At 36.8% G+C, this 288358-nt stretch overlaps 2 protein-coding genes across 6 annotated transcripts in view; both read right to left on the minus strand.

The window, feature by feature from the left end:
• The window catches only part of TMEM126A (transmembrane protein 126A), an 8113-nt gene extending 6125 nt beyond the window's left edge, over positions 1-1988 (minus strand). Inside the window, exon 1 of one of the 2 annotated variants that reach the window (XM_082628628.1) lies at positions 1815-1988. The gene's annotated coding sequence lies outside the window, so the exon portion shown is untranslated. The remainder of the gene's footprint in view (positions 1-1814) is intronic. The other variant, XM_082628627.1, reaches the window with a different exon arrangement.
• A 24117-nt stretch (positions 1989-26105) lies between these two features.
• Positions 26106-35856, minus strand: TMEM126B (transmembrane protein 126B). 4 transcript variants are annotated; one of them, XM_082627119.1, is made up of 5 exons: positions 35784-35820; positions 33165-33286; positions 31910-32103; positions 30731-30842; positions 26106-30139 (listed from the first exon to the last, which is right to left on the minus strand). In XM_082627119.1, exons 2-5 carry the CDS (start codon positions 33275-33277, stop codon positions 29956-29958), a joined length of 603 nt encoding a protein of 200 aa, XP_082483245.1. In that variant the 5' UTR covers positions 33278-33286; positions 35784-35820; the 3' UTR covers positions 26106-29955. The 4 variants fall into 4 exon arrangements, with proteins under 4 accessions (XP_082483245.1, XP_082483244.1, XP_082483243.1 ...); XM_082627118.1 differs by lacking the exon at positions 35784-35820 and adding an exon at positions 34628-34713 and having other exon boundaries at positions 26107-30139; XM_082627117.1 differs by lacking the exon at positions 35784-35820 and adding an exon at positions 34613-34698 and having other exon boundaries at positions 26107-30139.
• Between the last annotated feature and the right edge of the window lie 252502 nt (positions 35857-288358).

Raw genomic sequence — 288358 nt, forward strand, 5'->3', positions numbered from 1 at the left:
ATCTGAAAAATTAATGCATTAGAACCCCCCCCACAATTCTATGAAATAGAAACCAGAACATGGAAGACAACACATAAAGCTTATAGGAAATACAGAATATCTTTGTAACCCTTAAAAATATTGTAAATTTGCAAACAGCACTAACCATAAAACACATAAAGCTAATATTAAACTAATATTAACCAATTAAAATGAACTTGTGTTCATTTACAGATACCATAAAGATAAGCCAGTTGGGGAGAAAATGTTTGCAATATAACTGACAAAGGAGTAGTTGGTACCCAGAATATGTAAAGTATTGAATAGTACAAATCAATAAGAAAAAGGCAACCAACCCAATAGAAAAACTGACAAAAGGTTTGAACAGGCACTTCACAGAGAGGAAAGTCAAACAGACAATAAATATGAAAATATGCTTAACCACTATAATCAGGAAAATAGAAATTAAATTTCAATTACTGGCAAGAATGTGGGGTAACTGAAACTCATGTGCTGCTGGTGGAAGCATAGGTACAACCACTTTGGAAAAGAATTTGGCACTTAACAAGTAGAAGACACATACACCCAGCAATTTCACATCTAGGTATACCCTAGAGCAGAGGTCACCAAACTTCTCTAAAGGGCCAGATGGTAAATATCTTAGGCTTTGCGGGTCACATAATGGTCTTTTGTCGAATACTTGAAAAAAACTTAAAAAATATAAAAATCATTTTGGCTGTCTGTAAAGAAACAAGCGATAAGCTTCGTCTGGCCCACAGGCAGGTAGTTTGTTGATCTCTGCGCTAGTTGAGGTGAATAAAAGATTAAGGGAATGGGTGAATGATGAATTTTAGCCTGAAGATACAGCTCATTAAGATTTCAGGGTAGCAGAGTTAAGAAAATCAAAAAGTTCAGAAAGAACAGACAACATGACTGAAATTTAATTTTTTTGGTTCACTGTTCATTTGCTACAAGATTAATTTATAACACTAATTTAACAAATATTTACTGGGTAGCCATTAGATGGCTTGGAAAATGTTCAGTACACTGAATTTCATATCCCTAAACTTAAAATTAACATAAGTAGTACAATGCAGGCTTAGAAATTTACGTCTGGGTTTCCCCGGACTCAAACTTTTTGAGGGCCTTGGTTACAATAACGTTAAGATCTCTGCCCTACAGGAACTTAGAATAATTTTACGTTGTGGGGTTGGGGGTGTGGTGGAGAGAGATAAAAACAGTAATCAAATTCAGTATATATAAAATGTATAGTGTATATGTCTGAAATACTGTTACATCAGAAAGTCCAGCCTAATGCTATCACTAGTTTTCTGTTCTATGCTCTGCATATTGGTGAGGTTCCTGGTTTTGTGAACTAGCCATTTCTAAAGTAAGGTGTCGCTATTAAAAGTCACCCTTAATTCGGTAAAAGTTCTGATCTGGCAGCCCGCAGTAGGCCATTGTATCCCGGTTATTAATAATAAATCCCTATCAAAGACAATGCCACGTTTAAATATTACAAACATTTCAAAAGGCTTTTGCATTAGCTATCTCACATCACTCAAGATAGCTCCCGAGATAGACAAATGAGGAAAGTGGGGCCTCTGAAAATTAAATTAGGCCAAGGTCACCCTGTAAATTGGCAGTTAACGCGGGATTAAATTCAAGCACAGGCTTTTGTTTTTTGCCCCCTGTAGGCTTAATTTAAATATAAGATCTGTTTTTCTAGGGTGGAAAGTGTAGGGACGGTCGGTGCGGTAGAACCGACTCCCCTCCTCCCCTTGCGACTCAGTCCCGGGATCTCATTACCACGCTGTGCTTCTCTTGATACTCGCCTTTTACTGCACCCCTTTACCCGGAATGCTGCTATCTTACGCTCTCCTCCCAGCAGTCACTGCCTCCTCCGACCTCCATCAGCCACGCGAGTGCTCACTCCAAGCTGCGCTCGAGTCGCCCGGGCGCAGCCATTTTGGCTGACACGTGACACGGCCCGAGGCGGGCACTGGGTCGCTGCCGGGCCGCTGATTGGGCTTCCAGGACCGAGGTTGAGCTCAAGGGCCTTCTAGCAGTGGGAGGTGCTGTGTCGCGCAGCAATGAGGTTTGGAGACCGCGGAGGATACTGGTTACAACTTACCCACGCCTCAGGATAGAGACTGCAGAAATTGTGAAATTTCCGGATGAAAACTGAGTGATCTTAAACCTGCCCCATTCGTTGAAAATCTACCTTAGGTATGGTACTTAAAACTTCCTGGCCAATACATTATACTTCGTGTATTGACCAGGGATATATAAAAACTGCACAACCCTTGGCATACGAGATAGGTACTCAGTTAAAAAGTCTAAAAGTACCTGAGATTTCTTTGCTCCATCGATATTATATTCTCCCTTGGACCTTGAGCTCCTTGTGCCATGTTACGATTTGGTTGTGCCACCATAATCTGAGCACCTCAACAGCAAGCAGGAGCTTGTTTTTTTCTGAGGATCTGTGGGACCCTGTAGAGTATTGCTTATATAAGGAGGATTAGGTGAATGAGACGAAAGAAAAACTGTTTAGAGAGCAAAGGAGTCTTGTGGCTCCGTCAGGACAATTGAGAATCAAAGTCTTGGGCCAAACCTCTGAAGACCTCTGTTTCAGGTCTCCCCTTTGCAGCCTCTTTCCTCACTTATAAAGCAGGAGGGGAAATAGTCTCACTGATTATTTTGTAAAGTTGTGAGGATCCTATAAAAGCTCTTACCAAGGTTGCTTGGAAAATCATTGAGCTTTATCTAGGGAGAAAGTGGTATTCAAGATAAAGGCGGGAGTGGGTGGACTTCCCTGGTGGCGCAGTGGTTGAGAGTCCGCCTGCCGATGCAGGGAACACGGGTTCGTGCCCCGGTCCGGGAAGATTCCACATGCCGCGGAGCGGCTGGGCCCGTGAGCCATGGCCGCTGAGCCTGCGCGTCCGGAGCCTGTGCTCCGCAACGGGAGAGGCCACAACAGTGAGAGGCCCGCGTACCGAAAAAAAAAAAAAAAAAAAAAAAAAAGATAAAGGGGGAAAACTTCATAGAAGAGGTGAGCAGGAGAAGACTCCGCTACCCCAACTCCTTCGCTGAGTGAGATTTATCTGATGTCAAAATCGTGGCTTGTCAACGAACCAGAAAATAAAAACAGGTCCTCATATTCTGAGGTGGAAAGTCAGCGTACATCCCAATCGGAAAGTTTCCGAGGTAAATGAGGAGAAAGTTTTGGAAAACCAGCTTTTTGGATTCTAACGTGTGTGTGTGTGTGTGTGTGTGTGTGTGTGTGTGTGTCTGTGTGTGTGTGTGTGTGTGTGTGTGTCTGTGTGAGAATATCTTTTCCCCCCTAACACTCCATTTTATACTCTTATTCCAATTTAATTTTAAACGGTTTGAAGCTAATTCTGAAGTTAATAAATGTGCATGCTGTACAGTGTCTGTAGCATGCCATTCTGGAGTAATAAAGACAATTTTGTACGTTGAGATTTATAAAAAATCAGTTCTTTTGAAATGTCAAGATGAAATGTCAGATTTCATCTCAAATTTATTGGCTTAAATGCTCATAACTTTCCTTTATTATTCTTTAAAATCTGCAGAATCTGTAGTGAGCCCACATCTCTCTTTCTTGTTATTGGTCATCTGTGTCTTCTCTTTTTTATGTCTGATCAATCTGGCTAATGGTTTATAATTTTTTTGACCTTCTCAACTAGTTTCATATTTAATTGATTGTTTTGCTTTTTTCTGTGTTCAGTTTGATTGTATTCTGCTCTGATCTGTATTTTTTCCTTTCTTATTCCTACCTGAGATTTAAGTTGTTCCTCTTTGTAATTTCTTAAGGAGGAAGCTGAGGTCATTGGTGTAAGATCTTTTTCTCCTCCATATATGAGTTTAGCGCTATGAATTTCCTGCCAAGTACTGCTTTAACTATATCCCACAGATTTTGAAACATTGTTCATTCTTTTAGTCCAGTTCAAAATACTTTTAAATTCTCTCTGCTTTTTTCTTTGACCTGTGGGTTATTTAAAGGTGTGTTACTTTCCTAGGCTTCCCTGGTGGCACAGTGGTTAAGAATCTGCCTGCCAATGCAAGGTTTGAACCCTGGTCCGGGAAGATCCCGCATGCCGAGGAGCAGCTAAGCCCGTGCGCCACAACTACAGAGCTTGTGCCCTAGAGCCCACGAGCCACAACTACTGAGCCCACGTGCCAAAACTACTGAAGCCCACATGCCTAGAGCCTGTGCTGTGCAACAAGAGAAGCCATCGCAATGAGAAGCACGTGCACCACAACGAACCGCAGCTACAGAAAGCCCATGCACAGCAATGAAGACCCAACACAGACATAAATAAATAAATAAGTAAGTAAATAAATCTATTTAAAAAAAGAAGTGTGTTACATTGCTAATAGTTTAAAAATTTCAAATATCTTTCTGCTATTGATTTCTAATTATATTCCATTGTGGTCAGAGAATATACTTTGTATGATTTGAATTCTTTTAAATTTATTGATATTTATAGCCCAGACTCTTGTCCATCTGGGTAAATGTTTCACGTGTGATTGAAAATAATGTATATGCTGCTGTTATGCCAAGTGTTCGAAAACATCAATTAGCATAAGTTGGTTGATAGCATTTTTTAAGACTTCTTTATTCTTTCTGAATTTCTCCCAACTTGTTCTATCAATTCTTGAGAAAAGGTTATTGAACTCTCTTTTATGGGAATTGTTCTATTTCTCCTTTCAGTTCTATCAGCTCTTGCTTCTTGTATTTTGAAGCTTCGTTATTATATGAATAAACATTTAAGGTAAATTGATCCCAGTATCATTATGAAATAACCTTCTTAATAATTGGTGATATGTTTTGCTTTGCAATTTACTTTGTTTAATATTTTTTAAATTAACTTTTATTGGAGTAAAGTTGCTTTACATAATATTAATATAGCCACTCCAATAACATTTTTTCTTTCTTTTTTTTTTTTTTGGCTGCACCAGGCGGCATGTGGGATCTTAGTTCCTTGACCAGGGCCTGCACCTGTGTCCCCTGCAGTGGAAGTGCAGTCTTAACCACTGGACTGCCAGGGAAGTCCCTCCAATAACTTTCTTTTGATTAGTGTTAACATGACAATGCTTTTCCCATTCTTTCACTTTTAACCTATTTGTGTCTTTATATTTAAATACAGTATATAATTGGATTTTTAAAAATCTAAATTGACATTTTCTGACTTTTAATGAAGAAGGTGTCTAAGCCATTTATATTTAATGATTTTTATATTCTAGGGTTTTAAATCTATCATCTTGCTATTTGATTTCTATGTGTTCCACCTGTTCTACATTCCCCTTTCCTTTTCTTCTGCCTTTATATTTTGAACGAACTGAATATTTCTTATTCTATTTTATTCCTTTGTTGGCCAATTAGCTATAATTCTTTTTAAAAATTGTAATGATTGCTTTAGCATATACAGTATACCTCTCTATTAGTTTCCTCAGGCTACTCTAAGAAAGTACCACAAACTGTGTGGCTTAAAATAACAAATATATTCACTCACTATTCTGGTGGCTAGAAGTCTGAAATCAATGTATCGGCAGAGTTGGTTCCTACTGGAAGTGCTGAAGGACAATCTGTTCCATGCTTCTCTCCTAGCTTCTGGTGGTTGCTGGCAACCCTTAGTGTCTCTTCACCTGTAGAAGCATCGCTCCAATCTCTGCTTATATTTTCTGTATGACGTTTCTCCCCGTGTCTTTGTGACTTCACATGGCCATTTCCCCTCTGTGTGTGTTTCTGTACCCAAATTTCTCTTATCTTATAAGGACACCATTGGTTAAGGGCTCACCCTAACCCAGTATACCTCGTTTTAACTTACATCTGCAAAGACACTATTTCCAATAAGGCTACATTCACAGGTACTGGGGATTAGAACTTGAAAATATATTTTGGAGGAGCACAATTCAACTCATGACAACATCTTTAACTTGTCACAATCTATCTTCAAGTAATATACCATTTTACATATAGTATGAGAATGTTACAACAGTGTACTTTCATTTCTTCTCAATCTTTATGCTATTGTTGTCATACATTTACTTCTACATATTTTATAAACCACATATCACATAGTTATCATTTTTTGATATCAGTAGTCATTTGTCTGTGAAGTAACTTTTAAAAATAAGAAAATTTATATTTATCCACATATTTTACATTTCTGGTGTTTTTTGTTCTTTTTATAGATTCATTTAATCTGGTATAATTCTACCTAAAGTATTCTCTTAGAAAGCACATCTTCTGGTGATGAAATCTTTCACATTTTGGAAATCTAAAAAGTATTTTGTCCTAGTTTTAAAAATTGTGGTAAAAAACACGCAACATTAAATTTGCCATGTTAACCATCTTTAAGTGTATAGTTTAGTAGTGTTAAGTATAGTCACATTGTTAAGTAATAGATCTCTAGAAATTTTTCATCTTGCAACACTGAAACTCTATACCCACCAAACACTAATTACTCCTCTTAACTCCCCTCAGCCCTTGGTAACCACCTTTCTACTTTCTGTTTCTATGAGTTTGATTACTTTATATACTTTATGTGAGTGGAATCATATATTATTTGTCCTTTTGTGACTGGCTTATTTTATTTAGGTTTATCCATTTTATAGGATGTGACAGGATTCCCTTCTTTTTTTTTTTTTTTGCGGTACGCAGGCCTCTCACTGTTGTGGCCTCTCCCGTTGCGGAGCACAGGCTCCGGATGCGCAGGCTCAGCGGCCATGGCTCACGGGCCCAGCTGCTCTGCAGCATGTGGGATCTTCCCAGACCGGGGCATGAACCCATGTCCCCTGCATCGGCAGGTGGACTCTCAACCACTGCGCCACCAGGGAAACCCTGTAGAAGTTTCTTATATATTCTGGGTATTAACCCCATGTCAGATATATGACTTGCAATTACTTTCTCCCATTTCATAGGTTGTCTTTTCATTTTGTTGATTGTTTCCTTTGATGTACAGAAGTCTTTAAGTTTGATATACTCCTGTATGTCTGTTTTTTATTTAGTTGCCTGGGCTTTTGGTGTCATAGTCAAGAAATCATTTTCCAGTGTCCTCAAGTTTTTCTGCCATGTCTTCTTTTAAGAGTTTTTGGATATGGAGTATGGAAAAGGCCCAACTTTATTCTTTTGCATGTGGAAGTATATCTATTTTTCCAAACACCATATGTTGAAGAGACTGTCCTTTTCCCATTGTGTAGTTTTGGCACCCTTGTCAAAAATCATTTGGCCTATTTTTCAAGGATGTATTTCTTGACTATCTATTGTGTTCCACTGGTTAATATATCTATCTTTATGCCAGTATCATATTGTATTAATTACTGTTTCTTTGTAGTATGTTTTGAAATCAAAAAGTACGAGGCCTCCAGCTTTGTTCTTTTTCAGTAATGTTTTGGCCAGTCAAGTCCCACATGAATTTTAGAATTTTTTTCTATTTCTGCAAAAATTGCCATTGGGATTTTGATAGGGATTGCATTGAATCTGCAGATTGCTTTGGGTCCTATGAACATTTTAACAATATTGAGTCTTTCAATCCACAGGCATGGGCTGTCTTTCCATTTATTTGTATCTTCTTTGATATTTTTAGCAGTGTTTTGTAGTTTTGAGTGCATGAGTCTTTTACCTCCTTTGTTAAGTTTATTCCTAAGTATTTTATCTTTTTTTTTTTTTTTGGTGCTGTAGTAAATGGGATTGTTTTCTTAATTTCCTTTTTGGATTGGTCGTTGTTAGTGAAGAGAAACACAACTAATTTTTGTGTGTTGATTTTGTATCCTGAAACTTTACTGAAATTGTTTTTAGTTGTAACATTATTTTTTCTGAGATTCTTAGTTTTTTCTGCATATCAGATCATGTCTTCTGTGAACAGAGATAATTTTACTTCTTCTTTTCCAGTTTCTTTTTTTATGTCTAAATTACTTTGGCTAGAACTTCCACACTCTGTTGAATAGTATTGGCAAGATTGTGTATTCTTGCCTTCTTCTTCATCTTAGAGGACAAGCTTTCAGTCCTCTACCATTGAATATGTTATTAGCTATGGGCTTTTAATATGTGGCTTTTGTTACGTTGAGATAGTTTCTTTCTATTTCTAGTTTGTTGAGTAACTTTTGTCATAAAATGATGTTGAATTTCTCTGCATTGATTGAGATGATCATGTGGTTTTGTCCTTGATTTTGTTAATGTGGTGTATTACATTGATTGATTTTTGTATATTGAACCATCCTTGCATTCCAAGTATAAATCCCACTTGGTCATAGTGTATGATTCTTTTAAAGTACTGTTAAATTCAGTTTGCTAGTATTTTGTTTAGGATCTTTGCATCACTGTTAATCAGGAATATTGGTCTTTAGCTTTATTTTCTTGTGTTTTTGTTTGGTTTGGGTATCAGGGTAATGCTGGCCTCATAGAATGAGTTTGGGAGTGTTCCCTTCTTTTCAGTTCTTAAGAAGAGTTTGAGGAGGATTGGTGCTAATCCTTCTTTTAATGTTTGGTACAATTCTCTGGTGAAGGCATCTGGTCCTGGGCTTTTCTTTGTTGGGAGCTTTTTTATTAGTGCTTCTATCTTCTTACTAGTTACAGGTATATTCATACTTTTTATTTCTTCATGTTTCAGTTTTGGAAGGTTGTATGTTTTTAGGAATTTATCCATTCCTTCTAAGGTATCCAATTTGTTGGCATATAATAATTCACAGTAATCTCTTATAATCCTTTTTATTTCTGTTACTTCAGTTGTAAAGTCCCTATTTTCATTTCTAATTTTAGCTATTTGAGTCTTGTTTTATTTTAGTCTAGCTAAGAGTTTGTCAATTTTGTAAACCTTAAAAAAACACCTACTGATTTCATTGATTTTTTTCCTATTGTCTTTCTATTCTCTTTTCATTTATTTATTCTCTAATCTTTATTATTTCCTTCCTTCTACTAACTTTGGGTTTAGTTTGTTCTTCTTTTTCTAGTTCCTTGAGGTGTAAGTTTAGGTTATTAATTTGAGACCCTTCTCTTTTAATGTAAGTGTTTACTGCTATAAACTTTCCTCTTGGTTCTACTTTCACTGCATCCATAAGTTTTGATATGTTGTGGGTTTTCAGATCCAGAAAAGATCTAGGTATTTGTAAATAAATAAATAAATTCCTTATTTCTTTTAGAAAATAAGAATCTTCTAAATTATAAGGCTCTCTTTTTGACCCATTTGTTGTTTAATAGTACATTCTTTACTTGACATTGGTCTTAGTGATGATTTTTTATATTTGACACCAAAAGCAAGTGCAAGAAAATAAAAAGTAAACAAGTGGGACTACATCAAACCAAAAAGCTTCTGTACAGCAAAGGAAACCATCAACAAAATGAAAAGTCAACCTACCAAATGGGAGAAAATATTTGCAGATCATGTGTTTGATAAGTGGTCAACATCCAAAATATATAAAGATAAAAAAACTCATACAACTCAATAGCAAGAAAACCCCCAAAATCTCATTAAAAAATGGGAAGAGGATCTGAATAGACATTTTTTCAAGGAGGGTATATAAATGGCCAACAGGTATATGAAAAGGTGCTGAGAATCATTAATCATCAGGGAAATGTAAATCAAAAGCACAATGAGTTATCACCTCACACCTGTTAGAATGGCTATTATCAAAAAGACAAGAAATAACAAATGTTGGCAAGGATGTGGAGAAAAGGAATCCCTTGTGCACTGTTGGTCAGAATGTAAATCGGTGCAACTACTATGGAAAACAGGATGGAAGTCCTCAAAAAATTAAAAAATAAAGCTACTGTATGATCCAGCAATTCCACTTCTGGGTGTTTATCTGAAGGAAATGAAAACACTAACTTCAAAAGATATATGCACCCCATGTTCACTGCAGCATTTTATAATAGACAAGAGATGGGCTCAACTTACGTGTCCATTAAGGGATGAATGGGATATTATTCAGCCATAAAAAGAAGGAGATCTTGCCATCGGTGACAACAGGGACAGACCGTGAGGGGATTATGCTAAGTGAAATAAGCCAGAGAGAGAAAGACAAATACCACATACCTCATTTATATGTGGAATCTAAAACCACCGCCACTTGGGACTTCCATGGTGGTCCAGTGGTTAACACTTTGCCTTCCAATGCAGCAGGTGCAGGTTTGATCCCTGGTCGGGGAGCTGAGATCCCACATGCCTCATGGCCAAAAAAACAAAACATGAAACAGAAGCAATATTGTAACAAATTCAATAAAGATTTAAAAAATGGTCCACATCCCAAAAAATAAAAAACAAAAACAAAAACACCACCAACACCACCACCAACAAGCCAAACTCATAGATACAGAGAACAAGATTGGTATTGCCAGAGATGAGGGTTTGGGGTGGGCAAAATGGTGAAGGGAGTTATAAAATAAATAAGTGCTGGGGATGTAATTTGTATCATGGTGAATATAGTTAATAATACTGTATTGTATGTTTGAAAGTTGCTAAGAGAGTAAATCTTCAAAGTTGTCATCCCAAGAAAAAAAATTATACATATACGTGGTGATGGATGTTAACTAGACTTATTGTGGTAATCATCTTGAAATGTATACATAATTAAATCATTATGTTGTGTGCCTGAAACTAATATGTTTTATGTCAATTATGTCTTCTTAAAAAATTAATTAATTTATTTATTTATTTTTGGCTGTGTTGGGTCTTCGTTTCTGTGTGAGGGCTTTCTCTGTTTCTCTAGTTGCGGCAAGTGGGGGCCACCCTTCATTGCGGTGCGTGGGCCTCTCACTATTGCGGCCTCTCTTGTTGCGGAGCACAGGCTCCAGACGTGCAGGCTCAGTAGTTGTGCCTCACGGGCCCAGTTGCTCCGCAGCATGTGGGATCTTCCCAGACCAGGGCTCAAACCCGTGTCCCCTGCATTGGCAGGCAGATTTTCTACCACTGTGCCACCAGGGAAGCCCCAATTATGTCTTTTTCTAAAAGTTTTTTTTTTAAAGATTTTTTTGATTTGGACCATTTTTTAAAGTCTTTACTGAATTTGTTACAACATTGCTTCTGTTTTATGTTTTGGTTCTTCGGCCGCAAGTCATGTGGGATCCTAGCTCCCCAACTAGGGATCGAACCCGCACCCTCTGCAATGGAAGGTGAAGTCTTAACCACTGGACTGCCAGGGAAGTCCCTAAAAGTTTTTTTTTTAAATTGAAGTATAGTTGACTTACAATGTTTCAGGTGTACAGCAAAGTGATTCAGTTATATGTATATAATAAATATATATGGGTTCCTTTTCAGATTCTTTTCCATTATAAGTTATTACAAGATATTGAACATGGTTCCCTGTGCTCTACAATAGCTCTTTGCTGTTTATCTATTATATATATAGTAGTGTGTATCTGTTAATCCCAAATTCCTAATTTATCCCTCCCCTCCTTTCCCCTTTGGTAACCATAAGTTTGTTTTCTATGTCTGTGAGTCTATTTCTGTTTTGCAAATAAGTTCATTTGTATCATTTTTTTAGATTCCACATCTAAGTGATATCATATGACATTTATCTTTCTCTTTCTGACTTACTTTACTTAGTATGATAATCTGATGATAATGATAATATCAATTATGTCTTTTTTTTAGAGATTACTAGATATCTTTTTTTTGAAATTTTATTTTATTTTATTTATTTATTTTTAGTTGCATTGAGTCTTCCTTGCTGCGTGTGGGCTTTCTGTGGTTGTCTTGAGTGGGGGCTACTCTTTGTCATGGTGTGCAGTCTTCTCATTGTGGTGGCTTCTCTTGTTGTGGAGCATGGGCTCTAGGTGTGCAGGCTTCAGTAGTTGTGGCATATGGGCTTAGTTGCTCCGCGACATGTGGGATCTTCCCGGACCAGGGTTTGAACCCGTGTCCCCTGCATTGACAGGTGGATTCTTAACCACTGTGCCACCAGGGAAATCTTCCATTATGTCTTAATAAAAAAAGAAACCAAAATGTAAATACTTTAAAAATGATTAAAACCTTGTGTTTTATCTTTAAAAATTTAAATAAATAGGAATTTTGTGTGTGAAGAAGAAAAAAGTGAAGAATGTTTTATTATTGTTATAGGCATCTGTGGTGAACTTTAGTTATTAATTGCCTATGTGACTAGCCATAGAAAGGGTGCAGCGTCAGAGGAGAGGTAAGGCTTGCAGTTTGATACGCTCAGCAAGGACATGCAGGAGGGCCCATGGTGGGCTGCCTCTCCCAACACTGATGTGAATTGGTTCAAACACAATAAGATGGATTTGGTTTATACAAACAAAGTGAATATATTTGGACTGAAATTTGAGGGATTTTAGTTGTACCTATTGAAGAAACAGATTTAAATTAAAGTTAATATGTAGAGCAGAATACATTTGAGTAATATATATATATTTGAATAATAAACTTGAAAAAAGAGTGCGTTTAATTTCCACATATTTTGTGGATTTTTCTATTTTTCTTCTACTGTTTATTTCTAGTTTCATTTCATTGTAGCCAGAGAAGATAATTTGTATGATTGCAGTCTTCTTAAATGTGAAAAGACTTGTTTTGTGGTCTAACATGTTACCTATCTTGAGAATATTCCATACTTTGATTCTCTTTTCATTTCCCTTTGTGTGAATTATATAGGTATTTTCTTTGTGATTACCACTGCAATAGCATGAAACATCTTAAAGGTATAGCAATCTATTTTAAACTGATAATTACTTCAATTGCCTATAAAATCTCTACTCCTTTACATCTCTGCCTTTCTTATTACAGGCATACCTTGGAGACTGTGGCTTTGGTCCAGAGCACTGTAATAAAGCAAATATCACAATAAAGCAAATCACGCGAATTTTTTGGTTTCCCAGTGCATATAAAAGTTACATTTACACTGTACTGTAGTCTATTAAGTGTGCAATAGCATTATGTCTTTAAAAACAATGTACATGCCTTAATTTTAAAATACGTTATTTCTAAAAAATGCTAACCATCATCTGAGTCTTCAGTGAGTTGTAATCTTCATCAGGTGCAGGGTTTGAAATATTGCAAGGATTACCAAAATGTGACATAGAGATGTGAAGAGAGCAAATACTGTTGGGAAAATGGTGCCTGATGCTGGGTTGCTACAAACCTTCAATTTGTGAAAAATGCAGTATCTGCAAAGCACAATAAAGCAAAGCTCAATAAAATGAGGTATGCCTATATATGTTATTGATGATACAATTACCTCTTTTATATTGTGTATCCATTAACATAAATTTGTAACAATTTTTTATGCTTTTGTTTCTTAAATTCTATATTAGATTGTAAAGTGATTTACACACATACATTATCACACTACAGAATTCTATATTTGTCTAAATATTTACTTATACCAGGGAGTTTTATTTTTTTGTATGGTTTTGTGTTGTTGTTTATAATCCTTTTCTTCAACTTGAAGGAGTCCGTTCAGCATTTTGTAGGGCAGGTCTAGTGGTAAGGAACTCCCTTAACTTTTGTTTTTGTAGGAAACTCTTTAATTTCTCCTTTGTTTTTGAAGAAAAGTTTTCCAAGATACAGTATTCTTGGTTGGCATTTTTTTTGTTTCAGTACTTTAAATATATTATCCTACTCCCTTCCAGGGAAGCTTTCCACTGAGGAATCTGCTGACAACCTACTAGTAGCTCCTTTGTACATAAAAGTTGCTTTTTCCTGGCTGCTTTCAAGATTCTTTGCCTGTGACTTTTGACAATTTGATTATAACGTCTGTTGGCTTACAAACTGGCCCCTCTACAAGGAGGGTAAGGAGAGACTGAAGAATGAAGCAGACCACTTCATATTGGTAGGTGGCAATTTTAATAAACAAGGGAATTTACATACAAGGCTTGTCTTGGGTGGCCGCAAGATGAGTAATCTCCACATCACCTACCTGCCAGAATCTTAAAAGTTTATAGAGAGGCCTTAACTAGGTTCAGTCATGTATACTGTCTTGATGGTCTCAACAACACTGTTCTCTCAAGGCTGTGTCCTTGAAAACGGTTCCCACTGTGGGAATGATGGGCAGAACGTACATTCTAAGGACAGGGAAGTGGGTGAGAAGCCTCTGTTTGCCCTGGTCTAGCTTTTAGGTCAACCAGTGGTCATGTCTTCTAACAGATTACCTCTTCGAAAAATATCTCTTGTAGATCCCTTTAGATTTTTCCTAACTGGAGTTTCTTGAATTTCTTGAATTTGTTTGTCCATTTCTCTCCTCAGATTTTGGAAGATTTCAGACATTATTTCTTCAAATAGAGTCTCTGTTCCTTTTTTTCTTTCTTCTCCTGCTGGGATTCACATGGTGCATATATGGTTCCATTTGATGATGACCCAAAAGTGCCTTAGGCTCCCCTTCATTTTTCATCATTCTTTTTTTTTCTTTTTGCTACTCTGCAACAGTACTTTTGAAAGTCTTGCCGTCAAGTTAATGGATTCATTCTTCTGACTGCTCAGGTCTGCTGTGGAGTCCCTTTAGTGAATTTTTCAATCCAGATATTGTGTTAAGTTCCACAATTTCTGTTTGGTTCTTCTTCATAGTTTCCCTCTCTTTGTTGATATTCTCATTTGGTTCATGCATAATTTTCCTGATTTCATTTTAGTTGTCTGTCTATGTTCTCTTTTAATTCATTGAGCACCCTTATAACAATAATTTTGATTTTTTTTTGGTAATTAATATATTTCTGTTTCATTAGGGTTAGTTTCTGGAGATTTAATTTTTTCCTTTAAATGTGTCATTTTTCTTGTTTCTTTGTATGGCTTGTTATTTTTTTCTTGGGATTTTAGCATTTGAAGAATCAGCCATCACCCCCAGACTTTTTAATCTGCAATTGTGTAGGGAGAACTTTCTCCACTGAGCCTGGCTAGGGATTCTGGAGACCACTCAAATCTTTTCTAGGGATGCATCCTCTCTGGGCTTTAGGAGGTTTGCCAGTTCTTCTTCTTTTTTTTTTAGAATAAAATTATTTATTTATTTATTTTTGGCTGCATCGGGTCTTCGTTGCTGCACACGGGCTTTCTCTAGTTGTGGTGAGTGGGGGCTACTCTTTGTTGTGGAGCACAGGCTCTAGGTATGTGGGCTTCACTAGTTGTGGCACACCGGCTAAGTAGTTGTGGCACACGGGCTTTGTTGCTCTGCGGCATGTGGGATCTTCCTGGACCAGGGCTGGAATCCGTGTCCACTGCATTGGCAGGCGGATTCTTAACCACTGCACCACCAGGGAAGTCTGTCAGTTCTTCCTGAGAGCTCCCACTGGAGTGTCTCTTTGATACTGTGGCCTCTTTGGTACTGTAATAAACTGCAGTATTGGAACTCTACCTAGTGTCTCTGGTAATGAAAATTGGTGAATGTTGATGGTTTTGTTCTCAGATACCCCTAATCTGGCCTCTCTATTCCTGTCAGTACTTGGATCCAAGTAAGACAGAAAATGGTCCCTCAGGCAGCCCCGCTAAAAGTCAGAATAATGGACATACGTTCTACTTGTTTCTCTCACCAGGGAGAATATGCGAATTGAGTTTTTCCTCCTAACGGTGCCACACTGTGTGGGCAGTAGGGGTTCTGGCAAGAGAAAGTGCCGTGAATTTTCCTGCCGACTCTGAGGCAGTTGGCTTAGTGCTCACTTGGGGTGCAGGATCCGTTGTTTTTTTTTTTAACTTATTTTATTCAAGTATAGTTGATTTACAATGTTGTGTTCATTTCTGCTGTATAGCAAAGTGATTCACTTATACATATGTATGTATGTGTATATATATATATATACACACACACACACACACACACACACACATGTATATACACACACACATTCTTTTTCTTTTTCTTTTCCATTATGGTTTATCACAGAATATTGAATATAGTTCCCTGTGCTATACAGTAGAACATTGTTGTTTATCCATTCTATATATAATAGTTTGTATATGCTAATCCCAAACTCTCATTCCATCCATCCCCACCCCCCCACACCATTGGCAACCACCAGTCTGTTCTCTATGTCTGTGTGTCTGTTTTGTAGATAAGTTCATTTGTGTCATATTTTAGATTCCACATATAAGTGATATCTTTGATATTTGTCTCTCTCTGACTAACTTCACTTAGTATGATAATCTCTAGGTCCAGCCATGTTGCTGCAAATGACATTATTTCATTCTGTTTTTATGGCTAAGTAGTAGTCAACTGTATATATGTACCACATCTTCTTTACCCATTCATCTGTCAATGGACATTTAGGTTGTTTCCATGCCTTGGCTATTGTGAATAGTGCTGCTATGAACATAGGGGTGCATATATCTTTTTGAATTATAGTTTTGTCTGGATATATGCCCAGGAGTGGGATTGCTGGATCATATGGCATCTCTATTTTTAGTTTTTTGAGGAACCTTCATACTGTTTTCCACAGTGGCTACACCAATTCACTTTCCCACAAACAATGTAGGAGGGTTCCCTTTTCTCCACACCCTCTCCAGCATTTCTTGTTTATAGACTTTTTAATGATAGCCATTCTGACCAGTGTGAGGTGGTACCTCATTGTAGTTTTGATTTGCATTTCTCTAACAATTAGCCATGTTGAGCATCTTTTTGTATGCCTGTTGCCCATCTGTATGTCTTCTTTGGAGAAATGTCTCTTTAGGTCTTCTGCCCATTTTTCAATTGGGTTGTTTTGTTATTGAATTGTATCAGCTGTTTGTATATTTTGGAAATGAAGTCCCGTTGGTCACATCATTTGCAAATATTTTCTCCCATTCTGTAGATTGTCTTTTCATTTTTTTTTGTTTATGGTTTCCTTTGCTGTACCAAAGCTTGTAAGTTTAATTAGGTCCCATTTGTTTATTTTTGCTTTTATTTCTATTGCCTTGGGAGACTGACCTAAGAAGACATTGGTACGATTTATGTCAGACAATTTTTTGCCTATGTTCTCTTCTAGGAGTTTTATGGTGTCATGTCTTATATTTGTCTTTAAGCCATTTTGAGCTTCTTTTTGTATATGGTGTGAGGGTGTGTTCTAACTTCATTGATTTAAATGTGGCTGTCCAGGGAGCTCCCTGGTGGTCTAGTGGTTAGGATTTGGCACTTTCACTGCTATGGCCTGGGTTCAATCCCTGCTTGGGGAACTGAGATCCTGCAAGCCGCGTGGCATGGCCACAAAAAAAAAAAAAAAAAAAAATGTGGCTGTCCAACCTTTCCAACACCACTTGCTGAAGAGAGTGTCTTTTCTCCATTTTATAGTCTTGTCTCCTTTGTTGAAGATTAATTGACCATAAGTGGGTGGGTTTATTTCTAGGCTGTCTATTCTGTTCCATTGATCCATATGTCTGTTTTTGTGCCAATACCCATGCTGTTTTGATTACTGTAGCTTTGTAGTATTGTCTGAAGTCTGGGAGGGTTATGCCTTGCAGGATCCTTTTAACTGGTTTCTGGATTTCTCACAAAGGCACATGGTTTGTGTAGTATTGTTAAATTTCTGTGTCTATGGGAGAAGGAGGGTCTGTGGCTTCCTATTCTGCCATTTTGCTGATGTCATCCTCCTTTTTCAGCCCTAGTTTTTTTTTTTTTTTTTTTTTTTTTTTTTTGCGGTATGCGGGCCTCTCACTGTTGTGGCCTCTCCTGCTGCAGAGCACAGGCTCTGGACGCACAGGCTCAGTGGCCATGGCTCACAGGCCCAGCTGCTCCACAGCATGCGGGATCTTCCCAGACCGGGGCACGAACCTGTGTCCCCTGCATCGGCAGGTGGACTCCCAACCACTGCGCCACCAGGGAAGCCCGCAGCCCTAGTTTTTGAAAAATATTTCTGCTAGGTACAGAATTCTAGGTAGACTTTTATCAAATGTTAGTATTTTAAAGATTTTGCTGTGCTGTTTTCTGGCTAGCATTATTACCAGTGAGAAGTCTGCTATCATTCTTATTATTTCTCTAGGTGTTTCTCTGGCTCCTATTAAGATTTTCTCTTTATTACTGCTTTTAAGCAATTTGATTGTGATGTGGTGTGGGAGTAGTTTTTCTCATATTTATTTTGCTTGGAGTTCATTGAGCTTCTTGAATCTGGGGTTTTAAAAATTTTCACCTATTTTGAAGTATAATTAATATATACAAATGTAAGATATTTAAAGTGTACATCACAGTGATTTAATATACATACATATACATCTGTTTCATTAACACATCCATCACTTCACATTTATCTTTTTGTGTTTGAGAACATTTAAGTTTTAGTCTCCTAGCAAGTTTCAATTATACAGTACAGTGTTATCAACTAGAGTCACTATGGTTTTCATTAGATCTTCACACCTATTCATCTTATAGCTGAAATTTTGTACCCTTTTACAAACCTCTCTCTATTTCTTCACTCCCGGTCCCAGTGGCAGTTCAGAGTTTTTGTCTGTTCTCTCCACACTGGGTTGGGGTGTAGAGCCAAAGTGGGTGGAGTGTTTTTGAGCTCCACTTGTTATTTGTTTAGTGCAATCCTGTGACACTCCTGAATGCAAGCCCCATTGGCTTTCAGAGCCAGGCAATCTGGGTGCAGATTGCCTGGCTCTCTCAGGTGGCAGCTGCTAAAGCTGGCGTGTCAGATGTGTGTACAAGGTCCTTCCAGAGAGATAACTGTGACTCAGAGCGGACCAAAAGGAGAGGGTATGGGAGGTGTCCACAGTCTTCCCTAGTGTTTGGAGAGGATTGCAGTTAGCCTCTAGATGCATGCTAAATTAGAAGCCTGACCTCAGGCAGCATCTTTTAAAGTATGCAAAGAGACCCCTTTTAGGGAAAGACTGGGAGATGGGGGTTTGTGCATGCTTACTCTGTGCTGAACCCTGGGGGTATAGCCAGTTTAAGAATTGCTTTTTTGTCTGCTACTGTCTGTGGGACTAGTGAATGGGAGCTTATTGGTTATCAGAGCCAGGAGATCTGGGGACCCACCCCTTGGGAAGCAGCTGCAAAAGCTGGGGTACAGATGAGTATATTAGCTTAGCTCCTTCCAGGGAGATACTGGTGACTTGGAGCAGCCTCAAGAGAGAAAGTGGAAAAGTGTGTTCTGGCTTCCCTGGTCTCTGGGGAGGATTGCAGTTAGCCCCTAGATGCAAGTTAAATTAGAATTCTGACCTTCAGGCAGCATTTCTTAAAGTGTGCAAAAGTAGACCCCATTCAGGGAAGACTGGAAGACCGGAATTTTTTGCCTGCTCCCTCTGCACTGAGCCCTGAGGATAGCTACAGCCAGTGCTCCTACAAATGGGTCTCATGGAGTTGCTGCAAGCCTACTGGCTTTCAGAGCTAGGTGTTTTGAGGGCCTACTCCTCAGATGGAAGTCAAATGTTACGGCACTAGTTGTTGGGTCTAAACCCTTCCCTTCCCTCATCAGGGAGAAACTGGGATTTTCTTTCTTTTTTACAATGTCTTTATTGGAGTATAATTGCTCTACAACGGTGCATTAGCTTCTGCTGTATAACAAAGTGAATCAGTCATACGTATACACATATCCCCATATCCCCTCTCTCTTGTGTCTCCCTCCCTCCCACCCTCCCTATCCCACCCCTCTAGGTGGTCACAAAGCACCGAGCTGATCTCCCTGTGCTATGCAGCTGTTTCCCACCAGCCATCCATTCTACATTTGGTAGTGTATATATGTCCATGCCACTCTCTCACCTTGTCCCAGCCCCCCTCCCCCTCCCTGTGTACTCAAGTCCACTCTTCACATCTGCATCTTTATTCCTCTCCTGCCCCTAGGTTCTTCAGAACCATTTTATTTTATTTTATATTTTTTAGATTCCATATATATGTGTTAGTGTACGGTATTTGTTTTTCTCTTTCCAACTTACTTCACTCTGTATGACAGACTCTAGGTCCATCCACCTCACTGGAAATAACTCATTTTCGTCTCTTTTTATGGCTGAGTAAAATTCCATTGTATATATGTGCCACATCTTCTTTATCCGTTCATCTGTCGATGGACACTTAGGTTTCTACCATGTCCTGGCTATTGTAAATAGAGCTGCAATGAACATTGTGGTACATGACTGTTTTTGAATTATGGTTTTCTCAGAGTATATGTCCAGGAGTGGGATTGCTGGGTCATATGGTAGCTCTATTTTTAGTTTTTTAAGGAAGCTCCATACTGTTCTCCATAGTGGCTGTATCAATTTACATTCCCACCAACAGTGCAAGAGGGTTCCCTTTTCTCCACACCCTCTCCAGCATTTATTGTTTGTAGACTTTCTGGCCATTCTGACTGGTGTGAGGTGATACCTCATTGTAGTTTTGATTTGTATTTCTCTAATGATTAGTGATGTTGAGCATCCTTTCATGTGTTTGTAGGTAATCTGTATATCTTCTTTGGAGAAATGCCTATTTAGGTCTTCTGCCCATTTTTGGATTGGGTTGTTGTTTTTTTTTGATATTGAGCTGCATGAGCTGCTTGTATATTTTGGAGATTAATCCCTTGTCAGTTGCTTTGTTTGCAAATATTTTCTCCCATTCTGAGGGTTGTCTTTTCGTCTTGTTTATGGTTTCCTTTGCTGTGCAAAAGCTTTTAAGTTTCATTAGGTCCCATTTGTTTATTTTTGTTTTTATTTCCATTTCTCTAGGAGGTGGGTCAAAAAGGAGCTTGCTGTGATTTATGTCATAGAGTGTTCTGCCTATGTTTTCCTCTAAGAGTTTTATAGTGTCTGGCCCTACATTAGGTCTTTAATCCACTTTGAGGTTTTTTTTTGTGTATGCTGTTAGGAAGTGTTCTAAGTTCATTCTTTTACATGTAGCTGTCCAGTTTTCCCAGCACCACTTATTGAAGAGGCTGTCTTTTCTCCATTATATATCCTTGCTTCCTTTATCAAAGATAAGGTGACCATATGTGCGTGGGTTTATCTCTGGGCTTTCTATCCTGTTCCAATGATCTATATTTCTGTTTTTGTGCCAGTACCATACTGTCTTGATTACTGTAGCTTTGTAGTATAGTCTGAAGTCTGGGAGCCTGATTCCTCCAGCTCCGTTTTGCTTTCTCAAGATTGCTTTGGCTATTTGGGGTCTTTTATGATTGCATACAAATTGTGAAAGTTTTGGTTCTAGTTCTTTGAAAAATGCCATTGGTAGTTTTGATAGGCCCTGAATCTGTAAATTGCTTTGGGTAGTATAGTCATTTTCACATTGTCGATTTTTCCATTCCAAGAACATGGTATATCTCTCCATCTGTTTGTATCATCTTTAATTTGTTTCATCAGTGTCTTATAATTTTCTGCATGCATGTCTTTTGTCTCCTTAGGTAGGTTTATCCCTAGGTATTTTATTCTTTTTGTTGCAGTGGTAAACGGGAGTGTCTCCTTAATTTCTCTTTCAGATTTTTCATCGTTAGTGTATAAGAGTGCAAGAGATTTCTGTGCATTAATTTTGTATCCCACTACTTTACCAAATTCATTGATTAGCTCTAGTAGTTTTCTGGTAGCATCTTTAGGATTCTCTATGTATAATATCACGTCATCTGCAAACAGTGACAGTTTTACTTCTTTTCTGATTTGGATTCCTTTTATTTCTTTTTCTTCTCTGATTGCTGTGGTTAAAACTTCCAAAACTATGTTGAATAATAGTGGTGAGAGTGGGCAACCTTTTCTCTTGTTTCTGATCTTAGGGGAAATGGTTTCAGTTTTTCACCATTGAGAACGATGTTGGCTGTGGGTTTGTCATATATGGCCTTTATTATGTTGAGGTAAGTTCCCTCTATGCCTACTTTCTGGAGGGTTTTTATCATAAAGCAGTGTTAAATTTTGTCAAAAACATTTTCTACATCTTTTGAGATGATCATATCGTTTTTCCCTTCAATTTGTTAATATGGTTTATCACATTGATTGATTTGCATATATTGAAGAATCCTTGCATTCCTGGAATAAACCCCACTTGATCAGTATTTTGGAAGAGTTTGAGAAGGATAGGTCTTACCTCTTCTCTAAATGTTTGATAGAATTCGACTGTGAAGCCATCTGGTCCTGAGCTTTTGTTTGTTGGAAGATTTTTAATCACAGTTTCAATTTAGTGATTGTGATTGGTCTGTTTATATTTTCTATTTCTTCCTGGTTCAGTCTTGGAAGGTTGTGCTTTTCTAATAATGTGTCCATTTCTTCCAGGTTGTCCATTTTATTGGCATATAGTTGCTTGTTAGTAACCTCTCATGATCCTTTCTTTGCATTTCTGCAGCGTCAGTTGTTATTTCTCCTTTTTCATTTCTAATTCTATTGATTTGAGTCTTCTTCCTTTTTTTTTTAATGAGTCTGGCTAATGGTTTATCAATTTTGTTTATCTCCTCAAAGAACCAGCTTTTAATTTTATTGATCTTTGCTATTGTTTCCTTCATTTCTTTTTTATTTATTTCTGATCTGATCTTTATGATTTCTTTCCTTCTGCTAAGTTTGGGTTTTTTTGTTTTTTCTCTAATTGCTTTAGGTGAAAGGTTAGGTTGTTTATTTGAGATATTTCTTGTTTCTTGAGGTAGGATTTATTGCTATAAACTTCCCTCTTAGAACTGCTTTTGCTGCATCCCATATGTTTTGGGTCATCATGTTTTCACTGTTATTTTTTTCTTGATATTTTTTGATTTCCTCTTTGATTTCTTCAGTGAACTCTTGGTTATTTAGTACTGTATTGTTTAGCCTCCATGTGTTTGTATTTTTTACAGCTTTTTGAAAAAAAATAAATTTATTTATTTATTTTTGGATGCACGGGGTCTTTGTTGCTGCTCGCAGGCTTTCTCTAGTTGCGGTGAGTGGGGGTACTCTTCGTGGCAGTGCGCAGGCTTCTCATTGTGGTGGCTTCTCTCGTTGCGGAGCATGGGCTCTATGCACGCAGGCTACAGTAGTTGTGGCTCGTGGGCTCTAGAGCGCAGGCACAGTAGTTATCACGCACAGGCTTAGTTGCTCCTCGGCATGTGAGATCGTCCCGGACCAGGGCTCAAACCCATGTCCCCTGCCTTGGCAGGCGGATTCTTAACCACTGCACCACCAGGGAAGCCCCCTACAGCTTTTTTGCTGTAATTGATATCTAGTCTCATAGCATTGTGGTTGGAAAAGATACTTGATATGATTTCAATTTTCTTAAATTTACCAAGGCTTGATTTGTGACCCAAGATATGACCTATCCTGGAGAATGTTCCATAAGCACTTGAGAAGAAAGTGTATTCTGTTGTTTTTGGATGGAATGTCCTATAAATATCAATTTAGTCCATCGTGTCTAATGTGTCATTTAAAGCTTGTTTTTCCTTATTTATTTTCATTTTGGATGATCTGTCCATTGGTGAAAGTGGGGTGTTAAAGTCCCCTACTATTATTGTGTTACTGTTGATTTCCCCTTTTATGGTTGTTAGCATTTGCCTTATGTATTATGGTGCTCCTATGTTGGGTGCATAAATATTTACAATTGTTATATCTTTTTCTTGGATTGATCCCTTGATCACTAGTTAGTGTCCTTCTTTGTCTCTTGTAATAGTCTTTGTTTTAATGTCTATTTTGTCTGATATGAGAATTGGTACTCCAGCTTTCTTTTGATTTCCATTTGCATGAAGTGTCTTTTTCCATCCCATCACTTTCAGTCTGTATGTGTCCCTAGGTCTGAAGTTGGTCTCTTGAAGACAGAATATATACAGGTCTTGTTTTTGTATTGATTTAGCCAGTGTATATCTTTTGGTTGGAGCATTTAATCCATTACATTTAAGGTAATTATCGATATGTATGTTCCTATTACCATTTTCTTAATTGTTTTGGGTTTGTTATTGTAAGTCTTTTCCTTCTCTTGTGTTTCCTGCCTAGAGAAGTTCCTTTAGCATTTGTTGTAAAGCTGGTTTGGTGGTGCTGAATTCTCTTGGCTTTTGCTTGTCTGTAAATGTTGTAATTTCTCTGTTGAATCTGAATGAGATCCTTGCTGGGTAGAGTAATCTTGGTTGTAGGTTTTTCCCTTTCATCACTTTAAATATGTCCTGCCACACCCTTCTGGCTTGCAGAGTTTCTGCTGAAAGATCAGCTGTTAACCTTATGGGGATTCCTTTGTATGTTATTTGTTGCTTTTCCCTTGCTGCTTTTAATATTTTTCCTTTGTATTTAATTTTTGATAGTTTGATTAATATGTGTCTTGGCATGTTTCTCCTTGGATCTCTCCTGTATGGGACTCTCTGTGCTTCCTGGACTTGACTATTTCCTTTCCCATATTTGGGAAGTTTTCAACTATAATCTCTTCAAATATTTTCTCCATCCCTTTTCTCTTCTTCTGGGACCCCTATAATTCAAATGTTGGTGTGTTTACTGTTGTCCCAGAGGTCTCTAAGACTGTCCTCAATTCTTTTCATTCTTTTTTATTTATTCTGCTCTGCAGTAGTTATTTCCACTATTTTTTCTTCCAGGTCACTTATCCGTTCTTGTGCCTCAGTTATTCTCATATTGATTCCTTTTAAAGAATTTTTAATTTCATTTATTGGGTTGTTCATCATTGTTTGTTTGCTCTTTAGTTCTTCTAGGTCCTTGTTAAATGTTTCTTGTATTTTCTCCATTTTATTTTGAAGATTTTGGATCATCTTTACTATAATTACTCTGAATTCTTTTTCAGGTAGACTACCTATTTCCTCTTCATTTGTTTGCTCTGGTATTCATTTGCTATGTATTTTTCTGTCTTCTCATTTTGCTCCTTCATCTGCTGTGTATTTCTCTGTCTTCTCATTTTGCTTAACTTACTGTGTTTGGGGTCTCCTTTTCCCAGGCTGCAGATTTGTAGTTCCCGTTGTTTTTGGTGTCTTCCCCCAGTGGGTAAGGTTGGTTCAGTGGGTTTTGTAGGCTTCCTGGTGGAGGGGACTGGTTCCTGTGTTCTGGTGGATGAGGCTGGATCTTGTCTTTCTGGTGGGCAGGACCACATCCGGTGGTGTGTTTTGGAGTGTCTGTGAACTTATTATGATTTTAGGCAGCCTCTGTGCTAAGGGGTGGGGTTGTGTTCCTGTCTTGCTAGTTGTTTGGCATGGGGTGTCCAGCACTGGAGCTTGGTGGTTGTTGAGTGGAACTGGGTCTTAGCGTTGAGACAGAGATCTCTGGGAGAGCTCTCCCCAATTGATATTACATGGGGCCAGGAGGTCTCTGGTGGTCCAGTGTCCTGAATTTGGCTCTCCCACATCAGAGGCTCAATCCTGACATCCGGCCAGAGCACCAAGACCCTGTCAGCCACATGGCTGGAAAAGATGTGCTTTGAGTTGTGTGTCAGCCACTGCCCTGTTGTAGCTCTGTCTCAGCTGTCTGCAAAGGTCACCCAGATACATTGGGTTATTCCATCATTCCTCAGAACTTGCACATGCCAGTCTGGGATTTGTAGATGTCCTCCTGATACTCTTCATTGAAATACCTTGCATTCATGGTGGTGAGAGATATGCTAATAGTGTTGGTTCTCTTCAGTTCAGATACTGGGATAGTCTGAGCCTTCATGTGGCTAAGTCAGGAGCAGCTGGCCAACAGTCCAAAAGTAATAACATGTCAGATTCCAACAAGGCTTTCTGCAGCACCTGAGCAGTAGTCCCAAGCAGCTGCTCTGCTCAGTTGTAGCACTCTGACCAGGGACCTTAGTGGGACCCTCAAACGCGGATTTCTGCTGGCCCTAGAGCCTGACTTGCCCACCCAGGCAAGGAGCTGAGGAGAGCATCTCCCAGCCCCGTGTCACTAGAGGAGCAGACACCTGGAAGGTGTGTGGCCAACAGCATGGGAGAAACTGGGATTTTCAAGTTTCCTCATGAGAGTATGTTGCTGTGCTGGCAGGGGGGCTTATGGCTAGAATGTTTCTCAGCCTTTCCTACCTATTTTGGTCTGGATATTTCCTTGTTTGCCTGATGTGTAGGAGTTGCTCAGCTAGTTTCTGGATTTCTTTCAGAAGGAATTGCTCTGTGTGTAGCTGTAGATTCGGTGTGTTTGTGGGAGGAGATGAGTTTAGGGGTCTCCTGTATTACCACCTTGGACTGGAAATCTGTGAATCTTTTGTTTTATACATTTCATCAAATCTGGAAAATTTTCAGCCATTAGTATTTCAAAAAAATTTTTCTGCTCATCCCTTCCTTAATTGACTTAAATTACAGGTATATAAGGCTACTCACTAATACTATGTTAGGTTTTTTTTTTCAGTTTTACTTTGAAGTTGATATTGTGTCTTTAAGTTTACCACTCTTCTGCTATGTCTAATCTTGGGAAGGCTTTTGGGGATCATTACTTTAGTGAAGCTGGTGGGACTCAGGGGTACCAAGATTCAATTATTCTTTTTATTAATGTTAGCGTGACTGTCTTTGTGGGGATAAGATGATGAAGATAGGGGAATATGGGTTATGTATCTTTGGAAGAATCTTTTTTTATTTTTTTAATGAGGCTTAGGAATGTAAGTGAACAAGTTCTATGAAATCAGCCACATCTGTAGAATACCATTTCTTCATTATTAGATTACTGCTTAAAGTTGGAAATTCAAATACTGAATAGTTTACACAAGACAATATAATTGTACAAAGGCAGGAAGAAAATGAATATGATACAATACATAGCAAGTAATGCAATATGATGCAGTAAATACAAAAGCAGGGGGATAATCACATGGCTAAGGCAGTTGGAGAAAATGCAGGGGAAAAGCCAAGAGAGAAGGTAAGTTCCCATAGTTGGGACCATATCTTAGTCATTACATATAACTAAGGGAGAACATCGGGGAAAACAGACAATGTAAACACATTTATTGAGCACCTCCTATAGGCCAGGTATGGTATGGTTCCATTTCTATAACCTCACTGCAAAGCAGTTATTACTATGTTTTAAGAGGAAACACAGAAAGGTTAGGTAGATTGCCCAACGTGTGGTATACAATCTCTTTCATATGCTGTATCTTGAATCAGTATTAGTTGAATAAATGAGTATGTATTTATTCAAGTGAAAGATATCTTGTGAATCTTCTTTGCTGTGCTTCTTTCTAATCTTTCCTAGAAAAATGCTAAACAGATAACTACAGGCTAGGGAAAGGATTGTGCTAGCTGGCATGCAGTAAGAGCAACAGGAACAACAGTAATGGCAGTAACATATACAGACTCCCTGTGAGTTGGCCACTGTTTTGATTTACGTGTATTAACTCATTTAGTGCTGACAACACTATGAGGTAAGTACAATCTTTATTTCTCAGTTTACAGATGAGGCAAGTGAGGTGCAGAGAGGTGAAATAGCTTGTTCAAAGTTATCCCGTTGCTTCCCTGGTGGCACAGTGGTTGAGAGTCCGCCTGCCGATGCAGGGGACAGGGTTCGTGCCCCGATCTGGGAAGATCCCACATGCTGCGGAGCAGCTGGGCCCGTGAGCCATGGCCGCTGAGCCTGCGCGTCCGGAGCCTGGGCTCCGCAACGGGAGAGGCCAAAACAGTGAGAGGCCCGCGTACCGCAAAAAAAAAAAAAAAAAAAAAAAAAAAAAGTTATCCCGTTGGTAAGTAGTAAGGCCAGGATTTGAACTTTGATAGTGGAGCTCCAGGCTATACTTCACACCTCTGAACTATCTTGCCTCTAGTGACTTGCTGCCTTTCTTCACTGTGGTTCACCTAGCTTCACCTTTGGGCTCAGGCCCAGATCAAGTTTTCCCTAATTTCTCCTTTCAGGCCTCTTACAGCCACTTTGGCAAGTACTGCTTCCAAAGCCAGTGGAAAACATTGATAGACTTCCCTGCCTTTTCTATTGTAAAAAGGGCAAATTGAAGTCATGGAGTAAGATACAAATCTCTCCTGCTTTCAGGTGGCAAGGGAGGTGAACCTAAATCAACCTTGCTGTATTTCTCAGATTACTATCTCAGCATATGAAGAAACAAAATACCCAGAATTTATAGAGAATTTATTTGACCTACAAATCAAATGCGCCAAAGACATGAACAGAAAATTCACAAAAGAAAACAAGAGGCAAATATCTTTATTTCAAAGTCAACCTTAGCTAGATTCATTTTTATGTTTTTCTTTTTTCCTTGATATTGGCAAACTTTAGAAAGATTGATGTGGCTGAAGCTGGAGAAGGATGGTAAGGATGTGAGGGGGGTGAGAGACAGTGAAAAGGTAGTGGGATTGATGGATTATAGATTCTGGTAGAGCTGAAGTAATGCCGGATTGTGGTATGAGAAGGAATAAACAGGAAGGACAGGAAGTAGTGATCAGAATATGGGATTTTACAATTGAGAATGTGAAGAATTTCAATTTATTGATAATGACAAGGTCTAGAGCAACACAGTCCAATAAAAATATGTGCTGTGTATACAACTTAAAATTTCATAGTAGCCAGATTAAAAAAAGCAGGTAAAATTAATTTTAATGTATTTTATTTAATCCAATATATCCAAAAGAGTAACATTTCAACATGTAATCAAAAGATTATTGAGATGTTTTATATTCTTTTTTACATAGTAAATCTTTAAAACTTCATGTGTATTTTACACTTACTACATATTTCAATTTAGACTACTCACATTTCAAATGCTCAGGAGCCACACATGGCTAATGACTACTATATTGGACAGCACAGGTCTAAACTATGACCATGGGAATAAGTGGTAGGATAGAGAGACCAGGGTGTTGGAAGGATCACCTATGTGAATACTAGAATCACCAAGAATGTTTTTCAGTCACCAAAAAGAACATGTTAGACCTACACATAATGAGTCGGAAAGATCTCCAAGACATATATTGAAGGGAAAATTAATTTCCAGTATAATATGTATGGATAATACCATTTATTAAAAAAATATGTAAGTTACAAAAGAATACTACAAGGAAAAAGATGTGCTAACTTGATAATGGTTGCCTCTGGAGAATGGAGTAGAAATAGGACGGAGTGGGAGTGAAGGGGGACTTTCAAGTCATGCTCTGTATACTTCTGGATCATTTGTATATCTCACAATAAGAAGGTATTCATGTACTTGTATAATAATTGCTTAAGAGTTAATATTAATACCATTGATCTTGTTATCTATTTGACTTGGTTTCCTCTCTCCCCCCAGTTGCCTGCCCTTTCCTCAAGTATCATGAATTATTCTGAGAATACAAAGCTGGAAGGCTTACTAACCATTTTTTTTTTATTAGTAAAAGAGTGTATGTGTTTAAGTTTGTTATATATGATGCTGTAAAGCACCTCGTTAAGACTTCCATTTCTGTTTTGTGTTGCTTGGGGCCTCAGATGACCAAATCTTTAAATCTCAAGATGAGTGTGATTAAGACAAGGAGAATGAGTTACGGGGTTCCATTCTGTGTCTTATTCTTTTCATCAGACAGCATTCATTTCCTCTCCTGTTTCCCTAACTAAACATGTAGCTCAAGAATGCTCTAGCAGACTTAAAGAAGCATGCTGTGACCTCTTTCTTTAGATTTTATGCTTCTTGAGGGCAGTGACTGAATTTTCGTACCCCTGGTGCCTATATTAATGCATAGCAAATAGGCACTCAATAAATGTTCTTTAAATAGCACAGTGAAGGTAATTTGTCAATGAGAAGAGCTAGTAAGTGTACTGAATTAGAGTTTAGAGTAGAGGAATGGGCTGTTATGTTATTTCTATATTGCTTTCTTGTGAACTTTCAACTTCCCCTTCAAAATCTAGGACAAATGTCACCTTCCCCCCATAGCTTTCCCTTCTGCACAAGTAGTTAACAGCCACACCCTCAGTGTGCCCAAAGAATTATGTGTATATCTCTCAAACCCTCTCATGCTATGTGTTCACATTTCTAATTGTGAGTTCTTCCTGGATAAGGACGATTTCTTACTATATGTAACACAATGTCTGAGACCTAGCAGGTGCTCAATAAATGTTTGTGAATGAATACATACATAAATGTATAGATCAGACCTTGAGGCCTCAAATCCATTTCCACATACAATGACAAAACAGAGACAAAACCTACATTTATTTAATTACTGAATATTTATTGAGCACCTGCTATACACCAGGCAAAAGGTAAGTCCTCATCATAAAAAAGTCCATTATACTGATTTAGTATCCATTCATTCTTTGGTTAATCTTCATGTACAGTTTGCTCAAGTGTACTTTCAAATATTGCATAATGCTGTAGACCATGATATATTCCAAGGGCTGTCTGAAGGATAAGAGGAATCACCATTGCTTTTATCTCTGTTTGACAAAGCAGCAGCCAATAAAGTAAAACCCTTCCTTTTGGTGGCAGTGGAACAGTATGATACCTAAAAATGAAAAAGGATTAATTACTTCCTCTGGAAGTAAATTCTATAAAAAATTTGTTGATGTCTCCTAAACTGATCATTTCTATTCTAGATCTTTCATGTAGATAGCAAAAAAGGTTAAAATTAGCTATTTGAAATATGAAACTATGATACTTTGATGAAAATGTGTCATTGGCATCTAAAGAATAAGGAGAGTTTACTAACATTAAAAAAAAAGGGGGGGGTTCCCTGGTGGCGCAGTGGTTAAGAATCCACCTGCCAATGCAGGGGACACAGGTTCAAGCCCTCCTGGAAGGTCCCACATGTCGCGGAACAACCAAGCTCGTGTGCCACAACTACTGAGCCTGCGCTCTGGAGCCCACGAGCCACAACTACTGAGCCTGCGTGCCACAACTACTGAAGCCTGTGTGCCTAGAGTCGGTGCTCTGCAACAAGAGAAGCCACCGCAATGAGAAGCCCGTACGCACACTGCAACCAAGAGTAGCCCCTGCTTGCCTCAACTAGAGAAAACCCCCAAGCAGCCAAAAATAAAATAAATAAATAAATTAATTAAAGAAAAAGGGAAGAAAGGGAACAAAAAGATGGACTTACTTGACTGCCAGACGTCCATTTTTAGAAAAAGCTAAAGCAGTGGGATATAAAACACCACACACTATGCCAATCAGTGAACTTCTCAGAACACAATTTTCCCGGCTTATGTTACCTAGAAAACAGAAGTAAATTTGATCTCCCTTTAAAACTCAGGATAAGAACTATTAAGAGTCTTGGGTCCTCATACAGTAGTTATTTGCACTGTCCTCAAGCATAGCAAAATAGTAGAAAGAATATTAGAAATTCAGTCTATGGCACAATAGACTAAATGTATCACATTTAAAAAATGCTTTTATTATACTTCACATAAAGATAAGTTACCTCTTACTTATATGGCTGTTGCAGAAGTAATTTCATAGTGAAGAATATTAAACTAGCAGACCAGATATCTGGATTTTAGGGTAGTACATTTATATTGTCTATGTGTCAGGCATGTGCTAGGGATACAGTATTACATAGAAGAGATCCAATCTCTGACCTTCAGGTCAGTTTACTAAGAAAGAAATACATTAGACAAATATTTAAACAAATAATCTTAAGTGTGCATATGCTTTGAAGGTAAAATGAATAGAGAATGTATCTAGAAACTTAACCTGAGGGAATCAGAGGTTTCCCTGGGGAAAAGGTATTTAAGCAGGGACCTGATGAACAGGGGTCAGAGGTTCCATCAATTACTAGTTGTGAAACTTAAGGTAAGGGGAGGAGGTAGGAAATAACATTAGAAGCCCATAGTATGCCAGATACTATGTTAGACATTCAACATACAGTATCTTAATTCTTAAAACAATCCTGTGAGGTAAGTACTATTAGTCCTAATTCATAGATAAGACAACTGAGTCTCAGAGATTAAATGACTTGCCCAGTGTCACAAAACTTAAGTGAAATATGTAGTATACCAAAGCCTCCTTTTTTCCCAGTATATCATGCTGCTGCTTAGTATACTTGAACATGTCTCAGCGTAGTTTCTTACCTGTAAAGAAAAGACACAATACTACTTGCCCTGGCTGATTAGGAGGATTGTTGTGGGGATGAAACAGGACAATATATGTGAAGGTACTTTGTTAGTGGTAAAGAAATACACAAATGTAAGGGACTATTATCAGCAGTAGCAACGGTATATGTTAATGAATAATTTTACTTAGATATAAATATATTATATGTTAATGAATTTAAATTTACCTGAATACAAAGCATGTCTTACAAGAAGCTCATAAGAAACTATGGTAGACAAAAATGGAAGTGTAGTCAATGATGCATATGTCTTCAAAGCATCATGTTTAACCTTGAAGCAATGTCTGAAAATTAAGTTTGCCAATATTCCAGAGAAACCAGCTGTTGTTCCAAAGGTCACTGTTCCATATATATTTAAAGTTCTAATTGGAAAAACAAAGTGAAGAATTAAGTTCAACATAATATTCTTCTAATAGATATATCCTTTCCTGGGTTTGTTATTACATATTTACTCAACATCAAAGTTTTCTTGAGCATTACTATGCTCAATACTATACAAAGAAAGGTATTTTCTTTGTGCTGAGGGTGGGGCAGTGAATAAAGCGGAAAAAAAAAAAAGAAAAAAAATTCCACCCCTCATGGAACTTGCATTCTAATGAGAGAACAATATAATTATCTTTCTGAGAATACAGTGCTTCTAAGATGGAGCTCTTTTAAAGAGAGAATAAATTTTGGCCACAAATAAATATGAATATGTTCCAATGTAGCCAAATTTTATGAACTATCTAAATCCCAGAATACTGTTCTTTCTACTAAAAGAATTAATTTGCTTAAGGTCATTTGAAAAAAGTTTTTTACATTTGGTTAGGCCTTCTAGAAAATAACTATTTCTTGAGTAGTCCAGATACATTTAAAATAATTTGTCTAGGATTTCCAAAACTTCATCCAAAGAAATTTGCAAGATCTAGTTTTTCTGACTCATACCTAAATCCAGAAATGTTTAAAGTCTAAGATCAACGTCCTTTGATTTTATTCTTGAGCTCTATTAATCTAAAAGTCAGAAGGGTAATGTGAGACTATATGTACATCATGGAATCTGTATTCACTTTTGCTGAGCTCAGCACTATGGCTGAGGTAATAAATTCTAAACTGAAATTAATTACAATTGATAATTAATATAAGTAGCCCTCAAGATGGTGTTCTCCTAATTACTTTTAATTAAAATATGTTTATTGCACAAATAACATTTCAACAATTTTAGAAACAAAACAATTTCAAGAGAGAAAAGAAATTATCCAGTCTCAGTATTCCAACAAACCACTATTTTCATCTGCTCATGTTTCCCTCCAGTTCTTTTTTTAAAATTAGCTTTCTTTATAACCAACTCAATAAAGTTAACAGGATCTTAGATACCTAGAAACAATGGCAATACAGAAGATCTGCAAATAAAGTTATTGACTTTCAGTCTGGGTGAGTTTCTTACTTTTCTTTTCTAAGATATTCAAATTTGTTTTCTATGATTTCGATGATCATTGGTTTTCTGAGTTTTGCATCTCCTAGAGAAGGACTGGACTGACCATATATGTATGTTGGCATCTTGATGTCCTGGAAAACACAAAAATCCAGAACCATAATAGCTAATGATGTTAATATTAAATCTTATAAATTCTACAGATTCAGATTAAAAAACATTTAATTTAGACTCTAGTAAAAGTGTCAGGTACTGTCATCTGCTTTCATATACTTTGTTAATGATTCAGTCAGTATTTAGTGAGCTCTTATTATCTGTTAGACGATGGCTTTTTGATTCACATAACAACTTTGAGAAATTGGTAGGATAATGGTCATCTCCACCTTTATGGATGAGATGAACAAGGTTCAGAGAGGCTGACTTGCCTGAGGACTTGTTGTAGAAGGATAATTTACTGAGATATTTTTTGTTTTCTTTACAGTTTTCCCTGAAGGTAGCCAGGCCCTTTGTAGTTCTCCATGCTCTAGCTTTTTCAGAGCTGAAAGTAAACAGTAGCTACTTGTTGACCACTATTTTTATCCTCTGTCTCATGAAAGCCTGAGCTTTTGGAGATGATGTTGAGTTTCCTGGAGAGGTAGGAGAGAACAGGGATTGCCTTGGAGAATATCGAGAGAGAACATCAGAAAGAGGGACACATTCCAGCGTAGTAAGAGGCAGTGGATCATGGTTACCTTGGATTATATAAGGTATATATATCCAGATCCCTACTGAGGCAGAAGTAGGGCCTTTGCTGGAAATTGCTATGCAGTATATCAGGGAGCCTGGACCTATGGCACTGGGCTCCAGGGTTGGAAAGTTCCTGTGTCTCAAGTGTGATGTATGAATAGACAGTTGCTAATGTCAAGGGACCATGAGGTTTGGCCAGTAGCATCTTAACAGAAACCAGTAGTTGAAAAAAAAACAAAACAAAACTGGACCCTCAGAAAGGATCCCTTCTGAATATTTTGCTCTGGGTAAGACTCTCAGATTTCTGTGAAACGTCTTAATATTTGTTACATCTTTTGCCATACTGGCATTATGGGATTCCAGATTAGCCAATGAATAGATTAAATCTATGCCTTTCGCAATTTATATGATTCTCCATTTTAACAACATTTATGGTCAAGGGCATAGACTAATAAGTCTCAAATTTTAGGAGTCCTGGGCAAGAGAATCAGAGAGGGTTAAGCATAAAAGACATAAAAGAGACTTAGTAAGATTCTCAACTTTTCATGTGCACAGGAATCACGAGTTTATCTGAAATGCAGTCTCTTGAGCTCCCTATTGAGATATCTGGATTCAACAGGAGTAAAGTCTAGAAATCTGCATTTTAATAACACCAAGTGATTCTGATGCTGGTAGTCAATGGACACATGTTGAACATCACTGTAATATTCATTTTCTGAATAAGTGGTACGTACCAGCCCTAACCCTACCTAATGAAAGGCCAATTCATCCATGGTATCGACATCCTGAAGGTATAGGCTCTTTTGAATCTTCATATGGTATTAAACAATGAGTAATAATGGACGAGTTTCTTTCCCTGCATCATTGAAGAACTGTACTCAAGCCAGTTCTTTTTCTTTAAAATATCTGGGGAGGACAGGAAAAAAAAAAGTAAAATATTTTATAAATTACAATTTTTCAAAGACTAGATTTAATCTTTTGCCTCTCTCTGACATCTAAATGGCAAATGGAAGAGACAAGATAGCAAAATCTAAGGGAGATTCTATATCTAATCCCTCTAGTGTACATGAAAGCAGATGTCAGTAACATGACAATTAACCAGAAACTTGGGAAAACTTTTCGTTTTGCTGTCATCCAATTCACTGAAGTCCCTTATTCCTCACAAAGAAAACTTTCAGGTAATCCCTTGTACCAACTTCCTACCTCGTCTACACCTCAATATATAGAAAACACAGATATCCAGGATTATGATCCTACAATACTGAAACAGGACAGCAAATATTTGAGTGCATAGTTTTTGTAAGGCAGTTATTAAAGCAGAGAAATATACTGATAGAATTTTTACAAGTACTGAAATGTAAAAAATTCTCTATAACTAACATTTTATCTAAAAAGTAACCAGTTCAAGGCCACTCAACTGGTCACCACGATTATACCAGTAATATTTTATGGTTTTGCAGTGCTTTTATGTGTATTATTTCACTTGACCTTCAGAATTTTATTTAACATTCACTCATCATTTGCTCAGACATTCACCTGGTGTTTGAAAGCCCCCCGGATAAGCAAGATGTAGTCATGTCCTCAGAACCCACAACCCAGGCAGAGGTCAGGACAAAATGGCAGGAAATTTAAAATGCAAAGGCCCCGAGTCAAGAGAAAACAGGCTACATCAATCAGGACTAAACTTTAGATCTCCTACTTTCTCCCCACCTCTTTTCATAGCAACCAGAGATTTAACTGCGCCCTGCATGGACTTGGGAGCTGTTCTCTTTAGACTTCAAATCCCTTTTACGCGCATCATTTCAGAAGAGTGCGCCAGCACTTAAGGCTGCAGAAATCACCGCCCATACCACCCTGGGTTTCCGCCTACCTCGGGCGCTTCCCCAACTCCCACCGGGACCACACCTGCAGCCCTCTGGTCGGCTCCAGCCTCACGCCCGAGCGCCGCCATTTTGGCGACTCACGTGACTAGTGGTGGGCGGGGACCCAGAACTCCCGGGGCGGGAAGTGGTGCTCATGCCTCTAGCCCTCATCCCTGGCCCGCCCCGACCCAGTCAAAAGCCGCGCCCTCCATCCTGGCTGTGATTGGGCCCGGCGTCCAGAAACGGGAGCCGCTCATTGGCTTCCAGGAGGTCCAGACTCCCATGGGCCCGCCCCCCTGCCAGGCCCGTATTCCCTTCTCTTTAATTTGTTAGCCTAGCTCGCTCTTCTCGCCTCCTGAGGGGAACGTGGGGCGGTCCGAGCGCAGGGATGTCGCTGCGCGTTTTCTTCTCCTCAGGGCACCTCCGTTAGCTGGGCCCGAGCTGCCCAGCCCCTTTCATTCCTTCAGGGTGCTTGCCCCTCTGGCATGGCCCGTGTGTTAAGGCTCCGGCTTCTCGGGCACCTCCTCCCTAGAGCCCCCAACCGGCTGCCAGAGCAGCCCCTACTAGCCTCCTCCCCTCACAGCCGTCAGACTCCCCTTCTCAGTCTTTAGTCCCCTCATATTCCATCCTTTCTCCTCGCTTGGAAAGAGACCGGAGAGAATTTTGCCCCCCCCTCCCCGAGAAGACCCCCTTACGAGCCGGTGTTTCGGGTTGGGGGGCGCTGCGAGGACGCCTGGCGCCCTTTGGTGCGCGTTCAGTGCCCAGCAGTATCTCCCAGACCAGCACCCCCCGACCCTCCAGTCTCCATGTCTTAGAGAAGCCAAAATCGAGAGTTATATAATTTCTAGTGCTGCTGTTTCTCCTGCCTGAGGAAACACTTCATCGCGTGGAGGGTGCAGGACATTTCTGTGCTCTTCTATATAAGAACGGGGTGTGGGCAGGGGTGGCCGGCGGTAGCAGAGATTTGTTTTTTCTGCAAAAGGAAGGTGGGTAGTTTGGAAAGAGACTGAGGGAAAAAGGGTGGATGTGGAAGCCAAGCGGCCGAACTCTCTCATTTAGGAAACCGCGAACTGTTTGCACGGCTTATGCTCACATGCCTAATACTACTACAGCGTCTCAGAAAACACCTTTGGGGGAAGGTTTGACTTGTCTCGAACAGTCTCAGTGTTTTTCCTCGACGGATAGGGAGCTGCTTGGATGAGAAGAAACGGCATGATGTGAATGACTCCAGTGTGAAGAAATCTTCGCCAACTCATCCTGCATCAAGTGCCCATTGAGTAGCACTGTCACTTTAATGTCTCCATGCCAGGGGATTGCTTTCCTTCTTTTCAATCCTCTCGGTTAATACGTGGGAGGATCAGAATCAGAGGAGGCATTAAGGATCAAGCCTGAGGGGCTTGGAGAGCACAGAAGAAAAAAAATGAAAGTGACAGCAAGCTGGATCCTGTCTTACTGAGGGGGTGAGATCCGGAACTTCTGGTCCAGTGAATAGAAAGGGGCCTTTCAGTCTGTGTTCTGCCCCAGAAAACTGTCCAAACTCACCCACCTTTTTAGAGACTAGAGTCAAAGAGGTTTTTTAAAGTATTTTTTGGGGGTGAGGGTTTTAAATTTTTCTCTAAAGAATTGAGTGTTTTTATCATCAACCAGTTCATTTTTGGATTTGATCATGTATTGAGTAATGAGACAGCTGTGTAAATTTGGTTTGTGCCTTAACTGAGTTAGTCATCGAACTCCAAAAATGTTGCTGCCTGAAGAGGAGTTTTAATAATGTTTTCTATGTTTGCAATAATTTTCTTTTTAAACAGAATAAATGTTTTATAAACATTGAAAAACTCAAAAGCTATTTTTCTTTAAACTCCGTGGGCACTGTCAAAGTTGGTGGAAAAAATACATCACTTTTTCTTTATTTGAAAGAGAAGACAGCCTGGATTTCAAACAGTGAAGTGGTTTGCAACAGTTACCTAGCTCTTGGCCTCCATCCAGGTGGATCAAGTTGAGACCTGAAAAGAGATCTTGAATCCTGTGTCAGTGGAAAGACCTAAGAATGCCAGTCAAGAAGAAAGGTGGGCTATGAGGCTTTCTATATATGTTTCTCCTTTTTCTTGGTTCTGCTATTTGCAGTTTAAATTGTCCATTTGAGAGTAGAATTTTGCTTGGGATGTAGTTATTGTAATGATGTCTTTTCTGTGGTACATCATTCAGTAATTATTTTACTAAATGAAAACCAAGTAGGACTGTTGTATTTAATTATAGACAATTATGGTTTCCTAAATCAGGTGGTATAAATCACCATTTGTAATCAGCGTAAATTTGATACCACAGATTTGGGATTTTCTTTAGCTTGCTTTCTTAGCTTGTTAAAGGTTACTTTTACACAGTCTTTAAAAAAGAAACCTGTACAGTGCAGCTCTTCCTCATGGATTTAACATTTATCAAGCAAATTACATAGTTGTAAAAGATAAAGTTGTTTGTAGTGAATGCAATTATAGATTTATTATTTATCTTTTATTAAAAATAGCTTTCATGTTTGGGTTTACTCTAGTGGAAATCTTCACTTTTGTGATAAAGCACCACTTTGGTAACTGTTGAGCTTTTCCAGATGTATACATTATCCAGTAACATGATTGGCAAATTCTGCAAATGAGGTAAACACCTCACTCCCCACCCCCACTGATCAAGATCTGGAAGGTTCCTGAAGTATAGTTTATTATAGGTTAGACCTTGGGATTCACTTTAGCCTAGATCTACCCCAGGTGAGCCTTGTTCACCTAAGGATCCTAGAGAAGCTGGTGTTTTTAGTTTTTTGACATTTTATAGAAGACCAGATCAACTATAAAGGAGTTTTTTAAAGAGTTTTAAACTGAAATGTCTATCAATACCCTTGAACTCTACTGTAGTGGACTAGTATAGATCCAAATGTTGACCATTTATGTGAGTTGCTACAGTATGAAACTAAAGCTTAGTGTGAAGGTTAAGGTGCAAACTAGCTCTGCATGATGTTTAATCCTACCTGTGGATTTGGAAGGTGTATTGAGGAAACTTATAATCAGTGAGATTCTTTATCCAACTGCTGTGTGTAGAGAAGGACAATGATATACAAAACCTCTGAAACACCTAGAAATGTCCCTTTGTATGCTGGAATTTAAGACTGGGCTTGTTTCCTTCTCCTGCTCTCCTCCATAATATCACCGAGAGAAGTAAACTCTCCTTGAGATTTTGGAGCTACACCTGTCCAGACCTGACACAATTGGTTTATTTGGAACAAGAATGATTTGGGGGAATGTAGCCAATAAAGGATACGTTTCTTTGACTTATTTAGCTTGGGGTGTATTTTTATTCTTTCTACCATTTATTGTGCTCTAGTTAGTGTCCCTTTTGGACTTATTTTAAACTAGTAATTGAATTAAACACATTTTTTTTTGTGTGTGTGTGTGTATGTATGTATGAGACGGAGACAGAGAGAAGAGGAAGAAAGGAAAGGGAGAGAGGAAAGGGAGAGAGAAAGAGAGGGATAAAAAGGTATCTGGGAAGGAGGAGGAGGAAAGGCATTGATGTTCTAGATATAACTTAGCTAAGCAGGGTGAACTTAAGATTTCTAAACCCCACAGACTGAGTTTTTTTAAAAAGTTCCTACCTTTAAAGGAAGTTACAAAAATTGCCGATACATTATTGAAAACCATACTTTATGAGAAATAATTTATTTCCTTCCCTGCTTCCTTCCCTCCTCTTCTTTCCTCCCTCCCTCCCTCCCTCCTTCCTCTTCTCTTATTCTTTACCAGTGGGTTGATTGTAGTGGGTCAAATTTTTTAAGGAATCAACAAGTTCTAATTAGCAGAGTACAAAGTTCTAATTAACAAGTACATATTTGGATATTACTAAAATATATGCATTATGTAATTTACTTCATGAACTAATCTAGAGAAACAGCTTATCTTTTTAAAAATCTCTTAAAACTGTTAGTGTTAAGATATGTTTTAAAATATTATAGACAACTAACCAAACAAGTTATGACATGTACATTATATTTTTAATTAGCTAAGCTTACTATCTGTACTGTTTCTATAAGTAAAACAAATACTTTGAGGTATAACCTAGATTTATTCTGCAGAGAGCACAGTCCTCTATCATCTTGAATCTTTTTCTTTCTTTTTAATATTTGTGCTGCTTCTTTTTTATTTTTTTAAAATTTATTTATTTTTGGCTGCGTTGGGTCTTCGTTGTGGCGAGCGGGGGCTACTCTTCGTTGCGGTGCACAGGCTTCTCATTGTGGTGGCTTCTCTTGTTGCGGAGCGTGGCCTCTAGGCTCTCAGGCTTCCGTAGTTGTGGCTCGTGAGCTCAGTAGTTGTTCCTCACGGGCTCTAGAGCGCAGGCTCAGTAGTTGTGGTGCACGGGCTTAGTTGCTCCGCGGCATGTGGGATCTTCCCGGACCAGGGCTTGAACCTGTGTCCCCTGCATTGGCAGGCGGATTCTTAACCACTGTGCTAACAGGGAAGTCCCTCTTTTTTCTTTCTTCATTGTTGCATGTGGTAGATAGGATGGAAGCTAGGCTTTATGTAATTTTAAACAATAACTATCCTCATAGAGCCAAGTGTTTATTCATTGTTGAATATATTCTTATTACAATAAGAAATTTTCATAAGACATATTTCTCACTTGTTATATATTTTGTATGTTATTGTAAAAGTAGAGAGTAGTTTCTCTGATTGGTAACATGCAAGCATGGTAGGAAGTGAGAATGGGTGTGACATCTAAGTACATTTTTTTTTTTTTTCTGCACCTCACGGCATGCAGAATCTTAGTTCCCTGAATAGAGATGGAACCCCGGCCCGCTTCAGTGGAAGCACAGAGTTGTAACCACTGGACCACCGGGAAAGTCCCTAAGTACATTTTTAGGTGCTATTCTTGATTGTTCTTAGGTAAGCCAAAACTGCTATATTCAGTGCTATTTTGCTTTATGACATTACTTCCTATCTCTTCTACCTTACTCTCTTCACATTTTTATAGATCTCAGTTTTATCAGCAGAACACTTATCATTTCTTCTTCAGAGATACTTTTCTCCCAGCAGTCGCTTTTCATTCAGGATTCTCTTTTCTACAGTTGTAACTTGATTTGCTCCCAAATGAGCATTTATGATATCTTTGACCTGTTTTAAATTCTGAAAATTCAGGGCCAATCCAAGATAAGTTGTATCAGCATTCTCTGATATGGTGCAAGGTCATGATGTATAGTAAGGGGCTATTTCAACAGACTTGTGAATTGATCTGATTTCATGTTGGATTAATGCAAGAAATTAAAGTTAACGATAGTTGTGTTCTCCCTGTGGTTTTTGCAGAAAGTTGCTGTTTTAGTGATAAAATATACTTCAACAGAATTTTTTAGTACATTGCAGTTTCTTTTTTGAGCAGTTTTTTATTCTCTTCATTGTCATTAAATATGTGAAAAAATCAATGCTTTTAATACTTTGAGGTTGATGCTTATTTCATTTGTGTTTTTAAAAAATTATCCTATTCTGCTCTTCTTTTAAATTGGTATAGAAGTCTATCTGATGTTATTAATTTACATGACACTTTATTTCCTTTGAATTCTTCTGTTGCAACTGTTTTTAGCCATATAATAGGGTATGTATACCATGTACTGAAACTTAAACACTATCATTTTAATAATTCACATGTTTTGATATTCTTCTTTTTAAAGGAAGTTGAAGAATGTTGTGTGATTAGAATCCCAAGACATGATATTGCCATGTATCTTATGGACATTTGTGAAATTGAGATTGTTGTTTCCTGGGTTTACACTCTTTCCTTTTGGTTGACTGTATACTCCATAAAAGTGTCATTTCTGGTTTTTTTTTTTCCCCATTCTCTGGAAGGGAACTTATAACTCTTATGTTTAATTTTTCCTCATTAAAAAATTTCTTTCATTATCTATTTCCTGCACTTTGTGGCTTAACTTCTTTTTTGTAGGATCTCACTAGTTTATATTTGCCTTTCATTATCTGAGCATCTGAGCATACTCTCTATCTTTAGCTTTTCTTCAATTACTAAGTTTTTTTTCAGGTTCTCTAAGGGGGAAAATATGTACCTAAATTTATTGACTACACCTGAGTAGCTATTTTATCCCTTCTGTAAGTACTTCACCAAGTTTTTGTTTGAACTTTTGTGTTTGCCGTACCAGGATTATATTCAGATGCTTTTTCAATTTCAAAAAACTTTATGCTTTTTCTTTTTCCGAGCCAGTAGAACTCAAAAGAGTTAAGCCCCAGAGAGGGATGGGAAAAGGCAGGTTTCAAACTTTTGTAATTTCTGTAAGTCAAAGTAAGATAACTTACTAAAGATTTTTTAGATTTAAAATCCCTCAAAAGGGACATGTTGGCCTTGGTTGAGAGAATTGTTAAAAATCATGACACCACAGATTCTTTTTTTTTTTTAATTTTTAATTTTATTTTATTTTTAGATACAGCAGTTTCTTATTAGTTATCTATTTTATACATATTAGTGTATATATGTTAATCCCAATCTCCCAATTCATCACACCACCACCGCCCCCCCGCCACTTCCCCCCCCTTGGTGTCCATATGTTTGTTCTCTACATCAAGCCACATATCCTTGATGTTGGAAAATACTCATCAATCAGGAGGCATAAAGAGAGAACATTCTGAAGAGAGAAATAGAAGAATACTCTTTGTATTCAACTACTGATTAGGAGTATGTTATGAAGCAAATAATAGGCATAGTGTTAAAATTATCTGTTAATTGAATTTGTTTTACAGTTTTTATGTATTGGGAATGTTGCAAATGATATGCTAATGAATTGATACCATAAAATATTTGAACTGTTAGGTTTTTGGGAAACTGCCCAAGTGCTCCATTCATGATAGAATATTTGATTTCTCCTTTAGGTCTATGATTGATTACATCTTTGGGTGGAAGAGTCTAGTCAGTGAGAAGATGTACACAAAATATTGGATTTTTAAAACATCAAATTAAGACATTCAATTCATTTATGCCTTTGCCAATCAATTAATCTGTCGCTCTTCTATAACAATACATTCAGTAAACTATAAGAATGCTCTTCTTTCTTAATTATATACTCTCATTATACACTTTTATTTCTTAATATTTATTGTGTAACCATGTCAGTGATTATAGAATATTTTTGAGTATAATGCTGAGATGTATAAAATCTTTTTATTTTTTATTTTTAACTGGAGCAAGAGCACTTGTACCCCAGCTATAATTCCTGCTCAGGAGTTTGTAGCAGTCAAGGCACGAGGGCTCTGTATCCTCAATGTAGGTTGCTTTGTCAGCAAAGGATCATGAGTTTTACCCAGTCTCTTCTGTCCAGTCAGTCATTCCAAATTCCAAATAGTAAGCTTTCTGCATAGGTTCAGTTTTTAGTGAGTTTTTCAAAGCTATTTCAAGAATTATGGCCAAATCACCTCTATTATGAAACAATTCTCCTGACCTCATTTGTTTTAGGATTTAAAATCAAGGGGAAATGATATAAAGTAGAAAATCCTGTGAAAATGAATTAAGTTAAATCTTTCAAAGATTATGAGTAAGATTATGTATCCCATTGTTGCTGATGACACATCTTGCCAGCCATTAGGGCCCTAATTCTGTTAGAGTAAGACTCTGAGGCTTCTGTAAGGGGCCTATCATTTTGGAGAGTTGTGACTTCTTTATCATTGAAAGTGTGGTGAGACTTGAAATAAACCTGTTAGGTTCTGTAGTATTTAAAATACCTTATAGGTAATAAACTATAAATCATTTTAAAAGGTAAACTTGGGTATGTATTTAAAGAAATAGCTTTCCTTCTATTTATTTATTCCATCATTTATCCATTCAACAAAAATTTATTGAGTGCCTGCTATGTACCAGGCACTGTGCTAGGTGCATGTTTTACAGTGGCAAATGATATTCGGTGTCTGCCTTTATGATGCTTAAAATTTATTAGGGAGACAGATATGGACACAGGCAATTTCACTGTGTATGTTGGGATTAGCATCGTGTCATGTTCATTTCTTTGCATCATGTCCCTATAATCCTCAATAGCAGTGATATTGTGGGAAAAACCTAGACCCGTAGTCAGAAGCCCTGGCTTCTAGGAGAAGGGACAAGCTCTGATAATCACTGAGCTGGACTCTCAGTCTATAAATAAAATTAGGTGTGTAAGAAATATCCATTTATTTTCTATAGTTCAACTTTATTTACTAAGTTGTGGGCAGAATCACTCCAATCTTTTTTGATTTTTTTCCTACTTCCGTGGGGTTATGGTAGGGTTCCATCTGGAATGGGGGTATACTCTGGTCATTGATCATCTATGTACAACAGTTTACCTCTGAGGCATGAGTTGTTGTGTCTAGATGGTTCTTTCTGGCCTGGCAACAATTGCTACTTCTAAGACATGTATTTAAATGTTTTTTTCTCAGAATTTCTGTGTTTCTGTTTGTCTAGCTGCATAATGATGCTTTTCCTCTCTGGGGTCTTTCGGCCTTTCAGACAATGCTGCCAGGAAACAGAGCCTAGATACCTGCTGCCTTGGGATCCAAAAACTTCTCTTATTTTTCAACTGAGAAAATCTCTTTCTAGACTGGGGAGGGGCTAGGAGATGTCCCCCTCTCTGCATGTACCTGAGAATCTCTCTTTCATCTCTGAAACAAACATTTCTTTTATTTGGAGGGTTTCGGCTTTTGGAAAGCAACACTGGGATAACTTTAAAATCCCGTCGGTTTTCTGTCCTGGTACATACCTCCCCTGAGGCAATAAAGTACAAAACCAGTTACCAGCTTGAATGAGAAGAAAGGAAATGGGAACATTTAGGGAGAGAAGAAATTAACATCTCAAAGTGCCAGCCTCGAACAGGTACTTCTTCACATGCCTTCTTATGATAATGCCACCAGGTGACCTTGTGAAAATCATATCATCTTTCTGAACCTCAGTTTCCTTTTCTTTTTTTTTTTTTTTTCTTAAATTAATTAATTAATTTATTTATTTATGGCTGTGTTGGGTCTTCGTTTCTGTGCGAGGGCTTTCTCTAGTTGTGGCAAGCGGGGGCCACTCTTCATCACTGTGCGCGGGCCTCTCACTATCGTGGCCTCTCGTTGGGAGCACAGGCTCCAGACGCGCAGGCTCAGCAATTGTGGCTCACGGGCCCAGTCGCTCCGCGGCATGTGGGATCCTCCCAGACCAGGGCTTGAACCCGTGTCCCCTGCATTGGCAGGCAGACTCCCAACCACTGCGCCACCAGGGAAGCCCAGTTTCCTTTTCTAAAAGGGGTTTAATACTCCCCCCCATATATGTTATTTCTTTTCCCCATCAAATAATATATATTAACTTCACTTTTATAAAGTTAGTGATAGAATTAGGACAGGAAGCTCATCCAATATTCTTTCTACTGTATGAGTAAGGTATTCTTTGAGCAAATGAATGGCATCATGGTGCAGTGGAGGAGAGTCCCGGGACGGAATCCTGTCTTTACCATTAGCTGAATAACTTATCTAAAGAAGATCAACAGACTGAGCTGCAAATTGCTCATCTTAAGACATGACTGCACTAATAATACTCAACTCTTAGGATTATTGAGACAATCAAAGAAAAATATCTAGCCCATGTGGAAATTATTTTGGGAATAGGAAAGTGCTATACAAATGCTTATCAGAATACTTTCTTTCTTTCTTTCTTTTTTTTGGTCCAAGGAAGAGGAAAGTTGTGTTCAGAGGAAAGTTGTCTCCTTCCATCAGTTGTCTGGGTCCAGCTTCCTGGTCAGCTTCTGGAGTTAGCCTACCCAGATGTGGCAAGTACACATCTGGTTACAGAAAGGAAATGCCACACTGTGCTTTTTTTTTTTAGAATAGAATAATATTTCTTATGAGTATTTCTTCTCTTTCAATTTTGCTAAAGTAATCTGTAAAGCATCCAATATTTACAAAATGATTGCAGTCTTTAGATCTGCTTTAAGTCTGGCCATACATTTTCCCCACAATTTAAATTCCAAGTTTTACCTATTTTTTCATTTTCTTTTTCTAGTTTGTTACAACTGGAATAAGGCATATTTCAGTATTCAGCTGAAGATGCAATTTACTATCTTCTTTCTTTCTATTTATTACTATTTAACCTTGTACTTTTCCCATTGTTCTCTTCAAGAATTCTGTAGAAATTCTGAAAGCGTGACTTATCTGAAAGGTAGTAATATAAATTCACCATTTCATATTAGTATCTTTTTCTGGCAATAGGGGAAATAGCCTTATCAACAGGTGTTTGTTGAAGTATATTTAAAAAATTTTTTTGGGAGGGGGCGGGCTGGAAGTATGGTATAATTGCTAAGGACAATTAAAGAAAAAAGAAACACTGATCCTTTCCCAATAAGTTACGTTTCAATATGGCGTAATACTTAAAAGTATGGGCTTTGGTGCCAGATAGACCATGGTTTATACCCTGGTTCCAACACTGGTTATGCAGCCTTGGGCAAGTTATTTCATTTCTCTCAGTTTGTTTCCTCATTTGCAAAAGGTGTATAGTAGTATTTCTTGGGGTTCTTGTGAAAATTATATAAGGTGATCTCTGCAGAATGCTTAGCATTGCTCAAAAAATTCCAGCTAATTTTATTAGTAATAAAATGACACCTTTGTTGTATCACCTTGAACTGTATATTTTAATATTAAAAAAGCTTCTTTTTAAAGACCTGGTATGAGGATAACTTTTCTGTTGGCATTCATCATTTTATTATTTTCATATGAATATCTTAATTTACAAAACAACAAGAACAATAATGTCAATAATAAGAATTAAGCACATATAAGTACTTCCTAATAAAATATTTTTATTTGCTAGTCATAGTGTCTTATATTGTATATAATGATCAAAAACTGTTCAATGTTGCATATATTCATTTGAAATGGCATGAGAGAGGGAAAAACTCTAATCATTTTTGTTTGTTTCAATTGATATATATCACACCGTAGTTAGGATGATCTTTCTAAAACTTTAAAAAATGGTCATGCTCATCTTTATTAAAAAATCTTCCATGGCTTGTTATTCCTCCTTCAGTATAAGGCCTAACATAGCATGGTCTGTATGGCATCAATTTACTTCTCTGTTCTCACGGCCCCTGGTACCTCATCATAGCATGACCCCACTCTATTTTAGTCGTTTACTTTGTTTAAATTTTCTATTTAATTATCTTTACTTTCAGACAAAAGAAATCCCTAAGAGGGTAGAATATTTATCTTGTTCAGTGTTGAGTTCCCAGTGTCTAGAGCATAGTAAGATAAATATTTGATTAATGAATGAAACAACTTTTTATCTCTATCAGGTTTTAAAGGTAGGACCATTTTAATTTATATGTTATAAATATAATTTTTATATTAATAAACACATGTAAAAATAAGAGTTTCAACATATAACCCTAGATTCTAAAATTCAGTGATAAAATTATGTCTGATTGGTCAAGTTTCATTTTTTTTTTCCATAGAAATATGCTCAGCTCTGTTTCTGGAGGATTAAGGGTGGTACTGTGGAGAAAACACTATACTTGAAATCAAAAGCTTTAGGATTAAGCTCCAAATCTGTTATTCAGTAGTTCTGTGATTGGACAAGCCACTATGAATCTCAGTTTCATGTAAAATAGGCAATATGACTTCTCAGGGGTGGGAATCAGATCAGATAATGCATGTGAAAGTTCTTTCTAAACTAAAAATATTACATAAATTTATTTCAAAGAATTTCAGTATTCTAAATGATTTGTGTATTTAGTTTACCCTTTCCTCTATTATACTTTGATCTTAGTTTTCTGAACAATACCATCACATGTTCTATAATTCTTCCTTTTGTTTTTAGTTGTGGCAAATTTATGTTATCCTTTCCCTCTTTCTAAAATTTCATTTGTTAGCAGTATTGCTGTTTGCTGTTTCAAATTTAAATCACCTGTCCCAAATTATTTGTAACTTTTTGGTAATGCTATTCTTAAACCAAATACAAGAGTTGAAGCTTAATTAACAGACGCATGATTACCTATAATTCCAGTTATGTAACATTCACTATATCCTTTGGATTGCATATTTCATGCAAAAATTTTTTATTTAAAAAAATGATTTCCGGACTTCCCTGGTGGTCCAGTGGTTAAGACTCCACACTTCCAATGCAGGGGACAGGGATTCGATTCCTGGTCAGGAAACTAAGATCCCACATGCCACACAGCACAGCCAAAAAAAATAAATTAATTAAAAATTAAAAAATTAAAAACTCAGGGGAAATTTAAAAAAAAGATTTCCCTCTTATTTCCTCCTGTATGTGCCTTCAGGTATTACAAATTTAGTTTCATCCTTTCAATAGACTCAGGAGTCATATGAATACAGATTTCCTTTAACAAAGAAAATAGGAAAATTGAGGCCATTGGCAATTCAGGTGAAAAAAATCTCCACTTATACCTGGTTTAATTTGAACATCAATTAAAGTATTCGTCCTGACTTACTTGGATGATTATCTCAACTTTCCACTTTATTCAAGTAGTCAACATCTGGCTAGGGATCTTTGACTTGTATAACAAGATCCTTGTCATCTTTTTTTTTTTTTTTTTGCTTAATTTATCATCTTTGTATAGGTATCTAGTTTTAGATTACCTTCGAATTCAACCTTTCATTAATCAGAAATAAGAATTTAATCAGAAATGGAATTGACACTATGTAGTGATCATTATTGGTAATCAAAAGAAGCGTAAAAGGGCAGCCAGAATTCCAGCATTAGATGCTGGCATGCAAAAGCCTAAGTTGTCTAAGACAGACTTGACTGTATTTGACCATTTGTTTTTTCTTATAGTCTACCATCTTGTTTTATGTGTCAGATTTTTCTCATACAGAGATGAGAGGCATAATAAGCTCTGCTGGTTTAGAGAACATCTAGCTACTTTGAATCAATACAGTGTCTTCCCTGGGTAATCAATAAATATATGTTGAATGAATTAGTGAAAGTCCCCTTACATAACAAATTATATTTGTAGATGTGATTATGGGAATGCTATTGATACATTTTTGAGAGTTGCCATTCACAGGAAAAAAATCTCAGAATAAGTGAGTACCTACAAAATTATATCTTTTTCACAGAGGAAAAAGAATTATAATTGTAAAGAAAAAAGAAAAGATGCCTGGCACTTAGACTTTTAAAAATTATCTGTTTAACAAATGAAAGAATGAGAAAGGCTAAAGCTTGAAGCACTATAGATAATCAGATAACTAGAGCCCAAAGATACATATGAGAACTGAGAGAGGTATACTATAATTATGACATTGTTGATTATTTACATTAGTGGTTAGGAATGCACTAGAAGCTCAGGTATAGTAAGCTACTCTCTTTTCAGGGAAACAGCTGATTGTTTAATTGTTGACAAAATGGGGATTCAAATATTTGTCCCTGATTCAAAGAGTTGTTAAAAATATATCAGGTAAAGTATGAAAGCATTTTTAAAAATTAAAGGTTTATACACATGTACTAGCATATGTTTATAACACCATCTTTTGTTAATATATGTCTTATTTTAAAATTGGAGAGAGCTCCTGTGCATCCATATTCCTTTTTATATTTCTATCCTTCTTAGGTAAAAAAAGAACTAGTTACACAATGTCCTTCTCCATTCATTACTGCTTATTGAAATTCTCCCTTCTTTTAAGGGAGTAAAATATATTATATAGGAGCATGAGAGAAGGCCTTATTGATAAGGTGACATATGAGCAGAGATGTGAAAGAAGTGAAGTAGTAAGCTTCATGGATATTTGAAGGAAGAATGTCTAGGCAGAATGGCCAGTGTAGAGTCCCTGTGGTAGGGTTCTTGATGTATTTGAGAAAGAGCAGAGACCACTGTGGTTGGAGTAGACTGAGCAAAAGGAGAGGTGTAAAAGCTGAAATCGGAGAGGTAGGCTTTTGTCGAGTGAGATGGGGAGTCACTGGAGGGTTTGAGTTGAGGAGTGATCCTATCTGACTTCTGACTTAAAAACATCTTCCTGGCTGCTGTGTTTAGAAGACTGTAGGAGGGCAAAAGTGACATCATGTAGACTTGTAAGAGGTTATTTCATTAATGCAGGGGATAGATGATGGTCTGGACCAGGGTAGTAGCCCTGGAGGTGGTGAGAAGTGATGGGATTCTGTATGTAATTTGATGTTAGAGCCAACAGAATTAATTGATGGATTCGATGTAGAGAGAGAGCTAGAGAAGAAGAATGAATGACCACTCCAGCGATTTCTGGCCTGAACAACTGGAAGGATGAGAGATGGAGAACATTGCAGGGGAAGCAGATTGGGGTGGTGGATAAGATCTGGAGTTCAGTTTTGATAAGTTAAAGTTTGACATTTTCTTTTTTTACCTGGAGAACTGGTTTGTTAAACATTTACCAGCATTCACTGCTTGGAAGCCTAGTGAAGAAAATGTTTCAGGAGTGCAACAGTATCAGATGTTGCTGATGGGTCAAGTGAGATGACTGAGACTTGACCACTGGATTTAGTAGGATGGAGATAATAGGTAACCTTGACAAGAGCAGTTTTAGTGGAATTACTGGAAAGAAAAGTCTGATTAGGGTAGTCTCAAGAAAGAATGAAGGGAAATTTAAAGGAGTTTTGCTCTAGAGGGGAACAGAGAAATGGGGACTATAGTTATTTGGAGAGGAATGAGGCATAAAGGAAAGTTTTTAAAAATCACTGATAATACAGTTGATTTGTAAGCTGAAGGGAGTGATTGAATGGAGAGGAAAACAGTTGATGATGAAGCAATGTCCTTGAGTAGGCAAAAGAGACTAGGCTCAGGTGCTCAAGTAGAGGAGTTGGCCTTAGAGAGAAACACAAATATTTTATCCATAGTAACAGGAGGGAAGGCAGAATATAGGGGTGCAGTTACAAATAAATCAGTAGATGTTATGTTAGAAGCTTGTGGAAGTTCTCTTATGATTTTCCATAAAATAGAAAGCATGATCATCAGCTGAGAATGGCTGTGGGGGAGAAGAATTGGGAGGTTCGGGAGAAAGATATGAAATAAAGTACTCAATAAATATGAATTATTGTTATTATAATTGGTATTTAATTTGTGAAAGTGGTAGATTTGAAGGGGGAAAGGCTTTTAAAATGCAAAGACAGTTGTCTTTGTAGTAATGATTGTGGATAATCACTTCACAATATATACATATTATCAAAACTTCCTGTTGTACACCTTAAACATATACAATTTTTATTTGTTAATCATACCTCAGTAAAGCTGGAAGAGAAAAGAATGAATCTCAAAGCATGGAAATTTTGATGAATATCCATCATATGATTTGAAAATATAAGGTAACAGGAGAAGAGCTCTGGTCAGATGGAGAAGTGCCAGGAATACCAAAAGAGACTTTTGAAGGAAGTGACATTGACTCTAAGTAAAACTCTTACTCATGACAGAATCTGGGCAAAGGATGAAATTGTGGAAAACCAATGATAATTCCAGTCGTCTTTCATCCCAAATGATACCCATAAGAAACCCTTTTCATAATGTGCCTTATAAATGAAAAGTTTGTATATTGTTAGTTCCTCGGATAAGAATTCCTCAGAGAGAACAAATAAAGATATATATATATAATCATAAAAAGGAAAATTATCAATGTAATATTTAAGACTCTGGTCTGAACTTTGTTGACATTTTCTTCAGAAGCTTTCCAAACATAATTTTATAAAACACAAGTTGATGATTAAAGCAGTTGTTTACTGGTTAAGATGAGTCTTGCCTTTTCTCATAATGCATTTCAGGTCTGAGTAAATCAGTTACTGTATTTTGTATTCTTGGTGTACCTAATTATTATTAGTTAAAAATATATGACTTGACATTCTCCAAATAGATCTTCATATTGGAACAACAAAATTGAATCTTCTCACTTCCAAAAAAAAAAAAAAAAGACCATTTTCACCTACTACACACAAAGACACTGCCACTTTGGTGACTTTTTCAAGGATATTTTGTCTTGCGGGCAGTGAAGACATGTAATCAAGAGCCATAATATAACAGTATGTATTAAGAATGCCTGCAGTATTTGTGTAGGCAAAATGGTTTGGAAGAAGGGTGACAGTGATTAATTTTAACTGTCAGCGATGGCTTTATGGAATAGAGAGCAGTTGAGTTAGGTCTAAATTAAGGGAAGATCGGTTTTCAGTTGACTTGATTACTTTCTATGCATTAGACATTGTATTAAGTATTGTGTAATTTAATCCTGCTACCTGTGAGGAAACTGAAGCTCAGAGAAGTTAAGTAATTTGAGGGTCACACACAGCTACTAAGTAGGTTTCAGACCCAGATCTAGCTGACAATAAACGCTTTCCAATATAGGACACTGATTCAAGGGAGGGAATCGGGGTATGGGGGAGGATATTCCAATACAGGGGGCCGGAAGAGCAAAGAAAAGTGCAGAGGTGACAAAAAGTAGAGAAAGTGTGTGTGTGTGTGTGTGTGTGTGTGTGTTGGGAAGTGGAGAGGAGAAGTGATTAATCCAATGTGACTTGGGCACTGTGTGTGTATGTGTGGAGGGGGTGGAATAATATATAGTGGGAAATAAGGCTGAATATATAACTTGTAAACAGATCATGGGATGGAGGCCTCAAAGGTTGTGTTAATGAATCTGGACATTCCCTGGTAGGAAGTCACCAATTTTAAGATAATTTTTTCTGACAAGAGAGAGTCTCATCTACTATGTGAATATCAATTGGTCAGCATTCCATTCGGACCTTTCTTTTGTTTCATAGTTGCAGATTCTTTTGGAAGACAACAGAAATAAAAGTGGGTTCTTAAAATTGAGTTCATTGTAATTATCAATTTTAAAGATAGTTTATGGAATTCGTGATTAGTTTATTAAATTATTTTGTCATGCAATTAGGAATATAACTATAGAATAGTTAATGTTAGCTTATTATTTTTCTAAGACCATAAGATAGAATTTTAAAATCATGTTTTTCAGATACTGACCGAGCTTTATCATTACTGGAAGAATACTGCAAAAAATTGAGGAAACCAGAGGAGCAGCAGTTGAAAAACGCTGTTAAAAAGGTGATGGGTATCTTTAAGAGCAACTTATTCCAAGCTTTGCTAGGTATGTATTAAAAAATTATTTATCATCTTAATGATCAGAATTGGGCTTAAGAGTTTGAGTAATGTGGTCAGAAAACCCGATAACCAAATTTAAAACTGAAATATTTTTCTTGATATCAAGTAGAAGAAAAGATTTTCCCCCCATTTTCTTGTTTAAGGTTATCTTAAAAAAGAACTTCTATAAAATAGATATAAAGTGTATGTTAATAAAAATAAAAATATTGAAAGAATGTTTTATATAGGAAGACAAGTTTACACAGGAAAAAACTGGAGTAGCTTATTGCAAAAAATTGAGGACAAATATGCTAAAGAAGGAAGTTTCCTCCTTCTAGAGGAAGACTTCCCTAACACAAAAAGTGATGGGTTACATTCTACTCAGAAACATAGTTCTAGTTTTACTCTCTTCTTAAGACAAAAACAACTTTTTTCATCTTTTTTGCTTCTCTTAAGAAATTTCATGATTCAAACTGAGAAGTTTATTGATGAAAATCTCAGTGTTTTGTCAATGCTTCATGAATCTAACTATATAATGTTTAACCTTTTGCTTATTCTTGAATTTATGGTTTATTTATGTGTGTCTTTATACATACATTTTTGCATTTATGCAGATAATTTTTAATTCTTTTTTTAGAGTTAAATAAAAAATAGAAACAAATACCTCCCCTCAACAAAAGCAACCAACTAACTAAAGAATTTAAAAAAAGACTCACTCAATTACACTATAGATTTTACTGGACTTAAACAGCATATATTAAAGAAATAATTGAATCTACCAGACGTTAGTCTTTTTCAGGTTTGATGGTTATTGATATAGAAACAAAAAATGTGAATTTATGGGGGTTAATCTTGAAAATATTTTATTTGTGTTTTTATTATAATGAATGTCTACGCTTATTGACAAAACTATAACTTTATGGTTTGAATATAATTTAAAAAACCATTAAATTTTGAAAAATTGAGAATCAGTCTATTGAATAAAAATAGAAGTAAAAAGCTTTATAGGATTATTGCCTGTGGATTAATTTCTTTAAAATATTCTTATATGGCTGGTAAGAATTAATGACACAAATAACTATAATCATCTTAGTTGGTATTAAATAAAAACAGCTCTAAATGGAGTCTTACAGAATTTAAATAAACCCTGTCATTAGAGAATAGTATTTTAGAGAACACTTTTAAGCAACAAATTTCTCAATTAAAAATTAATAGTTTTATCTAGTTGATAAATAGTAAAGGCCATTAACAGAATGGCAATGCCTCTAAATAAATTTGTATAATGTGCTTAGATAAGTTTGGCTATGACTTTTGAGAGTTTGAGTTTTTGAGAACTTTATTTAGGAAGAATATTGTTGGATGCTTTAGAAAATTCTACTAAGGTAGTGTAACCATTTGGTAATGCAACATCATTACAGGGGGAATAAAAAGACGAATGACAAAGAGTTGTATTTTGCCATTGTTATGAGTGAGTGATAAATACCTTGGCAAAAAGCCTGTAGTGTAATTGGAATTTCTGTAATAAAATGAGAGGCAACAGTAATCTGTAAAAAGCTGTTACGTAAGTAATCCTGATGCCCAGCTTTGAATGGATAGATTTGCTTTGGCTGGTCTTTTAAGTCATTTTGGGATAAACCAGAGTGCAAAGAATGGAGCAATGCTATACAACAAAACATAATTTTCTATTGAATCCTGTGTAGGTTGCTAAATACTGCTTACTAATTTATTATTATTGAATGTTTGAGTTGGTCTCACTGTGCAATTTTAAGGACACAGAAGAAAAACTATGTAGCCCTGTTCATCCTGAAGGAGATTATATCTTTATAAATGGATAAGTAGGGAACCATTAATAAATAGGGCATTATTATTATTTTTTTAACATCTTTATTGGAGTATAATTGCTTTACAATGGTGTGTTAGTTTCTGCTTTATAACAAAGTGAATCAGCTATAGATATACATATATCCCCATATCTCCTCCCTCTTGCGTCTCCCTCCCACCCGCCCTATCCCACCCCTCTAGGTGGTCACAAAGCACTAGGGCATTAGTTATGCTCTATATTTTGCTTTCTGTTTTGACCAACTTCCCTTCCCCATTTTTTTTTTTTTTTTGTTACAAGTGATGGAAGATAGTGACTTTCACCCGTTATTCTGGTATTCAGGTAGCCAGTATGTTGAAATAATACCTTGCATGAATCTTACCTGAAGAAATAGAAGAGAATCATAGTGCAGAAAACCCATCATAAATGGATAGTAGAGTAAAATACTATTATTGCAGAATGTGCTGTAACATTTACAAGTGACCAGGAAACCAGGCCTTCTCTCTACAGATGAAAAGCATCACTTTGAAAATGAATACTATCCTCCTTTTGTGGTACTTCATCATATGCCTAAAAAAGAAAACACAAACACTATTACGTCTTAGATGGTATAATCCTTGAGGACAGAATTCTGTCTCCATAACTTTGACCATTATTATAGCGCAAAAAAGCATTTTATAAATGGGTTCTGTGATAATAGGGTGGAGGGTGATAGCAGAGGTATTGTTTTTTCCTTTTTAAAATATAACTTTATTTGATTATAAACATATATGCTCATTATGGAAAATTTTAAGAATAAAGTCAAAGAAGAAAATAAAATCCAAGGGTAAAATGCACTTCTCTTATAGTAAATAGGGTGATGAACTGTTAAACTTTCTTCTTTCTTGCTTCTCTAGTCCCTGTATTCTGTGTTTTGGCTTTCCATTTACCAATAACAGAAAGTGTAAAAAAAACACCTTAACTTTTAAGGTTTCCCTGGTGGTGCAGTGGTTAAGAATCCGCCTGCCAATGCAGGGGACACAGGTTCGAGCCCTGGTCCGGGAAGATTCCACATGCCGCGGAGCAACTAAGCCCGTGTGCCACAACTACTGAGTCCATGTGCCACAACTACTGAGTCCATGTGCCACAACTACTGAGCCTGTGCTCTATAGCCCATGCTCTGCAATGAGAGAAGCCACCGCAGTGACAAGCCTATGCAAGGCAACGAAGAGTAGCCCCCTCTCTCTTCAGCTAGAGAAAGCCCGCGCACAGCAACAAAGACCCAATGCAGCCAAAAATAAATAAATTAAATAAATAAATTAAAACAAAAACAAAACACCTTAACTTTTAAAAAGTTAGTAATTAGTGCTCATTAATGTACAAAAGAAGAAAAATGCCTGAAACAGCAAAGCTGCACATTTTGATGTTAGGCTTAGGGTGACATCTTGTGGTAATACTGAGGAAAATATTTTGTCCAATAGATAATTATAGTTTTATGATTATTGCATTATTAACACTTCAGAATTTGAATATAAGTGAGTTGGAATTCCACGATATTTTACAAATTAAGTTAGATCTCTTTCATTTAGCATAGCTAAAACATTCAGACTTTCAAGGCACTCTATTAGGTTATTTCCCCTTCATTTAGGTGATGAAGGAGCAAGATGGAATGTTTTTCTTTTTATACTTCCCTTCCAGATCTACTTTGAAATTTAAAGATATGTATTGACACCATAATTATTTGTAAAAACCATTTATATAATATAATGAGTTAGTTCATTTTTAGATATGTACTACAAAAGTTCTTTTATACCTTATTGAAAATTGTCTTATTTTTTTTAATTTTTGAATTTTATTTTAATTATTTTTTTATACAGCAGGCTCCTATTAGTTATCAATTTTATACACATCAGTGTATACGTGTCAATCCCAATCACCCAATTCATCACACCCCCCCCACAGATGTTCTCTACATCTGTGTCTCAATTTTTGCCCTGCAAACCAGTTCATCTGTACCATTTTTCCAGTTTCCACATATATGCATTAATATACGATATTTGTTTTTCTCTTTCTGACTTACTTCACTCCGTATGACAGTCTCTAGATCCATCCACGTCTCAACAAATGACCCAATTTCATTCCTTTTTATGGCTGAGTAATATTCCATTGTATATATGTACCACAACTTCTGTATCCATTCGTCTGTCAATGAGCATTTAGGTTGCTTCTGTTACCGGGCTACTGTAAATAGTGCTGCAGTGAACATTGGGGTGCATGTGTCTTTTTGAATTATGGTTTTCTCTGGGTATATGCCCAGTAGTGGGATTGCTGAGTCATGTGGTAGCTCTATTTGTAGTTTTTTTAAGGAACCTCCATACTGTTCTCCATAGTGGCTGTATCAATTTACATTTCTGCCAACAGTGCAAAGGGGTTCCCTTTTCTCCACACCCTTTCCAGCATTTGTTGTTTGTAGATTTTCTGATGATGCCCATTCTAACTGGTGTGAGGTGCTACCTCATTGTAGTTTTGATTTGCATTTCTCTAATAATTAGTGGTGTTGAGCAGCTTTTCATGTGCTTCTTGGCCATCTGTGTGTCTTCTTTGGAGAAATGTCTACTTAGGTCTTCTGCCCATTTTTGGATTGGGTTGTTTGTTTTTTTAGTATTGAGCTGCATGAGCTCTTTATATATTTTGCAGATTAATCCTTTGTCCATTGATTCATTTGCAAATATTTTCTCCCATTCTGAGGGTTGTCTTTTCGTCTTGTTTATGGTTTCCTTTGCTGTGCAAAAGCTTTGAAGTTTCATTAGGTCCCATTTGTTTATTTTTGTTTTTATTTCCATTATTCTAGGAGGTGGATCAAAAAAGACCTTGCTGTGACTTTTGTCAAAGAGTGTTCTTCCTATGTTTTCCTCTAAGAGTTTTATAGTGTCCGGACTTACATTTACGTCTGTAATCCATTTTGAGTTTATTTTTGTGTATGGTGTTAGGGAGTGTTCTAATTTCATTCTTTTACATGTAGCTGTCCAGTTTTCCCAGCACCACTTATTGAAGAGACTGTCTTTTCTCCATTGTATATCCTTGCCTCCTTTGTCATAGATTAGTTGACCATAGGTGTGTGGGTTTATCTCTGGGCTTTCTATCTTGTTCCATTGATCTGTGTTTCTGTTTTTGCACCAGTACCATATTGTCTTGATTACTGTAGCTTTGTGGTCTAGTCTGAAGTCAGGGAGTCTTATTCCTCCAGCTCTGTTTTTTTCCCTCAAGACTGCTTTGGCTATTCGGGGTCTTCTGTGTCTCCATACAAATTTTAAGGTTTTTTGTTCTAGTTCTGTAAAAAATGCCATTGGTAATTTGATAGGGATTGCATTGAATCTGTAGATTGCTTTGGGTAGTATAGTCATTTTCACAATATTGATTCTTCCAATCCAAGAACATGGTATATCTCTCCGTCTGTTGGTATCATCTTTAATTTCTTTCATCAGTGTCTTATAGTTTTCTGCATATAGGTCTTTTGTCTCCCTAGGTAGGTTTATTCCTACGTATTTTATTCTTTTTGTTGCAATGGTAAAAAATTGTCTTATTCTTTATTCTTATTCTTTACATTACTTTTATGTACAAGTATGGGCAGAACTATGTATGTATACTTAATGGGTTTCAACCCCTTCTAAAATCTTGTTAACCTTGTTTATCTAATTTTATTTCCTCTTACTTCACTGCAGTGTTTGAGGGGGAATTTTGGGGAAAGATTTAGAAGAGAATGGGTAGTAGAGTGATAGTTTCCTTAAAAGTCTACCAGTAGCAACATCTTAGAAAAGAACTTATCCTGCTTTATGGAGGCTTGCATGTCAGACTTTGTATTAGAGTAGAATATTTTTTATCTTCATAAAGCTTAGTGCAGACCCTTATGGTTACTTGAAATTATTAGCAATAGGGGTGATACAGTAGATATACTACATATTAGGATTTATCACCTCCTTGTTGAAGCCTTCTATCATGTCCCTACCTGTAAGCAGCTTTAACCAGCCCTTTCATTATGTCTCTTAATATTTTGTTCATATTTACTTTAAGGCACTTATTACACTGACTTATGATGAACTGAATATATTTCTGCTCCCTGAGTAGAATGTAAGTAGCTTGAGAGTTGAGGTTATATCTAACAGTTGTACCCCCCAGTATGTGGACCTTTAATAATAATAGGCCAGCAATAAATTTTTTATTCATTTATTCAACAATTATTTAAAAAATACCTGTTATGTATTACACATTGTGCTAGACAATAGGGATACAACAGTAAACTCTAGAGGAGAGGATAGTCCTTGCCTTTATGGGTATGTGAGAGAAATCAAGTAGAGAGAAAAGAGATGTTAGGTATGCAATCAGTTAATCATTTAAATATAATAGTAATAAGTATTACAAAATTGATATGTATAGGAGTTTTATCAGATTGTAGTTTGAGTAAAAAAAACTACATGTTTTCTCAGTATAGTAATTCTAATATAATATTTTATTTCAAAATAAAATAACATCTATTTGAAAATATCATGGTTATTTTGGTCTTGATTTGCCTTTGTAATGTATAATTTTTGCCACCTGATTGTAAGAAGGTCAAAGAATTTTTTATAGATTCTAGTGAAATGGTTATATAAATTTGGAACAACTCGGCTTCAATCCTCCAAAGCAGAGGTTCTCCAAGTGTGGTTCATGGATCAGCATCATCAGCCTCATTGGGAATTTGGTCAGCATTGCAGATTCTTGGGCCTCACTCCAGACCTACTGAATTAGAAACTCTGGAAGCAGGGTGCAGCAAATAGTGTTGTAATAAGCCTTCCAGGTGATTCTGAGGCATGCTAAAGTTTGAGAACATATTTTCTAAATGGTTAGGTATTTGGCCACTCAAGGAAAGTAATATAGTATGTGAATAGTATTAATAAATTTGGGAAAATGTGACAGTGGTATTTCTTCATTCTTGGGTTTTATAAAGACGATTTGATCTTTAAGAAATACAATGAGCCATTATCATTCTGGGATATATCGTGACTACTTTGAGGATCCATAAATTTAGGAATATCATTATGGCATCTAATTTTCTTTTTAAAGGACAATAGTATATCTGAAACATTTAAGTGATTTTTTCTCTTTGGATGCTTAATGGTAGTTTCTACCTATGGGGCTATGGATAGAGAACAGCAGATAAGCGACATTGAGATGCTGCTGTTGGCAAGTGCGAGGCTCACTCACTAGAGAAGTGCTTGATGCCACTCACAGCCTCAAAGCATGTGCTCCTTTGAAACACATTTAATTACTGCATGTTATGGACATTTAAATAAGTACTGACTGGTCAAAATGGTGAATGTTAGATTATTAAATACCAAGGTCTACTCTGTTCCTACTTATTTGTTTAGAATACTCATTTCACTAAAATGAATGCAGGTATTTCAGTTATTGCAATTTAATTATAATAATTAACAAGGTATTTATGAAGTGTTTACCTATTTACATGGGCATATGCAGGTGGATATTATTAAAAACTAAATTCCTACACTTAAAGGTGTTAAAGTCAGTTGGGAAGGTAATATTCACATATATACAAACAAATATAAGACAGGATGTAATCAAGGACTAAACTCTGGAGCCTAGACCAAACTGTAGGAGTTCAGAGAAGTGTGGGTTTATTGTAGGTTGGTGTTGCTGGGGAAGATTTTATATAAAATGTAAACTTGAGCTGGGTCTTGTCAATTATAGGATTTGACTAAGAAAAGAGGATAGAGAAGGACATTTTTCCTCATCCATCCATCTAATCATCCATCCATCCCTTTATTCATTCAAAATTATTTATTGAACACTGTGCCAGATATAAAACTGGGGAGGCAAGCATTAAACAAAATTGCACGAATAGTTTATATTTACAGTTGTGAAAATGCTACAGTGGAGAAGTAGAGGATGCTATGCGTGAGAAGCTTAACCTTAGCAGTGGAATTGGGGAAAGCTTTCTTAGGGAAGTGACATTTTAGGTGATGACAATTAAACAGTTTCATAGAGATCAGAAGGAGAATGAGGAAGTAGATGTGACTTAAACAGGGGTTCAAGATGTTCTTGATATTTATGCTTTAAAAATGTTCTCTAGGGGTTGGCTAAAGCATCACGTTAGACTTAAATCTCTTCTAAAGGCTTGTTTAAGTTTGAGGGTGCTCTTGAGAAACAAGAGTAGTAAGCATAAAATGCGGCCCAAACAGTCCTTATAATTCCCATTGTTAAAAATAAGCTCAAAATGGATTAAAGACCTAAATGTAAGGCCAGACACTATCATACTCTTAGAGGAAAACATAGGCAGAACACTCTATGACATAAATCACAGCAAGATCCTTTTTGACCCACCTCCTAGAGAAATGGAAATAAAGACAAAAATAAACACATGGGACCTAATGAAACTTAAAAGCTTTTGCACAGCAAAGGAAACCATAAACAAGACCAAAAGACAACCCTCAGAATGGGAGAAAATATTTGCAAATGAAGCAACTGACAAAGGATTAATCTCCAAAATTTATAAGCAGCTCATGCAGCTCAATAACAAAAAAACAAACAACCCAATCCAAAAATGGGCAGAAGACCTAAATAGACATTTCTCCACAGAAGATATACAGACTGCCAACAAACACATGAAAGGATGCTCAACATCTTTACTCATTAGAGAAATGCAAATCAAAACTACAATGAGATATCATCTCACACCAGTCAGAATGGCCATCATCAAAAAATCTAGAAACAATAAATGCTGGAGAGGGTGTGGAAAAAAGGGAACACTCTTGCACTGCTGGTGGGAATGTGAATTGGTACAGCCACTATGGAGAACGGTATGGAGGTTCCTTAAAAAACTAAAAATAGAACTACCATATGACCCAGCAATCCCACTACTGGGCATATACCCTGAGAAAACCATAATTCAAAAAGAGACATGTACCAAAATGTTCATAGCAGCCCTATTTACAATAGCCCGGAGATGGAAACAACCTAAGTGTCCATCATTGGATGAATGGATAAAGAAGATGTGGCACATATATACAATGGAATATTACTCAGCCATAAAAAGAAACGAAATTGAGCTATTTGTAATGAGGTGGATGGACCTAGAGTCTGTCATACAGAGTGAAGTAAGTCAGAAAGAGAAAGACAGATACTGTATGCTGACACATATATATATGGAATTTAAGAAAAAAAAGTGTCATGAAGAACATAGGGGTAAGACAGGAATAAAGACACAGACCTACTAGAGAATGGACTTGAGGATATGGGGAGGGGGAAGGGTAAGCTGTGACAAAGTGAGAGAGAGGCATGGACATATATACACTACCAGACATAAGGTAGATAGCTAGTGGGAAGCAGCCACATAGCACAGGGAGATCAGCTCGGTGCTTTGTGACCGCCTGGAGGGGTGGGATAGGGAGGGTGGGAGGGAGACGCAAAAGGGAGGGGATATGGGAACATATGTATATGTATAACTGATTAAATTTGTTATAAAGCAGAAAAATAAAAAAAAAATAAAAAAATTCCCATTGTTAAACTGCCGTATACTGAGTGTGATTAGTTGTGTGTTTCATGTCAAGTAGGATCAAATATTTCTTAAGTTAAATTTGACACTTTAGGTTGGGTACCATCAAGAGGATTGTATGTCATTCTTGGCTCTGGACTTTGTATATTTGCTGCAGGATTTATGTCACCAGATGGCACCATTTAACTAAATTTATGTACTATGGATGCTTATAAGGGTGGTTGTTTTAAAAATGAAGGATGTTTTTATTTGTGCTATAACTGAAATAGCAAAAAATTAATTTATTTTGATAGCATATTAGACTTCGATACACAGTAAGGTAATGAAGCCCCAAAAGTTTGTTGGGAGCATGAAAGCATCTGGTAATTTCTGCTAAGGTACATAATAAATGAAAATCTGGTGATGATCAGTATGGTTGATATATGGTAGCTGGCAAAAAAGCAGAGCACAATAGGCTTCTCCATCTATTTTTTCCCATAGGTAGAAGAATAATATTATGAATATTTTAGTCTTGAATTTAACTTTAATATGTAGGGAGTTGATATACATAATAACAAAAATATAGAGAAATTTCTAAAAGATTATTTTAGAAATAAGCCTTTTCAAGATGTCTTAAAATATCATGGTAATAATATGTTAAACAATTTTGTCAATAGAGTGTATGTTCTATTGAACTGTAGAACTAATAAAATTAATAAAACATGATATAGACTTCTTTCTTAGTATAAACATTTATCCCAAGGAAATGAATATTTATTCTTAGTTAAAAACTTCCTTAATACTTTCCCTGCCAGGAAGCAGAATTAATTACTTTCTCTTTTACATTCCTTTAGTATTTGTTCATATTTCTGGTGTAGCACTTAGTATGTTGTACTATTGTTAATTGCTTACATGTTGGTCTCCTTCAGTAGACTGTGAGCTTCTTGAATGCAGGGACTTGTTCTAATTCCATGTCTGCCATGGAATAGTCAATCATTAAATTTCTTTCATATGACAGAATCTATTTTGAACACCTGCTATCGAAGAGACTCTGTTAGGCTCTGGGGATCTAGTCACAAGAGAGATGTGGACCCTATTTTCATGGAGCTCATGGTCTAATAAGGGAGACAGACATTAAATAAGTACAACTGTGATAAGTACTGTGAAATAGTTATTTGGATCAAACAGTAAAATCATAAGGAATTACTTGTATACTGGTATAATTCATACTACTGTATTGTGTTTGTTTAAAAATGTTTAGATACTATTTATTAAATGAAACATTCTAGTCTTCTATTATCCTTGGAATGAAATTCAAACTTCTCACCTGTAAGGCTCCCTATCACCTCTGCCTACCTCTCATCTCATCTCTTACCACTCTTCCCTACTCACTGTACTTCAGCCACACTGGCCTTCTCTCTGTTCCTAAATGCTGCCCCAGGACACTTTACATGCTTCTTTTTTGTTTGGAGTACCTTTCTATCTAGATCTTTGTCTTACTCTCTTATCTCATCATTTAGGTCTCCGTGCCTCTAAAGTGCCTTTTCACCTCACTCCTCACCTCCATCCCACCCCCAAGTCACATCTATCACATTACCTGTTTTATTTTTGTCACTGTAGGTATCACTATGAGAAATTTTGTTTGTTTATGCATTTTGTATGGCTTTCTCCACTAGAATGTAAATTCCATAGGAGCATTCTTGGCTGTCTTATTCATTGTTGTATCTTTTATTTTAGCTTAGTGCTTAGAACATAATGGCCACTAAATAAATATTTGTTAAATGAATGAATGAATAAGTGAGTGTTGCTGCATGCCTGGGACTGTGTTAGATTCTTGTTTAAGTTAGAAATGGACTAATTTGAAAGGAGAGGAAAGCGTAAGTAAGTAGGGTTTTATTTTCACTATGTTGTCCTTAGGTAGGCAGTTGTTGGCATTAAGTCAGCATCTCAGGAAAGTTCCAGCCAGCATCTGTACTGATTGGGAATTATAACGTGACCTCAGGAAGCAATGTAGGAGTGTAGTGCCAGTACAGCCCAAGGCAAAAGTGTTGTCACCACGCGGAGCACCTGGAGCTTTGCCTGAGCCAAAAGAATGGATCCCAGGTCCCACCAAACAGACTTCTGCATCAGAGGCTAGCAGTATGCCTAGTGAGCAGATGAACAGGGTCATTGCTCAAGGACCAGAGAAGCCCAAGGACAGCATGTAGATCCAATGAACACAACCTATTTCTATCCCCAAGACTATGATGGCAGATAAACCACAAGTCTGACCCCAGAATTGTCTACTCTCATATAACGGGGCATTATTTTAGAGAGAAGGAGGAGGGGTAGGCTATATGAATGAAAAGTTTTATCTGAGAGAGACTTTAAATTATTGAGCCAGACTACACTTTATTTTTTTTTTTTTTTTTTTTATTTTTTTCTTTTTGCGGTATGCGGGCCTCTCACTGTTGTGGCCTCTGCCGTTGCGGAGCACAGGCTCCGGACGCGCAGGCCCAGCGGCCATGGCTCACGGGCCCAGCCGCTCCGCGGCATATGGGATCCTCCCAGACCGGGGCACGAACCCGTATCCCCTGCATCGGCAGGCGGACTCTCAACCACTGCGCCACCAGGGAGGCCCCAGACTACACTTTAAACTGGATTGAGTGGTCACTTTTCCCAATTAACCAGGGATTGAGGGCTTCTGAAGCTGCTGGATAAGACATATACACAGTAAAGACCTATACATTTCGTTTGCCACCATGCCACTTATACCATGGTGTGGTATAAGTTGTATGTGTGACCCTGCTATACTGAAGCATAGATCTCAATGTTGTATCTTACCTCTTCATTTTCAACATTCAATTTGGTATTGAATGTCAAAAAGCATTAACCTCAAGAAGGAGCAATGGGAGAAGAAATAGCCCACAAGTGTCTCACAGGAAAGGCTTCCCCTTCCTCCTGTTATCTCTGGTTCCTGGCAAAAGATAGAAGTGGTGGAGAATGAGGAACATTGGTCTACCTTAGTTTGTTTACATGAGTCACTCCTAAGAGTTGCTTAAGAAAATATTTCTCCTCTACCTCATTTGTTGCTCAGAAGCGCAGAACTTCTAAGACTATGTTAGGAATTCCAAACCTTCCAATAATAACCTACAGATACCATACAGCATAAATTTTCCTGGTTTCTAGTTTGAGTCTCTGGGTTCTACCTTATTCAGTTTCCAGTTTGCTGTCAAAATCATAAACTTTCATAAAACCATAAGATTAGAATTTTCTTTACAGGACCATATATATACAAATTGGGTCATCAAATGTACCTAGAGCTACCAAACTCCAGTGGGCATGCCAGGTCTTACAAAATGAGTTAATCATGAATCCCTAAAAGTTTAAAGCATTGTTAAACTCACAGAAACAAATTATACTGAATATTAAGTAATGCTTTCAGAAAAACCTTCAATTTTGAAAATAAGCCATTTGAAAATAAACCATTCAGAAAGAAGCCTTGGTCTTTATAAATAGTTGCTGCAAGAGTTTTTTTTTTTTTTTTTTTGCGGTGCGCGGACCTCTCACTGTTGTGGCCTCTCCCGTTGCGGTGCACAGGCTCCAGACGCGCAGGCCCAGTGGCCATGGCTCACGGGCCTAGCTGCTCTGCGGCATGTGGGATCCTCGCGGACCGAGGCACGAACCCGTGTCCCCTGTGTTGGCAGGCGGACCTCAACCACTGCGCCACCAGGGAAGCCCAGCTGCAAGAGTTTTTTGAAGAAGGGTTTAAGAGCTTTTCAACTGATCAAAATAGGACAATGATTATAAATATAAAGGTGATGTTTAGATTTCATTAATTGAGGTTATTAATACCATCCAACCAAACCTATTTATTTTAGGTGCAGGACTCTATTTAATAATTTTTCAGGATATATGTTCACTTTCTTCTTGCTATTTTCCTCATACAAATCTAATTTTTTAAACTATATGTTTTTCTAGAAATGGAGCTGCTGGAGATATGGAAAATATAACATATTTAATAGGGTTCTCTGTAAGTACTAAATAGATTTTGATGCAAGACACTTCCATTTCCTGAATTTGAGTATTTATAATTGTAACATGGAAGAGTTGGGCTAGTGCAATGAATTTTTTATAAACATGGATGATTATGGAGAGGACTATGACTCTGCATATTGAATGAAGGATATAGGAAAATGGACAGCAGTATTCTACATAATAACTTCATACTTTCAAATCTGAATTATTGTCATTATTTCGCCTTTGTTTTTGGACAGTCCAGTTCCTTTTATCAGTTTCTTATTTATTTATTTATTTATTATTATTATTTTTTATTAGTTTCTGCTTTATAACAAAGTGAATCAGTTATACATATACATCTGTTCCCATATCCCTTCCCTCTTGTGTCTCCCTCCCTCCCACCCTCCCTATCCCACCCCTCCAGGTGGTCACAAAGCACGGAGCTTATCTCCCTGTGCTATGCGGCTGCTTCCCACTATCTATCTACCTTACGTTTGGTAGTGTATATATGTCCATGCCTCTCTCTCACTTTGTCACAGCTTACCCTTCCCCCTCCCCATATCCTCAAGTCCATTCTCAAGTAGGTCTGTGTCTTTATTCCTGTTTTACCCCTAGGTTCTTCATGACATTTTTTTCTTAAATTCCATATATATGTGTTAGCATACAGTATTTGTCTTTCTCTTTCTGACTTACTTCAGTCAGTATGATAGACTCTAGGTCTATCCACCTCATTACAAATAGCTCAATTTTGTTTCTTTTTATGGCTGAGTAATATTCCATTGTATATATGTGCCACATCTTCTTTATCCGTTCATCCAATGATGGACACTTAGGTTGTTTCCATCTCCGGGCTATTGTGAATAGAGCTGCAATGAACATTTTGGTACATGACTCTTTTTGAATTATGGTTTTCTCAGGTTATATGCCTAGTAGTGGGATTGCTGGGTCATATGGTAGTTCTATTGTAGTTTTTTAAAGAAACTCCATACTGTTCTCTATAGTGGTTGTACCAATTCACATTCCCACCAGCAGTGCAAGAGTGTTCCCTTTTCTCCACACCCTCTCCAGCATTTATTGTTTCTAGATTTTTTGATGATGGCCATTCTGACTGGTGTGAGATGATACCTCATTGTAGTTTTGATTTGCATTTCTCTAATGATTAATGATGTTGAGCATTCTTTCATGTGTTTGTTGGCAGTCTGTATATCTTCTTTGGAGAAATGTCTATTTAGGTCTTCTGCCCATTTTTTGGATTGGGTTGTTTGTTGTTTTGCTATTGAGCTGCATGAGCTGTTTATAAATTTTGGAGATTTATCTTTTGTCAGTTGCTTCATTTGCAAATATTTTCTCCCATTCTGAGGGTTGTCTTTTGGTCTTGTTTATGGTTTCCTTTGCTGGAATCAGTCCAGTTCCTTTTATCAGTTTCTTGATCTCTCTTCTGGTTATAATCTCTTCCTTCATCTCAGCCACCCACTCTTAGATTTTACTCTATATCTTAACAATATTAATAACCACACCCCTCTAAAAATCTCAGTTTTAAACATATTACTCTGTGACCATCGCTCGTTACCTTCTATTGATCCAGTTCATTTCTGTATTTCCCATATCAATCATTGATCCCATAAGCACTGCTAAGTCATTGGCCCCACACATTTTATTTTCGTGATCTGTTAGCTACCATAAATCTTCAGGTCCAGCTTAAAAGACATGATTCTTTGCTATATTTAATCATTTTATATACATCTTCAGTTTCTTTGTTATCTCTCCATCTGCTGGCAAAACCAACCTCTGGTTAAACCCATCTCTGTCTATTCCATGTCTGCACTATTGCAGCTAAATGTAGCTGTAGAAATACATACAACCTTGTTAACTGGTTTCACTTTAAATTATGACCCAAAAGCCTATTATGTTTCCTTTGACAGTTCACTTTCTTGTTCCCAGGGGGAGCATTTCATACCTTTTTTTCTTCTCAAATGCAATACACTGCACCTTCTTCAACTTTAGCTGCTGACCTTTCTTCTTATTTTATTGAGACAATAAAAACAATCAAAAGATAACTTCCTCATTTTTTCAGTACTTGATCTACCAACCTACCTATATCTGTATCTATGTGTTTTGCCTTTTCTTTTATTAATGTGGATAAACTGTCCCTCCTTTTATCTAAGACTAAATCCTCCTCTTGGATAGAGTATCAGAGTCCTGGAAGGTAACAGAAAGCCTTCTTGAAGAGAGTTTAATGAAGAATTTGTTTACAAAGAGATGGGGCAGAGTTAAGGGAATCAACCAGGGATGGAAGCACTTGGGGACTAGGAACAGTGGGAATCTTGAAGGAACAGGGAAAGCATGTGAGCTGTTACTGTAACACAAATAGAACTGTAATTATTAGAAGGCTGCCTGAGAGGAGTGATGGCTTTAGGAAGAAGACAGCCACTGCCACACCATGACCCAGCAAGAACAGGGCTGGGTGAAGAAACATCCCAACCCCTCTTTCCTCCCTTCCCTGATCTTCTGCTGGTTATTCCTATTTAGTGGACCGCAATAGGAAGCCAGAGGACAAGTGAGCTGGTTAACACAGTCTGTTAAGGTCAGCTTCCCAGGGCACAGAGCAGGGTGGATAGGGGAAGAAAGATTACCTGGAAGGGCAAACACAGAAGATTCATGACAGATTATGTCTGCATTTTTCCTTATTTACTCAAAGAATATGCTACTGTAATTATTTCTTCTCTCTTTTCAATTAATTTTTACCTTCCTCTTCAGTTATTAGCACACAAATGTCTCCTCTTAAGAGGAACATTTTAGAGTAAGGGTTAAGAGTATGGACCCTTGAGCCAGACGGCCTGAGTTCGTATCCTGGGTCCTCTGCCACTTACTACTTGTGTGACTCTGGGAAGATTTCATAACCACTCTGTGCCTCACTTTCCCTGTCTGTAAAATGAGGACCATAGGAAAAGTACTCACCTCATAGGGTTGTTGTGAGGATAAATAAGTTAATATATGTATTGAATTTTGATCAGTGCCTAGCACATAGTGTTTGCTACTGTTGTCATCTTTAAAATCCATTCGCTTCATCTGTCATCTCCCTCACCTTGTCTTCCAACTTCTATCTGAGTTTGGCCAATGGGAGGTACTAAGAGGAGATCAGAAGTGGTGGAGGAGGGAAAGAGAGATGGGGCTATTTATTCTTGTGGTCCACTTCCTTCTGGGCCATGATTTAGCAGTGACTGCATTCTGCTACTTAAGTCTACAGGTCCTGTCATGTAGCCCCTCTCCCATTTTTCTAATCCCCTTTAGAGCAAAATTTATCATGAGTTGTTTATACTCAGTCTGTGCCTCTTCATCGCTAATTTTCTCTTGAAGCTACTCCAAATTAGGCTTGTCCTCTCTACCCTAATGGGATTGTACTTGTCAAGGTTATAGAGACCTCTGTGTTGCCAATTCATTGATTAATTTTCAGGATTTATCATATTTCTCAGCAGCATTTGACATACCCAGTCATGTCCACCTTCTTGTACCACTTTCTTTACTTTCTCTCTTGACTTAAATGTTGAAGTACCTTGGCTAAGGTGCTTCAGGCTTCTTCTTCTTCTTTTTTTTTTTTTTTCCTATCTATACTCACTACAGTACTTATATAGTCTCATTCAATCCCATGGTTTTATTTTATTTTATTTTTAAAAATATATACTTTATTTATTTTTGGCCTCATTGGGTCTTCGTTGCTGCATATGGGCTTTCTCTAGTTGCAGCTCTTCGTTGCGGTGCTCAGGCTTCTCTTTGTGGTGGCTTCTCTCATTGCAGAGCACAGTCTCTAGGCACGTGGGCTTCAGTAGTTGTGGCTCGCAGGCTCTAGAGTGCAGGCTTAGTAGTTGTCGCGCATGGGCTTTGTTGTTCCGCTGCATGTGGGATCTTCCCGGACCATGTGGGATCTTCCAGGACCAGGGTTCGAACCCGTGTCCCCTGCATTGGCAGGCAGATTCTTAACCACTGTGCCACCAGGGAATCCCAGTCCTATGGTTTTAAATGTTACCTATAGGCTGATGACTCCCAAACTTATGTCTGACTTCTATATATCCTGTCGCCTATTTAATATCTTTCACTTGGATATCTATCAAGCATTTCAAAACTTAACATGTCCAAAACTGGACTTTGATTCTACCCCTCCCCACAACCAACTTGCTCCTCTCTTCTAGTCTTCATCATCTCAGTAAATGTCATCATCATTTACCCAGAAACCCAGGAGTCATCCTGGATTTTTCTCTTTCTTTCACATTCTCATACACCCCTTTGCAAGTCCTGTTGCCAAATTTTCAAATTAAGTCTGGAATCCTACCGATTCCTATCACCTCCCTTATGCCATCATGGTCTAAGCCACCTTAGTCTCTTTGGTCTATTGCAGTAGTTTCCTGACTGATATCCCTTTGTTTTCACTCTTGCCCAATCTACTCTCTACATACCATCCACAGTGACCTTTTGAAACAAAAGGAAATTTATCTCACTATTTAAAAAATTGTCCATTGGCTAATATAATTTGGTGAATGAAGGAAAAGCTATTTTACTATTGATGGTCAACTTTTAAATTTTGGCAAGATAACTGCATTAACATTTTCTTTGTTTTTGCTTTTTGTTTAAAGTCAAAATCATTAGATTCTTTTTTCAACATAGTACTTTTCACTTAAGATATTCATTTAAAAGAGGTGCTTGTGTTTGCAATATTTTATAGTTAATACAGTGGGAATTTGCATTTGTTTTCAGGGTTTTTGTGCCAAGAGCTCAGGGCATCGAAGAAGGTGATTTATGAGGTCAGAAAAGCACATTAGGTTAATTATGCTACTGCGTTGCCAGACAAGCTCTTGGAGTTTGCTGGTATGCAGTGATCAAAACAGCGTCATTTAAAATTGCTGGACCTATTAAAGCATACAAATTTTACTTGTTTACATGTCCTGCTCTTTTTTGAGGTTACTGCTGGTAATATGAAAGAAACTTATGATGTCTTCAGTACTATGAAAATTTAACAGAATAAAAATATGGATCTCTGTTAATAATATGACTTAGTTTCTAGTATTTAATGTAGAAGACTTCTCAGGTGTCTTTTTCCTTTTATGTACTTGTAGCTTTCTCTTAGAATCTTGATTGTATCTCAGCTGTTCTGAGAAATTTAAAAGTACCACTTAAAATGTATTCTTACTGATACAGTTATTCTTTATGATATATTTTCCTAAGCCTTTCATTAACTTATTTGTTAATTGAACAAATACTTATGGAGCACCTATGATGTGTCAAACACTGACATAGATGCTAGGTATATATCAGTGAACAAGACAGACAGGTATTCCTGGTCTCATAGAACTTATAGTTAAGTGGCAGAATATCAGTAATATACAAACATAGCGTAGAGAAAAATAGGGCAGGGAAGGGGAATAGAAGAGTACCATGGAAGAGGAGAAGAGTTACTATTTTAAATAGAGTAGTTAATAAAGTCCTGTTTAGGAAGACATTTGAGTAAAGACTTGAAGGGGTTGAGGGATTGAGTCATATGGCTATCTGCAGAGGAAAGAGCAAGTGCAAAGGACTTTGAGGTAGGAACATGCATAGATTATTCCAGGAATAATAGGAGTCCAGTGTGATGGACTTAATCATTCTTGACTGAGAGACAGTGGTAGGAAATGAGCTTGGTTATGGTAGGAGGAGAGATTATGTAAGGATTTACTGGCCATTATAAAGACTTTGACTTTTATTGTAAATGAGCTAGGAATCTGTTGGAGACTTTTGAGATGATATGATCTGACATATTTAAAATGATCAACTTTGCATGTTGAGAAGTGACAAAAGGATGCAAGGAATTAAATGGAGAAGATGAGTTAAGAGTTCATTGTAATATTCCAGGTAGATATGACTGTGGTTTAGATTAGGTTATGGCCGCAGAGAGAGTGGTGAGAAGTGGTCAAATTCTAGATTTTGAAGGTAGACCCAATGAGATTTGCAAACAGATTGGGTGTCAGGTATGAGAAAAATAGGAATGTTAAGAAGGAATTTTTTTTTCTGGCCTGAGCATCTGGTGATATTGCATTCCCATTTTCAGAGATGAGTAAGTCTAGGAAAGCAGCATATTTGGTAGGTAGGGTGGAAGACCAGAAGTCAGGTTTTGGAGGTGTGAAATTTGAGATGCTTAGTAGACACCCATGTGGGTATGTTAAATATAAGGGGGCTTCCTTGGTGGTGCAGTGGTTAAGAATCCGCCTGCCAGTGCAGGGGACACGGGTTCGAGCCCTGGTCCGGGAAGATCCCACATGCCGCAGAGCAACCAAACCCATGTGCCACAATTAATGAGACTGTGCTCTAGAGCCCTCAAGCCACAATTACTGAAGCCAGCACCACAACTACTGAAGCCCATGAGCCTAGAGCCCATGCTCTGCAACAAGAGAAGCCACCGCATTGAGAAACCCATGCACTGCAATGAAGAGTGACCCCCCACTCGCCGCAACTAAAGAAAGCCCACGCACAGCAATGAAGACCCAATGCAGCCATAAACAAATAAATAAATAAATATTTAAGCCTTCTGGAATTGATTTATCAAGATAATTTCTAATGTGACAGAGATTAAGACTAGAAATAGATGAATCCTGAAATTAGAATTCTTTTTTTGTTTGTTTGTTTTTTTGCGGTACGTGGGCCTCTCACTGTTGTGGCCTCTCCCATTGCGGAGCACAGGCTCCGACGCACAGGCTCAGCGGCCAGGGCACACGGGCCCAGCCGCTCACGGCATGTGGGATCTTCCTGGACCAGGGCACGAACCCGTGTCCCCTGCATTGGCAGGCGGACTCTCAACCACTGCGCCACCAGGGAAGCCCCTGAAATTAGAATTCTTGACTGAATATAACAGACTACTACTATGTAACTTACGTAGAAAAGGGATTTATTGGAAGGATATAAGATACCTTACAAGAACTGTAGTAAGGCTGAAGATCAGACTAAGAAAATAGGTAGGAACCAAGAAATATGAAGCACAATCAGGATCTCCCTACAGAAATAAGTGTTCTAAGGATAGTGGCTCTTTGCCTTCACCAGTGACTATTAGCCACTATACTGCTGGACTCTGGCTCTTTAACACTCGTCACTGTGCCTTATACTCTTCATTCTACCATAGCCATCATGAACTTTTTTTGACCATCTCAGTACTGCTAAGTCACTATATGAAGATTAAAAGCCCTCGCTTGGTTAAGAAATATGTGAATATAGCTGTGACATGATAAGACATAAATATTTGGTCTCTTCCCCCCTTTCTTAGTATACAGCTTATAACAACCTTGGAATCTCCAAAGTAATGTATCCTTTTGTATGCTAATGAGATGATGGGTGGCGGGGGACTACTGGATAGCCTCAGGATGAGGGCTGGTTGCCAAAGGAACCAATCATCTGATTAGAGGGCTGAGACTTTTAGCCCCACCCCCTGACCTCTGGGGAGGGGAGAGGGGCTAGAGATTGAGTTCAGTCACCAATGGCCAATGGTTAAGCCTGCATAAAAGTCCCTAAAGTACTGGGGTTGGAGAGCTTCTTGGTTGGTGAACACATGATGGTGCTGGGAGGGTGATGTGCCTGGAGAGGACATGTGAGCTCAGCACCCCTTCTACAACACCTTGCCTTGTGCATCTCTTCTACCTGCCTGTTCCTGAGTTGTATCCTTTTATAATCAACCAATAATCTAGTAAGCAGACTTTTCCTGAGTTCTGTGAGCCATTCTAGCAAATTATTGGACCTGAGGAAAATGTTGTAGGAACCTCCAATTTATGACCGATTACTCAGAAGCATGGATGACAACCTAGATTTGTGATTAGCAAGTGAAGTTGGAATGAGGGGCAGTAATGTGGGACTGAGCCCTTAATCTGTGGGATCTGATACTAATTCCAGGTAGATAGTGTAAGAATTGAATTGAATTGAATTTTAGGACACCTAGTTGGTGTTTACAGAGAATTGGTGAATTGCTTGGTGTGGGAAACTTATGCACACCTGGAGTCTAGAAGTATTTAGCGTTAGAGTGTTGAGATTAAAAAAAAAAATTGGAGGGCTTCCCTGGTGGCGCAGTGGTTGAGAGTCCGCCTGCCGATGCAGGGGACACGGGTTCGTGCCCCGATCCCGGAAGATCCCACATGCCGCGGAGCGGCTGGGCCCGCGAGCCATGGCCGCGGAGCCTGTGTGTCCGGAGCCTGTGCTCCGCAACGGGAGAGGCCACAGCAGTGAGAGGCCCGCGTACAGCAAAAAAAAAAAAAAAAAAAAAAAAAAATTGGAGATTGTTTTTTCCTTGCAATGACACTCTGCCTTGAAAAAGACCTGAAGTTTGCTTGTGGAAATGAATGTTTTAAGGATGGCAACTTGTGAGTCATTATGAAGTAGTAGAAGGAGGGTTATCTGAAATCAGACAGAAAATTGTAATCTTAGATGTGGATGAATTTGACTTATAACACATGCAGTGAATTGAAGTGGCTGATAGATGTTTGAGGTGTGTGCGTATGTGCATTTTGTATATATCTAATTGGCTTGATTCACTTGGGTGCAGTTCCTTTCATTCACTCCTGTTTCTTACAGAGAAAATTGTGGTGGGCTCCCCAGAAGGAAGTCATGAATAGGGCCTTGAGTGAGATATAACTTCTTGGTTATGTAAAGAAAGGTTGATATATAGGAGACAAGGAGGAAAATGTGGAAATTGAGGCAAAAAAGGAAAGAAAATCAAACAAACTATAACTGGTAAAAGTGTGGGAAAGTTTTTTAAAGGTGGGACTTTTTGAAGAAATAAAGATTTAATATATTTTAAATTTTTGGAGGGCCGATTTTATCATTCTTTTCTTTTTCTCACTGTGTGTCTGACACAGATCTAACAATAATTTCATTGTTGACTACTATATGCAAGGTGTTGTTCTAAGCTCTTACGTGAATTATCGATAAGCCTTACAACAACAATGTTCAATAGATATTATCATTTTCCAAATTTGATGAAAACCATTAACTTCTAGGTCTGAGAAACTCAATGAACCCTAGCAGGATAAACACAAGGAAAATCACACTAAGGCACATTATAATGAAATTCCTGAAAAGCAGTGATAAAGAGAAAATCCTGAAAGTAGCCAGAGAAACAAAAGCACAGATGTCTTGTCAGAAACTATGTAAGCAAGAAGACAATTTAATGACATGTTAAAATTGATGAAAGAAAAAAAAAAAACGTGTCACACTGGAATTTTTTATTCAATAGAAGCATCCTTCAAAAATGAAGGCAGGGGGCTTCCCTGGTGGCGCAGTGGTTGAGAGTCCACCTGCCGATGCAGGGGACACGGGTTTGTGCCCCGGTCTGGGAAGATCCCACATGCTGCAGAGCGGCTGGGCCTGTGAGCCATGGCTGCTGAACCTGAGTGCTCCACAACGGGAGAGGCCACAACAGTGAGAGGCCCGCGTACCGCCAAAAAAAAAAATAATAATAATAATAATAATAATGAAGGCAAAATAAAGGTTTATTTCAGACAAATAAAACCAATTTTGGGGGAACTGATTGTAAGCAGACTTACACTATAAGAAAAGTTAAAGAAAATTCTGTAGGAGAAAGACAGGTAATACAAGATTGAAATTTGGATCTGTGCAAATAAACAAAAACCAAAATATTAAATGAATGGGAAAAAAAATTTACCCCATTTTAAAATTTCTTTAAAGGTAATTGATTATCTAAAGCAAAAATCATAGTAGAATATCATGGGATATATAACAATAATACTATGGAAGACCAAAGGAATGAATTGGAAGTAAACCATTATAAAGTTCATACTACATATGAAGTGGCACAATAATACTTGAAGGTAGACTGTGATAAAATAAAGATGAATATTGTAAAACTTAGGGTAATCACTAAAAGAATGAAACAGAGATATAGCTAATAAGCCAATTGTGAAGATAGAATAGACTGCTAAAAAGAATACTTAGTAATCAAAAACGGAACATGAGAAGAGAGAAAAAAAGTATCTGAGAAAAGATAGGTCAGATAGCAAGCAAATAGTGAGGTGGTAGATTTAAACCCAAACAATTTCATTGCAGACTAGGTGAAAATGAAAAACTTTACCATGTACTGTCTATAAGAAATCAACTTTGAATATACGGACACAGATGGGTTAAAAATAAAAACAAATATCAAGCACTAGTTATAAAGCTAGAACGTCTATACTAATATCAGGCAATGTAAGCATCAGGACAGTGTATTGCATGGAGTTAACAAACAGATTTCATAATGATAAAGGGGCTAGTTCATCAAGATAATGATAACCTTAAATAAGTAGGCAACTACTAGCAGAGCTTCAAAATTTGTGAAGCAGAAACTGAAAAGAAAGGTGACAAATACATAATTTCACTAAGAGATTTCTAAACTGTACTTTCAGTAATTGTTAGAACAAGGAGAGAGAAAATCTGTAAAGATGTAGAAACATCTATGAAAAACTACAGCTGGAAAAATGGTGGAGTAAGGAGCTCTAAAAGTCCATCTCTCCATAAAAGAAATGAAAAAAACTGGAAAAAACTTTCAGTATCAACTTTTTCAGAACTCTGGAAATTAACCAAAAGCTTATAGCAATGTGGCTTTTAGAAAACTTACCCTTGTCACATCCCACATTCCCCAGATTAGTGGTATCCTTAAAAATAAAATCTTGCATTCCCACTACAGGTAACAGAGTTAAGAGAATATACCTCGTTTACAAAATAATTATGCTTTTTTGTTTTAACTTATCAAGTCCCTCCCTGGAATACTGGTTTAAAAGGCCACCTAACTCAGAACTCACCAGGGCTAAAGTGGCTATCCTGCAGCATTTGTCAAAATATTTATAAGCAAATGTTTTAGTTTTTGCTGTTGGATGTGATGATTAACAGTTGGGGCAAGCGATAGACTTACAGAAGCTTGAGAAGAAAGGCTGGGTAATGAGATACTTTGGAGAATAAGGGCTTTGAGAAGCTCTGATATATTTCTAGGAAACTAGAAGGCCATGTGCATGTGGGTGACTGTGCACATACTCAGGAAAAACCTGAGTAGACCCTAAGGTCTCACCTCAGACTTTGAGGCTCTGCAGAATCAGGAAATGAAGGCTAATGGAGATTTGTAAACTGCCTGGCTGAGTGCTGAAGATATGGCCCAGTACACAAGACCTCTTCTGCAGACTGGGAGAATTTTTCATTCTGGGTATTAGTGAAATCTCTGTTTAATTGTTAGCTGACCACTAAGCAAATGAAATAGAGATTTCAAGGACACATGACAAAGAATACAGACTTTACAAACTGAGTTCAGATAGTCACTAAAAGAAACAGAAATAACTACAACAAATAAAGCAACAAATCCTGGGAGAGGAGAGAACCTGAGTTCCTTAGCTGCGTCATTATACTATTTAAAATGATAGAGGACAGGTGGCCAAGGTGGCAGAGTAAGAAGATAGTGATCTTATCTTCTCCCATGGGCACACCAAAATTACAGCTGTTTACAGAGCAGCTATCAATCTAAAGACTAGCAGAAAAGAATTTCTACAACTAAAGATATAAAGAAGAACCACAGCGAGATGGGTAATAGGGTGGAGACATGGTGTAGTCAAGACCCACACATCTGGATAAACTTGCCTACAAATGAGAGGATAGTCACAATTACAGAGGTTCTCTCCAAGGATCGAGGGGTTCAAGCTCCCCATCGGGCTTCCCAGCCTGGAGGTCCTACACTGGAAAGACAAGTCCACAGAATATCTGGCTTTGAAGACCAAGGAGAGTCTGCCTGTGGGAGAACCAGAGGGCTATAGGAAACAGAGACTCTGCTGTCAAAAGGTACATGCAAAATCTCAAATGCTCTGAGATGCAGCACAGAGGCAGTATTTTGAAAGGAGCCTGGGTCAGACCCACAGAGTCCCAAACAAGATGAACTCAGAGAGGTTCACACCAGAAACGTGTAATTTAAATAGCAAAAATTAAAGATAAAGAGAAGCTTAAAGGCAGCAAGAGAAAAGCAACTAGTTATGCACATGAGAACTCCCATGAGAATGTCAGCTGACTTTTCAGCAGACACTTTCCAGGCTAGAAGGGAGTGTCATGATATATTCGAAGTGATGAAGAAACCTACAAGCAAGAATACTCTACCTGGCAAGACTATCATTCAGATTTCAAGGAGAGATAAAGAGTTTTACAGACAAGTAAAAGCTAAAATAGTTGAGCACCACTAAACTGGCTTTACAAGAAACGTTAAAGAGACTTCTCTAAGTGGAAAAAGAAAAGACTATAACTAGAAATATGAAAATTATGAGAGGAAAACTCACTGATAAAGGCAAATATACAGTCAAGGTAGTAGATCAACCACTTATAAAGCTAGTAGGAAGGTCAAAAGACAAAAGTAGTTAAAATCATGTATATCCACAGTAAGTAGTTAAGGGATATACAAAATACGAAGACGTAAAATATAATGTCAAAAACATTAAGTGTTGGGGGCATGGAGTAAAAATGCAGGGTTGTTAGAATATGTTTGAACTTAGGAGACCATCAAGTTAAAATAAGTCATATATATATATATCTTACATATGTATGATATATGTGAACTTCATAGTAACCACAGATCAGAAACCTATATATATATGAACAAAAAAAAGAGAGAAAGGAATCCAAATATAACACTAAAGATAGTTATCAAATCACAAGGGAAGAGAGCAAAAGAAGAAAGGAGCAGAGAAGAACTCTAAAAACCACCAGAGAACAATGAAAAAAAAGATGGCAACAAGTACATACATATCAATAATTTCTTTAAATATAAATGGACTAAATGCTCCAATCAAAAAACATAGAGTGACTGAATGGATACAAAAATGACACCCATATATGCTGCCTACAAGAGACTCACTTCAGATCTAAAGCGCACACAGACTGACAGTGAGGGAATGGACAAAGTTATTCCATGCAAATGGAAATGAAGGAAAGCCAGGGTAGAAATACTTCTATGAGACAAAATAGACTTTAAAACAAAGACTGTAACAAAAGCCAAAGAAGGACATTACATAATGATAAAGGGATCAATCCAATAAGAAGATATAACAATTGTAAATATACATGCACCCAACATGGGAGCACCTAAATACATTCAGCAAATATTAGCAAACATAAAAGGAGAAATTGACAGTAACATAATAATTGTAGGGAACTTTAACCCCCCACTTAAATCAATGAACAGGTCATCCAAATAAAATAAGGAAACACTGGCTTTACATGACATCAGATCAGATGGAGTATCTGTATCTATATCTATATAATTTAATTTCTGATATATGTATATATAAATCTCAGAATTTTTAGAAATTAACAAGCTGATTCTAAAATTTATATAGAAATGCAAAAAACCTAGAATAGCCAAAGCAATTTTGAAAAAGAAGAACCAAGTTGGAGGACTTACAGTACTTAATTACAAAACTTATTATAAAACTAACATAATCGAGACAGTATGGTATTGCCATAAGAATGGACATGTAGATCAATGGAACAGAATAGAGATTCCAAAAAATAGATCCAATATATAGGTGAATTGATTTTTTGACAAAGGTGCCAAAATACTTCAATGGGGGAGACGATAGTCTTTTCAACAAATGGTGTTAGAGCAACTTGATAGCTATGTGGAAAAAATGAACTTTGATGCTTACTTCACATTATACAGAAAAATTAATTCAGAAGGGATCACAGATCTAAGCATAAGAAGTGAAAATATAAAACCTCTAAAAGAAAACACAGGAGAAATTCCTTGCAACCACGAAGTAGACAAAGATTTTTTAGGGCCCCAAAAGTATGAAAGAAACAATTGATAAATCGAACTCAATCAAAGCTAAAAACTACCCTTCAAAAGATACTTTGAAAAGAATGAAAAGGGAAGCCAGAGACTGGGAGAAAATATTGCAATGCACACATCTGATAGAGGACTTGTGTTCACAGTTTATAAAGAATACTTAACAACTGTAGAATAAGAAGACAAATCACCCGCCCAATAAAAAAGTGAACAAAAGATATTTAAGACACTTAACAAAATGATGTTAAAATGAAAAATGATCCCATTAAAATATGTTCATCATCTTTAGTTATTAGGGAAATGTAAATTAAAGCCACAGGGTGATACCAGTACCCAACTTTAGCTAGCTCACAATAACAAATGTTGGCAGGAACTCATACAGTTCTAGTGGGAATGTAAAATCATAGAACCACTTTGGAAGATAGTTTGGTAGTTTCTCAAAAAGTTAAGCTCATATTTATCTGAACCTGCCATTCTACTTGAATATATTTGCCCAAGAGAAATGAGAATCTTTGTTCACACAAAGCGTTGTATAAGAATGCTTGTAGCAGCGTTATTCATAGTAGCCCTAAACTGGGTCCCAAATGTTCATCGGTAGATGAATAGATAAACAAATTGTGATATATTTATATAGTGGAATACAACCCAGTAATAAAAAGGAACAAACTACATGCAAGATCATAAATGAATCTCAAAAACATTATGCTAAAACAAAAATAAACCAGATACAAAAGAGTACATACTATATGATTCTAATTTATATGAAATTCTATTACAAACCTGATTTTTTTAAACAGAAAGTAGATAGTGGTTGTCTGAGGTTTGGAGTCTGAGGTGGGAGTACAGATTGACTAGGAAGTGGTGCAAGGTAACTTTTAAAAAATCCATTTACCTACTGATGGATATTTGGGTTCCAGTTTGAGGCTACTATGAAAAAGCTGCTATTAACATTTTCATATAACACTTTTGTGGTGATAGAAATGTTCTATATTTTGATTGTGTGTTCATTATATGAGTGTAGACGTTTACCAAAACTCATCAAACTGCATACTTAAAAATGAATCTTATTTTATGTAAATTATACCCTAATAGAATTGATTTAAAAAGCCCACTGAGGTTGAAGGAAGTAAAGCTACTTACTCAAGCTTACATAGCTAGTAAGTGACAGAGAATAGATTGACACTTTCATCTATTTGACTCCAAGTTCATCCTCTTTTCATTATGTTATGCAGCCTTTTTATACACACAACAGATGCTCAATACTACATTGAAGATAAATGTGAGCAGAGGGATTAAAGGCCTTGAAGGTGAGGCAAGAAATATATATTTCATCCTGAAGTTCTTATAGGGAGGAAAGAATAGGAGAAATTACTTAGGTACTCCCTTCTCCATGTTTGCATTGTACCTTGGGCTTATTTATCACATTTTATTATAATTATTTTACACAAATCTCTTTACCACTAGACTATCATCGAACTCATCTTTTATCTGCAGCTCTGACCGGCACATAAATGGGCTCAACAAATGGAAAGAATGAATGAATGAGTCAGAATTGCCTGATAGAGCTTTAGAGAATACTAATTGATGAAAGGCATAAGAGGAGGCCATTTTTGAATTGGAGGAAAGCAATTCTAAAATAAGCAATAGAAGACTGGGGTTTGAGCATGGTATACTGAAAAGAACATGGACTTTTAGATTAGATCCTGGCTTTGCCACTTATTAACTGTGTGATTTGGGTCAATTTGTTAATTGACTTCTTAGAGTCCTATAGTTTTTATCTGCAAGTTGGAGATAATAATAATACTTATGGAGTTGGTTTTGAAGATATATGAAATAAGATACATGAAGAGTGTAGCATATTCTTTGGCTAAAACCTGATGGTCAATACCAATGGTAAATATTTCCCTTCTCTCATTTTCTCTTCTCACTGGTATTCAGGAATGCTTAGCTCTAAATTGGACATCAGTTTTAAACCTGGTCTTTTCATATTTACAAGGACTCTAGGCTGGAAATAGTTCAAAGTCATTTAAAAATTGCCTGGATCAACTTCATTTTCACCCACTGCTGGTGACTTTCTTCTATATTGACTCCAACATTCACAGTAGAATTATGCCAGCAATAGTGGATATTCTTGCTTGTAAGCAGGAGCCTACAATGACATGCTCTGGTAATACAGTTTTTCTTTGAAGCCAAGGTGTGGTTTTGCTTTTATGAAGAGTAGAAAGCATAGTTCTGTGGTTAAGAAAATGGACTGCTAAATCAACTTGGAGATAAGTCACTTATTAGCTGTGTAATCTTGAGGCTCAATCTCTCTCAGCTTCAATTTCCATATCTGTAAAAGGGAGGTAAAAATATATAAGATCATTGCAAGGATTAAATGAGATTTTAAATGTGCAATACTTAGCATGGTAACTGAAATATTGTAAATGCTTAATAAACTTATTGCTATAAACATCATTATTAAATTTTCAGGACAGAAATCTCAATGAGAACTGTACCAGGGTCCGATTGGAACATTTAATAATGATGCTTATAGCAAAAATTTTATTGAAACATTTGCAAGATTTATAATATAGTGAAGTTAGTATACAATGCTGTCTGTCAGTGTAGAACCATATGTGCTAACGTTTCTTCTGGAGTTGATTTGACAAGAGTTTTCTTTTATGATCTATCCGTTCAAATCATAACTGCCAAATATGCCTCTTGCCTTCATTATGCTGTTACTTTAGATTTCTAACTGCCAAATGCAAGGGAAATTTTGAAAACTGGTGAACAGTGGCTCAAATCTTAAATTGAGAATCATGTATATAGTTTCTGTACTGTAATATTGACAGGAATTTCAGGGTTTTTGAAAGTACTTTCATCACTCATGTCAGTAAAAGCAAAGAAAAGATGGAAGTTTGCAGTTTTCCAAAAAAGCAGCTTTATGAAGGTTTAATTTATATACCATAAAATTTACCCATTATAATACAACAGTTCAACAATTTTTAGTAAATTTATAGAGTTGTGGAACCATCACACGATCCAGTTTTAGAACATTCACATTATCATAAAAAGTTCCTCACTGCCAGCCCCAGTCCACAACTGATCTGCTTTCTGTCTCTGTAAATTCACCTTTTCTGGACATTTTGTATAAATTGATCTTACAATATATAATCTTTCACATGTAGGGTCTCACTTGTCATAATGTTTTAGAAGTTTACCCATGTTGTAGCCTGTATCACTAGTTTATTCCTTTTTATTGCTGAGTAGTATTCTATTGTATGGGTATATCTTGTTAAAAATATTTCATTCACCATTAGATGGACATTTGGATAGTTTCCAGGATTGGATATTATAAATCATCTTTCTGTGAGCATTTGTATAAATGTTTTAGTGTTGACATATGTATTCATTTCTCTTGAGTAGATTCCTAGATGTGAATTTGCTAGGTTATATGGTGAATTTATGTTGAACTTTAAAAAAACTGACAAATTATCCCTCAAATTGGCAGTGCCATTTCATGTTCACACCACCAATGTATGATAGTTTCAGTTTCTCCACATCTTTGCCAACATTTAGTATTGTGTATCTTTTTGATTCTAGATAATTTAGTGGGTATGTAGTAGTAACTTTGTGATTTTGATTTGTATTTCTTCAATGACCAAAGATGCTGAGCATCTTCTTTTATTCTTACTAGCCATTCATTTATGTTCTTTGTTGAAATATGTCTTTAAATATTTTGCCCATTTCCCCCCAAGCTTTACTGAGATATAATTGACATATAATATTGTGTAAGCTTAAGTTGTACAATGTGATGATTTGATATGTACATATGTTGCAAAATGATTACCACAATAAAGTTAGTTAGCACATCTTTCACCTCAGATAATTACCACTTTTTTTCTGTTGTTGCTGCCACTATGGTGAGAACATTTAAGATTTACTCTCAGCAACTTTCAAGTATACAATACAGTATTGTTAACTATAGTTACCATGTACGTTAGATCCCCAGAATTTATTTCTCTTAAAACTGGAAGTTTATAACCTTTGACCAATATATCCTCATTTCCCCCATGCCCTAGCCTATGTCAACCACCAATCAGCTCTCTGTTAATATGAGTTCAGCGTTTTTTTTTCGGCTTTATTGAGGTAAAATTAACTAAAATTGTAAGATACTAAGTGTACATCTTGGTGATTTCATAGATGTGTACTTTGTGAAAGATTCCCACCATCTAGATAATTAACACATCTATCACCTCACATATTTATTTCTCCCTCTTTTTAATTATTTTTGGTTGAGACATTTAAGTTCTGCTCTCTTAGCAAATTTCAATTATACAATACAGTGTTATCAACTATGGTCACTATGTTATATGTTAGATCCTCAGACCTTAATCATAGTTGAAAATTTGTACACTTTTACCAATCTCTCCGTATTTCCTCTCTTCCCCTCAGAAACCTGGCAACCACTTTTCTATTCTCCATTTCTATGAATTTGACTTAAAAAAAATGGATTCCATATATAAGTGATACCACGTAGTATTTTTCTTTGTCTGGCTCATTTCACTTAGCATAATGCCCTCAATTTTCATCCATGTTGTCACAAATGGCAGGATTTCCTTCTTTCTCATGGCTGAATAATTACACACACAATACATCTTCTTTCTCCATTAATCCATCGATGGACACTTAGTTGTTTCCATATCTGGAGTACCGTGAATAATTCTACAAGACACAGGAGTGCAGATATCTCATAGATATCCTGTTTTCATATCCTTTGAATATATACCCAGATATGGGATTGCTAGATCATATGGTAGTTCTATTTTTAATTTTTTGAGGAACCTCCATATAGTTTTCCATAGTGGCTGCACCAATTCACATGCCCACCAGCAGTGCACAAGGGTTCCCTTTTCTTCCCATCCTTGCTAAAACTTATTTCTTGTCTTTTTAATAATAACCATTCTAACAGGTGTGAGGTGATATCTCATTGAGGTTTCAATTTGCATTTCCCTGATTAGTGATGCTGAGTACCTTTTCATGTACCTGTTGGTCATCTGTATGTTTTCTTTGGAAAAATGTATATTCAGTTCTTTGTCCATTTTTTAACCAGATTGTTTTTTTCTGTTGAGTTGTTTGAGTGTCTTATATATTTTGGATATTAACCCTGTATATAATATATGATTTACAAATATTTTCTTTCATTCAGTAGGTTAGATTTTCATGTTGTTGATGATTTCCTTTGCTGTGGCTTTTTAGTTTGATGTAGTACCACCTGTTTATTTTTGCTTTTGTTGCCTTTGCTTTTTGTGTCAAATCCAAAAATCATTGCCAAGATCAATGTCAAGGAACTTACCCCCTGTTTTCCCCTGGGAGTTTTATAGTTTCAGGTTTTAAACTTTAGTCTTTAATCCATTTTGAATTAATTTTTGTGTATGGTGTAAGATAGGGGTCTAACTTCATTCTTTTGCATGTGGCTATCCAGTTTTACCATTTAATGAAGAGACTATCCTTTCCCCATTGTATATTTTTGGTTCCTTTGTTTTTTACTATTGCCATTTTGTTTGTTTTCCAGCTGTTTTGAAATTCTTTTGTTTTTTTTCTTCTTTATCTCTGCCTTTGTGATTTGACGATTTTCTGTAGTGCTATACTTAGATTTATTTCTCTTTGTCTTTTGTTTCTCTATTACAGGTTTTTGGTTTGTGGTTACCATGAGGCTTATATAAAGCATATTTATAATAGTCTATTTTAAGCTGATAACAAGTTAAAACACATGCTAAAGCTCTATTTTTACTCTACACCCCACATTTTGTTTTTGATATCGCAGTTTACATGTTTTTACTTTGTGTATCTATTAACAAATTATTATAGTTATAGTAATTTTTACCACTTTTGTTTCTTAACCTGCATACTAGGGTTATAAGTGATTTACGTGCTACCATTACAAGAGAGTATTCTGAATTTGACTATATATTTACGTTTGCCAGTGAGATAAGTACTTTCCTGTATTTTTTTTAAAAAAACAGGAAAACTATATTTAGTACTTTTTTTTACATGTGTTATAGTTTTTTTTGTTTTAGTGTGTTTGTTAAAATTTTTATTGGAGTATAGTTGATTTACAATGTTGTATTAGTTTTAGGGGTATAGCAAAGTGAATCAGTTATACCTATACATATATCCACTCTTTTTTAGATTCTTTTCCCATATAGTCCATTACAGAGTACTCAGTAGAGTTCCCTGTGCTATACAGTAGGTCCTTTTAGTTATCTATTTTATATATAGTAGTGTGTATATGTCAATCCCAATCTCCCAAGTTATCCCTCCCCTCCTTACCACCTGGTAACCATAAGTTTGTTTTCTACATTGTAACTATATTCCTGTTTTATAGATAAGTTCATTTGTACCCCTTTTAAAGATTCCACATATAAGAATTATCAAATGATATTTGTCTTTCTCTGCCTGACTTACTTCACTCAGTATGACAATCTCTAGGTCCATCCATGTTGCTGCAAATGGCATTATTTCATTCCTTTTTATGGCTGAGTAATATTCCATTGTAAAAATGTACCACATCTTCTTTATCCATTCCTCTGTTGCTGGACATTTAGGTTGCTTCTATGTCCTGGCTATTGTAAATAGTGCTGCAATGAACATTGGGGTGCATGTATCTTTTTGAATTATGGTTTTCTCTGGATATATGCCTGGGAGTGAGATTGCTGGATCATATGGTAGCTCTATTTTTAGTTTTTTAAGGAACCTCCATATTGTTCTCCATAGTGGGTGTACCAGTTTACATTCCCACCAACAGTGTAAAAGGGTTCCCTTTTCTCCACACCCTCTCCAGCATTTACTGTTTGTAGATTTTTTGATGCTGGCCATTCTGACTGGTGTGAGGTGATATCTCATTGTAGTTTTGATTTGCATTTCTCTAATGATTAGTGATGTTGAGCGTCCTTTCATATGTTTGTTGGCAATCTGTATATCTTCTTTGGAGAAATGTCTATTTAGGTCTTCTGCCCATTTTTGGATTGGTTTGTTTGTTTTTTTGATATTGAGCTGCATGAGCTGTTTATATATTTTGGAGATTAATCCCATGTCGGTTGCTTCATTTGCAAATATTTTCTCCAGTTCTGTGGGTTGTCTTCTTGTTTTGTTTATGGTTTCCTTTGCTGTGCAAAAACTTTTAAGTTTAATTTGGTCCCACTTGTTTATTTTTGTCTTTACTTTCATTACTCTGGGGGTGGATCGAAAAAGATCTTGCTGCAATTTATGTCAAAGAGTGTTCTGCCTATGTTTCCCTCTAAGAGTTTTATAGTATCTGACCTTATATTTAGGTCTTTAATCCATTTTGAGTTTATCTTTGTGTATGGTGTCAAGATTTCATGTATTTTCATGTTACTAATTAACATCCTTTTATTTCAACTTGAAAAAGTCTCTTTAACACTTTTTGTAAGACCAGTTTAGTGGTGATGAACTCCTTTAACTTTTGCTTGTCTGGAAAACTCTTTCTCTATCCTTTAATTCTGAAGTACAACTTTGCTGGGTAATATATTCTTGGGGGGCAGTTTTTTTCTTTCAGAATTTTGAATAGATCATGCCAGTCCCTTATGGCCTGCAAAGTTTGTGCTGAATATCTGAATATCTTCTTATAGTTATATGGGGGTTCTCTTGCACATAACAAGTTGTTTTCTCTTGCTTGTTTTAAGAATCTCTCCTGGGCTTCCCTGGTGGTGCAGTGGTTGAGAGTCCGCCTGCCAATGCAGGGGACATGGGTTCGTGCCCCGGTCTGGGAAGATCCCACATGCCGCGGAGCAGCTGGACCCGTGAGCCATGGCTGCTGAGCCTGCACATCCGGGGCCTGTGCTCCGCAATGGGAGAGTCTACAGCAGTGAGAGGCCCGTGTACCTCAAAAAAAAAAAAAAAAAAAAAAGAATCTCTCCTTTTATTTAACTTTTCACAATTTAATTATAATGTGTCTTGGTGTGGGTCTCTTTGGATTCATATTGTTTGAAATTCTCTCTGGGCTTCCTGGTTCTGGATGTCTATTTCTTTCACCAATTAAGGGAAGTTTTCAGCCATTCTTTCTTTGAATAAACTTACTGCCCCTTTCACTTTTTTCCTTTTGGGACCTCTGTAATGCATGTATTTGTCTACGTGATGGTGTCCCATAAATCTCTTAAACTATATTTATTCTTTTTGTTCTTTTTCTTTTTGCTCCTCTGGTGGAATGAATTCCATTGCCCTGTCTTCAAGTGTGCTATTGATCCCTTGTATGGAATTTTTCAGCACAGTTATTGTATTCCTCAGCTCTGTGATTTCTGTTTGGTATTTTCTTTATATTTTCCATCTCTTTGTTGGAATTCTTACTTTGTTCATGAATTGTTCTCCTGACTTTGGTAAGCATCTCTATGTCATTATTTTGACTCTTTATCAGGTATATCACTTATCTTTATTTTTTTAAGGTCTGTTTCTGGAGTTTTATCTTGTTCTTTTGTTTGGAACATATCTCTCTGTTTCTTTATTTTCCTTGACTTTCTGTATTAGTTTCTGTGCATTAGATAAACAGCCACCTCTCTCAGTCTTAATGGAGTGGTCTCATGTAGGAGATGAGCCTTATCATTCAGCCTGGCCCCTAGCTCAAGACTGAGTTTCAAACCTTTGTGATTGTCCAAGCTGCCTTCTTTTTTTTTTTTTTTGCGGTACACAGGCCTCTCACTGTTGTGGCCTCTCCCATTGCGCAGGCGAGCGGCCATGGCTCACGAGCCTAGCTGCTCTGCGGCATGTGGGATCCTCCCAGACTGGGGCACGAACCCGTGTCTCCTGCATTGGCAGGCGGACTCTCAACCACTGCGCCACCAGGGACGCCCCAAGCTGCCTTCTTTATTCTTAGTGATTCCTAGTTGTTGAGAGTATGCCAAGAACTGTCAGTGTCCCCAAAGTGAGGATCTCAGCATCTAGATGCAGGCTGATTAGAATCTGTACCCTCTGGCAGGAGCTTTCAAAGTGTGCAAGTAGATATCTTTCAGGGAAAGGCTGGGAAATGGGCTTTTCTGTTTGCTCCCTTTGTCCAGAGCCCTGGGGGGATAGTAGATTAAGAATTGTTTCTTTGTTTTCTGCAGTCCTGTGGGACCCATAAACAGAATCCCTGCTTTCCACCAGAGCCAGGAGATCAAAGGGTGTATCTCTTGCAGCAGTGTAAAAGCCAGGGTGCCAGACATGTATACAAGCTCCTTGTAGGGAGATAATGGTATTTGAAGCCGACTTCGTGGTGTCTGCTCGCTTCCCAGGTCTCTGGCAGGGTGTATAGTCTGTCCCCAGATGCACACTAAATTAAAAGTCTGACCCTTAGGTAACAGTTTTTTAAGTATGCTAAAAATCCTCTTTCAGAGAAGACTGGTAGAGACTTCCCTGGTGGTCCAGTGGTTAAGAATCCGTCTTGCAATCCAGGGGGTGCTGGTTTGATCCTTGGTCAGAGAACTAAGATCCCACATGCTGCGGGGCAACTAAGCCTGCATACCAGAACTAGAGAGCCCACGTGCTATGACTATAGAGCCCACGCGCTCCAGACCCCACACGCCACAACTAGGGAGAAGCTCATGTACTGCAAGGAAGAGCCTGTGCGCCACAACAAAAGATCCTGCATGCCACAACTAATACCTGACTCAGCCAAAAAATAAATAAATGAATAAATATATATATATAAAAGAAAAGACTGGTAAATGGGCATTTCTGTTTGCTTTTTCGGCACTGAACTGTTGGGGAATAGCTGGTTAAGAAGTGTTTCTTTGTTTGCCATAGTCCTTTGGAGCCTGGAATTCAAGCCTCACTGACCACAGAGTCAGGCGACTAAAGGGTGAGTCCTCTGGCAGCAGCTGCAAAAGCCAGGTGCCATACATATGTGCACATTCCTCTCAAGGATATCAATGTGACATTTTTCTCATTCTCCCGATGTGTGGTAGTTGCTCAGCTAGTTTCTGGATTTGTTTCAGAGGGAATTGTTTTGTGTATAGCTGTAGATTCAATGTATCCATGGGAGGAGGTGAACTCAGGAGCCTCCTATGTTATCATCTTGGATTAAAACCCTTTTACCCATTTTAAAATTAGGTTTTCTGTCGTCTTATTATTAAGTTTTAAGGGTTATTTTATATTTTGGATACACTTTTTTTTGTTTGTTTTTTTATCAGATATACTAATAGCAAATATTTTCTCCAATCTTTAGCTTGTGTTTCACTTTTAACATGGTGGTTTAAAATGGTTTATAGTTTTTATTGTGTAATTTATTGAATTTTTCTTTAAAGACTCATACATTCAGTATCATATCTAAACATTCTTTCCTAACCCCAAATGGTGAATATTTTCTTTCTCCCTTCCTTCCTCCCTCCCTCCGTTCCTTCCTTTCTTCTAGACATTTTGTACTTACTTTTTTTAGCTTTTACATTTAGGTCTGTGATCTATTTTGTTTCATTTTGGGTTTGGCTGCACTATGTGGCTTGTGACATCTTAGTTCCCTGAGCAGGGGTTGAACCTGGGGCCCCAGCATTGACAGCTGTGAGTCTTAACCACTGGGCCGCCAGGGAATTCCCAGGTCTGTGATCCATTTTGAGTTAAGTTTTGTGTGTTGTGTGAAGTAAGGCTCTAAGACTTTTTAAATTCTTTTTCTTTATGGATTTCCAATAGTCTCAACTCCATTTGTTGAAAAGACTATCCTTTCCCCATTGAGTTGCCTTGGCAACTTGTGGAATAGACAACAATTTTAGTTCCTGGAAGAATGAGACAATATTTTGTGGTCTTTTCTAGACCTTGCAACTAATTTGCAATTTAGATTTCAAAGGCTTTTTCATTTCCAAATTATGGTGTCTCTAGGAAGTACACAAGGTCTTTTCTAGACCTTGCAACTAATTTTGCAATTTAGATTTCAAAGGCTTTTTCATTTCCAAATTATGGTGTCTCTAAGAAGTACACAGAAAATCACAGCAACATGATTATTTAAATAACAGTTAACTATGTCAACTAGTTGGAAAAACTATTTGTTATTTTTGACCTAGTAACAAGAATTTAGACTCTAAAATTCCAGTATTAAGATAATATTCTACTAAGAGCAAAGCAAACCTATTCATATTTAATCAAAGGAATATTTATTTGAAGTTCGGAGCAATACAATTATACGAATATGTATACATTTACTTGACATGGTTGTTTGTCTTTCAGGTAGGTAATAACTCCTATGTGTACTTTTTAGATTTAGTTTCTAATATGTAAACTTGTGATATCATGTGTTACATTTGTGAGAACAGACCCATTTATTTCTTATATACTGGTTCTCTCATAGCTTGTGTTACTACTAACTCATAGTATCTTATCTGTAATTTTATCCTTTTTTTCTTAAATGTGTTCTGTTTCATTTTACTTTTGATATTAGGTGTTGAGGCTGATAGAAAACTTCCCCCCACAACCACACCAGAGATTTTTTTTTTTTAAAGATTTGAGATTTTGAGATTTGAGACACCTTGCTTTTTTGCTGGAGTTGGTTTTCTATACAAATAGCAATTTCAGTGCTTAAAAACATTTTATATGATATTTACTTATTTAAAATAGTTTTCCCAAGTTTTGAGTTTCCAGTATGTAAAATTTGCTTTTCAGAGTTTTTTCTTTTCAGTGAATTTAACCATCTAATAAAATGTATTTTTAAAATCTCTATATTAACATAACTACAAGAGAGAATGAACTTTATAGTGAAGCTTTGACTGAATCTACTCATTTAAAGAAAATTCTGAAGTCTCTGATATTGTGAGGCTTTTTCTGTTATTTTGCTGTCATTCTGATTACCTGGTGCACATGGGTGGGCTTATAATATTTCTTGAGTGGTTAAATCTGATCAGCCATCAAGGTCATCACATCTGCTACCACATCTGTGCTCTAGATTCATTTTACTTTTGATATTAGGTGTTGAGGCTGATAAAAAACTTAGGCTTTTGAATTTTAGAGAAACAATTCTTAGTAATAACGTTATACAAAAGGTAACATAAAACTATCAGTCTGAAGAAATGCTTTAAGATCAAAAGGCCTGATGATGTATTTATAAAATTAAATTAATTTGCAAATCCTAAGAAGATTTCATGCAAAATAAAAACTAACTTGACTTTGTAAAGAACAATAATTTCAGACTGATGTAATATGCTCTTATGGTAGGTCTGGGAAGTTATAAATTATGAAGAAACTATAATATAATCTTGTTTAAAAGTAATTTTGGTCAATTACAGTGGTTTTCAAAATGAATTTTTCAGAGTCCTGGAGTCAGTGGGTGAGTGTGGACAGAGGTAGGAAAAATGCTAAACCAGTGAGATGCTAGGTTCTCCATCTAAATTTCAACTGGAATAGATCATCTTGGGTTTTACATGATGGAATTTCATGTAAATGTAATAGTAAATACACAGTGAAGAGACTTTTTGTACTTGATTCCCAGAATATTATATTAGATATCCATATAATACCCATTTCAGCAATATCTCAGTGTAAATCTTACCTTTAAGTGAACAACAAAGTGTTACAAAATTATTATGTGACAATTCATTATCATTAGTTTCAAGAATTGCTTGCTGGATGTTTTTGTTTGGTTATGTAAATAACTAATTTAGAACAATTTGAAGTTACTAATATTATAGATCTGTATACTTAAGAATATAAGAATTCTCTGATGTAATTAAAAAATGTAATTCTGGAATTGGCTCGCTAATATCATATTTAGAATTTTGCTAAATATTTTTGCTAATGTTTATATGTGATGTTAGACTGTAGTTTTATTTTCTCATACTGTTCTTGTCCAGTTTTTGTACCAAGTTTCCACTGGCTTCATAAAGAATTAGGGAAGCTCTATCTCATTTTCTGTTCTCTAGAACATTTTGTACAAAAAAAGGGGTCATTAGTTCCCTGAAGGTGTGATAAAACTTGTTTGTGAAATCATCTGTCCATGGTGTCTTTATAGGTTGATTTTGTGACTTCTGCTTCAGTATATTAAAATGGCTATAGGTCTATTCAGGTTGTGTATTTCTCTTTAGTTAGTTTAAGTAAACTATATTTTTCCAGGAAATTATCCCTTTTGTCTGTGTTTTCAAATTTATTGGCTTAAAGTAGTTCATACTGTTCTCTTATGATCTTAAATCTCTACTTGTAATTAAGTCTATTTCTTATTTCTAATAGTGTTTATTTTTTTCTCTCATTGCTTTTTATGATCAATATGGTCAGAAGTTTGACAACTTTACTATTCTTTTCAAAGACCCATTAATCTGCTCTGTATTATTCTTTGCTTTATATTTTATCAAATTTGATTCCCATATTGATTATTTCTTTTTTTCTGCTTTCTTTTGTTTAATCTAGTGTTCTTTAAAAAAAAAAACTTGAGTTAAAATCTTGGCTAATAGTTTTCTGTGTTTTCTTCTCTAATATGTGTATTTCAACTATAACTTTTCCTGTTAAGTACCACTTTATCTGCAACCCATATATTCATATGTGATGTTAATTGCTAGATATTTGATATATGTATTACAAAACAAATTTAAACAATGAACTATTTAACTGTGTAATTTTTATGTAATATAATTTTATGTAAAATATTAAGGTAATTTCTATGTTGATTTTCTTTTTCTCTTTGGTCTCCAATTTTATTGCTTTATGTTCTGCACACTAACTCTTGGTACTTAGTATTTGTTGAGAGGGATGATTGTAACCTGTTCTGTGGATAATTTTTGTGAATATTTAATGTGTACATGAAAGGAATATTTTTCCTTAACATTGCCTTTTATATTCCACTTCTTTTTGTATGTAGTTTCTTTCACATATCATTTAGTGTCTTTCAGTCTATTAGTGTCAATTTTTTTTAATCTGAAAATATCTTTATTTTATTACTGAATGCAGTTTTAGCTGGAAATCCAAGTCCTTACTCAAAAGTCACCTTAGTAAGTCTTAACTTTAACCTATTTGAACTTGCAGCCTACTCTAACCTTGGCTCTGTCTCCACTTCCCACCTATCTTGTCTTAATTAAAAAACAGCATTTATTATAGTTTAACATATTATGTATTTTGTATATTTTTAAGTTTATTATTTATCCTCTTAGGATATAAGCTCCATGAAGCCAGGGATTTTAAACTGTTACTTGATGTATTCCAACACCTAGAAGAGTGTGTGGCACATAAAAAGTATATGGGTAAAATGTACTTAATAAATATTTATTGAATGAAAGAAAAAGTAAGCTTAGTTTCTGGGTTTATATTTATTTTAAATATTTACTTGTAGATATTATTCTGTTCCTATCACCAGGATGTAGGCTCCATGAAGGCAGGAATTTTTTGTTTGTTTTGTTCACTGCTGTTTGTTTTGTTCTAGGGCCTAGAACAGTGTCTGGAATTCAACAAATATTAGTGAATTAATGAAGTAATAATTAGGTTACTCTCCATCTACTTGTGTTTCTGTTGCATTCAGTGTGTCTTTACTGTGAGTTTGCTTTTAACATTTTCTTTTTGTCCTTAGTTATCTGCAGTTTCTCAGTGATGTATCCCAGTGATTTATCAGAAAAAAAAGATTTATTATAAAATTTTTGCATAAGATTCATTTGCTTCCTCAATCTGATCATGTTTTTCATTAATTATGGCAAATTCTTAGCTATTACCTATTCAGTATTTACTCTTTCTTATTCTCTCTTGAAGCTCCTATTTAAATAGACATATGATTGCCTTCTTCATTCAATCCTCCATGACTCTCATCCTCTCGTTTGTATTTTCTATTTCTTTATTGTGTTGCATTCTGGGTAATTTTCTCAAGTCCATCTTCCCATATAATAATTTTCTCTTCAGTTTTATCTAATCTGATAATCCATACATTGAGATTTTAATATGTTGGTGATTATATTTTTTATTTATAGAAGTTCTGTTTTTTTTTTTTTTTTTTGCTTTATAACGAATTTAATCAGGCATACATATACATATGTTTCCATATCCCCTCCCTTTTGCGTCTCCCTCCCACCCTCCCTATCCCACCCCTCCAGGCAGTCACAAAGTATCGAGCTGATCTCCCTGTGCTATGCGGCTGCTTCCCACTAGCTATCTACCTCACGTTTGGTAGTGTATATATGTCCATGCCGCTCTTTCACTTTGTCACAGCTTACCCTTCCCCCTCCCCATATCCTCAAGTCCATTCTCTAGTAGGTCTGTGTCTTTATTCCTGTCTTACCCCTATGTTCTTCATGACATTTTTTTTTCTTAAATTCCATATATATGTGTTAGCATACAGTATTTGTCTTTCTCTTTCTGACTTACTTCACTCTGTATGACAGACTCTAGGTCTATCCACCTCATTACAAATAGCTCAGTTTCATTTCTTTTTATGGCTGAGTAATATTCCATTGTATATATGTGCCACATCTTCTTTATCCATTCATCCGATGATGGACACTTAGGTTGTTTCCATCTCCGGGCTATTGTAAATAGGGCTGCTATGAACATTTTGGTACATGTCTCTTTTTGAATTATGGTTTCCTCAGGGTATATGCCCAGTAGTGGGATTGCTGGGTCATATGGTAGTTCTATTTGTAGTTTTTTAAGGAACCTCCATACTGTTCTCCATAGTGGCTGTACCAATTCACATTCCCACCAGCAGTGCAAGAGTGTTCCCTTTTTTCCACACCCTCTCCAGCATTTATTGTTTCTAGATTTTTTGATGATGGCCATTCTGACTGGTGTGAGATGATATCTCATGGTAGTTTTGATTTGCATTTCTCTAATGAGTAAAGATGTTGAGCATCCTTTCATGTGTTTGTTGGCAGTCTGTATATCTTCTGTGGAGAAATGTCTATTTAGGTCTTCTGCCCATTTTTGGATTGGGTTGTTTGTTTTTTTGTTATTGAGCTGCATGAGCTGCTTATAAATTTTGGAGATTAATCCTTTGTCAGTTGCTTCATTTGCAAATATTTTCTCCCATTCTGAGGGTTTTCTTTTGGTCTTGTTTATGGTTTCCTTTGCTGTGCAAAAGCTTTGAAGTTTCATTAGGTCCCATGTGTTTATTTTTGTCTTTATTTCCATTTCTCTAGGAGGTGGGTCAAAAAGGATCTTGCTGTGATTTATGTCATAGAGTGTTCTGCCTATGTTTTCCTCTAAGAGTTTGATAGTGTCTGGCCTTACATTTAGGTCTTTAATCCATTTTGAGCTTATTTTTGTGTATGGTGTTAGGGAGTGATCTAATCTCATACTTTTACATGTTCCTATCCAGTTTTCCCAGCACCACTTATTGAAGAGACTGTCCTTTCTCCACTGTACATTCCTGCCTCCTTTATCAAAGATAAGGTGACCATATGTCCGTGGGTTTAACTCTGGGCTTTCTATCCTGTTCCATTGATCTATCTTTCTGTTTTTGTGCCAGTACCATACTGTCTTGATTACTGTAGCTTTGTAGTATAGTCTGAAGTCAGGGAGCCTGATTCCTCCAGCTCCATTTTTCGTTCTCAAGATTGCTTTGGCTATTCGGGGTCTTTTGTGTTTCCATACAAATTGTGAAATTTTTTGTTCTAGTTCTGTGAAAAATGCCAGTGGTAGTTTGATAGGGATTGCATTGAACCTGTAGATTGCTTTGGGTAGTAGAGTCATTTTCACAATGTTGATTCTTCCAATCCAAGAACATGGTACATCTCTCCATCTATTTGTATCATCTTTAATTTCTTTCATCAGTGTCTTATAATTTTCTGCATACAGGTCTTTTGTCTCCTTAGGTAGGTTTATTCCTAGATATTTTATTCTTTTTGTTGCAATGGTAAATGGGAGTGTTTCCTTGATTTCACTTTCAGATTTTTCATCATCAGTATATAGGAAGGCCAGAGATTTCTGTGCATTAATTTTGTATCCTGCAACTTTACCAAATTCATTGATTAACTCTAGTAGTTTTCTGGTAGCATCTTTAGGATTCTCTATGTATAGTATCATGTCATCTGCAAACAGTGACAGCTTTACTTCTTCTTTTCCAATTTGGATTCCTTTTATTTCCTTTTCTTCTCTGATTGCTGTGGCTAAAACTTCCAAAACTAGGTTGAATAAGAGTGGTGAAAGTGGGCAACCTTGTCTAGTTCCTGATGTTAGTGGAAATGGTTTCAGTTTTTCACCATTGAGGACGATGCTGGCTGTGGGTTTGTCATATATGGCCTTTATTATGTTGAGGAAAGTTCCCTCTATGCCTACTTTCTGCAGGGTTTTTATCATAAATGGGTGTTGAATTTTGTCGAAAGCTTTCTCTGCATCTATTGAGATGATCATATGGTTTTTCTCCTTCAATTTGTTAATATGGTGTATCACGTTGATTGATTTGCGTATATTGAAGAATCCTTGCATTCCTGGAATAAACCCCACTTGATCATGGTGTATGATCCTTTTAATGTGCTGTTGGATTCTGTTTGCTAGTATTTTGTTGAGGATTTTTGCATCTCTGTTCATCAGTGATATTGGCCTGTAGTTTTCTTTCTTTGTGACATCCTTGTCTGGTTTTGGTATCAAGGTGATGGTGGCCTCGTAGAATGAATTTGGGAGTGTTCCTCCCTCTGCTATATTTTGGAAGAGTTTCAGAAGGATAGGTGTTAGCTCTTCTCTAAATGCTTGATAGAATTCGCCTGTGAAGCCCTCTGGTCCTGGGCTTTTGTTTGTTGGAAGATTTTTTATCACCGTTTCAATTTCAGTGCTTGTGATTGGTCTATTCATATTTTCTATTTCTTCCTGAGTCAGTCTTGGCAGGTTGTGCATTTCTAAGAATTTGTCCATTTCTTCCAGGTTGTCCATTTTATTGGCATAGAGTTGCTTATAGTAATCTCTTATGATCTTTTGTATTTCTGCAGTGTCAGTTGTTACTTCTCCTTTTTCATTTCTAATTCTATTGATTTGAGTCTTCTCCCTTTTTTTCTTGATGAGTCTGGCTAATGGTTTATCAATTTTGTTTATCTTCTCAAAGAACCAGCTTTTAGTTTTATTGATCTTTGCTATCGTTTCCTTCATTTCTTTTTCATTTATTTCTGATCTGATTTTTATGATTTCTTTCCTTCTGCTAACTTTGGGATGTTTTTGTTCTTCTTTCTCTAATTGCTTTAGGTGCAAGGTTAGGTTGTTTATTCGAGATGTTTCCTGTTTCTTAAGGTGGGATTGTATTGCTATAAACTTCCCTCTTAGAACTGCTTTTGCTGCATCCCATAGGTTTTGGGTCGTCGTGTCTCCATTGTCATTTGTTTCTAGGTATTTTTTAATTTCCTCTTTGATTTCTTCAGTGATCACTTCGTTATTAAGTAGTGTATTGTTTAGCCTCCATGTGTTTGTATTTTTTACAGCTCTTTTCCTGTAATTGATATCTAGTCTCATAGCATTGTGGTCGGAAAAGATACTTGATACAATTTCAATTTTCTTAAATTTACCAAGGCTTGATTTGTGACCCAAGATATGATCTATCCTGGAGAATGTTCCATGAGCACTTGAGAAAAATGTGTATTCTGTTGTTTTTGGATGGAATGTCCTATAAATATCAATTAAGTCCATCTTGTTTAATGTATCATTTAAAGCTTGTGTTTCCTTATTTATTTTCATTTTGGATGATCTGTCCATTGGTGAAAGTGGGGTGTTAAAGTCCCCTACTATGAGTGTGTTACTGTTGATTTCCTCTTTTATAGCTGTTAGCAGTTGCCTTATGTATTGAGGTGCTCCTATCTTGGGTGCATAAATATTTACAATTGTTATATCTTCTTCTTGGATCGATCCCTTGATCATTATGTAGTGTCCTTCTTTGTCTCTTCTAGTAGTCTTTATTTTAAAGTCTATTTTGTCTGATATGAGAATTGCTACTCCAGCTTTCTTTTGGTTTCCATTTGCATGGAATATCTTTTTCCATCCCCTCACTTTCAGTCTGTATGTGTCTCTAGGTCTGAAGTGGGTCTCTTGTAGACAGCATATATATGGGTCTTGTTTTTGTATCCATTCAGCCACTCTGTGTCTTTTGGTGGGAGCATTTAGTCCATTTACATTTAAGGTAATTATCGATATGTATGTTCCTATTCCCATTTTTTTAATTGTTTTGGGTTCGTTATTGTAGGTCTTTTACTTCTGTTGTGTTTCTTGCCTAGAGAAGTTCCTTTAGCATTTGTTGTAAAGCTGGTTTGGTGGTGCTGAACTCTCTCAGCTTTTGCTTGTCTGTAAAGGTTTTAATTTCTCCATCAAATCTGAATGAGATCCTTGCTGGGTAGAGTAATCTTGGTTGCAGGTTTTTCTCCTTCATCACTTTAATTATGTCCTGCCACTCCCTTCTGGCTTGTAGAGTTTCTGCTGAGAGATCAGCTGTTATCCTGATGGGGATTCCCTTGTGTGTTATTTGTTGTTTTTGCCTTGCTGCTTTTAATATGATTTCTTTGTGTTTAATTTTTGACAGTTTGATTAATATGTGTCTTGGCGTATTTCTCCTTGGATTTATTCTGTATGGGACTCTCTGTGCCTCCTGGACTTGATTAACTATTTCCTTTCCCATATTAGGGAAGTTTTCAACTATAACCTCTTCAAATATTTTCTCAGTCCCTTTCTTTTTCTCTTCTTCTTCTGGAACCCCTATAATTCGAATGTTGGTGCGTTTAATGTTGTCCCAGAGGTCTCTGAGACTGTCCTCTGTTCTTTTCATTCTTTTTTCTTTATTTTGCTCTGTAGCAGTTATTTCCACTATTTTATCTTCCACCTCAGTTATCCGTTCTTCTGCCTCAGTTATTCTGCTATTGATCCCGTCTAGAGTATTTTTTATTTCATGTATTGTGTTTTTAATCGATGCTTGATTCATCTTTAGTTCTTCTAGGTCCTTGTTAACTGTTTCTTGCATTTTGTCTATTCTATTTCCAAGATTTTGGATCTGGGAAATAGAATCTTGGATCATCTTTACCATCATTATTCTGAATTCTTTTTCAGGTAGAGTGCCTATTACCTCTTCATTTGTTAGGTCTGGTGGGTTTTTATCTTGCTCCTTCTCCTGCTGTGTGTTTTTCTGTCTTCTCATTTTGCTTATGTTACTGTGTTTGGGGTCTCCTTTTTGCAGGCTGCAGGTTCGTAGTTCCCGTTGTTTTTGGTGTCTGTCCCCAGTGGCTAAGGTTGGTTTAGTGGGTTGTGTAGGCTTCCTGGTGGAGGGGACTAGTGCCTGTGTTCTGGTGGATGAGGCTGGATCTTGTCTTTCTGGTGGGCAGGTCCACGTCTGGTGGTGTGTTTTGGGGTGTCTGCAGACTTTTTATGAGTTTAGGCCACCTCTCTGCTAATGGGTGGCGTTGTGTTCCTGTCTTGCTAGTTGTTTGGCTTAGGGTGACCAGCACTGTAGCTTGCTGGTCGTTGAGTGAATCTGGGTGCTGGTGTTGAGATGGAGATCTCTGGAAGATTTTCGCCGTTTGATATTATGTGGAGCTGGGAGGTCTCTTGTGGACCAGTGTCCTGAAGTTGGCTCTCCCACCTCAGAGGCACAGCACTGACTCCGGGCTCCTCAATTTGGGATGATGTGTTGTCTATTCATGTATTCCACAGATGCAGGGTACATCAAGTTGATTGTGGAGCTTTAATCCGCTGCTTCTGAGGCTGCTGGGAGAGGTTTCCCTTTCTCTTCTTTGTTCTCACAGCTCCTGGGTCTCAGCTTTGGATTTGGCCCCGCCTCTGCGTGTAGGTCGCCAGAGGGCGTCTGTTCTTCGCTCAGACAGGACAGGGTTAAAGGAGCAGCCTCTTCGGGGACTCTGGCTCATTCAGGCCGGGAGGGAGGGAGGGGCACGGAGTGCGGGGCGAGCTTGCAGCGGCAGAGGTTGGCGTGACGTTGCACCAGCCCGAGGCGCACCGTGCGTTCTCCCAGGGAAGCCGCCCCTGGATCCCGGGACCCCGGCAGTGGCGGGCTGCACAGGCTCCCGGAAGGTCGGTGTGGGCCGTGACCTGCGCTCGCACACAGGCTTCTTGGCGGCGGCAGCAGCAGCCCCAGCGTCCCACGCCTGTCACTGGGCTCCGCGCTTTCAGTCGCGACTCGCGCCCGTCTGTGGACCTCCTTTAAGCAGCGCTCTTAATCCCCTCTCCTCGCGCACCAGGAAACCAAGAGGGAAGAAAAAGTCTCTTGCCTCTTCGGCAGCTCCAGAGTTTTCCCGGACTCCCTCCCGGCTAGCTATGGCACATTAGCCCCCTTCCGGCTGAGTTCTCGCCGCCAGCCCCAGTCCTCTCCCTGCGCTCTGACCGAAGCCCGCGCCTCAGCTCCCAGTGCCGACTGCCCCGGCGGGCGAGCAGACAAGCCTCTCGGGCTGGTGGGTGTTGCTCGGCACCGATCCTCTGTGTGGGGATCTCTCCGCTTTGCCCTACCCAGGTATGTGGGGAGTTTCTTGCCTTTTGGGAGGTCTGGGGTCTTCTGCCAGCGTTCAGTAGGTGTTCTGTAGGAGTTGTTCCACGTGTAGCTGTATTTCTGGTGTATCCGTGGGGAGGAAGGTGATCTCCGCGTCTTCCTGTTTTTTTTTTTTAATTGCTTATTATCATGAAGTTCTTTCAGTATGTTTCCTTTTAAAGTATGTTTTTATTTCTTTTTTTAACCTTTTAAAATAAATCCAAGAATATTTATTTTAAAATCTCAGATTGTTTTAGTTTCTAAAGGTTTTTTTTTAGGTAAAAACTCTGTTTTACTCATTTGTTGTGTCTAGTGATTCCCCATTATGGTGAATCAAGTCCGCATATGACTTGTAATCTTTATCAGGAGTTTGTTTTTCCATGAGAGTTAAATGTGTTGTAGAAATATCCCTAGAGATGAGTTTTATGTTTATTTTTGTTGGATGCTCCAGGAGTCCTACTGTCTGAGGCTGGTTTTTAAAAGTTTCTTTGTTTGGGATATTTGCCACTGATGGATGGTGCAGGATTGGAGGTTTGATTTCTCATGGGAGGCTCCCCTTTTCCACTCACAGCATTCAGCAGTGGTAAACATTCTTGCCATTGCCTTGGCCTGGAAGGTTCAGGCTTTAAAAAAAAAAAAAAAAAAAAACTATTTATAAATAGGAAACTTTCAGTTTCTAGTAAAGGGAATTTCATTTCCAGATCTTGCCTCGGTCCCTGCCTAAGCATTAAAATTGTGAACCCAAGCTTTAGGATTATATATATCTGGGTATGATATTTGCTTTGACCACTGAAGTCACACCATCTATGATTATTATTATGACTTGAGTTCCCTCTGTTTCTCTTATGTTGGGGATTTCTTCTTCTTTTTTTTTTAGCTTTGATATATACTTAATATTTGGGAGCTATATTTTATGCAGCATTCTGTATATGTTTGTAGTGGGATAAGATCTTAAGTTGCTCAATGTGGCACATTGTTACACTGGAAGTCTTGAATAGGAATACTCTAGTATTGAAACAAAAATTCAAAAATTAAATATAAATCTGAATTTGATGCTGTATTTCCTTACTATTACACGCAACATCAACACATTAGTTTCAGCAAAACAATATCATCTGTCTCATAAAATTAATGTTATTAATTTGAATGTTAATGTTTTGTAGCTTTCTATATTTTTAACTTGTAGATTTGAGTATTTTTAATTATAAAGGAATTATATGCATAATATTTTGTCTAACTTTGTATGTACTTAGATTGCATTATAATATGAATATTTAAATCAACATTGGAAGTCCGTCATAATTATTTTTCATAAAAAAGACCTCAAGTTTGAGAAACACTGAATTAATTATGACTGGAAAAAATTACATTTAGAGTGATGGTACTATATTAAACTTGGGTTTTTGTCTTAACTCTTACTGCTAATTATATATTCATATTGGCTCACCTTTTTGGGTAACATAGTGGCTTAGTCATTACTCTTCTCATATTTATATACCTAAAGCAAATTTGTCTTTAAGGTATACACTATTTAGTATATATAGTATATCTAGTATTTACATTTATTTTACTAACTCAGTAATATCCCACAAGAATGAGCACTGATTTTTCAGAATTATTTGGGAAAGTTATTCAAAACACAATGTCAGTTATACTTCACCCCCTCCATACATACTGATAATGCTCTCAGGATTTTATCTTGAAACTAACAAGGAGCTACTGAAGATTTTAAGCAATATTATTGAACCAATTCTATTTTTACATTTTCTTTCTTGACTGTAAGACACAATTGTTTCTGAAAAGTTTTTCTCAGGATACAGGTGATTTAACTTGTCTCTCCTCTTGTTTAGACATTTGGCATTCAATAATCTAATGCCCATCATGTCAGAGGATATGGCCTTGAATATGACAGGGAGTAGGATCTAGGGAAAGCATTTTTAGTGTTTACAGTAAAGAGGAGCCAACTTTGAACTTGGGAGTTACCCAGAGTGAGTCTCTTATAATGCAGAATAGCAGGGATGGGATTTACCTAACCCAACCAGCCAGTTGCCATTCTTAGTAGGGAAGAATCTGTACCAGTGTTTCAGCTTTGATCCAGTTCCACCTCTATGGGCCATCTAGCTGATCCACTTACATCCCTATCCATGACTCTCAGAGACTTCTGGTGTTACTGAATTTGGTAGCATGCCAGACAACTTGACAGAGCCTTAGAAGGTCAGAAGGGATAGTCAGTTGCTTCTGCCCTCTACCTCCAACCTAACCAGTACCCAAGAGACACTGTCAAGATTAACTTCATCATTGATAATCTCTATCTCATGGACAAGATACATGGTGGTGGTGGGGTGGACATGCTCACCAAAGATGGCAGTTTTTCCTCTGTACCATATTTTTTTTTTTGTCTTTTTTTTTGGTAGTTTAGAATGGAAATGCTCTTTTTACATATTTATAAAATTTACATTTTTATTGTGAAATATTCAGACACGGGGAAGCATAAAGAAGTGTTGATCATCTGTAGCTATGCCTAACAATAATATCACTTAGATATATTAACATATTGATGGATATTCTTTCAAACATTTAAATCCATATATACACAAACACATATGTACCTATGTTTCTTATATGTATCTGATTGATATATTTGACTATTTTCATTTCTTTTTAGATGCCTTTGGGCTGGGACTGACTTTTACTCTTTAAAACATTAATTCAGTGTTGAAATTATTTACTTTGACATTTTTGGCTATGAAATGTCATATCAAATGATTGTGCTATGACACAAAAAGGAAGAATAAAGAATCATAGAATTATAAAATTTAATATCTAAGAGACCTTTGAGAACTTTAAGTCCTACTTTAAAACCCAGAGCTGACAGACAGGTCAGCACTTTTTCCCCTGTCCATGTTGTCATATATTCTGCAAACTTAGGGAAAAAAAAAATCTGTTATTGAAGATAGGAGTATAAAAGATGAAGCCTCACTCATAAATTTCCTTTCCACGTAAACTAAAATTTCTCATTTTGTTCCATTATAACTTCAAAGGACCTTGCATTGTTTATTGACTAGTCATATATATAGGTATTATCCCATTTTTTTTTGCAACTTAATTTGTACACACTGTTTTGTGCAGGTCCGTGGGGGAGTTCTTCAACATAATGTATCTCCAGAAGATGGCTTAACAGTGGAGGCAAGACCTCCTTTCGTTTGGTGTAATTCTTGGGTTGAACTCAGAAGTAAATTTAGAATTGTAACTAACATCTTGTTGAAGTTACCTAAAATGAGGAGGAAAGTAAGGAAAAAGAAATGAGAAGAAAGCACCAGCAGGACCAAAAAGTAGCTGCTGTTTTAAAAATAATTTATTTCTCTTTTGCTGTAGGTTTACATGTGTGGGTGGGTTTTCACAATTCTGAAGTTGTTGTAAATAAATTAGCTGTAAAGCAGTCACAGATTTTTTTTCCTTAGTTTTCTAAATTACTTCAGGTATCAAGCTGAGAAGTCTGTGGGACTTTTAGTAACAGCATACAGTTTCATATTATGATTTTTTGAAAGTGGAGACAGAAACAACCTAAATAATTCCATTTACATCTGAATTAAATTCTTTGGGCATTTCTTGGATTTTATTAGCAATTCAGTAAAAAGTCTACTATTAGGAGATATACAGTAATTACAAAAGAATGGGAAGGATAGAAGTAAAAGGGCACTGAATTCATAATGCAGAATTTCGCTGAAGTTACCACATTTTTGTGATTAGAGGGTGGTGGATAAAATTTTAATCCTTCAAAGTAATTTTCTGTGGATTCCAATCTGTGTATTTTTTACACTTACTCTACTAATTGTTCCATTGCAAATGTCAAATCAGTAGTAGTTTTGTAAGACGTCTCAACGGATTTGAGGGACATTTTTTAAGTCATTTACTGACCCAATTTTCATAAAGCCCATTAGTATATATTATAATAATAGATATTTATTGAAGATAAAACATATTTATAAACAATGATACCCATTAGCTGTATGACATCAGACAAATAAGTGACTTTTTTAGGGCCAGTTTCCTTACTTGTTAAATGAGGAAATGTTGTCGAATGCGTGTTCATGTGCCTGACGCACAGTGAAGCCGGACAACCTCAGTTTGGAGCAGAGAATGGTTTATTGCAGGACCAAGCAAGAACAGGTGGCTCATGCTCAAAAAACCTGAACTTCCAGATGGTTTTCAGGAAAGCATTTTTATAGGCAAAATTTGGGGTGAGGGTTGCAGGGTGTGTGACTTTCTTCTGATTGGTTAGTGGTGAGGTAACAGGGTAGTGCTCCAGGAATCTGTGCTCAGCCTGAAGTTACCATCTTCCACCTGGGTAGGGGCCTTCGTTCCTGCAAAAGAACTGAAAGATATTGTTACGTATATTCCTTGAGGAAGACCCTGCTTTATATTGTTTCTTGATTGCTTCTCCTTCGTTTCTGCATTTCCTTACTTCCCTGGATAGAAACTGTTTGAATCTGCTTTTTGGAACACAGGGAGGTGTAGGAGGCAGAAGCCTTTTTCCTACAAACAAGAAACAGGGGGACACGGAAAGGCTTTTGTACCCAGGAGGGCACCACAGGGTCCTACTCAGTTTCAGAAATTAGCCTAAATTATTTCTAATATTCTTTTTAATTCTAAGTTCTATGAGGTCATTAAAAATGAGAGAAATAAATCAATATGTGAATGAAAGTAATCCATTGTAATTTAAAGTTACAAGTTTATAGATACTAATTATATCACTTCTATTCAGATTAGTAGTGGTATCAATAATAATTTATCTTTCTGAATCTGATATGATTATTTCTTTGCTTTCTACCTTTCATAAGATAAAGTCAGAACTCCTCAAGATGACAAATTTGAGCAATTATAATTATAATATAGCCCCAACCTGTCTTTCTTGCTTTCTCTCTTAAAACCCCCGTACTACCGGTATATCAAACTCTTTTTTTTAATTTTATTTAATTAATTTTATTTATTTTTTGGCTCCATTGGGTCTTCGTTGCTGCACGTGGGCTTTCTCTAGTTGCGGCAAGCAGGGTCTACTTTTTGTTGTGGTGCACAGGCTTCTCATTGCGGTGGCTTCTCTTGTTGGGGAGACACGGGCTCTAGGTGTACAGGCTTCAGTAGTTGCAGCACGTGGGCTCAGTAGTTGCAACACACAGGCCCTAGGGCATGCAGGCTTCAGTAGTTGAGGCGCATGGGCTCAGTAATTGCGGTGTGTGTGCTCTAGGGCATGTGAGCTTCACTAGTTGTGGCGTGCAGGCTCAATAGTTGTGGCTCGTGGGCTCTAGAGTGCAGGCTCAGTAATTGTAGTTTATGAACAATGTAGTTTATAAACAATGATACCCATTAGCTGTATGACATCGGGCAAATAAGTGACTTTTTTAGGCCCAGTTTCCTTACCTGTTAAATGAGGAAATGTCGAACACAAGTTCATGTGCCTGACGCACAGTTAGGCCAAACAGACCTCAGAGTTTGGAGCAGAGAAAGGTTTATTGCAGGGCTTAGTTTCTCTGCAGCTTGTGTGATCTTCCTGGGCCAGGGATCGAACCTGCGTTCCCTTCATTGGCAGGTGGATTCTAAGCCACTGAGCCACCAGGGAAGTCCCTCAAACTCTTTTTTAATGATTATTTTTTGAGTAATAGCTTATCAAGATATAATTCACTTACCATAAGATCCACCCTTTTAAAGTGTATAATTTGGTGGTTTTTAGTATATTCACAGAGGAGTAGAGCCATCATCACTAATTTCAGAAGATTTTCATAACCCCTCAGAGAAACTCTGTACCCATTAGCAGTCATTCCCTTTTCTCCTTCTGCCTAGTCCCTGGAAACTATTAATATACTTTCTGTCTCTATAGATTTACGTAAACCGAACAATTCATATAGATGGAGTCATATAATATGTGGCCTTTTATGACTGGTTTCTTTCACTTAAGATGATGTTTTCAAGGTTCACCCATGTTGTAACATGTATCAGTTTTTCATTCCTTTTTATGGCCAAATTGTATTTAATAATAATAATAATTTATCACATACTATTTATCCACTTATCAGCTGATAGACATTTGGGTTGTTCCCACATTTAGGCTATTATGAATAATGCTGCTGTGAACATTCTTGTACAGATTTTTTGTGGGAACATATGTTTTTATTTTCTTGGGTGTATACCTAGGAGTAGAATCGCTGGTTCCTAAGGTAAGTCTATGTTTAACTTTTTGAGGAACTGTCAAACTATTTTCCAGAATGTTTTCACCATTTTATAATCCCACCAGCAATGAATGAGAATTCCAGTTTCTCCTCATTCAGACTTTTAAAATATGGATTTAAAAAATATCTTTTTATTCATGTGTTTACACAACACAAATTATTAAGAGCAAACCACTGTGCACAGAGGTAAACATGAAGTAATGCCAGCAGTACTATAATGTTTATAGTATCTACAATGTCTGTGTGAAATGAAATTCATATTTTATGGCGAGACAAGAAAAATTTAAACATAAAAAAAATTTTCTCTTTCCTTTGGCCTCCTCTCTCCCACCTACTGTACATTGTTTATCTATATTATGCATCAACCAAACCTCCCCCGTTGGCAGAAATATCTGCTCAGCCATGAAGAGCAACATTCTCCTAGCACCAATAAGACAACTCCTTAAAAGATAACATTCCTTCTTGATCTTTTAAGGGGCATTTAAAGATGACACTTAGATCTGTATTGTGTAAACTATCAATAGTATGACATTTAATGTACAGCCCTCTGTCTCAAAAACCTTATATAACTGTGCCTTGACTTCTAACAGGTTCTTGGAGCTTTCTGAGTTGTTCTTCCCAGGTTATAATCCTCAAATTTGGCTAGAATAAAGTTTTCCCTTTCTTTCTTAGATGGACTGATTAATTTTTCATTGACATATAGAACGATCCTCTACCCTCACAAAAGTTAGCTAAACACTCCATGGAACCACACTACAAAGCAGACAAAAAAAATCCAAATTCCTTAACATAACCTGCAAAGCTCTCAATGATCTCCCCTTTCTCAACCATTTCTTTCCATGAGTCACAAGCTCTTTCTACCCTCTACTCAAAAGCAAGTGGAACCAAAGGCACACCCTAGCCAATTAAAAATAAAATCACAGTAAAGCAACTTTGGCATCTCTAACTTTGAGCCACATAATTTCTTTTCATATATCCCAAGATAACCTGGTTACAAAACATATATTCTAAATAACAAAATGAATTGGTTTTTGTTTTGTGGAAATTTTAGCATAAGATAAAGTTGGGGAAAGGTGTGGGACATTAAAATGATGACTTTGGTTTTAGGATAATTTATTTGTAATCCTTTCTGACAGAAATTAATAACTGGGGCCAGTTATCTATTAAGGGCCCACTTTAATAGGGTCATTGGTATATAAAATAATGCTTACCTTTTTGCTCTCTAAATTGGGAGAGTCTTCTCTTCTGAAAGTGTTATTAACAGACCAGGTTAAAAAGAAAGGGAGGGCTTCCCTGGTGGCGCAGTGGTTGAGAGTCCGCCTGCCAATGCAGGGGACACGGGTTCGTGCCCCTGTCCGGGAAGATCCCACATGCCGCGGAGCGGCTGGGCCCGTGAGCGATGGCCGCTGAGCCTGCGCGTCCGGGGCCTGTGCTCCGCAACGGGAGAGGCCACAGCAGTGAGAGGCCCGCGTACCATTAAAAAAAAAAAAAAAAAAAAAAAGAAAGGGAATGAGGTATGACAGCACTGAATATTACTGTACTGGAAATAATGATCTGTTCTATCTGTAGACCATTCCTTATGGGTATCAGTGGCTAGTTTATACATGGCACTCATGTACCTTAAGCCTATAACTGCTTCTGTTCATAGGTGGAGGAAAGAGATACAAAAGCAAATGAATACATAATATTTCTGAATGAGAATTTCTACAAGGAGGCATAGAGAATACCAGTAGGTGATCTGTGACAGAATCACTAAGCCTGAAGCCTGCCTGCTTCTCATGAGGAACAAAGATCAGAGAAACTGTCTTGGAAAATCTTCTGAGAAACTCGTAGAGCTAGCTCCCACTAATTTTCTGCTTCTTTTTTTTCTGGGTGTTTCAACCTCTGAATGAATTATAATACTGAAAAGATACACTAAACAATAGTTTGCTTTTAAACTTGTGCTTTTATTTCATACTTAAGAGCACTTTTTCTTTCATATTCTATATAATGTAGAGGACCATGTGAGAACCTAGAAAAGCTGGGGATTATGACATTCAAAAATCTTCCCTTATTGTATATAAATTATACCTCAAAAAATTAAAATAACTTTTTTTCCCTTTGTATTGAATAGCAGTGGGTGGTTAAATACCAGATTCTCTGGGTTGATTATCCCAGGTCTTTCAAAATTCTACCTTTGTGACCTTGGGAAAGTTGATAAATATTTCTGTTCCTTCGTTTATTTATCTATAAAATGGGTACCATATTAGCATCTTCCTAATAGGGTTATTGGGAGATTTAGCATAATTCATTCAAAGGTTGCTTAATATGTTATTGTTATCAACTCCAGGGTGAGGAATAAGTCTTTCTTTCTAATTTTATCTCTTACTATGTGTCTCACCCTACTCCTCTGACCCCATGAAACCTGATTCAGTCACAGGGTCACTTTATTGTGCTTCCATACTTTCACAGATTCACACTTCCTCTTTTCTTCCTGTTGCATACAGTCTCATACCATGTTTTCTCCTCCCACTAGATCTTATGCCTCTAGGCTTCTCAAGTGTTTTCATTGCTCTCTAAAAACCCCTCTCCTGTAACAATAATCATGGTCTACTATTTTTTTGCCTTTGAGTCTAACATTATTTCTTTATTGTCTGAAGAAGAAGGAGGAAAAGAAAGAAAGGGAGGAGAAATAGGAAGAGGGTGGAGGAGTCGAGAGAAAAGATGAAAGGAGAGAAGTACTTGACTCGAAGTAAACACTTAACAAATATTTTTGAATGAATAATAAGAATTCTTAAATGCATATAAACTTTTTGCACTTAGTTTCCTCATATTTAAAATTGATAATATTCTCTAACACGTTTTGTGAAGATTAAATGAATTAATATCCAAAAATTAACGTATAATCACAGTCTACTTCTGTTTGCTCTATTGAATTATGAGCTTTTGGGTGAGATGCTCTACTTTTTTCAGATGTGATTCATTTTTGAATGCCCTGGAGTGCTGGCACAAAGCAGATATTTTTTAAAAATTGAGTTAAATATTGGCTTGGCTACTGAGGTTGCAGAAATTGGGGGTGGCAATTCTTATTGTTTTCAGTTCACCTTATTTGACACAGTTTTGCCTTGTGATCCTGTACTAAGAACCTGGTGATGATCCATATGCTACAACACTTGAAAGAGCCTCTCCAACAGCAAGACTTGACCATGCTGCTTATTTTGGAATCCAGGATAATGGAATAATAGCACTGTCGTTGTTTTACAATCCTTGTTTTAAAATTTGGGTCAAAATTGGTATTTCTTATATTTATAAAAACCAAATGATTTTATACACTTGGCATTTTAAAATAATGGCACTAGTTTTTATAAAAGCTTTTAATGAGTAGTAAGGAAAGAGAAAAATATGAGAACATTTTATTCTAAGAGTTATTTTTATTTTTGTTATCATATTTTTTGAAAACCTGTCTAATTTTTAAAATTTATTTTATGTATGGTGAAAATAGGAGGGCAAGAAGTCTCTGAAGATAAAGAAGTCCTGAGTTGTCCCCCAGCCTTTTCCACTCAATGGATCCAGTTCAGGAAATTGTAATACAACTAAGTCCAAGTGAATGGATTTAAAAATAATAGTGTGTAAGAGTTGTGTAACACACAGAGGGACAAAGCAGTCCAACTTTGCTTCTAATGCATAGTCTCAGGCAAATAAACTCAGGAAAGCAATCTTGGCTATGAACTGTTGAGGCCTAAAAAGGAAGTGTGAGAATGGTAGGTGAAACAAAGCAGAACTAAAACAAACTTGGGTGCATTAGTACCTGGAGTATCCAATACTTTTTAAAAGAGAAGCAAACTTACACCCTGCCAGCCTAAATGTGTGCATGAGGAAAAATCCCTGTCTGGGCTAACCTGCCGCTAAGGGTACTTAGCTGGAAGAGAAGGTGGTAACTTTGTGTAAAGAAAATGGATCATGGTCTTCCTGCCACAGTCTCGTGAGGATGCATTACTTGACTGGTAGACAAAGGTAAACTTACCTCTTTGGAAGCTTTTGTGTATTGTACTAAATGCATAACTGTATGTGTGGCCCTGGAGATGCTAGACCTAAAAGGGTTGAGAAAAGGGCAACTTGCAAAATAATCAAAGGGATGAAGGGTTTTATGTGTAAAGGTATACCTGAGATTAAGATATTTTTATAGAGAAATGGAAAGGTAAAGTGTGGACATGATCATAGTCATTGATAATGTAAGACATGTGAAGAGCATGAGTAGACTTACTCACCAAAGTCAAGAATACTAGAACTAAGGGGAACTTTTTAAAGTACGAAAAAAATCATTCTAGAAAAATAAAAGAGAACATTTCTGTATCAAATTAATACTAGATGCAGTGGGACTCAATACATGTGGCAGGTGAACAAGATAAAAATGTAGATATTTTCAGGATGGATTTAAGTAGATTAATAATGGTAATGGTCATTAGATGGTCTTTGTATATTAGTCATAGTAGGTGGGGTACTGCTTCAGCAATAAATAATTCCCCAAATCTCAGTAGTTTTAAATACCACAGGTTTATTTTTCTCTCATGAATCATATTTATAATGTGTCAGGGAGTGGAGGTGGGGACGATTCTTTGTGTAGGTGCACATAACTATACTTCATTTATTTTCATTGCTGTATAGTATTCTGTGGTATGAATGTTCCACAATTTATTCAGCCTACTGTCAAAAAATGTGATTGTTTCTAGTTCTGTTGCTAAGAATATATTTTTACATATCCCTTGGTGCACACATGCACACATTTCTGTTGGTTATGTGCTTAAAAAAAGGACCAGCTGCGGGCTTCCCTGGTGGCGCAGTGGTTGAGAGTCTGCCTGCCGAGGCAGGGGACGTGGGTTCATGCCCCGGTCCTGGAGGATCCCACATGCCGTGGAGTGGCTGGGCCCGTGAGCCGTGGCCGCTGAGCCTGCGCATCCGGAACCTGTACTCTGCAACGGGAGAGGCCACAGCAGTGAGAGGCCTGCATACCGCAAAGGACCAGCTGCATAATTTGTAGGGACTAGGGCAAAATGAAAACGAAGGGTCCATTGATCAACATTTATTAAGAGTTTTAAGATAGCCACAACAGAGCATTATATTAAGCATGGAGTCATTTTAGGTTCAAGGCCCTATGCAACTGCACAGGTTACATGCCCATGAAACTACTGGGATTTGGGGTATTATTTACTGCTGCAAGATTACTCATGGAGATGTTAGGAGTAGAATTGCTGGTTCATAAGTCATGTATAAATTCAACGGTTGGATAATATGACAAAGTGTACCAATTTACAGTATTGTCAGCAACGTATGAAAATTACTTTTCCTCCACATCCTTGACAGCATTGCCAGGCTTTAAAATTTTAGACACCCTTGTGTGGGTGTGATTGTATCTCACTATATTTTATTTTGCATGTCTCTAATGATAAATGAAGCTTAGCACCTTTTCATATGTTTATTGTTCATTTGGATATCTTTGGTGAAGTCCCTATTTAAGACTCTTGCTCATTTTTTTTTTTTTTTTTTGCCATATGCGGGTCTCTCACTGTTGTGGCCTCTCCCGTTGCGGAGCACAGGCTCTGGACGCGCAGGCTCAGTGGCCATGGCTCATGGGCCCAGCCACTCCGCGGCATGAAGGATCTTCCCGGACCGGGGCACGAACCCGTGTCCCCTGCATCGGCAGGCAGACTCTCAACCACTGCACCACCAGGGAAGCCCTCTTGCTCATTTTTTATTGGTATGACAATGTCAATTAGGAAAATTACAGAATAAACAATAGATTATATAATGTATATAAATATATAGAAATAGTTTGTCTCCTATCAGCTTTAATTTGTTAATTTAAAAAGTGATTTACTTCCTAGGGATAAAAAGGCCTAAGTTAGAAGCAACGAATATTATTACATTTATATGTTGCACTTTTAGGTTTTTTACATCTTTATTGGAGTATAATTGCTTTACAATGTTGTGTTAGTTTCTACTGTATAACAAAGTGAATCAGCTATACGTATACATATATCCCCATATCCCCTCCCTGTTGCATCTCCCTTCTACCTACCCTCCCCATCCCAACCCTCTAGGTGGTTGCGAAGCACCAGGCTGATCTCCCTGTGCTATGTGGCTGCTTCCCATTAGCTATCTGGTTTACATTTGGTACTGTATATATGTCAATGCCACTCTCTCACTTCATCCCAACTTACCCTTCCCCCTCCCCATGTCCTCAAGTCCATCTCTAAGTCTGCATCTTTATTCCTGTCCTGCCCCTAGGTTCTTTAGAACCTTTTTTTTTTTTTTTTTAGATTCCATATATATGTGTTAGCACACGGTATTTGTTTTTCTCTTTCTGACTTACTTCACTCTTTATGACACACTCTAGGTCCATCCACCTTACTACAAATAACTCAATTTCTTTTCTTCTTATGGCTGAGTAATATTCCATTGTATATATGTGCCACATCTTCTTTATCCATTCATCTGTCGATGAGAACTTAGGTTGCTTTCATGTCCTGGCTATTGTAAATAGAGTACAGTGAACATTGTGGTACATGACTCTTTTTGAATTATTGTTTTCTCAGGGTATATACCCAGTAGTAGGATCACTGGGTCATATGGTAGTTCTATTTTTAGTTTTTTCAGGAAGCTCTATACTGTTTTCCATAGTGGCTGTATCAATTTACATTCCCACCAACAGTGCAAGAGGGTTCCCTTTTCTCCACACCCTCTCCAGCGTTTATTGTTTGTAGATTTTTTGATGATGGCCATTCTGACTGGTATGAGGTGATACTTCATTGTGGTTTTGATTTGCATTTCTCTAATGATTAGTGATGTTGAGCATCCTTTCATGTGTCTGTTGGCAATCTGTATATCTTCTTTGGAGAAATGTCTATATAGGTCTTCTGCCCATTTTTTGATTGGTTTGTTCGTTTTTTTGATATTGAGCTGCATGAGCAGCTTGTATATTTTGGGGATTAATCCTTTGTCAGTTTCTTGGTTTGCAAATATTTTCTCCCATTCTAAGGGTTGTCTTTTTGTCTTGTTTATGGTTTCCTTTGCTATGCAAAAGCTTTTAAGTTTCATTTGGTAGCATTTGTTTATTTTGTTTCTATTTTCATTACTCTAGGGGGTGGGTCAAAAAACATCTTGCTATGATTTATGTCGTAGAGTGTTCTGCCTATGTTTTCCTCTAAGAGTTTTATAGTGTCTGGCCTTACATTTAGGTCTTTAATCCTTTTTGAGTTTATTTTTGTGTATGGTGTTAGGGAGTGTTCTAATTTCATTCTTTCTCATGTAGCTGTCCAGTTTTCCCACCACCACTTATTGAAGAGGCTGTTTTTTCTCCATTGTATATTCTTGCAACCTTTATCAAAGATAAGGTGACCATATGTGCGTGTGTTTATCTCTGGATTTTCTATCCTCTTCCATTGATGTATACTTCTGTTTTTGTGCCAGTACCATACTGTCTTGATTACTGTAGCTTTGTAGTATAGTGTGAAGTCAGGGAGTCTGATTTCTCCAGCTCCGTTTTTCTTTCTCAAGATTGCTTTGGCTGCTCGGAGTCTTTTGTGTATCCATACAAATTGTGAAATTTTTTGTTCTAGTTCTGTGAAAAATGCCATTGGTAATTTGATAGGGATTGCACTGAATCTGTAGATTGCTTTGGTACTATAGTCATTTTCACAATGTTGATTCTTCCAATCCAAGAACGTGGTATATCTCTCCATCTGTTTGTATCATCTTTAATTTCCTTCATCAGTGTTTTATAGTTTTCTGCATGCATGTCTTTTGTCTCCTTAGGTAGGTTTATTCCTATGTATTTTATTCTTTTTGTTGCAATGGTAAATGAGAGTGTTTCCTTAATTTCTTTTTCAGATTTTTCATCATTACTCTATAGGAATGCAAGAGACTTCTGTGCATTAATTTCGTATCCTGCTATTTTACCAAATCATTGATTAGCTTTAGTAGTTTTCTGGTAGTATCTTTAGGATTCTCTATGTGTAGTAAAATGTCATCTGCAAACAGTGACAGTTTTACTTCTTTTCTGATTTGGATTCCTTTTATTTCTTCTTCTTCTCTGATTGCTGTGGCTAAAACTTCCAAAGCTATGCAGAATAATAGTGGTGAGAGTGGGCAGCCTTGTCTTGTTCCTGTCTTAGAGGAAATGGTTTCAGTATTTCACCACTGAGAACGATGTTGGCCATGGGTTTGTCATATATCGCCATTATTATGTTGAGATAAGTTCCTTCTATGCCTACTTTCTGCAGGGTTTTTTTATCATAAATGTGTGTTGAATTTTGTCAAAAGCTGTTTCGGCATCTGTAGAGATTATCATATGGTTTCTATCCTTCAGTTTGTTAATATGATGTATCACATTGATTGATTTGCATATACTGAAGAGTCTTTGCATTCCTGGGATAAACCCCACTTGATCATGGTTTATGATCCTTTTAATGTGCTGTTGGATTCTCTTTGCTAGTATTTTGTTAAGGATTTTTGCATCTATGTTCATCAGTGATATTGGTCTGTAGTTTTCTTTCTTTTTGACATCTTTGTCTGGTTTTGGTATGAGGGTGATTGTGGCCTCGTAGAATGAGTTTGGGTGTGTTCCTCCCTCTGCTCTATTTTGGAAGAGTTTGAGAGGATAGGTGTTAGCTCTTCTCTAAATGTTTGATAGAATTCGCCTGTGAAGCCATCTAGTCCTGGGCTTTTGTTTGCTGGAATATTTTTAATCAGTTTCAATTTCAGTGCTTGTAATTGGTCTATTTATATTTTCTATTTCTTCCTGGTTCAGTCTCAGAAGGTTGTGCTTTTCTAATTATTTGTCCATTTCTTCCAGGTTGTCCATTTTATTGGCATATAGTTGCTTGTAGTAATTTCTCATGATCCTTTGTATTTCTGCAGTGTCAGTTGTTACTTCTCCATTTTCATTTCTAATTCTGTTGATTTGAGTTTTTTCCCTTTTTTTTCTTGATGAGTCTGGCTAATGGTTTATCAATTTCATTTATCTTTTCACAGGGCCAGCTTTTAATTTTATTGATCTCTGCTGTTGTTTCCTTCATTTCTTTTTCATTTATTTCTGTTAAGATGTTTATGATTTCTTTCCTTCTGCTAACTTTGGTTTTGTTTTGTTCTTCTTTCTCTAATATCTTTAGGTGTAAGATTAGGTTGCTTATTTGGGATGTTTCTCGTTTCTTGAGGTAGTATTGTATTGCTGTAAACTTCCCTCTTAAAAGTGCTTTTGCTGCGTCCCATAGGTTTTGGGTCATCGTGTTTTCATTGTCATTTGTTTCTAGGTATTTTTTGATTTCCTCTTTGATTTCTTCAGTGATATCTTGGTTATTAAGTAGTGTATTGTTCAGCCTCCATGTGTTTGTATTCTTTACCTTTTTTTCCTTGCAATTGATATGTAGTCTCATAGAGTTGTGTTCAGAAAAGATACTTGATATGATTTCAAGTTTCTTAAATTTACCAAGGCTTGATTTGTGACCCAGGATATGATCTCTTCTGGAGAATGTTTCATGAACACTTGAGAAGAAAGTGTATTCTGTTGTCTTTGGATGGAATGTCCTATAAATATCAGTTAAGTCCATCTTGTTTAATGTGTCATTTAAAGCTTGTGTTTCCTTATTTATTTTCATTTTGGTTGATGATCTGTTCATTGGGGAGAGTGGGGTGTTAAAGTTCCCTAGTATTATTGTGTTACTGTCGATTTCCCCTTTTATGGCTGTTAGCATTTGCCTTCTGTATTGAGGTGCTCCTATGTTGTGTGCATTAATATTTACAATTGTCATATCTTCTTCTTGGATTAATCTGTTGATCATTATGTAGTGTCCATCTTTGTCTCTTGTAATAGTCTTTATTTTAAAATCTAGTTTGATATGAGAATGGCTACTCCAGCTTTCTTTTGATTTCCATTTGCATGAAATATCTTTTTCCATCCCCTCACTTTCCATCTATATGTGTCCCCAGGTCTGAAGTGGGTCTCTTGTAGACAGCATATATGCGTGTCTTGTTTTTGTATCCTTTCATTCAGTCTGTGTTTTTTGTTGGAGCATTTAATCCATTTACATTTAAGGTAATTATCAACATGTATGTTCCTCTTACCATTTTCTTAATTATTTTGGGTTTGTTTTTGTAGTTCTTTTCCTTCTCTTGTGTTTCCTGCCTAGAGAAGTTTCCTTAGCATTTGTTGTAAGGCTGGTTTGATTGTGCTGAATTCTCTTAGCTTTCACTTCTTCATAAAGGTTTTAATTTCTCCATCGAATCTGAACCAGAGCCTTGCTTGATAGAGTAATCTTGGTTGTATGTTTTTCCGTTTCATCACTTTAAATATGTCCTGTCACTCCCTTCTGGCTTGCAGAGTTTCTGCTGAGAGATCAGCTGGTAAGCTTATGGGGATTCCCTCGTATGTTATTTGTTGCTTTTCCCTTGCTGCTTTCAATATTTTTTCTTTGTATTTAATTTTTGATAGTTTGATTAATATGTGTCTTGGCATGTTTCTCCTTGGATTTATCCTGTATGGGAGTCTCTGCCCTTCCTGGACTTGATTGAATATTTGCTTTCCCACATTAGGGAAGTTTTCAACTATAATCTCCTCAAATATTTTCTCAGATCCTTTCTTTTTCTCTTCTTCTGGCACCCCTATAATTCGAATGTTGGTGCATTTAATGTCCCAGAGGTCTCTGAGACTGTCCTGCATTCTTTTTATTCTTTTTTCTTTATTGTGCTCTGCAGTAGTTATTTCCACTATTTTATCTTCCAGGTCACTTATCCATTCTTCTGCTTCAATTATTGTACTATTGATTCCTTCTAGAGAATTTTTAATTTCATTTATTGTGTTGTTAGTCATTGTTTATTTGCTCTTTAGTTCTTCTAGGTCTTTGTTAAATGTTTCTTTTATTTTCTCCATTCTATTTTCAAGAGTTTGGATCATCTTTACTATCATTACTCTGAATTCTTTGTCAGGTAGACAGCCTATTTCCTCTTCATTTGTTTCATCTCGTGGGTTTTTACTTTGCTACTTCATTTGCTGCATATTTCTCTGTCTTCTCATTTTGCTTCATGTACTGTGTTTGGGGACTCCATTTCTCAGGCTGGAAGTTCGTGGTTCCCATTGTTTTTGGTGTCTGCCCCCAGTGGCTAAGGTTGGTTCAGTGGGTTGTGTAGCCTTCCTGGTGGAGGGGATTGGTGCCTGTGTTCTGGTGGATGAGGCTGGACCTTGTTTTTCTGGTGGGCAGGACCATGTCCTGTGGTGTGTTTTGGGGTGTCTCTGAAGTTGTTATGATTTTAGGCAGCCTCTCTGCTAATGGGTGGAGTTGTGTTCCTATCTTGCTAGTTGTTTGGGATGGGGCATCAAGCACTGGAGCTTGCTTGCCGTTGGGTGGAGCTGGGTCTTAGCATTGAGATGGAGATCTCTGTGAGAGCTCTCGCTGATTGATATTACTTGGGGCTGGGAGGTCTTTGGTGGTCCAATGTCCTGAACTCGGCTCTCCCACCTCAGATGCTCAGGCCTGACACCTGGTTGGAGTACCAAGAGCCTGTCAGCCACAGAACTCAGAGGAAAAGGGATTAAAAAAAAAGAATGAAAGAAAAATAAATAAATAAAGTTATTAAAATAAAAAATATTATTAAAATAAAGAAAAAAATTAATTAAAAAAAAGAGCAACCAAACCAATGATCAAAGCCACCAATGATAAGAAGTGCTAAGAACTATACTAAGGTAAACATAAAAATCCAAAACTAGTCAGTCACATGCAGCAAACCCCAAGTCTACAGTTGCTTCCAAAGTCCACTGCCTCAATTTTGGGATGATTCATTGTCTATTCAGGTATTCCATAGATGCACTGTACATCAAGTTGATTGTGGGGATTTAATCCACTGCTCCTGAAGCTGCTGGGAGAAATTTCCCTTTCTCTTATTTGTTTGCACAGCTCCTGGGGCTCAGCTTTGGATTTGGCCCCGCCTCTGCATGTAGTTAGCCATCTGGCATCTGTTCTTTGCCCAGACAGTACGGGGTTTAAGCACTGGCTGATTAAGGGGCTCTGGCTCACTCAGGCCTTGGGGAGGGAGGGGTACAGAATGCAGGGCAAGCCTGTGGCGCCAGTGGCCAGTGTGACGTTGCAACAGCCTGCAGTGTGCCATGTGTTCTCCCAGGTAGTTGTCCCTGGATCACGGAACCCTGGCAGTGGCGGGCTGCAGAGGCACCCAGGAAGGGAGGTGTGGATAGTGACCTGTGATACACACAGGCTTCTTGGTGGCTGCAGTAGCAGTCTTAGCATTTCATGCCCATCTCTGGTGTCCGCGCTGATAGCTGCGGCTTGCGCCCGTCTCTGAAGCTTGTTTAAGTGGTGTTCTGAATCTCCTCTTTTCGCGCACCCTGAAATAATGGTCTCTTGACTCTTAGGCAGTTCCAGACTTTTTCCCGGACTCCCTCCCGGTTAGCTGTGGCTCATTAGCCCCCTTCAGGCTGTACACAGCTAACCCCAGTCCTGTCCCTGGGATCTGAACACCGAAGCCTGAGCCTCAGCTCCCAGCACCCACCCCCCCCCCAGGTGGGTGAGCAGACAAGCCTCTCAGCTGGTGAGTGCTGGTTAGCACTGATCCGCTCTGTGGGAATCTCTCCACTTTGCCCTCTGCACCCCTGTTGCTGCACTCTCCTCTGTGGCTCTGAAGCTTCCCCCCACGCCCACCCCCTGTTTCCACCAGTGGAGGGGCTTCCTAGTATGTGGAAACTTTCCCTCCTTTGCAGCTCCCTCCCAGAGGTGCAGGTCCCATCCCTATTCTTTTGTCTCTGTTTTTTCTTTTTTCTTTTGCCTACCCAGGTCCATGGGGGGAGTTTCTTGCCTTTTGGGAAGTCTGAGGTCTTCTGCCAGCATTCAGTAGCTGTTATGTAGCAGTTGTTCCACATGTAGATGTATTTGATGTATTTGTGGGGAGGAAGGTGATGTCCACGTCTTACTCCTCAGCCATCTTGAAGGTCCTCCCCTCTACTTTTAGTTTTTATTTTGGGCCTCTTTCTTGTTCCCAAGTACAGAAAAAAACAAATATAAATTTCTCATGGGAGGAGTGTGATTATCTTGATTGGGGCATCAAGAAGGCCGCTGTGGTTGGAGAATGGAGAAGAGTGTGAGAGGAAATAAGATCAGAATGGTAGTTGAGTCAGATAGTGTAGGGTCTTATAGACCATTGAAAGAGCACTGTTTTTTACCTGGACAAAACGTGGAAACTTCTGGAAGATTTTGATGAGAAGTCAGATGATCAGACTTGAATGAATTATACTCATTTGTACATAGCTTCTTTAACTCAGTAAAGTTTTTTTTTTTATTAATTAATTAATTTATTTTTGCTGTGTTGGGTCTTCGTTTCTGTGCGAGGGCTTTCTCTAGTTGTGGCAAGTGGGGGCCACTCTTCATCGCGGTGTGTGGGCCTCTCACTATCGCGGCCTCTCTTGTTGCTGAGCACAGGCTCCAGATGCGCAGGCTCAGTAGTTGTGGCTCACGAGCCTAGTTGCTCCGCGGCATGTGGGATCCTCCCAGACCAGGGCTCGAACCCATGTCCCCTGCATTAGCAGGCAGATTCTCAACCACTGTGCCACCAGGGAAGCCCAGTAAAGTTTTTTTAAGATTAATATATGATGGTGCATATATCAGTTTTTATTTCTTTTTGTTTTAAAATAGGATTTCATTGTGTGAATGCACCACAAATTGCTTATCCATTCTCCTGTTGATGGAAATTTGGATCATTTCCAGTTTTTTTGCTGTTACAAATCCACTATGAACTTTATTGTTAATAATTATTATTATTTTGTGGACATATGCTTTAATTATCTTGAGTATACCTCAGAGAATAAAATTGCTCAGTTATAGGCAGGGTGTCCAGACATCCTGGTATGCTTGAGACCATCATCCTCATTTTAGCATGGAAAGCCCCACATCCCTGGAAGCCCTTAAGGCTTTCTAGTTATAGGATAGGTGTATCTTTAACTTTATAAGAGGTTTCCAAACAGTTTTACAAGGTGGTTGTGATATTTTACACTCCCACTAGAAGTATACAGTGTGCCAGACATTGTGTGTGGTTATGAAAATTCAGTGGTGAATAAGATGGACAAGGCCCCTGCCCTCATGGAACGTATGTTCTGGGTGGTAAACATTGAAGAAATGATTACAAGTGCGTTGTGTGAAAATCTGCTATTAAGCTAATATATTTACCTGAGCTATTCTTTTTGTGTTAAAAATATATTTGCAGAATGAACTTATTCCTTAGGAAACACATCTTTTCCCTGATATGATATCTAACAGGGGCACCACGATTAAAGCAGAAAGTTTTAGTACAGTATCAGATGTATGAGACTGAATTACAGCCAAGAAGTTCTCAGTTTTAGGCTTGGCTCATTTGAAGGGACTTCAGTATACCTCTTCAGGGTACAGCTAGTTTGGGGGAAATAGAGCATTTATGGCCACTTATTTCTTGTGCCTGAAAGATCCTTCTCTCTAGACTGCTTGACAATTTAGAACTTAGAGTTTAGAGTCATCACTGTTGTTTATCCTACTGAAGAGGTTTCAGAAACAGTAAACTGTCTGGGAATCTCCACACATCTTCATTATTGTTAGCTTGTAATTTCAATTTGCTTTTTCGTACAGTGCCTGAAAGCTTTCTATTTATCCAGATGGTGCTCAGCAGATAAATCTCTTTTATATTGTATCAGGAACATTGCTATTCACCTATAGTAAATTGTTTATATCCTAAATTTAAAATAATTCATCTGACAATACTTATTTTATGAGTTTTGATCTAAGACCAATTATATGTAGACATATTTTACCCAGGCATTTTGACCTAGAAAGATTTTTGAAACAATCTGAAAGTTAAAAAGCATTACCTACCAAAAGGTCTCAACCAAGTGAGCTCCTGATTTCACTCTGAAGTTTGAAATTGCTTGAGGTTTATAAAATTCTCAAGTCAACAGAAAGAGTGGAAGACGTTTTATGTCTTAGGTAGAAATATTTTCCCAAGTGATGAGGAGATCCATACACTCATTAAAGCTTTGTTCCTGTCCTTTAGGACTAAACATCTATGTTTCCATAATACTTTTCTTCAATTACAGTTTTTATCCCATAATGATCTGAGCACCTTTCTGTTGCTTCAGTTAGATGGTAATTTCTTAGTAAGCAAGAACCAGGCCTTGAGAAAGTACCTATTACAGTGCCTAGTACATAATAGAGTCTTAATGTATAATGGTTTCTTGCTTTGCAACTATAATAGTTTTCTATTGCTGCTGTAATAAATTACTACAAACTTAGGGGCTTAACACAACAAAATTAATTTTCTTATAATTCTGGGTGTCAGAGTCTGAAATTAGTTTCACTGGGCTACAGTCAAGGTGTCAGCAGATGGTGATCTTTGTAGAGGCTCTGAAGTGAGTATCCATTTCCTTGCCTTTTCTAGCTTCTAATGACTACTTCTGTTCCTTGGTTCCTTGGTGGCCCCTTCCTTCATCTGTAAACTGCATCACTCCAGTCTCTGCTTCCATCATCCTAGTGCCTTCTCTGACTCTGACTCCTCCTGTGGTCCTCTTATGAAGACTGTTGTGATTATGCTGGGCCCACTGGATAATCCAGAATAATCTCCTATTTCAAGATCTTTAGTCACATTTGAAAAGTTTTTTTTGTCATATAAGGCAACATTCATAGGTTCTGGGTATTTGGGCATGAACATATTTGGGAGACCATTATTCAGTTTACCTCAGCCACTAGCAGAGAGCTTTGTATTTTGTAATTACTTAATATGTGTTTGCTGAATTGTTATATAACTTTTAATATGCTTTTGCCTGGGAATAGAGGTTTTTTGGTTTTGTTTTTTGTAAAGAAGTCCCAGAACCAATGTCTTTTCCAGTACTCTTTTTTTTTTTTTAATTTATTTATCTATTTATTTATTTTGGCTGTGTTGGGTCTTCGTTGCTGCACACGGGCTTTCTCTAGTAGCGGCAAGCGGGGGCTACTTTTCCTTGTGATGCGCAGGCTTTGCATTGCAGTGGCTTCTCTTGTTGCAGAGCACGGGCTCTAGGCTCTCGGGCTTCAGTAGTTGCAGCATACGGGCTCAGTAGTTGTGGCTCGCGGGCTTTAGAGCGCAGGCTCAGTAGTTGTGGCACACGGGCTTAGCTGCTCCGCGGCATGTGGGATCCTCCCAGACCAGGCCTCAAACCCATGTCCCCTGCATTGGCAGGCGGATTCTTAATCACTGTGCCACCTGGGAAGTCCCTTTTTCTGTACTCTTAAAAAGAGCTCTGGTGTATTGAACAGTGTCTTATCTTCTCCAAAGAGGTTTTACTTCTCTTTAGTTCACTTAAATTCAGATCAATAAATGTGGTTCTTTCCCCACTTAGTTCTGTTATTTCTTTTTTTCTCAATCATTCTTTCAAAACCCTTCACTATTCCTGGTATGTAAGATACAAATGAAGATTTTTGAGTCTTTGTGAGCAACTTTTCTGTTTTGAAATGGTCTATCTTTTTTTGCCAATTGAAGCCCCAGCTTAAATATTATCTCCTTCATGAGACTCAATTTACCTCAGAGAAAGAAGGGAACTAACTAATGAGTATACTTTATACATGTTAAAATTTCTTCACATTTCATAAAATTTCTTCACATTTTATGATGATGATGGTCATAGAGGTCATATCACATGCTTTGCAGTCAGTTGCAGAGCAATAATTTAAAACCAGGTATTTGTGGAAGGCTGGGCCGCCTAGTGGTCAAGAGAATGTACTTGAAAACAAATTCAGCTTCAACCACTATCAATCTGCTCTGGTATCTTTATCAACTGAATAGATACAATCATAGGAACTTCATAGTATGTGTCTGTATGTGAAAATTAAGTGAGGGAGTGAGGGAGTGAGTGTATGGAAATTCTCTGTACTTTCTTCTCATTTTTCTGTAAACCTAAAACTGTTTTAAAAATAAAGTCTATTAATTTAAAAAGTCAGATAATGACTGTAGAGTACTTAGCATAGTCTTGACATATATTAACTCTTTGGCTATGGTTTTTATTACTCTATTACCTCTCTTTTTCTGTTACAACATGGTTTTCGGCCCAGATTAATGCTTCTCCTCTGAACTGCTGTGACATTTAATAGGCTGTATAATATAATTTATTATTTTACAGGTTCATAGAATGTTACAGTTGTAAGGAATCTTAAAGGTCAGCCGTGATAATTTTCTTAATTTCATATGAGGAAACTGAGGCACAGAGACATCAAAGAACTTGTCCAAGGTCATACAATATTAAATATTTTTCTTTTGTTTATTGATAAACTATAAATTTGTTTAATGATTTATTAACATCATCATTCTTGTTCTTTGAAATTTTCAAGTGAAACATCAGTAACTATTAATCCTGAAGCAATAATTTAATGGCATTAAATTATTATTAGATGTAAATTATATAAGTTTCAATCCTTTATTCCAAAAGTTTTTTCACTTTTATAAGGGCATAGGTATTCAGTTTAAGTCTTTGAATAGATCCCCAATTTTTGACCAATGATCATGAAATACATTTGTATTCCTTTACATATTTCTTTTAAAATTCTATTTGATCTTTTTTTCTTCAAAAAACTTTGATTCCTTAGCATAAGTTTTTTAAGCCTCTAATATGGGCAGTTACTTGAACTATTATAATAAAATTTAAACAAGGAGAAATGCAGTCATGATTTAGGTTTTTTCCTTTATGTTATTTATTATTTATTTTCCAAGCCATGTGAAACCCAAGTGACTTTGCTTAAAAAATAGTCTTGAATATGAACCAAAAGAAAAAGAAGCAAACACTATGGATTTGAAAAAATCAGCCCAGATTTTTTGCTTGAGGAGTCAAGTTTTGAGACATCAAGACTTGATCAGACCAATAGTATTTGACATGAACTTATCAGTTGGAGCTTAACAGCTGACTAATTCTACCAAGTTTTTTTATTAATGGAAATATCTTCAATGAACACATATTTCACTAGTATGTCTTTTTGTCTCCTTATCTAATCTCCCACAAGGTACAAACCCTTGCTTTCTAAGATCTCTTTCTGTGTCTTGATCCCTAACTAGATCTGTCATACCCCACTCCAGGGTCATACCATTCACCTTGCCCACACTACTGGTCTTACTGTCATAAGTAAGTATGAAGTAACTTAGAAGTATCTTTTTTTCTTTTAATTGAAAAAACTGACATCTATTTGACATATCTGATCTTTATTGATCATATTGATCAATTTATTCATATTGATATTTCTAACTAGTCTTTTTCATCATTATATAACAATCTTCCGTATCTGATTAGTTATCAAGCCCTATCAGTTATATATCTTTCATGTTTGTCCTCTGGTCCCCATCCTCATTGTTCCCTCGTCAGTTGAAGTATTCATCTGTTTTCTTTGGAATAATTTTAAAATAGCCTATGGGTGTTTTTCCAACTACTAGTTTCTTCTTCCTGACAGTGTATCTTTCATACCCTCACAGAGTGATCTGTTTAAAACACAGATTTTGTTAATGTCCTTCCTGTGCTTATATCATTTATAATAATGATAGATACCATTTATTGAGGGTATGTGTGTGTGTGTGTGTGTGTGTGTGTGAGTGAGTGAGGCACCGTGCTAGATGCATTATAAACATTGTCTTTAATTCTCGTACAATATCTGTGAGGTAGGTACTGTTATCTCTGTTAACAGATGAAGAAATTTAAGGCTCATGGCAGTTAAATAATCTTCCCAAGGTTGTACATCTGATTGGTGGATATGAAATAGAGCCCAGGTATATATGGACCTAAATCTTTCTTCTGTCTATGCAGTTTGTTACTTACAGGATACAAATATTTACTCCTTGGCCTAGCATATGAGGACTTTCATGATTGAACTCCTATTTACCTTGTCAGCCTCTTCTGTTAATTATGCTAATTTCTTTATTGTGCCATATACTGCAATGTTAAGCTTGACATTCTTACAACTTTTTGAGTACCTACTTAGAGATAGGGCCAGGGATTATTTAGGGTACTATATATAATAAGATCAGTAAGCTTACAGTCTAGTAGAGGAAAGAGATATGAACCAGTAAATACAACATAATATAGTGCATACAATTTTAAGTGTAGAGGAGGAAGTGAGGGTGAGTCGGGGAGACTTCACGAAAGAATGAGATATGATCTGAGTCATGAAGAATGAGTCACAGTTTTCAAGAATCTTCTCAAAGTTTAAGGTGGGGAAGGGTGAGGAAAATGGAAATAAGATTGTTATGAGGGAGGATAGGGTGTCATTAGGCTGGGAGAAGAAGGCTGGCATAGGGAACCAGACTCTGCAGCTCAGAATGGGCATCAGAGCAGAGTGGAAGCTCTGATAGCGTGTCTGGCTGACCCCTGCCGTTCTGGTGGTGTGTGTATTCTGTTGAGAAAAATAGTTGCATGGCAGTTCTAGCATACTTTATTTTTCTTCAAAACACTATTTTTTCCCTCAAACCGTTTATGACTTCTTTAGTTTCATATTATGTATTTTTTGTTTATCATTTGTATTTCCCACTAGAATGGTGACTGTGAGTATTTTGCCTGTTTCGTTCATTGTTGTGCACCTAGTACCTAGAACACTGCCTGACATATAATAGATACACAAAAAATTATTAAATAAATGATTGTTGAACGGATGATTTCAAGTGATGTGAATGGGTGTTTTAAAGGTCACTTAGAATCTATATATTGTCTATTTGATAGAGATACACCTTAGAGTATATTTTGTACATTGAAATTAGTTAACTCTGTGGAACAGGTTGAAAGCATGGGCTCTGGAATTAAATCTTTTGGATTCTGATTCTGGCCTTACCATTTGCCATGTATGTGTCCTGCAAGTTACTTAACCTCCTATGTCTTTCTGTAAAATGGAGGATAATTATAGTACTTATTTCATGGTGTTGCTGTGAGGACTACATGACTTAGTACTTGTAAAGTGCTTAGTGCAGTGTCTGGTACATAACTGGTGTGCAGTAACTGTGAGCTATTATTATTTTATTAAATATTTCCATGAGCACTAGGAAACGAGTAAAGGGTCTTGGAATATGTACATTGGTAATACTCCATGAAGGAAATTACATGGGGGATGTTTTTGTATTAAAGTTTTTGTATTAAAGCATTGATACAAATGCTACAAAATAAATAAATAATTCGCTCATGATACAAATAGGACAGGCAGTTGAGTAAATAACATTCATAACACTCAGTAAATGTTGAAGAACTATTTTGTAATTTCAATGTCACATTGAATATAAAGTAATTTTAAAATTTCTTTTAAAAGTAATGTGACCTGGTCCAGTGAAGCATTATCTCAATAACATATTTTTGAAATATTCAGTGTAGAGTCTCAATTAGTATCTAATGCTAAATTACTGTGGAAAATGAGCATCATACTGGATTTGCAAACACATTAGTCTCATTTAGTTTTTAACATTTCACATGTGTTGAATACAATTATAGCCACCTCACACTCATTCCAGCCCAAATATTAATTCATTAAAAAATTAACTTTATCATCCTCTTCCATCATTGAAAGGAAATGTTTATTTTGAAGTATCCTGTTGCTTACAGGATCTTGCCAGAATGCTCTTTTTAAAGCACATATGTGCCAACTCCCCCACTAAAAAGCTTTCAATACTTTTTTTTTTTTTTTCTGAAATCAGTCGCAAAATTCTTGGTATGGTATTTTAGGCCTCTGTGATCTGGTCCTCATCTGCCCCTCCAGCTTGATTTAACCAGTGCTCTTCAATGTCTTGTCTTGTGGTTCCTTGAGAGCTCTATTACTTTTGACTTCTCCTTGGCATATATTGTTTTATCCATCTGGATGCTCTTTTCCCCCTCTGAATGCCTAGAGCACTTTTATTGTTTTTTCAGGGCAATTCAAATTTCATATTTTGAAGCCTTCTCTAAATTTCCTGGTAGAAAGTGCTTGTACCTCTGGGTATAGATGCTTTACATATTCTTCCTATAGTACTTTCACAATGGATAGTTATTCCTTATAATTTTTAAAACTATGCATTAGTTATTTTAAACAGAGTTGCTAAATACATGTTTAAAGTATTGGTAGTGTCTCTTTCTGTTGTTCAGCTTTATTTTCACATGCACTTCGTTTCAGTGTAGCTGAGTTTTGGGTCAGAATCACTTTCTGACCCAAGAGGTCCCATATGGGACTAGTTTCCTGGACTTACTACTACCAGAGGAGTTGGAGAACCTATGAGGAGAAGAAACCTGTTGGCCATAGTTTCTATACCAAGGGTACATATGTAAAATGTACTTTTGTTGTACATCCATCATCCTTTTGAGTCCTTTGGTTGGAAGGTTTCTGACTCTGTGGCAAACATTGAGTTAGGAACAATCCTTAGAGTTATCTATATTTGTGACAACATGGACTCTTAAGACAATATTGGAAATAATTTGGTGGGCCTGGCTGTATTCAGATTACTGCAGTTAGTAGAAAGTATAATTTCATTGTTGAAATTTAGAAGACTAAATGTGAAATCACATTTGCAATTCACTTACTGATCTTGATCTGGTCCATCCAGTAAGAGGACTGTTCTGAACAAGCCTAGATTATTCTAATTTTAAAACAGTTAACTTGTTTTAAAAAAGGAATAAATTAGCAGAATATGTATTCTTTAACTAAAGCAGATCCTGTAGGGCAGAGGACTTAGACATTTTATGGTGTAATTAATATGTGGTCAAGTACTTGGGCTCTGGCTTCAGGCCTGATTGAACACTTGTTCTACCACTTACCAACTGTGTAAATTTTAACAATCCTCATCACCTCAGTTTTGTAAACTTCTTAACTTCTAAGCCTTGGTTTTTTCATCTGTAAAATGGAGATGATAACATTATTTATCTTAATGCTTAATTTATAGTTCCCTGCATGTAGGAAGTACTGAAAATGATAGGAGTTATTATTATTATTATTATTAATGAACTGTGGGTCAGTTGTTCATGTGTTAACTCCTCAATGAGATAGAAAGAACCCGCTGGGACTTGGCATATGGGACTGGTCAGCTTTGTTAGTGAATTAATGCAAGAGGAGTATCTGAAGGAAAAAAAAAGGAACGTGGAACATTTTAGTTTGCTGCTCCTGCTTTATAGTGGTGTCACTTTTGTTTTTTCTGTGATGGTGACACACTTACCTTTTTTGTTAGGCTATCACTCATATAATAAAAGTTTATGAGGTTTTGTGGATCTTCTGTCTGCAAATGGTAATAAGAATTTAGGTTTGGGAGATCTGGTTTGTGATGAGTTAAAGCTCTAAGTAAATCATTATCAGTCTAGATATAGTCCAAGTCTTACAGTAGATGGCAAGAAAGAAACAGAATCAACTCTGCTTGATTGCAGAGTAAGTTTATGTAATTTGTTTTAAAATAGGATTTAAAATTTCTGTAATTCGTAGGGTGAAATCCCATTAATTTTACTGATTGAATTCTATTTTCCATTTATGTATTCTAATCAAACACATTGACTCTCACTACTAAATCTTAATATAATTTGGCATATTGAGAACATTAGGAAAAAAAGTCAATTGAAGGCTTAATCAAGGAAGAAAGCTTAAATATGTTACTCTTCCTTTCTTATCTAGCATAGGGAAGAATGTTAATTTACTCACTCACCGATTACCTATCCCTATCCAAATGTACTGTATTCTCCTTTTATGTCTCTTGAATGTTATATTTCCATTTTATACTGTATGTCTTTCTGTATTATTTTGAATTTAAAATAGAGCTTAATTGGACAAAAGTTAGCACTAGAGTGTAAGCACCTAAAGACCCAGAGTGTTAGCTTATTCATATTTATATTAGTATAGTGACTGGTGAATACATGTTTACTGATGGTTGAGTGAAGTTTTTGGCAAGTGTGTGTATATGAGTGGAGAGTGGAGAGGAGATGAATGAAGGAAAATGTGCTCTTAATTAGAGGATTTAAGAGGTAAATTAGTAATTTTAGTAATTCATTACTGTTGTTCTTAAAAGTCCTGTTCAATAGGACATTAGTTAAATCTAACCATGATGGTTCTTTAAAATGTTATCACTGAGTAATGGCAAAACAGAGTTAGATGGATGTAGACACCTAAATAGAATCGACATCCATGGCTTAATGTCTGTTTTGTTTTATCTTATCTGTGGATGACAGATATTGGCTATTCTTTCTGTGAAATTTCATTTTATGTAAGAAACAAATATATTTCAATGTAATATCCCAATACTTTTGTTTCAGATGAATTGATAATCATGTTTGTAACTGAGGGAAAAAACATATGTAAAACTATGTACTGGCTATTTTCACGTCTTTTGCTCAAATTATAGAAATAGTTTTTGGCATGTACTCTTCCAATCCATTTTCTACATTGCAGTCAGATGAATCTTTTCAATGCATATCTGATTCGTGCTCTTTTCCCATTGTATGTGTATTTTCATATATGTGTCCTTAAAAAAAATCAAGGCAAAATACAAACAACAGTCAATGTATATCAAATGTGCTTTGGAAAAACGCCAATATAGTTAGACAGTATTGGGCTCTATATAGTCTGGACTGCTGAACTTTGGTTTCATCTTGTACTACATCTCTTTATCCCAGGCACACATGAAAGAGGCAACTTCTTAAACGTTTTAAATTTTTTTCAGCTTTATTGAGGTATAATTGACAAAATTGTAAGGTATTTAAAGTGTACATTGCAATGATTGGATATATGTATACACTGTGAATGGATTCCTCTCATCTAGTTAACACACATATATACGGGTCTATATATATATGTACATATATACATATATATTTTAATTTATAATTTTTTAGTGAGAACATTTAAGTTCTACTCTCAGTAAATTTCAATTCTACAATGCAATGTTATCAACTCCAGTCACCATGTAACACATTACACTCTCAGAACTTATTCATCTTACAGCTGAAAGTTTATATCCTTTTACCAACCTCTCCCTGTTTCCCCCAGCCCCTGGCCTCTGACAATCACTTTTCTACTATCTGCTGCTATGAGTTTGAGTTGGACTTTTTGAAAAATTAGATTGCACATATAAGTGAAAACGTGTAGTATTTGTCTTTCTTTGTCTGGCTTAGTTCACTTAGCATAATGCCCTCAAGGTCCCTCCATATTGTGGCAAATGGCAAGATTTCCTTCCTTCTCCTGAATGAATAACATTCCATTGTGTGTGTGTGTGTGTGCGTGTGTGTGTGTGTATCTTGTTTATCCATTCTGCCATTGATGGAGATTTAGGTTATTTCCCTGGCTTGGCTATTATGAATAATACTGCAGTGATCACGGGAGTATGGATATCTCAATATCCTGTTTTCATTTCATTCAGATATATACCCAGAAGTGGGATTGCTAGATCATATGGTAGTTCTATTTTTAATTTTTTGAGGAACCTCCACATTGTTTTCCATAGTGGCTGTACCAAGTTACATGCCAACCAACAGTGCACAAGGGCTCCCTTTTCACTACATCCTCACAAACACTTATTATCATTTGTCATTTTGATGATAGCCATTCTAATATGTGTGAGGTGATACCTCATTATTATTTTGATTTGCATTTCTTTGATGATTAGTGATATTGAGCACCTTTTCATGTGTCTATTGGGTGTCCATATGTCTTCTTTGAAAAAGTGTCTATTCGGTTCCTCTGCTCATTTTTTAATTGGATTGTTTGTTTTCTTGATATTTAGTTTTATGGGTTTTTTTTTTTACACATGTTGGATATTGACCCCTTATAAGATATATGATCTGCAAATATTTTGTCCCCTTCAGTAGTCTGCCTTTTCATTTTGTTGATGGTTTCCTTTGCTGTGCAGAGGCTTTAGTTTAATGTAGTCCTTTATTTATTTTTGTTTTTGTTGCCTTTGCTTTTGGTATAATGTCCAGAAAATCATTGTCAAGACTGATGTCAAGGAACTTACTGCTTATGCTTTGTTCTAGGAGCTATATGGTTGCAAGTCTGTGTTCCAGTCTTTAATCCATCTAGAGTTGATTTTTGTGTTTGGTGTAAGATAGTGGTCCAGTTTCATTCTTTTGCATGTGGCTACCCAGTTTTCCCAGCAACATTTATTGAAGAGACTGTCCTTTCTCCCACTGTGTATCCTTAGCTCCTTTGTCATAAATTTACTGACCATATAGATTTATTTCTTGGCTCTCTATTTTTTTCCACTGATCATGTGTCTGTTTTTAATGTCAACACCATACTGTTTTGATTACTATAGCTTTGTAATATAGTTTGAAATCAGGAAGCATGACATCTCCAGATTTGTTCTTCTTCCTCAAGGTTGCTTTTGCTATTCAGAGTCTTTTGTGGTTCCTTACAAATTTGGGGAGTGTTTGTTCTACTTCTGTGAAAAATGCTACTGGTTTTGATAGGAATTGCATTGAAACTGTAGATTGCTTTGGATAGTACGGACATTTTAACAGTATTAATTCTTCCAATCCATGAGCACGGACTTTCTGTTTATTAGTGTCTTCTTCAATTTCTTTCATCGATGTCTGATAGTTTTCAGTTACAGGTCTTTCAACTCCTTTTTAAATTAATTAATTAATTTCAACATTTCTTGTAAGGCTGTCTAGTGGTTATGAATTTCTTCAGCTTTTGGTTTTCTGGATAACTTTTGATCTCTCCTTCAATTCTGAAGGACACTTTGCCTTGTAGAGTATTCTTGAGTGGCAGGTTTTTTCTTTCAGCACTCTGAATATATTATGCCAGCCCCTTATGGCCTGCAAAGTTTGTGCTGAATATCTTCTGATAGTTATATGGGGGTTCTCTTGCACATAACAAGTTGTTTTCTCTTGCTGGTTTTAAGAATCTCTCCTTTTATTTAACTTTTTTACAATTTAATTATAGTTTGTCTTGGTGTGGATCTCTTTGGATTCATCTGTTTTGGAGTTCTTTTTGTGCTTCCTGGATCTAGATGTCTATTTCTTTCCCCAATCAAGGGAAATTTTCAGCCATTCTTTCTTTGAATAAGCTTTTTGCCCCTTACTCTTTCTCTTCCCTTTCTGGTACCTCTATAATGTGTATATTTGTCTGCTTAAGTCCCTTAAGCTATCTTCGCTCTTTTCCATTCTTTTTTCTTTTTTATTCTCTGATTGAATGGATTCCACTGCCATGTCTTTGAGTTCACTGATCCTTTCTTCCATTTCATCTAGTTTGATGTTGAACTCCTCTATTGAATTTTTCATTTCCATTACTGTGTTATTCTGTTCTGTGATTTCTGTTTGGTGCTTTATTATATTACCTTTCCTTTTGTTGAAATTCTCACTTTGTTCATGCAGTGTTCTTCTGATCTTGGTGAGCATTTTTTTGAGCATTATTTTGAACTCTTCATCAGGTAAATCTCCTATCTCTGTTTAATTAAGGTCTGTTTCTGGAGTTTTATCTTGTTCTTTTGTTTGGAACATATTCCCCTGTTTCTTCATTTTCCTTGACTCTTTCTGTTTTAGTTTCTGTGCATTAGATAAACAGCCATCTCTCTCAATCTTGATGGACTGGTTTTGTGTAGGAGATGAACCTTATCATTCAGCCTGGCCCTAGCTCTTAGTTGTATCTGAAACCTTTGTGATTGTCCAAACTGCCTTCTTTGTTCCTAGTGGCTTCTAGTAGTTGAAGATAAGTCACAACCTGTCATGTTCCAAAGGGGACTGTGCCCTCAACATCTAGAGTCAGGCTGACTAGAGGGCATACCCTGAGGCAACAGCTGTTAAAATATGCAAGTATATCTCTTTCAGGGAAAGACTGGAAAATGGCCATTTCTGTCTACTCCCTCTTTGCTGAACCCTGGAGTGATATCTGGTTAAGAAGTGTTTCTTTGTACCTGTGAATGCAAGTCTTTGGCTAGGTGATCAAGGAATGCGTCTCCTGGGTGGCAGCTGCAAAACCAGGAGCTCCTGATGGACGTGTCTATAACTTGTTCCAGGAAGACACTGGAAAGCTTTAGCTGGCCAGTGAGTGACCATGGAGAAGGCATCACAGTCTTCCCTGGTCTGGAGAGAGTTGCAGTTGGCCCCCTACCTGTGTGTTGAATTAGAAGCCTGACCTTCAGGCTGCAGCTTTTAAGATATGCAAACTGGCCTCTTTTACAAAAAGACTCAGAGATAGGCATTTCTGACTGCTGCCTCTGTGCTGAGACTGGGGGAATAGCCAGTTAAGAACTATTCCTTTGTTTGCTACAGTCCCATTGAACCTGTGAGTGCAAGACCTGCTGGTCACCAAAGCCAGGTGATCGGGGTGTGTCTTCTCTGCAGCAGTTGCAAAAGCTGGTGCTCCAGACAGGTTCACAAACTCCTTTTAGGGAGATACCAGTGACCTGGAGTGGGTCAGGCAATTGTGGAGATAACTCCAGCATTTTTGCCTGCTCTCTGAGGAAGATCACAATTGGCCCTTAATTGTGTGTGAATTAGGAGCCTAAATCTCAAGCTTTCAGTTTTTAAGATATGCTAATTCTCCTGGGAGATGGGTATTTCTGTCTGCTGACTCTGCACTGAGCCCTTTTTCAATTTGTTTTTTTTCTTGTCTATCTGATGTACAGGAGTCATTCAGCTAGTTTCTGGATTTCTTTTTTTAAAATATTTTATTTTAATTAATTAATTGAAGTATAACAGACCTACAAAACTATGGTAGGTGTGCAGCATATTAATTCCATATTTCTATCCATTATAAAATATCACCATCATAGGTCTAGTTACCATCTGTCACCATACAAAGATATTACAATGTAACTGACTGTATTTCCCATGCTGTACATTTCATCTCTGTGACTTATTTAATTTGTAACTGGAAGTTTGTACCTCTTTATCTCCCTCACCTATTTCACTTACCCCTTCCCCACCCTCTCCTCTGGCAACCATGTTTGTTCTCTATATCTATGAGTCTGTTTCTGTTTTACGTTTTTTCATTTGTTTTGCTTTTTAGATAACACGTATAAGTGAAATAATATTGTATTTGTCTTTCTCTGACTTGTTTCACTTAGAAAAATACCCTATAGATCCACCCATGTTGTTGCTTTCTTGTGGCTGAATAATATTCCATTAAATACATACCACATCTTCTTGATCGATTCATCTATCAATGGACACTTAGGCTGCTTTTATATCTTGGCTATTGTAAATAATGCTGCAATAAACATAGGGGTACATATATCTTTTTGAATTATTATTTTTGCTTTCTTTAGAAAAATACCCAGAAGTGGAATTGCTGGGTCCAAAAGTAGTTCTATTTTTAAACTTCTTGAAGACCTCCATACTGTTTTCCATAGTGGCTGGACCAATTTATGTTCTCACTGACAAGTGCTGGAGGGTTCCCCTTTCTCTTGTTTTCTTTCTGATAATAGCCATTCTGACATGTGTGAGGTGGTATCTCATTGAGGTTTTGATTTGCATTTCCCTAATGATTAGTGATATTGAGCATCTCTTCATGTACCTACTGGCCATCTGTATGTCTTTTTTTGGGAAAAAATTTTTATTCAGGTCCTATGCTCATTTTTCAATCTGATTGTTATTTTGATGTTAAATGATATGAGTTCTTTGTTTATTTTGGATATTAACCCCTTGTTGGTTATATTGTTTACAAATATCTTCTCCCATTCAGTAGGCTGCCTTTTTGTTTTGTTGATAATTTCCTTTGCTATGCAAATACTTTTTAGTTTGATGTAGTCCTATTTGTTTATTTTTTGCTTTAGTTTCTCTTGCCTGAGGAGATATATCCAACAAAATATTGATAAGACTTGTGTCAAGAGCCTACTGCTGTTTTCTTCTACGAATGTTATAGTTTGAGGTCTTACGTTTAAAATTTTAATCCATTTTGAATTTATTTTTGTGTATGGTGTAGGAGAGTAGTCTGATTCTTTTGCCTGTAGCTATCCAGTTTTTCCAACATCATTTATTGAAGAGGCTGTCTTTCCTCATTGTGTATTCTTGCTCCCTTTGTCATAGATTAATTGCCCTTTATAAGTGTGGGTTTATTTCTGGGCTCTCTATTCTGTTCCATTGATCTATCTGTCTGTTTTGTGTCAGTACCATACTGTTTTGATAACTTTAGCTTTGTAGTGTAGCTTGAAATCAGGGACCATGATACCTCCTGCTGCTGGTGGGTGGGACTGAGTCCCTTTGCAATTGGCAGCACACCCTGGGGGTTCCCGGGGCTGGTGCCAGCCCACTGGTTGGTGGAGCCACTTCTTGGGGTGGTTGGCTGTGAGGCCTTGATGTTCTAGGGCCTAGTGCTGGCTCACTGGTGGACAGGAATGGGTCCCCATGCACCTGGCTGCTTGGCATGAGGGATCCCAGGGCTGGTGTCAATGGGCTGTTGGGTAGGTAAGCCCCCTGCCACTGTTAGGCTAAAAGGAGGATTCCAAAATGATGCTTGTCAGCACAAGTGTCCTTGTGGTAGAATGAGATTCCCCAAGTGTCTGCTTTCAGTGTGTTTGTCTCCAGGAAGCATCCCAGTTGTCTCCTACCTTTCTGGGAGGCTCTCCAAGATCAGCAAGTGGGTATGGCCCAGGCTCCTTTCAAATTACTACTCTGTGCTGATTCCAGAGCATGTGGAGATTTTGTGTGTGCTCTTTAAGAGCAGAGTCTATTTCTTATGGCCCTCCAGTTCTCCTGTACATAAGGCTCCCACCCCTGTCTTCAAAGCCAGACATTCTGGGGGCTTGTTTTCTCAGTGAAGGAACTCCAGTCTGGGGAGCCTGATGTGGGGCTCAAACCCCTTGCTCCTTCGGGAGAACCTCTGCAATTGTGATTGTCCTCTCATTTGTGTGTTGCCTATCTTGGAAGTGTGGGTCTTGATTATACTGCATCTCCACCCCTCCTGCCCTTCTTGTTGTGATTTCCACTTTATATCTTAAGTTGTAAGAAGTGTTTTCTTCTAGTCTTCAGGTCATTCTCATAGATAGTTGCTCTGTAAATAGTTGTAATTTTGGTGTGCCTGTGGGAGGAGTTTAGCTCAGGGTCTTCCTACTTCACCATCTTTGTCACTCCCCTCTAGTTTCTGGATGTCTTTCACAGGGAATTGTTCTGTGTAGCTGTAGATTTGGTGTGTCCATGGGACAGTTGAGTTCAGGAGTCTCCTCTGTAGCCATGCTTGACCAGAGTGATCATTATTATTTTTGTTTTTTATACTAGTGTTTATTTAGATTTATCTATAGAGTGCAGTCTTTCTTCCTCCTCATTCTCTCTTGTACCTTAGGTCTTTCTTTTGTGTGCAGTCCTTTTGTTTTTTTATTAAGAATTCTAATTATTTTTTTCATGAGGGGCTACCTGCCATAAACTGTCTCAAATTTTGCTCTCTGAAAGTTTGTTTTACTCTCTCTTGAATGGTAATTTAGCTTAGTGTATAATTCTAGCTTGGCAGCTATTTCCTCTTAGCACTTTAAAGACATTATTTAATTTTGTTTTCTGATTTTTCTTGTTGATGTTGATAAGTTTCCTTTTTAGGTGATTTTTTTTTCTCTTTGATATTAGTATTTTCTTTTTGTCTTTGGTTTTCTGCAGTTTTAATGTAATGTATTAATTCAGGATTCATGTCTTTTATCAATTCTCAAAAATTACTACATTTGTCTCTTCAATATTGCTTCTTTACCATTATTTCTTTTTGAACTCCAGCGAGACATGTTAGATTTTCTTTTTTTATTTCCATGACTCATAACTTTGCTTTCACATTTTAAATCCCTTTATATCTCGGATTTGAATTTTTGGTAGTACCATTATATTTATCATCTGTTTCACTAATTTCTTTTGGGATAGGTCTTATGTACTGTTATGTAAATAAAATGTTAATTATCTGGATTTAAATATAAGAAAAATATTAAGTATCTGGGTGTGAATATAAGAAAAAATGCCCAACAGTTCTATAAGGAAATTACAAAACTAAATTAAAGGTCATTAAAGAAAACCTAAACAGTTGGAGATATGTATCATTTTATTGTATAAGAATCCAATATAAAAATATCAGTTCTCCCCAAATTTGTCTGTGAATTCAATGTATTTCCAATGAAAAGGCCAAAGGGTTTTTTACTGTAATTTGATGATTTGATTGTAAAATATATGTGGAATATTATAGGGCCAAGAATAGCCAAGCACTGCTGAAGAACAGTAAGTAAAGATGACTTGCTCTATTATATATAACCAAGTTATTATTAAGCTAATGTAAATAATTAAGATAGTATGTTATGGATGCAGAGATAAATACATCAACCAATGGGATAGAATAGCAAACCCAAAAGAAGACTCACACATCTGTGGAACAAAAGTGGTATAGCAGATTAATTGGGAAAGAAAGGACTATTCAATAAATGCAACTAGAAAAAAACTGATTTACTTTATGGAAATAAAGTAACTGAATATGCCAGATATAAAAGTAAACTACAGATTCATCAAGGACTTAAATGCCAAATTCAAACTTTAAGATGTTAGTGAAAAAATACTGGGGATATTACTTGAAATTTATGATATGGAGGGCTATCTTAAGAAAATCACAAAGAATATTCATTATTAAAGTTTTAGATTATGATCTTTCATCAAATGAAATCTTAAATAAAGTGAAAATGTAAGTTATACATTTGGAGAAGATACTTATGATACATATTACCAACAATAAATGTCAAGAATGTGTAAATAATTCTTACATATTGGTAAGAAAAAAATAATTTGTTCAAGTCACACAGTGGAGTATTATTCATTACTCAACATGAATTATCTGTAGCTACATAATTGTATCTGTCAATATGTATCATATGTTTATATGTGTTAATATGGATGAATCTTATAACAGCAGTATAACTGACTGAAAAAATAAAAAAAATGTATACAGGTTTTTACATGGCTTTTAAAGTTAAAGATACTTTGTAAGAGTTCACACCCATATTCAGATATACACGGTCAAAACTGAGGAATGATAAAAAGAGATTTAGAATAGTGTTTATCTTGCATGGGAGCAGGCAGGGAATGGAATGAGGCAAGTCCATATAGGTAGATGCAAATTATTGTCAGCATCCTCGTTTTCATGTTGAATGGTGCTTTCATGGGTATTTATTATATTTAAACAAATAAAAATAAAATGAGTAAAGAAGATTTTGCATGGACCAATAATGAGAATGTGACGTGGATCACAAATTATATTGAATCCAATTTTGGTCCATTAGAAGCAAAACAAAGTAAAATCAGGCAGCAGCCAGATGAAGAAGTGGGGTAAATATGCTTCAGGTTAGACAACAGTCCATACATAAGTCCTTCATTTGGAAAGCTTCAAGTGAATATTCTAGGAAGTGACAAAAGGCCAGACCAGTTAGAAGCTATTGAGTAGCACAAGTAATGGTGAGTTTTTCTAAATGGGGTAACTCTGCAGAGAAGTGGACAGACTGAGAATTCCTTACTAAAATTGCTCAATCAATGGGATGTGTTTGATGTGAAGACATATGAAGAATTGAGGGAGATGGAAAAATGTGTATTTTAGAACTTTGAAAAAGGGTAGAGCTGGGTGGGTGGATGAATTCTTACCTAATATTAATTCCAGCTCAGCCTAGTATAGTTGTGTCAAGTTCAGCTCTCCATCTTAGGCCACTATTTCTCCTTACGGGATTTTTCCATCTGGGATAAACAAAGGAGGAAGAAAATGAAGATGAGATGGGGAAAGAAGAAAGAGATATGTAAGGGAGTCATTATTTCTTAGTGAATGTGAGTTTTGGGGTCATATTATACTATAGTTAGTAATAAAACAAAACAGTAATTTCCATTTTACTCACAGCAATTTTTAGACTTTATAATTTTAATGTTATTTTCTGTAAACTTCAAGGACCATTGAACTATTTCAATGTTACTGTGTTTAGTAATGATCATATAAAATGTTAGATGCACTTAAGAGGAAGAAGAGATTTGAATTTGAATATCTACTTTCTATAGAAATGCTAAATCTATAAACCAAGAGTTTCACTGTGGTTGTAGTGTGTGGGTGTCTTAGAATAAAAGTAATTCCAACATTATCCAGATGAATAGACAGTAACAAAAATGAGCTTATTTCTAAGCAAGACCTATAATTGAGCTGGTGAGCATTTATTTCCTGACACATTTCTGTGACTTCTCTGCATGTGCAGAGCAAATGTCTCTGACCCATATATACTATATTAATGACACTGATATTGCATTTTATACATTTTCTTAAGTGATTCAGTCTTTTATAAATGCCATTCTGACAGCAAGAAGCTGGTCCTAGACCTGATTCTTTGTAATTTTCCTCAGTGACTTGGGTGATGGACTAGAGACCATGAACAACAAACTTGTGGATGGTATCAGGTTGTCATTGTAAGCACTGGGTTAGAATGCAAAATGATTCTGGCCAAATGGAAAGGAGAGTTCAAAATGGAACAAGTTTAAGTTTTGATGGACTATTTATGATACTGCATGATATATGATAGAGAAGAATTGACATTGAAGTGAGAAGAAACCAAGGACTGAGGGGTTGGTGGATGGCAATATGCCAGTTGGAGAACCCACTGGCAAGTAGATGTCACATAGACTTCCTTGTACACCAATTACCATGTGTGTACTCTAAGAATATGATATGAAGAAGTTGTGCTAGTAAAACATGTATTACATTCAACAGAATAAGCCAAAGATAGTGCTTTATTAAGGGATGATTTTGTCCACTTTTGATGGTGATAGCAAAGTGGGCACTGTTTAACATAAGGTATGTAATCTATAGATGTGGTTATGTTACCTATAGATAATAGGTCATATTATTTATAGATACAGTATCCACTTGATGGTACTTGATGAAGATAATAAAATAATGGTTTTTATCTAGAATAAGAACTCTATGCATTTTACTATACAGTTAACTTTAGCATACATATTCACTCAACTAAAATACTTATCCAATGTGTTCTAATGTCTTCTATTTACTTTGCTGAGGGATAGACAAGAATACCAGTATGGCCAATAAAATAATCTTTATTCTGCTCCAGGATGGAATTCTTTGTTATCTCATTTCTCTGATCCCTTCTGTCTTGTTCCAGCAGCTGTCTCTCACTTGAGCACTCTTTCCCCTATGCTTACACTCTGCTTGTACATTGAGGATGGACACTCCTTGATTACAGTCCAAACTCAAAATGGGTCTCCTATTTTGTAATGTTATGATCCTCCCCAAGAAACAGCAGTTGAATATTTTAATTCTGCACATTGGTATGAGCAATGGATACTTCATTTTGAAACTTGAAGTTTTAAAGTGTTTTGTAAAAGCCATTTCTGGTGTTTAAATAATTAACTCATTGAACCTAAGGGATGAAACCTTAGGCATTTCTTGCTAAGATGTGCACAATCTCTTATAGACCTTTTTGAAAGGTGATCATTCAGTTTCTACTTGATTAGTAGCTGTAATGGGATGCTCAGTCTCCGAGGCAGCCCGTCTTACTGTTGGATGAATTCAGTGGTTAAATTCTTATAATTTTTCTTAGGTAGATGTCATTGAATTCTTGAAGTTAATAACTCCAACCTATTGGCTTCTTATTGTTCCTATGATAAAGACAAATTCCTTATCATGCCCCACCAGTTCTTCATGGTCCGGCCCCTGCCTGCATCTTCAGCTTCATATTGTATGTTTTTTTCTTATCCAGTCTGTTCCAGCCACACTGGCCTTCTAGTTTTTCTTTCTTTGTTTTATTATTCCTTAAGGTCTTTGCATATGATGTTCCTTCAGCCTAGAAAGCTCTCTTGCCAATCTCCTTTGACCTTCCACTAAATTAACCTTTACTTTTTAGATTTCAGCACAATTATTTCTTCAGTTAATTCTTCCATGACCTTCTTGATTAGATCACACCCCCTCCCCCTGTTATATGCACTCATGGTGCTCTGTACCTCTTCTTTGTAGCTTGTACTATAATTGTGATTTTAATTAATCAGTGATTAATAGATGAATATCTTTTTAACCTATTACACCTGTGTTTTTGTTCACTGTATGTTGTTAGCACTTAGCACTGAGCCTGCCACATGGCAGGTGTGAAATAAATATTTGTTGAATGAAATCATCATAAGTCTGCCTACGCCTTACATAGGAAAATTTCACTTCTTCTGCATGATAATGCTTCAAAAATTTTGAGAACATAGAATGTTTTTCTTTCAGAAGAAAATGTTGCACGTATCCTGTCCTTAAGTTGTCTTTCCTGTGACAAACCAGAGCCTTTCACCATCCTGGCTGCTTGCTCTTCTCTGCATGCATTCATATTGGTCAATGTGCTTTGTACAGTGAGGCAGTTGGTTCTTAAAATAATGCTCCCAAATTGTGAGATGCCTTTAGGTTCTAGAAATTCATGTTAGAAAAAGAAATAGCTTTTTTGAGCTGAATTAATCTCTAGAGTGTGATATTTTAAGCTTTTGGTTCATTTTACATGCATTAAGTTAATTTCCATATAGGTTGTCTTTTGAAGAAGAGAAATCCATTTCTGCAAATCTTGAAAATCACTGTGAAGTGTTTTGTGTAAGTTAAACGATGTGCTTCCAAATCATTAATAAAGAATAAATATTTCCTGGACAATATTTCACAATAAAAATCCACTCTCACTCTTTGTTGTGATTTAGGGGGAAAAAAGCAAATAGTGGGAATGTGCAAATTAAAGACCTTACATAAACTATGTTGCTTTTTATATCTTTCAACATAAAGTAAAGATAATAAGTACACATATTTGAGTGAGGCATTGTTAGCCTTTCTTATTTAGATTAATTAACAAATTAAGAAGGATTTATTGATTGTCTGCTACTTGTCATATTAAGCTAGATACTATTTTTCTGTCTTAGAATAATAACTTATTTTTCCGGTTATAAAGTTTATACAAATTCACAGGAGACCATTTGGAAAATAAAGAGAACACAAAGTTATCTGCTCTCTGCCCAGATATAACTACTGTTAAATCTCTGGTGCATTTATTTTCATTTTTATGTTAACCCAATAAATATTGAGTACGTAGTATTTGCTACTTATTATTCTAAAAGCTAGAGATCCATAAATTCACAAAATAGATGAAATTCCTGTTCTCATGGAATTTATAACCTAGTGAGGGAGATATAAATTAAACAGATAAAATATTAAATATGTCAGATGATGCACCATAAAAAATAAATCAGAGTAGGGAAGTAAAGAATGTTATATAAGGTAAAAAGAGAAGACATTTCTGAAAAAGTGACATTGAGCAGAGAACTGAAGGAATCTCTCAGCAAATATATGGTTCTAGAATGAGTTAGGCAGAGAGAATAGGAAGTGCAAAGGCTCTGAGGCAGGAGTATGCATGGCCTATTGGAGAAACAGCAAGCATGTCAATGTGGCTGCAGCAGAGTGAACAGAAGAGGGACAAGATCTGACATATTTTAAAACAGCGGTCCCCAACATTTTTGGTACCAGGGACTGGTTTTGTGGAAGACAGTTTTTCCACAGATGGGGGAGTGGTGATGGTTCAGGCAGTAATGCAAGCTATGGTTTGGGCGGTAATGCAAGCAATGGGGAGTGATGGGGAGCAGCAGATGAAGCTTCTCTTGCTCACCCGCTGCTCACCTCCTGCTGTGCGGCCCCGTTCCTAACAGGCTGCGGACCGGGGGTTGGGGATCCCTGTTTTAAAAGACCCACACTGGATACTCTATGAAATGTAAGCTCTAGGGAAGGAAGTAGAGGTAGGGGTACCAATCAGGAGGCTACTGTAATGGTACAGGAAAGAGAATATGGTGACTTAACACCAAAAAAATGAGAAGTGGCTAGATGCTGGATATATTGTGATGGTAGAGGCGTTTGGATTTGCTGATGGATCATAAGTGGGGGAGTGAGAGAAAGAAAAGTGTCAAATATAACTAATTTTTATTCTCAGTCTTTTAAAATTTAATTAAAAAGAAGTTTGAAAGCAGAAAAAGGTATAAAACATAACTTATAGTATAATTAATATTTATAAAGCAAACATCTATGTAATTATCATACAGATTTATAAATAGAATGTTAACACTACCCCAAAGCCTCACTTTTGTCTTTTCCCAGTTCCTAACTCTTTTCTTACTCTTAGAAGCATCCATTATTCTGAGTTTTATGTTTATCACTTTCTTGCTGTTCTTTAAACATTTATTGCTTCCCTAAAATATATATCTAGTTAGCTTGTTTATGAACATTATATAAATTGAATAATGCTTTCTGTGTTTTTTTGGGTTTTTCTTCTTTCATACGGGATTATGTCTGTGAGATTCATCTATGTTGTAGGGAATAGTGTTAGTCTGTTCTTTTTTTTAAATTTATTTATTTATTTTTTTGGTACACGGGCCTCTCACTGTTGTGGCCTCTCCCATTGCGGAGCACAGGCTCTGGATGCGCAGGCCCAGTGGCCATGGCCCACGGGCCCAGCCGCTCCACGGTATGTGGGATCCTCCTGGACCGGGGCATGAACCTGTATCCCCTGCATCAGCAGGCGGACTCTCAACCACTGCGCCACCAGGGAAGCCCAGTCTGTTCCTTTTTATTGTTGTATAGTATTCCATTGTATGACTATGCCATAATGTATCCATTCTTCAGCTGTGGACAGTTATGAACTTTTTTGTATTTGTATCCTGGTGCACAAGGGTTTTTCTAGGGAATTTTTCTAAGAAGTGAATTTTTGGATTTTAGAATAAGTGATCCTTCTTTAAGTAGTATGGCTAAACTGTTTTCAAAATTGTTGCACCAATTTAGACTTCCAACAGCAGTTATTTCATGTTATTCTATATCTTTGCCCAAACTTATATTATTAATATTTTTGTCCGTCTAGTGAATGGGTATTGGCTCCTTGTGGTTTAGTTTGCATGGCTTTGATTACTAACGAGGTCAAGAATTCATTGTATGTTTATTGGCTATTTATATATTATTTTTTTGTAAAGTGCCTGTTCAAGCCTCTTGATCATTTTTCTACTGGGCTGTCTTTTTGTTACTGATTTGTGGAAGTTGGTTATTAAATCCATGAGTTAAGCTCATTGTTGTTATACATAATAAAGGTATCCTATTCCATGGCATGTTTTTCACTATTTTTATAATATCTCTTTTACTTTATGGTTGGTACTTACTGTGTTTTGTTTAAAATTTTTTTCCACTACCTGAGGTCATAAGTATATTCTCCTATATTTCTTTAAAGAGCTTCATAATTTTATCTTTCACATTTAGGCTTAACTTTTTCTTAAGACCAAACTCTTTAATGGTTTATTTTGCAAATGTGCTTCTTCTGATATAATTTATCACTTTTATGAGGTTCATTAATCTTTGGACTCTCTAAAGATAAAACACACTGAAGACATTTTCCAGGAGTATTTTATAAGCTTATGTAATACAGAAAAAGTATGTCAGCAGCCTAATCCAAGACACTGTCTCATTTTGAGGATTAAAAAAAAAAACCTTCTAAATTCAAACTCTGCTTACTTTCATTTTTTCTTCTTGTTTGCATATGCTTTTTTTACTTAAAACAGTGGAGTGACTGAACTAAAAATTATGGTTCAGTTTTTCCCAGTACCCACACCAGCTTAGATTTTAGGCTGTAAGTTTATGATACAACAGAGAGAGCTATTTTGCTCAGAAAATTATTATTTCAAAAAAAATATTTTTTTCTAAGTGTTTATTTCTCCCCCCATTTGGAACAGCAATAATTTACCAAAAAAAAAAATCAATAAATGTTATAGAGGAAATTAAAATAGGTCAAGATAAAGAATGATAGGGTTATTTTAGATAAGGTCACAGAAGGCTTCTCTGAGGAGGCGACATTTAAGCAGAAACTAAGTAAAATGAGGAGTTAAGACCTGAGAAGATCACGGAGAAGGGAATTCCCAGTAGAGGGAGTAGCAACTTGCTGTAAGGTGGAAATGAGCAAAATAATGAGGCTGGAATGGAGTGCAGTTGTAAATTTATTCAGTTTCTAGTTATACTTGAAAATGTTTTCAAAATCAATTCTAAACCTGCTAGTTTTAATCTAGTATGATGCACCTTATATACTGCCATCATATAATCTTTCTCAAGTACTTTTACCAACTCATCAGTAGCCTGTTCATAAACCTCCTGTTTACTAGTTGTTTCTATTATTTATTGATTTATTATTGGCCTGTCAATATGACTAAGGAAAGTCATTAACCATGGTTAATTAAATTTAACCCCTGTTTTTTTTGACCCTGGGGTATGATACTTAGAGTTGTCTCCTTGAGAAACCTCTCCATCAAAAATCAGCATCTTCAGTTTGGAATGTCTGACATTGAGACTTTTACTTTGGGGCACATATTTGTAACCACGTCTTGTTTTTTTTTTTCTTTCTATACCTTAACAATGTGGTCTATTTCTCTCTAACAGCAGTTGTTTGATCCACTTATTTTTTTGTACGCAGCAGTCAAAAGAAGATGACTGTTTATCCTTGTGAGGTACCACCTCAGGGCCACTCAGTGAATTTTAGTATGCCATGTAGGCTATATTTAAAGCCACACCATCCCAAACATACCCTCCAAATTTGATGAAAATGCCTAACTACTTTCATATGATATGGAAAAAAGCAAAGAGAAACTTAATTTTATTTTTATATGTTTACTTTCTGTACTTAAAAAAAAGGAATTTGAAACAATGAAAAGCAACACAAATTGTAAAAATGCAAATATCAATAGGATGTCAGTATTAAAGGCAAATGGGAATACAAATGAGTACGGGATACTTTAGTCATGACTACCTGATTTGAACTGTACTAGAGTATGTTTTCAATACCTCAGTATGTCCAGACATCTTAATCCATTTGGATGGTTCATTTTCAGTGTTACAAATAAAAAATGTAGTTATCTTAATTAATAGAACTTTTCAGCTTAATTCTGGCTCTATTTATCAGACTCCACTCTACGGATACAGGCACCATTTGTTGAGCACCTACTATGTGCTAGACATCAAACATAACCACGAACCTTTTCAGAATTTGATTGAGGGAATTTTACAAATGAAGGAATGGATGTTTATAGGATTTTACAAATGAAGAAAATGAGGTCAGTTTAGGTTAAATGGGACAGAGCCAGGATTTCAATGCAGATCTGAGTAAATTTAAAGTCTCTTTCTACTATACCATCCTGTTTTGCCTGTTTCAAAGAAGTTTTACTTAAATGTGCACTTTTTAAGCATATGTGCAGTGTAGTTTAAACATACTTAAGTATGACATTTAGTTTTTATTACTATGCACAGCTAAACAAAAAGAAAAAAGAAAACTTTAAAGACTTCAGAATAGCTTTTTATTTAGTTATCACTACCATTTACAGTCCACTTGTTTTCTAATCAACTTGTGTGTGCTTTTGGTAAGACCACTTACTCCTCTGGGCCTTATTAAGAATTTGTGTTGTTGAATGTTCTAATGACAAAACAGTTAATATTTGGGAATTTTTTGTTTATTGGTTTAAAAATATTTAAGTGTGTGTTATGTTCTTATACCACACAAACATCTCTAAATAAGATATGTTTTATTTTGCACATTTTAAGCTATATTTAAATGTTATCCTATTGCATTTATTCCTTTTCAACTTGTTTTTTTCATTTAATATTACACCTATGAGATTTATCCTTATGGATACTTCTAGCTTGTTCATTGTTTTTTCCTCTGCTTCATAGTATTACATTAATAAGAGTATTCTAAAATTTAATCTGTCCGTTCTCTTATTGATGAACATTAGGATGTTTCCACTTTTACTTCATTATAAATAATTTGATTAAAACATTCATGTACATATTTTGAGACATATTTTCCACTGTTTCTCTGGACTAAATGCATAGATGTAGAATTACTGTATTATAGTGTCTGTTTTATATTGTGAAATGATTGCCTCAAAATGGTTAGTTACCACATCCTTCACTCACATAATTACCATTTTTTTGTTCTTGTTATGATGAGAACATTTAAGATTTACTGTCTTAGCAGCTTTTAAGCACATAATATGGTATTGTTAGCTATAGTCGCCATGCTGTACATTAGATCCTCAGAATTATTCCTCTTGTACCCTTTGACCAACATCTCATTTCCCCCACCCCCAGCACCTGGGAACTACTAATCTACTCTCTTTTAATATGAGTTCAGCTTTTTTAGGTTTCACATATAAGTGATCATACAGTATTTGGCCTTCTCTGTTAGACATATTTCACTTAGGATAATGCCCTCATGGTTCTTCCATGTTGTCACAAATGGCACAATTTCCTTCTTTTTTATGGCTGAATAATATTCCATTGTCTGTATGTATTTACCATATTTTCTTTATCCATTCATCCATCAGTGGACACTTCAGTTGTTTCCATGCCTTGGCTATTGTAAATAATGCTGCTATGATCATGGGGGTGCAGATCTCTATGAGATAATGATTTCACTTTCTTTTTTTTTTCAGATAGATACCCAGTAGAATTGCTGGATCATATGGTAGTTTTGTTTATAATTTTTTGAGGAACCTCCTTACTGTTTTTCACAGTGGCTGTACCAATTTGCATTTCCACCAGCAGTGCACAGGGGTTCTCTTTCCTCTATATCCTCATTAGAATTTTTTATCTTTTGTCTTTTTGATAATAGCTATTCTAACTGATGTGAGGGGAAATTTCATTGTGGCTTTGATTTGCATTTTCCTGATGATAAGTGATGTTGAACATCTTTTCATGTACCTATTGGTCACCGCTATATCTTTTTTTTCTTTTTTTTATTGTGGTACACGGGCCTCTCACTGTTGTGGCCCCTCCCATTGCGGAGCCCAGGCTCCAGACGCGCAGGCTCAGCGACCATGGCTCACGAGCCTAGCCACTCTGCGGCATGTGGGATCTTCCTGGACTGGGGCTCGAACCCGTGTCCCCTGCATCGGCAGACGGACTCTCAACCACTGCGCCACCAGGGAAGCCCTGAGTTTTCTTTTAATGTGTCTTGGAAAAGATCTTTTTGGGTTGAATTTGTTTGAGGACCTATTAGTTTAATGAACTTGGATGTCCAAATCTCTCTCCAGATTTGGGAAGTTCTCAGTCATTATTTCTTTAAATAAGCTTTCTGCCACTTTCTTCCTCTCCTCTGTAACTCAGATAATGTGTATATTGTCTTTTTATGGTATACCATAAGTCCCATAGGCTTTCTTCATTCCTTTTCATTCCTTTTTTCTTTTTACTCTTTTGACTTGATAATTTCAAATTAGAATTCACTGATTCTTTCTTCTATTGGTCCATCCTGCTGTTGAAGTTCTCTATTGAATTCTTCAGTTCACTTCTTGAGCTTCACAATCTCTGGTTTGTTTATTTATTTATTTATTATTTATTTATTTATATTTATGGTATGCGGGCCTCTCAGCGCTGTGGCCTCTCCCGTTGCGGAGCACAGGCTTCGGACGCACAGGCCCAGCGACCATGGCTCACAGGCCCAGCCGCTCTGCGGCATGTGGCATCCTCCCGGGGCACAAACCCATGTCCCCTGCATCGGCCGGCGGACTCTCAACCACTGCACCACCAGGGAAGCCCCTGTGGTTCTTTTTAATGTTTTCTGTCTCTTTGTTGAACTTATTTTGTTCTTGTGTTGTTTTCCTGATTTCATTAAATTGCTTATCTGATTTCATTAAATTGTTATCTGTGTTCTCCTGTAGCTCCTTGAGCATCTTTAGAAGCATCATTTTAAATTATTTTTCAGGCAATTTGTGTATCTTCATTTCTTTAGAGTCAGTTACTGGAAGTTTATTGTCTTTTTTTGGTGGGGTCATGTTTCCCTGACTCTTTGTGATTCCTAGCTATCTGCACATTTAAAGAAGGAGTCACCTTTTCCAAACTTTACGGACTATCTTTCTTAAGGCAAGATGTTCACCAACAGGTGAGGGTCATGCTGGAAAATGTTGTGGCTCTGAGTATAGTGGGGCCAGACATCAAGTGCAGGTCTGGAATGTGAGTTTCTGGTTCAGGCTGCTGGGGTTCATGATATTGACAACTATGTGATCTTTGATGAGAACTATGGGGGCTCCTCAGTGGTTACAAGGATGTTGGTGTACTCAGTGGCACTTTCAGGTCCAGCAGCTATGGACTAGGCAGGTGGCTGTGGTGGCCAGAGCTGATGGTGTGCACACAGTAAGGTGCAGGGCTGGCTGAAGGTACCTGCACAGTGGCAGGGCTGCCTACAGACACACATGTGATGGTGAGAACTGGGGCTGGCATCAGGGGCTGGGGCCAACTTTGGGTGCACTAGCAGCTGCAGATGTTCTAACTGTTGGTGTGCACTTGTGTGGATATAGAGGCTAGCTATGTGTTCAAATACATTACCGGAGGCTGGAGATGGAAGTTGGGCTGGTGGTGTGCAGGTGTGTAGGTGCAGGGGCTAGCCACAAGCACACAAACAGTAGTGGGGATTACCTGGGGGTTTGGCATATGCAAATGTGAAAGTCTGTGGTGCAAAACCACAGTGGCAAAATCTTCCAGGTGTCTCTGGTAGCTGTGATGGCTGTTGGTTTCTTCAGTGGCAAAGGCTGCTGGAATCCTCTGTGTAGCAGTCTGCTGAGGTCTGCAACAGGGTCCTCAGTGATGAAAGCTGGGGGAGTCTGTAGCACCCATGGGAACTGTTGCAGTCTTCAGCAACAAAGGCTGCTGGAGTTCTGCAGAGCAGGCCGCTGGGACCTGCAGTAGCTCCTGCTCCATGGCTGATACTAGTAACCTCTTCCCTTATCCCTTGTTGGTAGCAGTCTCTAGACATCTCAGCTTTACTAATCTCTGGGTGGTGTGAAGCTGGTCACTCACCCCACTTTGCTTTTCCATGTGAGGGGAACTCTTTTGGGCTAGGAGTTCCCTCTTGGTCCTGGGCAGTGATTGCCAGGGGAATGGGATGATGCAGGCAAAAGGAAACTATTGTTCCTTTACTTTATGTACAGTTATTCTTAAGCTTTTTTGCTCCCCTGTGTTGCTGAAGTTTTTAAAGTGGACTCCTCAGTTCTCCCAGAGCTATAATGTGCCACATTATATTTGCTAAGTCTTTCCTTGCTCCCTCACTTTGTCTTACAACATATATCCAATCTGTCAGGCAGTGATTCAGAAATATCTTCAAAAATGTGATTATGTCCCACCACTTCTATTAGTTCCACCCTAATCCAAACCATCATTGTCACTCATTTGTATTATTGTCATATTTTTTCTGACTGGTCTCCTAGCTTCTTCCTTTAATGTCTATTAGGTCTCAACATAGCAAACAGAGTTATTATGATAAAATGAAAGGCAGATCACTCCACTGCTTATCTTAGCCAAAATCTTTACAGCCTACTCAACCCCTGTTACCTTCCTGAACTGAGTTCATACTATTGCAACTCTAGGTCCTTCTCATTCCTTAATCATTCTCGTTCAGCCACATTTGTGTTCTTGTTCTTAATATATGCCAGGCCTTTGGACTTATTTCTACTGCCTAGAATTTTCTTCCTTCGAATAGCTGTATGGTTTGCTCCCTCATCTCTTTTAGGTCTTTGTTTAAATATGATTGCTATGACGCCTCCCCTGATCATCCTACTTAAAATTGCATTGTTTCCTTCCTGGAACTCTTTATTCCCTTTCATTGTTTTATTTTTCTACAAAGCATTTGTCACATTTGACAGTCTGTATTTTGCATCTTTGTTTTCACACCCCTCCCCCACCCCCAAGTGTTAGGGATTTTATTCCTGCTGTATCTGTAGCATTTAGAACTTGTTGAATGAATGAATGAATGTAAAGAGTGTTGAATGCATATATAGTGACTCATTCATCAATCAAAAGTGTTTCAAACATTCTTTTCTCACCAGCTTAATGTATAGGTCAATTATAGTAATCTTCATGCCTTTCCTTGAAATATACCTCACTCATTCATGCCTCCCTGACTTCGACTGTGCTGTTCCCATACCTGCACTGCCATTCACTTACCTCTATAATGAAATCTCTTACTCATCAGTTAAGACCCAGTACAAATGGTCTTTCTAGAAACCCTTCACCAGTAGTCCTTCCAGCCTCAGGCATAAGTAGATTTTCTTTTTTCTTTGGTATAACAGCATTATTCACTTAATTCTACTAGGGCAATTACGTTTTATTGAAAATATCTGTTGTCTCACCTGGCCCTCCCCACCCCCAACTTCTCTAGGTCAATGAACTATTTGTTTGTTTGTTTCTTTAAATATTTCTACCTATCTTAATGCATGGTGGGTGCCTTATGTATAGTAAATGAATAATGAATGTTTTTGAAAGAATGAAAGAAACAATATAAACAAGTTATTAAATTAGTGCTGGAGACAGATTTTAAGAATATGTCCTATTATCCTTATGATGTAATCCTATTAAGGCTTATTGAGGTAGTTTGAAATATCTACCATACCATATTATTCTTTTTTGGCATTCTAATAGTGTTAAATGACATAAACAGCATGATTTGGACTTTTCTCATGGCACAAAGGTCACTCATGAAAATGATATATTTTAGGTAGAGGCTATCAGTCCTGGTTATCCAAGAAGCAGGGATGTTAAATGGATACAAGTACATAATGATCTCTTTCTGTATCCTCTTTCTAGAAAAAAAAAAAGAAAAAACATTGAAACCAAAAAACCCAAGTAACAAAACCCCCCAAAGATAATGTAGTAATTTAACATTTGTTACTGAGAAACACTAGAAGAAGAAATTGGGAGCAAAGATCAGGTTAGTAAATGTAGAAAAAACTGCTACTGCTATTTATTCTCCAATATCTGTTCTCTTGTTCCATAGTAGAGGAATTTCTGAATTTTACCTGTATTTGAATTTACTGACCATTTCCTTTTTGTCTTACGCTTTTTTTGTCTTAGTGTTTAGGAAATCCTTTTCTGCCTTCAAGTCACAAACATATTCTCCTATATTCTCCCTTAAAATTTTTAAAGTTGTGCCTTTCATACACAGGTCTTAAATCCATACAGAATTTATTTTTGCATATGTATGAAGGTATAGGTTTGATTTTATCTTTTTGTTTTCTCTTTTACTTTGTTGATTGGAGAAATTACACTAATAGACTTTTTTATTGGCAAAGCCTCCTTGTATTCACAGATTATGTGATATAACTAAAAATTATATTACTAGAATATGTTGTTATTTTATTGCCACATCAATTTTCATAAATAAAATTGGCATGTAATATTTCTTGTTTTTTACTCTTTGTGGCTGATTTCGGTTTTCAGTTTATATTAGGATCATTTATGAGTTTAAAAGAGTCCTTCCCCCCTTCTTTTTTATTCTTTTTCTCTAGAACTGTTTGTATAAGATAAATATTATCTGCTCTTTGAAGATTTGGAAGAATTTCTGTAAACCATCCGGAAAAGTGTTTTGTTCTATTTTATTTTGGTAGAGAGAATTTTGCTACTAATTTGTTGTGTTTAAAAGTTTTAGTCCTATTCAATCCTTCAGTTTCTTTTTGATCTTTTATTATATTTATTCTTTTCATTTGTTTCAAATTTTGGTCATGAAATCTTTGTTGTACTTGTTTAAGATTAAAAGTGTTTACTTTTATTGTTTCCTTTTCAGTTCAAAAATTATATATTTATGTATTTTCTTTTCCTTAATCATATTTGCTAAAGGCTTGCCTATCTTATTGGTCTTTTCAGGAAACCAAGTTCTGGCTTTGTAAATTTATCCTTTAAAATTTTTTGTAGCTTTGTTTTCTCTTATTTTTTACCTTTTTCATTCAATGTTCTTTGATTTTATATATCTTCTCTCTTCTTAATGAGGACACTTCACATGTTTATATTTGGCCTCTTTTTCCCTCCTAATATGAGCATTTAAATATACAGATTTTTCTCTTAGTACCACTCTAACTTTGAATTATCCAATATGGTAGCCATGTGGCTATTTAAATTTAAGTTGAAGTGAATTAAAATGAAATAAAATTAAAATTTATTTCCTTATTTGCATCAATAATATGTGTCTATAGGCTACACTATTTGACTGAACAGATAGAAAATAGTTTCATCATTGCAGAAAATTCTATAGAACATTTTGTAGAACTTTTTATAAACAGTGTTGCTTTATATCAGTGAGTGTGTAACTGAGAAAAGACCTCGAAAGACTAGTTTGCTCCTGGAGATATTTCATAAGCTGGATTTAAAAAAGAATTTACTCTCTAATTCGTAGAATTTAAAAATCTACCTCACACTTCAGAAGAGCAGGGTCCATCTTTTTTTTTGATCGATCCATCAATTACTAAGAAAAATGTGTTTTAAAACTTCACCACAAGTTCACATTTGGGAATTTGTTTTCTTTCTTTGGTAATTTTGCAAGTTTTGCTTTACATATTTGAGGCTATGTAGATTCAAGCTGTATTTTTATAATTCTGTCAATTATGTATTGAGAGATCATGTGAAATAAATACAGGTTCATGCTTGTTCTATCATCTTGGTAAACTATTCATCTGATCATTACATAAATATCTTCTTTAGCAATAACAATCCTTGCCTTGGAGTCTATTTTGGCTGATATCAATATAACTATACAACTTCTTTGGTTAGCTTTTTCATGATACATCTTTTCCACTCTTTGTCAGCCAGCTTTTTCTTCATTGTCATACTTTAGGTATGTCTATTATAAGTAACACGTAGTTGGATTTTTAAAATCCAACATGAGAATCTCTTTTAAGTAACTGATTATTTTATTTACATTTATTGCAGTTTCCCAAATATTCGGAATTATTTCTACCACCTTGTTTTTTTGTTTTTTATGTACTATACTTATTTTCCTAGGCTTTTGTTTATTTTCTTTCTTGATTTGTATTAGATTGATCAAGTTTTCTTTATTCTTTCTTCCTTGTACTGGTTTAGAAGTTGTAACTTCCATTTGCATTCTTTGAAAAGTCATCCTTGCTGTTCTTAGATTAGAAGAAACAGTATTGTTAAGATGGCCTTACTACCCAAGGCAGTCTACAGATCCAGTGTAACCCCTATCAGATTGTCAGTGGTATTTTTCACAGAATGGGAACAGAAAATTTGAAAATTTGTTTGGAAACACAAAAGACCCTGAGAGCCAAAATAATATTGAGAAAGAATAATGGAGCTGGAGGAATCACATTCCCTGATTTCAGGCTATACTACAAAGCTATAGTAATCAAAACAATATGGTACTGGTACAAAAATAGACACATAGATCAATGGAACAGGATAGAAAGCCCAGAAATAAAACCATGTACTTATGGCCAATTAATCTACAACAAAGAGGCAAGAATATACAATGGAGAAAAGACAGTCTCTTCAGTAAGTGGTGCTGGGAAAACTGGATAGCTACATGTAAAAGAATGAAATTAGCTAACACCATAAACAAAAATAAACTCAAAGTGGATTAAAGACCTAAATGTAAGACTGGATACTATTAAACTCCTGGAGGAAAACATAGGCAGGACACACTTTGATATAATTGCAGCAATATTTTTTTGGATTTGTCACCTAGAGTAATGGAAATAAAAACAGAAATAAATAAATGGGACCTAATTAAACTGAAAAGTTTTTGCACAGCAAAGGAAACCATAAACAAAATGAAAAGACAACCTACAGAATGGGAGAAAATATTTGTAAACAATGTGATTGACAAGGGATTAATTTACAAAATATACAAACAACTCATATAGATTAATATCAAAAACCAAACAATCCAATCAAAAAATGGGAAGAAGACCTAAATAGACCCTTCTCCAAAGAAGACATATGATGGCCAACAGGTACATGAAAAGATGCTCAATATCGGGGAGATGCAAATCAAAACTTCAGTGAGATATTACCTCACACTTGTTAGGATGGCTATTATCAAAAAGACTAGAAGTAACAAGTGTTGGTGAGGATGTAGAGAAAAGGGAACCCTTGTGTACTATTGGTGGGAATGTAAATTTGTGTAGCCATGATGGAAAACAGTATGGAAGTTCCTTTAAAAACTAAAAATAGAATTGCCATATATGATCCTGTAATCCCACTCCTGGGCATATATCCAGAGAAAACTCTAATTCAAAAAGATACATGCACCCCAATGTTCCTAGCAGCACTATTTACAGTACCCAAGACATGGAAGGAACTGAAATGTGCATTGACAGATGAATAGATAAAGAAGATATGTTATATGTATATACAATGGAATGTTACTCAGCCATAAAAAAGAATGAAATAATACCATTTGCAGCAACACGGATGGACCTAGAGATTATTATATAAGTGAAGTAAGTCGGACAAATATCATATGATATCACTTATATGTGGAATCTAAAAAAATGATACAAATGAACTTATTTACAAAACAGAAATAGACTCACAGACATAGAAAACAACCTTATGGTTACCAAAGGGGATAGTAGGGAGGGGGCAAAGGAAAGATAAATTAGGAGTTTGGGATTAAGAGATATGTACTACTATATATAAAATAGATAAACAACAAGGACCTACTGTATAGCACAGAACTATATTCAGTATCTTGTATTAACCTATAATGGAAAAGAATCTGAAAAATCTTATATATTATAAATATATAATATATATATAAAACATGAATCACTTTACTGTTTACCTGAAACTAACATGTTGTAAATTAACTATACATCAATAAAAAAATGGCTAAAAAAAGTCATCCTTAATTTTTTTGTCAATTTTAAAAATTCCAGTTTTATTGAGATAAAACTGACATACAGCACTGCATAAGTTTTAGGTGTACAGCATAATGATTTCACTTACATACATCATGTAATGATTATCACAGTAGTTTAGTGAATGTTCATCATCTCGTATAGATACAAAATTGAAGAAATAGGAAATTTTTTGTGTGATGAGAACTCTTAGGATTTACTCTCTTAACAACTTTTATATGTAACATACAGCAGTGTTAATTATATTTATCATGTTTTACATTACATCACTAGTACTTCTTTTTTTTTTTTTTAACTTGAATGACAAATTTATTTTCTCATGTTATGGAGGCTAGGTGTTGGCAGGGTTGGTTTCTTCTGAGGCCTCTCTGTTTGGCTTGTAGATGGCCATCTTCTCCCTGTACTTCACATGGTCTTCCCTTTTAGCATGTCAGTGTCCTAAATTCTTAACTCTGTTTCTTTTAAGGACACCAGTAATATTGCATGGGGGCCTACCTTAATGACCTCATTTTAACCTAATTACCCCCTTTAAAGACCCTATCTCCAGATACAGTCTGATTCTGGGGTGCTGAGGATTAGTTGAGCATATGAATTTTACAGGGACAAAGCCAGTCCATAAGAATAGGCTATATAAAATTCTATAATTATGTTTATCTCTACAGCTAAAACACTATACCACTCAGTTATTGTCCAAAGGTCTTTTGCTACCTTGTTTTTATTTCTTTTCTTTTTTTTAACACCTTTATTAGAGTATAATTTCTTTAAAATGGTGTGTTAGTTTCTGCTTTATAACAAAGTGAATCAGCTATACATATACATATATCTCCATATCTCCTCCCTGTGTGTCTCCCTCCCACCCTTCCTATCCCACCCCTCTAGATGGTCACAAAGCACCAAGCTGATCTCGCTGTGCTATGTAGCTGCTTTCCACTAGCTATCTATTTTACATTTGGTAATATATATAAGTCCATGCCACTCTCTCACTTCGTCCCAGCTTACCTTTCCCCCTCCCCGTGTCCTCAAGTCCATTGTCTACATCTGCATCTTTATTCCTGTCCTGCCCCTAGGTTCTTCAGAACCACGTTTTTTTTTTTAGACTCCATATATGTGTGTTAGCATACGGTATTTATTTTTCTCTTTCTGACTTCACTCTGTATGACAGTCTCTAGGTCCATCGAACTCACTACAAATAGCTCAATTTTGTTTCTTTTTATAGCTGAGTAATATACCACTGTATATATGTGCCACATCTTTTTATCCATTCATCTGTTGATGGACACTTAGGTTGCTTCCATGTCCTGCCTATTGTAAACAGAGCTGCAGTGAACATTGTGGTACATGACCCTTTTTGAATTATGATTCTCTCAGGGTATATGCTCAGTAGTGGGATTGCTGAGTCATGTGGTAGTTCTATTTGTACTTTTTTAAGGAACCTCCATACTGTTATCCATAGTGGCTGTATCAATTTACATTCCCACCAACAGTGCAAGAGGGTTCCCTTTTCTCCACACCCTCTCCAGCATTTCTTGTTTGTAGATTTTCTGATGATGCCCATTCTGACTGGTGTGAGGTGATACCTCATTATAGTTTTGATTTGCAGTTCTTTAATAATTAGTGATGTTGAGCAGCTTTTCACGTGCTTCTTGGCCTATATAGCTTCTTTGGAGAAATGTCTATTTAGGTCTTCTGCCCATTTTTGGATTGGGTTGTTTGTTTTTTTTTAATATTGAGCTGCATGAGCTGTTTATATATTCTGGAAATTAATCCTTTGTCCATTGATTTGTTTGCAAATATTTTCTCCCATTCTGAGGGTTGTCTTTTCGTCTTGTTTGTAGTTTCCTTTGCTGTGCAAAAGCTTTTAAGTTTCATTAGATCCCATTTGTTTATTTTTGTTTTTATTTCCATTACTCTAGGAGGTGGATCAAAAAAGGTCTTGCTGTGATTTATGTCAAAGATTGTTCTGCCTATGTTTTCCTCTAAGAGTTTTATAGTGTCCAGTCTTACATTTAGGTCTATAATCCATTTTGAGTTTATTTTTGTTTATGGTATTAGGGAGTGTTCTAATTTCATTCTTTTACATGTAGCTGTCCAGTTTTCCCAGCACCACTTACTGAAGAGACTGTATATTCTCCATTGTATATCCTTACCTCCTTGCCATAGATTAGGTGAGCATATGTGCAAAGGTTTATCTCTGGGCTTTCTATCCTGTTCCATTGATTTATATTTCTGTTTTTGTGCCAGTACTATATTGTCTTGATTACTGTGCTTTATAGTATAGTCTGAAGTCAGGGAGGCTGAATCCTCCAGCTCTGTTTTTTCCCCTCATTACTGCTTTGGCTATTCAGGGTGTTTTGTGTCTCCATACAAATTTTAAGATTTTTTTGTTCTAGTTCTGTAAAAAATGCCATTGGTAATTTGGTAGGGATTGCACTGAATCTGTAGATTACTTTGGGTAGTATAGTCATTTTCACAATATTGATTCTTCCAATCTAAGAAGATGGTACATCTCTCCATCTGTTTGTATCATCTTTAATTTCTTTCATCAATGTCTTATACTTTTCTGCATTAAAGGTCTTTTGTCTCCCTAGGTAGGTTTATTCCTAGATATTTTATTCTTTATGTTGCAATGGTAAATGGGAGTGTTTCCTTATTTCTCTTTCTGATCTTTTATTGTTAGTGTATAGGAATGCAAGAGATTGCTGTGCATTAATTTTGTATACTGCAACTTTACCAAATTCACTGATTAGCTCTAGTAGTTTTCTGGTGGCATCTTTAGGATTTTCTATGTATAGTATCATGTCATCTGCAAAGAGTGATAGTTTTATTCTTTTCCAATTTGTATTCCTTGTATTTGTTTTTCTTCTCTGATTACTGTGGCTAGGACTTCCAAAACTCTGTTGAATAATAGTGGCGAGAGTGCACATCCCTGTCTTGTTCCTGATATTAGAGGAAATGCTTTCAGTTTTTCACCATTGAGAATGATGTTTGCTGTGGGTTTGTCATATATGGCCTTTATTATGTTGAGGTAGGTTCCCTTTATGCCCACTTTCTGGAGAGTTTTTATCATAAATGTGTGTTGAATTTTGTCAAAAGCTTTTTCTGCATCTATTGAGATGATCATATGGTTTTTCTTCTTCAATTTGTTAAGATGGTGTATCACATTGATTTATTTGCATATATTGAAGAATCCTTGCATTCTTGGGATAAACCCCACTTGATCATGGTTTATGATACTTTGAATGTGCTGTTGGATTCTGTTTGCTGGTATTTTGTTGATGATTTTTGCATCTATGTTCATCAGTGATAATGGCCTGTAGTTTTCTTTTTTTGTGACACCTTTGTTTGGTTTTGGTATCAGGGTGATGGTGGCCTCATAGAATGAGTTTGGGAGTGTTCCCCCCGTGCTGTATTTTGGAAGAGTTTGAGAAGGATAGGTGTTAGCTCTTCTTTAAATGTTTGATAGAATTCGCTTGTGAAGCCGTCTGCTCCTGGGCTTTTGTTTATTGGAAGGTTTTTAATTACAGTTTCAATTTCAGTGCTTGTGATTGGTCTGTTTATATTTTCTATTTCTCCTAGTTCATTCTCAGAAGGTTGTGCTTTTCTAAGAATTTGTCCATTTCTTCCAGGTTGTCCATTTTATTGGCATATAGTTGTTTGTGGTAATCTCTCATGATCCCTTTTTTGTATTTCTGAGGTGTCAGTTGTTACTTCTTTTTCATTTCTAATTCTATTGATTTGAGTCTTCTTCCTTTTTTTCTTGATGAGTCTGGCTAATGGTTTATCAATTTTGTTTATCTTCTCAAAGAACCAGCTATTAGTTTTATTGATCTTTGCTATCGTTTCCTTTTTTTCTGATCTGATTTATGTGATTTATTTCTTTCTGCTAACTTTGAGGGTTTTTTTTTGTTCTTCTTTCTCTAATTGCTTTAGGTGTAAGATTAGGTTGTTAATTTAAGACGTTTTTTGTTTCTTGAGGTAAGATTGTATTGCTATAAACTTCCATCTTAGAAGTGCTTTTGCTGCACCCCATAGGTTTTGTGTCGTGTTTTCATTGTCATTTGTTACTAGGTATTTTTTGATTTCCTATTTGGTTTCTTCAGTGATTTCTTGGTTATTAAGTCGTGTGTTGTTTAGCTTCCAAGTGTTTGTGTTTTTTACGTTTTTTTCCCTGTAATTGATTTCTAATCTCATAGCGTTGTGATCAGAAAAGGTGCTTGGTATGATTTCAGTTTTCTTAAATTTAACAAGGCTTGATTTGTGACCCAAGACATGATCTATCCTGGAGAATGTTCCATGAGCACTTGTGAAGAAAGTGTGTTCTGTTGTTTTGGGGTGGAATGTCCTATAAATATCAGTTAAGTCCATCTTGTTTAATGTGTCAGTTAAAGATTGTGTTTCCTTATTTATTTTCATTTTGGATGATCTGTGCATTTGGGAAAGTGGGGCGTTAAAGTCCCCTACTATTATTGTGTTACTGTCGATTTCTTCTTTTATAGCTCTTAGCAGTTTCCTTATGTATTGAGATGCTCCTATATTGGGTGCCTATATATTTATAATTGTTTTATCTTCTTCTTGGGTTGATCCCTTGATCATTATGTAGTGTCCTTCCTTGTCCCTTGTAACATTCTTTATTTTAAAGTCTGTTTTATCTGATGTGAGTATTGCTACTGCAGCTTTCTTTTGATTTTCATTTGCATGGAATATCTTTTTCCATCCCCTCACTTTCAGTCTGTATGTGTCCCTAGGTCTGAAGTGGGTTTCTTGTAGACAGCATATATATGGGTCTTGTTTTTGTATCCATTAATCCAGGCTGTGTATTTTGGTAGGAGCATTTAATCCATTTATATTAAGGTAATTATCAATATGTATGTTCCTATTACCATTTTCTTAATGGTTTTGGGTTTGTTATTATAGGTCTTTTCCTTCTCTTGTATAGAGAACTGCCTAGAGAAGTTCCTTTAGCATTTGTTGTAAAGCTGCTTTGGTGTTGCTGAATTCTCTTAGCTTTTGCTTGTCTGTAAAGGTTCTAATTTCTCCGTGGAATCTGAATGAGATCCTTGCTGGGTAGAGTAATCTTCATTGTAGGTTTTTCCCTTTCATTACTTTAAATATGTCCTGCCCCTCCATTCTGGCTTGCATAGTTTCTGCTGAAAGATCAGCTGTTAACCTTATGGGCATTCCCTTGTATGTTTTTGTTGTTTTTCCCTTGTTGCTTTTAATATTTTTTCTTTGTATTTAATTTTTGATAGTTTGATTTATATGTGTCTTGGCATGTTTCTCCTTAGATTTATCCTGTTTGGGACTCTCTATGCTTTCTGGTGTTGATTATTTCCTTTCCCATATTAGGGAAGTTTTCAACTATATTCTATTCAAATATTTGCTCAGTCCCTTTCTTTTTCTCTTCTTCTTCTGGGGCGCCTATAATTCCAATGTTGGTGTCTTTAATGTTGTCCCAGAGGTCTCTAAGGCTGTCCTCAATTCTTTTCATTCTTTTTTGTTTATTGTGCTCTGCAGTAGTTATTTCCACTGTTTTATCTTCCAGGTCACTTATCCGTTTTTCTGCCTCCATTATTCTGCTATTGATTCCTTCTAGAGAATTTTTAATTTTATTTATTGTGTTGGTCGTCATTGTTTGTTTGCTGTTTAGTTCTTCTAGGTTCTTGTTAAACGCTTCTTGTATTTTTTCTATTGTATTTCCAAGAGTTTGGATCATATTTCCTATCATTACTCTGAATACTTTGTCAGGTAGATTGCCTATTTCCTCTTCATTTGTTTGGTCTTGTGGGTTTTTACCTTGCTCCTTCATCTGCTCTGTTTTTCTCTGTCTTCTCATTTTGCTTAACTTACTGTGTTTGGGGTCTTCTTTTTTCTGGCTGCTGGTTCATCCTTCCCATTGTTTTTTTTTTTTTTTTAATTTTTTATTAGTTTCTGCTTTTTAACAAAGTGAATCAGTCATACATATACATCTGTTCCCACATCCCTTCCCTCATTCATCTCCCTCCCTCCCACCCTCCCCATCCCACCCCTCCAGGCGGTCACAAAGCACCGAGCTGATCTCCCTGTGCTCTGCGGCTGCTTCCCACTATCTATCTACCTTACGTTTGGTAGTGTATATATGTCCATGCCTCTCTTTCGCTTTGTCACAGCTTACCCTTCCCCCTCCCCATATCCTCAAGTCCATTCTCAAGTAAGTCTGTGTCTTTATTCCCGTTTTACCCCTAGGTTCTTCATGACATTTTTTTTTTTTAATTCCGTATATATGTGTTAGCATACGGTATTTGTCTTTCTCTTTCTGACTTACTTCACTCTGTATGACAGACTCTAGGTCTATCCACCTCATTACAAATAGCTCAGTTTCATTTCTTTTTATGGCTGAGTAATATTCCATTGTATATATGTGCCACATCTTCTTTATCCATTCATCCGATGATGGACACTTAGGTTGTTTCCAACTCCGGGCTATTGTGAATAGAGCTGCGATGAACATTTTGGTACATGTCTCTTTTTGAATTATGGTTTTCTCAGGGTATATGCCCAGTAGTGGGATTGCTGGGTCATATGGTAGTTCTATTTGTAGTTTTTTAAGGAAGCTCCATACCGTTCTCCATAGTGGCTGTACCAATTCACATTCCCACCAGCAGTGCAAGAGTGTTCCCTTTTCTCCACACCTTCTCCAGCATTTATTGTTTCTAGATTTCTTGATGATGGCCATTCTGACTGGTGTGAGATGATATCTCATGGTAGTTTTGATTTGCATTTCTCTAATGATTAATGATGTTGAGCATTCTTTCATGTGTTTGTTGGCAGTCTGTATATCTTCTTTGGAGAAATGCCTATTTAAGTCTTCTGCCCATTTTTGGATTGAGTTGTTTGTTTTTTTGCTATTGAGCTGCATGAGCTGTTTATAAATTTTGGAGATTAATCCTTTGTCAGTTGCTCCATTTGCAAATATTTTCTCCCATTCTGAGGGTTGTCTTTTGGTCTTGTTTATGGTTTCCTTTGCTGTGCAAAAGCTTTGAAGTTTCATTAGGTCCCATGTGTTTATCTGTGTTTTTATTTCCATTTCTCTAGGAGGTGGGTCCAAAAGGATCTTGCTGTGATTTATGTCATAGAGTGTTCTACCTATGTTTTCCTCTAAGAGTTTGATAGTTTCTGGCCTTACATTTAAGTCTTTAATCCATTTTGAGCTTATTTTTGTGTATGGTGTTAGGGAATGATCTAATCTCAAACTTTTACATGTCCCTGTCCAGTTTTCCCAGCACCACTTATTGAAGAGGCTGTCCTTTCTCCACTGTACATTCCTGCCTCCTTTATCAAAGATAAGTTGGCCATATGTGCGTGGGTTTATCTCTGGGCTTTCTATCCTGATCCACTGATCTATCTTTCTGTTTTTATGCCAGTACCACACTGTCTTAATTACTGTAGCTTTGTAATATAGTCTGAAGTCAGGGAGCCTGATTCCTCCAGCTCCGTTTTTCGTTCTCAAGATTGCTTTGGCTATTCGGGGTCTTTTGTTTTTCCAAACAAATTTTGAAATTTTTTGTTCTAGTTCTGTGAAAAATGCCAGTGGTAGTTTGATAGGGATTGCATTGAATCTGTAGATTGCTTTGGGTAGTAGAGTCATTTTCACAATATTGATTCTTCCAATCCAGGAGCATGGTATATCTCTCCATCTATTTGTATCATCTTTAATTTCTTTCATCAGTGTCTTATAATTTTCTGCATACAGGTCTTTTGTCTCCTTAGGTAGGTTTATTCCTAGATATTTTATTCTTTTTGTTGCAGTGGTAAATGGGAGTGTTTTCTTGATTTCATTTTCAGATTTTTCATCATTAGTGTACAGGAATGCCAGAGATTTCTGCACATTAATTTTGTATCCTGCTACTTTACCAAATTCATTGATTAGCTCTAGTAGTTTTCTGGTAGCATCTTTAGGATTCTCTATGTATAGTATCATGTCATCTGCAAACAGTGACAGCTTTACTTCTTCTTTTCCAATTTGGATTCCTTTTATTTCCTTTTCTTCTCTGATTGCTGTGGCTAAAACTTCCAAAACTATGTTGAATAAGAGTGGTGAGAGTGGGCAACCTTGTCTTGTTCCTGATCTTAGTGGAAATGGTTTCAGGTTTTCACCATTGAGGACAATGTTGGCTGTGGGTTTGTCATATATGGCCTTTATTATGTTGAGGAAAGATCCCTCTATGCCTACTTTCTGCAGGGTTTTTATCATAAATGGGTGTTGAATTTTGTCGAAAGCTTTCTCTGCATCTATTGAGATGATCATATGGTTTTTCTCCTTCAACTTGTTAATATGGTGTATCACATTGATTGATTTGCGTATATTGAAGAATCCTTGCATTCCTGGAATAAACCCCACTTGATCATGGTGTATGATCCTTTTAATGTGCTGTTGGATTCTGTTTGCTAGTATTTTGTTGAGGATTTTTGCATCTCTGTTCATCAGTGATATTGGCCTGTAGTTTTCTTTCTTTGTGACATCCTTGCCTGGTTTTGGTATCAAGGTGATGGTGGCCTCGTAGAATGAGTTTGGGAGTGTTCCTTCCTCTGATATTGTTTGGAAGAGTTTGAGAAGGATGGGTGTTAGCTCTTCTCCAAATGTTTGATAGAATTCGCCTGTGAAGCTATCGGGTCCTGGGCTTTTGTTTGATGGAAGATTTTTAATCACAGTTTCAATTTCAGTGCTTGTGATTGGTCTATTCATATTTTCTATTTCTTCCTGAGTCAGTCTTGGCAGGTTGTGCATTTCTAAGAATTTGTCCATTTCTTCCAGGTTGTCCATTTTATTGGCATAGAGTTGCTTATAGTAATCTCTCATGATCTTTTGTATTTCTGCAGTGTCAGTTGTTACTTCTCCTTTTTCATTTCTAATTCTATTGATTTGAGTCTTCTCCCTTCTTTTCTTGATGAGTCTGGCTAATGGTTTGTCAATTTTGTTTATCTTCTCAAAGAACCAGCTTTTAGTTTGGTTGATCTTTGCCATCATTTCCTTCATTTCTTTTTCATTTATTTCTGATCTGATCTTTATGATTTCTTTCCTTCTGCTAGCTTTGGGGGTTTTTTGTTCTTCTTTCTGTAATTGCTTTAGGTGCAGGGTCAGGTTGTTTACTCGAAATGTTTCCTGTTTCTTAAGGTGAGATTGTATTGCTATAAACTTCCCCCTTAGAACTGCTTTTGCTGCGTCCCATAGGTTTTGGGTCGTCGTGTCTCCATTGTCATTTGTTTCTAGGTATTTTTTTATTTCCTCTTTGATTTCTTCAGTGATCACTTCGTTATTGAGTAGTGTATTTTTTAGCCTCCATGTGTTTGTATTTTTTACAGATCTTTTCCTGTAATTGATGTCTAGTCTCATAGCATTGTGGTCGGAAAAGATACTTGGTACAATTTCAATTTTCTTAAATTTACCAAGGCTTGATTTGTGACCCAAGATATGATCTATCCTGGAGAATGTTCCATGAGCACTTGAGAAAAATGTGTATTCTGTTGTTTTTGGATGGAATGTCCTATAAATATCAACTAAGTCCATCTTGTTTAATGTATCATTTAAAGCTTGTGTTTCCTTATTTATTTTCATTTTGGATGATCTGTCCATTGGTGAAAGTGGGGTGTTAAAGTCCCCTACTATGATTGTGTTACTGTCGATTTCCCCTTTTATGGCTGTTAGTATTTGCCTTATGTATTGAGGTGCTCCTATGTTGGGTGCATAAATATTTACAATTGTTATATCTTCTTCTTGGATTGATCCCTTTATCATTATGTAGTGTCCTTCTTTGTCTCTTCTAATAGTCTTTATTTTAAAGTCTATTTTGTCTGATATAAGAATTGCTACTCCTGCTTTCTTTTGATTTCCATTTGCATGGAATATCTTTTTCCATCCCCTTACTTTCAATCTGTATGTGTCTCTAGGTCTGAAGTGGGTCTCTTGTAGACAGCATATATATGGGTCTTGTTTTTGTATCCATTCAGCCACTCTGTGTCTTTTGGTGGGAGCATTTAGTCCATTTACATTTAAGGTAATTATTGATATGTATGTTCCTATTCCCATTTCCTTAATTGCTTTGGGTTCGTTATTGTAGGTATATTCCTTCTGTTGTGCTTCTTGCCTAGAGAAGTTCCTTTAGCATTTGTTTGGTGGTGGTTTGGTGGTGCTGAACTCTCTCAGCTTTTGCTTGTCTGTAAAGGTTTTAATTTCTCTGTTGAATCTGAATGAGATCCTTGCTGGGTAGAGTAATCTTGGTTGCAGGTTTCTCTCCTTCATCACTTTAATTATGTCCTGCCACTCCCTTCTGGCTTGTAGAGTTTCTGCTGAGAGATCAGCTGTTAACCTGATGGGGATTCCCTTGTGTGTTATTTGTTGTTTTTCCCTTGCTGCTTTTAATATGATTTCTTTGTGTTTAATTTTTGACAGTTTGATTAATATGTGTCTTGGCGTATTTCTCCTTGGATTTATTCTGTATGGGACTCTCTGTGCCTCCTGGACTTGATTAACTATTTCCTTTCCCATATTGGGGAAGTTTTCAACTATAATCTCTTCAAATATTTTCTCAGTCCCTTTCTTTTTCTCTTCTTCTTCTGGAACCCCTATAATTCGAATGTTGGTGCGTTTAATGTTGTCCCAGAGGTCTCTGAGACTGTCCTCAGTTCTGAGACTGTCCTCAGTTCTTTTCATTCTTTTTTCTTTCTTCTGCTCTGCAGTAGTTATTTCCACTATTTTATCTTCCACGTCACTTATCCGTTCTTCTGCCTCAGTTATTCTGCTATGGATCCCATGTAGAGTATTTTTCATTTCATTTATTGTGTTTTTAATCGTTGCTTGATTCATCTTTAGTTGTTCTAGTTGTTCTAGGTCCTTGTTAACTGTTTCTTGCATTTTGTCTATTATGGATTATGGATCTTGGAAATAGAATCTTGGATCAGCTTTACTATCATTATTCTGAATTCTTTTTCAGGTAGACTGCCTATTACCTCTTCATTTGTTAGGTCTGGTAGGTTTTTATCTTGCTCCTTCACCTGCTGTGTGTTTTTCTGTCTTCTCATTTTGCTTATGTTACTGTGTTTGGGGTCTCCTTTTTGCAGGCTGCAGATTCGTAGTTCCCGTTGTTTTTGGTGTCTGACCCCAGTGGCTAAGGTTGTTTCAGTAGGTTGTGTAGGCTTCCTGGTGGGGGGGACTAATGCCTGTGTTCTGGTGGTTGAGGCTCGATCTTGTCTTTCTGGTGGACAGGTCCACGTCTGGTGGTGTGTTTTGGGGTGCCTATGGCCTTATTATGTTTTTAGGTAGCCTCTCTGCTAATGGGTGGGGTTGTGTTCCTGCCTTGCTTGTTGCTTGGCATAGGGTGACCAGCACTGTAGCTTGCTGGTCGTTGACTGAAGCTGGGTGCTGGTGTTGAGGTGGAGATCTCTGGGAGATTTTCGCTGCTTGATATTATGTGGAGCTGGGAGGTCTCTTGTGGACCCGTGTCCTGAAGTTGGCTCTCCCACTTCAGAGGCACAGCACTGACTCCTGGCTGCAGCACCAAGAGCCTTTCATCCACCCAGCTCAGAATAACAGGAGAAAAAGCAGAAAGAAAGAATTAGTATTAGAAAGAAAGAGAGAGGGAAAGAAAGGAAGAAGGGGAGAAAGGAAGGAAGGAAGAAAGAAAGAAAGGAGGGAGGGAGGGAGGGAGGAAGGATGGAAAGAGAAGGAAAGAAAGGAGGGGGGAGGGAGGAATAAAAGCAAAAGGAAGAGTGAATGGAAGAAGGGAGGGAGGGAGGGAGGAAGGAAAGAAAGAAAGAAAGACAGGAGGGAGGGAGGGAGGAAGGAAAGAAAAAGAAAGTGGAAAGAAGAAGGGTGCTTCCCATTGTTTTTGGTGTCTGCCTCCAGTGGCTAAGTTTGGTTCAGTGGGTTGTGTAGGCTTCCTGGTGGAGGGGATTGGTGCCTGTATTCTGGTGGATGTGGCTGGATCTTGTCTTACTGCTGGGCAGGTCCACGTCTGGTGGTGTGTTTCGGGGTGTCTGTGGACTTATTATGATTTTAGGCACCCTCTATGCTAATGGGTGGGGTTGTGTTCCTGTCTTGCTAGTTGTTGGGCATTGGGTGTCCAGCACTATAGCTTGCTGGTCTTTGAGTGGGTTTGGGTCTTAGCCTTGAGATGGATATCTCTGGGAGAGCTTTTGCCGTTTGCTATTATGTGGAGCTGGGAGGGCTCTGGTTGACCAGTGTCCTGAACTCTGTTCTCCCACCTCAGAGGCACAGGCCTGACACCCAGCTGGAGCACCAGGGCCCTGTCAGCCACATGGCTCAGAGGAAAAGGGAGAGAAAAGTAAATAAATAAATAAAATAAAAAGAAATATAGTTATTAAAATAAAAATTTAAAAACATTAATAATAAAAAATTAAAAAGTAATAATAAAAAAGAGAGAGCCACCAAACCAAAAAACAATTCCAGTAATGTTAAGAAGTGCTTAACACTATACTTAAAAAAACCCCGAAAACCCCAGACAGACAGAACCCAAGGACACATTATAAAAGCAGACCTATACAGACAAAATCACACAGAGAAGCATACACACTCACAAAAAGAGAAAAAGGAAAAAAAAATATATATATATATATAAAAGAAAGAACAGCCAAATCAATAAACAAATCTACTAGTGATTATAATTTGAAATACTGAACTACGATAAACATAAAACCAGAAACCAGTCAGTTGCATACATCAAACGCCATGTCTACAGTGGCTCCCAAAGTCCATCGCCTCCATTTTGGGATGATTTGTTGTCTATTCAGGTATTCCAGAGATGCAGGGTACATCAAGTTGATTGTGGAAAGTTAATCTGCTGCTCCTGAGGCTGCTGGGAAAGATTTCCCTTTCTCCTTTTTGTTCGAACAGCTCCTGAGTTTCAGCTTTGGATGTGGCCCCGCCTCTGTGTGTAGGTCCCCTGAGGGCGTCTCTTCCCGCCCAGACAGAATGGGGTTAAAGGAGCAGCTGATTAGGGGGCTCTGGCTCACTCAGGCCGGGAGGAGGGAGGGGTATGGAATGCAGGGCGAGCCTGCGGAGGGAGTTGCCGCATGACGTTGCAACAGCCTGAGGCGCGCTCTGTGTTCTCCCCAAGTTTTCCCTGGGTCGTGGCACCCTGGTAGTAGCGGGCTGCACAGGCTCCCGGGAGGGGAGGTGTGGATAGTGACCTCTGCTTGCGCACAGGCTTCTTGATGGCTGCAGCAGCAGCTTTAGCGTTTCATGCCCATCTCTGGTGTCTGCACTGATAGCCATGGCTCACGTCCGTCTCTGGAGCTCGTTTAGGCAGGTTTCTGTATCCCGTCTCCTCGCGTATCCCCAAACAATGGTCTCTTGCCACTTAGGCAGATCCAGCTTTTCCCCCAGACTCCCTCCTGGATAGCTGTGGCGCTCTAGCCCCCTTTAGGCTGTGTTCATGCAGCCAGCCCCAGTCCTCTCCCTGGTATCTGACCTCCGAAGCCGCAGCCTCAGCTCCCAGCCCCCGCCCGCCCCAGCGGGTGAGCAGACAAGCCTCTTGGGCTGGTGAGTGCTGGTCGGCAGCAATCTTCTGTGTGGGAATCTCCCCGCTTTGCCCTCTGCACCCCTGTTGCTTCATCCCCCTTCGTGGTTCTGAAGCTCCTCCCCCCATCTCCACCAGTGAAGGGGCTTCCTAGTGTATGGAAGCTTTTCCTCCTTCACAGCTCCCTCCCCGAGGTGCAGGTCCTGTCCTTATTCTTTTGGCTCTGTTTTTTCTTTTTTCTTTTGCCCTACCCAGTTACGTGGGGGAGTTTCTTGCCTTTTGGGAAGTCTGAAGTCTTCTTCCAGTGTTCAATAGGTGCTCTGTAGGAGTTGTTCCACATGTAGATGTATTTCTGATGTATTTGTGGGGAAGAAGGTGATACTCCTCTGCCATCTTGGAGGTCTCCCCGCACTAGTACTTCTTTATCTTTTAACTGGAAGTTTATAGTCATCCTTAATTTTTAACATGTTTTTTTGACTCAATAAACTCTAAATTCAACCAACGTCTCTTACCCTTTTTTCTGAATTATAGAATACTTTTTTATTTCTTCTTTCGTATATTTTCTTATATATTATTTTTACCTTAGTTTTTAAACCCTTAAAAAGTGGTCATTATTTTAATAATTTGCTCTTACAGTCAGTGCTTTTTCAAATTTACTCACATGTTTACTAACATTTCTTCATGCTGGCCTCTCTTTTTTTCAGTTTATTTCTTCATTAAGTACTTTCTTTAAGAGTTATTGTAGCAAGTGTACACTAATGGAAAACATTCCCTTTTCTTGTTTAACACTGTTTGAACCTGTTTTTCTTTCTTTCTGCACCCTCAAATCATTATATAAATCAGCACAAAATTCAGAATTGATAAGTATTTTCCCTCATTTTGTAGGTATTAAATCATCTAGCATCTATTTTTGCTCTTAGGAAGCCATGTTATAGTCCATGGTAGATAATTTTTTTTTTTAATCTAAGATTGCTTTTTAAAAACTTTTTGTTATTGGTGATTATGGTTTATCTGTTTATTCATTTTTATTTTTGTCTGCTTAATCAACATGAAAAAAATCATGTTTTTCCATCAGCTATTGAAAATTTTTTATCTTCAGCTCATTGAGTACTGCCCCTCCCACATTTTCGCAATATGCTTTCTTGTACTTCTCTTAGACATGTGGTGGCCTTGATCATTCTAATCTTCATATCTCTTAACTTTTCTTTGTTCCTTTTTATCTCTTTATCTCTCTATATTCCATTTTGGATAAGAATCTTATATCTGTTTTTTCCCCCCTCTTCATTAGTGCTTCTGTGAATGTTGTCTAATCAGTTTTCTGACCAAAGCCATTGAGTTCATTCAGTTAATTTTGATGCATATTCTTCAAAATTAAATTTCTCTTTGATCCTTTTCCAAATTTTCCTATGTTTTTCTTTTTTTTCCCCCATATATATATATATATTTTTTCACAGTATGATAATATACTTAACATCATTTCTCACAGCAAGGATACACATAGTGCCTGACCACGCAAATATTCCTGATAAATATTATCAAGTAGTCATACCTAGCAAAAGTCTATATTGGTTTTGAATTCAAAGTTTATAAGTAGAATTGGACAAGATTACAAAGCTATTTCATTGAACTCTTAGTAATCCTAAAACCATCTTTTAAAAAAATCATTACTAAAATTCATGTTGAAATAGTAAAATGATTCTACTAGGAAACTATGTCCTTTAATGATAAGTATTTGAAATAAGTCCTACGTTTTTCCTCATGCTGTACTGTTTCTTCCTTATGGTTTTATAACTTCTGTTATCTTTTTAATCAATTTAAATTCTGTTATTTAAAAGTCTATTTCAGATTGTTCTCTTTTCTCAGGTCCCTGGGGTGCTCATCCTTCTGTTTGTTGTGTCTGCTGTCTTTCATGGTGGATTAATTTCCCGTGTGTTTTGTGAATTTAGATGTTAAATGATAAGTTTTAAAATCTAAGTTTATTTATACTATCCTGAATGTAAACGTGAGGTTTCTGGAGCAGAGATCAAAGCTATTATTTCTTTTTTTCTTATTTCTTTATTTCAGTGCTATTATCTCTTTTATCAATAACTGCATTAGTTCTCCTTGCCCCACTTCTTTCCTCCTTCTAGGGTGAGGTGATAAGAGACAAAGTCACTCTACATGTACTGAAGTCTGTACTGCAGGAGAGAAACTCTTTAGTTACAATTCTTGCAGTTTATATAGGATGGTTTAAATAGCTGTCACACTCCCTTCCAGAGAGAGGGTGAGAAACCCAATCTCTCTAATGTAAATAAGCAGAAAAGAAAGAGAAAGGGAAGGTTTCTGGGTTCTTACCCTTTGGAATGTAAATACATGTTTCCAGGGAGAAGATAAGACTACTTACTGTCTCTGGGCTTACAATGCCTAGAATATCTCTATGTCTCATCCCCCTATGAAAGCTAAACACATACTCCCAGGAAGGTAAATCTCTCAGAAGTTTTCTCACTATTCAGTCATCATTTAACTTCTAAGACGTGTTATCTAACTCAGCATCCAGTAAAATTTGCTCAGAAAGTCCTAACCATGTAGAAACATGAAAATACTCATTTCCTGGCAATAACATCTTCAGTGGAACTCTTTTTTTTTCACTCTTATGGGAATCCCACGTGGCCTAGCTTATAAGAATTTTTATCTAAAATTGTTTTGCTTTTGCTTCTTCCAAGTACCCCAGGGATATCACTGGGCCAGGATATATATATAAATTTTTTTTAAGTTAAGTTATTGGATTGGGGATTTCTGTTAATAAACAGGCAGTTTAATTCGGTTCCCATACCTTTGTAATTTCCCATCTGAGACACTTTACCTACCTTGTGGATATCTGGGGAGAAAATGTTCCAAGCAGAAGGAATAGTAAAGGCAAAACTTGTGAATGTTAGAAGGACTGTGTGGCTGGAGGGTGGGTGAGTGACAGGCAAAATGACAAGAATGAAGTTAGAGAGGTAGTGGGAAGGTAGCTGGAGCTTGTAGGGCTTTGGATTTTATGCCAAGTGATATGGGAAGCCACTGGATGGCTTGGAGCAGAGAAGGGGCATAATCTGACTTTTGATTTAAATGGGTCTCTTTCACCGTTGTGTTAAAATGGGTTATAAAATGGATAACTGGTAGGATTACCATGTTCAATACTGATTCCCTTCAGCCTGTAAGAGAGAAGTTGTATTCTTTTAGAGCTCCATGGAAACCAAATACTTATGGCAATCAATCCTGGTAGAATGATTTAGTGGCAAAAATAGGTCACTAGCCTGCCACATCATATAATAGCAGCTACAAGCCTTATAACCTAACTCCTACAGGAGAGGCTGCTGTCTCCTAACTGAAGAATGCCAATGTTGATGGAAGAGGGTTGAAGGCCAAGTTTCTGCCATGACATAATTACTATATTTGGATCCCTCTGTGATCATACCAGGGTAGAGATTGGTGCCTTCCTAATTAGGTACCTTAAAATGACTAGAGTTTGATGTCCAGTCCTGTTAGATCCTTGTTTGTTACCTCAGAATTCAATGGGCAAAGAGGAACTCATGCTAACGCACATGCTTGTTTCTTTTGCTGTAAATTTCCTGAAGTAAAAGCTGTTCCAGAAGGCCTGGTGTTTGATTGTTTGCTCTTGTTTTCATGACAAAGACTCAAAGGGTGGGATAGGGGTGGAGTATGGGTAGGAGCAGGGTGAGCAATAAAGTAGCTATTGAGGGGCTTCCCTGGTGGCGCAGTGGTTGAGAGTCCGCCTGCCAATGTGGGGGACACGGGTTCATGCCCCGGTCCGGGAAAATCCCACATGCTCCAGAGCAGCTGGGCCCGTGAGCCATGGCCGCTGAGCCTGCGCGTCCGGAGCATGTTCTCCACAACGGGAGAGGCCACAACAGTGAGAGGCCCGCGTACCGCAAATAAATAAATAAATAAATAAATAAAGTAGCTATTGAAATTACTCAGATGAGAGATGATGGCTTCTTTTACCAAGATGGTGAGGTAGAAGTAGTGAGAAGCAGTCATATTTGAGCTATATTTAGAAGGAAGAGCTGTTAGGATTTGCTGATGGAATGAAAGTGAGAGAAAGAGAAGAGTTATAATAATTTCATGGTTCTTGTTTTGCCCAGTTGGAGGAAGCAAGTTTCCATTTATTGAGGGGGGAAGAGTATGCACACTCAATAAATGTATACTGAATGAAGTAATAAAGGGAAATGAATAGAAGATTGAAAAATGTGTATAAACATAAGATCCTGTACCATCAATATGTTGTTGGTTACTAAACTAAAAGCTTAAAAATAAGGCAGGGTCTATTTCGTTCACCACTGTATATCTAGCAATGAATATAGTACCTTGTATATAATGCAGTCTGTCTATATCTGTCTTTCTGTCTGTATCTCTGTCTCTGTGTATATATGTATATGTATTTTGAATAAATGGATGAATGTAGGAATGAAGAGATGGATGGATGTGACTGACATGCTTTGCTCTTTAGGTGCTGCAGAAATGTCACAGCGAATACTGATTGTGTTGTCTTGATACCAACATAAGTCCTTTTTTGGTTTGGGAGAGGCTTATGTTTTGTCCTTGTACTTGTGCTTATGGTCTTAGCACAACATTATAACTCAATGAGATTAATTTTTCAATATTCAGTACAGCAAATATTTTCTGTCCAGAGGAACTTTATTGTGCAAATACTGCAGAAAACTACAAATTATCACTCTGTTTTTGTCTTCTGATAATAATAATCCTTTACCCTTAAAAAAATTGCTTAGCATTTAAGAGTACATTCACAATTGTATGAGACATGCAGGATGGACGTTATTAATTGTTATTTTAGTTAATAGAGATCTGAAATCAGAAGTATCTTGCTCTAGGTCACAGAACTAGTAAGCTATGATGCCATGATTTAAATTGAGTTTATTCAGCTAAACCATTTTGCCTCTTAACCAGCTGTAGCAGTGGTAGCGTTGGTATCTGAAACTAAGTACTTTGTGTTGGGCACAAGAGAGCTGTGACCTACCCAGGCAGGTGATATAGCAGAGGACAGAGGTGTGAATCCTGGCCTAAAATTCCTTTAGCAAGTTATTTTATTCACTTCTCTAAGACTCAATTTATTCATCTGAAAAATGGGTACAAATCTACTTTCTCAAGGGTTTCTCTGAGAATTGAATAAGATAGTGTATTAAATACATAATATAGTACTTGCCTTACAGTACATACCAAGATAATAGTACCTGACATTATTATTATATGCTCAAGCCGTCTCCATTGTCACTCTTTGTCTCTAGTACCATCAGTACCAATATCTGGGGATGATTTTTGTTTTCTTTTTTTATCTGCTCCACACATACCTCACTTCTGTATCTTCCTTTTCTCTCTCCTTAACCTTGCATGGTATATTAATCTACGGTGAATCTTCTGCTGTTTTCTATTTCTATAAACATTATCTATTAATGACACTTCAAAATTCTGAGGGATGTTCAAGAAAAACACAGTATTGCCTAATTTTCTCCTGACTGAATTTTCATTTTTACCAGTTTGCAGTTTTTAAAAAAAATTAATTAATTTATCTGCACCAGGTCTTTAGTAGTGGCATGAGGGATCTAGTTCCCTGACCAGGGGTCAAACCTGGGACTCCTGCATTGGGAGTGCAGAGTCTTAACCACTGGACCATCAGTGAAGTCCTCCAGTTTGCAGTTTTTATTGACTAAATAAATTATCAATAACATGAGGCCCCTGAAACAAAGAATGTATCCAATCTTTGGTGTTCTATAGATCATCTAGATTGTTTTTTATTTTTAGCTCCAAAGCATGACCCACTCCAGTCCCAAATTCTGCATGGGGTGAATAGATCTAACTGGGATACTTTCCCCATCAACTTTGGCAATACTGTCCATATCCTTTCAATTCAGTTCAAGAAACATTTATTGAGCTCCTACTGTCAGTTAGCAATTGCATCATGTGCAAGTAGAGACCTCAATATTGTGCTTGAAGAAATAAAAAAATTTCCTCTTCAAAACAAGAAGTCCAGGGCTTCCCTGGTGGCGCAGTGCTTGAGAGTCCGCCTGCCGATGCAGGGGACATGGGTTCGTGCCCCGGTCTGGGAAGATCCCACATGCCATGGAGCGGCTGGGCCCGTGAGCCATGGCCACTGAGCCTGCATGTCCGGAGCCTGTGCTCCGCAACGGGAGAGGCTACAACAGTGAGAGGCCGGCGTACCACACACACAAAAATAAATTCCAGAGGAAAACAAGCCAGAACTGATATAATGATTCCATTATTCCCTCAATTTCCCAGCTTCCTACTGTCTTTCCAGTCCACTGTTCATAGCATGTAGCTTTTGTCTTCATGCCTATCATCTCATGAAGCAAGATAGCTACTATCCCAGTGTCTCGTGAAGTATAAGAAAAAAGGGGGGAAAATTGCCAGTATTAAATGAGGAAAACAAAATCTTGTGTCCATTGTTCAGAACTGAGTCACAGTCACAAAGCTCCTCTATCTGAAAGGCAGGGGAAAAACAACAACAACAACAAAAAACCCCAGGAAAATGGATTTGGGATAGGTAACTGGCAGTATTTGTTACTTCCCTTTTCCACAGTCTAGTAAAGGAGAAAAACATAAATTATTAAGAAAATATGTGGTAATATTGACAAATTGATAATAATAGTCGAAATGTAATATGATGGGAACACAAAAAGAGGAGAGGAGGGACTAACTTAACTCTCAGTTCAATTCACCAGCAGTTATTGAATGATATATTACTCTTGGAGATGCAAAGAAAAGTAAAACAGATTTCTTCATTCTGGGGAGGGTATTAGTCTGCTAGGGCTGCCATAACAAAATACCAGAGATGGAGTGACTTAAATGACAGAAATTTAATTTATTACAGTTCTAGAGACTGAAAGTTCAGGCTCAAGGTGCCAACAGTGTTGGTGTCTAGTAAAAGCTCTCCTCTTGGGTTGCAGAGAGCTGACTTCTTGCTGGCTGCTCACATGAACTCTTTGTTCTCAAGGAGGGAGAGAGAAGAAATTCTTTGGTATCTCTTCTTATAAGGATACTTACAGTATCAGATAAGGGCTCCACCCTTATGACCTCATTTAACCTTAATTACTTCCTTAGAAGCCCCGTCTCTAAGTACAGTCCTACTGGGGGTTAGGGCTTCAACTTATGAATTTTGGGAGGACAGAGACATTCTGTCCAAAGCAGGGAGTTATCACATGCTAGACTGACATGTCCCCTCAGCAGTTTCCATCACCTTTCTGAGGCTGAGTATGGCTTTGAAAAGTGAAGATAGTAGAGATATTGGAGGGAAAAATCAGGGAATATTTTTCCTGGTCTAAGTAAACATAGTAAAACCATTAAAAAATAGCTGAGTCCCTCTCATCTCTGGCCTCCCTAGTTTCAGGTGCTCAAGGACTTTTCTCACTGTCATAGCATTGCTATGTTATGGACTCTAAACATGGCAGCACACTCAGATTTAGGTATAATAGAGATCACCCAGGAAACTGCTAAACTATTTTTTGCCCAATGTCATGTTTTCTTTTCTTCTCTTTCCTTGTAGAAATAAGTTCTGTCACAATTGTCAATAAACCTGAAAGAAGAGAAAAATCTGCTTTTCGTCTCAACTATATTCTTTTTTTCCTCTTCTGTTCATTTCAGCAAGCATCCTGACACATTAAAATGGAGTACATAATAAACTTGAGGCTGAAAAAGGAAACCAAGAGAAGAAAAATGACAGGAAGGGTGTTTTACATCAAATAGAGAGAAATGACCTTAATATATATCTATTCTACAGCCTTTCTATCTTTATATATGCTGGATTTCCTAGTGTATAAAACTTCTGTAGGAACACAAGTTCAACTCAAATAACTGCTCTTTCTATTTGAATAGTAAAGTTTAGGAATAGAAGCTGCTAAAAGAAAAATATATTTGTGGAGGTTCTTTGAAAAATTACCCTTCATTTTCTAGTGCAGGTCAACAAATAAGCACCACCAAAATTGAAATCAGAGTAAAAAAAAATGTGACCCAAACCCAAAACAAATGAAACTATACAATCCCAAATAAAAATTTACCACTAGCAACACCAACAACAAGCCTCACAAATAAATATAAATTACAAAACCCCCAATTATGTTCTTTGTTTTTAAAGCAGGAACTTTCAGGACTCTCCATAAAGAACAGGCAACTAGAACCTCTCTTCGTGATCCTGTGATGGAGAACAATTGTGAAGAAATTAGGGCAGAGACAAGACAGATTGATCAAAATATTGAAAAGTGAAGGCTGGTTCTGTAAAATAAGAATATGGGTTATCCAACATGCAAAGGCCCAGAGTGAATTTGTATGGTATAAAAGGAATTATAACCAGGTGTTCTCAGTTTCCTTTCAGAGCTACATAAAAATCAACAAAATAAAAAAGTAAAATCTAAATGTATTAAGTGCTTACTGTATAACTGATACTGTACTATATACATATTATCTAGTTTAATCTTCACAATAATTCAGTGACAGATTTTTACTATCCTGATTTAATAAATGTGGATATTGAGGCTAAGAGAATTTAAGAAGCTTGTAGGAAGTTACAAATAGTAGAAAGTAGGAGTCAGGATCAGGATCCGAAACATGCAAGAGTGATAGAAAGAGTATTGTAGTCAGAAGTAGAAGATTTTTTGTTTTTAAGATTTAATTTTATTTATTTATTGTTGGCTGCATTGTGTCTTTTGTTGCTGTGTGCGGGCTTTCTCTAGTAGCGGTGAGCGAGGGCTACTCTTCATTGCAGTGTGCGGGCTTCTCATTGTAGTGGCTTCTCTTGTTGCAGAGCACAGGCTCTAGGTGCACGGGGTTCAGTAGTTGCAGCACACAGGCTCAGTAGTTGTGGCTTGTGGGCTGTAGAGAGCAGGCTCAGTATTTGTGGCACATGAGCTTAGTTGCTCCGCGGCATGTAGGATTTTTCTGGACCAGGGCTTGAACCCGTGTCCCCTTCTAACACATTAGAAGATGTTAAAGCTTCAAAGTTGGGGAAAGTTTGGTGTGTTTGTGTATTTGAAAGAAAGCTATTGTGGCTGATATTTAATAACAAGCCTGATGAAGTAGGCAAGGCTAGATAAATAAGACCTTTCTTTTATGCCAAGTGAAGAATTTTGTTTTTTTTATCCCAAGGGCATTAAGAAGCCTTTAAGCAGGAGAGTGACATGATCCAGTTTAATATTTTAAGATTACTCTGGCTGTAGTTGATTGGGTGAGTGAGTAGTGGTTACTGAGTGAGCAGTGAAATCAGGTATCTGTTGCAATATTGTGAAGTAAGAGATGATGGTGACTTAGCCTGGTGATGGAGACAAAGAGAAGTGGATAGATTCAAGATACATATTTTCAGGTGGTATTTATGGGATTTGATAATGAGTTAGCTGTGGGTTAGTGGTGGAGAGGTTGAAGATGTTATCAAGGCTAACGTCTATACTTCTGGCAAGAGTAACTGGGTTGATGGATGTGTCATTTGCAGATATGGATTAGATTGGAAGATGAAGTCTGAGATGCCTGTGAGAGGTACAGGTGGAGGTGTCATGTAGGTAGTTGTATATGTAGATTTGGAACCTAAAAGATAATTTAGGGTTGGTGATACGTATTTGGAAGCTGTTAATATATAGATACTATTTAAAACAATGAAAGTGATTGAGATTTCCTAGGAAGAGAGTTTAGAATGAGGAGAGGATTTGGAAAAAAAATCTCTGAACAGCTCAAATATTTAGAAATATGGAGGAAAAGAAACAGGCAAAGGAGTCATAAAAAGAAAAACAAGAAGAGTAGGAAGGAAACAGAGGTTATGATGTTTTACAGGGGTGTTATATTATGGAAACCAAGAAAATAAGAGAAGAAAAGAGAATTTAACTCCTTTGAAAGCTTCTGAAAAGTCAGATAGGACTCATGGAAAACAGTAGATAAGTTAGACATTTGTGAAAGTATTTACGGTGTCATGATGGAAGTAAAAGCCAGGTTGGAATAGGTTGAAGAGTGAACTGAGTTCTATTACCAGCAAAATTGCAGATAAGGTGTCCTGATAAAACCTCTAATGTAAAATACCTACAAATACTAGGTAAAGTAGCAACAATAATTTTAAATGCACAAGTGAGCTCACAAGGAAGTAAGGGAAATCCCTAGAGGCCATAAAAGAAAGGGAGCTGGAAATCAGAGTTGTAGGTGGTTGCTGATATCATGACTCTCCCTGAGGGCATTTGCTAATTTTGTTAAACTTTTTTTTTTTTTTTTACATCTTTATTGGAGTATAATTGCTTTACAATGGTGAAGGGTAAGCTGTGACAAAGCGAGAGAGAGGCATGGACATATATACACTACCAAACGTAAAATAGCTAGCTAGTGGGAAGCAGCCACATAGCACAGGGAGATCAGCTCTGTGCTTTGGTAAACTTTTAATGACCACAACGATGCAGGAGAAAAATCCCTGCATTCGCATAGGTGGGAAAGTATCACCGAGAATACACATAAAGCTATGTCTTTTACTTTATGATTAATATGAGGATAGAGTTGAAAAAAATATATCTCCCAGTCAACTAAGGAAGATTACAAGGCAAATTGTCTCCTGGCCTGGACTCTGAGAAGAAATTAATAGAAATATCAAGGCAATATATGCCTTGAGAATTGGTAACTACTTATATCACTTTCAGGTTAGAATTTGTGTCATTTTTGTTGTCCAAGCAATCCAGAGCTGAGAAGAAAAAAAAAAGAACTTGATGTAGTTCCAGTTTGATAGCACTCTTAGGTGATTGGCAGAAGCAAATGCATATCATCTTTCACCGAATGCAGTTTCAGTCCAGGCTTGTCCCTTAGAAAATTTTCAATAAAAGATGAATTGAGAATCCAAATTACAAAATAACTGAGATATAAGTTGCCATGAGTGAGACATAGCAGAAAATATTCCTAAGCTCCTCAGATAATGTTGAAAATGTTTAAATAAAGGACAGACTCTCCAAGAAAGGGACAAATACAATAATAAAGATTCAGCAGGTTAGGAAATACAAAATAGAACTTCTAAAAGTGAAAATTATAATAATTGAAATAAAAAAGCCGATGACATAAGTGAAGATTAGACTAAAGAAAATAAAAGATTAATGAAATGAAAAATGGGATTGCAGAAATTATCACAAAGAGATAAAAAACATGAAAGAGAGTTTACTAGACGTGGAGGTTAGAAAGAGAAGGTCTGACATGTCTCATTGGAATTCCAGAAGAAAAGACTAGGAAAAATGTGGCAGAAGCACTTTGAGAGACCTGGATAAGAATATTTCAGAATTGATGGAACACCTAATTCTCTGTTTCAGGAAGCACAGGAAATCCCAACCAAGAAAAATAAGTAGAAAAGAAGAGAGAATGTAAATTAAGGAGCCAAGAGTCCAATTCAGGAAGTTAGAAAAAGGACAGAATAAAGTCAATAAATAAGAAAGAAGGAAATAATAAAGTGGAAAATATGTTGAAAAAGAAGGCAAACAGAATAAAGATAAGATTAAAGTAAATCAGTTTCTGAGCTGTTAAATAACACAGAGAGGGAGGGAGCAGGGAAGAAAGAGGAAGGGAGGGAGATAGGAAAGGGGAAGGGAAAGCAAGCAAGCAAGAAAGAAGAGAGACAATTTAGAAATGAAAAATTCAAACTACTTTAAATGTGTAAGTGCTTGATAAGCTAAAAGGAAAGAAAGGAGCAAGGCTATGTGTAAATGGTTCAAGTATAGATGCTAAGTGGATTTATGGTGTTATTTCCCTGAAAGCAATAAAGTTAAGATAGATTTGGAGTATTGTGTCCTCCAAACCATTCCTTTATCTGAAGCTATTTGCCTGGGTCCTAAATAGAGGCTTCCTGTCTGTATGGAAGTATTTAGATCCTCCAGGCAAGAGTGGGATATTTCATTCTTACTGATATAATTTCAAAAGCAGTCTCTGATCATCTATGATTTTAGAGTACAAAGTTTCTTGGTGAATAAGAAAGCAGTCCTCATTCAAAGAAAGGAGTTGTTATGATCCTTTATAGCTGCAGCATTTTCTTGGGAGAAATATATTTTCCTATTAACGTTGCAGCAGGCTTTATCTGCTTCTCTTATTCCATTGAGGTGAATGACAGGGCAAATTTGTGGTGTCTGAATTATTATTATTTTTTTTAACTTTCTCACCCCAAATCTGGTCTCAGAGCCTCTGCTCATCATCCAAAATTTCAAGGAGAATTGAGGAAATTCCAGAATATTGAATGTAATGGTTTAAAAAAGAAAAGTTTCCACAAACTAGGAAGCTTTATGTTGTTCCATATCAATATTCTAACTTATATGAGAAATTCATTGATATCCTTTTGTCATAGGTTTTTTAGATTGGTAGATCAGCAAAATTAGTCCTCATCTTTGTAATGTTCTTTCAAGTGTACAAATTGCTTTAATTTTGATTATCCCATTTGTTTCTCACTATGAACTTCTGAATTTTCATATTAGGAATTGAGGTTAAGAAAGGCTAAGTAATTGCTCAGGGTCATGTAGCAGATTTATGTCTCTAAGGTCTATGATTTGTCCACTGATCCATGCTGTCTTTAAGTTCAAACACTTCCTGGAACTATTTGACATTTGGGAAAACATTTGCAAGGAGCAAGGTTGATATCAATTTGGGATATGATTGTTTTTTGTTTCTCTATCTCAAAATTGTTCTTCTCCCCTCCCCATTTTTATTGTTATACAGCTCTAATTTCAGTTAAAGTTCCAAAATGAAAATTCTCAAGCGTTCTCCAACCCTGGGTATTTAACCATGTTCATAATTGTGTTTGGGAAGTTTTAAGCTTCAAATTTTCACATGGGTGTTTAGAGTAATGAGTGAGGGGCCACAAATAAATAATGAATGTAACATTAGTTTTCTCGGGCTGTTGTAACAAATGATACTGACTGGGTGGGTTTAACAACAGAAATTAATTTTCTCACAATTCTGGAGGTTAGAAGTTCAAGATCCAGATGTCACTAGGGTTGGCTTCTTCTGAACCTCTCTCCATGGCTTTCAGATGGCTGTCTTCTCTCTTTGTCTTCAGGTAGTATTTCCTCTGTGTGTATGTGTCCTAATCTCCTCTTTTTATAAGGACACTAGTTATATTGAATTAGTGCCCACCCTAATGACCTCATTTGACTTAAATACTTCTTTAAAGATCCTATCTCCAAAGTCAGATTTTTAAGTACTGGGAGTTAGGACCTAAAAATAAGAATTCTGGGGGGACACAATTCAGTGCATAACAAGTATGTTGTTCATTATTATATTTCTGGAGTCTACCAAAGTTTTTAGAACTTAGTATTTGTTGAATGAAAAAACAGAAAATTAAATGATCAGGATGAGAAGTTTGAAGACTTAAAATGAGAACTGCAAGATTAGTTAGGCAACTAGTCAATTGGATGGCTGATTAGAACTTCTATATTTGGTTAACGGGGATATGAGGAAAAAAAGCATGAACCAGCAGAATTTTGATTAATGTATGGTTATAAAATTTCTAGTGTTATTTTTGAGGCAAGGACATAGTAAACTTAAGATTTGATAGCAGCCAGGATACTGTCAGTTAGAGGGACTCCTTCCCCCAAAAGGGTGGATAGTTTAAGATGATCTTCCAGCTTTTGAGATAACCATTTCTAACTTCAGCCATTCACTTTTATATTCCTCCTAATCAGTGTGTAGTCAAAATTTGATCTGTTTTACTTAGCAAAGTCAGATTACCTGAAATAAAACAAAGGGCTAAATTTCTTATATGAATAATTAAATTTAGAGGCCAATTTAGTTATGCATAAAAGATTAAGTGGAACAGTTACCTGGTGAAAATGACACTACAATTTGACTTTTTGTACAATCAACGCACATTCTGTTGTGTCTTTCTTCTTTCTAAATAATGTAAAATCACCATGATTCATTAATATAAAAGGTTTTGTTAAAATGGCAGAATGTATTTCTTTTCTTTAATATGAAAAAGTGTTTTCTTAAAAGTTTTTTATTTAAAAATAAATTTATATTCTAAAGTTAAAAAAGAATTTATTTATGGCAGTAAAAATACTCTGTATGATACAGTAATGATGGGTATGTCATTATAGATTTTTGTTTAAACCCATAGAATGTATAACACCAAGAGTAAACAGTAATGTAAACTATGGACTTTGGGTGATTATGATATGTCAGGTTGATCCTTCAGTTGTAAAAATGTACCACTCTGATGGGGGAATATTGATAATGGGGGGAAGCTATGTATGTGTGGGGGTGAGGGGTACATGGGAAATCCCTGTATCTTTCCCTCACACCCCCCAACTGGTGCCACTGAGTAATATCTTTTCTAACATGGCTCCGTCAGGATACAGTGGAAATAGCGTAGACATTAGAGTTAGACTCATCTGGGTTCGCACTGTGGTTTCATCATTTATACTCTATGATCTAGTTAAGTTTTTAAAGCCTTATGAGACTGTAAAATGTGAAAAATACTATTCTGTCTTATACAGTTGGAGTGAGGATTAAATAAGATGTTTATAAAGTGCCTAGAACATTTACCTAATCAATAGTATTTACTAAATTAATGGAAGCTATTATTGTAACTGATTAGTCTTAACCAATTAATTTTTATGAGAATTTCAAAGCAGTATATCTTTATTATGATAAGAATTGTTAATTTTTAAAGACTCTGAGCAACATTTTGCAATCTCAAAAGTAAAATACGACTAATTTCTTTTAGAAATCTATAACAAAACAACTTCCTTCAAAGTTAACATTAAATGGCACTATTATTTCCTGTGCTAATTAATAGAGCTTATTTTGGATTTGATCTGTCAACATGATGTGGTAGATTGTACATTTTGTGGAGGCATGTTAACTGTCAGACTAGAAATGCCTAGTGAATTTTAAAGATCTTTAAATGTTCTCAAACATTTTGTCTTTAATGTGTCTTACTTTAAAGTAACTCTAAACACTATACCAACACTGTATTTTTCAAACAGATAAATTCAGAATATGATAGTTTGTAAGGTAAATTTTTTTCTTTTACTTAAGGGATAAAGAATTCTTTAAAAAACAAAGCCACAAGTTATATTGTAAGAAATGGGACATGTGTGGCTTTGGGCAAATTGTTTATTATCTCTGTGCTCATTTGTAGAATGGATATAGTGCACCCATTGTATAGAATATTTTAAGATACTGAATTCCTCAACAACATGCTATTTAAGATATACCAGGTACAGGGTTTGCTGGGGAAGTTTGTACAGGTTGGTCTAGCATTGTTTCAGACATATTTATACCCTAGATTTCTGTTGTTTTATCTGTTCTTTTCCTTTGTTTATTCTATTTTTGTCTTATTGTTTTAAATTCTGCCTCCTAATCCATTTTATTTTCTCATGAATATATTATTCTTTATATTGTTATATTTGTATTATATTCTTAATTTATAGCCTTTGAATTTCCTTCTCAATCTGCATTTTGGTTAATTTTCACTGTATACTTTTTATTTGTTTTATTTTCTTTATTTTAATATTTTTATCTTTGGTAACTTTATGTTTAAATTTTTATTTCATTGATTTTTTAACATCTGTATTGGAATATAAGTGCTTTACAATGGTGTGTTAGTTTCTGCTTTATAACAAAGTGAATCAGCTATACAGAAGGAGGGTCTATGACTTCCTATTCTGCCATCTTGCTGATGTCATCCTCCCTTTTCAGCCCTAGTTTTTGAAAAATATTTCTGCTAGGTATAGAATTCTAGGTTGACTTTTTTTTAAATGTTAGTATTTTAAAGATTTTGCTGTGCTGTTTTCTGGCTAGCATTATTACCAGTGAGAAGTCTGCTATCATTCTTATTATTTCTCTAGGTGTTTCTCTGGCTCCTATTAAGATTTTCTCTTTATTACTGCTTTTAAGCAATTTGATTGTGATGTGGTGTAGGAGTAGTTTTTCTCATATTTATTTTGCTTGGAGTTCATTGAGCTTCTTGAATCTGGGGTTTTTAAAAAATTTCAGCTATTTTGAGGTATAATTAATGTATACAATTGTAAGATATTTAAAGTGTACATCACAGTGATTTAATATACATACATATACATTGTGAAAGGATTCCCTTCATCTATTTCATTAACACATCCATCACTTCACATTTATCTTTTTGTGTTTGAGAACATTTAAGTTTTAGTCTCCTAGCAAGTTTCAATTATACAGTACAGTGTTATCAACTAGAGTCACCATGGTTTTCATTAGATCCTCACACCTATTCATCTTATAGCTGAAATTTTGTACCCTTTTACAAACATCTCTCTGTTTCTTCACTCCCGGTCCCAGTGGCAGTTCAGAGTTTTTGTCTGTTCTCTCCACACTGGGTTGGGGTGTAGAGCCAAAGTGGGTGGAGTGTTTTTGAGCTCATTAAGAACTTGTTATCTGTTTAGCGCAATCCTGTGACACTCCTGAATGCAAGCCCCATTGGCTTTCAGAGCCAGGCAATCTGGGTGCAGATTGCCTGGCTCTCTCAGGTGGCAGCCGCTAAAGCTGGTGTGTCAGATGTGTGTACAAGGTCCTTCCAGAGAGATAACTGTGACTCAGAGCGGACCAAAAGGAGAGGGTATGGGAGGTGTCCACAGTCTTCCCTAGTGTTTGGAGAGGATTGCAGTTAGCCTCTAGATGCATGCTAAATTAGAAGCCTGACCTCAGGCAGCATCTTTTAAAGTATGCAAAGAGACCCCTTTTAGGGAAAGACTGGGAGATGGGCGTTTGTGCGTGCTTACTCTGTGCTGAACCCTGGGGGTATAGCCAGTTTAAGAATTGCTTTTTTGCTTGCTACTGTCTGTGGGACTAGTGAATGGGAGCTCATTGGTTATCAGAGCCAGAAGATCTGGGGACCCACCCCTTGGGAAGCAGCTGCAAAAGCTGGGGTACAGATGAGTATATTAGCTCCTTCCAGGGAGATACTGGTGACTTGGAGCAGCCTGAAGAGAGAAGGTGGAAAGGTGTGTTCTGGCTTCCCTGGTCTCTGGGGAGGATTGCAGTTAGCCCCTAGATGCAAGTTAAATTAGAATTCTGACCTTCAGGCAGCATTTCTTAAAGTGTGCAAAAATAGACCCCATTCAGGGAAGACTGGAAGACTGACTGGCATTTTTTGCCTGCTCCCTCTGCACTGAGCCCTGAGGATAGCTACAGCCAGTGCTCCTACAAATGGGTCTCATGGAGTTGCTGCAAGCCTACTGGCTTTCAGAGCTAGGTGTTTTGAGGGGCCACTCCTCAGATGGAAGTCAAATGTTGGGGCACTGGTGTTGAGTCCAAACCTTTCCCTTCGCTCGTTAGGGAGAAACTGGGCTTGTCTTTTTTTTTCCCTCAACATCTTTATTGGCGTATAATTGCTGTACAATGGTGCATTAGCGTCTGCTGTATAACAAAGTGAATCAGCCTTACATATAAACATATCCCCATATCCCCTCTCTCTTGTGTCCCCCTCCCACCCTCCCTATCCCACCCCTCTAGGTGGTCACAAAGCACCGAGCTGATCTCGCTGTGCTATGCTATGCTCTGCTTCCCACCAGCCATCCATTCTACATTTGGTAGTGCATATATGGCCATGCCACTCTTTCACCTGGTCCCAGCCCACCCCTCCCCCTCCCCGAGTCCTCAAGTCCACTCTCCACGTCTGCGTCTTTACTCCTGTCCTGCCCCTAGGTTCCTCAGAACCATTTTATTTTATTTTATTTTTTTAAAAATTCCATATATATGTGTTAGCATACGGTATTTGTTTTTCTCTTTCTGACTTACTTCACTCTGTATCACAGATTCTAAGTCCATCCACCTCACTACAAATAACTCAATTTCATTTCTTTTTATGACTGAGTAATAGTCCATTGTATATGTGTGCCACATCTTCTTTATCCATTCATCTGTCAATGGACACTTAGGTTGCTTCCATGTCCTGGCTATTGTAAATAGTGCTACAATGAACATTGTGGTACATGACTCTTTTTGAATTATGGTTTTCTCAAGGTATATAACCAGTAGTGGGATTGGTGGGTCATATGGTAGTTCTATTTGTAGTTTTTTAAGGAACCTCCATACTGTTCTCCATAGTGACTGTATCAATTTACATTCCCACCAACAGTGCAAGAGGGTTCCCTTTTCTCCACACCCTCTCCAGCATTTATTGTTTGTAGATTTTTTGATGATGGCCATTCTGACTGGTGTGAGGTGATACCTCATTGTAGTTTTGATTTGCATTTCTCTAATAATTAGTGATGTTGAGCATCCTTTCATGTGTTTGTTGACCATCTGTATATCTTCTTTGGAGAAATGTCTATTTAGGTCTTCTGCCCATTTTTGGATTGGGTTGTTTGTGTTTTTAATATTGAGCTACATGAGCAGCTTGTATATTTTGGGGGTTAATCCTTTGTCAGTTGCTTGCTTTGCAAATATTTTCTCCCATTCTGAGGGTTGTCTTTTCATCTTGTTTACGGTTTCCTTTGCTGTGAAAAAGCTTTTAAGTTTCATTAAGTCCCATTTGTTTATTTTTGATTTTATTTTCATTTCTCTAGGAGGTGGGTTAAAAAGGATCTTGCTGTGATTTAATCATAGAGTGTTCTGCCCATGTTTTCCTCTAAGAGTTTTATAGTGTCTGGCCTTACTGGTCTTTACTCCATTTTGAGGGTTTTTTTTGTGTATGGTGTTAGGAAGTGTTCTAATTTCATTCTTTTACATGTAGCTGTCCAGTTTTCCCAGCACCAGTTAATGAAGAGGCTGTCTCTTCTCCATTGAATATTCTTGCCTCCTATATCAAAGGTAAGGTGACCATATGTGTGTGGGTTATATCTCTGGGCTTTCTATCCTGTTCCAATGATCTATATTTCTGTTTTTGTGCCAGTAACTTACTGTCTTGATTACTGTAGCTTTACAGTATAGTCTGAAGTCAGGGAGCCTGATTCCTCCAGCTCCGTTTTGCTTTCTCAGGATTGCTTTGGCTATTCAGGGTCTTTTGTGTTTGCATGCAAGTTGTGAAAGTTTTTCTTCTAGTTCTGTGAAAAATGCCATTGGTAGTGTGCTAGGAATTGCATTGAATCTGTAAATTGCTTTGGGTAGTACAGTCATTTTCACAATGTTGATTCTTCCAATCCAAGAAGATGGTATATTTCTCCATCTGTGTGTGTCATCTTTGATTTCTTTCATCAGTGTATTATGGTTTTCTGAGTACAGGTCTTTACCTACTTAGGTAGGTTTATTCCTAGGTATTTTATTCTTTTTGTTGCAGTGGTAAACGGGAGTGTTTCCTTTACTTCTCTTTCAGAGTTTTCATCATTAGTGTATAAGAATGCAAGAGATTTCTGTTCATTAATTTTGTATCCTGCTACTTTACCAAATTTTTTGATTAGCTCTACTAGTTTTCTGGTTCCATCTTTAGGATTCTCTATGTATAGTATCATGTCATCTGCAAACAGTGACAGTTTTACTTCTTTTCTGATTTGGATTCCTTTTATTTCTTTTTCTTCTCTGATTGCTGTGGCTAAAACTTCCAAAACTGTGTTGAATAATAGTGGGAAGAGTGGGCAACCTTGTCTTGTTCCTGATCTTAGTGGAAATGTTCAGTTTTTCACCATTGAGAATGATGTTGGCCATGGGTTTGTCATATATGGCCTTTATTATGTTGAGGTAAGTTCCCTCGATGCCTATTTTCTGGAGGGTTTTTATCATAAATGGGTGTTGAATATTTTCAAAAACTGTTTCTGCATCTATTGAGATGATCATATGGTTTTTCTCCTTCAGTTTGTTTATATGGTTTATCACATTGATTGATTTACATATATTGAGGAATCCTTGCATTCCTGTGATAAAACTCACTTGACCAGGGTTTATGATCCTTTAAATGTGCTGTTGGATTCTCTTTGCTAGTATTTTGTTGAGGATTTTTGTATCTATGTTCATCAGTGATATTGGTCTGTAGTTTTCTTTCTTTGTGACATCTTTGTCTGGTTTTGGTATGAGGGTGATGGTGGCCTCGTAGATTGAGTTTGGGTGTGGTCCTCCCTCTGCTATATTTTGGAGAGTTTGAGAGGATAGGTGTTAGCTCTTCTCTAAGTGTTTGATAGAATTCGCCTGTGATGCCATCTGGTGCTAGGCTTTTGTTTGTTGGAAGATTTTTAATCACAGTTTCAATTTCAGTGCTTGTGATTGGTCTGTTTATATTTTCTGTTTCTTCCTGGTTCTTTCTCAGAAGGTTGTGCTTTTCTAAGAATTTGTACATTTCTTCCAGATTGTCCATTTTATTGGCATATAGTTGCTTGTGGTAGTCTCTCATGATCCTTTCTTTGTATTTGTGCAGTGTCAGTTTTTACTTCTCCTTTTTCATTTCTAATTCTGTTGATTTGAGTCTTTTCCCTTTTTTTATTGATGAGTCTGGCTAATGGTTTATCAATTTTGTTTATTTTCTCAAAGAACAAGCTATTAGTTTTATTGATATTTGCTATCATTTCCTTCATTTATTTTTCTCTTATTTCTGATCTGATGTTTATGATTTCTTTTCTTCTGCTACCTTTGGTTTTTGTTGTTGTTGTTCTTCTTCTTTCTCTAGTTGCTTTAGGTGTAAGGTTAGGTTGTTTATTTGTGATGTTTCTTGTTTCTTAAAGTATGGTTGTATTGCTATAAACTTCCCTCTTAGAACTGCTTTTGCTTCTTCCCATAGGTTTTGCATCATCATGTTTTAATTGTCATTTGTTTCTAGGTATTTTTTGATTTCCTCTTTGATATCTTCAATGGTCTCTTGGTAATCTAGTAGTGATTGTTTAGCCTCCTTTGTATTTTTTACAGTTTTTTTTTTTTTTTTGTGGTATGTGGGCTTCTCACTGCTGTGCCCTCTCCCCTTGCGGAGCATAGGCTCCAGACATGCAGGCTCAGTGGCCATGGCTCACGGGACCAGCCGCTCCGCGGCATGTGGCATCTTCCTGGACCGGTGCATGAACCCGTGTCCCCTGCATTGGCAGGTGGACTCTCAACCACTGTGCCACCTGGGAAGCCTTTTTTACAGTTTTTTTTTTTAATCTGTAATTGATATCTAGTCTCATAGCATTGAAGTTGGGAAAGATACTTGATACGATTTTCATTTCCTTAAATTTACCTAGGCTTGATTTGTGACCCAAGCTATGACATATCCTGGAGAATGTTCCATGAGCATTTGAGAAGAAAGTGTATTCTGTTGTCTTTGGATGGAATGTCCTATAAATATCAATTAAGTCCATTGTGTCTAACGTGTCATTTAAAGCTTGTGTTTCCTTATTTATTTTCATTTTGGATGATCTCTCCATTGGTGAAAGTGGGATGTTAAATCCCCTATATGATTGTGTTACTGTCAATTTCCCCTTCTGTGGCTGTTAGCATGTGCCTTATGTATTGAGGTGCTCCTATGTCGGGTGCATAAATATTTACAATTGTATGTTCTTCTTGGATTGATCCCTTGATCATTATGTAGTGTCCTTTGTCTCTTGTAATAGTCTTTATTTTAAAGTGTATTTTGTCTGATATGAATATTGCTACTGCAGCTTTCTTTTGATTTCCATTTGCATGGAATATCTTTTTCCATCCCTTCACTTTCAGTCTGTATGTGTCCCTAGGTCTGAAGTGGGTCTCTTGTAGACAGCATATATATGGGTCTTGTTTTTGTATCCATTCATCCAGTCTATGTGTTTTGGTGGAAGCATTTAATCCATCTACATTTAGGGAAATTATCAATATGTATACTCCTATTACCATTTTCTTAAATGTTTTGGGTTTGTTTTTGTAGGTCTTTTCCTTCTCTTGTGTTTCCTGCCTAGAGAAGTTCCTTTAGCATTTGTTGTAAAGCTGGTTTGGTGGTGCTGAATTCTCTTAGCTTTTGCTTGTCTGTAAAGATTTTAATTTCTCTGTTGAATCTGAATGAGATCCTTGCTGGGTACAGTAATCTTGGTTGTAGGTTTTTTCCCTTTCATTGCTTTAAATATGGCCTGCCCCTCCCTTCTGGCTTACGGAGTTTCTTCTTAAAGGTCAGCTGTTAACCTTATGGGGATTCCCTTGTATGTTATTTGTTGCTTTTCCCTTGCTGCTTTTAATATTTTTCTCTGTATTTAATTTTTAATAGTTTGATTAATTTGTGTCTTGACATGTTTCTGCTTGGACGTATCCTGTATGTGACTCTCTGCACTTCTTGGTGTTAATTGACTATTTCCTTTCCCATATTAGGGAAGTTTTCAACTATAATCTCTTCAAATATTTTCTCAGTCCCTTTATTTTTCTCTTGTTCTTCTGGGACCCCTATAATTCGAATGTTGATGTGTTTAATGTTGTCCTGGGGGTCTCTGAGACTGTCCTCAGTTCTTTTCATTCTGTTTTCTTTATTCTGGCTCTGTGGTAGTTATTTGCACTATTTTATCTTCCAGGTCATTTATCCGTTTTTCTGCCTCAGTTATTCTGCTATTGAGTCCTTCTAGAGAATTTTTAATTTCATTTATTGTGTTGGTCATCATTGTTTGTTTGTTCTTTAGTTCTTCTAGGTCCTTGTTAAATGTTTCTTGTATTTTCTCCATTCTATTTCCAAGATTTTGGATCACCTTTACTATCATTACTCTGAACTCTTTGTCAGGTAGACTGCCTATTTCCTCTTCATTTGGTGGGTTTTTACCTTGCTCCTTCATCTGCTGTGTCTTTCTGTGTCTTCTTATTTTGCTTAACTTACTGTGTTTGGGGTCTCCTTTTTTCAGGCTGCAGGTTTGTCATTCCTGTTGTTTTTGGTGTCTATCCCCAATGGCTAGGGTTGGTTCAGTGGGTTTTGTAGGCTTCCTGGTGGAGGGGCCTTGTGCCTGTGTTCTGGTGGATGAGGCTGGATGTTGTGTTTCTGGTGGGCAGGCCTGCGTCTGGTGGTATGTTTTGGTGTGTCTGTGACCTTATTATGATTTTTTTCAACCTCTCTGCTAATGCGTGGGGTTGTGTTCCTGTCTTGCTAGTTGTTTGGCATAAGGTGTCCAGCACTGTAGCTTGCTGGTCTTTGAGTGGAGCTAGCTCTTAGTGTTGAGGTGGAGATCTCTGGGACAAGTTTTGCTGCTTGATATTACGTGGAGCTGGGAGGGCTCTGGTGGACCAATGTGCTGAACTCCGCTCTCACACCTCAGAGGCACAGGCCTGACACCCGGCCGGATCACCAAGACCCTTTTAGCCACATGGCTCAGAAGAAAAGGGAGAAAAATAAATAAATAAAATGAAAAGAAATAAAGTTATTAAAATAAAAATTAAAAAATTATTATACATAAAAAACTTAAGTAATTTAAAAAAAGAAAAAAGAAAGAAATTAAGAAGAGAGCCACCAAACCAAAAAACAAATACACTAATGTTAAGAAGCCCTAAAAACTATACTAAAAAAACAACAAGAACAAAAAAAAAAATGGACAGAACTTTAGGACAAATGGTAAAAGCAGAGCTATACAGACAAAATCACACAGAGAAGCATACACATACACACTCACAAAAAGAGAAAAAGGAAAAAAAATCTATATATATAAAAAAAAGAGAGCCACCACATCAATAAACAAATCTACCAATAATAATAACTTGAAATACTAAACCAAGATAAACATAAAACTAGAAACCAGTCACTTGCATACAGGAAACCCCATGTCTACAGTTGCTCCCAAAGTCCACCGCCTCCATTTTGGGATCATTTGTTGTATCTTCAGGTATTCCAGGGATCAGGTTCTATCTGTAGACTGACAACTCTTCAGATTTTATTTGTACTAAAGCTCTTCACTGAATTTGCTCATTTAACAAAAGTTTTTGAGCACCTCTATCATGAGGATCAGGCACTATTTTAGGCAAGTAAACAACATACACAGAAAATTTCTCATAGAACTGCATTGTAGTGGGTAAAATGGGCAGTAAAATAAGTAACTAAAGTATATAAAATGTCAGATAGTGATAAGGGCTTTAGAGAATAAAGCAGGGAGAGGGGAGAGAGTGTGCCACGATGAGAGGAGCATTGCAATTTAAAATAAGATGGCTCAGGAAAGTCTCACTTTTGAAAGGGTAACTTTTGAGCAAAGACCCAAAAGAGAGGAGGCAGTGAACAAGTATCTGAGAGAAGGATATTCCAATCAAAGAAAATAGCAAGTGCAAAAGCCTTACCGTGGTGTTACTCTGTGTTATCTCTTCAGCTAATGTGTTTGGATCTGAAAATTGGCTCAGGTCTGGGAACTGAGATGTTGACTTTTTATTGGGGAAACCACATTCATCTTCCTGCTCTTTTTTACTTGCTTTTTGTGATTATGTATGTTAAGCAGCATCCTTATTGGCTGCCCTTTTTTTTTGCCCTTGTGTACACCATGCTCTATTAACCCCCTCCAAAACTCCTAGTGTGTCAAGCCCCTTGGCTCTTCCTCTGACATTGCCACTCATTACAGTAATTGCTGCCTCCTGCCTTCTGGTAGTTAAATGCTGCCACTTTGCAACTCTGTGACCATCTATCCTTCCATTCTCCCAGCCCTGTAAAGAACCCACTATTGAATTTCTTAGTGATGTTGATGCCCCTCTTTCTAGTACATCCCTAATGGCCTCAGTGAATGATGTGTTCTCAGGACCTTTGTGTGGAACGTAATCCTGAATCCTCTGGCCTTTTGAAATATGTATGTTCCAGCATGCCTACTTTCCTTAACCCCTTTGTTCTTGCTTCTACCTTCTTTCAGGAAAGCACAGGCATTTCTGCTTTACTGAAGGTTACTATTGTTTTTCCCAGGCTTCTCAGTGCCAATTCAGCAGAAAGTTTCCCCCATCCCTTCAGTTCCTGGTGAAGTTATTAAAGCCCATGTCTAAGTGTCTCCAAGTGGAAAAATTCATGCTTATCTACTCTGACATTCCAGCCCACTTAGCAAGTACCCTCAAAATCTAATTCCAGGTGTACTTCCTTTGTTCCTGCCAGTATATGCCAGCTAGTTCTTAAAATTCTTTAGATATATTCTTTCCTCCCTTACCAGACTCAGGAAGTCATCGACTGGGCTTAACCCTTGTTACTGGTCTGACAGTGAGAAGAGGTTGGGGCGGGAGGCATCTGTTTCCTTGTGGAAAAGAAGCGTCATCCATATTCTGCTGGTCACAATTTAGTCATCTGGCTGTGTCTAATTCCAAAGGAAGCTTGATAATGGAATCTGTGTTCTGAGGAAGCAGAGGTAATAGGTTTGGTGAGCATGTAGCCAATTTCTGCCAAAATGTCTCTAGGACTTAAAAGGGCATATTACCTTGCAAAGAAATGGCTCTTTTCCAGCTCTTGACATGCTAAATTTTAGGCAAAGAGTAATTCCACTGGGATTAATTTTCTTCTTGTGTAGCAATAGCTGCAAATGTTTGGTCAAGCATACTTCCCACCAGTGCTTCCTACCATACATGTTCACTGGATTTCAGTATTTATTTTCCAGTTTATATTTTTAGATTATGTTTCATATGTTTTAATTATGCTTAACTGTGTTTCATTACATACTTTGTGTTTCTAAAAGATTTTCTATATTGATAAATTTTAAATTGGGATTAAAATTTTTCCATTGTAAAACATGTTGAGTTAGCAGGTGAATGAAATAGAACCATTGAACATAAGCTAAATATTGTATAATGGAGGATATGTACTTGCAAGGTTGATTCTCAATCAAATCACACTTAGCCATTGGTAGATATTTAAAAATTGGAGATTTGATACAATGATTAAAAAATAGAGTAGGTTGGTAAAAGAAATATAAAGAGCTAGAAGAGGTTATAGACTTGAGTTGTCCTTGTAATGATTCACATACAAAAGAACAGCTTGATGAAAGATGAAACAAAGAAAAATCATTAGTATGAAAATATCCTCTCAAAATGCAGTAAGACCTAATTTAGCAGGTAACAAGCCTCATCTCCTATTACAAATCATTTTAGAAAAAAAATTCCATCATTTACAGAATTTTGCTTATTATTCGAATTATTTGACATTTAAATATGGTTTGCATCATCAGTGAGATTTTTTATGAAGGGGAGCAATATTTTAATTTTTATTTCACATATGAAACAGAGGTATTGACTGTGTAGCACATTTAAGGCTCATATACGTCTGGATTGGAACTTTAATGGATTGTATCTGACTTTCAGGCTTAATGTTTCCACATATCGTAGAGAAAATTTAATCATAGACTATTAAAGTTGGAAGTGATCTTAAAGAGATGCTCCCCATTATAATTGAGGAAAATGAGGCTCAGAGAGACTAAATAATTTCACTATTACACAGTTAGTTCACCCATTTACCACATAGGTATGTTTTATGTTCTATGTAACAAGTACTATGTTATAGTTATTGTGCTAAATTCTGAATGAACAACAATGAATCCTGCCCTCAAGGGACTCATAGTTTGATGGAGGAGATTGACATCTTAAAGGGTATTAAGAGAAACTGCTATAGTTGATCAAAACTCAGTGATGGATCTTAAGCAGGGGAATTTTCTAACCCAATTTATATTTTATAAAGATTATACTAGTAGTAATATGGAGATTTTTTTTCTATTCTGCTTTTCTCTATTCAGAACATTCCAGGTTCCCCCCCCCCACCATGGAAAGTCTTTCCTGGTACCATCAGTTTATATTATTTGCTACTATTGTATGCTGTCATATCTCTGTACTTTGCCTAATAGCTTACTCTGTCTGAAGAAAACTCTTGATTTCCCTTTTGTTATCTCTGACATTTTCTTATTTCTAACTTCCTCATCCCAGTTAATGGCACCACCATACACCCAGGTTTCTCATGCTAACCTCTGACAAATCATCTTTGATTCCTCATTCTCCTCACCCACACATCCAATCTATTTTCAAGTCTCACTGACTGTACCTTTAGATATACCTTGAATATATTTACACTTCTTGCATATTCTGTTGCTGCTACTGTAGTCCAAGCCACCATTATCGCTTGCTTGGATTGCTTTTGTGGTTGCGTTACTGGTCTATCTAATTCTGCATTTGCTCCAGGAATCCATTTTTCCCACAGCCGCCAGAAGTCTCCATTAAAAATGTAAATTTGATCATTTTATTTCCCTGCTTTAAACTTTCCATGGCCTTCCATTGCACTTAGGATAAAATCCAAGTCTTTATCATGTTCTGCAAAGTTCTACATGATATACTTTCTACTGAGCTTTCTGACCGTATCTCCTATTCTTTCTTCCTTGTTCAGTATGCTTCAGCTTGGCCCTGTCTGAGGTCTTTTACACTGGTTCTTTCTCCTGCATAGGATATTCTACTTCTGGATCTTTTCATGGATGATTCCTTCTCATCATTTTGGTCTTAGCTCGCATCAGAAGAGCCTTCTCCAACTACCCAGATTAATTAGGCTTCCTGACATTTCCCACTTATTCTTTATCATATCACTATTTATTATATTTTAATAGCACCTACCACTATTTGAACTTATCTTATTTTTAAAATTTAAATATTTTTTTTTCTGAGAGGAGGATCCTTGTCTGTCATTCACTGTTATATCCTCAGAACCTAGAAGAGTGCCTTCCCATACTGTTGGATGCTCAATAATATTTTTTAGGTGAATGAATCATAACATATACCACACTTTGTGCTATTAATAATTTATCTCTCTCTGAAAACTGTAAACTCCAGAAGAGTAGGAACCATGCCTGCCTTGCTCACCATTGTATATTTTGAGCTTAACATATAATAGTAACTTAATAAATATTTATTGACTAAGTGAATAAATGACCAATTCAGTGATTGAGACTGGAGTCAAAGAGGTTACTTTGGAGACTACTGCAGTGATAAATTGAAAGATAAAGAGGACCTTAACAAAACCAGTGGCAGAAGGGAATGAGAGATTTAAGAAACACATAGGAGATATACTAGAGAAAACTTAGTGCCTATTATAAAACATTGGTTATGAAAATGGAGGGGTCAGAGTTTGCATGAGAGTGTAGATGATTGTACCATTTACAAAGATAGGGAAGACAGGCTTGGAGTAAACTGGATAAGGGGAAGAAGTGAGGTGAGATAAGGGAAGAAAGTAGTGAGTTTAGGTTTGGACTTGAGCTTGTGATGCCTATACATAATCCAGCAGAAATTTTAATAGGATGTATATTTTTTGGTGCTCAGGAGAGATGTATAACTGGCTTTATAGATTGGTGTGGTAGGAGAACAAATGGAGGGGAATATATCACGAAAGCTGAGGGAGAAATGGCAAGAATGAAAGAGTGATTGTTAACAGTATCAAATGATACAGAAAGTTTTAATAAATAGAAACTGGAAAGTGTTCATTGGCATTAAAAAAACTTCAAATCCATTGATGATCTTATGAGAACCATTCCAGGTGAGTGGTTAGGGAGCTACTTAGTGACAGAGACAAGGGTAGAATTCATTATTCAAACTTTGTCACAGTTACCACTTGCTCCATGATGCCTGTTCTGATCCTCCTCCAATGAGGTGTGAACTTTCCTCTTTTTTAAACTCCATTGCACTCATTATATTCTGTCCTCGGTGTTTCTTTCTGACTGCTAATTAGGGATACTTTCATTTTATCATTTAGATTTACAAATGGAAGATGGAAAAAGTCCCAATACTAAGTAGTCATATATTATATATATTTTTAATTTAAAGTGACTATAAATGGCTATTGCAGATTTAAAGGAGAAATAGTGCATTTTTGAGATGCAAATATGTACTGTTCAAAACACAAGTAAAATTCACAGAATGCATAGACTCTGCTTAAAATGAGAAGTAGCCCTTTCTGAGATGCCCAGAGTAAGCACTTCCTTTCATTTATGCCTTGTTTACTAGATGGTGCCCTCCCCTCCCCTCATCCTTCTGTTTGTCCTTCATTTCATCTCTGAATCTCTTCTCATTTCTGAGATTTATTTCATCTTTAAATTACCTGGTCACTCATTCCATCTCCATCTTTAAACCAATCTGAATTCTAATCAATTTCTGACCCCACCCTTTTCCCCACCCTATCCTTGACCTCATCTCAAAGGGTTGAGACTTAGGGATGATATGCCTATCTTAACACATGGTACACAATAATCATAAAAGCTGAAAGCTGAATCATTTGCTTTTAGGAGGTGTCAAAATGCTCCAGTGCCAAAATGTCCCTGAATCGAATCTCTTGAGTTAAATGGACATGTCAAGATGCCACGGTGCTTCTCACAGGTGTTTACTTGAGATCTTATTAGTTTTGAGTTTACTCAACCAAATTATCCGCTTCATAGGGTTACCTAGACTCAACGTTTCATAAACTTTTTAAGACTGGTGTCTGTGAGTTCTTCCAGGAATCCCTATTCTACCTGCTGTGCTTTTATACCCACTCACAGAGAGTCCGAGTCTATCGTCTAATACGTTGTTAGAGATGAGAATATGGGATGAGAATATGTGTGTTTACTTGATTTATTTCACTCTTAAAAAAAAGAATCATAATATTTTTTAGGTGAATGAAAAGTCATTACAATAACTTTCTCCTAATTTAGAGACCAACGTTTTTAGAACTCAATTTTCAAAAACAATGTATAACCAGAAACTGAGCATAAGGCACTTCTGGGCTAATAAAATATAGTTTGCCATAAAGCTACTGCACTCAAAACTTTATGTAGCAAATTAAACATCTGCACAAAGGCATATTCCTAGGAAAATGACAGACGACAGCCTGAATCATGGGAGAAATAAGAAAAATGTCTTACAATATAGTAAAATAATTGGTGATTAGAAGAGGACGGGAACTAACATTTATCTCACATTTGCTATGTGCCAATCATCTTAAATATATTATCCATTGAATCCTTATCACAGTCCTATAAAGGTCTATTCTTTTTGTACGGGTGAGGAAACTGAGATCCAGCAACTGTTACATGATTTGCCCAAGGTCACACAGCTAATAATAGAAGGGAGAAAAAGCAGACATTTAAAAATAATAATGGCTAACAATTATTTTGTGCTGGACATGATTCTAAATCCATTATGTGTATCAACACTTCTTTTTCTTTCACACACACACACACACACACTGTATTTTATTTTTACAAGAGATAAATAAACTGACAGCAAGCATTGTAACTGGATGACCACAACAAAAGCAATAATGATTGCAATTACCAAACATGAAACACACTCATACTATGTCATAATATTGACATTCAGTCCAGTAATCCTCCACTGTAACAGCTCCTTTACTTTGCAGTGAAAATTGATTTGTATATTTTTTGCCTCTAAGTCCTTGTGGGATTTTTTTTTATTCAAACAGAAAGTCACAAAATTATAATCATCCTCATCAGTTCACTCAGTCCCATGTAATTAATTTTTTTTCATCTTGATCTTCTGTTAGCACTTTTATGAATTCATCAGTTTTCCATTAGAGTTCTGAAAATGCTTATTCATTCAGTTCAGCAGTATAGTCAGTTACCAGAAACCTGTACTTGTCAGAGTCTTTTCCATGAATTCCTTGAAGATGAAACCCTTTTATAGGAACATTTTTGCAAAAACATCAGAGTACACCCAGAACTGTCTGTAAATGACAAAAGACTTAAAAATGACCACGGTTAAAGATTTGATGAAAATTCATAATAATGCAGTTGATGAGGAAATTTAGTTATTTCTGAGATATACATTTTAAAGTAATAACTAGAATTATGACTTATAACATTATACCAGAACATATAAGATTTTTAGAAATTTCATGTAATGTCTGAAACATTTATATTAACATATTTCCATGCAAATAACCCAAAGAAAGTTTAGTATTAGTTGTTTGTTTGTTTGTACTGCAGGTTCTTATCAGTCATCAATTTTATACACATCAGTGTATACATGTCAATCCCAATTGCCCAATTCAGCACACCACCATCCCCACCCCACTGCAGTTTTCCCCCCTTGGTGTCCATAGGTTTGTTCTCTACACCTGTGTCTCAACTTCTGCCCTGCAAACCGGTTCATCTGTACCATTTTTCTAGGTTCCACCTACATGCATTAATATACGATATTTGTTTTTCTCTTTCTGACTTACTTCACTCTGTATGACAGTCTCTAGATCCATCCACGTCTCAACAAATGACCCAATTTCATTCCTTTTTATGGCTGAGTAATATTCCACTTTATATATGTACCACATCTTCTTTATCCATTCATCTGTCGATGGACTTAGGTACCTTTCATTACCTGGCTATTGTAAATAGTGCTGCAATGAACATTGGGGTGCATGTGTCTTTTTGAATTATGGTTTTCTCTGTGTATATGCCCAGTAGTGGGATTGCTGGATCATATGGTAATTCTATTTTTAGTTCTTTAAGGAACCTCCATACTGTTCTCCATAGTGACTGTATCAATTTACATTCCCACCAACAGTGCAAGAGGGTTCCCTTTTCTCCACACCCTCTCCAGCATTTGTTGTTTGTAGATTTTCTGATGATGCCCATTCTAACTGGTGTGAGGTAATACCTCATTGTAGATTTGTATCAACACTTCTAATCTTCACAACAGCTTGATGAAGTAAATAGTAGTATCACAGTTCTACAGATGAGGATATTAAAGCCCAAAGAGGTTAAGTAACTTCCCCAAGTTGTACAGTAAGAGAAAGAGGTGGAATTCAAATCCCAAAAGTCCAATTTCAGAGCCTATGCCTTTTACCTAGTAAGATAAAATGCCTTTGCCAAGCATTTATGATCTTATTAAGAAAAGAGGGCACTAACTTGTAGTTCCTATTCTCCTTCCTTCTGATATCCAGCTCTCACTTCTTGTCTCCAGGAAGTTTCTTTTTTTCCTTCAAGCATTTATAAAACAAGGCTTTCTAATATGCAGTCTGTCTTCTTAACCATTACTTTATACTCTCTGTTAATACTTGCTAACTTTTTGTTTTACACATGTTGTTTCCTTTAATCCCAGCAACAGCTCCATAAAACTATCATCTCTGTGTTAAAAACTGAGGAAACAAAGACTTAAAGTGATAAAGTAACTTGGCTAAGTTCATATGGTAAACATGGAGCAGATCCAGAAGTCAAAACTATATCTGGATGACTCACACATTGTTGGTGGGCATGACAAATGGTACAGCCACTCTGGGAGAGTGTCTGATACTTTCTTATAAAAATTAAACATGAAATTACCATATGTTCACACAAAATCCTATACATGAATGTTTACAGCAGCTTTGTTTGTAATAGCCAAAGTCTGAAATCAACCAAGATATCCTTCAGTAGGTGAATAGTTATACAATCTGTGGTACAGTCATACCATGGAATACTACTCAGCAATAAAAGGGATGAACTATTAAAACAATTTCTTTTTGGAGTATAGTTGCTTTACAATGTTGTGTTAGTTTCTGGTGTTCAACGAAGTAAATCAGCTATATGCATACATATATGCCCTCCCTCTTGGACCTCCTTCCCACCACCCCCCAATCCCATCCATCTAGGTCACCACAGAGCACTGAGCTGAGCTCCCTGCCCTATATAGCAGGTTCCCACTAGCTATCTGTTTTACACAGGCAGTGCACAGGCATCAATCCCAATCTCCCAATTCATCCCCCCATCCCATGTCCACACTTTGATTCCCTACATCTGTGTCTCTATTCCTGCCCTGCAAATAGGTTCATCTATACCATTTTCCTAGATTCCACGTACATGAATTAATATACAATATTTGTTTTTCTCTTTCTGCCTTACTTCACTCTGTATGACAGACTCTAGTTCTATCCACATCTCTACAAATGACCCAATTTCATTCCTTTCTATGGCTGAGTAATATTCCATTGTATATATGTACCACGTCTTCTTTATCCATTCATCTGTCGATGGACTTAGGTTGCTTCCATGTCCTAGCTATGGTAAATAGTTCTGCAGTGAACACTGGGGAGAATGTGTCTTTTTGAATTATGGTTTTCTCTGGGTTTATGCCCAGTAGTGGGATTGCTAGGTCATATGGTAGTTCTATTTTTAGTTTTTTAAGGAACCTCCATACTGTTTTCCGTAGTGCCTGTATCAATTTACATTCCTACAACAGTGCAAGAGGGTTCCCTTTTCTCCACACCCTCTCCAGAATTTATTGTTTGTAGATTTTTTGATGATGACCATTCTGACTGGTGTGAGGTGATACCTGATTGTAATTTTGATTTGCATTTCTGTAATAACTAGTGATGTTGAGCATCTTTTCATGTGCCTATTGGCCATCTGTATGTCTTCTTTGGAGAAATGTCTATTTAGGTCTTCTGCCCATTTTTTAATTGGTTTTTTTTTTGATATTGAGCTGCATGAGCTGTTTGTATATTTTGGAGATTAATCCCTTGTCAGTTGCTTCATTTGCAAATATTTTCTCTCATTCTGAGGGTTGTCTTTTCATCTCGTCTATAGTTTTCTTTGGTGTGCAAAAGTTTTTAAGTTTAATTAGGTCCCATTTGTTTATTTTGTTTTTATTTTCATTACTCTAGGAGGTGGGTCAAAAAAGATCTTGCTGTAATTTATTGCAAAGAGTGTTTTTCCATGTTTTCCTCTAAGAGTTTTATAGTGTCCAGTCTTACATTTAGGTCTTTAATCCATTTTGAGTTTATTTTTGTGTGTGGTGTTAGGGAGTGTTCTAATTTCATTCTTTTACAGGTAGCTGTCCAGTTTTCCCAGCACCACTTATTGAAGAGGCTGTCTTTTCTCCATTGAATATTCTTGCCTCCTTTATCAAAGATAAGGTGACCATATGTGCTTGGGTTTATCTCTGGGCTTTCTATCCTGTTCCATGGATCTATATTTCTGTTTTTGTGCCAGTACCATACTGTCTTGATTACTATACCTTTGTAGTATAGTCTGAAGTCAGGGAGTCAGATTCCTCCAGCTCCATTTTTCTTTCTCAAGATTTCTTTGGCTATTCGGGGTCTTTTGTGTTTCCATACAAATTGTGAAATGTTTTGTTCTAGTTCTGTGAAAAATGCCATTGGTAGTTTGATAGGGATTGCCTTGAATCTGTAGATTGCTTTGGATAGTATAGTCATTTTCACAATATTGATTCTTCCAACCCAGAACGTGGTGGTATGTGTCTCCATGTTTTTGTGTCATCTTTGACTTCTTTCACCAGTGTCTTATGGTTTTCTGAGTACAGCTCTTTGCCTCCTTAGGTAGGGTTACTCCTAGGTATTTTATTCTTTTTGTTGCAATGGTAAATGGGAGTGTTTCATTAATTTCTCTTTTTGATCTTTCGTTGTTAGTGTATAGGAATGCAAGAGATTTCTGTGCATTAATTTTGTATCCTGCAACATTACCAAATTCACTGATTAGCTCTAGTAGTTTTCTGGTGGCATCTTTAGGATTCTCTATGTATAGTATTATGTCATCTGCAGACAGTGTCAGTTTTACTTCTTGCTTTCCAATTCATTTTCCTTTTATTTCTTTTTCTTCTCTGATTGCTCTCACCACTATTATTCAACATTGTTTTGGAAGTCCTAGACATGGGATGAACTACTGATAAATAGACTAGCTTGGATGAATCTCCAGGGAATTATACTGAGTAAAAAAAAAAAGCCAGTATCAAAAGGTTGCATACTATATGATTTCATTTACATAATATAATTGGAAAGACAAAATTTTAGAAATGGAGGACAGAATAATGGTTGCTAGGGGTTAGGGATAGAGGTGGGAATGGGGTGAGGTGACTGGGAGTATAAAAGGAAGGGTATGAGAGATCTTTGTGGTGATCACATAGTCCAGTGTCTTGACTCTGGTGGCGGATGCAGGAACCTACACATGTGATAAAATTGTATAGAATTAGATATGCATGCATGTGCATGTACACGCACAGATGAGTATAAGTAAAACTGGGGAAATATGAATAAAATCAGTTGGTGTTATCAATGTCAAAGTCCTGGTTTTGATACTGTACCATATATGGTATTTCAACTATAGTTTTTTAGCTACCATTGGGGGAAACTGGGTATAATATACAAAACATCTCTATATTATTTCTTTAAAAATGTAATTATGTCAATTAAAATTTCAGTTAAAAGTATATCAGGGCATGAATAGTCCTGTAGGAAAGAAGGACAAACAGAGGTACAATAACAGTTAAGTAAAAAGAAAATTGTACTACAGAATTATTAGCTCTGTATATGCTTATGCATTCTTAGAAGGTACTCTGGGTGAATACAAAGTCTTCATGATAGTTATCTACAGATGAAGGATTATGAGTAAGTTTTTTCCTTTATTTTCCCTTTTTCTTTTAATTATGTCTATCTTTTGTTTTTCTAAATGAATTTGTATTAGTTCTATTATAAAGAAAAATTAAACAGATCTATACTGGTTATAAAAAACAAACCAGGTTTGTTTCACCATAAAATCTGTGCTTGTAAGCATTACATGAGGAAATTAATAACTGGATTGTTGAATAGAGTTTATATACGTAAGCTATAGTACTTTGACAGTTTTGTCCCATTTGTACCGAAACCCAGTGACATGAGGTTAAATCTGAGCTACCAGCAAATATTTTGGGAGCTATATGGGCTATCCATAATTGGTAAATTTTGCTTTATTTTATAATTTAGCTCATATTGCATCATGAATATCTCCCCATATCATTAACGTTTTAAAAAATTGGATTTTTAATAATTCACAGTATTTTATTCAGTAGATATATAATGATTTTCATAACTAGACTGTTAGTATAGGATAATTAGATTTTTTTCCACTTTTATCATATTAAAAAAGACACCATATTCAACATTCTCAATCATATAAATTTTTTCCCCTCTTTTGAATTATTTCTTTGGTTTAAATTTTAGAAAGTAGGATTGTTAGGTCAAAGGGTATAGGTATTTTCATGGCTCTTGAAATATATTGCTAAGTTATAGTCCAAAATTTTTTTTCAATTTAAAGTGTTACCAGTAATGTGTGAGTGTACTAATTTTACCATAAGCTCACTAAGATTGAGTATTAATAATTAAAGATTGACTATTTATAATATGTATTTCCTTTATGGTAAATTTTCTATTTATATCCTCATTCATTTAACTGCCAGCACCTCCATGTTGTTTTAATATGCATTTGCTGTAGACTGGATGTTTGTGTCCCTCCCAAATTTATATGTTGAAAACCTAATGCCAATGTGATGGTGTTAGGAGGTGAGGCCTTTGAGAGGTGATTAGGTCATGAAGGCAGAGCCCTCGTGCATGGAATTGGTTCCCATATTATAGAAGTTCGAGAAAGCTCCCTTGCCCCTTCTACCATGTGAGGATACAGTGAAAAGTTGGTAGTCTGAAATCTAGAAGAAGGCTCTCACCAGAACCTGACCATGCTGGCACCCTGATCTTGGACTTCTAGCCTCTGGAACTGTGAGAAATAAATTTCTGCAGTTTATAAGTTATCCAGTCAATGGTATTTTGTTATCGCAACAGACTAAGATAGCAATATTAAACTTTTTTGAAATTATAGATATTAACCTTTTGAAGTTCATAAAGTAAATATTTTCCAGCTGTATTACTTTCCTTTTTATTTTGGTATTTTTCTTTAAAAAATACTGATGTTTAAAATTTCATGTATTTAACAGTATTTTCTTTGTTAGATGCTCTGCTTCAAGCCTTAGAAAATCAACATCTATCAAAAGACCTGGAAGTAGTCTATTCTGTCTTCTGTAATATGCAATCTGTAATTTCACTTTTAGGTTTTTCTTTCTTTTTTTTTTATCTTTTTGGTTTCTGGGGTAAGGCATGGATTTATGTTTTTCATGCTCTAGAAGAACTAAGTCCATTGGTTAAAGATAGCCATGGGAACAAACTAGCAGCATGATACGGGGGAATGAGTATGAGCTTTGGAGTTGGTTACATCTGTTTTTTTGTGTTTACTCTTGGCTAAGTTTCTTAATCCTAAATCTCTATTTCTTTATTTGCAAAATGGGAATAATAATAGTACTTACCTTAAGATGGTTGTGAGCTTATAAAGCACTAAAAACAGTACCTGGCATGTGGTAAGCACTCAGTAAATGCCTGCTATTTTTATTATTGCTGTTATTACTACTATTATTATTATTGTTATGGAATCTCTATTATTGTCTAAGTAAAACTTGTTCCTTAAGTAAAACTTAGATTTTGTCCTTTCAACCTTATAGGCTACTCAGGGAGATAAATAACGTCGAACTCATACTTGTAATTGAAGTTAGAAAGTGAGCAATATTATAGGACAAATATAAAAGATTATTGAAAATTAAATATAGGAAGGTTATTCTAGTTGGTTAAAGTAAGATTTCTTTGAAGCATTATTTACAATTAAGGGAATGGAACAAAGGGAATTCTAGGCAGAGTTAGCAATATGAACAAAAGTAAAGAGAAAAAGGAGGGACCTTCAAGATGACAGAGGAGTAAGACATGGAGATCACCTTCCTCCCCACAAATACATCAAAAATACATCTACATGTGGGACAACTCATACAGAACACCTACTGAACACTGGCAGAAGACCTCAGACTTTCCAAAAGGCAAGAAAATCTCTATGTACATGGGTAGGGCAAAAGAAAACAGAAAAACAGATGCAAAAGAATAGGGACGGGACCTGCACCTCTGGGAGGGAGCTGTGAAGGAGGAAAGGTTTCCACACACTAGGAAGCCCCTTCACTGGCAGAGATGGAGGGTGGGTGGGGAGGAAGCTTTTGAGCCACGGAGGAGAGTGCAGCAATAGGGGCACAGAGGGCAAAGTGGAGAGATTCCTGTACAGAGGATTGGTGCCAACCAGCACTCACCAGCCTGAGAGGCTTGTCTGCTCACCTGCCAGGGCGAGTGGGGGCTGGGAGCTGAGGCCGGGATTCGGAGGTCAAATCCCAGGAAGAGGACTGGGGTTGGCTGTGTGAACACAGCCTGAAGGGGGCTAGTGCGCCACAGCTAACCAGGAGGGAGTCTGGGAAAAAGTCTGGATCTGCCTAAGAAGCAAGAGACCATTGATCTGGAGTGCACGAGGAGAGGAACTTTCTTCACCATCTGCCCACAGAAGGCAGAGCACAACCTAAAGGAGCTCCAGAGGTGGGCACGAGCCGTGGCTATCAGCCTGAACCTCAGAGACGGGCATGAAATGCTAATGCTGCTGCTGCAGCCACCAAGAAGCCTGTGTGCAAGCACAGGTCACTGTCCACACCTTCCCTCCTGGGAGCCTGTTCAGGCCACCACTGCCAGGGTCCCGTGATCCAGGGACAACTTCCCCATGGGAACACACGGCGCACCTCAGGCTGTTGCAATATTGTGCTGGCCTCTGCTGCCGCAGGCTTGCCCTGCATTCCAGTTATAACTACTATACCCATCCCTCCCCCTGGCCTGAATGAGCAAGAGCCCCCTAATCAGCTCCTGCTTTAACCCCCTCCTGTCTGGGCGGTGAACACTTGCCTGAGGGTGACCTACACGCAGAGGTGGGGCCAAACCAAAGTGAACCCTGGGAGCTGTGTGAACAAAGAAGAGAAAGGGAAATTTCTCCCAGCAGCCTCAGGAGCAGTGGATTAAATCCCGACAATCAACTTGATGTACCTGCATCTGTGGAATACCTGAATAGACAACGAATCATCCCAAAACTGAGGGGGTGGATTTTGGCAGCAACTGTAGACTTGGGGTTTGCTGTCTGCAACTGATTTGTTTGTTTTTAATGTTTATCTTAGTTTACTTTTTAGCACTTGGTATCATTGGTGGATTTGTTTATTGGTTTGGTTGCTCCTTTGTTTTATTATTTTCTTTGTTTTTTAATTTTAATAATTAAAAAACAACTTTTTAAAATTTATTATTTAAAAAAACTTTTTTCTGTCTTTTATTCTCCCTTTTCTTCTGCGCTGCCTGGCTGACAGGGTCTAAGTGCTTTGGCCTGCTGTCAGGCCTGAGCCCCTGAGGTTGGAGAGCCAAGTTCAGGACATTAGACCACCAGAGACCTCCCAGCCCCACATAATATCAGTCAGCGAGAGCTCTCCCAGAGATCTCCATCTCAATGCTAAGACCCACCCAATGGCCAGCCAGCCCAGTGCTGGACACCTCATCCCAAACAACTAACAAGACAGGAACACAACCCCACCCATTAGCAGAGACGCTGCCTGAAATCATACTAAGTCCACAGACACTCCAAAACACACCACTGGACACAGGCCTACCCACCAGAAAGACAAGATCCAGCCCCACCCACCAGAACATAGGCACCAGTCCCCTCTACCCAGAAGCCTACACAAGCCAATGAACCAACCTCACCCACTCGGGCAGACACCAAAAACAACAGGAACTACAAACCTGCAGCCTGCAAAGAGGAGACCCAAACACAGTAAGTTAAGCAAAAGGAGAAGACAGAGGAATATGCAGCAGATGAAGGAGCAAGGTAAAAACCCACCAGACCAAACACATGAAGAGGAAATAGGCAGTCTACCAGAAAGAGAATTCAGAGTAATGATAGTAAAGATGATCCAAAATCTTGGAAATAGAATGGAGAAAATAGAAGAAACGTTTAACCAGGACCTAGAAGAACTAAAGAGCAAACAAACAATGATGAACAACATAATAAATGAAATTAAAAATTCTCTGGAAGGAATCAATAGCAGAATAACTGAGGCAGAAGAACTGATAAGTGACCTGGAAGATAAAATAGTGGAAATAACTACTGCAGAGCACAATAAAGAAAAAAGAATGAAAAGAACTGAGGACAGTCTCAGAGACCTCTGGGACAACATTAAATACACCAACATTCGAATTATAGGGGTCCCAGAAGAAGAAGAGAAAAAGAAAGGGTCTGAGAAAATATTTGAAGAGATTATAGTTGAAAACTTCACTAATATGGGAAAAGAAATAGTCAATCAAATCCAGAAAGTGCAGAGAGTCCCATATGGGATAAATCCAAGGAGAAACACACCAAGACACATATTAATCAAACTAACAAAAATTAAATACAAAGAAAAAATATTAAAAGCAGCAAGGGAAAAGCAACAAATAACATACAAGGGAATCCCCATAAGGTTAACAGCTGATCTTTCAGCAGAAATTCTGCAAGCCGGAAGGGAGTGGCAGGACATATTTAAAGCGATGAAAGGGAAAAACCTACAACCAAGATTACTCTACACAGCAAGGATCTCATTCACATTCAACAGAGAAATTAAAACCTTTACAGACAAGCAAAAGCTAAGAGAATTCAACACCACCAAACCAGCTTTACAACAAATGCTAAAGGAACTTCTCTAGGCAGGAAACACAAGAGAAGGAAAAGACCTACAAAAACAAACCCAAAACAATTAAGAAAATGGTAATAGGAACATACATATCGATAATTACCTTAAATGTAGATGGATTAAATGCTCCAACCAAAAGGCATACACGGGCTGAATGGATACAAAAGCAAGACCTGTATATATGCTGTCTACAAGAGACCCACTTTAGACCTAGGGACACTATAGCCTGAAAGTGAAGGGATGGAAAAAGTTACTCCATACAAATGGCAATCAAAAGAAAGCTGGAGTAGCAATTCTCATGTCAGACAAAATAGACTTTAAAAGAAAGACTACTACAGGAGACAAAGAAGGACACTAACTGATGATCAAGGGATCAATCCAAGAAGATATAACAATTGTAAATATTTATGCACCCAACAAAGGAGTACCTCAATATATAAGGCAAATGCTAACAGCCATAAAAGGGGAAATCGACAATAACACAATCATAGTAGGGGACTTTAACACCCCACTTTCAGCAATGGAGAGATCATCCAAAATGAAAATAAAAAAGGAACCACAAGCTTTAAATGACACATTAGACCTGATGGACTTAATTGATATTCATAGGATATTTCATCCAAAAACAACAGAATACACTTTCTTTTCAAGTGCTCATGGAATATTCTCCAGGATAGATTGTCTCTTTGGTTACACATCAAGCCTCGGTAAATTTAAGAAAATTGAAATCATATCAAGTATCTTTTCCGATCACAACACTATGAGACTAGATATAAATTACAGGAAAAAAACTGTAAAAAATACAAACACATGGAGGCTGAACAATATGCTACTAAAAAACCAAGAGATCACTGAAGAAATCAAAGAGGAAATCAAAAAATGGGCGGAAGACCTAAATAGACATTTCTCCAAAGAAGACATGCAGATTGCCAGCAAACACATGAAAGGATTCTCAACATCACTAATCATTAGAGAAATGCAAATCAAAACTACAATGAGGTGTCACCTCACACCTGTCAGAATGGCCATCTTCAAAAAATCTACAAACAATAAATGCTGGAAAGGGTGTGGAGAAAAGGGAACCCTCTTGCACTGTTGGTGGGAATGTAAATTGATACAGCCACTATGGAGAACAGTTCCTTAAAAATCTAAAAATAGAACTATCATATGACCCAGCGATCCCACTACTGGGCATATACCCTGAGAAAAACCATAATTCAAAAAGAGTCATGTACCACAGTGTTCATTGCAGCACTGTTTACAATAGCCAGGATATGGAAGCAACTTATGTGTCCACTGACAGATGAATAGATAAAGAAGATGTGGCACATATATACAATGGAATATTACTCAGCCATGAAAAGAAATGAAACTGAGTTATTTGTAGTGAGTTGGATGGACCTATAGTCTGTCATACAGAGTGAATTAAGTCAGAAAGAGAAAAATGCCGTTGCTAACTCATGTATATGGAATCTAAAAAAAATATGGTTCTGATGAACCCAGAGGCAGGACAGGAATGACACAAACATAGAGAATGGACTGGAGGACACTGGAAGTGGGAAGGGTAAGCTGGGTCGAAGTGGTGGAGTAGCATTGACATATGTACACTGCCAAATGTAAAATAGCTAGCTAGTGGGAAGCAGCTGTATAGCACAGGGAGATCAGCTTGGTGATTTGTGACCACCTAGAGGGATGGGATAGGGAGGTTGGGAGGGAGATGCAAGATGGAGCGGATATGGGGATATATGTATACATGTAGCTGATTCACTTTGTTGTACAGCGGAAACTAGCATAACAGTGTAAAGCAATTATACTCCACTAAAGATGTTTAAAAAAAACCATATTGGTCTTTCAAAAAAAAAAGTAAAGAGAAAAAATATCATGCACAAGCTTCAGTTTGACTAGAATATAGTGATAAAGAAAGAGAGCTTGGGTAAATATGGTTGGAAGCCTAGAATGGGATCAGATTGAGGACTTGAATATCAGAGTAGATTAAGACCATTCTACAGAGAGGGTGGTTGACATTGATAGTTTTTTTTTTTTTTTTTTTTTTCTGTACACGGGCTTCTCACTGTTGTGGCCTCTACCGTTGCGGAGCACAGGCTCCAGACGCGCAGCCTCAGCGGCCATGGTTCACGGGCCTAGCTGCTCCGCAGTATGTGGGATCTTCCCAGACCGGGACACAAACCCACATCCCCTGCATCGGCAGGCGGACTCTCAACCACTGCGCCAACAGGGTAGCCCAACATTGACAGTTTTTGATAAGGGCATCACATGCTATGTATGTCTTTTCTAGTAAACCATAAAGTGTTTTAGGGAAGAAACTATGATATTTTTAGTTTTTTTCTAATTTATTATTTTATTTTTAACTTTTTATTTTGAAATAATTTTACACTTACAGAAAAGTTACAAAAACAGTACATGGATTTCTTGTATATCTTTACTTGTATTTCCCACATCTTAACATTTTATCATGTTTACTTCATCATTCTATATTTGTATATTGTCATTTTTTTCTGATTGTAGTTGCAGACATAATGCTTCTTTATCTCTAAATTCTTCAGTGTGTGTTTCCTAAAAACAAAGCCATTTTCTTACATATTTACAGTACAAGTATCAAAATTAGGAAGTTAAAATTAATATAGTAATATTATCTAAATCATACATCTTATTCAAATTTTGGCAGTCATTTCACTAATGTTCTTTATGTCAAAAGAAAAGAAAATATTGTTTAGAATACAACCCAGGATCACATATTGCATTTAGTTGTCAAGTCTCTCCATTTTCCTTTAATCTGTAATGGTTCTTTGTTTTTTATGACCTTGACATTTTGTGAAGAGTACAGGCCATTTATTTTGTAGAATTTTTTTCAGTTTTGTTTTTTCTGATCTTTCCTAATGATTAGATTTATGTTGTGCATTTTGGGCAGGAATACAACAAAAATAATGTATCCTTCTCAGTGGATCATATCAGGAGGCACATGGTATCAATTTTTACCATCACTGGCAATGTTAACATTGATCACTTGGTTAAAATGGTGTCAGGTTTTTGTAGGTTACTATTTTTCCTTTTGTCACTAATAAGTATTTTGTGAGGAGATACTTTGAGACTATGTTAGTATCCTATTTCTGGTCAAACTTTCACCTATTAGTTTTAGCATCCTTTGGTAATTTCTGCCTGGAACAATTATTACTACCTGATTGAAATGGTGATTTTCTGATTCCATAAATCCTTCTACATTTGCTAGTTGGCTTTCTACTGTATGAATCAACATTCACTTTTCCCCAAGTTATTTGTGTATTCAGTTATAGTTCTTATTTTATTCCATGGTTTGTAATCAGTTACTAACATTATTTATTTTCATGTTCAGTTGGTCCCAGATTGGCCACTGGGAGCCCTCCAAATTGTCTCTTATGTCATTTAGATATGTCATTATCATTATTTGAGCTCTTCTGGAGCAAGATGTTCCAGCCTGGACTGTTTTAAATATCTTTGTACTCTTCATTGTTTTGTACCTAGTAGATGATGAATAAATAATTTATTAGTGAATGAATACATGATTTACATAAACTGCAGGTGTACAAATGGACATACTGTTTGTTTTTCTTTCTTCATGTTTATATACAGAAGTATAATCTCTCCTTCCATAAAGACCTGGACAAAAGAAAGTCTCCAGTCTTCTGTGTTGCAAGAGCCTCATAGACTACTCTTACGAGTGTCTTGAAGTCCATCTAAATGCCATTTTTCCCGTCTTCATTTCCAAGCTTTCTCTTTCCTTTCTCATTTTATACTTTATGTTTTTATTTCTCCCTTTTGTTTCCTTTACTTTAAAATTTCTCTAGTCGCATATTCCATGTACTGTATTATATTGCTTATGTTACTTCTTTCTCTTCTTTCCCACTGTTCATCCCCCTTTGTACTAATTCTCTCTACTTCTATTTTTCTGTTTTCTGCTCTGAAGAGTGTTCTATTAACTCTCTTCCTTTCACTCTCTTCCTTTCATTTCTCTTCCGTTTTCCTTTTTCCGTTCTCTCTTTCCAGTGGGGTAAATGATATCTGCCTTCCTAGGAGGTCCAGTAACTAAAAGGAGAGTTTGCCTCAGGAAGCAAACCTGCTTTGGTTTGTTTTCTTCAGTTTAAAGCATCCCTCAGCTGAAGCAAAGAGTGACAGTGATAAGCATCAACCTGCTCCAAACGACTGGGGCTTGCTGTTTTAGTTTTTATAATCATTGCCATTAAAGTGTGGGCAAATCTGTTGACACAGACTCCTTCAGGAAGGGTTAGGAATCCCTCCCTTGTGTCTTCATTAACACCTTGTATCAATCCCTAACACAGCACTTACTACGCCATAGTATAACTGTTTGTTTATTTGATTGCGAGGTTCTTGAGGGCTGAGACTATATTTTCTTAAACATCTACATTTTTAGTGTTTATCACAGTGCATTTTTATGACATACTTCACTCATTAAATACACATAAAGCAGAGCATTTCATGTACAGTTGTACATGTTTGCACTACACAATCCTAGGGGACACCATTCATATTACACAGATTTTAAACAGGTATACTCATTGTAGTTTTCTAACAGATGGTGGTAAAGTATCTAGTTATAAGAAAATCATTGTAATATGACAGTTTCCCAACAGATGAAAGTAAATTTTTTTGAGGAAAGGGTACCTTTCTCTAGTTTACTCAGAAGTGCCTTATGAGTCCCTGATTTGTATTTAATCTATATTTACTAATATTCCATTTCCTGAGGATTGCATCTGGTTTATTTTGCTGAAGGCAGGTCTGTTACTTTGAAGAAGGTGAAATGCAGTGTATCACTAATATAAAAAATGAGGGGCTAATCCTCCTGTTGGGAGAAAATGCCTCTTCTACCTCATTCCTTTTCATATATAGTTTCCTTTTCATTATTTTCATTGACTTGCCAACTTCTGTGGTTCTTTTTGGCCGTGCCACGTGGCTTGCACAATCTTAGTTCCCTGACCAGGGATCGAACCTGCACCCTCAGCAGTGAAAGCACAGAGTACTAACCACTGGACTGCCAGGGAAGTCCCTTGCCAACTTTTTATTCATGTCTAATATGTCAGTCAGTATAGCAGTAGTCATTTATTTGAGTATATATGTATCAATGCCATTGCGACTACAAAGTGCTAACCCCATACCATATACCCAAACCCACATCCATCCACATAAACATTGCTACCTAGGATCAGATTGTACCTTTTGGTCCCAAGATGAAATCCTATCCATCACAGTCTCTTCTCCAATTTAATATGCATTTAACTGAGCAGTTCCATACATCCAGTAATAACAGTGAGCAACATTTATTGATTACTTCCTATGTTGTAGGCACTGTTCTAAGAGTTTGTTGTTCCCATTTTGTATGGGAAACCTTGGCATAGAGAGTTCAAAGAATTTGCTAAAGATCAGATAACTGTGGCAGAACCAGAGTTCAAACCCAGCAACCTATACTTTTCTCCCCAAATATATACCACCTCCTGCTGGCATTATTCTTGATAAGCTTAATCAGAACTATAGAAAGCACTTTCAAGATTCTTTAGCATATAAACAGGCCTATACTAAAATTGTTATAACACTTTCCTTCTAAGATGCATCTCACTCCTTCTATGCAGTCTCTTTTCTCTATTCCATTTATTTTTTCTCTCTTCAATGTAAAATTCATACTGATAATAATGACAAACATTTATATGACACTTTTTCCTAACCAGATTTTTCAGATATTAATTATTTTAGTGCTCACAATTATACTAATTTTGATGTTCTCATAGTCCCCATTTTTGTGAGGGGAAACTGCCCAAAGTCACACAGCTAAAGTGGACCTTGGAAGCCTTTAAGTCCAAGTAGTGTAGGTGTAGATTTCATGTGCTTAAACTTTGTACTATATATGAACTAAATTCTGTGTAAACAAGGACTCCAAAGGCCTGGAGTCTCTTTTATGTGACTGGGTAGTTTTGAGCTAATTACTTTATGTCCTAGTTTTCTCATATGTAAGATAAAGAGTTTGATTTAAGTGATAACTACATTCAAGATGGTCAGTTCATAATAGGAAAAAGTCATGGAAATAGGACGTCTACAGTCCAAAGCCTCTTAACCAATAACTAGTGGTGCAACTTTGAGCAAGCCATTCAATTTCCCAGAGGCTCAATTTTTTTTTTTGTAAAATGGAAATAATAATCCCTACTCTTCACCAAATTATTATAAGAACTCATTAAGAAAACAGCATGCTATTAGAGATTTCTATAAATATTAGACTTTATATATCAGACATCATTATAAGTAATAACATATTTGTTGCAGAATCTTAATGATGAGGGGTGCACAAAAAAGAAGATAACAAGCGCAAATAATTTTTACCACTCAGAAATAATCACTATTAACATTCTGTGGTATATACTGTCAGGTTTTTTTTTTCCTCTTATGGATACGAAGCAGTTACTGTCAGTACCCCACCTGTATTGCTCAGTTCAGACTCTTTTCACTGAGCTCCAGAAGACTTTCAACTGCCAGTGTGCGCCTCTATTTTTGTGTGCCGTTGTACCTGAGGGCTTTTTCAGGAGCCACAGATGGCTATTCTGCTCATGAAAGACAGGGACAGGCTGGAAGTGCCTGGAAATTAACACCTCCTAGGAGCAGCCTTTAAACCATGAACTGACCCAACTTGAAGTATAAATATTTATTCCATCCCCCTTGCTCCTTGGGTGGAACAATTCTGTGTTCTAGTCTGTTTCCCTGTATGATTAAGCTCCAGTTGTTCATTGTACTAGCTGGTTTGGCAACGTACTTTTTACAGGGTGTCTTTCCTTACCTGTGTCACTTTCCCACTCCCTTAATAAATAAATTGCCTTCCTATTCTTTTCTCCTGGTCTGCTTCTGAGGGTAACTCAAGTTATACGTGAAAGGGTAGGGTCTGACACAGTAGTTGTTTAGTATATCCATTTTGATTCTTATTTTATATAGGAAGAATTCTAGGCTTGGGTATATAGTTGAGCCAGGATTTGAAACCACAGGTTTGTCTTCATAGCCTGAACTTTAACTACTTCTGATGCATTTGGGAATATACTCATAAGAACAGCCTCCTAACTAGTCCTCTTCTACTCTTGGTTCTACCACCTTTGAGCATCGTAGGTTAGATTATGTTACTTCTCTGCTAAGAAATTTGTGAAGGTTTTCCAGTTCACTTATAGTAAAATCCAGAGTTCACTCAATGGCTATAAGATCATATGTGATTTGGCCTCTCTACCTCATTTCCCATGATTTTTCTCTCTCTCACTTTGCTCTAAGTATACTAGCTTCTTGGCTTTTCTGATAAACTGCTAAGAATACTCTTGCCTCAGGGCCTTTGCACTGGCCGATCTGTGTTCTTACCCTATATCTGCATGGCTCATCCCCCTATCGCCTTTAGGTTTCCACTTAAATGTTACCTCCTCAGTGAGGCCTTCCCTCTTAATCCTATTTAAACTGTCTCCCATGTTCCTCATTTTCCCTTCCTTACTTATTTTTCTTCATAGCACTTAGCATCATCTGATATACTATATATTTCATTTTAAAAACTTGTTTACTGGACCAGAATATAAATTCTTACAAGAACATTATTATTTCCCTTACTGTGTTTCTGGTGCCCCAAACAGTGGCCTCAATAAATACTTGTTGAATAATGAGTGAATAAGATTAATGCTGATTAGTGTTATTATTGAATACCGGAGGAATAGAAATTCCCTACCAATAGTTTTTTTGAATCTCAGCATTTTTTGCTGGCCCTCACCAGTTGTAGTGTCTTTATGGTTTAGTCATTAAAGCTGTAATTGGGTTTTCTGTCTCAGTGACATGATGGCACATCACAGCAGCTGCTTGGACTTAAGACAATTCAGTTTTGATAGGTTGTCCAATGCTATTGAGTGTGATTTCAGTATTCTAATTTGTTTTGGGTTTTTAGAATTTCCTTTGACACTTTCTTCCACTTCCCTTGAATGCTGACTCTTAGATTCTCTCATGCAGCTTGACTCTTTTCTTAGTGATGTTTATCTCAACTTATACAGACACCTCAGTTTTTTTTTCCTTCTTTTTCCTCCTGCTGTCTCCATCAGAGAGGATGTATTACACTTCAGTCTGGTTTCTCATACCCTGTCACAGATATTTGGATGTAATTGTCTAATGGTCTCATGAATAAGTTTTCTATTCAGAACCTGAGGTTTGGCACTCATCAGTCTATCCTCTCTATATGCATTGTGTAACTCTATAATTGAAGAATAAATTGTGTGGAAACTCAGCACTGCCTATGACCTATGAAGTACAATTTACTGTGGTGAGTAGATGATAACTGTTGACTTAAAATGAATATATTCAATTTAGGTTTTTTTTTTCATGAAAATGAAACACATTTGGATCAGTTACATTGATACTGTGGTAGTACATTTTGATAATCTAACTTTAAATCACACCTTCAGATCTAGCTCCTTTTTGAGACGTTCTTTCTCTGATCCACTTACATAATTTTTAATCTGTTGGTACGATTCTGGACTCAGTATTTTCTTTTCATTCCTCTTTACAGTTACCCTAATGTATAGGTTTAGTATTGTGGATTGGTGAAGGGTATGGGCTGTGGATTCATATTAATTGTATTTGAACCCATTACTGTCAGTGATTAGCTCTGTAACCTTGAACAAGTTACTTAATCTCTCTGAGTCTCAGTTTCTTTATCTGTAAAATGAGAGTAATAATAATAATTCCTAATTTATTGAGTTGTTATGGAGATTAGTAACATAGTACTTATGAAATACTTAGCACAGTATCTGGCAGATGGTAAGAATTCAGTGAATATTAATTGTTTTTAAATATACACACAGAATACATGTATGTGCTGACTAGAAGTGATCTGCATGCTCTCTCCATTCTCCATGTAAACTTTCATCTTCTCTCATGTTGTTTGGTTGCTTTTAGATCTCTAAGTGTTATTAGGTAGAATTGTTATTAAACAGATAATTCACAGAGGACAAAGTCTTAGGCATAGGGACTTCTTGGCCATGCTGTACTTTTTTGTTTATTAGTCGCTTATTCCTTAGAGACTGTCTCTTCTTTATATGAGTTAAACTCATTTAGCCCTAGAATGTTAGGACATTCTATTCATATCACCCATTTTAGAAAAGGAAAAACTAAAATCCAGCATGCAAGTGGCAGATCTGGTACAAAGCACATGATGCTTAAGAGTGCCAAAATATGCTACCTGTCTTTCTGGATACTCAGGGAATCTCAGTGGCGGAATAAATGGAATGTCATTCAGCAATTTAAAAAAAAGAGCATTATATTACTCATTGTTTTCCCTCTCCCAGTACTCTTTTCCATCTAGGAGAAAAATATATAATTCCTATGGAATTTCAAAGGATTTTTTACAATCCTCTGACTGTTAGAGGATCTCTTTACATTCTCAAGATGGTTAATTTGGGTATAGAACCTATATACAATAATAAGAATTGTTTTCCTTTTTACAGCCTCTTAGACATGCCTACTCTCAGATAGAATGTTTAAAGTGACCACTGAAAATATTTTGAGGGTTAAGAGTTAGTATGTTTTATTGGAAAGAGCAACTTGATATAGGCTCTAAATACCAACTTTCAAATTTTAATAATGTCTATGTGAGATCACATTTGCCAGGACTAATGCTCTCCTTTTTTTTTGAGAACCTCTTTTCTCTTGGTTTCATTGATATAACTTTTCTTAGTTCTCCTTTAAATAGGAGCCATCCTGTGCTCTCCTCACACCCTGTGGATTCCTCTATTGTAGAACCTGTGCAGCAGTTTTGCAAGTATCTCTCTATTTGTCTGTGAACCCCATTAGACAGCAATCCTTGTGCAGAAACTCTATCATATTAATCTTTATATCCCTACTCTCTGGCACAATGATCAGTCCATAATAAGTGATCAATGATAATGGAATAATTGGAATAGTTGGAAAATATGGAATAAATAAATTCTGATTCCTTTTCAGTCTCCTTTGATGGCTACAGTTCTTTTAATCCATTCAGTGGTAGTGTTTCTAGGGCCTACACCTTTCATCTTCTAAATTCACCTCTGTGTACTCTCCTTGAGTCATCTTACTTTCTCTTATTTTATGCCTATGTACGCCAATAACTCCCATATATTTATCTCTAATACTGACCTTTTACCTGAGGTCAAACTTGTATTTCTATCTTCTAGGTATCTTTACCTGGATCCTACCCTTACCTCTAATCCAGAGTAAGTTAGGGTCTCCAGAGCTTCCTTTTTTGTAAAACAGTTCAAGCTGCACTTCAGTTTCTTTTCTACAGGTCTGTAGGCATCTATTAGTACTTCAAGCTTAAAATGTGCAAGTTAGAGGCTTGGAGCCTTATACGGTGCTTCTCCCCCCTCACCCACCATATCCCATAACTCATCAGATCCTGTTATTATTTCTACCTTAGAAATAGCTCTTATATTGACCCCTGACTATCTTCATGCCAATGTCTTGTTTCAGGCCTCTCTCTTCTTTTGCCCAGTGTATTGCAATGGCTTATCACGTTTGGTTCTTTTGCCACCTGCTTCTTCCCACTGCAGTCTGTCTTCCACCTGTCTGCCTGAGGCATCCTCCCCACAAACCAATAGGCTCAAGCCATTATCCTGCTGAAAGAGCTTTGTAGGTTTTCACTCTCTCCTTTCACAATCTGATATTAACCTACTTCTCCAATTGCATTTCCCATATACCACCAACACAAACTCTAGACTCTAGTCACATTCAACTTCACTTTTTCCCCGAACTTGGTTCTTTTACACCCTGTGTCTATATCTTTGCCCTCCCATTTGCCTGTTATGCCCTTCTCAGCTTTTTCTTCACAACTTAAATATTGCCTCTTTTGTGAAGCCTTTCCTGAATATTCTAGCACTTTGTTCTTTATTAACATTTTCTCCATTTATGTTTATATATCTGCCTCACACTAGATTATTGAGAATACAGAACTTTGTCTTAATCTATTCTTGAATTCCTGGACCTTACTCAGTGATTTACTTCTCAATAAATGTCTGTTGAATTACTAAAACAGTGACTGAATGATTAGTTGCATTTTCTCACCTTTTTGAGAAGTTAACAATTATTTTAACCTTCTTTAGTGCTAAGCCAGATATGCTCACACATTTCAGTGTGTTTTGGCAGGGTCAGGGCCTGACATCTGCTGCAGGTTGCACAGACATCAGTGTTGTCTTTTGCTGTCACTCACCTGCTGTGTGTTGCTTTAGCTCCCTAAGCTTTACACTTTTCATCTGAAATTGGCTATTGCTATGCTCAGTAGTTTGTAAAAAATTTTAGATGGACTAATGCTTTTTAATCTAATTCTTTCATTTGTTTTTAAACTAGCTTCAAGTACACAAATCTTACAGTTTTCTGAACTTTTAAGCAAAAGATAAAAAGAGATAGAAGGCAGAGCAAACAACCTGTCTTGTGCTCATTTTATACATTTTTTCTAGAATTTCCATTTTCTAAAGATTAGTAGATTTTATACCCATTGTTCTACATTTATTGAACTCAGCATAATATGGCCCCCTTCCAACATTACTGGCTTGATGGAAAGTAAGAGGATGCCCTTTTGCACATGGTGGTCAGAAATTAGCCAATATTCATGATTCACTATCGAGGTCATAAACCAAATACTTGGCTTCCTGACATCTGCATAAGTTGCATTGCTCACATCCACAGCTGCCAGACTTAGAATGGTTACTGGCAGCTGACAAAGCTTGAATTCATAAAGTGGTCCTTCCTAAGATTTATTTTTGAGAATGTTATACATTGATTGCAATTAAATTGGGAGCTCACTAGTAGTACTTGTATTTAAATGGGAAAACTAAACCTAACATTTACTGATTTTTCAGAGAAATTGAGAACTTCTCCTAGTCCAAAGTGTTGCTTGGTTTTCAGGCTGGTTAATTCTGAGGTAAAATGGGCTAAATACCATCTTATATTTTCTTACTGGAACAACTTCTTGGAACTAAGGCAATTAATAAAATGTTATGAAAGAAATTATGAAGTAAACTTTGCAATAGTTGATGTGCACTGGAAGGTTCTTCACAAAGATAAAATATATTTCATTAAAACAGAAGACTTCATCCTTACTGTTGGTTTTTTGGTTAGTTTGCCTTTCTGTTTTCTTTCTTGCCCTTTCTGTCTCTTTCCTTTCCTCCCATTACAGTTCCTCCCTCCTTTCCCTCCTTCTCGTTCATAAAGTTGTTTTTTTTTTTTTTTTTTTTTGCGGTACGCGGGCCTCTCACTGTTGTGGCCTCTCCCGTTGCGGAGCACAGGCTCCGGATGCGCAGGCTCAGCGGCCACAGGCTCCGGATGCTCAGGCTCAGCCCATGGCTCACGGGCACAGCTGCTCCGCGGCATGTGGAATCTTCCCGGACCGGGGCCCGAACCCGTGTCCTCTGCATCGGCAGGCGGACTCTCAACCACTGCGCCACCAGGGAAGCCCTCGTTCATAAATATTAAACATCTTTTTTGTACTAGTCACCATATTAGACACTGTGACACTTACAAGGGCAAATAAAAAGACAAGCTCACTCCTTTTAAATGATATAATAATTTAATGATGAAAAAAAGACATGTATACACATCATGCAGGAGAGTGAACTAAGTGGGAACCAAGGCATTAGGGAGACTTTTAAATGGGGGCTGAGTCTAAAACTTCCCCAACATCTATATTTCAAACTAGAACAGTGGTCTGGAGGGGCCACTTTAGTTTATTTTAATTATTAAAAATTTTTAAGATAAAAGTAAGTTTCCTTTATTTCAATAGAGAATATTACTTTCTGAAAACGAAGAGTATGTAACAATGGGATGAATATCATGATGAAGAAGATGCACATGATGAAGAAGATGAAGAAGCACAAAAATAGAATTTTGAAAATTATAGGCCAGGGATGCTGTAGAATATATTTCTACTATGGCTTGTAATTTGAAGTAAATGATCCTTAAGTATTCTATGTCTCTTTGATTTTATGACTTGTAACTCAGAAAAGTTAAAACATAAGGTGGTTGTAATATTTGTTAATGTTCAGTCATATACACAGACTGCAGAGTAATTGATACTAGAATTCTTCTTAATTCTTTGTATTGTTCTCTAAGTATCATGAAATTATATATTTTCCAGATATTGACAGGAGATTGATCTCTCTCTCTCCCTCTCCATGTGTATCTATCTATCTATCTATCTATCTATCTATCTATCTATCTATTTATAGAGAGGAATATATATGGGAGAAATAATGGGGCTGCTTTAATTTTAGATCCTACAGCATGATCTGTGTTGAGTCATCATAATCTATATTTATTATTTATCATGTATCTACTATGTGCCAGGATCTGTGCTTCATGTATATTATGTTATTTAATCTTCACAATGTCCCTATGAATTTATTCTATTTTACAGTTGAAGAAAGATCAATGAAGAAAAAAATATCAGAAAAAGCACATTCGAAGTCAATGAGATAAGAGTACCTGCATTCAAATCTTAGTTCTGTCAGTGATTAGTTGTGGGGTTTGATCATGCTACTTCATCTCTCTAAACTTCAGTTTTCTCATTTTTAAAGTGGAATCAATAATAATACCTACACATAGAGTTATTAGGAGGGTTAAACAAGTTAACATATTAAAGTAGTTAGAATAACAGGTGGTACTAAGCATTATTATTACAAGCCTGAAATCAAATAACTAGGAAGTGGTAGAGCAGAGTTTTCAGATTCCAAAGCTTGTGGTTCTTTCACAATTTCATATTGCTTCTAAGACACATCGAGGTCTGTGTATCACAGGATTTAAAAAGAGAAATTGTCAATAATTGACAAAATTTCTGTTTATTTCTCAAAGAAAATATATATGAAAGGATTCTCATTTAAAGGACTATTATTCCTTGGGGGTGAACTCTGGCATCTCAGAGCCTGTTAGTACTAAACAGTGGTGCACATGTCACTTTTCAGGGACTGTGGAGTAGAATAAATAGGAACTGTTGTCTTGGAGGTGAGTTACTTGTGTCTCTTCCTCAACAGGGATTTGAAATTTTGCTAGTTCTTAGGATCATCCTGAGGAGGAGTTCAGTTCTCTCTCCCCAGCTGTTCAGAGCACCTGTTGTTTCCATGGCTCTCCTTTCCTTCTGGTCTCTTTCAAAAATCCTTTCCGGCCTCAGTGATGGTGGTAGTGGGAATAGCTTTTTAAAACCACCACCACTTGCACAGTCTCAGCACAACTTGTGTAAGTGGGATTTTAGGAATGAAGGCAAGAAGAATGTACTGATGTGAACAGGCTAAAGTATTATTATTTGTTTTTATCTTGGTTGGATCTTGTGTGAGAGATCCAGATTAATTTTGGATTTCTGATGTTCATCATTAGATTGGAAGTTCCCTACCTACAGGTTTGCTCTGTAAAAAAACAAAAAACAAAAAAACCTGTTGTTTTTCATTATAATTCTTTTCTATTTATTCATCCTTATACAGAGCTCTATAAAATTTAAGAGGAAATAACTCCCCACCCCATTTGTATGAAACCCTTTCAGCTGTACCTTCCACTGACCAGTGAAGAAATGATGTGGTGCACGATGATGTGCTTCAGCCTGGGATACAGATCTCATCCCTTATCCCCAATTCAAGCACATCTTGGGCTTCCAAAAAATAACCCTATTAGGTTTTGCTGCTAAAATATTGTTTGAGAGTCAGATTAACTCATTTATTTCTCACAATTCCTGTGTAAGACAGTTTCCTTGTCCCCATTTTTACAGATGCAAAACTTGAAATTCAAACTTGGTCAGTAAGTTATTTATGATTGTCAGAAAGCTAAAGAGTTGTAGAACTACAACCAATGTGTTGCTCTTAAAGAACATCTTTATCTCATTAAGCCACTGTAAATAGGGGGTGGGCATGGGGAAAAGAGTATGAAAAGGAAGAAAACCTACATTTATTGAGCTCCTGCTATATGCTAAGAATTTAACATTTCTGGCCTCATTTAATTCTCACAATAATCCAGTTACCTAAATATTATAATCTTCACGTTACAAATGAGGAAATTGGGATTAAGATTCAATAATTTACCTCAGTTTGATTTATAAATGAGGAGCTGAAATTTGAACCAAGGCAAGTCTGAATCTAAAGCCTATGCTCAAGATGAATGACTAATATTTTTGATGTTAGTTCCAACTAATCGTTTAATGAGTCATCTTTGAAGACCTATTATATGCAATGCCCTGTATTAACCACTTTGTGGGAAACAGAGATGCCACCAAAGACGGACTAGTGTCAAATCTCAGACCTTCCCCTTACTGGTAGTCCTTGAACCAGCGATTTACCCTCTCCAAACCTCAGTTTCTTCATCTTTAAAAGAGGGATAATAGTACCTATCTTTTAGGGTTGTTGTGAGCATTAGAGCTGATGTAATTGGTACCATGTTGGAACTTCATACATATTATAATTATGGGACTCACTGTTTAGAAAGGGAAAAAAAGACAAGTGCACATATCACTGTGAGAGCCATTAATAAGAAGTATCTTCAGAGAGATAAAAGTTCTAAGAGAAGGTTTACTTCAGCCTGACCCTGATTGATGGGGGAGAACCAGTAAAAGCTTCATAAAGGAGGTGGTATTTTAAACACCAAAGTTTCGGTAGAATTCAGATATGGAGGAAGGGTATTCCAAATAGAAGCATATTTAAGAAAGCATGAGGGGTTTCAAGGCAAAGAGTGAGTCTAACTTGGCTGAAGTGTGGGGATCTCATAAGGAATGTATAAGCTGTAAGATTGGAAAGATCAGTTAGCTTTAGGTTGTGGATAAAAGGAAACAGGGCTTTATTCAGTAGGCAGAAGGGAGCTGGTTATAGTCTTGAACTATTCTTTTTCTAAAACATTGTTATTACTAAAAATTTTTAAGTACTAAATTTTATTTTAATTACTGAAATAGGATATGTATGCTGGTTGATTTTAGAAAATTGAACACTATTTGCTGCATTCTAACTTTTGTAAAAAACCTTTTTAAAAAAATTTTCAAATAATCCTTTTAAATATTAGTAGGAGCCATCATCACTATCTAATTCCAGAACATTTTCATCATCCCCCAAAGAAATCCTCATACCCCTCTCTCCAGCACCTTGGCAACTACTAATCATTTTCTGTAGATTTGCCTATTTTAGATAAATGGAATCATATAATAAGTGGTCTTTTGTGACTGGTTTCTTTCAATTAGCATAATGTTTTCAAGGTTCATCCACATTGTAGCATGCATTAGTATTTTATTCCTTTTTATTGCAAAATAATATTTCATGGATGGATATACTACATATTTTTTATCCATTGATGAACATTTGGGTTGTTTGCAAATTATGACTATTATGAATAATAACTTGTGAACAGATTTTTTGTGTGGAGGTATGTTTTCATTTCTCTTGAAATGTGTACCTAGTAGTATAATTCCTGGTGAGTCTGTTTAACTCTTTGAGGAACTGCCAAATTTTTCCAAAGTGGCTGCACCAGCAACAATGTTTTTCCAATTTCTCCACATCCTAACCAATACTTGTTATTGTTCATCTTTTATAGTAGCCACAATTTTTTGGTGTGAAATGTATCTTACTGTCATTTGATTAGCATTTACATAATTATTCAGTACTAATGATGTTAAGCATCTTTTCATGTACTTGCTGGCCATTTGTATGCCTTCTTTGGAGAAATGTCTGTTTAAATATTTGCCCTCCCCCCCCCCCTTTTTTTTTTTTGCGGTACGCGGGCCTCTCACTGCCGTGGCCTCTCCCGTTGCGGAGCACAGGCTCCGGACGTGAAGGCTCAGCGGCCACGGCCCACGGGCCCAGCCGCCCCGCGGCATGTGGGATCCTCCCAGACCAGGGCACGAACCCGCATCCCCTGCATCGGCAGGCAGACTCCCAACCACTGCACCACCAGGGAAGCCCCCAAATATTTGCCCATTTTAAAATTGGGTTGTTTGTCCTTCTGTTGTTGACTTGTAATAGTTCTTTATTCTTGATAATGCCCCCTTATCAGATACATTATTTGTAAATATTTTCTTCCATCTATGGGTTGCATTTTGATTTTATTGATCCTTTCATTTGAAACACAAATTTTGATGAAGACTATTTTTTTTCCTTTGGTTGCTTGTGCTTTTGATGTCATATCTAAGAAATCATTGCCTAACCCAAGGTTGTGAAGGTTTACACTTATGTCTTCTTCTAAGAGTTTTATAGTTTTGGCTCTTACATGTAGGTCTTTGATCCATTTTGAGTTAATTTTTACATGTGGTATGAGGTAGGGGTCCAAATTCATTCGTGTGTGGATATTTAGTTTTCTCAAAGCCATTTGCTGAAAAGGCTATTCTTCTCCCCATTGAATTGTCTTGGCACCAGTGTTGAAAATCAATTGACTATAAATATAAGAGTTTATTGCTGGACTCTCAGTTCTACTCAATTCAGCTATATCGTATCTTTATGCCAGTACCACACTGTCTTGATTATTGTAGTAAATTTTGAAATCAAGAAGCTTAAATTATCCAATGTTTTTAGTCTTTTTCAAGATTCTTTTGCTTACTCTGGGTCACTTGCATTTCTGTTTGAATTTTAGGATTGGCTTGTCAATTTCTGCAAAAAAAACCCCACAAAAATCTGGGATTTGTATAAGGGTCATATTGAATCTGAAAATCAGTTTGGGGAGTATTGCCATTTTAACAATATTGTCTTCCAGTCCATGAATATGGGTTGTCTTTACATTTAATTTCTTTCAACAGTGTTTTTTTGTAGTTTTTAGTGTACATGCCTTGCACTGCTTTTGTTAAATTTATTCCTAAGTATTTAAAAAATTCTTTACAAATAGAATTTAAAAAAATTATTTTCATGTGATAGAAATGCAATTGGGGCTTCCCTGGTGGCACAGTGGTTGAGAGTCTGCCTGCCGATGCAGGGGACACGGGTTCGTGTCCCGGTCTGGGAAGATCCCACGTGCCACGGAGCGGCTGTGCCCGTGAGCCATGGCCGCTGAGCTTGCGCGTCCGGAGCCTGTGCTCCGCAACGGGAGAGGCCACAACAGTGAGGGGCCCGCGTACCGAAAAAAAAAAAAAAGAAATGCAATTGATTTTTTATATATTGGGCTTGCATCCTGCAACCTTGTTTAACTTGTTCACTAGTTATAGTTTTATTGTGTTTGAATTCCTTAGGATTTTCTGTGTACAGGATCAAGTCACCTGTGACTAGAGATAATTTTACTTCCCACCTTTCAATCTGGATTGTTTTTATTTCTTTTTCTGGCCTAATTGCCTTGGTTAGAACCTCTAACATAATTTTGAATAGAAGTAGAGAGAGTGGACATTCTTGTATTAGTCCTCATCTTAGAGAGAAATCTTTCGTTAAGTATGATGTTAGCTGTGAGTTTTCCAGTGATACTTTTTAGTTATGTTGAAGGGGTTGGGTCTATTTTACAGATTGATTTTTTTTTTGAGTCCACCTTTTTAAAAATCATTGAGCTGACATGTAAAAATTAGGAGACTTCACACAAAAATCTAAATTTCTGGCTTCTCTTGAAAAAAAACAACAATAAAAGATCTAACAATGACAACACTTGGCTCACATCTGTACATAGCAGCAATTACTGCCTCCTCTAGGTGGATGGCTATGCTCTCTTCAATTCTGAGTTTGTGGATCTTCTCTGATTTTGATAAGAGATCTGAGGATTTACAAGTTTAGATCGATTTAGTAACAATTCTGGACTCCTGTAATTTGAGTCATTACTAGGGTTATCCTCAGTAGCTTTTGTAGAAATTAGCTGGCTTTCAATGTGCAAATCCAATTTGATGTATAGTTAACTAGTCATAATGTTTCTCTGTACCTCTCTTTTCCATAGTCACTTTTAAATATCCCTGTATTCAGTATAGTTGATGAGAATTTACTTTCATGGAAAAAACCAGTATGGAATTCACTTGGTTGCAGGGATTTATGGAAATCAAAAACTGAGGGAGAATTTGAATGCAGTTTAACACTATAGTATATCACTGGAAGAACCACTATATATATGGTAACCTTTTCACAAAAAGGTGTGTCTATCTTTTTTATATCTCTCGAATCTAGCACAGTGCCTGGCACTTGGTTGCCTCATTAAATTTGTGTTGAGTGAATGTTAGCTGTTAGTAATATTTAGATGAGGATTTCTCATATGTGTAAAAACTCAAGGGACAATATTTTATGAAAAATCAAATGTAGTACTTTTATGTTTTGATGACACAGTCATAGGAAATAATGTTTACCTTCTTTTATGTAATTATGTCACAAATATAATTTGTAAGGCTAATAAGCAGAAAACTTGATATTTTGTGACATATTAAAAGAGGTAGTGATTTTTTGTAATTAAAAATATTTTCTGTGAGTAAAAACTATGGCCATGAAATTTTAGCATATTAGGGAGTTTAGTGAAGATAAACTCTTTTTTATGTCCTATATGATATTGCAGAGGAAAACAGCAGCCAGGAGATATCTTTGGAATGTCTATAATATCATTGCCATCCACTGACTCTAGGCTTTTGTGTTGTAGAAGAGCCTTAATTAGGCAGTCTTCATTTATTTCCTGGAAGTAATATATCCTGATGTCATCAGTTGCCTTTTTAACATTAAATGTTTCATCCTCAGTGACACCCAAATGGCTTTGACATTTGTATTACATCCCAGAGTGCACATATTCCAGCTCAAAGAATAGAACTGTGTTGGGTAGCCTTAATATACTCCACAGAGCAACAGATGTGAAACAAATTATATAGTTCAGTTCCCAAGTTAAGCCAGTCTTCTTTTTGGAGGAACATGTAGGGAGATAGAGCTAGGGGATGATTTTTAAAAACAATTTTCTTCTTGGCGATTTCAGTATTACATGCTATATATTTTTGAAGAGATCTCATTTAAACCTATAGACAGGATTAAAAGTCAGCTGTTAGGAAGAAGCGTCTGTGGTCATATGTTTGGTGAGCTGGTGGGAGCAAGAGACAGAGCTGGGGATTCTGCCAACTAGTAGCAGATATCTGTGTTTAGAAGTACAAGGTCACCACACTTTTCTAAGCATTTTCATGGAATCCAAGGAAGTTCTTGTTCACTGTAAGTTAATTTATTTTCCTATTGACCTATGGTGAGTGGGGCATGACTAGTGACTTGAAATATTTCCTTAATGATTTGCTTAAATATTGAATCCTGGAGTTCTCGTATACTGTTTGCCTTGTTTGTTCTCTGTACTACTAAAATCATTCCTAAACTTATGATTAGAAAATCAGGGATTTAAGTGCTGACAAAGGGCTGAAAAATTGTCTGGTAACTTGGAGCTTTACTTAGAAATTATATGTGTATTTCTCCTGTGAAAATGCCTATGTTGTAATCTGACTAGTAAGTGCATGGAAAGATATATTAAAACTCTATGTGTGTAACAAACTTGTAATTTGGTTTGCCATTTTGTTGTGGTTTGAGTACAAGATTGCAAAATATCTTAATGGTATGTACTGAATATTGATCTTCCTAATTAAGAATTTGGAAGAAAGTGTTGTCTTTTTTTTCCCCAAAAAATGATGTTTCCTATGTGATGTTGAGTAAAATAGCTGCAAAACTAGTTTTCCTTGTACTAAAATAAGTTCATTTTTTTCTTCTAACATACATGTAGGTTATTTTTAATAGCTAAGGATGATGATAAAGTTAGTGGGTAATTAATCATTAATTAAGTACTAGTAATTAAATAAAGTGCTATACTAAACATTTTATATATCTTATCTCATTTGGTAAGTTTAGGAGATAAGTGAAAATTTTCACTTTATGTATGAAGAAACTGAGATCAGTTTCCCAACTTGTACATGCTAGAGGTAGGATTTATATCCCTCTCTATTTATATTTATCTATATGCTTGTCATCCTGATCCCAAAGTTGATGCTGTTAACCATTGCTAGACTGCACTCCATGAATAATCACATAGCACACAATAGTATTGCCAGTTCATGGCAATACTAAGGAGTGGAAACACCTTCAAGATGTAGAAATTGTTTCTTCAATTTCTGCTTGAATTGTTGGGAATTGACACTGACCTCATCTCAGGGGGAGAGAAGACCACACTTTCCATCAAGTTTCTGTAAATCATGTTGATTCTGCTGTCTTTACAGTGGCACAAGAGTGTCATCATGTATTAATCTACATTCCAGAAAAGTGTGCCCCATGGAGAGAATGTGTGGCAACAGCTGGTTATGGCAGCTGTAGGTAATAAACACAATGAGACAAGCCTCAAAGTTCAGTCTCTTCTTTCTGCATATATCCCCTTTATATATCAAAAGGAGGAGTTAAGTATGAGTGTGCTAATGGTACTTAGCAAAGAAACAGAATCACCATGGTATTGTTATTCAAGTTCTTAGAATGTTAATGCCAGAAAGTACCTCCTTTTGGGACTTAGTTCAATCATTAAGGAAAATGAACAAACTTGAATGAAATTGCTTTCAGAGAGTAAGGAGCAGTGTCTTTTTTACTGCTATATCCCCAAAGTACTTATAATAGATACTGACGTAGACTCAATAAATATTTGCTGATTGATGGATTGATTGCTCTATTTCACATGGCTGATAGTAGTTCAGGCTATAATCTGAGTCTTTTGACATTCAGGTTCAGTGCTTTTCTTACCACACTGAGCTGCTTACATTCCCATCTCAAAATAATAATTGCTTTCTCTTTTTGAAAGAAGGAAATTAAAACTCTAAGAGAGTAAGTAAGTTGCCCAAGTTCACACAGGTAGGCCGTGGCTGAAGAAGGTCATAAAGCCTAGTCTGCTTGATGCTAAAGTTTGTGTTCTTAGGTGCCACACTGTACTGCTGCTTTCCAGACCATTAACTCACACCATATTTTATAGATGTAATTTGTACTAGTATCTTAAGACTTTTTAAAAAAATTAATTAATTTACTTATTTATTTTTGGCTGCATTGGGTCTTCGTTGCTGCAAGCGGGCTTTCTCTACTTGTGGCGAGTGAGGGGCTACTCTTCGTTGTGGTGCATGGGCTTCTCATTGTGGTGGCTTCTCTTGTTGCGGAGCATGGGCTCTAGATGCACGGGCTTCAGTAGTTGTGGCTTGTGGGCTCTAGAGCGCAGGCTCAGTAGTTGTGGCGCACGGGCTTAGTTGCTCCGTGACATGTGGGATCTTCCTGGACCAGGGCTCGAACCCGTGTCTCCTGCATTGGCAGGCGGGTTCTTAACCACCGCGCCCCCAGGGAAGCCCTGTACTAGTATCTTAAAGCACTCTACAAAAAGAGAGTATGCAATCTTATTTTTGACATACGTTAGAGCTGAGTGGTTAAGAACAAGGATTCTATAGCCAGAGTTTAAATCCCAGCTCTACTACTTCACATGACTTTGGCTAAGTTTCTCTGTGGCTCAGATTCATCATCCACCAGTGGTGGTAATAATAATACCTATCACTTAGATTCATCATTTACCAGTGGTGGTAATAATAATACCTATCTCATGGAGTTGTTTGAGAATTAAGTAAGCATGAGGTGCTTAGAACAGTGTTTGACATAGAGTAGGCCTCATATGTGTTATTATTATTTCCTTGAGTATTAATTTCCATTGGGAAGAATTTATCTTATAGCCAGTGAAGCTTAATCCTGTTGTCCTCTCTTGTTCTATCCTCTGAGGAAACAAAGACAAGTAGGGATCACCCTCGCTGCATACTACTCTCTCTATTTAGTTATCATGATGAAGTTACTTTTTACTCTTTTCTAATAGGTTTCTTAATCTTTAAGCAAAGATCTGATTTCCCCAGTCCTCACACTACAAGGAATTTTCTGTATTTAAAGCAGGAAATAACATTAATACTTAGAGGATAAGAACATTTGTTTTCATATGGTATACAAAGAACAAACAAATTTATTCCTATAGCAGGAATTAATAGTCTTTTTTAACATTACCCTGTTGTCTTGCCTAAAATTAAGCTGTGTCTTTTAGGGTGATATAGTGAATAAACACTGGACTTGGGAATCAGAAAACCTGAATTCATGTCTCAGTTGACATGAAAATGTATAAAAAACATAACAGTGACTGTTATGATTACCTCACAATGTTTGGTGTTAACCAAATAATATTTTATATTTTCAAGGCCCACATTCAAATACTACCAGCTCAATGAAGCCTTCCCTGACTCCTCTGGTTAGATTACATCTCTACTCTCTCTATATATGGAAAGCAATTCCTACAGCACTTTTCATCTCTACAATATTATATTTCTTTGAGTCAAACAGACCATATCTTCCATTGGATTGTAAGCTCTTTGTGGGTATATATTCATTTTTGTTTTCCACAGACTGTCTGATATAGTGCCTTCAGTATGTGCTCCATTGAATTTGTGCAGTGGTTCTTTGTAAACTGAAGTATATACAAATGTAAAATATTATTAATATCCACTTATATGTGACACTCCTCTTTCTCATGGGTTTATTTTCTAACTTACAGTAATGCATGCAGTTCCATGTCCAGTCAGAGTTTTCTCTGCATCTCCAAGTACCTTATCTTGGGGAGTGTCAACCAGGAGCATAATTAAATTTTTTATTAAGTTCCTGAATGCAAGTTGTATTGTCCTAACTACTGTCCAAATCAAATTGTCATGGTCTCTGCTGTACAAGAGCACAGTCAAAAATCATTATCAAATGTCTGCATGCAAGTTATGTTGTCCTTGGTAAATTGAATTAAATAATCAGATCAGTGATTTCTAGACTTAACAGTATAAGGAAGAAACACTTGTGTGAATACACTTATAATGGACTACTAAAAACTATTGAAAAAAACCCACACTGATTGAATATATAATAAATTTTGTTCAGAATTATGACTGAAATGGGCAATTTTAGATTTGGGTGTTTGGTCTAATTCCACTATGCAAGGAACCTTCACATCACTTCTTATTGGGGAAAATCTATGAGTATTGAACTTTGCATAAGTTTTTGATGTAGTCCCTGGCAGCTACATAATGGATTTTGCCTGTCCTATAATACTCTATGAGATCATAAAGTTACTCTTCTGTGAAATTTGATCAGTTTGGTCAGACATGAGGATGTTTTTATTCAGTCTCATTATGATTAGAGAAGTAAGACCCTACGTGTGAATGTAGAAAAATGTTTTAGCTTATAAAAATAAAAGTAAAAAAGAAGAAAGGAAACAAAAAATAAGAGGAAACAAAGGGAAAAGAAAAGAAAGGAAAAGAAATGAAAAGAAGGCCTGAATATTTATTAACTTGTTTTAAACTATAAGTATTTATGATATGTGAAGTTTAAATGTTTATAGAAGATTGAATGACATCTCATCAGCTCAACAGGCTTAAAATATCATTTAGGTCCTCAAAACAGTTAGAAAATTGTTTTGGGTTTGATAGTTACTTTTTCAGAGGGGTATGTGTGTGTGTAAAAGACGTAGCACAGGGCTTCCCTGGTGGCTCAGTGGTTGAGAGTCCTCCTGCCGATGCAGGCGACACGGGTTCGTGCCGGGAAGATCCCACATGCCGCGGAGTGGCTGGGCCCGTGAGCCTTGGCCGCTGAGCCTGCGCATCCGGGGCCTGTTCTCCACAGCGGGAGAGGCCACAACAGTGAGAGGCCCGCATACAGAAAAAAAAAAAAAGATGTAGCACAACCATGTTTAATAATTAACATTTATTAGGGGTTTATTCTATGCAATGCAGCACTCTAAGCATTTTACATTTAATCCTTTCAACAACCTTGAAATGTAGGTGCTATTATTATTTCCATTTTGTAGGTGAAGAAATAGAGAAGTTGAGTAACTTGCTGAAGGTCTCACAACTAGTGAGTGGGAAGCTGTTTATCTGGTCTTCCTGCTGATGACAATAACATTTGATTGCAGTTTTCAGTTAGGGTCTATGCCATCCTGAAATCTTGCTCCAAAAATCCTTAGTTATATTTAGTAATTAAGAATTTATAAAGTCAATAAAAAATAACTCCCTCAATGGAGTGTGAAGGATAAATTATTTATTATAGAGTTTAGTATAATTATATATACTAAATCCTAAATAATATGTGTTGGGGTTCTGCTGCATAATGTCATTTCTTTTTTACCAAGAAATTGGTGAAAATTTTTATGTCTAGCTGAAAAAAAATGGCTCTATACTAGTCTGATCTAGGTTTTGCCTTGCATGTCCTATTGTTTGCCTTCTGTACCTATATTGCACTGGTCCCTCATTGCTCTATAGTGGCCTGAATGCTTCCTTGCATCAGAAATTTCTGTAAAAACCACATAGAATTTTTAACCTCTACACATCGTTAAGATTCCCCCCCCAACTCTTTTTTTTAAAAAATTAAAACTTACTGTGAAAAGAGTGGTACAAAAAACACCCATATAGGGGCTTCCCTGGTGGCGCAGTGGTTGAGAATCTGCCTGCTAATGCAGGGGACACAGGTTCGAGCCCTGGGCTGGGAGGATCCCACATGCCGCGGAGCAACTAGGCCCGTGAGCCACAACGACTGAGCCTGCGCGTCTGGAGCCTGTGCTCCACAACAAGAGAGGCCGCGATAGTGAGAGGCCCGCGCACTGCGATGAAGAGTGGCCCCTGCTTGCCACAACTAGAGAAAGCCCTAGCACAGAAACGAAGACCCAACACAGCAAAAATAAATAAATTAATTAATTAATAAAAAAAATTAAAAAAAAACACCCATATACATTCTTAGATTATCCAATTGTTAATATTTTGCCACAGTTGCACACCCTCTCTCTGTATGTGTATGTATTTGCTGAGTAATCTGAAATTAAATTGCAGATATCATGACACCCTAATGTTCCAGCATGTATCTCCTAAGTACATGAAAGTCTCTGACAGGATACCACGATCACATTTTCTGTTTTCTTCTCTTATAGATGTGTATGACTATTGCTTGTGGTTTTCTTTTCATTTTTGAAATGTTTTATATTTTCTTGGACCAGCAATGACAGAGGATTCTTTGTAGACAGGGTAGGTGCTTGGGTGGCTTGCTAGATTTCTTATTTTAAGTGCCCTTTTTATTGGTGTAGTAAAGTGCTTTTAAAAAGTATTTGCTAATACAAATGAATGTATACGCAAAGCAGAAAACAGACTCACAAATATAGAAAACAAACTAGTGGTTACCAAAAAGGAGAGGGAATGGGAGGGGCAAATTAGCGTTATGGGATTAAGAGATACAAACTACTATGAATAAAATAGATAAGCAACAAGGATATATTATATAGCACAGCGAATTATAGCCATTTTCTTGTAATAACTTTTAATGGAATATAACCTGTGAAAATACTGAATCACTATGCTGTATACCTGACACTAATATAATATTGTAAATCAACTCTACTTCAACAAAAAATTTGGCATTTTGTTTGGGGTAGGGGTGGGGTTAGTATACTTCTGATTTTGTGCTTCTCATTTGCTTCTGTAGGGCCCTTAATTTCTACCGCTTGCTTCCTTCTTTCAATGCCAAGCCTCCAGGAGATTTCCCCTTCCAGGCTGCCTTTCTCTCTCCCTCTCTCTCTCTGCTCCAGAAGTGGATTCAACCTTCCCTGAAGTTCTGTGATTCTTATGTAATTAAGTCCTGGACTTGATCATCAACAATTTCTGCCTTCTGGCCTCAGGAGATGAGAGTGTCTTTGTATATTGCTAGGGAGTTCTTCTGACTTTTACAATTTGTCTTAATTTGTGATTAATGGCTCTGAGCTTTGCATTGTCTTTCTTCAAAGCTTTTATTGCACTTAGCAACATCCATTCAAATCTTTTGTTCTTATAACTATTATTTCCTCTGAACCTCTTGTATGACTGAGATATTATACCTGCCATTATTTTCCCTACTACCAGTTTCTCATGCCAGTTGACCACAGGTGAAACTTTTAACAACTGCACTGTTACAACACTCCAGGACTTATTACCTACCTCCAGTATTGGTGTTCTTGTTGCCAGCTGGCTGGTGGGTGCCATAGCTCAAATATTCCATTTTATAGTTTGCTTTTTTCAGAATACTCCTTGTACCAACTCTCTTATGTCAGTGACCCTAGGAAACAGATTCTGGGATGGAGAATTTTCATATAGGAAACTTTACTGAGGAGTGCTCTTAGGAATACACCTATGAGGGAGTAAGGACACAAGAAGGCAAGTGATGAGTTGAACTACAGAGTGGTTACCAAAAAGTTCTCACTTGATGTACATGAGCCCTGGAGCTTAGATGACCTTTCAGAGTTATTCTAAATTGAGGCAAGGTGACCAGATCTCACATTGAGCAGTCATTGGATACTGGCTACCTTTGCAGAAGGGATGTAACTTTGAGTGAGGGAGCTCCCTTTGAGCTGAGAGCAGTTTCTAGGGAGGGACTTAGATGTGAGCTGTTAGTAGCCAACAAAACTGGCAGCTAAAGATTTGAGGGCCTTGGTTTGATGGAGAAATCTAGGTCATACACCACAGTCTGCACTAGAAGACGTAAGAAAAAAAGTAGGAAGACCTATCAAAAGGTCAGTGAAGTACTTCAGATAATGATAGCTTGGAGTTTGGGAGAACAGTGGAGGTAGTGAGAGGTGGTTGGATTGGGGATATATTTCAAAGGATTTGCTGTTGGATAAGATGTCAGAGGAGAGAGGGGTAAAGGGTGTTTTCAAAGATTTGGGCCTGCACAACTCTAAGAATAAAGTTGCCTCATCAATTTAATGAGAAGTGATGGCTAGCACACTTTGTTTTCTTAAAGAAGTTATATTAGCTGAAGAATATAACCTCTTTTTATAATTTATAGCTGAAAAGAATGAGGGCCTCTAGCTTTCTGTTTCTACAACATAAATTACCAAAATTGATCCATTTAGAAATTTAAAAATTGAATAGACTCATAACCTTGGAATAAATTAAAACTTCATCAAAGAATTATCTTTAATGAAATAAGCTCAGGTAGGATTAAAGTCAAATACTTTAAAACTTTCAAAAATAGGAAATTCTTATGAAAAGTACCTACTTCCAAAGGAGTGAAATAGTGAGAAACCTTTGTAACTAACTTTAAGAAAATAGCATAACTCTGATATCAAAACTGAACACAGGTAACACTAAGAGAAGAAAATGCAGATTAATCTCATTTATGAATATAGATTAAAAACCCTAATCAAAGTACTAAGAAATTCTGATTCAAAGTACATTAAGGATGCCAGCTTAATGGTGGCACAGGAATTCTACTGCTCCTTTCCCCCCAGAAACATCATTTTGAATAACCGTCTACACATGAAATAACTTCACAGGAGCCAAGGATTCCAGGTGAAGGATTAGAATACACAACCTGGCTGAAGCAGAGAAATAAGAAAGGATGCATTGAGGAGTGTAGGAAAGATAGATTCATACTACTCCTCCATTAATCCTCCCCCAAACCAGAGCAGCCCAGCCCAGAGACAGATCCCATGGCACTGGGCTCTCTGTGGGCTCCCAGGAACCCAGGCACTTCTCTCCTTCTGGCACCTGCTGGCTCCAGTGGCCCCAGGCAGTTCCTGTGGCCTCAAATGGCATTCATAGCACCAGGTTCCTGGTCAGGCTCCCAGGAACCCAGGTACCCCTCTCAACCTAGTGCCTGCTGGCTCCAGCAGTCCCAGGAGACTCCTGTAGCCCCAGGCAATGACACCGGGCTGCAGATGAGCTCCTGTGAATCCAGACCCCTGGCTCACCCTGGTGCCTGTTGGCTCCAGCAGTCCTAGGTGGTTCCTGAAGCCCCTGGCAGTTACCATGGTACTAAGCTTCTGGCGGACTCCCATGAATCATGGTCCATCACTGACACTGGTGCCTGGAAGCTGTAGTGGCCCAGACAGCTCACATGGCTTCAAGCTCCCAGAAGGCCCCTTTGAACTCAGGCTTCTGGCTCACCCAGGTGCTGGCTGGCTCCAGCAGCCCCAAACAGCTCAGTGGCCTGAGGTGGCTCTCAGAGTTCCAGGAAGCTTCTTAAGCTGCAGGATCCCAATGGGCTTCCAAACTCCTGGCCCATCCCACCACTGGCCTGTTACCTTGGCTGTAGCCAGCTCCTATAGCCTGAGGGTCCCAATCAATGCTTGCAAACCTAGGGTCCAGGACACTTGTGAACCCATGGTGTCTATGGGGTCTGGCACCAGGCTGACTACCACTATCTCAAGCTTTCAAACCACCCCAGAACTAGACTTCCCAAGGACTCCAGCAGCAAGCCTGCTTTCAGACATCACCAGACTGCCTACCCAGAATCTCTGGATAGGTTGAGTGACAAAGGGCTTCACCTGCTGAAGCCAGTCTGTAACAACTAGAAGAGATGCCTATGACCTCAGATGCACAGACATCAATGTAAGGTCACAAGAATCATGAATAATCAAGGACACATGACATCACCAAAGGAAACTAATAAAATTTCAATGGCTGACCCTAAAGAAATAGAGACCTATAAACTGACAAAGAATTCTGAATAATCCTCTTAAAGAAATTCAGAGATCTAAACTAAAAAGACAACTGAATGAAATTAGAAAAACAATACATGAATAAAATGAGAAGTTTGACAAAGAAATAAAAAGAAATCTAAGAGTTGAAGAGTATAATGACAGAACTGAAGGATTTAGCAGAGGATTTCAACAGGAGATTTGACCAAACAGAAGAAAGAATTCGTGAACTAAAAGACAGGTTATTTGAAATCATATAATCGAGAAGCTATGGGATAAAATTTAAAGAAACAATCTTGGAATTATTTGAGTCCAAGAAGGATAAGAGGAAGAGAAAGCAGAAAACTCATTTAAAGAAATAATGGCAGAGAATCCCCCAATCTGGGGAGAGATTTAGATACCCAAGTTTATGAAATTAATAGCTCAAAATTTCAATCCCAAGTAGTCTTCACTAATATACATTGTAATAAAACTGTATAATATCAAAGGCAAAGAGACAATTTTAAAAGCAGCAATAGAAAGAATATTCTCACATAAAAGGAAATACTCATAAGGCTGCCATAGGGTTTCTCAGTAGAAATCTTTCAGGTCAGGAGAGAGTGGGATGAAGTGCTGAAATTAAAAAAAAAACAAAAAAAACTGCTAACTGAGAATACTTTGCCCAACAAAGCTGTCTTTCAGGAATGAGCAAGAGAGAGACTTTCCTAAACAAAACCTGAGAGAGTTCATCACAACTAGACTTTCTTTACAAGAAATGGTGAAAGGAGTTCTTCAAGCTGAAATTTAAAGGATGCTAATTAGTCACAAGAAAACATGAAAATATATCATGCTGGTAAAGGTAAGGATGTTGTCAAATTCAGAATATTCTAATATTGTGAAAAGATGGGGGCACTAATCACTTGACTCTGGTATAAAGGTTTAAATGACAATCTGACCTACAGAATTGTAAGATAATGTGTTTTGTCAGCAACAAAAAACTAATATAAGCACCTAGAGACAACATGTATGTGTCCACATGGCTTCATCTTCAGGATTTAGGAACTGGAAAATTAGCTAACTCTTCCACCTTAATTAAACAATATTAAAAGAGTTATCACTTCAAAAAAAATAAAGGTTTAAATGACAAAAAATTAAAAGTAACTATAGCTACAAAAATTTGTAAATGGGTACATAATATAGAAAGAGGTAGATTATAATATTAAAACATAAATTATGTTGGAGGGAAAGGGTAAAACTTTGTGATTGAAGTTGTCATTAGCATAAAGTTGACTGTTATAACTAAAAAGATGTTTTATGTGAGCCTCATGGCTTACAAAGCAAAAACGTACAGTAGATACATACAAGATAAAGAAAAGGGAATCAAAGCCCTTGATTACAAAAAAATCATTGACCCAGAAAGAAAGACAACACAACAGGAAGACAGGAACAAGGAAACTACAAAAAGCCAGAGAAGAATAAGATGGCATTGGTCAACCTTACCTATCAATGATTACTTTCAATGTTATTGGGTTAAATTCTCCAATAAAGAGGCATAAAGTGGCTGAATGGATTAAAAACAAGACCCAACTATATGCTACCTGCAAGAGACTCACTTCAGCTTTAAGGACACACACAGATTGAAAGTGAAGAGATGGAAAAAGATATTCTATGCAAATGGAAAACAAAAGAGAGCATGAATATCTGTACTTATATCAGACAAAATAGACTTTAAGTCAAAAACTGTAACAGGAGACAGAGAGGTATTTATGTAATGATAATTCATTGAGAGTATATAACAATTATAAATATATATACACCAAACATTACAGAACTTAAATAAGTTAAGCACAAATGGTAACTGATCTAAAGGAAGAAATAGACAAGGATACAATAATAGTAGGGGACTTCAGTACCCCATTTTCAACAATGGATAGATCATTCAGACAGAAAATCAACAAGGAAACATTAGACTTGAACCATACTTTAACCAAATGGAAGTAAAAGACATATGTAGAACATTCCACCCAACAGCAGCAGAATACACATTCTTCTCAAGCACACAGGGAACATTCTCCAGGATAAATATGTATTAAGCCACAAAACAGGCCTTAGCAAATGAACAATGATTGAAACTATACCAAGTATCTTTTCCAACCACAATGGCATGAAATTAGAAATTAATAACAGGAGGAAAACTGGAAAATTCACAAATATGTGAAATCAAACAGCACACTCCTGAATAACCAATGGGACAAAAAGAAATTTGAAAAGAAATAAAAAAAAATCTTGAAACAAAAGAAAATAGAAATATGACATATCAAAACTTATGGGAATCATCAAAAGCAGTTCTTAGAGTGAAGTTTTTAGTGATAAATGCCTACATTAGAAAAAAGGAAAGGTCTCAAATAAATAAACTACCTTTGCATCTCAAGGCACTAGAAAGAACAAAGTAAGCCCAAAGTTAGCAAAAAGAAGGAAATTACAAATATCGGAGCTGAAATAAATTAAATAGAGAAAGGAAAAAGATCAGTAGATCTAAGAGCTGTTTTTTGGACAAGATAAACAATATTGACAAACCCTTAGCTAAACAAACTAAGAAAAACAGAGAGAAGACTCAAATAAAATCCGAAAGGAAAGAGGAGACATTAAAATTGATAAAACAGAAATACAATGGCTCATGAGGCTGCTATGAACAATTATGTGCCAACAAATTGGAATGACCTAGAACAAATGCATAAATGCCTAAAACCATGTAACTTATCAAGATGGAATCATGAAGAAATAGAAAATCTGAACAGACCATTTTCTAGTAAGAGAGTGAATCAGTAATAAAAAAATCTCCCAACAAAGCCCAGACCAAATGGTTTCACTGGTGAATTCTACTAAACATTTAAAGAAGAATTAACACCAGTGCTTCTCAAACTGTTCCAAAAAATTGAAGAGATGTGAACACTCCCAAACTAATTTTACAAGGCCAGCTTTAACCTGACACCAAAACCAGATGAGGACACTATAAGAAAATAAAACCACAAGCTAATATTCTTTTTTTTTTTTTTTTTTTCTTTTGCGGTATGCGGGCCTCTCACTGTCGTGGCCTCTCCCGTTGTGGAGCACAGGCTCCGGACGTGCAGGCTCAGCAGCCATGGCTAATGGGCCTAGCCGCTCTGTGGCATGTGGGATCTTTCCAGACCAGGGCATGAACCCATGTCCCCTGCATCGGCAGGCAGACTCTCAACCACTGCACCACCAGGGAAGCCCAAGCTAATATTCTTGATGAATATAGATGCAAAAATTCTCAAAAAAAAAAAACTAGCAAACTGAATTCAACTGTACATTAAAAGGATCGTACACCACAATCAAGTGGGATTTATCCCTGTGTTGCAAGGATGATTCAACATATGGAAATCAGTAAATATGATACACAACATTAACAAAATGAAGGATAAAAATCATATGATCATTTCAATAGATGCAGAAAAATCATATGACAGAGTTCAATACCCTTTCATGATAAAGGCTCTCAACAAATTGGGTATAGAGGAATATACCTCAACATAATAAAGACTATTTATGACAAACCCATGGTACACATCAAACTCAACAGTTAAAAGCTTATCCACTAATATCAGAAAAAGTCAAGGGTGCCTACACTCACCATTCATATTCAACATAGGACTGTAAGTTTTAGAGTAATCAGACAAGAAAAGGAAATAAAAGGCAACAAAATTGGAAAGAAAAAAATAAAGCTCTCTCTGTTTCCATATAAGAATTTTTATATAGAAAACCCTAATGACTCCTCCAAAAAAACTGTTAGAGTTTATCAATGAATTCAGTAAAGTTGCAAGATACAAAATCAACATACAAAAATCAGTTGTGTGTACATAATAATGAACTATTGAAAAAAAATTGCCATGTATAATAGCATCAAAAGGAATAAAATACTTAGAAATAAATTTAACCAAGGAAGTGAAATATCTGTACACTGAAAATTACAAGACATTGATGAAAGAAATTGAAGAGCACACAAATGAATGGAAAAATATTCCATATTCATGGATCAAAAGAATTAATTTTGTTAAATGTCCATATCACACAAGGCCATCTGTAGATGCAATGCAATCCCTATCAAAATTCCAGTGACATATTTCACAGAAATAGAAAAAGCAATCCTAAAATTTGTGTAGAACCACAAAAGACCACAAATAGACAAAGTAATCCTGAGAAAGAAGAACAAACCTGGAGGTATCACACTTCCAGCTTTCCAACTATACTACAAATCTATAGTAATCAAAATGGTATAGTACTGGCATAAAAATAGACCCATAGACCAATGGAACAGAATAGAGAGCCTAGAAATAAGCTCACATATATACAATCAACTAATATTTGGCAATGGAGCCAAGAAGACTCAATGGGGAAAGGATAGTCACTTTAATAAATGATGTTGGGAAAACTGGATAACCACTTGCCAAAGAATGAAATTGGACCCCTTACACCCCTCACAAAAATTAACTCAAAGTGAATTGAAGACTTAACTATAAAAACCATAACTGTAGGGCTTCCCTGGTTGCACAGTGGTTGAGAGTCCGCCTGCCGATGCAGGGGACGTGGGTTCGTGCCCAGGTCCGGGAGGATCCCACATGCCGTGGAGCGGCTTGGCCCGTGAGACATGGCCACTGAGCCTGCGCGTCTGGAGCCTGTGCTCCGCAATGGGAGAGGCCACAACAGCGAGAGGCCCGCGTACAGCAAAAAAAAAAAAAAAAAAAAAGACAAAAAAAAAAACCCATAACTGTAAAGCAACTAGAAGGAAACATAGGGGAAAAGTTTCTTGATTGGTCGCAGCAAAGATTTTTTGGATGTGACACCAAAAGTGCAAGCAACACAAGCAAAAATAAACTAGTAGGAATATATCAAGCTAAAAAGCTTCCACACAGCAAAAGAAACAATGAACAAAATGAAAAGGCATCTTATGGAATGGGAGAAATATTTGCAAACCATATTTCAGATAAGAGGTTAATATCCAAAATATATGAGGAACTCATACACCTCCATAGGAACAAACCCAAGAATCCAATTAAAATATGGGCAAAGGACTTGAACACCCTTCCAAAGAAGACATACAATTGGCCAATAGGTACATGAAAATGTGCTGGAATCACTAATTGTAGAAATGCAAGTCAAACCACAATGAGATATTACCTCACACCTATTATCAAATCAAAAAGACAAGAGACAACAAGTGTTGATGAGGCTATGGAGAAAAAGGGAATGGCTTTTTGTTGGTGGGGATGCAAATTGGTACAGCCACTGTGGAAAACAGTATGGAGGTTCCTCAAACAATTAAAAATGGAACTACTATTGGATTCAGTACTCCCACTTTTGGGTATATATCCCAAGGAATTAAAAACACTGTCTTTTTTTGTTTTCTGAAGTACAGTTCATTTACAGTGTTGTGTTAGATTCAGGTGTACAACAAAGTAATTCAGTGTAATTCAGTTCACCTCCTCAGTGCTGGCTGCCACTGCCCACTCAGCCCCAGTGAAGTAGACATCCAAGGTCACTGCTCTGACCTAGGACCTGTGGCCATGCAGTAGGTGACCACTCAGCCTTCGCTGAAGAACCACATGGTCACCAGGGTATTGGTGCTCTGACAGGGTGTCAGACCTGAGCTTCTGAGGTGGGAGAACTGAATTCAGGACATTGGACCACCAGAGACCTTGCAGCCCTATGTAATATCAATTGGTGAGAGCTCTCCCAAAGATCTCCGTCTCAATGCTAAGACCCAGCTCCACTCAACGACCAACAAGCTCCAGTGCTTGACACCCCATGCCAAACAACTAGAAAGACAGGAACACAACCCCACCCATTAGCACAGAGGCTACGTAAAATCATAATAAGTTCACAGACACACCAAAACAAACCACTGGTCACAGTCCTACCCAGCAGCAACACAAGATCCAAACTTATCCACCAGAACACAGGCACCAGTCCCCTCCACCAGGAAGCCTACACATCCCACTGAACCAACCTTACCCAATGGGGGAAGACACCAAAAACAACAGGAACTACGAACTTGCAGCCTGTGAAAAGGAGACCCCAAACACAGTAAGTGAAGCAAAATGAGAAGGCAGAGAAACAAGCAGCAGATGAAGGAGCAAGGTAAAAACCCACCAGATGAAACAAATGAAGAGGAAATAGGCAGTATACCTGAAAAAGAATTCAGAGTAATGTTAGTAAAGCGGAACCAAAATCTTAGAAATAGAATGGAAAAAATACAATAAACATTTAACAAGGACCCAGAAGAACTCAACAGCAAACAAACAATGATGAACAACACAATAAATGAAATTAAAAATTCTCTAGAAGGAATCAATAGCAGAATAACTGAAGCAGAAGAATGGATAAGTGACCTGGAAGATAAAATAGTAGAAATAACTACTGTAGAGAAGAATAAGGAAGAAGGAATGAAAAGAATTGAGGATGGTCTCAGAGACTTCAGGGACAACATTAAACACACCAACATTTGAATTATAGGGGTCCCAGAAGAAGAAGAGAAAAAGAAACAGACTGAAAATATATTTGAAGAGATTATAGTTGAAAACTTCCCTAATATGGGAAAGGAAATAGTCAATAAAGTCCAGGAAACTCAGAGGGTCCCATATAGGATAAATCCAAGGAGAAACATGTCAAGACATATTAATCAAACTATCAAACATTAAAAACAAAGAAAAAAATAAAAGCAACAGGGGTAAATCAACAAATAACATACAAGGGAACCCCCATAAGGTAAACAGCTGATCTTCCAGTAGAAACTCTGCAAGCCAGAAGGGAGGGGCAGGACATATATAAAGCGATGAAAGTGAAAAACCTAAAATCAAGATGACTCTAGACAGCAAGGATCTCATTCAGATTCAACTGAGAAATTAAAAGCTTTAGAGACAAGCAAATGTTAAGAGAATTCAGAATCACCAAACCAGATTTACAACAAATGCTAAAGGAACTTCCTTAGGCAGGAAACATGAGAGAAGGAAAAGACCTACAATAACAAACCCAAAACAATTAAGAAAATGGGAATAGGAAAATATATATTGATAATGGCCTTAAATGTAAATGGATTATATGCTCCAACCAAAAGATATAGACTGGCTGAATGGATATAAAAACAAGACCTGTATATATGCTGTCTATAAGAGACCCACTTCAGACCTAGGGACACATACAGATGGAAAGTGAGGGGATGGAAAAAGATACTCCATACAAATGGCAGTCAAAAGAAAGCAGGAGTAGCAATTCTCATATCAGACAAAATAGACTTTAAAATAAAGACTATTAGAAGAGACAAAGAAGGACACTAACTGATGATCAAGGGATCAATCCAAGAAGAAGATACAGCAATTGTAAATATTTATGCATCCAACATAGGAGCACCTCAATACATAAGGCAAATGCTAACAGCCATAAAAGGGGAAATCGACAGTAATACAATCATAGTAGGGGACTTTAACACCCCACTTTCACCAATGGACAGAACATCCAAAATGAAAATAAATAAGGAAACAGAAGCTTTAAATGATACATTAAACAAGATGGACTTAATTGATATTAGTAGGATATTCCATCCAAAAACAACAGAATACACTTTCTTCTCAAGTGTTCATGGAACATTCTCCAGGATAGATCATGTCTTGGGTCACAAATCAAGGCTTGGTAAGTTTAAGAAAATAGAAATCATATCAAGTATCTTTTCTGACCACAATGCTATGAGACTAGGTATCAATTACAGGTAAAAAAACTGTAAAAAATACAAAGGAGGCTAAACAATCACTACTAGATAACCAAGAGACCACTGAAGATATCAAATATATTAAAGAGGAAATCAAAAAATACCTAGAAACAAATGACAATGAAAACACGATGACCCAAAACCCTTGGGATGCAGCAAAAGCAGTTCTAAGAGGGAAGTTTATAGCAATACAATCCTACCTCAAGAAACAAGAAACATGTCAAATAAACAATCTAACCTTACACATAAAGCAATTAGAGAAAGAAGAACAAAAAACCCCAAAGTTAGTAGAAGGAAAGAAATCATAAAGATCAGATCAGAAATAAATAAAAAAGAAATGAAGGAAACGATAGCAAAGATCAATAAAACTATAAGCTGGTTCTTTGAGAAGATAAACAAAATTGATAAACCATTAGCCAGACTCATCAAGGAAAAAAGGGAAAAGACTCAATCAACAGAATTAGAAATGAAAAAGGAGAAGTAACAACTGACACTGCAGAAATACAAAGGATAATGAGAGATTACTAGAAGCAACTGTATGCCAGTAAAATGGACAACCTGGAAGAAATGCACAAATTCTTAGAAAAACACAATTTTCTGAGACTGAACCAGGAAGAAATAGAAAATTTAAACAGACCAATCACAAGCACTGAAATTGATACTGTGATTAAAAGTCTTCCAACAAACAAAAGCTCAGGTCCAGGCTTCAGAGGCAAATTCTATCAAACATTTAGAGAAGAGCTACCACCTATCCTTCTCAAACTCTTCCAAAATGTATCAGAGGGAGGAACACACCCAAATGCATTCTACAAGGCCACCATCACCCTGATTCCCAAACCAGACGAAGGTGCCACACACACAAAAAAAAGAACACTACAGGCCACTATCACTGATGAACATAGATGCAAAAATCCTCAACAAAATACTAACAAACAGAATCCAACAGCATATTAAAAGGCTCATACACCATTATCAAGTGGGGTGATCTCAGGAATGCAAGGATTTCTCAATATACTCAAGTCAATCAGTGTGATACTCCATCTTAACTAATTGAAGGATAAAAACCATATGATCATCTCAATAGATGCAGAAAAAGCTTTTGACAAAATTCAACACCGATTTATTTTAAAATACCCTCCAGAAAGTAGGCATAGATGGAACTTACCTCAGCATAAAAAAAGGGCATATATGACAAATCCACAGCCAACATTGTTTTCAATGGTGAAAAACTGAAACCATTTCCTCTAAAATCAGGAACAAGACAAGGTTGCCCACTCCCACCACTGTTATTCAATATAGTTTTGGAAGTTGTAGCCACAGCAATCAGAGAAGAAAAAGAAATAAAATGAATCCAAATTGGAGAAGAAGAAGTAAAACAGTCACTGTTTGCAGATGACTTGATAGTATCCATAGAGAATCCTAAAGATGCTACCAGAAAACTACTAGAGCCAATTAATGAATTTGGTAAAGTAACAGGATACAAAATTAATGCACAGAAATCTCTTGCATTCCAATACAGTAATGATGAAGAATCTGAAAGAGAAATTACGAAAACCCTCCCATTTACCATTGCAACAAAAAAGAATAAAATACCTAGGAATAAGCCTACATAAGGAGACAAAAACCTGTATGCAGTAAACTATAAGATACTGATAAAAAAAATTAAAGATGATACCAACAGATGGAGAGATATACCATGTTCTTGGATTGGAAGAATCAACATTGTGAAAAGGACTATACCACCCAAAGCAATCTACAAATTCAGTGCAATCTCTATCAAACTACCAATGGCATTTTTCACAGCACTAGGACAAAAATTTCACAATTTGTATGGAAACACAAAGCACCCCGAAGAGCCAAAGTAATCTTGAGAACGAAAAATGGAGCTGGAGGAATCAGGCTCCCTGATTTCAGAGTACACTACAAAGATTCAGCAATCAAGACAGTATAGTACTGGCACAAAAAGAGAAATACAGATCAATGGAACAGCATAGAAAACCCAGAGATAAACCCACGCACACATGGTCACCTTATCTTTGATAAAGGAGGCAAGAATATGCAATGGAGAAAAGACAACCTCTTCAATAAGTGGTGCTCAGAAATCTGAACAGGTACATGTGAAAGAATGAAATTAGAACACTCCCTAACACCATACACCAAAATAAACTCAAAATGGCTTACAGACTTAAATGTAAGGCCAGACACTATAAAACTCTTAGAGGAAAACATAGGCAGAACAATCTATGACATAAATCACAGCAAGATCCTTTTGACCCACCTCCTAGAGAAATGGAAAGGAAAAAAATAAAAGAGCAAATGGGACCTAATGAAACTTAAAAGCTTTTGCACAGCAAAGGAAACCATAAACTAGATGAAAAGACAACCCACAGAATGGGAGAAAATATTTGCAAATGAATCAATGGACAAAGGATTAATCTCCAAAATATACAAACAGCTCATGCACCTCAATATCAGAAAACAAAAAATGCAATCCAAAAATGGGCAGTTGACCTAAATAGGCATATCTGCAAGAAGACATACAGATTACCAACGTACAAATGAAAGGATGCTCAACATCACTCATCATTAGAGAAATGCAAATCAAAACTACAATGAGGTATCACCTCACACCAGTCAGAATGGCCATCATCAAAAAATCTACAAACAGTAAATGCTGGAGAGGGTGTGGAGAAAAGGGAACTCCCTTGCACTGTTGGTGGGAATGTAAATTGATACAGCCACTATGGAGAACAGTATGGAGGTTCCTTAAAAAACTAAAAATAGAACTACCATATGACCCAGCAATCCCACTACTGGGCTTATACCCCGAGAAAACCATAATTCAAAAAGAGTCATGTACCACAATGTTCATTGCAGCTCTATTTACAATAGCCAGGACATGGAAGCAACCTAAGTGTCCATTGACAGATGAATGGATATAGAAGATGTGGCACATATATACAATGCAATATTACTCAGCCATGAAAAGAAATGAAATTGAGTTATTTATAGTGAGGTGCATGGTACCTAAAGTGTGTCATACAGAGTGAAGTAAGTCAGAAAGAGAAACAAATACTGTATGGTAATACATATATATGGACTCTAAAATAAAAATGGTTCTGAAGAACCTAGGGGCAGGACAGGAATAAAGTCACAGATGTAGAGAATGGACTTGAGGACACGGGTAGGGAGAAGTGTAAGCTGGGATGAAGTGGGAGAGTGGCATTGACATATATACACTACCAAATGTAAAATAGATAGCCAGTGGAAAGCAGCTACATAGCACAGGGAGATCAGCTCGGTGCTTTGTGACCAACTAGAGCGGTGGGATAGGGTGGGTAGGAGGGAGATGCAAGAAGCAGGGGATATGGGGATATATGTATACGTATAGCTGATTCACTTATACAGCAGAAACTAAAACAACATTGGAAAGCGATTATACTGAAGTAAATATGTTAAAAAAAAAGAATATTGATTCTTCCAATCCAAGAACATGGTATACGTTTCTACATGTTTGTGTCATCTTCAGTTTCTTTCATCAGGGTCTTATTGTTTTCAGAGTACAGGTATTTTGCCTCCTTAGGTAGGTTTATTCCTAGGTATTTTATTGTTTTTGATGTGACAGTAAATGGGATTGTTTCCTTATTTCCCTTTCTGATATTTTGTTTTTAATGTATAGAAATGCAGCAGATTTCTGTATATTAGTTTTGTATCTTGAAACTACTAAATCATTGATGATCTCTAGAAGTTTTCTGGTGGTGTCATCACAATTTTCTATGTATAGTATCATGTCATCTGCATACATTGACAGTTTTACTTCTTCCTTTCCAATTTTGATTTCTTTTATTTCTTTCTCTTCTCTGATTGATGTGGTTAGGACTTTCAAATCTTTGTTGAATAAAGGTGATGAGAGTGGGCATCCTTGTCTTGTTCCTGATCTTAGAGGGAATGCTTTCAGCTTTTCATAGTTAAGCATGATGTTAGGTGTGGAGAAAACAGTATCCTGAAAAGACAGTTGTACTTCTATGTTCATTGCAACCTTATTCACAATAGCCAAGACATAGAAGCCACCTAAGTGTATATCAGTGGAATGGAAATATGATGAAGTATTATTGAGCTCTAAGAAAGTAGGAGATCCTGCTGTTTGTGACAACATGGATGGAGCTTGAGGGCATTATGCTATGAACTAAGTTGGACAGAAGAAGACATATACAGTTGCTCTCACTTATATGTGAGATCTAAAAGCGCTGAACTCAGAAGTTGAGAGCAGAATGGTGGTTGTCGGGGACTGAAGGGTTGGGAAAATGGGGAGATATTGCTCAAAGTGTACAAACTTCCAGTTTTTAGATGATAAGTCCTGGAGATCTAATGTGCAGCATGATGACTATAATTAATAATACTATACTATCTTGAATTTTTCACTACACACACAAAAAAAGGCAATTATGTGAGGGGATGGAGGTTTTAACTAACCTTATTATCATAGTCATTTTGCACTACATATGTGTATCAAATCATTACAGTGTACACGTTAAACTTATATATGTTATTTGTCAATAATATCTCAATAAAGCTGAGGAAGAAAGAGTAAATTGGAAAAAAACACCAAGGAAGATTTATTCTGCAAATGCAATGGAGGTTACTATTAGGAAATATATTAATGTAACATATCAGTAATGGCACAAAGAAAATAAAAGAGACAATTTTAATAGGTAATAATACTAGCTCATGTTTTTGGAATCCTATTGTAAACTATGTTTTAGGTAGTATTTTAAGTGATATATATAATTTATATACAGACCCCATGAGGTAGTCTTTTTATCTTCATATTTTACATGAGAAAAACTGAAACAAAAAGTTTAATAACTTGCTCAAATTCTCACAATTAGTATGTGCAAGAGCTAAGATATAAACCCAGGAAAAACTAGTAATGTTAAAGTACTCTGCTAGATTGCCTCCCAATAAATAACAATAATAATACTATAATGTTTATAATTGGCTAACATTTTTCAAGTGATTTCTATGTTCTTGATACTACCATAAGCACTTTAAATTAACTCATCCTCTCTATAATGATATGGTTTAGATATTATTGCTATTATTCCCATTTTACAGATAAGAAAAGTGAGGTAGAGAAAGGTTAAGTAAATTTCTCAAGATCACCCCACTGCTAAGTGGTGAGTTAGGATTTGATCCATGTAATCTGCCTTCAAAGCAGATACTATACCACCTCTGAAACACTTTAACATTCATTATTGATAATAAAAGAAAACAATGCAAAACCAACCAATCATCCAAAAACTATGTTTTTAAGCTGAATTAAAGGATTCTCCCTTAAAATTATTTTTTAAACAATTTGTCTAAAATCACATTCTGTATTTTACTTCCTGGAGTTTTTAACACTAACTATATTAACATTAAATTTAGTAACAGGATCTGGTTACATTAAATCAATACAATGTTTCAAACAAGTTTTCTGGAGATATACTATAAAAGATGTGAAAGCTACTCAATGAGAAGAGGAAAGTCATACTGATATATACCTGAGATGAAGTCATGAATTGTAAATTCACAAAAATATAATTATTAATTGGTGATTGCAAAAAAGCTTAAGAAATATGTATTTAACAATAATTGTATTTTACAAAGATTATGAAAATTAAAGGGCTCAAGATTGATGAAAATATGTTAAAACATAAACATTATTTCCATGCTGGTGGTAATAAAAATAAGTTCAACATTCCAGTTATATATAAGTCAAAAACTTAAAAATACTTTAACTCTCTTATCCAACAAATTCCAGAGGAATTTATCCCCAAAACAGTCTGAGATAAGAGCAATTATTTATGCATAAGAATGTCAATTTCAGCATTGTTTATGATAGTAAAATATTAAATACACTTTGAATGTTGAATAGCAGATTATTGGTTTTTAAATTATGCTACTTTCATTTAATGGGCTGTATCCATGTAATAAAGACATACTGACTGATGTCGCACTCCTGTCCCAAATTTCTCCTGTTTCTAACGCCCCCCTCAAATTTATCGCTTTTCATTTTATTTGGATTTGGCCTAATAACACTCTAGAGTAAATAATTTTTTGATAATTTTCTTTTAAATATTCATTTATTTATTATCTTTTTTGGAAAGAAGAAACAAGTCATTGCTTTTACTTATGGAGTGAGATGAAATAGAAACAAGTTAAGCAGGGATGGAAATGGTATTTGTAAAGATAGGGTGAAATAATGAATGTTGAAAGGCCTAATAATTTTGTCTGGTTTATGTTCCCCTAGAGGAGGCACTAAAACAAGAGTTAATATTTAATTTAAGTTGTTTATTTGGGAGATGATCCCAGGAAGCCCCAGAAAAGCAGTGAGGAAGAAAGACAGGGAAGGTAGGTACCCAGTAAAGGGTGCATTGTCAAGCTGGTAACTTAATCACAGTGGGGAACTCCAGGAGTCAGTGTAGCATCAGCCAGCCTCAGTTATTCTCTGTCACCTCCAGTGACAGAGGAGCTAGGATATTTATATACCAACTTCTGTTGCTAAGGGCTAGTTAAGGGCTGCTCTTTAGAGGAAAGGGATGTTCGTTTATTCGTTGGCACTTCCAGTCTGCCCTACACAGTGACAGAGGCGGTTCTAGCTCCAGAAAAAGCCCTAAAGTTCTTTGGAAGTATGGCTTGTACCATAATGGTGAGGCCTGGGGGGATATGGTTGGGATTTTGAGTGTCTGATGCACCATCCTAAAAACATCTTTTTAAATAGATGACATCCATAATTTGACAAGCTAGTAATTTTTTAACTATAACTCTATAAGTAGAGTAACAGCAGCAGAATCTCATCAAAATATTTATCTGTTAAGGAGAATTTCAAAAAAGCGTCTTAGCTGGACCTCAACCAAGATGCTTATTTACTGAAGAAATGAAAGAATCTTGCTGTAACTAGTTCATCTATAAATTATTGGTCCTCAGAAACAATTGCTAATACAATTATATCTGCTTGTTCGCAAATTTCTATTAATAATGGGGAACATGATTTGTTTTTTTTTTTTTTTTTTTTTCTTTTTGCGGTATGCGGGCCTCTCACTGTTGTGGCCTCTCCCGTTGCGGAGCACAGGCTCCGGACGCGCAGGCCCAGCGGCCATGGCTCACGGGCTCAGCCGCTCCGCGGCATATGGGATCCTCCCAGACCGGGGCACGAACCCGTATCCCCTGCATGGCAGGCGGACTCTCAACCACTGCGCCACCAGGGAGGCCCTATGATTTGTTTTAAGATCAGAAGGGACTAGACTTATTTTAATCCTATGAGCCAATCATCCTGCAAACTATATGAGAAATGATGCTGTCAACTTGTAATATACAAACCATAATTTCCCTGCATTGCATGAGAAGAGGGACCCTGAATTTATCATCAATTACTATTGTTATATTCTGACAACCCTATGAGAAGATGAATGAACATTTCCATGTTTTATAAGCATTAAAATTCCAAAGCATTTAAAAATTGTTCCAAATGGCTAGATCCTAGCATGGTGTCTGGTACACAGTAGGTACTTAAAAGTAATTTTTTGAAACTCAATTACCATTAGCACCAAACTCTCTGGATTAGATTGATCTATTTTATTTATTCTGCAAATATTGAGTATCTACAACACGTCAGTGCCAATTTAGAATTTTAGCTAGGTGGATGTCTGTGTATTATCTGGCAGAGACAAATAACTTAAATCACTTAGTAATGTTATACAACATATTTAACCATAGGAATGTTCCACAAGCAGAGGAAATCTTCACCCTTATTGTAAATTTTAGAGACTTGTTTGTCTTTCTAAAACTATTCCTGTGTCTATTCAAGCCTCCCTTCCTTTCCATTCCCCTTTATTAGTCCAGCTGTTTAACAGTTTACTTAATAAGAGAATAGCTCACTAAAACTCCTGGGAAATTTACAGAAGATTACAGAGAGAAGCAGTCTCCACATTTCCTGCCTTTCTTCTCAGTAGAACATTGCATTTAATCGATAGATCAGTTTGGGCCCAGTGAGTACTATCATGGTTTCGCTCATTCTTCAGATGTTCTGAAATCTGTAAATTGGTTGGATAATTTCATGCTTGCCAAGGACTCCTAACCCCACTGCCCTGGAAATCATTAAATTCTTTTGCTCACTAGTTGTTTTAAGTTTCAGTTTAGTTATCTCTGAAATTTCGTATCTTCTGTGACAGTATCTGCAAGCTCTGTGACTATTTAGCTTGGGAGAAGGGGATACATTTCAGGTAAAGTTAGCAATGGGAGCAAAGCTTGAAACAGCTTGGTAATTTAGAACTGGAAGCAATTCGGCAGGAGCCTCTTTGTAGTGGGATAGGAAGGAGTCTTCACAATAAGGTTCCACAGGGAGGATCAGGTCAAACCAAACAGTTAATACTGCATTCCTCAGTGATGTGGCAGCCTTGAATGAGTCTAAGCAAAATAAAGATTTACAGCTATGAGGAAGATGGACCAGGTCATGGGGGAGCAGTAGTGAAGGTAAGACCCAACTAATGACAGCACTTCCTATGTGCTAAATGCTTATATGACATTGTGCTGAGCCCTTTACATGTATGTGCTATGTCATTTACCCCTAAGAACAACTGTGAGTTAGGTCCTAATATTATCCCCATTTTACAGATGAGGAAATAGATCAGAGAGGTTAAGTAACTCACTCAAGGTTACGTACCTAGTAACTGGCAGAATGGAATTCTTTCAGACTTCATAGTATACACTTTCAATTGCCACACTGTAGTGCATACTTTTATTCTAAAACTCTTATTTTCTGAACTTATTTGAAAACTGTGTTAAAAATTAGATCCCAAACTAAATCCTCTGTGCAGTTCAGGGATCCTCTGTGTATGATATCCTGTAGATAGCTTTTGTTCTGCTTCAGCACAAATGAAGAGCTCAAATAGAGAGAATGGGTCTCTGATAATTTTCCTCATGTTGAACAGCTGAAGTATCTGTCCTGCTCCAAGCTCCACCCTCTGAAGAACATCTGGTTGTATAAATCTTTTTCACATTATAGCTCTTCAGATACTATAATTTCTTCCCTCTCAAGTCTTTATTTTCTTCAACTGAAGTATCCTTAGGTCTCTCAACTGTTTCTCATATATTTTCTAGATAATTAGTCACTCTAGCTTCTTTCTTCTTGATGTATCCAAGTTTGTGAAGTGTAGTACTCAATAACAGATTCACTTTGCTGTACACCTGAAACTAACACAATATTGTAAATAAATTATACCCCAATAAAAATGAAAAAAAGACTGAACTCTGTGCGTCATATATGTTGTATAGAGTAAGATGAAGTACTCTTTTCATCTGAATACTATTTTCTGAAAAAAGAAACTACTACTCTTGCTTAGGCAGTAATCATGGGCATTAAGACTGGACTCTAGAATCAGAATACTTGCCTTTGGATTTTCATAATGCTCTTTTATAGAAGTTGAGGTAATTTCTTAACCTTTCTAAGCCTCTCCTCATCTGTAAAATGGGGTTACTTTTAATGCCTACCTGGTAACAAACTCATGTAGTTTTTAGGATTAAATGAAATAATATAGATAAGTCTCTTGATGCATTACTATTAGATGGCTTCCCATCTCATGTAGGGTAAAATCCATAATTTTATCATGGTCAATAAAGCCTATGTACAGTTTAGCCTCTATTATCTCTCTAAATTCATCTCTTATGTTCTCTTCGTTGCTCACTCTATTCCAGACACACTGGACTGTGCTGCTCCTTGATTCACAGGGCAAACTTCCACCTTACTCTGGTTCTTGCATTCAGTTATCTGCATGGCTCACTTCCTTACCACCTTTAGATCTTTGCTCAAATATCCCTTTCTCAATGAAGCTTTCCTTGGTCATCATCCTATTTAAAATTGCTAACTACAGCTTCTAATCCCCCCCAACACCCCGTACATCACTTCCTGGCTTGATTTTTCTTCTCATCATGTACCACCAACTCTCACTGATGTATTTAACTTATTTATGTGTTTATTGTTTGTGTCCTTTGTCCCTGACCCTGACAAGGATGTTAGTTTCATAAAGGTAGGACTTTTTTGTCTGTATTCTTCACTGTTGTACCCCTGGAGCTCAAAACAGCAGCTAGCATGTTATTTATATTCAGTAAATCTGTACTAGTGGACTCGGGACTATGACCTTTTTCTTTAAGTTTTTAAAAAAATAAAATTTTTAATTTATTTTATTTATTTTTGGCTGTGCTTGATCTTCATTGCTATGCATGGGCTTTCTCTAGTTGCAGTGAGCAGGAGCTACTCTTTGTTGTGGTGTGCGGGCTTCTCATTGCAGTGGCTTCTCTTGTTGTGGAGCATGGGTGCTAAGCGTGCGGACTTCAGTAGTCGTGGCTCGTGCCCTCAGTAGTTGTGGCTCATCGGCTCTAGAGCTCAGAGTCAGTAGTTGTGGTGCACAGGCTCAGTTGCTCCGTGGCATGTGGGATCTTTCCGGACTAGGGCTCAAACCTGTGTCCCCTGCATTGGCAGGTGGATTCTTAACCACTGCGCCACCAAGGAAGCCCCGGGACTATGATTTTAACAGATTTATTAACAACAAGGTTTTATTCAGTCACATGTATTGCTTCCCATAGGATTCATCTAGTGCTTAAGTTTAAATGAGTCAAGATCCAGTCTCTGTTGAGTTGTCATTTGGGTGGAAAGCTCTTGGAAAACTCCACAGAATTATACAAAAATGTATAGATTTTTCTCAGGCCTCTTTGATGTCTTCTTCATGCCTGGCATATCTGGCAGGGGTGGGGATGTTTTGATTCTTAAATTGAAGATCATTTTTACCTGTTGTTGTCATGGTCTTAGTGTATTGAGCTGAAGATCTCCTTTAACTTGAGTCTTCAGTCAGATCTTTCGTCTCTTCAATCGGTATTAATTTTTTAGTCAAACAAAAGCAAATTCAGATTTCTCCATTAATCTTTACAGACTGTTCACTCTCCTTATACAAGTATGTTTGGCTATGAGTTTCCAACCATTTAACAATGGCCGTATACTTAACATCTAAAAGTGTAGGCTGTGGAGACATATAACATTGAGCCAGACTGTCCAGGCTCTACTACGTATTAACTGTGTGACAACTAGGTACAGCATTTCTTTTTGTCTGTGCTTCCTTGTGCCTCAGTTTTCTCATCTGTAAAACAAATAATATATACAGAGGAACAGTTAGCAAGCAATAAATGTGCAAAATATGATGGTGGTTTTATTTAAGTAACCAATATTTCCTTCTAATTAATGTGTTATTAGTCCTTCTTGTAACATTTACTAATACAAATCATTATGGTAGATCATTGTAATAATAGTATACTGATAATATAAAGTTTTTATAATATGCTGAAATATTGGAATGGGAAACTCTGGACTTTAGGATGGCATCCAGAATTCTTTTTATGGTATTCCGCACTCCAGCCAGTCTAAATTTGACCCTGTTTCCTCTTGACCCTAAATGTTTTTATGCTTCTTATGTCAGTCACTGCTCTTATAGTTTCATGTCTTGTGATGGCTCTTCCCATATCTGTTTATACAAATTCTATCATGGTAAATCTCAGTTCAGTGCTGTATCTTCTCTGAGGTGTTTTTCTGATCCACCTATGATGATAATCACTTTCCATTTGACATTAAGTAATAACATGGGATTTCTGTGAATTCCATGAAATGGAATAATGTACATCAATAACCCCTACCTTCAACCCCACTGCTTCCTATAACTTATCTCCTACCCTTTTCCCTCTAACTCACTCTCTTCTAACTACTTTAGTTTTCTTTCTGCTCCTTGAACATGCCAGTATTCTTCTGGTTCCAAGATTTTTAACTTTATATTCCCCTTGCCTGGAAGACTTTTGCTTCAGATGTACTTCTGACTTGCCCCTCATTTTACCTGGGGACTTCACTAAATGGTACTTGTCAGACAGGCCTTGTCTGACCACCCTATTAAATAACACCCCTAGCATCGTTTTCAAATTCTTTACCCTGTTTTTTTAAAAACGGAATTATTCCCTGATATTGTGCTATATATTAATGCATTTTGTATGTCTATTATCTGTCTCACAAATAGTATGTAAGGTTCAAGAGGATAGGGATATTGTCTGTTCTGTTCATGACTCAATTCTTTTTGAGATGGGCATGTGACACTTAGTAGGTATTCAATAAATATTTTCTGAATGAATGAATAATGAATGAATAAATAGAACTGCCTTTACTGACATAGTTTCCTACTTCCCCACTGTCCTGGGAACGTTTTAAAATATGATCTGAGTTTGGATTCTCAACCCTTTTATCAGTACCCATATTAAAACAGAAGTTTAATAAGCAGAAAAATATATATGAAAACTGGTACCAGTGTGTTTAAGTGAAAAATTGAATATAGAAACTGTGATTCCTCATATTATACAAATCCCATTCTGTTGGATGTCCTTCTCACCACTCACATAGTTAAAGAGTATAGCAGATACTGTTAATGCTTTTGTCATTGTTATTTCTTTTCTGATAGCCTTCATGTTGGAGAATTGCTCTCAAGCTGCTGGATACCTCTTTCTGCTCCTTTCTCCCACTGGGGGCAGCTCTTAACCAATGGCTTAAGGTTGTGACTATATAAATACTCCAGCCCTCTGGTCTCCTTAGAACTTTATACATGTTTTTTTGCACTGTTTTCAGAGCCCCTCCATGGATTTCAACTAAAGATACCATCTGTCACATTGTGCTAAATACTGTACCCTTGTGTGGCCGCTTTCCTTTTAAGTCCTGCTTTCCTACTCCTCTACAATGTTTTTCTAGGAACACACTTTCTAGTAAATAACTTTCACATAAATTCTATTTTCAGGGTCTACTTCTGTGGAATCCAATCTAAAGCTAAGAGAGGGTGTATCTTTTTGAGCTGGCTTCCCCATTGGCCTGTGCTGTGAATTAGCTAGCTTGGAGCCTTGGCTCTCTCATCTTCCCTGAGAGTTCAGATGTGGCTATCATCTATGGTCCTTCTAGGACCCAGAGGCAACTGGGTATATCCTTGTCTGTGTACTTGCCTCCTTAGATGTTTGAAATCTTCTGTTTTGCCTGTAAACTTAATAGGAGAGAAAAGAAAAAAAAAGAGAAGTGTGTGTGTGTGTGTGTGTGTCTGTGTCTGTGTGTGTAGGGGGGAGTAGCAGGCATCTTTTCCTTTTTTCCTGTAATCTACTTCTCTGTGGTACTCTTCCCACCTCCACCCCAGTTCAAAAGTCATTAGAGTTTCTCATCCTTCTGTTCACCTGCTTCTCCCTCCCTCATAATATTTCCTCTGTCATACCATGCCCTTTATTAGTGAAAAGTATTGTCTAAGCTGTCAGCTCTCTAATTATAGTACAGTATAATTACAACTATGTTAAGCAATTTTTTGTTGTGCATGTCACCTCTGGTTGATTGTGAGGTGCGTTAGGGCAGGGTCCATGTCTTACTGATCTTGTTTTTCCCACAGTGCTCAGCATAACATTTGACATGTGATTAAATGTTTCTTAAACAAATTATAGTGACTAGATTAATATTAAAAGGGCATATATTGAGTAAATTCTTTTCCTAATCTTGCCCTCATCTCCAAAAAGAATAATTATTTTCTTCTTTGAATTTGAGGACTTCTGGTTTGTTTTGTTAATTGCTTGTTGAAAAGTAGGTTTAAATTAATCTGCTTATACTCGGGTACTTGGAATTTTATAGGGTGAAGACTTATTTGTTGAGTGAAGAGGATTCTTTCTGTTTATCTAATGCTAATTACCACCCATCACTGAACTATCTAGAGCCTGAAGATGTATTCATTAAAGAGATTCTGAAATGAACTTCACTCATGGGGACATCAGGTTAAAAGCCAACTCAGTGAGACTGTGTAACTTATTAGTTTGAAAACAATACGTTTGCACAGTCTGAAGAAAAACAAAGTTTCATCTGCTTTTTACTAAGTAACTTGCTGAAATTGCATTCCTGGAGGTTGTTTAAATTTTTGATTTTTATATGAACAAATGGCAAATCTAGCCATATTTGTCTAATCAAATTTCACATAAAGTGCAGAATAGTGAGTTTTGAAACAGAAACTTAGATAAGAAAAAAAAAACAGTGATTGGCTATGAGAAAATATGTAGAGGCCATTTTTTAAAACTGAGGAAGCCAACAAGAAGTTGTTAATATTCAGCTATTACCTTATGAAGAGAAGTACAGTCCCTCCTTTAGTTGAATCTGTGCACATTCAACTAACAATTATTTATCAAATATCTACTAAGTAAGGGCCACACTATGCTGACTATTCAAAAGAATTGATGATCCAGTGTCTGGTTCCAGTTAGGAGTTTACAGTCTGGTGGGAAGAAATTACTTGAAGCAATAGTGAACATTATAAGACAGTGTATGGAACATGCTACATTATACTGGCTCTGATTATTATTCCTTTTACTGTCTTAGTTTAGCACCTCATCATCTCTTGCTTTGATTATTGCTATAATATTTAGTGCTAGAAGCATAGTTATTGCTCATTTATTTGTTGTCTGAATGAGTGAATAAATGAATGGCCCAGAATCTAAAGACTATAGAAAATTAGAGGGGAATATGGGATCTGGAGTAGTCAGTAAAGTCTGCCTGTAGAACATATTAATTAGGTTGAAAGCCCATGGGAAACCTAGTAGAAACAAGGCAAACATGATAAGAGAGCTGTGGCTGTCCATCAAAATTCTCAGGACTAGATGACTACAAATAATAAAGCCATATTTATTTTGGTTTCAGAGCTTTGTCTGAAATGTGAGCTCTTACCTTTATTGTGGTGATCTACAAGGGATACCACAACTGTGGAGTTTTTCTCTGAGGGGTGAGGGGTCTGAGTCCTACAATGGGAAGATGAGCCCATGAAATAAATGGCTTCAAAAACCAGTGGGGCTTACATTTAGGAGAGCTGAAGGGCTGTAGGAAACCAAGACTTCATTCTTTAAGGGTCTGCAAAAACTCACGTGTTCTGAGTCCCAGCATAGAGGCAGGAGCTTGCAAGGTGCTGGGGTCAGACCCACTTCCTGATCTTAGAGAGCCTCCTGGAGAGGCAGAAGGCAGCTGGGTCTCCTCCCAGGGGATGAGATGCTGGTGGCAGCCATTTTTGTGATCTTGTTCTACAGGGCTGACACCTGAGCTGGTGGGCATCTTTTTGGAATCTTCCCTTTAGTCTGTTAGTGCCAGAGGCCAGCCCTGCTCACAAGTACACCCACAGCAGTCACTTACTGGGCCACACAGCCAGCTGTGCTGGGGGTCTGCCAGCCCAACAGCATGCCTGCAGCAACCACATGAGGCCAGGGGCCAGCCCCATCTACCATCATGCCCACAGCATTTGGCTCCACCACAACAAAAGGAAGGATGCAGCCCCATAGGTGACACCCCTGGAACATCTGACTCTGGTGGCCAGAGGGGAGCATGCTGCTCGGCCCCATAGGACATCTACATAAGGTCACTTCTCCAAAACCAGGAGACATAACAGACCTAACTAATCCATTACAGTAAACACAAAGAATTCAGCAGAATTAAGAGGTAGAGGAATATATTCCAAACAAAAGAACAAGACAAAACCCCATAAAAAGATAAATGAAGCAAAGATAAACAATCTACCCAATAGAGTTCAAGGTAAGGATCAGAAAGATGCTCACTGAACTTGGGAGAAGAATGGATGAATACAGTGAGAACTTCAATAAAGAGTTAGAAAATATAAAAAATAACCAATCAGAGCTGAAAAATATAACTGAAATAAAAATATATACTAGAGGAAATCAGTGGTAGATTAGATGATACAGAAATATGGAACAGCAATCTGGAAGACAGAATACTAGAAATCACTGAGCCTGAACAGAAAAAAGAATTTTAAAAAATGAAGACAGTTTTATGGACCTCTGGGACAACAACAAGCATACTAACATTTGCATTATAGGGGTCCCAGAAGGAGAAGAGGGAGAGAAAGCAGAGCAGAACTTATATGAAGAAATAATAGCTTAAAACTTTCCTAACATGGGGAAAGAAACAGATACTCAGGTCCAGAAAACACAGAGTCCTAAACAAGAAAAGCCCAAAGAGATTCATACTGAGACACATTATAATTAAAATGGTAAAAAATAAAGAGTGAATCTTAAAAGCAGCAAGGAAAATGCAACTAGTTATGTACAAGGGAAGTCCCATCAACTGACTTTTCAGCAGAAACTTTGCAGGCCAGAAGGGAATGGCATGATATATTCAAAGTACTGAAAGGAAAAAACCTACAACCAAGAATGCTTTACTCAGCCAGGTTATCATTCAGAATTGAAGGAGAGATAGAGTTTCCAAGATAAGCAAAAGCTAAAGCATTTTATCATTCTAAACCAGCCTTATAAGAAACGTTAAAGGTATTTCTCTAAGCAGAGAAGAAAAGGTCACAACTACAAGTAAGATAATTATGAAAAAAGTCTCACTGGTATAGGCAAACATATAGAAAGGTAGTGGATCAACCACTTATAAAGCTAGTAGGAAGGTTAAAAGACAAAAGTAGTATAGCACAATCATCTTTATCTACAATGAGTTGTTAAGGGATACACAATATAAAAAGCTGTAAAATATATTGTCAAAAACATAAAATATAGTGAGGGAGAGTAAAAATGTAGGGCTTTTAAAAGGTATTTGAACTTAAATTGATTATTAAGTCAAAATAGGCCTGTATATGTAGGTTGTTATATATGAACTTCATGGAAACTACAAACCAAAAACCTGTAATAGATACACAAAAAGTAAAAAAAAAAAAGGAATTGAATAATGCTAAAGATAGTCATAAAATCACAAGGGAAGAGAGTGAAAGAAGGAAGGGACAGAGAAGAACTGCAAACACAACCAGAGGACAGTTAACAAAATGGCAATAAGTACATACCTATCAATAATTACTTTAAATATAAATGGATTAAATGTTCCCATCAAAGGCATAGGATGGCTGAATGGACCAAAAAAAAAAAACGATCCATATATATGCTGCCTATAAGAGACTCACTTCAGATCCAAAGACATTCACAGACTGAAAGTGAAGGGTGGAAGAAATGTTCCATGCAAATGGAAGCAAAAACAAAGCTGAGGTAGCAATACTTATATCAGACAAAATAAACATTAAAATAAAAACTGTAACAAAGAAGGATGTTACATAATGGTAAAGTGATCAGTCCAATGACAGGATGTAAGATCTGTAAATATCTATGCTCCCAACATGAGAGCATATAAATACATAAAGCAAATATTAACAAACATAAAGGGAGAAATTGACAGTAATGCAATAATACATATTCTTTTCAAGTGCACATGGAACATTCTCCAAGATCACATGCTGAGCCACAGAACAAGTCTTAATAATTTTAATAAGATTAGATAAAATCATAACAAGCATCTATTCCGACCATAACAATATGATAGTAGAAATCATTTACAAGAAGAAAAATGGAAAAAACACAAAAACAAGGAGGCTGAACAACAATGAATAGGTCAACAAAGAAATTAATGGGGAAATAAAAAATAACTTGAGACAGATGAAAACAAACACAATGTACCAAATCTATGGGACTCAGCAAAAACAGTTCTAAAAGGGAACTTTATAGTGATACAGGCCTACCTCAAGAAACAGGAAAAATCTCAAATAAACAATCTAAGCTTACACCTACTAGAGCTAGAAAAAGAAGAAAAAATAAAAGCCTAAAGTTAGTGGAAGGAAGGAACTAATAAAAATAAGAGTAGAAATAAATGAAATTGAGACTAAGAAAATAATAAAAAAGATCAATGAAATTAAAAGCTGGTTCTTTGGAAAGATAAACAAAATTGATGAAACATTAGCCAGACTCATCAAGAAAAATAGAGAGGCCCAAATAAATAAAATCAGAAATAAAAGAAGAGAAATTACAACCAACACCACAGAGAAACAAAGGATCATAAGAGATTACTACAAACAATTATACAGCAACAAATTGGACAAGCTAGAAGATATGGGTAAATTCCTAGAAACATGTAATCTTCCAAGACTGAATCTGAACGAACTGATTACTAGTAGTAAAATTGAATCAGTAATCAAAAACTAACACCATCAACAATTAGATGAAGAGGAAATGGTATACACACACACACACAATGGAATGTTACTCAGCCATAAAAAAGAATGAAGTTCTTCCATTTGCAGCAACATAAATGGACCTAGAGAATATTATGCTTAGTGAAATAAGTCAGACAAAGACCAATACTGTATGATATCACTTATATGTGAAATCTAAAAAATAATACAAATGAATGTATATGCAAAACAGAAACAGACTGACAGACATAGAAAACAAACTTGTGGTTACCAACAGGGAGAGGGAAGGGGGAAGGGACAAATTAGGGGCTTAGGATTAATATCAATAGATACAAACTACTAAGTATAAAATAGATAAGCAACAAGGATATACTATAAGGCACAGGAAATTATTACTATTATCTTGTAATAACCTGTAATGCAGTATAATCTGCAAAAATACTGAATCACTATACTAGATACCTGAAACTAGTATAATATTGTAAATCAACTATACTTCAATTAAAAAAAAAAACTCCTAACAAAAGTCCAGGACTAGTCAGCTTTACAGGTGAATTCTACCAAATATTTAAAGAAGAATTAGTACCTATCCCCCTCAAACTATTACAAAAAATTGAAGAGGAAGGATCACTCCCAAATTTGTTCTATGAGACCAGAATGACTGTGATACCAAAACCAAACAAGGATGCCATGAGGAAAGAAAATTACATGCCAATATCACTGATTAACATAGACTTAAAAATCTTCAACACAATACTAGCAAATGAATTCAACAATGAGTTAAAAGGATTGTACAACAGGATCAAGTGGAAGTTATCCCAGGGATGCAAGGATGTTTCAGTATCTGCAAATCAATCAACATGACATACCACATTAACAAGATGAAAGATAAAAACATATGATCATCTCAACAGATGCAGAAAAAGCTTTTGACCAAATCCAGCATCTATTTGTGATAAAAACTCTCAAAAAAGTGTATAGAGAGGGAATGCATTTCAAAACAATAAAGGCCATATATGACAAATACCCAGCTAACATCATACTCACAGAGAAAAGCTGAAAGCTTTTCCTCTAAAATCAGGAACAAGACAAGGATGCCCACTCTTGCCACTTTTTTCAGCATAATATTAGAAGTCCTAGCCATAGCAATCAGGCAAGAAAAAAAGAAATAAAAGGCATGCAAATTGGAAAGGAAGAACTAAAACTAACTCTTTGCAGATTGCATGATATTATATATAGAAAATGCTAAAGACTCCACTGGAAAACTATTAGAGTAAATGAATCCAGTAAAGTTGCAGGATACAAAACTAATATACAACAATCTGTTGCATTTCTAAACATTAATAATAAACTACCAAAAAGAGAAATTAAGAAAACAATCCTGTATATAATTGCATCAGAAAGAATAAAAATAGCTAGGAAGAAACCTACCTAAGGAGGTGAAAGTCCTATACTCTGAAAACTGTAAGATACTGATGAAGGAAATTGAAGACACCACAAATAAATAGATATACTGTGCTCATGGATTGGAACAATTAATATTAAAATGTCCATACTACCCACAGTAATCTACAGATTCAATGCAATCCCTATCAAAATACCAATGGTATTTTTCAGAGATTTAGAACAACTAATCCTAAAATTTGTATGGAATCACAAAAGACCTTGAATAGCCAAAACAATCTTGAGGAAGAAGAACAAATATGGAAGTGTCATGCTCACTGATTTCAAACTGTGCTACAAAGCTGTATTAATCAAAACAGTATAGTACTGGCACAAAAACAGGCACATAGATCAATGGAACAGAATAGTGAGCCTAGAAATAAACCTACACTTATATGGTCAATTAATCTATGACAAAGAGGCAGGAGTATACAGTTGACTTTTGAATGGTGTGGGGATTAGGGTCACCAACCCTCTATGCAGTCACAAATATGAATATAACTTTACAGTTGACCTTCTGTATCTGTGGTTCTGCAGCTGCAGATTCAATCGTTTATAGTGCAGTACTGTAGTATGTATTTAGTGAAAAAAATCTGTGTTTAAGCGGAGCTACTCTGTTCAAACCTGTGTGGTTCAAAGGTCAACTGTATAATAGGGAAAAAACACTCTCTTCAATAAATGCTGTTGGGACAACTTGTCAGATATATGCTAAGGAATGAAACTGTATCACTTTTTCATACCATATACAAAAATAAGCTCAAAATGGATTAAAGGGGCTTCCCTGGTGGCACAGTGGTTGAGAGTCTGCCTGCCAATGCAAGGGACACGGGTTTGTGCCCTGGTCCGGGAAGATCCCACATGCTTCAGGGCGGCTAGGCCCATGAGCCATGGCCGCTGAGCCTGTGTGTCCGGAGCCTGTGCTGTGCAATGGGAGAGGCCACAACAGTGAGAGGCCCGTGTACCGCAAAAAAAAAAAAAAAAAAAAAAAAAATGGATTAAAGACTTCCATGTAAGACCTGAAAACATAAAGCTCCTAGAAGAAAACATAGGCAGTAAACTCTTGACATTGGTGTTAGCAATGTCTTTTTGGATCTCCTCAAACAAGGGCAACAAAAGCAAAAATAAACAAATGGGACTATAGCAAATAAAAAGCTTTTGCAAAGCAAAGGAAACCATTAACAAAACAAAAAGACAACCTACTAATTGGAAAAGATATTTACAAATGATATATCTGATAAAGGATATCCAATGGTATATTTACTATCCAAAATATACAAAGAACTCATAGAGGTCAATATCAGAAAAACAAAAAAACCAAAACCTTCCCCCCAGCCAAATTCAATTAAAAAATGAGTAGAGGACCTGAATAGATATTTTTTCCAAAGAAGACATACAGATGGCCAACGGACACATGAAAAGATGCCTAACATCATTAATCATCAGGGAAATTCGAATCAATACCACAATGAAATATCATCTCAAACCTGTCAGAATGGCTGGTAGTAAAATGAATGACAACAAATAACAAGTCTTTGGGAAGTTGTGGAGAAAAATGAACCCCAGTATACTATTGTTGGGATTGTTAATTGGTGCAGCCACTACAGAAAATGGTATGGAGGTTCCTCAAAAAATTAAACTACCATGTGATCCAGCAAATTCATTTCTGGGTATCTATCTGAAAAAAACCAAAAGCACTAGTTGAAAGAGATATATGTGCCCCTATGTTCATGGCAGCATTATTTACAATAGCCAAGATATGGAAGCAACCTAGGTATCCATCAATAAATGAATGAAGAAGATGTGGTATACACACACACATACACACATCCATACATGCATACACACAGTGGAATATAACTCAGCTGTAAAAAAATTAAATCTTGCCACTTGCAACAACCTGGATGGATCTAGAGGGGGTTATGCTAAGTGAAATAAATCAGACAGAGAAAGACAAATACGGTGTCATCTCACATATATGTGGAATCTAAAAAACAAAACAAATGAAACAAAACAGGAACAAACTCATAGATACAGAGTACAAACTGGTGGTTGCCAGAGGGAAAGGGGGAGGGGAATGGATGAAATAAGTGAAGGGGATTAAGAGATACAAACTTCCTGTCATAAAAATAAGTAAGTCATGGAGAGGTAATGTACAACATGAGTAATATAGTCAATGATATCATAGTAATTTTGTATGGCGATAGATGGTTACTAGACTTATCATGGTGATCACTCCATAAATTATATAAAAGTTGAAGCACTATGTTGTACACCTGAAAGGAATATACTATTGTATGCCAGTTATACCTCAATGAAAGAAAGAAAAATAAATTACTTATTTTCTTTAAAATATTCTTTAAGATATTTCATTAATTTAGTCTGACAACCCCCTACATTTCAATTATTCTGTCATTTGAGTAGTTTTTGTAAAACAAAAACCTGATCAAGTTATTCCTTTGTTTAAAAGCCCTTATTGGTTCCCTATGATTTTAAGATAGAATTTGAAGTTCTTAGAGGCAGGAGGGAGTAAGATTATGAGCCTTACTATGTGCTTACTATGTGCCAAGCACCATCCTAAGTGCTTTCCATATATTATACCATGTAACATATATGTATATATGTAATTATATATAATTATTTTAAATAATTCTTACAACATTCTTATGTGGTAGAAATCATTGTTAGTCCCATATGTATGGAGGAAAGTTAAAGTTAGATAGATAAGGCAGTCGATCATAGGGGTAATATATGGTAAAGCTAGTATCCCAAATCTGGGTAGTTCAACTCCAAAGGCTAAGGTCTTGGCCACTACATTATACTGACTCCTGAGAGGAGATAAATGTCTAATGGCATCAGGCTAAACTACTTTAATATATCCATCATATTATATGAAGACTGTCCAATCAAAGTGAAAGTTGATGGCTGCTAGTATTTTCTTTTGTGATTCATTTTTATTTTTTTAGTGTTTCCTTAGCTAATGGTGTTCATTCTGTTAGTTTAAAAAAGTGATTTATGGTCAGAGACTGATCCTTTTCCTCTATTTATAAGTTCTTGGAGGTAATCTTTATTATAGTAGCTAAGAACATAGATAGCATTTTAAGCCCGACTGCTTGGTTTGAATCCTGACATTCCTATTTGCTAGCTTTGTAACCATGGGTTTTTTGTGTCTCATTCTCTTCATCTGTGAATTGGAGGGTGGTGGTTGAGGTGGTAATAATACTCACCTCCCAGAGTTGTTAGGAGGATCAAATAAAATAATCCTTAGAACAGTGCCTGGTATGGGGTAAGGACTACATATACAGTCGCTATATACCCTTCAGATCCTACAAGAAAGAGGTTTTAGCTGGATAATGAATTACCCATTATTGACATAAGAGTGTCAGGGAAAGAGGAAGACAATAAACTAGATCAAAAGAGTTGTAGTCATAGACAAGAGTAAGGTAGCAATTACCATAGTGCTACCTCCAACTAATGGAGAGGGGAGATAAAAGGAGTCTAAAAAGTTGCTCTTAAACCTCATCCTTTTGGGGCTATACATAGGAAAAGGTAAATACAGGCTAGGCTGCTCTGTAACTTGCCTCCCCACCTGCCCATTTAAAAAAATCATCAAACAATAATATTAATAGTTACAGCTACTAATATTTACAATTGAGTGCCTATTTGGTGCCATTTTTCACAGGAAGCTGAGGCCTAATTAAGTTCTGTAAATTACCAAATATTATACATAGGAATTTGAAAGGTAACTTAGGCTGACTTCTGAACCCAGATGTTTTCCAGAGAAATGCATGTTTCCTAAGTCCTTTAACCAAATTCTGGAAACACTGTCCAGGAATGAGGAGGGGTGATTAAAATAAATTTTACTGGATAAGGTGGAAAAAATAATTATATATAAATTATATATAAAATCTATAATTCTCTTTTTGTTTCAAAAAGATTTCAAGTGCCTCAATGAATTAATATACATTCAATAAATTTTAATTATTGTACCATGTACTAGGCACTGCTCTAGATATAAGGCATACCATAGTAAACAAAATAGGCATATTCTTGTCCTCCTGGAGTTCTTTAGATCCAAAAGAAAGAATGCTATCTCTTTTGTAAATACAAAAAAGCTTGAGGTTATTGATTGCTAGGACATGCTCAAAGAATAAATTGTCCTATAGAAACTCACATCATTCTTTGTCATGAATAAACAATTTGTGATTCTCTTGTTCTGAATGATTCATTATAATAGACCTATTTCAGACTTACAAAAATGGACCTCTGTCTCATAATAATTCTATAAATATTTCTTTGTTCTCTGGGAACTTACATTTTCTTCTTGGGTTCTCATCTCTCTATCAAGTATAATTCCCTTTCTTCATCATTATGCTTAAAAAAAGGACAAATTCTGTTATTCCTCAGTTTGAAGCAATTCAGACTATACAGTATCACACTGTGTTAATGGTAAAAATGCCTCTGATGGGGAAAAATTATTCAGCAAGGGCTTTATATAAACAAGAGCAAAAAATAATGTGGAATTACAATGAGCTACAGCAGATGAAGATAAAGAGGTTTCTGTGTGTTTATACCATATTTTCCCAGAAAAAGGCACCAAATGGGGAGTCTGTGGCTCCCCTACCTCTTTTTCTTGTAACTTGTTGTCTGCAATATGAAATTGGCTTTGATATGACTAAATGGATAGCTCGGGCAGTTTGTAATGAGATTCAGATTCTTTCATCTCTAAGCTTCGGGTTCTAAAGAGCCAAAGCTATTACTCTCTGTTGGGTGTTTGGTGATCTGTGCAAGATGGGTCACAGCCCAGCTTCTCAAAGGCAGATAGATAGATCACTAAAAAGCTGATAAATGGTGGGGAAGGACAATCTCATTAGGTAGATCATTAACAATATTATTTTTAGAGAAACCCAAGTGTGACTAAACAGGAGATTAAATTCTCAGCCTTGGATAGCAAACAGGGCCACATTAACAAGGCATCATGAAAAATTTTTATCCTACTACTGCCTTAGCTGGGGTGTTGGATGGGTTGATATTGTACCATCTAGAAACTTTCATAAACATTTCATTAAAAATAAAAATATGCCTTTTTATCTTTAAAGCTCATGCTTCAAACAGAAGTGTAGCTTTTCCTTTATAGTTAAACACATAAATATTGCCATCATCTCCCAGGAGAAAGCCTATTTTTACTGCATCAGCAACAAAGCTGTTCTGAGAAACCTATTTCTTTTGAGCATGAGCAAGTAACAAAATTTTAGGAAGAATTTTGATAAGTATTCTTTAATATATTAAATTCACAAGGATTACATTTGACCACCATTTTCAAAGTTAAGTATTTTGGAAAAAAGAAAACAAAATAGTAAAGAAAAATAAATAGTTATTCAAAATAATCTCCACCCCATTTCAGAATGTTTTAAAGTAACTGAATGATCATCCACCATATATTGGACTGTAATTTCATTAAAGCACGTGTCAAATCTTTTTTTTTTTTTTTTGCCGTACGCGGGCTTCTCACTGTTGTGGCCTCTCCCACTGCGGAGCACAGGCTCTGGACACGCAGACTCAGCGGCCATGGCTCATGGGACTAGCCGCTCCGTGGCATGTGGTATCTTCCTGGATGGGGGCACGAACCCATGTCCCCTGCATCAGCAGGCGGACTCTCAACCACTGCGCCACCAGGGAAGCCCTCAAATCTTTAATGCCTAGAAAAATACCTTGCATGTAACTGAAACTCAGTATGTATTCAATATTTCTTTCAATTAATGTTTATTGAGTATCTCATGTGTGCCGAGTACTGAAGTGTTTGGTGTATATTGCATATATACCAAAAAATTTCATGTATAATATTAAAAAGCCTAATTTATTCAATAAAAGCCTCATTTTCAAGCCTAATTTTCCAATGGTGAGTATAAAACTTATTCTCAGAATATTTTTTGCAAAAACAAAATAGGTAGCATGATTTAGAGTACTAGACTGAAAATTCAAAGTCTTGGGTTTTAATTTTTCAGCAAGACATTTTATCTCTCTGTTTTGTTTTTCTCATTTGTGAAAGGAAGGGACAAGAGTTAATTATCTCTCAGTTTTGTAGCGGTCTCTGTTCTAAGACATGTGTGAAATGTGGGAGAGACTAGCCAAAAATATTTGAGGAATGAATAGTCATAAGTGTGTGTGTGTGTGTCTGTGTGTCTGTGTGTGTGTGAGAGAGAGAGAGAGAGAGTGGGGGGGAAGAAGACGAAGAAGAGCAGAAGAGGAGGAGGAGGAAGAGAGGAAGAGAGGAAAGGGGATGGGAGAGGGAGACATGGAAACAGTGACCTTAAAAGCAAGTCAAATGTGGCATCTCCTGGGAATGATTTAGCAGTTATTCAACACAGTGCCAGCATGCCAGGAATTAAGTCAAAGAGCAAAGATGATATGCAACCCTTGGGGAAATTAGACCCAAATGAATGGTGGTGACACATGGCTGTCATAAAAGCTAAATGTATTGGTGCCTCCAGGAGATGAAACCCAGGAATTATAAAAGCTGGAGGCATGGAATGCCCCTGGCTTTGTGAGAAGGTGCAACTGTGGACATTTGTAGACCTCTCTTCTGTTCTCTTCAGGTGGGAGAGTGGCCTTCATATATATCTGGGTTTGCAGTAATTATATATACAAATAAATATCATGCTTAGTGTGGTTGGTGTATAGGAATCAATAAACAAATCATTTTGTCAAGTTAGTTTTAATTTATACCATTTTTTACTTTATGTCTTGGAATAATTCTCTCAAGATGTGAGGTTGCTTTGGCCTTAACATTTTGTGCTACTTAAGGATTAAAAGTTGGGAATAGCTTTTCTTTTTTCCCTTTGCTTTTTGGATGTATAGCATGGTAGGATGGAGAAGAGAAGGCTAGGAAAAAAAAAAGAATAACAGGATAGCACCTAAATAGACCTCTGATTCCTCCAAGTGAAGTAGTGACTTTATTATGATTGAGTTTTTACAAGGTACAATGAGCGAGCAATTTTCTGTTATAGATTTAGATATATAGTTGTTTCTGTCAATCATTTTGGATTAAGTTTTTACTTTTAAAATGTGACTTATAATGTGCATAGTTTAATGATTCAGGTATTTCTACAAGCTCAGGTCTACAGTGATCTTTTGACCCTTCTTTCTGTCATCTCTTGCTCCCCAGAAGTAACCAGTTTCAATTCTGATAGCTGATTCTTTTTAATTTTTGTTATCTATCTCTTTATCACCAAGTAACACACTTATACATCTACCTCATATCTTTTTTTTTAAAGAGTATCTATTAATTTCCTACCCCAGAAGATGGAGATATAGCCCTCCTTCATAGGAAGCCCCTCCCCCAAATACACATGCAACCATTTTTGCTTCCTTCCTATCCTTTTCTTCTTCTGATGTTATAAGTTTGGTTAAATCAATATTTGTGTGTGTGTGACACTATGTAAACCTCACATAAGCTAAGCTATGTAGTATAATCTAATTACTTTTAATATTCCTACTGCTGTTGTTGTTTTTCCTGTAGTTAATACTTGACTTTTTTTCATTTGCTGGATTTTTAATGTAGCACTTGCTAATTTAATTCCATACTCCCTAACAATGTCAAATATGTCTCAGTACATTGACTCATCAGATATTCTATCAAATTTATCTACTTGATGACATCTCAGGAGCTTTCTGATCTGAAGGATCTTCCAATGTAGACTGGTTGCTCTTTATCCCTGGTTTACAATTCTTTTCCTGGGATCTTTCTTTACCATCATCCTGGGGATTCTTTTTACCTCTCTCTTGAGTTGGAGCTCTTATTTCCTGTATACTGTCTCTTCCCCCTTATTGGTATATTCTTATATTTGGTGGAGCATCCAGTAACTTCTTCATGAAAGATTCATATGAGGTACATTTTGTGAGATTTTTTTCATGTCTTTAAATGACTTCATGCTTATGTAATAGTTTGGCTGGATATAGAATTGAAGGTTTGAAAGTATTTTTCCTCAGAAATTTGAAGGTATTTTCCACTGTTTTCTAGCTTCAAATGCTGTTGAGTTAAGTGTCATTATAATTTCACATCGTTTGTATGTGACCTGTTTCTCTCCAAGTCCTTCACTCCTCCAGGAAGCTTGTAAGATACTATCTTGTCATCAGTATTCTAGAATTTTATAATGATGTTTTTTGATGTGGATATTTATGTATTGCCTGGGTACTTGGGAAAGCTCTTTAAGTCTAGAAACACATGCCCTTCAAGTTTAGAAAAGTGCCTTAAATTATTTTATTAATAGTCTTCTTTTCTCTATTTTTTCAGATCTTTCTAGAAATTATATTATTCAGATATGAGACCTGCAGGATGGGTCATCTGATTTTCTTAGATTTTCTCTCTGTAGTCCATCTCTTTTTGCTCTACTTTATGAGTGTTTATCTCACTTCATCTTACAATCTTTCTACGCAGCTTTTGATTTCTGCTATGTTTTAGATCACTTTCATTCTTTGAACCAAATTTATAAAATCTTCTTGTTTTATTAATACAATATCTTCTCACCTGTCAGAGGCTCCTAATGATTATTTCTTGAAGTTTTTTGCCTATTTTATCTCTGCTTCATTCAAGTTTTTGTTTGTTTTGTACTCTATCTTATAGACACGCTCATCAGATGTTTGATGATCTTTGATTTTTGATTGTCTGCTTATATTTAAACTGGGGCATTAAAACCTGGATAGAGGCCTTGAATGTGAATTGCCAATCATGGGCTTCACAGTAAGGTCATGTGGCTGAGGAAAACTCAAGTGTCAGCATCTGATCTTTTTTGGGAACCAATGACACTCTGCAGAGAAGGACCTTCCAGTACTTTTCCTGAAAGGTACAAGCCTGTCTGGTGTTCTGGTAGTTAAGTTGGGGAAGAGGGCTGAGGTATGCAAGTGTTCATTTAATTCCTATGTTTTGTTTTATGGTATCTCACTCTCATCTTTGTGTCCCCTAGTCCAGAAACCCCATTTTTCCATGCAGAGAATAAATCTCCAATTTTCTGCTAGGGGGGAGGGACAGTCATCTGGTACACAGTGTGGAGGAGGGATCTAAGGCTCTATATATTTCTTGGATAGGTTTTCAGAAAGGTTCTTCTGTTATAGCCCTTTATTTCCAGAGGTACTCAGTGCTGGTAATTCTTGATGCTTTTGGAGGTTCTGCAAAGTAAATTTGGTTGTTTGCTTTTTCTATTCCTTCATTAAGTGTTCTAGATGGATTATTGTTTATCCAGTTGCTTTCTGGCATCTACAATTTTGTGTCTGTTGCCTCATTTCCCTTTCTCTTTGTCACTGTGAATTTATGCATTTTGAAAAACTCATTGCCAGTGCCTTATTTCAGAAGGAAGTGACAATAAATGCATGCCTTATTTTCCCACAGAAGTGCCATTGATTCTTTGAACTGGAGTTTAGTTCATAAGCAGTACAATTACTTTGACCATAGTTCAGTGGTTTATGATGGGGAGGAGAGTCTTTCCTCATAAGCTTTGAAAATTCAACTGCATCCTCCTCCTTTGGTGTCCTTTCTCTAGAGTTCACACAGTGCATTGCTATTCTCTTACTTTTTTTCTCTCTTTATCTTTCTATACCCTTGGTTCAGAACCCTCAAATAGCCCAAGCGTCTGAGCCTGAAATTCAAAGCTCTCCATAATATATGCCTCTGTTTGTTCTCTCCTCTAACATAAAATCTCTGCTTCGGTTAGACTGGTTTCCCTCCGTCACTCTTTCCTTCCACTTCCTTTCAGTTATTTCTTTGTTTATCAGACATCTATAAACCCTTGTTATATGTTCTTTTATTAAAGATTCAAAAATGAACTGTCCCTTTCCTTGAGATGCTTGCAATCTAATGAAAGACACAGATGTAAAAAATTTAATGCTCTGACATAGCACAGGTGCTATAAGATTCTAACAGAATACCGTGGGGCTACTTGGGGACACAGTCGAATCCCATGTGGGAAGGTAAGCAAAGGTCTCACTAATGAGGCATATTTAGCTTGAGTCTTACAATGTAGTATCTATGAAGTCTTAGTGCTAGGACTTGGTTAGAGGACAGACACTCCAGATTGGCATGTACTGCTTGAGGAAGGTGAAGGGGTGAGTGTGAAAGATCTTGGGGCATAAAGGCAAATGTAGGAGTAGTGAGGATGGAAAATGATGGGTGGGTCCAAGAGGGTGGATATTTGTACTTTAGAAACAACACTCTTGTAGCAATGAGGAGAGTAGATTGTATGGATGCTCTTCCCAGTCAGTATGTCACAATCAAGAGTTTCCATGGAATTCTCACCTCATCCCTCTTCTTCATTCCAAATCTAGCTCACCCTTCAAGTTCCTTTTTATAAAGCCTTTCTTACCTGTTCTAGCATGTGTGCTCTTCCCTTTTTCCTTAGACTTTTACAATGTGAATTATACCACATAGCACTTGATTATATATAATTGTAAACTTGATACTATTTCCTTTATGTGTATGTGTGTGTTTGTGTGTGTGTGTGTGTGTGTGTGTACTGCACCTCTTGTCACTTTAACAAATGTGCAGGCTCCTAGAAGACTAATATAGTCCTGTGTATAGTGTGACCCAACAGATATTTGATTTTTATAGCATTGATTAAACAAATATGTAGTGAGATACCACTATGTGCCAAGCCTGTGACATGTTCTTCAAATTGATAGTGCAGGGATAAGTGTACAGTCTTTGCCCATCTAAGAGGGAAGAGTTCAATTTTGAAATATATCTAAAATTTAATTTATTGGTTATATCCTTAATAGTCACAACCAGATTCTGATTTACCTATTCCCTCTCCACAGTTTAAGACACTTACCAGAGCAGTGATTCTTTTAGCTTTTACTTACCCATAAATAGAAGCTCTGGTGAATGTCTTGATACTGCCTTTCCTTGAGACATCATTTTAATTAAGTCACTTTAATTTGAATTTTGGGGCCTAGAGGCTGCAAATGAATGCAAGAATTTTAAAACTGAATTTATTTATGAGACGAAAGAGTCACAGAGTATTTTACTATTTTTTAATCTATTTTTTAAAGCTTGTTCAAATTTGGCAATAAAGAAGATAGATCTTCAATTTAACTGTAAATAAAAGAGAACTGTGAATAGAAATTGGAAGTACATTCTGGGATAGAATTGTGGTTATTTAAACCTTTATGTGCAGTAGCCAGCTTTATCTTGATAAAGTGCAAATCATGATTCCAACTTCACTTAAATTTCTCTCCTTTTCTTTTTTGGTTTAAAAGAGTTTGGAATTTGTTTTCTATTTCTAAGACCAAAGCTCTCTTAGGAAGTTCATATATCATCTTGATTTATGTAGAAATAAATGGAGATATATTGTGAAGAGCATTTAACCTTTTAGGCGTATTTAGAGGAAGATATCAGAGAAGACATTCTATATTATGGACATTGTTGTATTCATACATATTGAAAGTGCATTAAACTTGAAATGTTATCTGATTGTGTTATCTAGTTAAATCTTATGGAAATTAATAAAGACTTAGTTAAGGGGTTCCATTTGATTGTTAGCTGAGGCTTGATTGATTATAGCTTGACTGGTATTGGCTAATATTTGTTCAGTGTTTACTGGATACAAGAAGATGATGAAGGTCTGATGAAATATGATCAGACATAAAAAGTGGATCACTAATGGTGCTCCCCACAGGTCATCTGGGAATTCTTTTAACAGTGTAGTTGCTGTGCCCATCACACATCTGATGCAGGTTCAGTGAGCTTATATCTCACACTTGCAACCTTCTCAGAACCATTACCCTTGGGCTATCTCAGCAACTCAACTTGAAGCACTCCTCCCATCCCCTGTTGGTCTGATAGGGCTGTAGGGGATTTTAGGCCAAATCCAACATGTTCTTGCATAGTGCCTTTCCATCCCCCATCTTGTTTCCCTGATCTCCTACTGGTTACTCCTCAAAGAAATTCCTAAATAAATTGCATGACACTAATTCTCCTCTTAGGTTCTGCTTCTAGAGAACTTGATATATGGCAGTTGATATTTAAGAAAATAAGGAATGGTGGTTGTATTAAATATTGGAGAAAGCAGCTCCTGTACTGGAGAGGATGACCCAAGATTTCAGAGAAGCCTTGAGCAGAATCAAAAGCTAGAAGTTTTTCACAAGAAAATGCATTATCAGAGCAGCTATCAAGGCCATGTTTTCTAATATTCATAAATTAACTGTTTCCTAAGTTTCCTAAGTTTCTTGTTCGAGAAGAGCCTGATTGTTTTCCCAGAGGGAAGAACTTCACACACTGTATTGAAGAGAGTTGTAGCGAGTTTCTTCTTCTTTTTTTTTTATTGGGGTATAGTTGTTTTACAATGTTGTGTTAGTTTCTACTATACAGCAAAGTGAAGTAGAGTTCTGAGTGCTATACAGCAGGTTCTTATTAGTTATCTATTTTATATATATTAGTGTATATATGTCAATTTCAATCTCCAAATTAATCCCCCCACGCACGATTTCCCATCATGGTGTCCATACGTTTGTTTTCTACATTTATGTCTCCATTTCTGCCTTGCCAACCGGTTCATCTGTACCATTTTTCTAGATTCCACCTTTATGCATTAATATATGATATTTGTTTTTCTATTTCTTACTTCACTCTGTATAATAGTCTCTAGGTCCATCCACGTCTCTACAATTTTGTTCCTTTTTATGGCTGAGTAATATTCCATTGTATATATATGTACCACATCTTCTTTATCCATTCATCTGTTGATGGACATTTAGATTGCTTCCATGACCTGGATATTGTAAATAGTGCTGCAATTAATATTGGGGTGTATGTGTCTTTTTGAATTATGGTTTTCCCTGGGTATATGCCCAGTAATGGAAATGTTGGTCATATGGTACTTCTACTTTTAGTTTTTTAGGGAACCTCCATACTGTTCTCCATAGTGGCTGTATCAATTTACATTCCCAGCAACAGTACAAGAAGGTTCCCTTTTCTCCATACCTTCTCCAGCATTTATTGTTTGTAGATTTTCTGATGATGCCCATTCTAACTGGTGTGAGGTGATACCTCATTGTAGTTTTGATTTGCATTTCTCTAATAATAGTGATGTTGAGCAGCTTTTCATGTGCCTCTTGACCATCTATATGTCTTCTTTGGAGAAATGTCTATTTCGGTCTTCTGCCCATTTTTGGATTGGGTTGTTTGTTTCTTTGATATTGAGCTGCATGAGTTGTTTATATATTTTGGAGATTAATCCTTTGTCTGTTGATTCATTTGCAAATATTTTTTCCCATTCTGTGTGTTGTCTTTTTGTCTTGTTTATAGTTTCCTTTGCTGTGTAAAAGCTTTTAAGTTTCATTAGGTCCCATTTGTTTATTTTGTTTTTATTTCCATTACTCTAGGAGATGGGTCAAAAAGGATCTTGCTGTGATTTATGTCATAGAGTGTTCTGCCTCTGTTTTCCTCTAAGAGTTTTATAGTATCAGGCCTTACATTTAGGTCTTTAATCCATTTTGAGTTTATTTTTGTTTATGGTGTTAAGGAGTGCTCTAATTTCATTCTTTTACATGTAGCTGTCCAGTTTTCCCAGCACCACTTTTGAAGAGGCTGTCTTTTCTTCATTGTATATCCTTTCCTCCTTTGTCATAGATTAGTTGACCATAGGTTATGGGTTTATCTCTGGGCTTTCTATCCTGTTCCATTGATCTGTATTTCTGTTTTTGTGCCAGTACTGTATTGTTTTGATTACTGTAGTTTTGTAGTATTGTCTGAAGTCAGGGAGTCTGATTCCTCCAGCTCCGTTTTTTTCCCTCAAGACTGCTTTGGCTATTTGGGGTCTTTTGTGTCTCCATACAAATTTTAAGATTTTTTGTTCTAGTTCTGTAAAACATGCCATTGATAATTTGATAGGGATTGCATTGAATCTGTAGAATGCTTTGGGTAGTATAGTCATTTTCACAACATTGATTCTTCCAATCCAAGAAGATGGTATATCTCTCCATCTGTTTGTGTCATCTTTGATTTCTTTTATCAGTGTCATGGTTTTCTGAGCACAGGTCTTTTACCTGCTTAGGTAGGTTTATTCCTAGGTATTTTATTCTTTCTGTTGCAGTGGTAAATGGGATTGTTTCCTTAATTTCTCTTTCTCATCTTTTGTTGTTAGTGTATAGGAATGCAAGAGATTTCTGTGCATTAATTTTGTATCTTGCAACTTTACCAAATTCATTGATTAGCTCTAGTAGTTTTCTGGTAGCAACTTTAGGATTTTCTATGTATAGTATCATGTCATCTGCAAACAGTGACAATTTTACTTCTTCTTTTCCAGTTCGTATTCCTTTTATTTCTTTTTCTTCTCTGATTTCCATGGCTACGACTTCCAAGACTATGTAGAATAATAGTGGTGAGAGTGGACATCCTTGTCTTGTTCCTGATCTTAGAGGAAATGCTTTCAGTTTTTCACCATTGAGAATGATGTTTGCTGTGAGTTTTTCATATATGGCCTTTATTATGTTGAGGTTTTTCATATATGGCCTTTATTATGTCGAGGTAAGTTCCCTCTATGCCCACTTTCTGGAGAGTTTTTATCATAAATGCATGGTGAATTTTGTCAAAAGCTTTTTCTGCCTCTATTGAGATGGTCATATGGTTTTTATTCTTCAATTTGGTAATATGGTGTATCACATTGATTGATTTGTGTATACTGAAGAATCCTTGCATCCCTGGGATAAATCCGACTTGATCGTGGTGTATGATCCTTTTAATGTGTTGTTGGATTCTGTTTGCTAGTATTTTGTTGAGGATTTTTGCATCTATATTCATCAGTGATACTGGTCTGTAATTTCCTTTTTTTGTAGTATCTTTGTAAGGTTTTGATATCAGGGTGATGGTGGCCTCGTAGAATGAGTTTGGGAGTGCTCCTTCCTCTGCAATTTTTTGCAAGAGTTTCAGAATGATGGTGTTAGCTCTTCTTTAAATGTTTGTTAGAATGCACCTGTGAAGCTATCTGGTCCTCGCCTTTTGTTTGTCAGAAGATTATTAATCACAGTTTCAATTTCATTACTTGTGATTGGTCTGTTCATATATTCTATTTCTTCCTGATTCATTCTTGGAAGGTTATACCTTTCTAAGGATTTCTCCATTTTTTCAAGGTTGTCCATTTTATTGGCATAAGGTTGCTTGTACTAGTCTCTTATGATGCTTTGTATTTCTGTGGTGTCCATTGTAACTTCTCCTTTTTTACTTCCAATTTTATTGATTTGAGTCCTCTCCCTCTTTTTCTTGATTAGTCTGGCTAAAGGATTATCAATCTTGTTCATATTCTCAAAGAACCAGCTTTTAGTTTTATTGATCTTTGCTATTGTATTCTTTGTTTCTATTTCATTTATTTCTGCTCTGATCTTTATGATTTCTTTCCTTCTGCTAACTTTGGGTTTTGTTTGTTCTTCTTTCTCTAGTTCCTTTAGGTGTAAGGCTAGATTGTTTATTTGCGATGTTTCTTGCTTCTTGAGGTAGGGTTGTATTGCTATAAACTTCCCTCTTAGAACTGCTTTTGCTGCATTCCATAGGTTTTGGATTGTTGTGTTTTCATTGTCATTTTTCTCTAGGTATTTTTTGATTTCCTCTTTGATTACTTCAGTGATCTCTTGGTTACTTAGTAATGTATTGTTTAGCCTCCATGTGTTTGTGTTTTTTATGTTTTTTTATTTCCTGTAATTTATTTCTAATCTTATCACCGTGCCTTCAAAAAAGATGCTTGATATGATTTCAATTTTCTTAATTTTACCAAGACTTGGTTCATGACCCAAGATGTGATCTATCCTGAAGAATGTTCCACGTGCCCTTGAGAAGAAAGTGTAATATGCTGTTTTCGGAGAGAATGTCCTATAATTATCAATTAAATATATCTGGTCTGTTGTGGCATTTAAAGCTTGTGTCTCCTTATTTATTTTTTGTGTGGATGATCTGTCCATTGGTGAAAGTGAGGTGTTAAAGTCCCCCACTATTATTGTGTTACAGTTGATTTTCTCTTTTATAGCTGTTAGCAGTTGCCTTATGTATTGAGGTGCTCCTATGTTGGGTGCATATATACTTATAATTGTTGTATCTTCTTCTTGGATTTATCCCTTGATGATTATGTAGTGTCCTTCCTTGTCCCTTGTAATAGTCTTTATTTTAAAGTCTATTTTATCTGATACGAGTATTGCTACTCCAGCTTTCTTTTGATTTCCATTTGCATGGAATATCTTTTCCATTCCCTCACTTTCAGCCTGTATGTGTCCCTAGGTCTGAAGTGGCTGTCTTGTGGACAGCATTTATATGGGTTTTGTTTTTGTATCCATTCAGCCAGTCTGTCTCTTTTGTTTGGAACATTTAATCTATTTACATTTAAGGTAATTATTGATATTTATGTTCCTATTACCATTTTCTTGATTGTTTTGGGTTTGTGTTTGTAGGTCCTTTTCTTCTCTTGTTTTTGCCACTTAGAGAAGTTCCTTTAGCATTTGCTGTAGAGCTGGCTCGGTGCTTCTGAATTCTTTTAGCTTTTGCTTGTTTGTAAAACGTTTGATTTCTCTGTTGATTCTGAAAGAGATCCTTGCTGGGTAGAGTATTCTTGGTTGTAGGTTCTTCTCTTTCATCATTTTAAATATATAGTGCTGCTCCCTTCTGGCTTGCAGAGTTTCTGCTGATAGATCAGCTGTTAATCTTATGGGAGTTCCCTTGTATGTTATTTTTCATTTTTCCTTTGTTGCTTTTAATAATTTTTCTTTGTCTTTAATTTTTGTCAGTTTGATTAGTGTGTGTCTTGGCGTGTTTTTCCTTGGGTTTAACCTGTCTGGGACTCTCTGTGCTTTTTGGACTTGGGGGGCTATTTCCTTTCCCATTAGGGAAGTTTTTGACTATAATCTCTTCAGGTATTTTCTCCGGTCCTCTCTCTCTCTCTCTTCTTCTTCTGGGACCCCTCTAATGTGAATGTTGGTGCATTTAATGTTGCCCCAGAGGTCTCTTAGACTGTCTTCATGTTTTTCATTCTTTATTCTGTATTCTGTTCTGTGGCAGTGATTTCCACCATTCTGTCTTCTAGGTCACTTATCCGTTCTTCTGCCTCAGTTATTTTGCTACTGATTCCTTCTATTGTATTTTTCATTTCAGTTATTGTATTGTTCATCTCTGTTGGTTTGTTCTTTAATTCTTCTAGGTCTTTGTTAAACATTTCTTGCATCTTCTCGATCTTTACCTCCCTTTGTTTTCAGAGGTCCCGGATCATCTTCACTATCATTATTCTGAATTCTTTTTCTGGAAGGTGACCTATCTCCACTTTGTTTAGCTGTTTTTCTGGGGTTTTATCTTGTTCCATCATGTGGGATATAGTCCTCTACCTTTTCATTTTTTCTATCTTTCAGTGTGGTTTTCATTCCACAGGGTGCAGGATTGTAGTTCTTCTTGCTTCTGCTGTCTGCCCTCTGTGGATGAGGCTATGTAAGAGGCTTGTACAAGTTTCCTGATGGGAGGGACTGGTGGTGGGTAGATCTAGGTGTTGCTCTGGTAGGCAGAGTTCAGTAAAACTTTAATCCACTTGTCTGCTGATGGGTGGGGCTGGGTTCCCTCCCTGTTGGTTGTTTGGCCCAATGTGACCCAGCACTGGAGCCTGTAGGCTCTTTGGTGGGGCTTATGGTGGACTCCAGGAGGGCTCACACCAAGGAGTACTTTCCAGAACTAATCCCTCCAGTTTCCTTGTCCCTGTGGTGAGCCACAGCCACCCCCAGCCTCTGCAGGAGACCCTCCAACACTAGCAGGTAGGTCTGGTTCAGTCTCCTATGGGGTCACTGCTCCTTCCCCCTGGGTCCTGGTGTGCACACTACTTTGTCTGTGCCCTCCAATAGTGGAGTCTCTGTTTCCCTCAGTCCTGTTGACATCCTGCAGTCAAATCCTGCTGGCCTTCAAAGTCTGATTCTCTCGGGATTCCTCCTCCTGTTGCTGGGCCCCCGGGTTGGGAAGCCTGATGTGGGGCTCAGAACCTTCACTTCAGTGGTGGACTTCTGTGGTATAATTTTTCTCCAGTTTGTGAGTCACCCACCCAGAGGTTATGGGATTTGATGTTATTGTGATTGTACCCCTCCTACTGTCTCACTGCAGCTTTTCCTTTGTCTTTGGATGTCGGGTATCTTTTTTTGTGAGTTACAGTATCTTCCTGTTGATGATTGTTCAGCAGTTAGTTGTGATTCTGGTGCTCTCACAAGAGGGAGTGAGTACACATCCTTCTATTCTGTGATCTTCTGTAGCGAGATTCTTTATGTTGTTATTTGCAGATAGTTGAAATTGCTGTCTAGAACTAGGTCCCATGTTCAGGTTGTATAGAAAATGATATGACAAGTATGTTGAGGCAGTAACAATCAGTATGAATGAAAAGAAATACACATGACTGAGAGTTGAATTGGCTGAAGTGGGGACTGAGGATTGGTTAAAGGGATTCTCAAGGAATCATTACCAAGTATTTCTGAAAGCAGTCACCCAGGAAAGTAGTACTGTCTCCTGGAGTGCTTTACTGAGTCACATATGCTTTCAGTGATGTTTTTGCCCTGGGATGCAGTTATTTTCAGCTGAGGAAATGTAGACTCTGTTAGGTTAAGTAAGTTGGGATTAGTAAGTGACAGAATCACAGCCTCACTTTAGATTTTTTCAGTCACTCATTTATTCACAAATACATATTGAAGTAGTTATAATTCGATGAGATTAGTGTATGATACAGCTAAGCACAGGTATTACTTAAGGTATTTGAATCTTAAAGAATGAGCAGAAAGGGCGGTTGAAGTTAGCATGACTTTTGTAGTAAAGGGACATGGATAAAGGCCAATCTCCTTTGCCCAAGGAAGTGTGAATAGTTTGGTATAGCTGCACTGTTGTATGTGTCTTTGTGGTCAAATATGAGGCTGGATTGCTAGGTAGAAACTAGACTATGAAGGACCTTGTACATCATGTTCAGAAGCTGTAATTTTAATCTTGAAAAGGGTGGTGTGTGACTAAAGGTTTTTAAATGGGGAAGCAAATGGATCAGATTTACATGTTAGAAGAACACTGTCAGCAGTGTAGAAGCATTATAATAATTCAAAGGAAAAATAATGAGAACTAGAATCGTCATGTATTAATGGGGATGGAGATGAGAGGAAGACTGGAGAGATGCTTAGAGATGGTTGGGTTACTCAAGATTGGTAATTCTATCTCCAGGAGAAGGAAAGTAGTAGAGGAGTATGTGGTTGTTATGGGAAAGTCTTGGAGGAGAGGAAAGAGACAATAACCTCACTTTTGGACATGTTGAAATTAAAATGCTAGTTTGATAGTCAAATGCCTTGTTACAGGCTCCTGATCATAACTTCAGAATGCTTCTTACTATACCATGCAACTGATGGGAAAAAAACAATAGTGGCAAAGTAGAACAAGACATGTAAATTATGTACATATACATCTATGTTGTTTCTTTGATTTAAAAAACATTTAAATTTGAGTTGAGCAGTGGTGATTTGAAATCCCTTTTTATGTATGTGTTGTCTTTTATTGAAAATAATTTTCTTCTATGGCACGTCTGTGATCACTTTCCTGACTTCTGTAAAGTCCTTACTCTGCCCTTTGGTCAGAGCTGCCATATTTTCTGGGCTCTGTCCTCTTGCCTTCATCACCTTTCTACAACTTCCTGCCTCACAGTCTGCCTTCTTCATTCACCGTCAACTTTCTGCCTCTAGCCTGTTAAGGAATGGATGCCTCACCCCCATTTGCTCTCTTTGGGACATCCCTTACTGTTTTTGATACCTTATTGCAGCCCCATGAATTCTTATCTGTCCAATCATGTAAACCAAATTTGGTATTTTTAAAAGCAATAGTATATCATGTGTGATCTATGAACTTTTGCTGTTGAGAAGGCACCACATAGGCAAGCAGTCCTTGCCCTTCAGGGTAACAAATCTTAATGATCTTCTTTCTAAAGCCTTTATCTTCTCATCCTTTCATCAGACTAATGAAGGTAAGATTTTCAGGTAATCAGAAAGAGAGATGGAAGGGGGGTAGTTGCTGCTTCTTAGGCAGGCCAGTTGAGATATTTTATAGGAATAAGAGTTGTATAGCAATGCAGCATGGACTGGTGGAGTAAGCTGGATTTATCACACAGACCTGGTTTAATTTCCTGCTTCCTGCTTCCATTTCTTCTAGTTGTATGATCCTGGGAAAATTACTTAATCTCTCCCAGCTTCATTTTCTCATGGAGTTGTTGTGAAATTTAAAATAAATAATATATGAAAAAATATGTACTACTTGACATCTAGCAGTACCTCAAAAACATGTGAATTTCCTTTTCTTCTTGAAGTCTCTCTCAAGTGACACAGTGTTGTACCTTCCTGTTCTGTCAAATTATAGGGCATTTTCCTTTAGTTGGTAAGCAATATTATGCCCCAAGAGTTTTTAATATGCCAGTACTTACACAAAACTCAGATATTACTGTAAATATTTTTTTAAAGAATGGTCCTTATGAAATGCCCAAGAAGAATTTTGTCAATATTTAGAATGATATACAACTAGAATAAGGAGACTATGTGCATAATGATTTGAAATTGTCCATTTCTACAGTGTTGTCATCCAGTCTGATTTGTAAAGCATTTAAAGGGTATGTGCCTTCATTACTTCAACCCTGTGTTCTGCTTTCCTCTAGATAGAATGGAAGACATTGGTTTTGCAGTCAACTTTCTGGAACAAAGAAACAACTATATTGAATTTTTGTTTATTTAAGTACAGTCTGTCCCATTGCCATTTGTTCTTTTGGTTTTAAATCATGTATCTGATTTCAACATTTATTGCTCTGTTTGGAACAGTGTATA

This window comes from Mesoplodon mirus (genome assembly GCF_964341445.2).
Source record: "Mesoplodon mirus genome assembly, chromosome: 7".
Taxonomy (NCBI): domain Eukaryota; kingdom Metazoa; phylum Chordata; class Mammalia; order Artiodactyla; family Ziphiidae; genus Mesoplodon; species Mesoplodon mirus.

Excerpts from the sequence above, each read along its gene's own strand:
- TMEM126B (XM_082627116.1), bottom strand. The coding sequence starts at position 35,829 with ATGGCGGCGCTCGGGCGTGAGGCTGGAGCCGACCAGAGGGCTGCAGGT. Across the intron at positions 33,287-35,748 it reads GAGTTGGGGAAGCGCCCGAG|GACATCAAGATGCCAACATA; the intron begins GTAGGCGGAAAC and ends TGTGTTTTCCAG. Across the intron at positions 30,140-30,730 it reads AATGGACGTCTGGCAGTCAA|GTATCATACTGTTCCACTGC; the intron begins GTAAGTCCATCT and ends TTTCATTTTTAG.